Here is a 243,793-nt window from a genome sequence, read left to right as displayed (position 1 = left end):
AGACGAATGGATGGAAAAAGTATGCCATGAGACGGTAAGCATAAGAAGGTAGAAGCGACTATATTGATGTCAGATAAAATAGACTTCAAGGCCAGAAATATCATAAACGATAGAGACTTTACACAAAGAGAAAAGAATTGACTCACGAGGGAGACACGGCGATCTTAAATGTATATTTGCCTAATAACACAGCTCCAAAATACATAAAGCAAAATTTACAGAATTAAAGACAGTTTTCACACCATAGCTGGAAGATTTCAATACCCCTCTCTCAGCAAATGATGGGGAAATCAGTAAAGACACAGAGGATCTGAACAACACCTTCAGTCACCTTTACCTAGATGCTATTTGTAAAAACTATACCCAACATAGACAAACGGAGCTGGGTGGAACTGCAGGCTGCCTCTAACCTAGACAGAGTTGGGCACCAGTGCCACAGAGACACCAAAGCAGATGAAAAATAAAAGAGGGAAGAATTTAGCAGATTCAGAGAAAGCGTTAATATAGCCGTCATGGGAATGATCAATACTGGATTTCCTTACATTTATTTTATGATTCAGGATTACCCTTGTACTGTCTTTATCTCTATTAACATGGGGTAGGCACCAAAATCTTTGCCGTGTTCCCTCTCTCGTTCTCGTTCACGCGTTTGTTCCCCCAGGTCCCTCCAGCCCCGCACACAGGCCCCTGCCCGCTCTCAGAGCCTCCGAGTCCAGACGGACACTTTCCTTTTAGACTCAAGCTCACAGTCAGGAGTAGAAACCGAGATGGCAGGTTCGACCTTCCATGAATGCAGAAGGACTGAGAACTTCGTGACTGAAATGTCCCTCGAGTGGACTGGAGAAAAAGCAATGGCACGTGACACTGAAATAGGCTTAAGACTTTAATTCAAAACAATACTTCAAATTCCTTCGAACCTCGGAGCTGGTCCAGACCAGCTACTGGTTGGAGGAGAAAACAGCAAGCAGGATGAGGAGGCCGTTGCTGAGCTGTGGGAGACCCAGGGGTGATCCAGAGGGGACCAACGCTGGGGGGGCACCTTGATGCCCTTGGAAGAAATCGAGGCAACTTAAAAACCCAGCTATACATGCTGCCTTCAGGGTCTGGCATTTTCCATCCACCTGAAGGATGAGCTGAAAGAAGGTGGGCTCAAACTATAGTTGTTTTTTTTTTTTTAATTAAGGTAAACCCCATCATTTTAAAGTGTCTAGTCCCACGGCATTTAGTACCCTCACAAAATTGTGCAACCATCACCACCATCTAGTTCCAGAACCTTTTAGTCTCCCTGAAAGGAAACCCCATAGCCATTAAGCAGTCACTCCCGACTCCTCCCTCCCTCCTGCTCCCAGCACCACCAATTTGTGCTCTGTCTCTAGGGATTTGCCTATTCTGGACATTTCATGTAAACGGAATCACACGCTATATGGCCTTTTGTGTCTGGCTTCTTTCACTGAACGTAATGTTCTCAAATTCAAAATGAAGTTTGAGAAACCTGAAGCGGCCAAAAAGAAACTGTTGCCAGCCGCGGGCTCTGACCTATTGCTCTCGCCTTGCTGAAGCGTGCAGGTGTTCCATTCTCTGACGTCCTTAAGTTGCTGGTTTCAGCTGTTGTAGGAAGAAGATCTCAACACCAACCACCCTGAACCGGTCCAGACCCCAACCGCAAGAGTGACACCTGCGCAGACGTGCAGAGAAGCGTAAAAATGTAACCTGTGCCTCAATGTAATACTAAAATCACCACCCCAGGACGATCTTAAGCCTTATTAGCACAACGCGCGATGTATGCGAAAGCATGATTTCAGACTACACCTGCACAGGCTTATACCCACCTCCACACGTGACGTATTCTCTTTGGAATATTCATTCCCTGTTCCAAATAAAGTCCCCGATTTTCCTTTGCTGGAGCAGCCACAGCTTTGTGAAGTCATTCCCTGTGGTCTCCTTTATTTGCAAATAAAAATTTTTGTGTGACAACTGCATCTGGCGAAGACTTTATTTCGACTCACCAGGAAGTGGACCTACCATGGACTGGAAACAAAACCTTTTTGGGCAGTAGCCTGGACGTGGCGACCATGCCAACACGACTTCTTAATGTCTTTTGCGAGCCCAAGGCCTGTGTGTTCAAGAATCTGGGACGGTGAGGTTTTACTGAAATCACAGTAAGCTTTTCTCCAGAAGACGTCTCTCCCCTCTCCACCACCAACTCTGTTTTTAAAAAAGAATTACATTTTCAGGTGTTAAGAAATGCTTCTGAATTGTGGATTTTAACCGAGGATGTTAAATTTTCGCATCGGAGGCACTGATGTCAGATTTTGAATAAGGTGAAATACTGATGATTGGAGGAAAAAAACCCCAGGAGAACAGGCTGCTAATGCCTCGGCCACATCTCCCAGGCTTGTAACATCCTGAGATGTAGCGGAAACAGCTTCCACGGCCCCTCCCAGTAGAAAATTAACACGAATGACGTGTCCTGTTTCTATGGAGACATCTGTGATGCCATACACTGCTCCCAGGATCCGAGAGGACATGGAATTTCAGAAGCTGGTCTCCTGCTGGCCTGTGTCAGGGGCAGGTCCACGCTGGGGGCCGTGCTCCCCTTACACCCTGCTCCAGACCGAGATGCCCATAGGAGCAGTCTGTCTAAGTTATCATTCAGGAGGCAACCCTTGGTCCTTTTGTCCCACCCTCCCGATGTTGCCTATCGGAACCAGCACCCCCAAGAAGCGGAGTCTGGCGCCCAACTTGATGGAGAAGGGCCTGATGGTCCTCCGGAGTGTGGCCAGCCGGGACTACCAGGCCCCAGAATGGAAACTTCGCCAGAAACAGCGCTCCCTCAGCAAGTCGGCTCAGGCCATCAGCAGCTACTACAGGAAGATGGTATGGGGTCTCGAGGGAGGGTGGCCGGCCACGTGCAGCTCACTTGGAGATGACCTGCTTCTCCTGCTTGACGAAAGGCCTCACGGGCTGGTCATCCCATACAGCATTCCAAATATGTTTTGGTGATGGATTAGGATAGGTAGATTCCAGGAGTGCAAAGAATGGAGCAGACCCGAAGCCCAGGAGAGGAGACGCACTGTTGCCCTGAGCCTTCCTTAGGGGGTCTTGAAAAGGAGTGAAGTGGGGAGAAGAGAAAATAAGGAAGGAAGAACCCGGTTGGCAGGGTCATGCACCTCACATGCGCTGGGAGTCTAGAGAGCCAGCCCCCAGCTCTCAGGGGCTTCCTGAATGCACGCCGTCCAGGCTGAGCTGACGGCAGCTTCTAGAGCAGGGCCCGCGTGGCTTGCAGTTTTTTGGGAGAAGGGAAGACGGCTGCAGTGGGCAGCCACGGCCAGGCCCTCAGGATCCGCTGCCAGGAGAGTGGCTTCCCGGGTCTCTTCTCTCAGCAACTGTCATTTTTCCCACTCTGCCAGAGCGAATCCAGGCAAGACGCCAGTGCCGAGGACACCAACTTTGTGTCTGGAATGGAGGAACTACGAAAGGCATTTCTCATGCGTCCTGGCTGCCCCCAGTTTAGCACCAGGGCCACGTCCATGTCTCACTTTGGTGAGAGCCACCAACAAGGGGCCCCACGTGCACACCTCCTCCCTCCCTGTCTGTGCTGGGCCACCTTCCAGCACATGGCAGCCTGCGGGGGGTGGCCAGATCGGATGTGCACCTGCAGCTTCTGAAATTCCCTCTGTGCGGAAGCTTGAGCTGGAACAAGCAGCTGAGACCGCAGAGGGAGGGACCCTTCTCCCTGTCACTATTCCTATTATCTGTCTCCCAGCCTTCTTGCTTTCCTATTGTCTCATTCAGTAGGGTTGTGGGGCAGGGAAGAGGGAGAAGTTGAAGATTCTGGAAGCTTCCAGAAGGAGGTCCGTAAGGCCAAAGATAACTCATTAGGAACCAGTCGCTGTAAGAATCCTTAGCAATGGCTTTGTCTAACCCGACATTGTTCTGATACAGAATATGAGGCTCAGAGAGGGCAACCACGGCGATCAGTGGTTACCGAGGGAGCATCAGTCAGGCCAGCCATTGTTCCAGACCTCTAGGCTCCAGGACCCGGGCTGGTCCCATCTCCCTACACATGATATTATCCTTAGGGAAGGTGGAATCAAGGCTTAGTGCTTGCAGCCAGCAACTGGGGCCCTGTTCATGGATGGAGCCAGCAGTCGAGCAAAAGTGGGGACCCCAACCACCCATCTAGGCTCTAAGCTCCCCCTTTCTCAGTGCCAGGGCCTCAGAGAGTGGCCAATGCTCCAGGACCATGAGTTGTGTGGGCAGGTGTGTAGGAAGGGCTGAGGGACCACACAGCATCCTGAGTGCAGGGTCTGTGCCAACATACTGCTCCCAGGGCGCCTGCCATTGGTACAATTCGCGACAGCTTAGAGGAAATGGGGTCTGCCCTTTGGGGAGAAGGGGCTTCTGCAAAACTTTGAGGAGGAGCTGTTCTGACAGAAGGGAACTCGGGGTCCATCCTCCCAGGGGAGGGGATGCATCAATTTGCAGAGATTAAGTTGCTCCTGCTCAATTTCCAGTGGACACACCAAAGTGGGTAGGAGGACGGAACAATGTTCTGATTCAGTTCCAGGGCTCAATCCCGTGCATCCACAGAGAGAAGAAGTCACCTTCAACCCTACCCCATGTTTAAAAAGAAATGAAAGAATAGTGCCTGCCCTGGAGGTCCTGGTGAGGTGCAACCTTAGCGGTCACCAGCCGGCATTTTAACATCCTGCAGGTTCAGCCACGACCGTCGCTCTGCCAGAGGAACTGTGTGTCAGCCCCAGGACCTGGAGGAAGAGAGATGACTCATTCGACAGCCAGCAGGGTTCAGATGTGAAGGCGGACGGTGAGGGCAGGGCCTGCTGGGCGCCAGGGCGGGTGCACCCATGGGGTCCCGTGGGGGCCTCTCCTCGGCACCCAGCGCCGACGGCCTCTGCCTGCACCTATAGGGGCCTCTGCTACCTGCTCCTTTCCCATGGAACTCCCTCCCCAGGACTGCCTGCCTGGCCCTGCGTCCCTGACACACAGGCCCCTGGGATGCATCGCTTCTTGAGTCAGGAGACCCAATATGACTGTTCCTACAGAAAAATGTACTTCTGTTTATCCAAAGATGTACTCCACACCCACATGTCTGCTTTGCCTGAATGCAAGGAAACCCCTTGCAGTGTCCAGGGCCACCTGTGCATGGGGCAGCATTGGGATGACCTTGTTGCCCTGACTCCCAGGCTCTGGGAATCTCCAGGGGTGCTGACGTTTCCCTCCATGTCTTCAACATGCACCCTGGGCTGGGTATGGGCAGATGGACGATGGTGGTACGAACCAGGAGACAGAGAGGAGCCCAGCCGGGCAGCGAAGGGTTTCTGAGGGGAGTCTTGACAGGGGGATGTTATCCTGGAAGACGCTAGGTGACTCAGCACAGGAGGAGTGTGAATGCTCCCTGCTTCTTGGCAGGGCACCTGCTCCCCTTCAGCAAGAGTGCCTGCGAGTTCAATTACTTGCGGAAGAAGAGCGAAGAGTTGAGCCCGGTCACCAGCACCTCGGTCCTAGAGCAGAGCCACCCGACAAAGCGGATACCCTGGTACATCTCGGTCATCCACGAGAAGGTAAGGCCGGGCGCGGAGCCCTGGGCACGGATACTGGCCCTACTGCCCCAGCTCTGCATCCTGCTGGAGAGGAGGCCCCACCCACCCCGGGGGCTCTTGTTCTGGTCGCCCCTGCGAGCAGGTCCCCAGATGTGGCCTACATTGGCCTCCAGATCCCCTCCTTTGGCTTCTGTGAATCAGACATTTGACAAATCTTCTGTCCTCTGTCCATCTTCTTCCCAGCGGGTGGCCCTTAAAGCTGGCACGGATCTCGCCAACTTGTATGCAGCTCGACACACGTTATCCTGACCGTCACCTAGCCACACACCTTTGACTTAGTAATTCCATTTGGGAGAATATCTTCTTAAAAATAGTAATAATCAGCTTGATACGTAAAGATCCACCTGTGAGTCAGTTCCTTGTGGTCTTAGCGTTTTCATCAATGTTTGTGAGAGATTGGCTTGTAATTCCCTCGTCTGCTTTTGGTGTCAGAGTCATTCTGGCCTCAAAACAACAACAAAAAAGGTTGGGAAGCATTTCCTATTTTTCTTTTTCTATTCTCTGGAAGACTTTGCACAGATCAGTTTTATCTCTTTGGTAAATTCTGAAGAATTCATCACCGGGGCCATCTGTGCCTGGAGATTTCTTACAGGGTTGGTTTTTAAACTAAGAAATTTCTTTTAAGATATTCAGATTTCCTTTTTCCTCTTGTTGCAGTTTTGATAAGCTATGTTTTCCTAGGAATATGTCCATTTCAAGTAAATTTTCAGATTTATTAGCCTAACTGTGTACATAATAGTCTCGTATTACCTCTCCAGCATCTGCAGGAGAGTCTGCAGGAGATTAGAGAGCCTCCATCATTCCTCACGCGGCTAACTTGTGCCTTCTCTCTTTTTCTCTCCATCAGTCTTGTTAGAGGTTTATCAATGTTAACAGTCTTAGAATCAGCTCCTTCTTCTTTTTTTTAAGCTGGTAAAGCTTTAATGACAATTATGGAAATGAGTAACACAAAATATCGGGTAGTTGGTGGGTACACGACAGGGACTTACAGGGCCCTGCTGGGGCGGGTCCATGAGTATTCAGTTCACTTTATTCCTGAAACGCTACCCATACATTTATGATAGACTTCACAATTTAAAAAGTGTTGATACCCTTTGACCAAGCAATTCCACTTTTGGGAAATAGCTTGAGGATGTAAGACGATAGAGTCACACAGTGGGACTGGTACTTATTTATGGGGCCAGCCCCATGGCTGAGTGGTTAAGTTCGCAAGCTCTGCTTCGGCGGCCCAGGGTTTTGCTGGTTCAGATCCTGGGTGCGGACACGGCACCACTCATCAGGCCACACCGAGGCAGCGTCCCACATGCTACAACTAGAAGGACCCACAACTACAATATACAACTACATACTGGGGGGATTTGGGGAGGAAAAAAAAGTTGCTAGAGTCACACAGATAGATATAAAAGGATGTTCTTTTCACTGCTGTTATTAATCCAAACAGCAGGGAGGGGATTTACTAGCTCGTGTATGTGAACCAACCAGGGGAAGGGCTGCAGGCTTGGCTGCCTCCAGGAGCTCAAATGGTATCCTTAGGGTTCTCTTTCTTGCATCTCTGCCATCATCTGAGCTGTCACAGGTAGTGCTTCTCCTCTGGAGGCAAGAGAGCTACCAGCAGCAACAAGCTCGAGGTGTGCAAAGTCAGCAGCCCCATCAGAAATGAGGGTCTCCTTCCTAGGAAGCATTTTCTGGTCTGGGACTCATGCATGTGTTTCTGCATGATTACTTTCCCCTTTGACTTTAATAGTACAAATAATTCCCACATACCCTTCAGATTCCCTGAACACTGAAATCTTGCCGCATTTGCTCCGTCCTTCTCCTCTACTCTCCCTCCCTTCCTGTATCATCCATTCTTGCACTGAATTATTCCCTTCCTTCTATGTTCGTTAAGTTTAGTGTGCAGTTCTTTTTCTGAATTCTTAAGATGGATACCTAGGTCATTGATTTTCCATTTTTCCCCCTAATAGGTGCATTTTAAAGCTATACATTTGCCCTTAGTCACAGCTTTAGCTATACCCCATAAGTCTTGATATGTCCAAATGTTCATTATTATTTAGCTTAAAATATTTTCTAATTTCCTTTTGGATTCCTTTTTTGACTTGTGGGCTACCTGGAAGCCTATCTTGTAATTTCCAAACATTTAGAAGACTTTCCAGTTACTTTTCCTTCCAGAATTCTGTCTGGGATCACCTCCCTCCTTCCCTCTAGTATTTCTCGAAGTTCAGGTCTGCTGGTGGTAAATTCTTTCAGCTTCTGTTTGTCTGAAAACATCTTGCATCTCCAACTTGGAAGAATTTAGGGTGTTGAGATTTGGGGAATGGAAGGCTGAGGGGCAGAGGGCCCTGGGGTGGCTCTCGGAGGGAGGGTGTTGCTGATTAGATGTGAGGCCACATAAAGACTGGCATCCTCAGTCACAACTGGAGGGCTGCCCAGGAGCCCCAGGCCTGAAGCAGAGGCTGCCACAAATCTCCCCAGCAAGGATTTCAGACCTGCCCGTAGGCAGGATGTGGCTGCAGTAAAGAAGCTCACATCTCGGGCTCAGGATTTCAGGGTCCCGGGGCAGCAGGTCTGCTCTTCCTGGGCCCGGAGCTGCTGTCCTGTGGGTGGGCTGGAGAGAAAGGAGGAAGAGTCTGTGTGGCTCTATGGCACATGGGGCTGCCCTCGTTTTTCTGCCCAGGACCGCTGCCTGTTCACGCTGGGGGAGGAAGTCCAGCGCCTCTCTGAGCTGCAGGTGCAGGTTCAGAAGAAAGACGAGGAGATCTTGGCCCTCCAGGAGGAGCGGGAGGCCCTGAAGAGGCAGCTGAAATACCTCCTCAAAAGCAAAGGCGAAGAGGCCTCAGGGTACCAGGGCATGCGGGTGAGCTGAGCGCCTGTGCCACAGGCTCTGCTTCCAAAGTGTCCAGACCTCCTGGTGACCCTCAGGCCACCTGGAAAATCCCCGGTCATCCTGGAGGGTTGCCAGGTCCTCAAAGGAGCTCCCACTGGGTCTCAGGGTTTTGAGCTACAGGCCAGAATCCAGAGGACAGTAAATAGGAGGATGATATGAAGAAAGAGCCATGAGCTGGACAGCTAGACCCCTGTGCTTTGCTGCCGGCTTGCTTTCTCCCTGGAGCAGGTTATGGTACTCTCTGGGCTCAGTTTCCCTACCTGTAAGATGAGGGCCCCATTCCTCTGAAATCCTGGAGGATGGAAGGCCCCCTGCAGGTGATGTCCCCAGACCTGGCCTGGCTGTGGGCCCCATGAGTCATGGTGGCTTGGATTAGCCTGACCCTTTCTGGCTGTGGGATGCTCAGTGTTCTTGCTTGTAAAATAGGGATGGGGGTGCTGTCCTCCCCCAGGGCTGGGCAGAGGCCTGGATGGGGCAGGTCCTGGCAGTGTGCAGGAGCAGCTCTGTGTGGCCCCAGGAAGCAGTCACTGGTCTTTCTCACACCTGACTGCTTTCATCCCTGAGGAGGCAGCCCACGTTTATGCTGGGGGCACACATGAAGTGGGGGTTGGGGGCTTCAGACCATTATAGAATCCTCCAGAGAAAGCTGCCCAGACACGATGGTAGGGGGCCAGTAGGCAGGGGGCAGCAGAAGTCTGGAGAGGCCTGGAAGCATCACCTGCATTTCCAGCTCCCCGGCCTCCCAGGAGCTGTGAGATAGGCGTGAGAGGGCAGGGCGACAGCAGTGACGTGCAGCGTGAGCATGTCTGAGGCTGGCCCCCGTCAACTCTTCCAAATGAGCATGTTCATTACTGGAAGGCCACTCACCGGGGCCATTCTGGGGAGCCAGGAGTCGTACGGCCCCCCAGGGCTGCCATCTGCAGGCCACTGCCCCCTCACCACACTGACACAGCACCCTTGGCACAAGCACGGCGGGCAGAGAGGCTGCCGTCCCCCTTCCAGGAGGAAGGGTCTCGGCAGCACATCACCTGGGGGAGCTGAGGGAGCAGTCTGAAACCCTGAGGCTCATGCGGGCCTCTCGCAGGAGCGGTCCTCAGAGTCTGCACCAAAGGCGGTGGGGAGGCTGAGCATCCTGAAATCGTTCTTCAGAGATGAGGAGAAGCAGCACTGCTTGAGGCAGGTGTGGGCGGGCCCGGAGGCTGGACGAGCAGCTTGGGGCCCAGGTGATGCCCAGGCCACATTATCCCACCTGCAGCCCTAACCTGGTGGCCTTCCCCCAGGTGTAGGCCCTCAGCTGCCCTCTGGGGAACAGGAGAGGGGTGGCGGGGCAGATGCCAGGAAAGCAACCCCAGGCCCCGAACCTGGGGAGACTATGCGGCTCGCGTGTCTGCGGCAGGGTGGCGGCACAGTGCCCCTGCCCAGCACCCATCCCTCTCTCAGATGCAAGAGGAGTATGCCGTGAGCGACAGAGGCAAGGACCTGGAGGCAGGCGGTGTTGAGGAGGAAGAGAGCCTGGAAGGGGAGGCCGAGAGGGCAGCGGACAAGGGAGCACAGGACCGTGAGGGCGGGACGGGGTCTGCACAAGAGGAGAGAGGTCAGGAGGAGGAGGAGGAAGTGGAATTGGAAGAGGAGAAGGAGGTGCAGGAGGAGGAGGACGCCGACGCCAACCTCGGCAGGAAGAGGACTTGGTCCCTGGACGAGGTGTTTGAGCAGGAGCTGATGGCGCAGCTGGAGGAGTATGAGCAGGTGATCCAGGAGTTCCAGTTCGAGCTGGAGATCACCAAGACCAGATACTCCCTCGCAATAGGTACGATGCTGGAGGACACCAAGGCAGAACCAGCGGGCCCGGGCTTAGCAGCTGGGATGCCCAGGCACTGCCAGCTTTGTCCGGTGGGCAGAACGGTCAAGGGTCCACCCTGTCCTGCTTAGCTGGGAGGCACCCAAAGGAAGGCACCCTGGGAAACTGAAGGAGGGGGTGCCTGGTGCTGGACGCCTGGGTAGGAGTCAGCAACCCTCAGCCTGGGGTCGCAGGGCCCCTTGGAGCTGACGTGGTGACCCCAGCCCCTCTCTTCCTCGTCTCATCATCACCTCTGGCTCCCGCCTCTCCTCTCTCCCACTGCTCACTCAGGGGTCATCACATCTTTGCAACGACAAGTGGATTTCCAAGAATCCCAGCTGCAAAAGATCAACACGGAAAACGAGATGCTGGAGAAGGAGCTGCGAGAGCGGAAGCGTCAGTTACAGGCCATGTCAGACAAGGTGCGGTGTCCTCAGTCACTCTGCAAGCACCGCATCCCTTCACTGGCCCTCCCAGCAGCTTGGAGAGGGGGCGCCATCCATCCCATCCCACTGATGGAGATGTTGAACTTAGGGAGCTGAGTGATTTGCCCAGGGTCACACCGCTGATAGTGGCAGAGCTGGGCTTCGCATCACGCCCCGCCACAGCCTGGCATTGCCCTCTGGTCCAAAGGGTGGTCCTGTCTCCTGGGCCACTTGGCTCCTGGCCACTTCTCGAGCATCTCCTGGCCCCTGCGTCCCAGGGGTGAGATCCCCACCATGCTTAGAGAGGTGGCCCCTCTGCTGAGCCCACTCCTTGTGAAGCTTTTAGTTTCTACTTTTATCGAAGTTATTCGTTCACATAGCTTAAAGAATCAAATGGTTCCACAGGGCTTGTTATGTGAAACAGGGGTGTCCACCCATCTCCCTCCCCCAAGGCAGCCACTTTCAACTCTTCTAGCTGGTTCTTTAAGAACTGCTCTCCATGTCTCTAGATAGCACGTCTATAATGCCCATTCTAGATTTTTCTCCATCTTAGCCTTATCTGACGCTTCCCTCTTTCCTCCTCTGGCTCCCCCACACAGGAAATCTACCCCCAATCCCATTCTCTCACGGTGTCAGTGGGTTGACGTTGCATTTACAGCATTAGGACACTTACCAGTAGCACACGCATGAACTGAAACCCGTTTTGTGAAACGGTATTAAGATTCGTAAACCACATTTTAAAACTGCTGCACCCCACATCTTTCTCTTTCTTGATCTGCTCCCTTATCTTCTTTGGAGCACATCCTTCGGTGGCTTTTTGAGAAGAGATGAGTGGGCGTAAATTTTGAGGGACACCATAGGTCTGCAGATGTCCTTGTTCCACACAGGAATAGAACTTGGCTGGATCCAGAATTCCAGTTTGGAAAGCACTTTCCCTCAGAACTGTGAAGGCCTTGCTCCATCATCTCCTAGCTCCCGGGGTTGCTGGCGGGAAGCCCACGGTCTCCCTCATGCTTGTGCTTCCTTACAACGTGGTTCTTGGTGTTGGCTGGTTCCTCTCTAGAAAGTTGTAAGATCCTACCTTTGTCCCAAGTGTTCTGAAATCCCACCAAGTTGCGCCTTATTGAGCGTCTCTTTTCATTGTCCTGGCTCGCAGTGGCCAACTGGAGACTTGGGCCCTTCAGTTCTGGAATTTTTCTTTGTTTATATTGTTTTTCATTTCCTCTTCTTTTTAGGAGATTTCCTTGACTTTGCCAACAGCCCTCTGCCTGAGTTTTAATTTTGTTCCAACACTCACAATTCTCGAGACCTCTCTTCTGTTCTCTGAACGGTCCTTTCTCTCCCTTTTTGAGGCGTGCTCTTTTTTTCCCCCTCAGTTGCGATATCTTCTTTTACTTGGATGAAAGCGTTAATGAGAGTAGTTGTTTTAACTTCTTGCACCACTTCTATCTCTTACAAGATCCTTTTGTAAGTGTGTTTTTGGTCCCTGTCACCCATGGGAGAACTCTGTTCCAGCGTCAGAGCTGGCTGGCCCCTCCGAGCGCGGTGACAACGTTGTGCTTCGTGGCAGAGGCGTGTGCTTGGGCGTTTAAACGGAGAGTTCAGTGCTGGTTTTCTTAGGTCTTTCCTCTTGGTTTGGTTAGCTTCCCCTGGAATCTGGGAAAACTGCATGAATTTCTTGCCTGGAATGTAAAGGCCTGGCTGCCTGTATTCTGGGAGCCAAGTGGGGACGAAGGCTGGAGTCTGCGCGTTCAGCACCCACACTCCACCTGGCGTCTGGGATCCCCCCCCCACCCCCCTGCCCCGCCCCCACCCCCCCAACATCCGGTCTCCCGCCAGGTAGGGAGGGGTGGGTACCCGTCTACTGAGGGTTGGAGGCAGTCTGCGGCCGTTAGTTTCTGAAACAATGTCGCACCGATTCTCCCCATTTGAGCCTCCACGTCCAGGAGAGCCGGCACCACCAATTTCTGAGACTCTGGGGACTGAGTGTGAATCCGGCTTGTCTTCAGCTGTCCCTGCTGCCGGCTCAGGATTCAGCTTTCCCGGGTCTGCTCCCCAACTCCCCCAGCATCTCTGGCATTCCTTCTCCTCTTCTCCCCTCCTTGACAGAAAGCTCCCTGCTTTCGTCTTACTGAGGTTCATGGGGTTGAAAGGTAGACATGAGTGTTCAACCTGCTACCTCGCCGCGGAGCCCCTGAGCCCGCCCCTCCTCTCTGCCTTCCAGTTCTCCAACCTCCGAGAAGACAAGAAGCACACAGAGATGATGGGGCTCATTGAGAAGGACAACCATCTTCTCCGACAGGTGACCACTGCAGGGATTAAAAGGTCAGCAGGTCACTGTTCTTGCTGTAAGTCTTGATGCAGTGATGGGGGAAGATGAAGCTGGGCAATCCCTTCACAGCTGAGTTGGCGCCCACTCGTGGGCAGCAGCCCATTCAACACTCCTCAGGAGCGCAAATGCACACAGCGGCTCCTCCCATTGCTGGATCCGGATTTGACCTGAGGAACTCAGTGAGAGTTGGTGGCTTTTGGGGGAAACAGGGATGGGAACAGGTGTAATCATTTTGGGCCAGATCGGCCGACTCCTCTGTCCCCCATGGCTGTCTCCCCCCGGCCCCCGGCCCCTAGAAAGTGTCGGAGCTGGAGAGTGAACTCACCAAGCGAGAGCAGACCATCTTGGAGTGTGACGCCAAGGTCAGCCAGCTGCAGGCCCAGGTGGACCTGAACCAGAAGCACCTGCAGAGATGGAAGCAGCTGCAGGAGGAGATGCAGAACAAGAATGAGATGGTCCAACAGGCAGAGCAGCGGGCCCTCATGGCCCTGGAGATCGCCCACTCCAGGGTAGGCCCGGCTCCCTCCTCCTGAGGGTCCTGGTCCAGCAGCAGGCAGCGCAGAGCATCAGGACCTTGTGGGTGGCTGACAGGGGGCGGACCATGCTCTGAGTGGCCAGGCGCTCTGACTCAGTCCCCTGCATCCCAGCCCCTGGCACGGAGTCAATGCTCCAAAAATGGTGGTGGAGGAGGGGGCAGGGGTGCGATGGGGCACAGACACTTTACTCAGCCGTCGAGGCAGGAGGCAGCCAGGTGGGCGAAGGTGGCCTTGATGACCCCGTTTGTGGAGAGCGTCTTGGGTTGTGCTGTGAAGGGCCACAAGGATGTGGACAGCCAGCCAGGAAGGAGAAGGGCCCCCAGTGGGAGGGACATAGTAATAATCTGTAACTTATCGAGTGCGTGCCATGGGGCAGGCAGTGTCTGAGCATTTTATATGAGTCATGTGACCCTGTTAACAAAGCCAGATGTCCTCAGTATCTCACCCTACAGAGGAGGAGGCTGCAGCAGGAGAGGACAAATATTCCCCCCGAGACCCCAGAGCTGCCTAGAGGTGGGGTTTGAAGAGAAGGACCCCTCAGAGCCCCCAGCCAGACGTGAGCAAAAGCACAGTGGGAGGCCGGGTACACCCTGCTTAGGAGGAACCAGGCCGAAAAGGGAAACCAGTGAGGAGCTGACCTGACTCAAGTCACCAAACCAGCCAAGTGAAAGGTCCCTCCCACACAAGTAGGCTTTTGAAGCATTTTCCCCACCCTCCAGGAACACCAGCTCTGAGCCAGCTGTGTTCTCCTGCCTGTTTGGGGCTGGCCTCCTGCCAACTGGCTCAGGCAGCATCACTGAGGGCCCCCCCACACACCTGTTATCTTTTATGAGACCGTGTTTCCCATCCAGCAGTAGTCCCAGCTGGAGCATCAGATGGCTGATGGTGTCTAGATTTCATTTCCTGTGCCAACTCACGTTGGTTTGGTAGAGCCTAGAATGCTGTGTTGAGAAAGATTCTGAGGCTAAGTCTGGGGTCAGTGGGAAGGAACGCCATGAGTGATGAGTGGTGCCTGAGACAGGCCTGTGCACGGGGCACTGTGGCTGGACACCCAGGTGACCGCCACCCCTTAGGCAGCGGAAGTCACTTCTGGCACAGAGAGAGCACCCCCCATTCCCTCGGTAACCCCCACACCTAGCACGGTGCCTGGCACAGAGCTGGCATCGATACATAGAAGACAGAAGGAAAGGAAGCCCCTCCCCACATTTGCAGTCCGGGGCCTTTAATATCCCCGCTGTTGCTTGAATCCTGTCCCAGAGGCAAAGCAGACATGCTCACAACCCTTTTAGACAATGCCGAGTCTCCTAGCCTGGCTCTCACTCAGCATTTCTGCATCTCCAGGGCTTCTGGACACTCAGGATCCAGGAGATGGTGCTGAGCTGGTTGCCATAAGTTGGGGGACCCTGTCTGAGGGCTTCTTGGGTACAGATTGGAGGGGTTTATTCTGAAGTCACTGGGGGCATGATCAGCTCACCTCTGGGGAGGCGGGCTGGGGCCGTGCACATGCACAAGGATGCTGATGACAGCAAGAGACTAGACAGCCTCAGCGGTCCATCCTGGTTAACACCTGGTTAAACGCACAGCTTGAAGTGTCTCCCGGTCCCGATAGGGAGGGGCCGCCAAGCGTTTCATTGAATCCCAAAGCGAGGGGCTGACTGAGCCTGCAGGACATGCCACTGTGTCCTGGAGAGCCCCCCTCCCCCGGTGTCGGGAGGAGATGGTGCCCGAAGCTCCTGGGGGTCGTTGGGAGCTTTTGTGTTTTTTTTTTTCTAACCATGTGCGGGTTTTACTTTTTCAATTAAGACGAGTTAGTATGGTAGAAAATCTTTGGTTCAGGCCACGCTGGGTGGCTTTGATGGGGCACCGTCTAGCTCTCAGGCTGACCACGCTGACCTCTCCCACCCTCAGTTCGCAGTTCCTAAAGCCCAAAAAGCGAGCATTCGGCTACCTCCTGTAAACCTTACACGGGGCAGTGGGCGTGGCTCACGCCTTCCTTATCCTCCCTTTGCTGGCAGCTTGAAAGACTGAGAAACAAGATCATCCAGGCCACCTTCAGCACCTCAGGCATCAAGTCCTTGGCCACCGAGATCTCTGACAATGACATCCTGGAAGTCCTACAGGTACATCCAGTGCTTGGCCGCCGCCTCATCTCTGGGGCCACATCTCCAGGCCAGAGCTCGCCGATCTGCAATGGGGCCAAAGGGACAGGCCTGGATTGGATGCTGGGGACCCCCATTCTCACCCTGGCTCACCCTCGTTCACTGTGACCCTGGGGTCATCCTTTCTTTCTGCTCAGGCAGAGACCAGATCTCCCGCAGGGGTGGTGATGTCAGGCAGCTGGCGAGGCTGGGGTGCTCTCGGCATTCCGTGACCGGCGGCAGCAGCAAGCCGTCTGGGGTGCAGTGGGGAGAGGGCCAGGCTGCTGGGGTCCTGGAGAGTCTCCTGCCACAGGAGCCCTCCCCAGGCTCTGCCCAGCTCAGCCTTCTTGGCCATGCTTCTTAGCACCTTGGCATGGCCTCCACTGGAATTGTCATCTGCTGAGCCAGGACCCTGGCAAGGAGCTCTCTCCCCAGCCTCAGCCCCTGCCAGCTCCTCGCTGACCCCAAGCAGAGGCCTCAGAGGGACAGGGTGGTGTAGGAGAAATAGTGCAGGCTTTGGGGCCAGCAGGGGTGAGCTGTTGTCTGCCTCCCTTGGCGGAGAAGCTGTGGGCAGGTTCCCTCGACTTGGCTGAGCCCTAGAGCTTCCCCCTGCACATGGGAGAGAGCAGGCATGGTGGGGTCCGGAGCTCTGGGGGAAGAGCCCCCCACTGACAGGTGCTCTGTGGGGGCCACGCAGGCTTCTCACCAGGGGCTGCTCTGTCGTCAAGCCCCAAGTCTCCCTGACAGCACAACCCTTCGACCCCAGCAGGTGTCCATGACCTTCCGTCACCCATGTTTCCCTTGGCCTGGCTCCTTTCCTCTGTGAAGTGGGGCAGGCCCTGGTCAAGAGTGCTCCTGTAGGGCAGTGGTCCTCAGGGGAGAGGACACCTGCATGGGGACCTGCGGAGAGGTCTCTGCCCCTAGCTAACATTGTTTGGCGGAGGAGTGGGCGAGAGAGAATGGCCGGAGAGAGAGGATGGGAGGGAGAGAGAGAGGGAGAGAGGGAGGCAGAAGGTAAGGAGGGAGGGGGGATGGGAGGAAGATGGGGAGGGATGGAGGGAGGGATGCAAGGAGTCCTCAGCACCACCTAGTAGCCAGGAAAGATCCCCTTTCCTTTGCTGACGCCTGACACAAAACAGCAATGGGCCAGAGAGGAGGAGGGAGGGAGGAAATGGGACAGCCTCCCTGTGTGCAGGACAGAAAGGACTTGAGGGACAGACTTGAAGGGCTCTGAGGTCTCCGAGTCTAGGCTCCTTGCAATTCTCAGAGGACTAAAGTGATTTTAGCACCAGCTTCAGGAGTGAGCCCACCCGGAGCCCCCGTGGGCATCTCTCCCCAGCTGGGAGTTCCGCAGCTTCACGTCTGTGGCTGGACCAGCCCGTGGTGGGAGTGTTTTCAGCACAGAAATGGCAAATGCTCCAAACCAGAGCTTTTTCTTTTTACCCCTGGAGAGCGGTTGTAAATGTTCCCCAGTAGCACACCACCGCTGCAGTGGCCCCTCGGGGGAGGACGGGTGGGGTCCCCGGCAGCCAGCATGGACCGCCGCCCTGGCTGCATTTCTCTTCCAGAAGATCATCTCGGAGAGAACCGACTACTACAATCAGTTGAAAATGAAAGGGGTCAAAGTTCCTCCCCTGCAGCAGCTGGAAATCTTATCCTCGGTGGGCAAACCCAAGAAGCCGGCCGCCAAGTAGGCCCCGCCCCACCCCCAGGTCTGGCCGGCCGCGGAGGCAGGACCCGCTGGGGAAGCGTCCCTGCGCCCTGCGGCCCCGCCTCTGCGCGCTGATTCCGGAGTAAACCTTGCTGTTGGCCACGGTCTCACCTTTTCCTTCCTGGGACTCAGAGGGGGCTCGGGCTATATCGACACCCCTGATTCCAATACTCACTCCTTGGGGGTCAGCACAGCAGCCCGCACCCCTGGCTCCTTCCTGAGGAGACCCCACACTAAGCAGGGTCCTTCCGGTGGTCCCAGGTTTAGGAGGCCTGAGCCTGGGCTCCTGTTCACGGCAGTTCAGATCAGACCCCGCATCTGTCCTTTCCTTCTGCCAGCTGCACACACCTCTGAGGGCGCCCTGCCATGGGGGCTCCCCTAGCTGTGGAAGAAGGTGGGTGGAGGTGGGGCACCTCCGCTCCCACCCCCGCTGCTGGAATGAGAGCACCGGGAGGGCAGGTTTGTCTGTGTTGGCCACCGATGTCTGTCTCCAGCGCACAGCAGGCTTCAGGCATATAACCACGTGCGGAAAGAAGGCGTCGGTCACGGCATCTTCTCTCTGCTCTCCACGCCGCCGTCCACGCATCCTCCCATTCACGCAGCACCTGCTTGCTGAGCGCGGACCCTGCGCGTAGCCGCCCCGCCCCGGCCTCTGGCCCCTGCTAGCGAGCGCAAGGACAACCCCAGCCGGGGCTCCGAACAGGGCGCGCCGAGCCCCGCGCAGGCCCCGGGGCGCCCAAGGGGAGCCGCCTCGTCTCTGTTCAAACCCAGACGGCCGGAGGCTCTCGGAGCTCCGCTTCTGCCTTCGAGCCGAGTCAGCTGGGTCTGGGGGGAGGACCGGGCGCCAGCGCAGGGCTGCAGCAGTGGGGAGGGCCGGGGAGATCCTGGCCGCGGCCGGGCCTTGGGAGGCGCCTCTTGTTGCGGCCCCTAGCCCCTGCGGCCCCTAGCCCTCTCGCCCCGGCAGCAAGCACCTCCTCCGCGGCGCGGTCAGCTCCCCAGCTCGCTCCACCCCGGCCCCGCCCAAGGCCCCGCCCCCGCCCCGCCCCCGCCCCTCAGCTCGGCCCCCTCGCGGCCAGGCGTCTCTCCCCGCCAGCCCCATCTCCCCCGGCCTGGCCCCGCCTCTCCCCAGGCCCCACCTCGGGCCCCGCCCACCTCGGCCCGGCCCCCGCGCAGGCACCACCCACCCACTGCCCAGGCCCGCCCACCCTGCCCGGGCCGGGACACTACTGCCGCACGCGGGGCGGCCCGGGCCGCAGGCGCCAGGTGAGACGCGGGGCCGGGTGCAGCTTCCTGGTGCGGCCACGAGGAGGAGGTGGGTCTGGCTGCGCAGCCCCCGGCCTCGGAGGCGGCGGCGCCCCTGGCCTGCGAGCGGCCGGCCTGGGAGAGTGAAACTACCGGGGTGGGGGGCGGGGAGGAGGGGCTGTCCGCGGCCCACCGAGCCCCGGGGCCAACCCTAGGAGGGGCGGCCAGAGGTCCGAACTGGCCCCTAGCTTCTGCTGACCGCCTGAGGACGCCCCAGGGCCCTTTCCCTTCCAGCGGCCCCTATCAGGCTGCTTCTCTTTGGCTTTTCTTTATTTTCTATTTTTTTTAAGGTGGGGGGCACCGGCTGCACCTCAGACCCCGACCCTTGGGCTGGGAGGAGGTGAGATCCACTTACCAGGCTCTGACCGTCTTCCGGGGCTCCAGAGGACGCCAGGACCCCACCTTTGTAAGTTATGGGCTCCTTGGAGGGGTTTTGGGGTCAAAGGGGTCTAAGGTATGGGGAACCAGTTCTCACCCTCCGGAGGCCGCTGTACCCCCTGAGGCTCCCAGGGCTTGGCAGGTGCCCCTGGCTGGCAACACAGCCCCGGGCTTCTGTGACACGGTGTGCCGTTGTGTGGGGGTTGGACACACACTTCCTGAGCGAGTGAGTGAAGTCCTCCAGAGCCTAGCTCCAGCACCTCACCGGCTTTGGTGACTTTGTCCAACCAGGACGACTTTGAGAACCACGGTCTGCATCAGTCAGGAATGCATTCTGCGGGTCGTGGCAGGACCCCGCTGTAGGCTTGAGTAGGTTGGGGTTGACTCTCCTCATAGCAAGAAGCTGGGCAGTTGGTGTGAATTGGGAGACTCTGCATCATCGGGGCTGGTGTTGCAGGATATATGGAATGGAAGGTGGCTGCTGCTGCTCCAGCCATCACATCAAAGCACGAGGAAGGAGGTGGCTGCTGTTTCCTTCGTGAAAGCAAAAGCTCCCCTTGCCGCCTGCGGCACCCCAGCACTGCCCACATCTGGGAAAGCGGAGACCAGGGTGTTAAGCTTGTCTTAGCTATCACTTGGGGCTAGCACATTGCTGCCTGGAACAAGATGGGGATTCTGGCCTCCAGAGGGAGGCGGTAGACGTAGGCAGGCAGCTAGCAGAGCCGGCCCATAGCCCCGCTCCCGAACACACCCTGGGAATGCAGAACCCACACTCAGCAAACGCTTGGTCCCCCTTGGGCCTGAGAATGGCCTGAGTGGCCACCGCCGAGCCAGGGCTCCCACCCGGAGACAGGCTCTGTGGCTCGGAGACAGGCTCCCCTCCTTGCTCCCTGCTGGCCTGGGATTGGGGGCAGGCCGAACTCGGAAGCAGGGCAGGGGGTGGAGAACCACCAGGTTTGTGAGTTTCTGGATTGGCTGCTTGACTTAAGTGGCCCGCTGTGCCTTCGGCCTGGGTCCAAGATTACCTGGGAGAAAGGGCAGAGGTTCCCAGGCTGCTGGGGGCTGAGCAAAGTCTCAGCCCCTGAAAGTAAGGGACCTCCCTGGCCTCTGAACCCCCAGCACACCAGGGTGACCCCCAAGCCCCGGGTCCTCCCACAGTGGCAGGTGGGGGAGGGGCTGCAATTCGGACAGGCCAGAGGCCACAGATGCTGCCACTGCCCAGGCCGCCAGGCCTCCTCCCCCCACCGGACGGGCCGTACCAGCCGCCGCCCCCAGGCCTGCCACCCCGCCTCATCCCTGTCTTCCCAGTCTCCAGGGAGCGGCTCTGGGGCCTTATCTGTCAGGAATGGGGAGGAGAGGAAGGCAGTTATCAGGCTGGCTGGCGGGCCCAGCAAGGACCCGCGAGTGCTGCCTCCAGGGTGGCAGCAGCTGTGCTGGGAGGCCCCCAGGGAGTGGGCCGCGTGGAAATCAGCCGCTCACATTCCTGAGGCAGGGCTTGGCGGACTTCAGCCTCCCTGGGTTGGAATTCCTGCTTTGCCTCCTCCCCTGTGACCCTGGGCAAGGGGCTTGACCACTGTGTCCTGGCTACCTTAGAAGCCAGATGAGGGGCTGCGGTAAAGAGGTCAGCCCCGCCCCCAGGCAGCCCCTCCTCGCCCTCAAAGTAGCCCCGCAGGGAGGCCGCACTGCCCTCACCCGGCCTGCTTTACAGTGAAGTCAGAGCCCTGAAGGAACGCACGCCTGCCTCGGTTTCCCCGCCCTCAAAGGCCTCCCCGGCCCTCTGCCGCCCTCAGCATGCAGCCCCAGGACAGCAGCGTCCAGTACAGCCGGTGGAACAACAGCAGCCGAGATGAAGTCAGCGTGGCCCCTGTGTCCAGCACAGAGGAGGCCTCGGGCTATGCGAGGTGAGGGCCCGGGAGGAGCAGCCCCACGTGGTCCCACAGGCCGGTCCCACCCTCCACCTCCTCTGAGTCCCTCCTCCATGTCCTTCCTCCAGCCTCCCCCCTCCAGCCTCCCCTCCGCTCCACGCTGCTGGGTGCTCACCCGCAGTCGCAGCCCTGGGCCCTACGCCTCCGTCTTTCCCCGCTCACCTCCCTCCTGTCACCCAGGTCCAGCAGAGTGCCCAGGCTGCCCTCCTGGGGCGCCCCCTGCCCCAGGCCCCCTCCTCCCCCAGCCAGCACCCTGCAGTCCACTCGGGCCCGTCTAGGTTCATGTGCCCATGATTCTCACCCTAGGATCTCCCGGAAGCTGTGCTCGGGCAAGCTGGGCATCTCCCTGAAGGTGCTGGGCGGAGTGACCCTCTTCTGGGCTGTCTTCATCCTGGGCTACCTCACCGGCTACTACATGCACAAGTGCAAATAGCGGTGCCCAGCACGCACCCTTGGGGTGGCCACACGCGCACACTCAGGGGCACGAGAGGGACACTGCTATATACGAGAAACCCCTCTGTATACACGTATCCCTATATATACAAACCTTCCTATACAAAGCCTCCCCTGTGTACACGGACCCTCCTCCATATACATGGCCCCACTGGTACACACAGATCCCCATATACACAGCCCTCTTATATACACAGCATCCCTTGTATATACGCACCCCCCCCCAAATACACAGACCCTCCTCCATATACACAGACCAACTCGTACACACGGATCCCCATATACACAGAACCTCCTAAATACAGTGCCCCCATATATACAGACTCCCCCATATACACAGATCCCCCCATACACAGACTCCCTTCCATATACACAGAACCTCCTATACACAGCCCTATTCCTATACATAGCCTGCTCCACGCACAGACCTCAGGGGCAGACACAGCTCACAGGGCACAGGTATTGGCCCCAGGCACATGCGGACACCAGTGTGCTCAGTAGTCACAGGCCCCCACAATGGGCCCAGGCCTGGTGGCCTCAGGGTGGCATCTTCCCTGGATGGGTCCTGTGTGAAGCTGTATGGCCCTGGGCGTGCCCCTGCCTTCTCTGGGCTCTTCTGACTCCAGCTGTGCAAGGATGGCTCTGAGCAGGGCTGTGTCCCTCTGTCCACCCTCCGAGGGCCCGAGACCCCGTCCTGGAAGTCATTTCCTGCGCAGAGTGGGGAGATGGGCCTCGGCCCATCACTGTGTCTCCCCTCCAGTACAGTGGGCGTGGTTCTCCCTGGGCTGTCCACCTCACTGGGGTGGGCCCGGCGGGAAGGCTTGGTTCCTCCACCTGTGCTGTGCACATGGCCTGTGCCGTCATTAAACGTCTGCTGAAAGAAAGATGGATGACGGCCTCTCCCACGGGTCCTCCAAGCCAGGGATGATTCTCGGTATCCACCTGAGGGGAGGCTAGCTGGAGGGTGTCTGGACAGCAGCCGAGAGGCCTGTGGGAATGGTCTGTGCCGCCCCCCCTCAGGCCCTGGGCCTTGGAATGTGCGCTCTTGTGGTTGGGCCCTCTGGTGGGAAGCCAGAACATGGCACAGGCCTCAGGGCCAGGATGTGGCCAGACCTGTTCCTGCCTCACCTGAGCCCGGACAAGGCCGACTCTGGGGTCAGTCCTGCCACTGCCGGGCCTTCACTCCCATCTCCTGGCCCCTTGAGGGTCTTCAGTGCCGTCTCCTGGCCCCCCGTTCTCTGTAGGTGCCCTCCTGGGCCATGCATTCGGCCCTCATCTACTGCAAACTCATGTCTCAGGCCTCACAGACCCTTTCCAGAAACATCTTAGGAAAGTGGTCCTCACCCCAGGACTGAGAGTGGGAGTCCAGGGCCGGTCATGGTCCTTGTGAGCCCTGAGATCGGAGGCCATCTTGCAGACCTGGTATCAGAGGCCAACCTGGCGGAGGGCAGGGCAGGCAGAGACCCCACAGGACTAGCCTTTGGGGACAGCAGCCCCACTTGAGGTCTGCCTAGGCTGGGCGGAAGTCGGGGAGCTGCACAGCCAGTTTCTGCAGCATCTGCAGATGCTCCCTGGCTCTGACCCGAGGAGGGAGGCCAGGCAGGGGTCTGGGAGCGGTGCCTGGTGGGTGTGCCTGGGCTGGGGTCCCCCAGCAGCAGTGCTTCACCAGGGGCTGGTGGGGGGCTGAGGGCTAGGGAAGCAGGTTAAGAGGCAGTGGCGGTGCGTCTGGTTCACTCAGCCCTGGTCTCTAAGCATCAGCTCAGAAAAGCCGCTGAAAAACTCCTCCAAAAAGAGACCCCCACCTCCCATCCCTGTTTGGCCACACTTGGGGAGGGAGGGGTGCCAGCTGACCCACACTTGTGTGGCATCGCCCTGGCACCCCATCTGGAGTCCCCCCCTGCCATCACAGGATGGGCACTGGGGTGGGGGCTGTGGAGAGGTGGCCAGGGGCCACTGGCCTGGCATAGTTGGGCTGCATGGCCTCCGTGGGCTCCAAGAGGTGGGCAGTCTGATCTGGAGGTGCAGGGGCTGTGCCCCCCAAGACCTGGTGCAGCATCAGCCAGGCGCCAGGCAAGGCTGCAGGACAGAAGGGAGGTGGTCCTGGCCGCCCCCGGCCTCTCCTCCCTCTCTCAGGCTGCTCTGGCCTCCCTGGCTTCCAAGATGCCCTGCAGGCTCCAGGGCCACGCTCCCTAAGCAGTTCCAGGCAGGAACAGGTCTGCTGAGGGACAGGTCAGATACAGCTGGCCGGGGCAAGGCAGCAGCACAGTGGGGAGGGGGGGCGGGGGGAGGGCCAGGGAGCAGGTGCAGTCCATGAAAGGGGGGCAGTACTTGGGGCAAGAGGAGAAGTCACCTCAGTCTCTCCAGCTCAGTCCAGCAGCACAGGGCAGTGCCTGTGGGTCCTCACAAACACCTCCTGGGGTCGGGGGAACTGCATGGGCAGTGGATAGCAGAGGCCCATGCTGGGCTCCAGCCTGGATCTGGCCAGTCAAGCCCCGTGCACCCTGAGGCCCAGCAGGTCTCAGGAGCCTGGTGCACCAGCCTGGTTGGTGGATACAGTGTCCCCTGCCTGTGGGCTCCACCAACATCCCTTACCTGGCCCCTGTGGGGGAGGCTGCAGGCAGAGCCCTCAGGGTGCACACCACTTCCATGCCAGCTGCCTCCATGAAATGGGACCCCCGGGCTCCAGCCAGACGGAGTGGTCAGGCTGGAGGCAGCAGCTCACGCCCCATGGTTCCCCAGGCCCTATACCCTGGGCCGAGTCCTTACAGCCCTGGGAGGGTTGGGGAAAGGATGGGACAGGACCCTGCTGAGTCCCCAGCCAGCCTCCTCTCCCATAGAAGTTCAGGAACTGGATGATTGCTAGGGGTGGGTCTCAGTGACTTGACTCCTTTGCGCATGCCCCTGGATGGGATCTACCAGGGGCTCCAGGGCAACAGGGCCCAGGGGGTGGTGCAGGGTGCTGCAGGAAGCTGGTTCCCAGGGTCTCGGGGTCAAGGGCAGTGGCTTCTTGGGCTGGGGCCTGTGCAACAGCAGTTAAGTGCCTCTTGCTCTGTGCTGGCAAGATCTGGGCTGGGGTGGGAGGGTGGCCAGGTCCTCAGTTTCCCCATAGACACTTCCAACACCCACCTCCAGAAATACCAGCAGGACAGGATTCACTGGGAAGGAGTCAAGATGTTCTTATTAAATATTTTTTATTAGAGGGTCGGACTGGCAAAGAAAAAGATGTCAAAAAGGTTTTCTGCTCTAAGTTAAATACATTTTCAAATCTCACATGGAATCAAGCATCAGAAGAAAGCAGCAGATGCTGGTGGCTTCATCAGTGAGGTCACAGATGTGACATGGCCACTGAACCCTTAGTCCTGGGAGCCAAGAGGACAGCTTGGCTGTGACCCACATGCCCACACATGCCTGACACCCACCATAGCATCAGCAGCCTTGACTGCCCAAAGGTCATGATGACAAGCCGGAGCCACCAACACACACAGACGTTGGAAGGTTTTGGGGGGGGAAACAAAACAGAAGGAAAAGCTGTTATTAGGCACACCCACTCCAGCCCAGCCAAGCAACCGCCACCTCCAGGGACCGATGGGAAGGCTTGGCGGTGGCCCAAGAGCCAGGTCAGGGTCTCAAGGCAGCCCCACCTGTGTCCTACAAAGTGGGCTGGCCGAGCTTTGGGAGAACCATGTGGCTTCGTTGGTATGCCCAACATGTGGGGTCTTGGGCCTCACATGTGTCTGGTTCTGACAGCTAAACGTGTGGGTTCAGTGGGGCTCTTGCAAATGCCCCCAAAAAATCGTCTGTCATATCTACAAAACTCAAATGGTGTCATGAACTAGCCAGAAGCCGCTGAGGCAGCTTCTCCCTGTCCAGCCAGACGATAAAGCAGCGAGGCCAGCACAAACCACCTCTTCAGGGAGGCCGTGAGCGTGAGCTCCCGCACACGAACGAGCACACGACAGACACAGACGGTCTGTAGCCTGAGACATTCAGAACTGGAAACAGCTAGAATGTAAAATGCTGAAGCAGCACTCATCTGGCGCACTCTCTGATTCCTGGCTTCAAAAACCTCACAGCTGCAGTCCCTGATGACCGCTGGGGGACAGTTGACAAACAGGACTGTCCTGTCCCATCGTGGAGGCTTCCTTTCTAAGGGGAAACCTGCATGTTGACCTTGAGACGCAGGTTCTGATGATTAAAGTCCACGGACCCCCTCCCTGCTCGGGGGCACGGCCCAGGGCGCTCAGACCGTGGGGCCGCCACGAGGGGACTCTGCGCATCTCCGCTCCCCTAAAGCTTCCAACAGCAATATTACGAAAAACGATCTTGCCAATTCTGAAGTCACATTAAAAAAATTTTTAATAAAAAGATTACGATTTGCTGCCAGCTGGAAAATATGATGTCATTCCACATTTGTAAGCTGTGCTACTGGCACAGTATGATTTTAAAAGATGCTATATCGTAGAAAAATAATTGTGCAATTCAATAAAATGCATGTCGTTCAGCTTCTCAATTTAGAACTGAACATTTAAACCAATTATAGTGTCCTTTTTCCCCATAAATAGTTATTTGCTGTGTCTCCACATGATTTGAGAACACTTTCAACAGTTAATTCCGATATTGATATTCGGATCAAGTAATATTGATGTTTTGGATCAAGTAAAATTGATGTTACTTGATATTCAAGTAATTTCATAAAAAGCATTAGTAAAATCAGTTTGGTGCTGTAAAGGCAAATCAATTTAAGCACATGACAACATGGCACTCCTTTATGACAGAATTGTCCAGAAAACTGAACAAAGAACTCAGGTATCTTAAAAAACATGACAAATAACTTAACATCACCACATACAACCCCCGTAGAAAGACAGCTGACACCACGTGTGACCAGCAGCCTGCTGGCACGGAGCCGCAGCCCGGCTTCTCAGCGGATCACGGTCACGTGGGAAGCTGCTACCGTGCCCAGGTCCGTCTTGGACGGGTAGACCACCTTCAGACGGCCCTCCTCGTCCACCACGCGGACCTGCTCCACCACCAGGGGGGAGTGCGCGTCTTTCTCAGCTTGGGAACTCGTTCTGGGAGCCGCAAGTTGTCCCGAAATTGCATCAGCTTCAGTGTCTGAGAGTGAGCCTTCCTCTTTATTTTCCAAGGTGTATTTGTTGAGTTCCGCCATTTTCTGCAAATGGAAAATAACTCTTTAACCTGGAGATCAGATGGACCCGAGAAGACTGCTGCAAGAGGCAGCCATACACAGGGCGGTGGGGACAGAAGACGCCTCCATCACAGCCGGCAGACGCCAGGACGAGCCCGCAGGACTCACCAGAATGAGGGCGTCCATGATGTCTTTGCATATCTGCAGACTAGTAGCACTTGTCACTTCCAAAAACAAATCAGAAGTTGTTTTCTTAATCTTAGAAAGAAATCAGAAAGATTTCAGAAAAAAATAAAGTTATCAAAAGTAGCCATCAGCAATTGCAATTCTTAATCTGAAAAAACCTCGTAAAATGTCACCCAAACCAAGACTGTCACCTTCCTACAAAGAGACACAAACTGGAATGCTGCCCACGTGGTAAGTCCCGGGGCAGTGCCAAGTGCGAGCAGGGGTGCACGCTCTGAAGGCCAATGCAGCCTGGCTTAGGGTCTGTGCTTCTATTGCGCAGAGGGAGGGGCCTGCACAGGGGACAGACACCTGGTCTACTCTGCATGGGAAACAGCCTCCAAGACACACAGACATTCACAGACGTGGCCCTACCTTCGTCTTCTCACTGTTTGTTATTGGTGGGAAAGAAATCACATCACCATCAGCATCCACAAGGCAAGGGTAATTTTCTTTTCCATCCAGTAAGTGAAGGTATCTGTGTGGAGCAAAATAACCATAGGCAGAGCTACAGAAAACATACCTAAAGCATAAACTGGACAAATCAAAGTTGTTTAGACAAAGTGTGCGTGAGATCAGAGGCACGTTTAACAAGCTTACAAGAAGCCTGTGTTTACTCGGGGCGGCAAGAGGCTTCTGTGTAATGAAGGCAGGTCCAGGGACCTCCACTGGGCACTGACCCCAGCCACCCACAATCTGACACACGCGGTGGGTGTGACTGTGCGATTTCCCATCGTTAATGGGCAATGTTTCCTCCTCTCTTGTGCGTCTCTCTTGTCTGTGCTTGGGCACGCCAGGAGGGCCACCCTCCCGTGAGATGACACAAAACCTGCATTCCTGGATCTCTGAAGCAGGGGCCACCTTCCCACAGGTCCGAGCCCAGGGCCCGTCTAGATAACAGGCTGATCTAACAGCATTTCCTCTGACCCCACGCAAGAACCCGACAGGAGAGTGAAAAAAGTGTGGGGAGATGCCTTTTCTTTCTGTTTTTCACACCTGCAACAAGTTTCAGGTTTGAGGGATGTTAGGAGCTTCCTAAGGGGCCTGAGTTAAGGAAATGGAGGATGGCCTGTCATGATTGCCTGAGCGTGCACCCGCGGGCCCGCAGGGGTCCTGGCCGCGCCCCCCACCCAGGAGGGATGCGCAGACTGACCTGTGCAGGCCCGAGACGTTCTGCCTCTTCTTCTGCTTCCTGTGCTCCTCGGCCTCCTGCTGCAACTGCCGCACCAGGTCCTTGGCCTTGACTTCTCTCCGCCCCAAGGGGATGATCTAGGGGTAGAAACCTCAGTTAGCTCGTAAGAAAACAAACTTGCATTAGGCTCACAGCCACAAAACACGCTGTCCTTCCATTTGCTCTGGCTTCACCACTGATCCCTCTCAACTCTCTCCTCCATTAACCTGCATGACAGGGAGAGGCGTCCGAGAGCTGGCAATTCTCCGAGCGGAGAGCAAGCTGACCAAGGATGGAGCCTGCCCTCCACGTCACACGTGAACACGCTTTGCCTTCGGACGTCCCCTCAGGGTTCCGAATGCCTGAACACCCAAGCACGTTCCAAGCTGAGCTTAACCTTGAGCCTGCCCTGCACACAACTGCGTTTCCAAGGTGAGCCGAGGAGGAGGGCCAGGGAAGCCACTGGCACAGGTCAGGTCAGGAGCACAGCCCAGCAGTGAGGTCCAGGCAGCGGCTGCTGGACACCTGCCACGCCCACGGACCTCGGTGCGCTGTACAGGCCAGGGGCAGGACAGCAAAGGAACAACTCACACTGAAGTCAGCCCCATATTAGGGGTTTTGCAATTGGGATATAAACCACAATTTTTGGCTAAAAGTTACTGAGTAAATGAAGAAAATCACTTTCAAATCCTCTGATGAGTTTGCTTTCAAAAGTAACTGTAAACATGGACTGTTTTATTATTACCATTATTATTTTTTTTGGTGAGGAAGACTGGCCCTGAGCTAACATCTGTTGCCAATCTTCCTTTTTGTTTGAGGAAGATTGTTGCTGAGCTAACATCTGTTGCCAACTGTCTTCTACTTTATGTGGGACACCACCACAGCACGGCTTGACAAGCAGTGCTAGGGCCATGCCTGGGATCTGAACCTGCGAACCGTGGGCCGCTGAGGCGGAGCATGTGAACTTAACCACTACATCACTGGCCGGCCCGTTTTATCATTCTACTTATGTACTTGCTAGGAGCAGTGTCAGATTCTACTCTAAAATGCTCCGAGGCAATCCTTAGCATGTGTATTTTTTTGAAAAACACCAAAGGAACACCTCAAATCCCAAACACAGGCAGGGATGTGCGGGTCACCTTGAGGTCCTGCGGCGGGCGAGTGGTGTACAGCAGAGGCCCTCGGACAGCACTGAGGTCGTGAGTCGCGATGGTGGCCGCCGTTCTCTTCTCACAAAGGTCCTCGTGGAGCTTCGTCTGCAACACAGAGCAAAGGAGAGCGAAGCTGGGGGGCCGGGGTCCAGCGAGGTGCCAGGCACATCGCAGGCGGGAGCACCCCCTGCGTGCCCCCCGCCACCCGCAGCCTCTCCCCTCCGCCTCCAAGCTGAATATTTATCGTGTGGAACCATCATCGGAAAACCATTTTATCTGTCTATCAGCAGGATTTCTTCTTTCTCTCCCTCTAGAACACAACGTTTGACACTTCTAAGGATCTGCCCTGAACTAAAATTTCTGACCGACTAAACAAAAGTGCAACTGAAAAAGAAGACTCCTCCCAAACACCGATCTCTGAGCTCCAAACGCCGGGCGTGAGCTGCGTGCTTCCTGCCGGAGCGCAGGATCCTGAGACACAGCGGAGGAAACTCCAGAAGCCACCTCCACCCCGGGGGCCGCACTTGGGGGTTTTTCCCACGTGCAAAGATGTGCTTTTTATTTTAAAAGCTGGACAGACCTCACAGAAAAACAAATTAGGAAGCACATCTAGCTAAAAACTAAACAAAAACTGAACAGTTCACTTAAGAACATGCTGGCAAGACTTGACAATTTTAACGCTGTCTTCTATGAAACTAAATGTGTAATTTAATACAGAAATAGAAAAACCCCCAAAATCTCAGAAATTGGAGGAACACTGATTTCCCATCGCAACAAATCTGTGTTCAGAAACAAGGCTCCACTGTCAGGGCAACGCGGGGAGCAGCAGGCGGCGGTGAGGCCCCGACGGCGCCGCCCACACACACGTTGTCTGCGGGAGGCGCTCGCAGCTCGTGAGGTGCGTCGGCTGCGTGCTCGCCCCGTGTGTCCAGGGCCAGGGTGATGGGCCTCATGGAGCGCTCCAGATCTAGGTCCGTCAGGCCCACCGCGCAGACTCCTGTCTTCCTCACTAACCCCAGGAGCCCCCTCTTGCAGGTGAGGAAACTGAGGCATGCAGAAGTGATAGGCCAAGGCCACCCGGCCCCCCCTCCCCACCCCTGTCTGCTGGCCACATGGACCCACCTGGGAGGTGAGGAACCGCTTGAGCGCGCTGCCGGCGTGCAGGTCCATGCCCCTCACAACGGCGCCCACGAGGAACGGCCGGACGTCCCTGACCTCGGGGCTCACCCTGACTGTCAGCGGGGCGGGGCTCTCGGAGACGTGCAGGACCCTGAGCAGCAGCCTGCCGGCCCCGTCCGCGTCCTCCTCCCCGGCCTCGCCGCTCTCCTTCTTCTTCCTCTCCCGCCGCCTCCTGCGGCCCTCCTCCTTCTCCGGGCCCTCGGCCTTGCCCTTGCCGCGCCCGCCCCCGCGGCCTCCCACACGCAGGTACTCCAGGATGGACCTGGTCTGGCAGCCGCTGACCATCTTCTCCAGGCGCCTGTCCTTCAGCTTGTTGCCTCGGAAGTTGATCTCCTTGAGCTTGGGGCAGTCGGCCAGCTCGGCCGGGATCTCACTGAGCTGGTTGTTGGAGAGGTCCAGTGTCTGCAAGAGAGACGGAGAACACGTCAGACTCCTGGCACTTTGGCCTGGCCAGGGACAGGCCTGAGTGCCTGTCACTCAGCGAGAGCCCTGCTGCCCGTCAGTCGCAGCATGCCCCTCGGCCACTTCGGCCATGACATGGCAAGACCTGCTTTCCTGTTGCCGCATGCCCTGTGCCCACCTGCGGGTCTGAGCCGCCCCCCACCCCTCCCAGCTCTGTACCAGCACCGCCAATGTCCGCAATCACAGTGGCTCCGCGAAGGGAGAGGAGGCAGCGAGGGTGACTAACGGTCTCTGCGAGGCACTGCTCTTATTCTTCCTGCTCACTGCACGGCCCCAGAGGGACCGGCCACAGTGCCTTTGCAGACGGACAGGCAGGCTTGAGACAAGGACAGGGGACTGTCGGGTTATGAACAACTTAAGTACTTCAGATGAGAGATCGGTTCCCCACAAAATGACGCTAAGCTTTTTAAGTTAAACGAGCTAAAAAGAACACATTACTCTTCCTGTTGAAACGTGAGGTCGTCAGCAACGCCGCACACAATGCTCTCGTACTTTGTGTGCAACAAAATGGTGACCTGGCTTCAGTACTGGGATGGGTTCTCAGCCCTTCACAGGACCCGGGAAAAGGGCACAGGGCACTGCTGTCTGTGCCACAGAGGCTCACAAGGGGCCAGCCCGGTGGTGTAGTAGTCAAGTTCACGCTCTGCTTCGGCGACCTGGGATTCACAGGTTTGGATCCCAGGCACAAACCTAGCACAGCTCGTCAAGCCACCCTGTGGCCAGCATCCTACATAAAAGAGAGGAAGACCGGCACAGATGTTAGCTCAGCAACAATCTTCCTCAGGCAAAAAGAGGGCTGGCAATGGATGTCAGCTCAGGGCCAATCTTCCTCAAAGAAAAAGAGGAGGCTCATGAAATCCTACAGCCCATGTGAAAGAACCTTCTATCAGCATTATCGACTGGACTTTGACAAAACATGCTGCTGGTGTCAGTATCACTGATGTCATGAAGACAAGCAAAGCAGCACCTTACATGGTCACGGTGTCTTTCTCGGAGCCACAGGGGTAGGATGAGGGACACCAAGGTGAGCTGTCTGATTCCGGACACTGATGGGACTATGTCCACAGTGGGTGGGGTCCCTGCTGGGCAGGGTCTTCTGCCTTCCCTCCTCACCTGGTTGGGAGAGGACAGGCCCCTCCCAGGAGGCCGCCCAGCCACTGCCCCCTTCTCTGGTCTTTTCCCAGCATGACTGTCCCAGGGGCAGCATTTCGGACAGTGTGTAAATGGCTTCTTTCTCATTCTCCTCCCAGGCCAGGGGAAGCTCTGGACTGGCTCTGCTCGGTGCTGTGAAGACCTGACACAGGGCTTGGGGGCTAACTGGGTGGCCTTGGAGGACACCTTATTACCTGGTTTGGTTGGAGCGGAGACACACATTTGGAAAGCGAGGCAGCAAGGGGCAGCAGGGGACTCCCGACCGGCCGCAGCTCGGGGAGAGCTCTGGGTGGACGTAGCCCACCTGGACCACACCTGGCGTCCAAGTGACGGCACAGCAGGCAGGCCCTCTGCGCACACTCACAGCAAAGCAGGTGCGCACACTTGGTCTTCGTGGCCTGAGTCCTGGTCCCGACTGGGGATTTGACAGGCCCTGAGACCTACCACACTCGGGCCACAGAGGGTGGTAGATTTTATCATGAACTGAAAAAGGGGGAAAGGGCTCTGACTATTCAAAAGATGCATCTGCTTTGGCTAGTATAGTGGATGATTTTAATGGAATTTCACAGACTCCAAGTGATGAAGGAAATTCAAAAGGCATCTGTTTGTTTGGAATCCTCTGGCTCAATCAGGCTGCTGAGAGGCCGGGAGAGAAGAGTGGAGAAGGGGGCGTCACCACAGACTTGGTCTTCATTCAAACCACCAGCTCCACATGAGCCAAGGGGGCCGTGGGTAACACCATTCCACACAATTGTCACCGTTTATGCTTCTCCAGGCCCTCCTCCAATCTTAAGGCAGGACCAGACAGGGTAGGGTACATGGACCATCTGGTGGCCCTTCCAGGCCTCCCCGTGCCCCACCGCTGGCACTTGGCAGCTCTTCCCACCAAGAGGCAGAGCCTGTTGCCTCCCCTGGGGTCTGGGCTGGCCTCCTGACGTGCTAGGAACTGGCAGCCACAGTGCCAGTGCCATGGCTCAGAGCCCAGGTTTGCAGAGCCCACACACTGCTCTCTCAAAAGCCCACCTCCAGCATTAGAACCCTCCTGGGCAGGCCTGCTAGACCAGATGTCCCCATGTGGACACATGAGCCCGGCTTAGGCCAAAAGAATGGGGTCACCCGACCGCCTGCTCAGAGGCTTGTGAGCAAAGATGTCAAGGTCAGGTTTGGGGAGGTCTGTACACAGCTCCCCCGTACACACCAGCTTTGGGGTCTCCTGTACTGTCCAAAGGGGCTTTGGCCAAACAGCTTGAGAACGCCACTGGGGTAACCCTCATGGCTGCATGGAAACACGGCCAGCCGGGTGATGGACTGTGTCTGCCTCCACGCTGAGAAACCTGGAACAGCGGCAGAGGAAGAGCCGGTGAGGAGGGGAGGGCAGGGAGGGGGCGGGGGGGGGCTGGGAGGGGGCAGGGGAGGGGAGGGGAGGGCAGGGATGGGGCAGAGGAGGGGAGAGGCGGGCTGGGATGGGGCAGAGGAGGGGAGGGGCGGGCTGGGATGGGGCGGGGGGGGGCGGGATGGGATGGGGCAGGGGAGGGGGGGGCCGGGATGGGGCAGGGGCTGTGCCTCACTGGTTCCCAGCCCCAACCAGAGCAGCTTTAGGCCAGCAGCCTGGTGACTGGTGACGTCTCCACAGAGGACAAAGGTGCCAGGGTATCGGGGGGGATCTTCTCTCAGGAGCAACAATCACCAAATAACGGGCTTTTCAGAGCAGCAGTGGCGGGAGCCACGTGCCACATGTGGCCGCTCAGGACCTGTGCTTGGGCCCTGTGGGAATATAAATGTGGGAGGAGGGAGGCAGGCAGCAGGGGCAGGGTTCTAGGGGTGCCAAGCCTCAGATGATGGAGTCCTGTAAAAAGGCAGAGACCTCCAACGGGACTGCAAGCTGGTCCCTACAGCAAAACCAGCTCAACCTGGCACTGAGCAGCCAGAGCAGCAGCTTCAACCGAGTGTGAGTTCACATGTCCACCGGGAACGCTGACGGCAGCCGGGAGTCTCAGGAGAGGCCCTGGGGCGAGAGGTCATGCCAGCACTGAGTTTAAACTACGCCAGAGGGCCAGAGGGTTAAGCACTCACTTCTGCGGGGGAAGCTGTGTTTGGCTTATGCGCTCCCACCCAGAAAGGCGAGGACGCGCATCAGTGCTGAAGGGGGAAGGAAGTGCACGTGGAGGGAGCTGCTGCGTTAACTGCAGTTGCCTGGACCTGACACACAGCAGACGCGTTTCTCTCCTCCCTGCAGGTAACAGACGCGCTCGTGAAGTGGGGTCGGTCCCTGCCCCTAGACTGTGAGCGGCCTGCCTTATGGGAATGTCACCCTCGCATGGGACGAGCTGCTGGGGAAGGGACCCTAAATTCCAGGTTGAGAGAACCTGAGACAAAACGCTCCCCTCTGGAGGTGTGTAAGGAACCTCCTTCGTTCTAGCAGGCGATGCCAGGTGGTGGCTGCTGAGGGGACCTGGACTCTGCCTGGACACCTGAGTGAGCCCCGCTACCTCCAGCAGCAATGAGAAAATAAGATTGAGGGAGGATTTTTTTTACTTCAATGTCTCTTATCAGTGGAAGAAAGGTTTCACCTCCAAAGTTTAACTTCTCTGCGAAGCTTGACTACAGGAGGAGTCCCATATGTGAGCAACACTGGGTGACCTGAGTGGGCACAACTCCTGGCAGGAAGTGGGGAAATCCTGGATGCTATAGTCTCTTAGCTGGCTGCCGTGCTGTGCTGGCCCATTTCAGAAGTTTAGGGGAACATGTATCTTGTCCATCCCTCCGTCAGTCCAATGGGCAGTGCCATGGGTCTGGGCAACAGTCACTTAAAACGCAGGCGGCAGTGACATGAGGGTGTCGCCCATCCTTGGCCCACCACAGCCCTGGCAGTTGGGCCCAACCGGTCACAGAAGCCTGGTGCAAGAAGGTATGCAAGTGGGGAGAAGCCCACTCCAGCCTCTCTTGGGTCTCCCCCAGAGAGCAAGCCATGTGGAATGGGTCAGAGGCCAAGACGCTGATGAAGCCAGGCTCCCCACAGGCAGAGGTAACTGAGTAGTGAAGGAAAGCACAGCATCTCTTCAGCTTCATTGTCCCAGGTGGCTGGTGTGGGGCAGAAGGTCAGGCCTTCACAGCTGCGAGGTCTGGGGCCAGCACCTGGCGGCAGCTCCCTGGGGAGAGGGCCAAGCAGAGGTCTGTGTGCTGTTACTTTGGTGGCCCCTAGAGAACCAGGCCTCCAGGTATTCACATCCTTGTGTGATGTCTCCCACCAATCTGTACTGGGCTCTACTTCATTAATTGACAGGATGCAGTGAAAGTGAGAGAGTGCTCATTCCAGGTCTATGCTATAAGGCCTAACAGCTTCTGCTTTCGTGCTCTGAGGACCCCTGAGCTGCCACCTAAGAAGTCAGACTATGCTGCTGGGGAAGGAGAGGTCCCCAGATGACATGGAGAGAGAGAAGCCCAGCCACCCCAGCATTCCAGCTTAGCCCACGGCCTGCTGAACGCAGCCGCATGAGTGATCGACAGCAGGACAGTGGACCGTGGAGCTGAGCCAGCCCAGGATGGAGAATGCTACCAAACAAAACGACTGCTGTTGTTGGAAGCCACAGAGTTCTGGAGCGGTAATGCAGCCCTGGATGACCCACAGAAGCCATCGCCTCTCCCTCCACCGGCACTATGGCCATCCTCACAGTTCTCTCACAGATGAGGAGACAGGTGCGGAGCCCACGGCACTGCACGAGATGCTGAGCTGAAACCCACACTTCCTGCTTCTGAGCCCAATTTTCTCCCCTCTAAGCTGTCTTCCCACAGCACCAGGAAGGACAAGGAATACCTCTGTACCGCAAACTCCAGCGTGTGTGTGGCAATGTTGCTTCACACAGTTTTAGCAGTCATTCCTCATGGAGGCATCATTTTAGAAAAGGCCCCCAAAAGGACATCCAAGCCCAAAAGGGATTCCAAGTAGCTCTTGCAGGACACGCTCCAAAAAACAGGTCTCTTCACGTGAAAGAGAGCAGATGGGAGTCTACAGACGGTGAACAGAACGGACCAGGAGACGGGGACTGAGCAAGGGAGACATTCTCTTTGACCTGAACGAGGGTTTTTTGGACACAATAAAGGCGACGGATGGCTTTACAGAGTGGGTACGAGAGAGAGTAGTCCAGAGCATCAAGACAAAACAACACAACTTGAATACTGGTAAGACATTACGGATTTGAAGAGAACCGTAATAACTGATGGTACACTCCCATGATGCTACATTAAGAGACACATCTGGCACATCAACCTTCTGAAAAACCAAAAGATCATGGGGGAAGTTGAAGTAGAAAGCGTCATACATCACGTGTCATGCCCCTCGCCTTAGAGGGACACCTACAGCCCTGGACGACCAGGGCATCCCAGGGAGCCATCCCTCATAGCTTCCTCCTGGAAATGCCAGCACAACTCATTCTGCAGTGCTCTCATCTATTTCTCTTAACTACAAACATACACATGCTTGTATACATACATCTTTACACAGACAGAGACATATTTGTAAAAGGAGTTGGTAATACCTTAAGAGTAATTTCCGCTGCAGATAGATCAGTTGCTAAATTGTATACACATTCTATTGCTTAAAGTCTGTATAAAAGAACGAAAAACTGGAGAAAGAAGAAATACAGGCCTTTTTTTTTTGCTGAGGGAGATTCGCCCTGAGCTAACATCTGTGCCAGTCTTCCTTATTTTGTATGCGGGTCGCTGCCACAGCATGGCTGTCAACAAGTGATGTAGGTCAGCGCCTGGGAACCAAGCCCCGGCTGCGAAAACAGAGCGTGCCAAACTTAACCACTAGGCCACGGTGCTGGCCCAAGCCTGCCTTTTGAAGAATGAAAAGGGAAGATGCAGGGGAAAGAGCATTGAACAGGAACCTACTAACTTGATTTAGGCCGTTTCTCTGTGACTTCCATGCTCCACCTCTTACTCAACAGAGTTAAAGAGCGCCTATTATGAGCCAAGCCTTATGCTGGGGCCTGGGGACCTAAGACGAATAAGTAAGAGGTCCACAGACAATGTCATCTAGAGGAAGCCCCAAATTATTTGCTGTTTACTTTCGGCAACCCCATCTTGCCTCCTGTAAAACAGGAATACTAACTCCTACCTTAGAAGACTGTTGTTAGGGTTAAGTAAAATATCACATATGAAATCACATTGTGGGCATTATGCAAATTCTAGTCATTTCACATCTTCATGCCTTGTCCGGGTGGCCCCACACACAGGGCTCACACACTCATTTCAAAAATACTTGGAGATAAACTATCTAGACATGAGTCCCTGCTGTTGACCTGCTTCCAACCTGAGAGAGAAGCCAAGTTGGCTAAGAATTACGAAACAGTGGTTACGTGGGAAAGTCCAGTTGGGAACAGCCTAGCGCGAGTGGAGAGAACCACCCGAGGATGTAGGCCACGTTAGTGGGAGGGGAAAGGGGGTAGGGAGGGCTTCCCAGAGGTGCTGACACTGGCGCTGGCTCTTCCCGGCCAGTAGAGACTTCCCAGGCCCGTCCCCGTGGGACGTCCCCGGGACGGCTCAGCACCGGGAGGAGCTCCCTAGCCGCGACTACGCCAGGCCCCGCCCCGCCCGCGCCGGGCAGCCCCGCTGACCTTGAGCGAGGCCAGGTGGGCAATGTCAGGGCTGAGCTCTCGGAGGCAGTTGTCGGCGGCCGCCAGTTCGCTGAGCAGGGGCAGCGCGCCGGGGCGGAAGAGCGCGGCGGGGAAGGAGTCCAGGCAGTTGCCGGTGAGGTTGAGGGTCTGCAGGCGCGGGGCGCAGCGCGCCAGGTCGGCGGGCAGCTCGCGTAGCCGGTTGCCGCTGAGATTGAGGCTCTGCAGCTGCGGGAGGCCCGGCGGGTCGGCGGGGCCCAGGCCCTGGCCCGGCGGCAGCGCCTCCAGCGCGTTGCCCGACAGGTCGAGCACGCGCAGCGCGGGCAGCGGGCCGAGCTCGGGGCTCAGGCCGGGCCCCAGCGCGTTGCGCCGCAGCACCAGGCTGTGCAGCTGCGGGAGGCCCTGCGCCAGGCCCGGCCCCGGCTCGCGCAGGCTCCCGCAGCCGCTCACCTCCAGGTAGTGCAGCAGCGGCAGGGTGAAGAGCCGCGGCGGCAGCCGCCCGCCCGCCGCCCGCACCCGCTCTTCCAGCCCGGGCCCGGTCAGCAGCAGCTCCCGCCGCCGCTCCCGCTCCGCCAGCTCCAGCTCGGGCCAGGGCTCCGACACCGCCGCCGCCGCCATCGCGCCGCCGCTTCCGCAGCCACTCCCGGCGTGTTTCCGGGGCACCCTCGCGTCACTTCCTGCCAAGGCCGGAAGGGGCCATAGAGAACACGCTCGGACGCTAGAGCGCCACAGCGAGTGCCACAGAGGAGCGGGTCTTCCCCCAAATGGGGCCGTGGGGCGGGGTTGGGAGGTTCGTTCCATTCCAAGTCTCGTCAGCCCCGAGCTCGGGAATCCGCGGGACCGCTCCCTCCTGACCTGGCCTTGACCCCTTGCCTCTGATCCCCTCCCCTAGACGGAGCCCGCCTTCCTGGCCGGTGAAACGCGCGGATCCGTGCTCAGGTGGAGAAGGGGATTAGAGAAAGCCCCGCCCTGCACCTGCTGTTTCCCAGGAGCCTGAGCCCGAAATAACCCGGATGCCAGAGCGGGGCGTTTAGGGGCGTGCTCGGCCGCCTTCAATACCCGATCAAGCTCCCCTAGTAATTTTCCGTGCGCTGCCCTCCTCTCCTGCGCTGGCGTGAACGCCCAGCTGCCCTGCTGTGTTCAGGGTCGGGTTCGCTCTCTCATCACGATGATCTTGGGTTAAATCTTCCTTGCGTTTTTTTCTTTTTTTAAAGATTGGCACCTGGGCTAACAACTGTTGCCAACTTTTTTTTCTTTTTCTGCTTTATCTGTGTGTCTTTTTGCTTGCTCAGTTTCTCCAGAATAGATTTTTGGGGAAGAGTCCAACAGTTCATGCTATTATATGCCATTTTGACAGGCTTTGAGAATATTCATAGTTTGATAGTAGCCAACACTGGAAACGACCCAACTGTCCACCAACAGAAGAGTGATAAGTCAGTTGTGAGACATTTATCAAAATGGACGGCCCCATTGAGAAGTGCTAAGCTACACACAACAGCATGAATGCCTATCAGGATGGTGACATAGAGGGAAAAAGCGGATCACAGAAGAACGCATCTAGTATGATTCCATTTGCGTAGCTTAACACGTCAGACTGAAGATTATATTACTTAGGGTTACCTTCATATGTGGTAAATCTATGAAGACAACCCAGTGTCGATACATTATTCCCGAAAAGCGGAGCTGAACTTACTGTCTCTAAGGCCTCGTGTCGACCGTGCAACTGAGTCGTAAGTGATTCATTTTTCTGGAGCCCAACTAACATCTCTGAGCCGACTTCGTGACCCTGTAGGGGTCAGCTTTTGCGGTGGTGACGTTGGCCAAAAAGCAACTGTGAACTCCCAGGGCTCTCCAACAGTACACGGCGACAGCCATTCCCTCGGCGTGGTGGCTGTGTCGGCTGCGGCGCCACGTCCTCACCGTCGGGGCCCTGGCTGCGGGGACTCCCCTCTGGTGCCACTGTGCTCTCACGGCAGAGGGAAGGGACAAGATGGGCAGGGCGACTCCCTCAAGCACTGGGGACGCTTCTGCGTGTTGATCCGTCATGTCCGCTCGTGTGCAGGGGCCGAGGGACCACACCACGAGCTCGCACATGGGGCGGGGGCCTGTGCTGCCTCCAGGACACAAGGCGAGAACAAGTGCGAACCTATAGCAGGAGCCTCCACAGATACTGAGGGAAAAAGCTTTAGAACCACAGTCTTAGGGCTGGAGGGAACCTCAGACTTGAATCCTCTCGCTGCTTCCCCTGCCAGGAGCATCTCTCCTTCATCCCAGACTCGGCTCTTCCACCCCAGCTGAGCCCTGCCGATGACAGACCCACCCTCTTCCCGAGGCAGCTCTGTTGGAAAGTGCATCCCTCTGATAAGCCCCAATCTCGCTCTCCCTCACCCCAGCTGGTTCTCGTTCTGCCCTCAGCACACCTCATCCCCCCGCCTCATGACAGCCTGGCACAGACGCTGCTGGCTGCCTGACTTGCAGCCGTGGCATCCTTCTCACTCCCAGAAGGCTGTGTTTAGGTGGTATTTGCCCTGCCCCAAGGGAAGAATCAGGGTTGGTCATGGAAATCCTCTTTGCCAACATTTATTCTAAGGAAAGACTGTGACATCGACCTGGTCAATAAGATAAAAGGGGATGTTTGCTAGGGGCTCCTGGGAAATTTTTCCTCCCTGAGAAAAGAGAGGCATGTGAAGTGAAGGCTATCTCTTATCCACGTTTGTTTTGGCTCAGCACACCAGACTGTAGAATGTGATGCTTGGTGCTGCAGCAGCTATCTTGTGACGATGAGGAAAGACATCACCAAATCAGTAAGAGAAAGGAGCAGAAATGTGGAAGGAGCCTGGATCATTTCCAGTGGTTTTACTGTTGTTCAGGTATTTTTAAATTTTTGAAAATTTAAGTTATACACTGAATTAGCATTGCTAATCTAACAAGGTGACATGCGCTATGTTCAGAAAGTGTTCTTGTATATCTACCTAATCCTCAAGAGAAGAAAGAAAGTGCTAATCAACAAAGCACAGCTTCTGTTGCAAGAATAATCCTTATTCTGGTCAAAGACTTTTTGATCAAGTGGAAGACGATAAGGCTGGTTTTGAAAGCAATGCAGTAACCTGGCCATGGAGTCTCTGAGGGCTCATGATTACCCGAAGCCTAGGACACACCGGAAATATTTCCTTTGAAACAAAAAACACATCTCATTATCATTATAAATGATAACAGTCCATGTGCAAATCCCAAAATGTTCACAACATCCTCTCTGAATTATCATCCCCCCCCACCTGCTAGTGTAGAATGAAAAAGAGCATTTTGGGCACCTAGTACAATTTTACAAAAATACACCATGACTCAGAGATGGCCCATTGATATGTTTTGTCTTTTAAGATTGAACTTTAAAAAAGATAAAATATTATTGTATCACTTAAAAATGTTTATTATTAATTGTATTTTCCACTTGTATAGTTTAATTTGTTTTTAATATTTTAATTAGTTTTACCTGCTAATATTTTATTTGCTAATTGAATGATTAATTATATTTAATCTTTACCTTTATGAATTTATGGTTCATTTGATGTTTTGTAATATGTTTATAACATATTTTAAATGCATTGGATATTAAGTTGCCTTAACATTTTATCATATGAATTACAAACTATTTTCAGTAAAAATACTGTATTTATGTGAAAAGATGCTGAAATGCTGGTATTGTTTCTTTCTCTGGTATTGCCATCACTAGTCCCTGTTAAACTTCTTCTGAATATCTTCCAGGCTGGGGGACCTTTTTGAAATGTGATACAAACATCAGGCACGTCATGTTCTGGTGTTTATGGTGGACAGAATAATGGCTCCAGAGACGTCCATGTCCTGACTCCCAGAACCTGTGAAGATATTAGGTTTGAGGGCAAAGGGGAATTAAGGCTGCAGATGGGATTAAGATTGATAGTGACCTTGAGATGGGAGATTCTCCTGTGGGCCCAGTGCAGTCACAAGGGTCCTTAAAAGTAGGAGAGGGAAGGAAGACAGGGAACCGGAGAGAAGGCAGCCTGGAGAGCTGGCCCTCTGTTGCTGGCTTTGAACACGGAGGAAGGGGCTCAGTGCTAAGGAAAGTGGGCAGCCTCTAGAAACTGGGAAAGGCGAGGATTCTCCCTGCAGCCTCCAGAGGGCAGGCAGCCCGCCGACACTGCGGTTGTAGCCCGGTCGCCTCTGTCAGGCTTCTGACGTACAGATGCGAGCTAACATGTCGTGGTTTAGAAGCCACTAAGCTCGTGATAATTTGTCACAGCAGCAACAGAAAACTAATGTAGTAGCATGTTCTGAAATTATTTACATATTTCCCTTCACACTTTAAAAACCAGGCTAGAGAGCTGCTTGTTCCTTTCCTCGTGACATGTAGGAATGCTCTCTGTGTCTTTGGACGCATTCTTCGTGGGGTAAGTGTGGTCAGTGCGTCCTCCCAGTTTCTCATTTCTTTAAGGTGTCTTCGGATGCACAGATGTTCATAATTTTAGGAGGTTTTTGATGACTGTTTCAATCTCTTCACTTGTGGTTGGTCTATGCAGGTTCTCTGTTTCTTCTTGATTCAGTTTTGGGAGGTTGTGAGTCTAAGAATTTATCCATTTCAGATGTTCATAATTTTATATTCATAACTTCAGAAAGTGTTCTTGTATATCTGCCTAATCCCCAGGAGAAGTCAGACGATCGATCTGTCTTTTACAGTCATCTTTTTTGTGTCTTTTAAAATAGATCTTTAATTCAAGAACAGAAAGAAATAGTCACATATTTTTCCAGTTGAAAGTTTTAAAGGTTTGCTTTGTACATTGACGTCTAGAATCTACCTGGAGCTGACGTTTTGTATTTCAGGTGAGATAAGGATCCTATTTGGCTTTTCCACAGGGATAATAATTTTCTTTCCAGACCATAGATCTCTGTCCTAATCAAAAATCCACATAGATGTGGACCCATTTCTCTGGGAGGGGAAATCCCTTCTTGTCCCCTTCTTTCTTTCTCCCTTTCTTTTTCCCTCTCATTTTTCTTCTTCTCTCTTCCTTCTCAGTGCACTGGGCACTCTTTTGTGTAAAACTTAAAATTATTTTATTCAAGTTTCACAAAAACTGCTGTTGGGATTTTGATTTTTGATATTAGTCAAAAATCTAAAAACATGGAATGTTTCTGTCTTAGCTACAGGCCATGCACATTTTTGTTAGATTTATTTATGTGCTTTATAGTCATTGCTGCCATTGAAAATTACTTCTTGCTGGTGCATAAAAATGCAACTGATTTTTTTTTTTCAGATTTTATTTTTTCCTTTTTCTCCCCAAAGCCCCCCGGTACACAGTTGTATATTTTAGTTGTGGATCCTTCTATCTGTGGCATGCGAGACGCCGCCTCAGCATGGTCTGATGAATGGTGCCATGTCCGCGCCCAGGACTTGAACCAGCGAAACCCTGGGCCGCCAAAGCAGAGTGCACGAACTTAACCACTCGGCCATGGGGCCAGCCCAATGCAACTGATTTTTGTATAATGATCTTATGTCACCTATTAGTTTTAACAATTTTTCTAAAGATTCTTTTGAGTTTTCTAGTCATTCAAATCATTCTACAATCAATGAGAGTTTTGTTTCACCTTCCCAATCTTTGTGGCTTTATTTTTCTTGTCTTATTTCCTCTCTCTTCTTGTCTACTTCATTTTCTTGTCTTATTATGTGTTGTCTCATCTTGGCTAGAAAATCCAAAACAATACTAAATAGAAGAGATGGCAGTGAGCATCCTCATCGTATTCTTGATTTTCAAGAACATGCGTCTGACGCTTCCTCACCTGGAATAATACTGCTGTGGACATAGTCTTACCCGTTCACCTTTTCCTCCTACTTCCAGTTCACTAACAGGCTTTTCGTGGTTGAGTTTAGTGCAGATTTCTCCCTTCCTTTGAGTATTTGCACAGCTTTTCTCATTAGTCCATCAATGTGGTGAAGTGCATCTGTAGATCGTCCTGCACTGAGAGGTCATCGGACCTTCTGCTTCTGGTCAAGATTCAGTAACAGGGACCGAATTTACCCTCTAGCAGGAACGATAAAAACAGATGTGAGAAATAGAGGAAACAACAGTTTTCAAGACCCTGGACACCAGGTAACAGAAGAGAATGGTGCCTAGGAGATGGGAAACCAACCGGGTGAGCCCTGCTGAGCTCCCTGCCTCGGGAGCCTCTGGGCTGTGGAGCGGGGAGGGGAGCCGGGCGGAGCCGGCAGCCTCCCTGAGCTGGGGAGACACAGCCCAGAGCGGGGAGACCGAGGCTGCCCGGATCAGAGAACAGAGTAGCTGTAGCGCCATGCTGAGCGCTAGCCGCTCTGCCCTACACGGTCCTCCCTACTCGTGGAATAGGACAAATGTTACACTGTGCTTCCTGTGGGACAACCAAGATCTGTTAAACTGTGAGACCTGAGAAAAGGAATTCCTCTGTGTTCTCAAGATGTTTGAGACCCTCAAGTAACAGAGACAGGGCCTCTGACCTATATTTCTATGAGAAATAGTATAAGGTATGTGGGAGAAGGTACGTTTTCTTGGCATGGTCAGAACAAGTGTACTATGTAATTGTGTCTGGTTTATATTGAAATATCCAAGAGTACCACCTGATGCTGCTGGATGGAGCCATACGGGGCCCAGCGGTTCAATTAACGTTCTAGAAGCTAACAAACGGCCGGTCATACTGATATTGGTGATCAGGTATTTTGAGAGGTGGAATTAATGCCTCTGAGGACACTATCCCGGCAGAGGAGAGTTGGCCTGAAGTCTTACTTAGCCTTGATGAATGATCGTTGATTATGGGTCTCAGTCGCTCGGCCGATGAAAACCAGAAAGGGCAGAGAGCTGCAGACTGGGGGGGCAAACGAGCTGTGAAGTTGGCACAAAATGACAAGGATCAATGGTCATGCCAGTGTCCTTCACGGAGCCCTAATCCTTAATTGCCTTGTTATCCAGTCTGTCGATTTTTTTGTGTCTTGTTTAAAAAGTTCTCCATCCCAAGGTTGCAGAGATGCTCTCTGTTTTCTTCCGTGGCTTCACAGTTTCTAAAGCTTTATGGTTTTAGGTTTTGTCTTTAGCTCTTTGTTTCTTGAGGGGTAATTTCATCCTTGGATATGGTGCAGTTTTGGACAGGGGTTCAACTTAATTTTCTTCCGCATGATGAGCCAGTCTTCCTACTAAACGCTCCATCCTTTCCTGTGGTGTCGCTTTGGTCACATATCAAGTTCCACATGGTGGCAGCCAGCAGTCTCCGAGATGCCCCCAAGGACCCCCCTCCTGTGGTTATGCCCTCTGTAACCCCTCCGCGTTGAGCAGCGCTGACCTGTGTCCCCAACAGGCTACTGCAGAAGTGACAGAGCATGACCTCTAGGACCAGGCCTTAAGAGACATTGTGGCTTCCATCTTGGTCTTGGCCACTCGCCCTGGGGGAATCAGCCACCATGTTGTGACATTGAGGGGACACCCAAGCAGCCCTGTGGAGAGGCTCCCACAGCAGGGGACTGAGGTCCCCAGCCACCAGCCAGTACTGCCTTGCCAGCCACGTGAGGGCCTCTTGGAACTGGATCCTCCCACTCCCTCCGGCTTTCAGAGGATGCAGCTGAGGGGAGAAAATGATCCCCAGGTGTGCCCCTGGGAGACCCTACAAGAAACAGGCAGACACAGCTCATCCAGCATCAACCAGCTCCTGGGGTCCCAGTCCAAGGCCGGCCCATGGCCCTCCGCTCCAAGCCTGGAGCACCACCCGCCCAAGGTGATGATGGCAGGGACCCGGGGTCGGTGGCCTCCCTACCTCTGCAGCCCCAGGCCCACAAGGGTCTCCCTCTGCACAAAGCTCTGCCGACTGAAACAAAGCGTCCAGGTAAATGTCAGTGAAGGAGTTTATTCAATAATCAAGGGGAGGAACTGGAGCCCCGGGAAACAGCTCGACAGAATGCTCTAATGGAAGTGCTCCGAGGTGTGTGGGTTCAAGTGCAGCTTATACATCTTACAAACAGTATATGTGCAGAAAAAAATGTACAACTAAATTTCATATGTGTCAAAAGGCGTAGGGTACATCTGGTTTTTCTCTAGTTTGTATATTAAAGATAACATAAAGAAGGATTTCTTGGTTATGCATCAAAGTTCTGGGATGCTGATGTTATCCACGTGTGGAGGGAGGCAAGGACCAGGGTGGCTAATTACTCCCTCCATCTCTAAGAAATGCAGCTGGCATGCAGGAGCTAGGTCCCCTTTCTCTTTTCTGCTGTTGGTTTCTCCAGCTGGCGGCTTCCGTCACGAGACGGGGGTTGCAAGTTCATTCTGACACAGGCTGAGGAGGGCGTGGACGGCAGCTTTGCAGCACAGCATGGAGTTTACTGTGCTGACTTAGAGCAGACGCCGTTTGCTGGCTAGATTTGTCTCTTAGACCAGGGAGAGGGGTCCCAAAAGTTTGTTCACAGCTCCAAGTTGTGCCAGTCCCACCCACCACCAACAGAGCCGCCCCCCCCCGCCACAGGAATCCTGTGCAGCCTTGGGGGCCTGCGTGGGCTTCTGGAGGAGTCCTGGCACTTTTGGGAAGGCAGGCGCCTGTGAGATGGTCTATTCTGGGGGCCGCAAACTTTCTTTTGCACGGAAACTTTCTGCAAAGGCAATCTTAGGCGGGTCCAATAAGCAAAAGTGAGCAGATCAAAATGAGCTCTTCTTGCGGGTGGGGGACCTGGACGCATTCCAGGGAAGACCTGGAGGCGCTGGGGCCTCCCAGTCAGCAGACTGCACCTGTGCACGCTGGGCATTTAGAAAGGGGTGTGTGTGTGTGTGTTGGGGCGGGGGGCGCTGCTTTCTCCCTCTGATCCCCTCCGGGATGGCAATGCTGGCTCCGACTGCAGCCCGCCCAAGGCCACGGCATTAGGCCCCAGACTGGGCTCAGCGCTCTGGGTTGCCTGCGAGCAGCAGCCCTGGCGCGCCCGCCACTCCCGGGGCTGGTGCCGGCACGTCCGCGTGCGCGCCCGCGCGCTCCAGCCCGGATCCCCGCGTCGGGTGAGTTCTCTGGCAGACGCGCCGGCCAGGGTGTCGAGAGGGACACCATTGCCAGGTCCGAGGACCTGGCCTTCTAGGGGACCCCGGGGATTAGAGTGGCAGGACCGGGGTGGCCTCCGGCCCCACCTGAGGCCTCGGTCACCCGGCAGGAGCAGGGACGCAGGGGCGTCAGGTCCAGGGCCAGGGGTGCGGGTGGGGGAGGCTGGGCACAGCCCGGACCCCAACCCGGTCCCCGACCCTGACCCCGACGCCGCCCAGGCTGAGGCCGGGAGCCAGAGTCCCCAGACACCTGCAGTCCTCACCCTTCTGCTTCTGTTCCAACCACCAGGGTGCCCCCCTCCCCCCCAGATTAGGGACCCGGAATTTGGGAAACAGCATTCTCAAGGCGCTCCTTACCCACGGGGAGGGAAAGATCTCGGTCCAGAACCGTCGCAGTGGTTTCCGCAAGGTCCCCCACCTTCAGGCAGGACGCTGCGCCCCCATTTCCAGGACTGGTCCTTGGACACCGGGAGGCACCAAGGAGGGCCTGGCCAGGTGAGCGGCGTGGAGGCGGCTGTAGGACACGCTCCTGGGGCAGAGGGCCCAGAAAGGGCCTCGTTTGGGGAGGAGCCTGCAGCAGCCCTCCCGAGGGGTCGCCTTCAACCGCCCAGTCCGGCCCCCCTCCCTGCCACTTTCCCTGCGGGAAGATCACTCCCGTCCCTGAGGCTCGAGCGCTCCGAGACCCGGAGGCCCAGGCGGGCGGCGTGGCCCCTCCTCCCGGGGCCGTTCTTCCCAGGAGACACGCCTCCCCCCCCCCCCCCCCCCCCGGGAACCCCGGAGGCTGGAAGGCAGCTCCCTGGAATTTCGGCGCCCTCTGGGCAGGTGGAGGCCGTGCCGCAGTCTCCTCACCCGCACTTCCCAGTCGGCTGAGCCTAACCCGGTGCAGGGCTGGAGGCTGCGCGCCGGAGTGCTGGGCGCTTGCGGCGGGCGCTGGCTTCCCCGCGCCGACGACGCGCAGCGGCCGGGCTGCGCAGAGGTGGGAAGCGCCAAGCGTGTGCCCAAGGAACGTGGCGCCTCCTCCAAGCCCGAGCCGGCCTCATCGGCTCTTTTCCCTCAGCTCCATTCCCCAGAGGGGGAAACTGAGGCAGAGACCGGTTGTTGTCCTCAGTCCTCCTGTATCTGTTCCTTTCAGGAGCCAGGACCTAGACAGCGCTGGGGGGCCCTCCCCACACCCCCAACCCCGGAGTGGCAGAGGCGGCGGAAGCACAGAGCACAGGGTCCACATCTGGGCGCACAGCCTTCCAGCACTGAGCGCGCGCCTGGGCGCCGAGCCAGTGTCCCTGCCTACCCTGGGGGATGACACGCCTGCCTTTCAGGTCCTCGTAGGATTCCAGAACACCCGCGCCCGGGACCCGGGGCGCTCAGCTGAATCGCTTCCAGCAGCTTGCCAGGGTCACCGCTCCAAACGCCGACATTACCCTCCTGTCCAGCAGCGGCCTCCCCAGCGGTCCAGGTGCAGGAGCCTCAGGCCCTGCCCAGGACTTTCCCGGTCCGGGGAGGGCGGCGGCGGCGGGGCGGGGCTGCGTAGAGGCCCGAAGGCCGACAGGACAGCAGGAGCACGGCCGGCGCTGCCGACACAGCCACAACCGGGCCACACGGTTAAGAGCGCACGGTGCGGGAGCAGGCTCCTGTTGCTAGAACCGTCTAATTTTCAAGAGCAAGTGGAGCACACTCCAGATTCCTCTGGGTCAATCGTGATAGGGCCCAGCAGCTGGAATTAGAGCTCACGCCGCACCGCTGTCAGTTTTCTCCGGAAAGCGAACTCTTTTCTCCCAGAAGGGCTCTCGAGTGCACACCTAGCCTCTCAGTGTACACGCCCCACTTAACCAAGGTAAGATACAACGTTTAAAGTACTTTTTGCTGTTTAAACTGTAATGCCACGCTTTTGGGGTTTTTTTTGGTGAGGAAGATTGTCCCTGAGCTAACATCTGTGACCATCTTCCTCTATTTTGTATCTGGGACGCCCCCACTGCATGGCTTGATGAGCCGTGCGTAGGTCTGCGCCCAGAATAGGAGCCCGCAAACCCTGGGCCACTGAAGCGCAGTGCGCAAACTTAACCGCTGTGCTGGGGGACAGGCCCTGTCATGCCATGTTTTAAGTTAATATATATTTGTGTAAAGGAAAAAACCTGTACATTATAACTTCAAAATGGAAACAATTACAAAATTATCATAGCTGATAGTTTAAAAGCACTCTACAAATCTAGAGAAAATACTGCATTTTTACTTAGTTGAAAAGCAAAATAGCCTTGTTGGCTGGTAAAAATATACCTTCTTCGAAGGGGGAAGAATCACAGGGAGACCAGAAAGACGAAGCCTCCCCTGGGCACTGTCAGAGCCTTTATGGAGCATCCTGACTTTACTCCACACGAAAGAATTGGTCAATAATTTCCTCTAATTTGTATGTAGCTTAAAATCTTTTAGCTTCTTCAGCAGTGAACCCACGTTGACAATACCTCCCTCTGGGCAGCTCCCCTTGCTGCCCCTTCTCAGCAGATCTCAGCCTCCCACGGGGCTGAGCCCCCTGCCGGCTTAGGAAAGTAAGTGTAGCTTACAAATGGCTTTTACTTATAATCTTGAAATAAAAGTAACAAAACACTTAGTGATGTTTTTATTATATTAACATTCTCAGGGTGAGTTAACCCCTGAGCCCTAAGCAACAATATATTCCTGAGAGATTTTATAATTCTGGTGCCTGAAATAAAGACAAATAGAAAAGTGTGTTAAAACATGAGAAAGTTGCAAATTTTCATTAAAAGTATTTACATTTGTATTCTAATACCACATTTATAGACACAACTTTTAAATTAATAGAATATTTTGAAATATGAAAATAGAAATATTGTTAAATAGCCACAACATATTCATGAATGAAAATTCAATTTTAATTACTGTTCCAAATTTAGATATTTATTTATGAATGGCCAAGGGATCTTACAGTTCCTTTTTAATTTTTTATCCTCTATTCTTGGTTCCTTCATAGTACATAACTCTGTAAAGCTTTTAATAGCCACTAATCACTGCCAGGAGTCATTTCAACATAAATGCATGATTTCTCTGTGACAAGACTAACCTGTTTTCAATGCACCCAATTTTGTCTGTCAATCACTAAAAATTAAATATTTTTATAAATATTTTGTTACAATATATAGAAAACATGACATATGTATTTCTTAAGTTTTAATTGGAGAGAGAGAATAATTTCCCGGTTGACTTTCCCCGTTTGTTTTATTTGAAGAAGCGTTTTATCTGTGCTTCAAACGTGGCCAGACGACAGGAGCCAGCAGCTTTGCGAAACCAGGAAGGATCATTTTACAGTTAACCCGGCATCTGTACTCTGCTTTTCTAGGAAAGCTTCACCTTATTCCTCCTCCACACTTACTTTTTAATAGAGCATCTTTTTGAAGGTAATTCTCTTGATCAGTCTCACTCTGGCTGTATTTTGAGTTAACCATATGAGAAGGTATTAGTTTACCAAGAATGCAGATTGATTAGTGCATACTCATGGTCACTAGCTGTTAGTTTTCTAAAATAGATTTTGTTGTTTGACAAGGTTCGGCATTAAAAATATTTATACACTAACAGGGTAGTACCAATCTCATCAATCCATGCATTTCCAGCTGGCGTGTGGAAAGCCTGCCCGTGCAGCGCTCAGGAGGAAGGCGCGCCGGGCACGTGGCGGGATGGGGAGGCCAACTTCCTTGGTCTCCAGTTGCCTTGGCCTCAGGGGTTTGTTTCCGAGCAGACTTCAGACAAATGCCGGCTTTCCCCCCCACTGCCAGACATGAAGCAAGGTGGACCACTTCCCCGGGGCACGAGGGCTGGGCAGGAGACTGGGTTTTGAGGTTTGGTTTCATCATTTTAAGCGACGTTTTGGTGTTTTAAGTATCATATGAAGTGTCTGGGAAAGTGGACTCACAGTTGATTACAATGTGGATTTGAGGGGGACAGGGGGACAGCCCGAGCCTGGCGGTCTGAGTCTGCGGTTCTGTGTTGAAGGCCCCCTTGTGAATGTTAAACAAAGTAGAAGTGACCACGTGCTGGAGTCAGGACAATGCACCGCCCCGAGGGTTTCAGAAGGGGCTGTTCTGAGCGACGACACCGGTGGCTGGGTAGCCCAGGATAACCGGTGGGAAGTCATTTCATCATTGTTTTTAGCACTTCGCACGTGTAAAGACTGTGAAGGCCCCTGAGGAAAAGCATGACGTGACCCACACCAGTGTGACCTCAGTTCCCCTGGGACTGACTGTGGGGTGGGGATGGGGGCTGGGGGGGGGTCTGCCACGAGGGCAAGTCTGCCAGAGACAGAGCACTGTGCACGGAGCACCTAGCAGGGTGAGTGCTGACGGGCACCAAGTCTCAGGAACGCGTGTTTTTTACCTTTATTTTTTGCTCTAGTGGAAACACAGTTGTGTGGGTACTGACCGCCCTCCTGCCCTGCGAGGAGGGGCAGTGAGCAGATGGCCGAGCAGACAGTGCCTGCGGGAGGAGAAGGCACAGGGAGATCCTCGAGCATGCCGCGTCTCTCAATCGTGTCACTGCTTAGCAGCGAGCAGAGCCCTGCGGACCTTGCACCCCGTGGGAGACCAAACGCGGAGGTCACAGTGAAGCTCCGGGGGTCGCTCCAGGCGGTTGTGCACACAGGACGCTGGGCTCGCACTGTGCCCTTCACACACGGACCCGCCCGGCCACTGCGCTCAGTGAGCTCCCGGCCAGGAGGCGGACCCTCTCTGAACAGAACGACTCCTCCTCTGTTGACTCTGCGCCTGAGAAGGCAGAGGCCTGGCAGCTTGAAACGACAGCGAGACCAGCTCCTAACTGGGCTGCAGGGCTTTGGTCAGTTCCACACACGGTGCCGACAAGGAAGGACGAGCACGGCCAGGAGCTGAGGGACGGCAGGGGTGGGCACGGGGGCGCCACATCCAAAGGTGGTTTTAGGAGAAATGGTTCACAGTCAGGAAACTCGCTCTGTCTCTCATGGAGACAAAGGAGACGGACGGAGTGCTGTCATCGCTTTGTGTATGTCCTGCCAGAGCCCTTACTCAGGCCTCCCTTTGGGGTTGGGATCTTGCTTCCGGCCTTTGGTCCTGAGGTCCCTGATTTGGTCACAGCTGGGCTTTTACCTGCAGCGTACGCACAGACACACAGAGCACAGGCACGGAGTTAGAAGGGGACTAACACACGAGTCAGAGGGCAAGACCTCGGCAACAGGATGTGTGGCCAGGCGTCATCAGACACGGGGGGAGGAACAGGACACGAGGGCTGTGACACTCGTCACCTGTCTAGGGGTCGGCCTGAGCGTGCGGGGGTCTCAGGCCACAGGTGGCTGGGCTGAGCCGGGGAGTGTGAGAAGTAGCCGTGCCGGCCACTGAGGCGGCGGCACGTGTGATGGCAGGGAGGAAGGCCGGGGAGCTCGGAGGAGCGCCTGACACAGGGTCAGAAGAAAGAGTGGAGCCATTCACCTAACTGTTGGCTTCATGAGATCAGCTCCAGAAACAAGGAAAAGGAGCTCCCTCTGCCATGCCGGGGGGCAGGCCCTCCCGATCCCCGTCTACAGGAGGCAGTGGCGGAGGGCGGCCTGTGCTAGGCCCACCCAGTCCTTAGCACCGGCACAGACGAGTGCAGACACATGGGCTGCTGCCCTCGTGTTTCTTACAAACCCTAAACTCAAGCTCTGTATCCGGAAGGCTTCTGGTCAGGAATAATTTCCTAATGAAACGGTCATATTTCCCTGTAAGGGCTCTAAGGCTGACGTAAACTAGCCAGGGTGACGTTTGCAAGCCAGGTGGGAGCGTCGTGTCTGGGCCGTGATTCAGCTTCAGGTCTGTAGACCCTCTGGAGTTGGGGTGCAGGAAGACACCAGGAACCAGGCTGTGCCCCTCACAACGCCCAGTGAGTCTGGTTGGTTAACTCAAGGAATGCCGCCCACAGAGCCTTGGGGAAGAGCAGAACCAGGATGAAGGGGCCTGCGACAAGAGTTTGGTGCCAGCGAGAAGAATTCTGGTTACACGATTAACCTGCTCGTTAATTAAGGAACCAGAGATAGAACAGAAAGACGCTGGTGGGGCGCTCCTGACTGGGTGAGGATGGCGGGCTGGGAGCCGAGGGCACGGCTCTGACACGGGGCCTGGTCCTCACCCAGTGGCAGAGTCGGAGCCGTGTGCAGCACGTGTGTCTTGCGCAGGTTCATTGTGCAGCCGGCGGGGCCCATGAGGTGAGCTTTCCATGCCTGAAAGGAGAAAGGAGGCACGCAGTGTGTCAGTCAGGCAACCGAGAGGGACTTGGTGGCTCTTGCAGCATCTGAGACAACCTCCCATCAAAGACGAAACCAGAGGCAGCTACAGCTGCAGGAGGAGCGGCTCCTGAGCTCTCCGCACGCGTCCACGACGACCGCCTCCCAGCTGCTGATGAGCGCTGTGTGCAGAGCAAGCTCCGGAAGCCCCCGCGGCTGACTCAGTGACCACACGTGTCCCGTGCCCCCTGTGGACAGGGCACCCCGGCTGAGCCCTGAGCACAACAGCTCAGACTGCCATCACATAGGAGCGTGCAAATGTGCAATCCAGTTTAGGGAGTACATGGGGCAGGGGACTTTGGGTAGCTTCTAGGAGCTGAGAGTGGCCCCAGGTTGACAGCCAGCAAGAAAACAGGGATCTTGGTCCTCTAATGACAAAGAAAAGAATTCTGCCAGCAACAGAATGAGCTTGAAGGCGGATCCCTCCCTAGTGGAGCCCATGGAGGAGAAGGCAGCCCACCGACAGCGTGACTGCAGCCTGTGGCACCCTGAGCAGAGGGCCCAGCTGAGTCGTGCGCAGACTCCCGAGTGGAGGCTGCAGAAACTGAGAGATAATAAACGGGGGTTCAAGCTGCTAAATGTGTGGTGATGTGTTATGCAACACGGGTGACTCAAATATGTAGAAGGCAGAGGAAAGGCAGAACAAGCCTGGTGACTGCCGCATAGCTGTTTACCGTGGGCACGAGGCTGTCACTTCAAATCAGGTGTTGGGGGACACGAAGGCAAGGAGGAAAAGGAGGCCACCAGCTAATGTTTGCATTGCTCAGAGTAGGGAACCAACAGAGAGTAACCACACAGAAAGATGGGCAGCATGTGACAGTGTCAGTGTAAAGGTGGCAATCAGAACAAAACACAAAGGCTCTTCAATTCTAAAAATAAACAAGGAGAGAGAGAATGTGGGTGTGCATGTGAGAGTTGCTTTTATTAAAAAAAGAGGATAAACCATAAAAAAAATTTGTTCTGTAAGAGGACGGAAAGGCGAGCAGAGGCAGAGCCAGCAGCTTCTGTCTGGTCTTCTCTGAATATGCCTCACTGTATAGATTTTGCAACCATGCAAGTATTTTATATACTTATACAACTTAATTTTTAAAAATCCCCAAAGTTGCATATGAATATGAAAATGAAACTATTGAATGTAAACGAATTTCCAGTTGGTGGCATAACCAGGTGGAATGATTCCGAGTGCCGGTGCACAGAGCCGTCGACCCGCCTCACCAGTGAGCACACGTAAAGACAGGCAGAGCGGGGAGAGGACTTCCAGCAGTCGTCTCATGCCCGTAGTGCTGGCGCTGCTGCTCTGAGATGGTCTGTGTGTAAAGAGGGGCAAGGCCAGTGCATAATTTGCGATATTCTAATTCTAACATCTCCAGGGGCTTTGAGAACTGGATTCTTGAGAGGGAAGGAAGGAGATGTGAGACAGAAGAGGTTGAAGAAAACCCTGACCACTCAGGCTCTGAATCGGAAATGTCAACTGAACTGAAGATGTCTCTGTCTTGACACTCCCTGGTTCTGTCCACTGAGAGGCCAGCAACATGACCGGCCCAGGAGCAATGAGCATCTGAGGCAGCCGGTGCTGGTCTTGAAATACCGATTTCCTCTAAAAGGAACCAGGCCTCTCTGAAGAAATGGCTGCTCTCAGGTCTGTGGCACCGTGTTCACCAGATGGCCAGGAAGGTCGACACCCATTAGGGTCCCATCCATAACATGAGGAGCCCATGTGACAAGGCTACCCCGGCTGGAGGAGACGGTGCACGCATCACTGAGGGTGGTGACTGCAATGACTGGAGCACATCCAATAGCTTAACCCCATGAGTTCACAATGATACTAAAGCCAAAACAAAACAAATAAGCTACTGCTAGAACACCGTGGTGACCCAGCTTGTTAGTTAGAAAACCAGTCAACAATGGAAGAGAATTAAACATTTATCTTGCCTTTCCAGGACAAAGTCTAGCCCAGGCAGACTGAAGGGCAGAGGAGGGAAAGTTTCTGCTTAAAGAAACGTGCAAGCTAATGAGTGGAGAAGGAGGCAGAAGTGGGACATGTAGATTTTGTGGAGTCCCTAATGAGCTCGTGGATCTGGCCTGGAGAGTCAACAGCTGCTGACATCACACACGCCATGAGCCTCCGCATGAGAGCCCACCACCAACCATGAAGCAGCCACAGGAAGAGAAAGGCGTAAAGAGTCACACCTGTATCTGATCAGGCTCTAGTCAACCTCCAATTCACAGGAGATACAGAGGACAGAGACTCGTGTTAAACGACACCATGTGGGGTCCAATGAGCCAGTCCACATGATGGAAAACCCTACAGGACAAATGGCCGCCTCATCAAATGGTAAGAAAAGCAAGCATGAGAAGGAAGTTATTTAAAAACATACCAACCCATCTCAACGAGTGGGCGTGTGGGCCTTCTCTGGGTCCTGATGAACAAAGCCTCTGTGGCTACCTGGAGAAGGCCTTATGTCTAGAGCCCTGTGGTGGGACGTTTAGAGAGGAAGCCACCTGCTGTCTTGGTGTGCTTCAACACAACGTGAGAGGGGAGCAGGCAGGTGGGGGTGGGGCTGCAACAAGGAGCTATGAGCGAGTTATTCAGGGGCATGGGGCCGACAGGGCACCTGCGGTTCCTCTGCTTTCTCGTGTCCTTTATTACGGAGCTGACATTTTCTAAGAGAGAGGATGAGCCTTGGACAACTGGATGGATGAAAGGGCTGGGAGCAGCTGGGGGAAGCCTGTACCTGCTGTTTCATAGGTTGGTTTTCTGTGGTCAAGAGGAAGCTGCAGGGCATTGCTGGGTCTGGGCCATCTTGCTGGCACCGCATCCCAGGGGGCTGGCACAAGGAGAGCCCAGCAGCAGGATGCTGCGGCTGGACTGCAGGTGGCAGTGGCTAAAGGGGATGACGCAGAAGTGGCTGAGCCAGAGGCAGGTCTCCAAAACTGGGCCCTGGGCGGGCCCCACAGGGGCTCAGCATGGCTGTCTGGCACAGAGAGGGCATCACCTGCCATCGTGTTAGCCAGAATGACCAATATGGAGTCTCTGACTCCCTGTGGTCCCTCCTCCTTGTCCCCAGCTCCAGAGGAGCAGGGCACATGGGGAAGGAGAGGGTGGGAATGGAAGACCTTGCCTACTTTCACCCAAGCCACTGAGTTGCAAGCTAACTTATACTGGGGAAGGGAGGAGAGCCTGGATCAGATGTAAAGCAGAATTTCCAAACTGGACTGGGCTCAGTTTTATTATTCAAAAGGGACCAGCGTGTTACAGAATCTGGCTAAGATGCCATTTAGGGCCCCAAATATAGATGAAAGCAATGACCAGGAAAAAATAAAACCATTTCCTGCTCATGTTCCAAAGAGCTGAGACTCCTCAAAGAGACATTTACAGATGTTACGGCAAGAGATGGCGTGACTATGTCGGTAAATGGAAGAACTGTCTGCCAGAGCTAAAGCAGGACCAGCCTGCTCCCTGCAGGCTCAGAATGTTTCCATGTCGTGGTCCAGCACTGACAACGACTTCATCAGCATCACCTAGAAGTGGGCTAGTTACCCCCGTGTTAGGTCACATCCCCGCGTCAGGCCCCTCACCTCTTCTCCAGGTGTGAAGTTCTCATGGCACAAAGGACACCGGTTTGCCAGCTTTTCTGATTTGGCAGCTGAAATGATTTCAATAAAACAAGATTTAGTTACTTCTGTGAAACTTGAACTAATGGCAGAAAAACAGGACGTATCACCCGACGGCCCAGCGGACACTTTGTCTGACACCCCTCCAGCTGGGCCTTGCCCAGGGAGCACACTGGTGACACAGGGCGTGAGGGCTCTTGGCGGGGGCCTGAGGAGGCACTCACGGTTACAGTCTTTCATTTTTATGTGTCTAGGCAGCTCTTCTTTTAAAATGGCCTCGCTGCAGCGGTAACACTTTCCAAACCCGTCTTTTTTGTCACATTCTGTCAGCAAGTGCTCCGTCAAGCTGGATATCTCGACCACCTGGATTCCAAAACACAGAAGAGAGCTGAGAACACGGCCGTGTGTCCTGCCCTGGCCACCCTGCGCAATGTGTGCCTGGCTTCCTGTGACGAGCAAGATGAGCACGGTTTCCTGTGTCGCCGCACGAGAAGGTCAGCTCTGCTCGGGAATTTGTTGCCTCTGGCACTTATCCACTGGGCTTCTGTGGTCATTATTCTACTTGCTAAGGACCCCATGTCCATCTTGTCCTGTTACCTTGGTGGCAGGTGAAGGCCACTGCTCAGGGTGGGGATGTGGAAGCTCCAGTTAACCCCAGTGTGACACTTGTCTTGGGCAGAATGGCTTGGAGGTTCAACCTGTGGCTTTTGGGCTCCAATCCCGGCCCCCTGCCCTTTCCCGAATGTGCACAGAGACAGGCCCACAAGGAGCGCCACAGGACTCTCTCGTCACTCGGACATCTTGGGCAGGATGACTTATAGACGTCCTAAAACTTCATGCCATGGACTTTGACACACTGCTGAGGAGGCCTGTCACCCTCTCGGGTCCAGATCTGTAGCCCCAGGCTGAGGGGTAACTGCTCAGAGGGCGCTGTGTCCCTTCCAGCTCTCCTCTGCAAGACAGAGCCTGGGACAGAGTCCCGGGTCGAGGGAGGAAGTCACTCTCCTCTCACTTCTCCCCCTTTTTAAGAGGAAGGCCTCCTGCAGCAGAGGAGATTAAAAATTGGGGGTAGGGGAAGATTTTTTACACAGGACTCAAAAAGTATTAACCATAAAAAAGGTTGATGAGGTGGATAGCATTAAAATTAAAAGCTTCTGTTCGTCAAAAGATACATAAGACAATGAAGAGGCCAGACAGAGTGGGGAGGGTGGACCAGCACACACACTGGAGAGGGCTCGCATCCAGTCATGTACAGAGTATGCACCAATCAGTGAGACAAGATCACTGACCGACTTCAAACACGGGCAGAGCACTAGAAGGTGCTTTACAAGAGGGCGGCCAAACGGCCACCCAGTGGACATCCAGAGAGACGCAGGCCGGGAGTGTGACGAGCGCCACCAGGAAGGCTGACTACGTGCGGCTGGCCAGGGTGTGGAGTGCTGGCCTCGTGGGAGTTGAACCCACGACCACTGCAGAGCATGGCTTTCACTAGCTCTACAGTGAACATGGGCACACCCAGTGATTCCATAACTAGGTGTGCACCTACAACAGTGCATTCACACGCGCGCCAGAAGACGTATACAACCATGTCTCTAGCAACATCCCTCATATAGTCTCAAACTGGACCCACCTAAATTCCTAAAACAGTAGAACGGATGGATAAATCGTGGAATTCAAACAAGGGAAGACCACAAAGCAAGGAAACAAACATGACACACAAAAATTACATAACGTATGATTACGGTTATATAAAACTCAGAAAGCAAGAAACACTAACTTGTGGTGTCAGAAACCAGGACAGCGATGACACTGGGGAGCAGGGGTGTACTTCGAGGGTACTTGGCCTGCGTGGTTGTTACACGGGGCATTTACTTCGTGATAATTCAGGGAGCTGTAACACGTATGATGTGTTCACATTTACATACATGTGTTATACTTCAATGAAAAAGTAAGAAAAACTAATTGTGGTGATATACATTCAATTACTTTTCCCACAACTTTTCCTCTGGAAATACTAAGGGGGCATATTTTGGGACGCGGCCTTTCAAGCACGCGTGCCCAGCGCCTGACCTGTTTGCAGTAGTCACATCTCGTCAGCATGAGGCACTGCTTCCAGTAATGGAGATCCAGGCCTTCTTCTGTGAAGGAGTCACTCCTTTCCCCACAAAAAATACATAAACTGAAACAAAGCAGAAGAGCGCGACCTGAAGGTGCAGGCCTGGTTTAGAAACACCTATGCTGCTCCGGACGCCGCGCTCGGCACCCTGTTCCCCCCCCAACAGTGTGCTCTCGGGGACAGGTCCCACCTCACTGGGGGCTCAGGAGGGGCCGTGAGTGTGAAAAAGAGGAGGTATTCCAGAGAAAAGCTTAAGATCCCTTCCAATTCTAACTTTATTTGGCAGAATCAAGCCGAAAGCATATTTAAGTCACAAGAAAAGATAAGACAAAGACATTCCCTTAAATTCCTTAGAGATTTGTCTTGGCCACCGCACAGGAAGAGGCTTTTGCTGCTGTGGTGTTTTGTGCCTGTAGTGGCACCTGGACAAACAGGCTCTACCTCTATTGGGTAACGACATGGGAAGCGGTCTTGACTCAGAGTTAATGCTGGTCACTTTAGAGGACCATTTTCCTAGCTTTTAAAACTACCAGCAAGAGCCAGTTAGGGTTTCCATCATCACAATGCACCTGGGAGACTATCTTTATCTCACAGCGTTGTTACGCAGTCCGTCCCTCCGGTCATTACCTGGTGGGTTACAGACAGCGTTACTCACTTGTCCAGATAGTGATTATCTGGAATTTCTGCAGCATCAGGCGGGGCTGCTTTTCTTCCTTGAGTGTCTACAGAATTTAAAAGGAAAGCAATTTAAGTAACTTCTTATAGAAATTACTTTCAAACTTTTAGTAACCAGTTTGATGTGACGCATATTTTAAAAACACAAGAGTTAACAAAGGTAGTAGTGTTTTACATCAGCCCTGGATGGGCTGAGATGCGGCAGGTGTTCAACAGACATCCGACGGATGAAGAAAGCGGGTTTGACAGGCAGTCGCCACAATGCACATTTTACCTACCCTGGTTCTTTGCCTTCACAGCATCGCTTTCTTTTTCCTAAGACACAAAAACAGAGTGATCAGGGACAAATGGCAGTGGTATGAGCGAGAGTCTATCCAGGAGACATTTTGACCCTGAAAGAACGTGCCTAGGTTTGTTTCAAAATGTCTGTCAACAAATAACACAAGTCTATGAAAGAGTCAGCGACACTCTAACGTCTGCAGTCTCCCCTCTCCAGGCTCTTGTCCCCTCACTCCCTGGAGACCACTCTTTGTCAAGGCCACCGCCCTCCTCCAAGTTGCTCACCCATCACCATGTCCCCCTCATCTCCCGCTGGTCTCACAGCCCAGGATTCGTCACCCCTTCTCCTTAAATCCCTTCTTAGTCTGGCTCCCAGGGCGCCCCACGTGCCTCGTCTCCTCCAGCTTCACTGGCTTCACCTTCCTGACGCCAGGGCTGCCTTCTCCAGGATGCAGCCGTCGCCCCTTCTATCTGGACTCACCCTATTGCTGCTCTCGCCAGTTCCCAGGCTTGAAACCCATCTCTGTGCCGAGGACCAAACACGTAAGCCTTTAGTGCGGACTTCTCTGCTTACTCAGCATCTCTGTTTGGATCTTTACTAGTCATCTTAACCTTCATTTGCCCAGACCAAACTCCTGCGCACCCCTCAAGCCTGCTCCTCTGTCTTCTCTGTCACAGATCCCAGCATCTTCAGTCTTCCAGTTACTGAGGGCACAAACTCCGGAGAGACAGCTGACTTCTCTCCCTCTCCCTCTAGAACCTCATCAGACCCATCAGCAAATCCTATAGGCTCGACTTCAAAACATACACAGAGTCCAGTCGCTTCTCCCCACCTACACTGCAAGCACCACCGTGTCTCATCAGGACCCTGGTGACTGCTTCCAAAGGCTCCTAGCACAGTGGCCAGAGTGACTCCATTAATGCCTCATAAGGTGATTGACCTTTGCTCAAAACCCTGGACGGCCTTCTAAGTCACTCTCTCAACTCATCTCCAGTGTCCACGCTGTTCACTGTGCACCAACCACATTGCCTTCCCTGCTGCTCCTCAGCATGCAGGCTGGTTTTCACCTGTGGGCCTTTGCACCTGCAGTTCTCGGCTCTTTCTCCAATGATCTGGAGGTTTTCCTCCACTTCCTCCAGCTCTTTCCTCAAGACCACCTCTCCCATGAGGCCTCTCCTGCCACACTATTTCAGCATGCTGCCCTCCTCCCACTGGAATTCCCTTCTTGGCTTTATTTTTCTGCTTAGCATGTACCACCCTCTCCAAAAAGGATGTATTTTCCTTGCCGATCTCGTTTATTGTCTGTCTCCACTATGAGAAGCAGAGGTGCATGACGGCAGGGATTTTGTTTGTTCTGTTCATTGGTGTATCCCCAGTACCTAGAATACCGCCTGGCACACAGTAAGTGCTTAATAAATATTGGTTGACTAAATGAATAATTTAGGCATCACACAGTTCTTTATGCCAAGGTGGACTCCTGGCAGCACAGGCAGTGATCTGTCACACTCTTCTCCGCCAAGCTCTTTTCCTCGTGTTAGGTGTGCTAACGACAGGGGGGGACTGGACGGAAAAGCTTAGTTACTAGCGGCAGAGTTCACCGCTGGTTGTTGGGCTCAGCTGCTGCGGCCCATGGCGGGATATACCGCCCACGGGAGGTTCCGGGGCTGGGCCTTCGCGCCACCACTCCGGAGCTGCCTCCCAGTACTCTTCCTAGTCTGCTCTCTCTGCCCTAAAACTCTGGGACACACTTTATCAAGCTTTTCTCCCTGCCACTCAGCCTGCTAAACACTGCTATTTTCATTGTCAGTGCTGTTGAGTTGATTCCGACTCCTAGCGACCCCGTGGACAGCAGAGCGGAACCCTGCCCAGCCTTTCTGCGCCATCCTCTCACCTCCCGGTGCTACATCAGACAATGCTTTGCTGCTATTCAAAGGGTTTTCGTGACCAATTTTTTCAGAAGTGGGTGGCCAGGTCCTTCTTCCTAGTCTGTCTAGTCTGGAAGCTCCGCTGAAGCCTGTCCACCATGGGTGATCCTGCTGGTATTTGAAATCCCAGTGGCAGAGCTTTCAGCATCATAGCAACACGCAGCTGCCACAGTGTGACAAGCAACAGATGGTGGTGTGGTTCCCTGGCTGGGACATGAACCCGGGCTGTAGTGAGAGTGCCAGATCTTAACCCCTAGACCCCCAGAAACACTGCTATAGTCTCTACAAAAACTGAACACGTAAACGCACACTGTCTGGGTGAGCAACCAGCCCAGCCTGGGGGGTGAGGGGCTTCTTGGAGTTTCAGTTTGACAGGAGAACAGCATTCAGTGATGTGGTACAAACACGGATGCCGTCTACTACATTTGTAGAAAATTAAACTTTGCACGACAATAAGTAACTTCTATCAAATCCAATCAATGAATATGAAAAACACACATAAGAATGCAACCTTAGAACCGCAAGAGGACTTAATAGGTAAATATTAAACTTGCAAGTGGGGTTCACGTGATTCATGCGCCCACAGGGTAAAGAAAGCAAACTTAACATAACTGGATTGTAGGCACCAAAAACATTCTTATTAATGAGAGGTGGGTTTGTACATTTTGCAGGGAGACAATATAAACAATGCCAAAAGTTGAATTTTAGTTTTCAGAATTTTAGTATACCTTACCTATGCTTTGAACAACTTAGAAAACTGATTAGCAAATTTTAAATCCTTTTTTCTAAAACTCAGGAGCAATTTAAATCAGGCAATTTAAAAATATTCTGTCTTTCACCGAAGTTGTGGAGATGGATGGTGGTAATGATTGCTAACAATGTGAATGCACTTAATGGCACAGAACTGTACACTTAAAAATGGTTAGGGGCCGGCCCCGTGGCCGAGTGGTTAAGTTCGAGCGCTCCGCTGCAGGCGGCCCAGTGTTTTGTTGGTTCAATCCTGGGCGCGGACATGGCACTGCTCATCAAACCACGCCGAGGCAGCGTCCCACATGCCACAACTAGAAGAACCCACAACGAAGAATATACAACTATGTACCAGGGGGCTTTGGGGAGAAAAAGGAAAAATAAAATCTTCTAAAAAATGGTTAAAATGATAAATTTTATGTTATGTACATTTTACCACAATAAAAAAATAGAAAGTGAAAGTCTTAAACCACCATTTCTCCACGGGCATCAGGCATTGGCCCCGCCCCAGGCCCCCCTCAGTGGCCTCCTTTTTCCTTCTCTTAGTGCTGTTCTCATATTCTAGCATTTAGTTGAAATGTTACTGTGACTCTTTGCCAGGCACTTCAACACATAGTCAATCATATTTTCTTCTTTTTCATTTTTTTTAAAACAATTCTATTCTTTTTTTTAAAAACTGGTGCGAACACTGGCCCTGAGGCAGCAGACTGTTAAGTGCACAGGGCGATGCTGTCAACCACAGGCCCAGTGCTGTACCACAGAGCTCTGGACCTACCATCACGCGCTGGGACTCCCTGTTTAGCAACTCCCCGCTCCCTCGCCCTTTCTCTGTCTTTTTAAAAGAAATTTTCTTTCAACTTAGGGAACTTAATTACAAAATCAGTGCTATGAAATTGATTTAACCACAGATGCAGGCAGTTTAGAAGGGACATGTCCACATTCCACACCATCCGACCCCTATTCACAAGCCTCCATAGGCTTACGACTGGGGGCTGCCCCAGGTGCAACAGTGATCTGAAATTCCCTTTTTCATGCTGGAAACCAGACCTGCACACTCAGGCTTCTCTCTCTCCTTTGCTTCTGAAGGAGGCTAAGCTGCTGAGAGAGGAGACCGTCCCTCCACCTCCTCCTCTCTCGTTATGGCAGCTCACTCCACCTCTGGAGCATGAGAGCCTGGATGATGAGCCGACATTGAATCCAAGCCAGCTAACGGAGCATTCCTGGTATTTACCCCAAAACTAATTAAAGAAAAAAAGAGAATAAAGACGCCCATTCGCATAATGCTGGAGAAGTAAATCAAGCACGCTGTGCATCTCTGTAAGGAAACAAACAGCCAGGATTGCAGCTCGAATTGCATTGACTGATGAAAGCCATGTTAGCCGTCCCTACCTGGACCTCGGCCTGCATTTCTCTCAGTGCTGCCAGCTGCCCTTGTAAAGCTTTAATTTCTTCTTTCTTTCGTTTTTCTGCTTCTTCTGTAGCTGCTTTTTTCTGTGCCTGGTATAAAAATTATTTTTCCATTAGAATAGCTTATGAGGGTAGTCTTAGAAATTGGGAGACAAATTACAGCATATACAAATTATGTTTCTTATCCATTATAACAGTCACTAAGACTAATACTAAAACCAGGCTTAAAAGTCAATTCACCAGATTACCTTAATAAATGTTCACTGTCAGATAAACTGCAAATGTCCTCACAGCTATCACCCTCCTGTTTAGCTGGGGAACTGGGAGGGAGAGCAGAGGCAGAGTGGAGCCAGGAGCTGACCTCCGGGACCAACATTCTCAGAGGGCTGTGCTTCCTCAACACGCAGCTCCTTGAAGAACTTGTCAGTTTATTCATGTACCAAGTAACTCACTCAAAATAGGATCGAACATAATTTCATAAAAGTTAACTTACCCTAATTTCAGCATCTGTAGGCCTGCCATCTATTTTAGCGAATCCCTCAAAAATTGTTTTGTAGAGAACGTTCTTGCGCGTGGTGCTGTCGTCTGGAGGGAGGTACTCCAGGACAGAAGCCCCGTGCTGTTTATACATGTCCAAGATAATTGTAACTGCAGTTTCTCGAACCTCATACACTCTGTGCTCCAGGGCACTCACTGAAAACTGAAAAGAAAGTTGGGAGGGGCTCTTGTTGTTATCGATTCTTGAAACAATGAAGTTTATTTTCTCCAGCATAAAAGAAATATAGGTACATCATAAAAATTTGAAAAAATATAGAAAAAGAAAACAACATCCACTGCATTCCAGCCATTAGGTACAGAGTTTTCTCACTTCGTTTACTTTCCATTTGAGGTTCAATTTACGTTGTATATGTAATTTGTTTTGCTTTTATCCACTTAACATATTAACAAGCATCTTTTAGGTTACATCTTCCATAAACTTCAATATTAAGTATTATAAGATATCCCAATCATAGAGAAGAGGAAATATAAACTTCATGCCTCCACCATCTAGATTAACCAATGTTGTAATTTTGCTGTATTTGCTCCCGATCTTTTTGTGGTGAAGAAATAAACCACTGTGGCTCTCATGCAAGTCCCCTTTGGAGTCCCCCAGCCCCAATGTCTCCTTGTCCTGAAGCTGACGTGTGTGGTCCCACCCAACTTCATCTACTACAAAGTGTACACACCATGAGTGCATGTATTTGTGTGTATGTACAGGTTTTTTCTTTAACATTATAAATGGTATACCATGCTTATCATTCTGAAACTTCATTTTTTCCAGCTCAACATTTCTTTTTCAAGATCTGTGTACCTTCATTCCTCATGATCTATTTCATTCATTCTAACTGCTTTATGGTATTTTGTCATACGAATCTGTCATAATATAGGTATCCCATCCCAGACTGATGTTATGTGCTAGGAAATCGACATCTCCCCATGGTCCTTTGGGTGCATGGCCTCTCAGTTCTTGGGCTCCCTCATCCCCACAGTCTCAGCGTGCCATGCACTCTTAGGTGTTACCCTAGACCTTGTCATTCCCATCACTGCACCCCTCTGGAAGCCATGAGCGTAAGGACCCGCCCTCTGACGATCACCTCCTACCCTTCCAGTTCATTTTTTGGTACACCCTCCCCTGACAATTCCTCAATCCCCTCGGGACCTGCAGTCCATTCCCACCACCCACTACATCTTTTCCCATCTGCCATCTCCCTCAAGTCTTTACTGCCCTTGTGTGTGCAGCCTGGACAGCATGGTCCATCATTATAAGTCACTTCTGGCATTCACGCACACCCTCAAAATCCAGGACCCCTTCTCCTTTCTTTGCATTCACCAGGCAAAGTGGAATGTGAGTGCAGACTTGAGAATCATGCTGACTGGTTTCATGCTGGATTTACAGCCACAGATATCATGGGGGTCCTTGGCGTTGCATAGTAGACTGACTTGCAACAGTACCCTCTCAGATGTCAAGGGGAGCATTTCATACTTCCCCTCGCCTCTCAAACCTCCATTACGCATTCTTGGCTTTGAGCTGACTTCTTCCTGTTAGGAGGATGACTGGCCCCTGCTCCACACCGAGCCAACCCTTCTGTGTGTACCCTGGGGCCCAGTCCCTTTGGCTATTCAGGGACTTTGCTCCTGCAGTTAACTCCCCTCGCCCCCAATTTCCTACTTTTATTCATTTCTCCTTCCTTTCCCTCTGTCTGGATCAATCCCACCAGCAACTAGATGGGCCAGAACAGGAGAAGGTGCTCAGTAACCTCTCTGCTCTTCCTTGGTGCACAGCGATGCCACACTTGCAGGTCCCTGTAGTTAGGATGGGGCCATCTGGGTCAATGGAAATGTGGGTGGGAGTGGCTTGGTCCATAGAGACATCCCCCTCACAATGTTCCTTTATTCAGTGACCTCAGAGGTCATGTGTAAAAGTTGGTGGCATCATACTTGGAGGAGACTGAGTCCCTGAGTGCCTGCATGGAGCAGAGTACCTCTCTCTTAGCAAACTACCCTGGACCAGGATGAGGGAGGGCCATAAACTTTTAGTGTTATGCTACTGAAATCATAGTGTTTGTCACTGCAGCACAGCTTACTGTGACTAGTGCTCACACTGACTTGAAGTGGGTGCTGCCACAACAGGAACGTAAACATGTGGGCAGACTTTGTGCTTCTGTGGTGGGAACAAGGAAACGGAACTTGGAGGCAGGAAAGATGGTGATCCATGTTATGCACAGCAAAAGAGTAGATGCAAGTGTTGCCTAATATAGCTCAGAAGGCAAACCAGGGGCCTACTGAGCTGGTAGTGCTAGAAGTGGATGGAAAGAATCAGTGTTGGTGTATCTGAGCTAAAATTGGCTGGGCTTACTAAAATTGGCTGCCTTTGGCATTTTTACAAAACAAAGAGATGAGCTCAGGAAAGAATGGCAGTTTGCAATCAGAAATGAAAAGACTGTTTCTCTGAGTACAACGGGGAGCATGGCGGGTCTGAGGAGACGAGCATCCTGATCTGACTTGTGTTAACGGCGGCTCTCTGAGTGCTGGTTGAGAACAGACTGCAGGGGCCAAGGACATAAGTGGGAAGTCCACTGAGGAGTCTGTGACAACAGTCCAGACAGGAGACGGTGGTGGCTGGACCTGGCTGGCAGCAGTGGAGGTGTGAGACCTGGCCAGGTTCTGGATGTATTTTATTTATTTCAGTGTCTACATCATACCTCTGTGAATAAAACAGATGAATAAAAATGGCCTTATAGGTTCCTGCCTCTCCTGCTGGTAAACTTACTTATGTCAGGTCCAAATCCAGGCTCTGAGTCGATGGACATGTGGAATCCACAGACAAGAAAAGAGGCGTTTAAATACCGCCTCCACCTCCTCCATTGATAGGAATGGACACAGAGAACTGACATACGGGCTGGCCCACGAGTGTAACACTGTGAGCAGTTTATGTGCACGGCTGGCCAAGACGCTGGCTACATCCTCAGAGCTATACTTGCAACACGTTTGAAATCAGAAGTAGGGAATTTTTGAGCTGGCAGGAAATATCTCTCCTGTAACTTCCATAGCTTCATTAGCTTGTCCAGAGCACAAAAAATACACATACTTCCATATACTTGATAATCTCCATTACAGCGCAGTTAACTCTTATGGACAAAGGTTCTTTACAACTGTTTACTGCCATGGACATAAACCTGCACATATTGAGTAACGATTGGTGGAAGGAGGAGGAGCAGGATGAGACTGCACGTACCACGTGCTGACCGCGGGAGGAGGAGGAGCAGAAAGGCTTTAGGTGCGTTCATTTGTTAGATGAAACCATGACAATTTTTCTGAAATCGCTCCTTTATTCATTGGGTAAACCCTGCCCAGACTCACCGTGCTGCAGGCAGCATCCTGACGCCGAGGCCGTGGAGGCGCGGGGCATGCTTACCTTCATCACGCTGTCGGCGGTGAGGCCCGAGCACTCCAGGCCCAGGTCTCTCAGCAGTCGCGCGAGGAGGGCCACCTGGCTCAGCGCCACGTGAGGGGAAGACTTTGCTTTGAACGGTTGTACCAGATAAGATGGAATAATTTGGAGAGACTTAACTTCCTTAAACAAGGCCATTTCCTGTAAAAACCAACATAATTTGTTAATTTTTACTGGAAAATGCTAAAGGTAATTTAGTATGATCCTCAAAGTATACACTGAAGGAAAGAATAGGGAATGAAAAATGACAGTGACAAATGGCAGTACAATCATTGATCTATAAGCTTATATTTCTATTTAAGACATTATAACAATTAAAAACAAAACCCTGAAGCATAAGAAAGAACACCATGAGCACCTGGAGATTAATGAAAGCTTTACAGAAAACGTGATTGAGAGCTTAAGGTTTCTCTGAGTCTCAGGATTTCCCAACCTCAAGAAAACGGTTTCCTAACTTCTAAAATTCTAAAAGAAATTAGTTTTGCTGTGAAAATCACCACATTAGTATTTATGAAATGTCAACCAAGAGTGTAACAATGTATAATACTCTAAGATTACTAATGGGTTAAGATGAAAGAATGTAAGTACCACTACATTTTTTTATCCTGAGGAAGACTGGCCCTGAGCTAACATCTGTTGCCAATCTTCTTCTTTTTGCTTGGGCAAGATTGGCCCTGTGCTAACATCTGTGCCAGTCTTCCTCTCTTTTGTATGTGAGTCGCTGCCACAGCATGGCTGCCACCAACTGGTGTAGGTCCATGCCTGGGAACTGAGCCCTGAGAGCTGAAGTGAGAGCACCCAACTTAACCACTAGGTCATGGGGCCTGCCCCAACACTATATATTTTAATGTCTCCACACAAACAAGTCTTTCTATAATTAAGATATTTACCGCTCAATTAGCCAGACACAGAAAAAGAAAGAAATTATAAAATATTGAAGCATACGATTTGCAATATAGAAAAAAATCAATTTTTAATAGGTCTGCAGGTCTTATCACCTAAAATAACTTTTCATTCTGCCAACACAATTAACTTTATATTTGGGCCTGTGAGTGACTCTGTACAAAGATGAAAGAAAAAAGAAGAATGAGCATTCTTCAGCGAAAGAGTAACAGTAAACACCCTATATGACAAACAGATGCTGCCAATAGTGTAACTGCAGATTCAGCTGACAAGCACGCTGTGCAGAGCAGGGGCCCAGCCTGTGCTGCACTGGAGTCGACAGCCTCAAACATGGCCAAACGACCGAAATCAACAGGGCTTAAAAACAGCTGAAGCGATGACATGTCCTCGTTTTTAACATATCCTTTGAAAGATGATCTCTCCCCCAAATTCTAAGCTATGTTAACTAGGAGTATATTGTAGGACTTGAGTATTACTTATTTTTGCCTTCTAATTAGTATCACTTATTTCTCCTTATTCATTTTCCCTGAAAATTTGTCATTAATTAAACGAAATGAGATTAGTGGTTCTTCATATTGGAAAAATGGTCCCTTTGAGAAACTATGAAAACTTTGGACTCCTTCCCGAGAAAGATGTGCACATTTGCAAAATTTTGTATAAAATTTTAAGGACTTCACAGACTTTCTGAAGCCCAAACATAGGCCCAAACTTAAGAACGCCTAGATTAGACGAATTCATTAGCTAATCTAAAGATAGCAAAATATATTTTCACGCTATTTGGTATAAGCGCATGCCAAAACCTCACACCCGTTTACTTCTGCGGCAACACCCACCACAGCCCTAGCCCAGAGCAGCCGTGTTGGCTGAAAGAACGAAAATATTTAGATCAAGACAGTTACACATTTATTATTCCTTTACTCCCAAATTTTCCACACTGATTTGGTTTTCTATATTTTTTTATTGAAAAAATTAATAGCATATGTTGAATAAGAGGGCCCCTAGAAAAACCAAACTGTTTATCTTAATCACAGTTCGTGTCTAACAGAATTTACCTCGTGGAGCGTAAGGCAAGTACGAGAGCGCGTCCCGAGGCTCCTGAGTAGAGACAGAATCTTGTAAAGTATTAACAAAGTCAAACACCTGTAGGAATGTTCATTATCTATGGTTTTGCATTTACAGTAATGTTCATACCTGAACAAAATTTGAAGCTATAACACGGAGCCGAGCAGAAGAATCTCCAGTTCTGGTGAGCAAAATGGGAATGGTTCTTTCCACACAGTGAGTTGTTTCAAGTTTACTCAGTTTATGTTTAGGAATATATTGTGTAATTATCATTTTCAACAATTTCAAAGAAGCCTGAAAGACCTAAGAAAAAAATGATAACAGGTGAGCTACCATAATTGAATTCCACCAAAAGTGAACATGAATTTACTATTAGCAATAAATATGGACATTATATGGAAAATTACATGTTGTCTGAAAGGCTGAAAATGGCAAATTGAACACTGCTTTCTAAACACAGTAGCCTGCAGGTGGAAGACACATGCACGTATTTCAGAGCATCATACGGTACTCCACACTTCCCCCTGAGGCCAAACATCTGACATTCCTGTTAACTGGATGAGCTCCTGTATAATGCAGACGATGCGTGACTGTGGGACATTCGTTCTTAAGGCCCTTTCTGAGCTAGAAAAATTCCACAGTAGTTCCCAAGCTCCTCAGGCTTCATGGAAAATAAAAACATAAGCTGAATGTTCCATGGTCAGTGAATCAGGCCTGTGTGAAGAGAGGCTTTGAGGAGCGTGGAGAGAGTTACTGCTGTTCAGGACCAGACAGAATGCCCGAGCACAGACAGACCTCGCGGCCTCCTCCCTGACCACGATTCTTGCTGCAGCCCTGCTTCCTGGCTGTGCGGGCTGACGACGATGCCAGTGACCAGGCTACCTCTTGGGCTACTGTGGCCTCCTGGGGAATGTCAAGCATCTCATCCGCAGACACTGGGGCTGCTGAGGGGAACATGGGACTCACCGGGGTCACTATGTCTCTGATGGCTCTTCTAATGAGAAATACCGATGCTCTCAGTGTGCTCTTTAAATCTTCTTTTGGGGTTCCAACAGGCATCTCCATCAGCTGTTTATACAAGGCGAGCAGTGCATCTTCCCGGTGTGACCACGTCTTGGAATAGGCCCCGGCAACCTACCACAGACCAAGAGCCCTGCTTCACTCAGGGTGGGCGTTTCAATGACATCGCCACCACCCCCAATACTGTGCAACCAGAGGTTTTGTTTGTCTCAAATGAAGAAAAATCTACTCTAATAACAGGACCTCTACAGAATAAATATGTGCACTTAGAGAAATAATTTTTTCTAATATGGAAAACTTAAGACCATGTTAAACTATGGAAAGTATTAAAAGCTCCACTCAGAAATACTTTGAAGCTGAGAACCGCAGGAAAGATCCACTGCGCTCATTTCAACAGGGAGACACTTTCATCTTTTGTTTTGCTTTGTCATCCTTTTTCCCTCGAATTAGCTGTTCACAGCGGGAGCAGATTCTCACTACCAGCTCTGTCAATGCCAGAAAGAAACACCTGTCTTAAATGAATACTCATTCACAAAATCTTAAATTCCAGCTTATGTTTCTGCTGTTTCATATAATTAGTAACTATCAAAAGACTTTTCAACTGAATAATGCAGACAAAGAGAAGTCAACAATGTCACAAATATGAATGCCTGGGAGCTCTTCCTGCCTGCTTCCTTTCTACATTATAAGTGCACGTTTATATGGTATTTGCTTTTTTACCAAGGCCTCCCCAAGGACATCGATGGCAGAGCTGGCTTCTCTCAAGGCCTTCTCCGTTAAAGGCTCTGGGTCGCCTGCAGCGCCTGCTCTGGGACCCTCGCTGACGTCCCCGTCACTCTTTTCTGGTCCCACAGCTGCAGCCCCAGGCTGCTTGCGGACGGCGGGAAGCGGCCGCTCATCGTAGGGCAGAGACTCGAGCTGCAGGACAGGAAGGGCGGCTGCAGAGTCCCATGCAGGGTTCTCCCCACTCGCCAACACCGTCTACACCCACAGACTCACTGCTCTGGACTCACTTGGATTGAAGGATGGTATTTTGCTAAGTATCAGTCTTCCTAGAATAATTTATACAATAGGACGTAACTACAAAAATTAGGTCAGGGTTTCTATTCCTTTCTAAACTCATTATAGACCTCAAGTAAAAGTTATTACTTTATTTTCTGACAAGACCTCTGATATTTTCTTAGTTTACGACTTAGAAACAAGTATCAAGCTTCATTTTAAACAAGTTCATTAACAGGCAGCCTTATACTTAAAACAGGCAGCCAATGTTAAAGATCTTTAAACAACCTTTTTCTGCAGTGCCTGCTAAAACTCTGCACAGGCAGCTGTCTGTTCCACCCATCTCAGACTTCAGCAGATGTTACTGAGCACCTAATTCAGGCCCCATGTAGACCAGATGGACTTCCCATCCTCATGGTGTACACACTCATCAGGGAGACAGAGATGTATCATTAAACAAGTAAATACGTAGCAGACTTTGGGATAATTAGGTGAGAATAGAAAGAGAGCAATTGCTGAGTCATTTTCTGAGGCAGGTGTCACTGTGACACTGAACAGACAAGAGTAACTATTTTTTCGTATGAAGACCTCCTGAGATGTTAATTGAGTGCATACCATGTGTGAGAATGTTTCTCATATTCTAAAATTTACTCATAATTGTAAGACAAAATACTTTGAGATGCTAAAAAAGGAGAAATTAGAATATTTTTAAATTGAAGTATTAAATCTAACTTATAACAATGAAGTTAGAGACAAGATATTACCAGTGGGGCTGATGGTGACACTCAAAGATGTGCCAGGGAAAGCCGGCGGCATGAGTGCCGTGGAGGTTGCTGTGGCGCAGTGGTCCTTTCTATACTTCCTGGGCCTCTGGCTGCAGCAGACACTTGCCTGTGCCCACCTGGCATCCTTCCTTCCTCCTCAGAGTCCACTGGCCACATGGCCACGCCGTCAGCAGAAGCTCCAGGGAGGCCCTAACAAGCCAATGGACATGTTTCCCTCCTTTGTCCTTGTCATCACTTCAGAGATTGGCGTGTGGCTGATGCTGATCTAATAAGGGTAAACCTGGGACTCTTGCTTAGAATGGGACATGCTCTCTCCATCAGATGGGACAACGTACAGACCTGAAGCTGAGGGCTACATGACAGTTCCAGCGCTAGGGTGATTTGGAACCACGGAAAACAGAGTTGAGAGAGAGGAGGAAACCAGGCTTTGATGACACTGTTAAGCTACTGAATCAATCTGACCCTGAAACCCACATGATCTCTTAAGTTCCTTGTTACAAAAGCCTATAAAGCCCCCAGTTTGGACCAGGTTTTCTGCTACTTACAGCGTAGAAAGTTCTAATAGGTATAGCAACTATACATGACTTGTGCCGAGGTTCTACTGAGGCTAGCTCACGTTAGGCACTTTACAAATACTGTCTCATTTATTCCTAGAAACAATCCTTTAAGTAGATGACCATACATTTTTAGAGAGAATAAAGAAGAGGCTCGGAAGGACGAAGCGTGTCTTAGACCACTGGCTGACGGGGCAGAAGCAGCTGGGAGGCCTGGCACCTCTGCTCCAGAAGGGCCTCCCAGTGAGGAGGGACCACATGCTGGTTGCTTATGTCATCGTGTCCTGGCTTCGATGTTTACCTCCCTCTCCTGGAATGTGGGGCAGGAAGGGGTGTGGTGTTTTGTACCCCGATACATCCCAGCACTGGGAAAGCACCCACACAAGGCAGGTCCTCACTACATGCCTGCTGAATAAGCTGCACATAATCCGAAACTGAGTTACCTACATGGGTCCTGCGAGGAGGGTCTATGGTGGGCGGCGCCCAGTCCCCTGTGGGGTGCTGCGGAGAAATGTCCAGGGAATGTGACGAAGGCTTCTCCTGGGGGAAAGGGTCTGCAAACCGGTTTTCTGTCACCCTTTCTTCTTGTTGTGGTAGCGAGAGCGTTGCTGGCTGGTGGCGAGGACTGCCAGAGTGAACAAGGGGCTGGAGGGGCGAGTCAAAAGGCCTTCGCATCTGGGGAAAAAACAGGAGCTTTAATCCAGTGCCACTGCCACACCAGAGCCACCAGGTGAGCAAAAGAATAGGAGGCAGGGAGCGATAATCTACACTGAAGATGTCCTACGGTCCTGTCACGTCCTGCACCTGCCTCTCCATGTTCCTGTGTGGACTGCAGAAGCGACTGCACACCACAAGCACCAGTGTGATGGTGAGCCCTAGTGCATGGGGCACCACAGTGTGGGAGCACACCCAAGTGGACGTGTCAGCCGAGAAGTGGCAGGAAGCCCCTGGGCTGGACCCAAAATAGACTGTGTTCAGAACCCAGCACTGCCATTTGCTCTGTGTCTGCAAAGCAGGTGATTTTCTGTCAAGTAAGCAGCACAGCTGACGTGGCAGCTCTCGTGCCCTGGGCGTGCTGGCCAGTGCTTTAGAGGCAGCACCTCATTTAATGCTCACCATTTCTACCCCCGTTGTAAATGTGACGGGGAAACTGAGGCATAGAGTGGATGAGGAATTAATCCAAGATCACACAGCTGGAACGGTGGGGCCAGGATTTGAGCCCAGGCAGTCCAGCTTGAGTCTGCACTCTCAGCCACTCCTCTCTGTGGCTCTGGGCCTCAGTTTCCTAATCTGTAATGTGGGATCCTTACAACCTGCCCCTGTGGCTTCTAAAGATCAGAGGCAGAGCACCTCCCACGAAACACATTCTCAACAAGCTGCAGCTGTCAGGATTACGCTCTCACAGCGCCCCTGGGGGTCCACGGGGCAGGGCTGTCATCAATGCGTTTTACGAATGAGGAAACCGAGAGCCAGGGAGATGAAGGGACTCACTGGGATCTCCCCGGCCCGACTCTCCCTTCCTCCTCTCCTGTGGATCTGCCTGCTCCAGCACGTTACCGTGAAAGCCCACCTGCCACAGGGACGCAGGAGCTGAGTGACCTACAAGCTGTCGCCTGAGCACGACGAAGCCTTTCCGCTCTATGAACACACACTCGTGAACTCCACCACTGCACTCTCCGGAGGCTTCTGTCTGTCCACGCTGGACGCAGCCCTGGGCACCTACCAGCTCGGCGTCCGCGAGGCTGTGCAGCTCCAGCTGCTCGTACACCTTGGCGCGGTACTGCTCCATCTGCTGCTTCTTCTCCTTGGCGAGGTCGTAGTCCTCCTTCTCCACCGCGCAGCGCTTCTCCACCTCGTACCTTCCGAGGCGCTCGCCGACCTGAAGCACAGCGCGTTTGCTTTCTGTCTCAGACACGGTCAGTTCACCTCAGGGGCAAAGATAATCTCTAGGGTGACGCCTAAACGACAGTGGCAAGGGCCATCTACAGATGTGGTGGGGAGGAGGGAAGGACACAGGAGAACCAAGGGGCCACACCACATTCGCCTGCAAAGGTTGTGCTGCCTGTCACTGCAGCAGCTCCAAGAAGCCCGAGTTCATGGTGATTTTAAAACATCTCTTACATTTTTCTACCATCTTATGATAGCAACACGGCACCTGAGGATGATGTCTGAGGGGAGTCTGAAGAGGCACAGAATATGCTTTCACTCATGTTTTTAAAATTTATTTTTTTAAATAATTTTTGTTTTTTGGGAAGATTAGCCCTGAGCTAACATCTGCCACCAATCCTCCTCTTTTTGCTGAGGAAGACTGGCCCTGAGCTAAAATCTGTGCCCATCTTCCTCTACTTTATAGGTGGGATGCCTGCCACAGTATGGCTTGACAAGTGGTGTGTAGGTCCACACCTGGGATCTGAATCGGCAAACCCTAGGCCACCGAAGCGGAATGTGCAAACTTAACCGCTGTGCCACTGGGGCCGGCCCCCTCACTTACATTTTTATTGCGCCTTGTCTGCCCATTGCTTCATTTTGCTTGGATCTCTGAACCACATTGACTCCCGCAGCTTCTAGTAAGCTGCTCGTTTGTTTTAACATATGTACTATGGTAATTAACAGAAAACGTATCACAGGCAGGAAAGAAAAACGGTTTTCTCCAGAAGCCATACCTTTTGCAAATCAGCAATAGCTTGTTTCAGTTTCTTGGCGTAGTCATAGCGCTCCTTTTGGACAGCTTCACGTTTTCTTTCATCTAATTTGCGTATTATCTGTGCAACTTCTGGATCTTGGTACATATCGAAAGCTAAGTCATCCAGTGGAGAAATATAGTCAGACTTCCTAAAGGAAAGAAGCGAGTAACTGAGAGCCAGTTTCAATCCACATGATAGCACAGTAGTGGGGAGCCCTCCAGGCTCAGTGCTGAAGATCCACCAACGGTCGTGAAGATGACACCCCCCCACGGCCGCTCCCAGAGGGTTTCCTCCCTGAGAAGATGGAGTCTCAGAGAACTCAGGAACAGGCTTCAGGTCACACAGCTCTGAAGTGCAAGTGAGTCTTTCTGACACCACAGCTTATGCTCCTGACCATTAATCAGACTGCACTTTGAGGCTTCTGAGCCTCTGCTGCATTCATTCATTCACTCATTCAGTAAGTACTCAGAATGCAGACTCTGCACCAGGCTCTGTTCTAGGCACAGAAGACAGGACAGTGCATGTGGACCGTTTGTAGATGGGGAAAACCAAAACCAAAGCCCGTGGATGACCAGGCCCCATTCCCTGAGAGTCTGACTTGGTGGCGCCAAGTGGCGCCCAGGCATCCATGTTTCATACCAGCCCCACAGTGATTGTGATGAACACTAAAGACAGAGAATTGCTACTAGGGGCTTTTACCTCTGAGTGTCAGACTGTGTGCCATCACCATCAAGTCCTGTAGGAGACCAGAAAAATTCTTCCAGGAATAAATGACCTTTTTAGTTACCTGAATAACCCATTTCTGATTAGTATCACCTCTATTCTTTCTTTTAAATTCTATAGTAGGCTAGTGGCTTTCTTTTGGGTCTAACATTTAGAACAATAATGCCAGTCTAACTACTCAACAAAAGTAGAGAACAAGTTTCGAAGGCTCCCAGCCTGCTGTCATGAAATAAGCTAGTCGTTAACTTTGATTTGGATATCTTTATATATAGGTAAACTTCAATTAAAATGTTATTTGTCATAAAAAATTTGGTCGTATAATAATAAATTTAAACAGGGCACAGGACTACATCACCTTTCAAAACGCCCCGGTGTCCCCAACACTTCCCCACTCCTTCAGTTCAGGCAGTTTGCTCACAGCACAGCACCAGGCTGGGGGCCGGGAGGCGCAGGCAGCTGTGAACAGTATCAACTCATCTCAGTGGTGACTACTGCAGTGCGTTTCGATGTCTCTACAAGGTCACTATAGCCATTTTTATCTAAATATATGTTACACTCTTAAGTGTAAGTCGCTTTGCCTTGAAGTCCTAGAGATGAAAACAAAGACTTCATTTTATTATTAATCCCTCAAAGGAAAAAACGATGTCAGGACTCCAGGGCCATGAGCAGCGTCAGGCACCAGGCTCGCCACTTGACACAGAAGGCCCCCTAGCGGTAACCAGTGGACTCCTGCCTAGGACTGCTCAGCTCTCGGTGCACAGCCTTTTCACAGACCTCGCCTCACCTGCAGAAAAACCCAGCGGGATGAGGCAAGACAGGCGCACTGCAGTCTCCTGTCCCCACTGGCTAACCTGACAAAGAACTGATTTAATCAGAATCAAAATAACCCAAAGACCTTCCATGGGAGATACTGAAACCACCCAGTGAGTGTGGCTGTCCCTGTTCTCCTGGCTCGAGCTTCACTGAGCCACGGGTCAGGGGACAGGAGGGGAGAGACAGAGCGGCCCCAGGTTTCCAACCCTGCCCAGAAGGCAGGGAGGGTGCTGCTGCCACTCCCTGAGGCACAGGCAGGGTCTGAGGCGGAGACTGAGGAGCTGGTGTAGGCACGATGTCACTTTTCTCACTAGTTGCTATACCCATTCTAAGAACAGCTTGCACTTTCTAAGCCCTCCACACTCACAACCACGCTGTGACCGCCTGGTCTGCCTCAGCTGAGTCCTCGTGAAGCTCAGGCCGCAGGGGCCGGGGCGGCCTCCGCAGGAAGCAGGGCTCCCTGTCCTCACTGTCCACTGGTGCACATACCTGGCAGAGCCAATGGCCCCCCCAGCAAGCGCTTGGGACATATGGAGAATCTACTCCATATTTTATGCAAACTGAAGAGCCTGGCTTAAGTGTTAATTACTTTGTGTCAGAAGTTTGGACTATATGCAAGTGACCAACCAAAAGCTGTGGACAAACTCCAAATGTCGATTAAAATCTAAGTGTTTTATCTTTTCTTTATCAGGCAGCTGCTGTCAGAAGGGGAGCTGGGTATTGCTTTTTAGGCTGGGAACCTCTGGAATGGGGACCCCTTGCTTTGATAAAGAGTGGGCACGTGGCAAGGGCGCCGAAGGAGCTCTCTGTCCCAAAAGGCGCCCAGGGAACAGAGAGGGTAAGAAGGACCATGTGAACCAGCGCTCCTCAGCTCGCCCTCCGCTCTGGACCTACCAAGAGTGCTTATACTGCTAAACAAGAGGCAGTAAAAGAAATACGTAAATAAAATTGTTAATGTGAAGAATGTAAAGAGGAATTGGTAAAAATGGTACTTATAAAAACTGATATAGGTATTTCTCACTCCCTTAAAGAATAAAGTTTTTTTTTTTTTGGAGGAAGATTAGCCCTCAGCTAACTACTGCCAGTCCTCCTCTTTTTGCTGAGGAAGCCTGGCTCTGAGCTAACATCCGTGCCCATCTTCGTCTAGTTTATACGTGGGATGCCTACCACAGCATGGTTGCCAAGCAATGCCATGTCTGCACCCGGGATCCGAACCAGCGAACCCCGGGCCGCCGAAAAGCGGAACGTGCGAACTTAACCGCTGTGCCACCGGGCCGGCCCCCAAGAATAAAGTTTTAAAGCAGACATAAGATGAAATCTTTAGTAACCGATAATTTGGGTCAATTAATACCTTTAATTATTACCTATAAATTTCCCTTTGCCAATAACATATCAAAAGATGGCTGACGGATCTTTTATCCAAATGCATTTTAGGAACTTTCTCGTAATACCTGAACACACGAGAACTGAAGTCATCTGTGAAGGGCAATAAACGGAGATGTGCTAAATAAAACAGTGACCTTAATCTGTAAGTGTGCTGAAGACAATCCCATCAGTGGCTTACCCAGCCGTAAACCGAACGTAGAGGCCCTCAAGTCCAGAACCCTTTGGACATGACTCACGCTGCCGTGCCTTTAAGGGGTCAGTGAACTTTACTGACCCGGAGGAGAAGTTTCTTACCCAGCACAGCTTCCTTCCAGAGCTGGGTCCTCGGTGTTGTGCCCCAGGTAATGGTCAATCAGCTTCTCTCTAGAGGTCTTTGGGAGCAAAGAGTTCTGCTTAGTATCTCAGAGAAAAAAAGGAACAACACAAAACCTTAACTAAGAGCTGATGTGATATAAGGATGTCAGCAAGCTTCAGTGATCCTAGTCTTTTGGAGGGACAACTAAAATTCTTGAGTAAAACAAAGATTAATATGCTAGCTGCTAAAAATTATCTGATAGTTATTCACCAGAAAATTTTACAAAGATTTTTAAGATGGCACTTTTTGTGACATAAATAAATGATCCCCTCCTGTTAGAAATAAATTTTCTTCTTTAGGAATGAAGCTTCTCAAACTTACAATATTGCTGTCATCACTGAAATCTGCAGGGTCCCCAATGATATTTATTGCAACCAGAGCAACCTAAGAAAGAGTTAAATCAACAGAAATTAAGTATAAAATATTTGTGATGACTTACCTCCTTTATACCAAGCTGCTGACCTACACTGGCAACAAATAGGGTAACGTACATGAAAGCACATTAAATGGAAAATTTGTCATGCTAATGTAGAGAATTATTATTAATAATTTTTATAAATTACATAAGTTAATATTTTAATGCTGAACAAAATGGCTATTTTAATGTTTAAAGGATGTTAAAACGGTAATAGCTAAAAAACCTCCCAAGTTCTAACATAGCCTCGCATTGAACCATTCATTCAAGGTTAAATATGAGGTCACAGCTACATGATCTTGGTAAATTACACAACGAAATGAAAACCTCAATTAACACAGCTTGGTCTGCCGAAGTCAGGGATTCTCACCTGAGGGGCGGAGTCCCCTTCTCAGACCCTCCCTTCCTTGAGAACCACTAAGGAACCTAAGGAACCGGGATGTTGCTGGTGAACACAGCAGATGGGGTGGAGGAAGAAAAAGGTCAAGAATCATTCTCCAGTTTACTGTCACAGACTGCTGCAATGGCCCAAGCAGCGTAACTCGCTCTCAGAGCTCCTTCAGCTCACTGGTTGGTATAAAACTTTGATATGCTGGAATGGCTGCATTCCTCTCTCAGAGGGGAAGGGAGTACTGTAAATATTTGTGCTGATTAAAAGATTGCTTTGGGGCCGGCCCTATGGCTCAGTGGTTGGGGTCATGTGCTCCACTTGGGTGGCCCAGGGTTCGCTGGTTCGGATCCTCGGCGTGGACCTAGCACTGCTCATCAAGCCATGCTGAGGCGGCGTCCCATGTAGCAGAACCAGAAGGACCTACAACTACAATATACAACTATGTACTAGGGGGCTGTGGGGAGAAGAAGACAAAAAAAAGAGAAAAAAAAAGAAGATTGGCAACAGATGTTAGCTCAGGGCCAATCTTTTAAAAAAAAAAAAAAGATTGCTTTGGACACACTTTTTTTCCATTGCACTAATCATGCCCCCAGAAAATGAACGGGAGGGAGGGGGCAGATGTGAAGAGCTGGGAGCCTGGAGCTGGAGAGATTCTGGATTGCATGCAACAGGAAACCACGTTCCCCATTCTACCATGGGATTGATCTTGTAAAGGTTTAGTGGGTTTATCTGGAACAGCACTGTCCAAGAGAAATATTATGCAAGCCACACATGCAATTAAGGTTCCTAGTAGATACAGTAAAAAAATTAAAAATAGATAAAATTTATTTTAATAATATATTTAAACCTAATATATCCAAAATATTATCATTTCTTTGTGTAACTGACTCTTCTTTGCGTACTGAGTCTTTGAAGTCCAGCGTCTAGCTGACGCGTGCAGCCCCCTGCACTTGGACTAGCTGTGCTCCCAGCGTGCCACGCCACAGGTGGCCAGCAGCTCCTGAGTGGACAGCACAGCTCCAGAGGAGCTCCACGTTCTCCATAAAGGAGACTGTCTTCAAGAAACTCTGGAAGTGCCTTTACTAAGAGGTACAGGACGACGCAATCCTGGAAGAGGTGGGGGCAGGCGAAGGCGGAGGCGCGTGAGTCTCACCTGATTATATACATTGTATTTGTTGACGTGGTTCTGGTGAAAAATCAGCTTAAGAAACTGGCCTACTGCATCCACATACACGGATTTTAGCTCCCGGGCCTTGCAGCCCGTCTTTTCGTTGTCACAGAGAGAGACATAGCTAGAAGAGAAGACGTAACCCAAGAACCATGTTGATATGCAAACATGCTGTCAATAAAACAGCCCCTCTTCTCCTACTGAACTCAATGTGTTTCAATAAAAGTTAGGTCTAGAATGAAAACCACCTAGGAAAAAAGCCCAGAAATCAAATTCTAATGAGTATTCTTCTTAAGACAAGTTCCGCAATGGCAAGGGGCAGTTCATTAGTTTTTAGTTGCTTTGAGGCAATTAGTCAGGTTAGGAGTGACCATGACAAATTTTAAATTTCATTCTTACCCAAGTCTTCGAAATCTCTCTGCTTGATACGGTACGAAATATTCAGGCAGGCTTTCACTGATGTAGAACTCAATTTTACTTGAGATCATATACTGGTGAGCAAGTAACTGGAGTTTTCTTATTCGACATCTCTCTACCATTTGAAGAACAATTTCTTGCGGAAACTGGCAAAATCTGAAAGCAAATACATTTTTGTTTTTTCTGCACGGTGACTGCAGAGGGTTTCCAGATGTCTGCATCCCACTCTTCCCCGTAATACGGTAGGTCTGTAGGAACTGAGGATACAAGAGGCCCATGATGCTAGTCCTGCTCTCTCCGGCTCTGCCAGTGGGAGCTGAAGCTCAGAGTTAAAATTTGATTTGATCTCCCTGCCACGCAACGTGAATCACACTTTTGGCAGCTAGTAAATGGTTTGAAATGAAACCTGAAGTTTATTATGGGATAAACATATCAGTCTTTTTTTTTTTCAGGAAGATTAGCCCTGAGCTAACTACCGCCAATCCTCCTCTTTTTGCTGAGGAAGCCTGGCCCTGAGCTAACATCCATGCCCATCTTCCTCTACTTTATATGTGGGATGCCTACTTCAGCATGGTGTGCCAAGCAGTGCCATGTCCGCACCTGGGATCTGAACCGGCGAACCCCGGGCTGCTGAGAAGCGGAACGTGCGAACTTAACCGCTGCGCCACTGGGCCCGGCCCCAAACATATCAGTCTTAATGGGCTGTACTAGTGGGCAAGACAGACCAAAGGACTTTCCGCAGGAACCTAAACTTCAGGAAAGGCACAGGCTTACGGAATCCTGAGTTATGAGTGAAAAGCAACAATGAGAGTTGAAGGAGTGCCGACCATATGCGCTCAGCAGTCTGGAAGAGAAGCCCACAACTGTCCACATGGGACTTCTAATTTTGCTTAGAAGCAATGCAGCATGTTAAAAACCTAAACGAGAACCGGGTAGAGAACCACAGTGTCAGCAAAGACCTCACACTGCAATATACGGTCATGACCGAGGCACTCGAGCACAATACTTAAAGACAGTATATGCTACATATGTTGAGCTGGCAAGCGCTGGGTTAATGCAACAGTGGGGCATCAGTGCACTTGGAGCAGCAGCATCGAGGGCACTGGAGCACTGAGGATGGGTCAGCTGAGAAAGGCCCTTCCACCAATAGCATCACTGCTCTCCGTGAGCTCGGAGCCCCTGCAAGTGTGCATTCCTGCCCACTGGCTCTGCCCGGCCCCTCTCATCACATCTCTTCCACCTCTCTTGCCAGCAGCCCCACCCTCCCCGCTCACCCAGCTGAACTGCACCAGAGGCAGCTGGTCCCAGCGCCGGACTCACCTGGCCTTTCTCTCTACCCGACCACTCCCACCAATAGACAAGCGCACTCTAGAAACCCTCCTGTGACCCTGCGCCCCTCTCCAGCTCTGGCCGCACTTCTTGGCTGCCCGCCTCAGCAAAGATCATGCAGGAGCCGTCTGCAGTCACCAGGGCAGCTTTCTCAAGCCCCCCTTTCCAAACCCTGCAGGCCGCTTCTGTCCCACACCTCCCTGTCACTCTTGTGAAGGCCACCACTGACCTCCATGATGCCAAGTGCAATGTGGGCTTCCTGGTCCTGACCTCACTTAGCCCACGTGACTGAGCCCACAGGACCACCCCCTCTTGGCTCTCCTCCTAGCTCAGGCCTCCCTCCCTTTGTCCAGCCTTCAGTGTGCCCCTGGGCTAGGTTCCAGGCCCCCTTCTCCATCTACACTCACCATGGCGGATCCTATCAGCCCCGTGCTTATCAAAGAACCCCAACTGAACATCGCCCTGAGTCCCATCCTGTAGTCTAGTTGGCGACTTGTCATTTCCATATAGGCATCTGAAAGACACCAGATGTGACACAGACAAAACAAACTCCTGACCCCAGCCGCCCCATCCTGCCCAGACCGACTAGTCTCCTCCTTCTGCAGCTTCTCCCACCTCAGCAGTGGCACTGCCACCCACCTAGTAGCCCACACCTATCCTTAAGCTTCTAAGAGAATGACTAGGCCTATCAGTGGTGAGGCCATCTGGGGCCTCCCCCCAGCTCACTGCTGAGTAATGAGCACCCAGCATCACAGGAGGCACGTGGTGAGCACCCCAACCCTCAGGGGACAGAACAAAAGAAGAGGGAAGAGTGTAGAAAGAAGCAGGCTGAATGGCTGCAACTCTGTGGAAAGCTTTATGTTTACCTCTGAGGGACGTACAAGGATGGACAGGGAGAGGGTGTGATGAGAAAGTGGGGCCGGTGGCCACGGATGGAATGGACTCTAATTCCGGGGGCACACTCGCCGGGTACCTCCTAACACCGAGTTCTCAAAATGCATAAGACAGGTGCCTTTGGGGCAGGAGGGCAGCTGGAAGCAGTGGGAAAGCAGGCAGCTCATGACACAGATGCTGTTCACCTTGATGGCAGTCAAGTGCTGCTTTGGACACTGAAAACATCAGAACTTGTGGTGAGATCTTCTAGACATAAGGACCCCTAGTAATCTATTATGAAAAAAAATCCTTTATTATTAAAAAAACCCTCCAAAGCCGTTCAAAGAAAACTGAGACAACTGACAAAATCTGGAAATTGTATACTTTTAAAAATCCTTCAAAAAAAGATTTAGGGGCTGGCCCCGTGGCCGAGTGGCTGAGTTCACATGCTCTGCTTCAGAGGCCCAGGGTCTCGCTGGTTCGAATCCTGGGCGTGGACATGGCACTGCTCGTCAGGCCATGCTGAGGTGGCATCCCACATGCCACAGCTAGAAGGACCCACAACTAAAAATACATAACTATGTACCAGAGGGCTTTGAGAGAAAAGGGAAAAAATAAAATCTAAAAAAAAAAAAAAGATTTAGCTACAAATGTAGCTTATAGTTTATAGATGAATCAAAAACATCTTTCAAGCTGATTATAAAATGAAACAATACATTTAAAAAGCCTAGTATGTATCTACCTTTTCAAGATAAAGTGATAGCTCTAGATTTCTTTTTGAATAAAAATAACTTGGCAATAAAAAAATTCATGCCCAGAGGTTCTAGTGGTTGGTATAAGCTTCGGCTCTCTTAGAGAAGCGTGTCTCACCCTTCAGAGTCTAGGCTCTTCGAGCTCCTGGTCATGGAAGGGTACAGGAGGAGCTTCCCGCGCGTCCGGCACGCCCGAGGCCGGCCCAGGGGAGCCATCTGTCCGGGCCTGGAGCACGCCCTCTCAGACCTGGGCTAACAGAGTGGCCCGTCCTCTCTCTAGGGGACGCAGTTGGAGGGTATTTTCTTTTGCCTTCCTGCTTTAAGCTTGACCTCGGGGAACACTCTGTGTTGAATTCAGAAGACCCCAAGCGAAACCGAGGTTGAGTCTGTGGTGACCAAGGTACATATATCCCTTTCTTTGGTGTAGTCTGAAAGCTAACTACTAAAATGACTACAGCTCACGCCTTAAAGAGATGCATGTCAATGCACGAAAGCAGCATACTAGTGCTGTCTTGATAAATATTCCTAACGGGGTACCCTCTCTGTGTATGTAAGTACCTTTAATCCACAGGTAAGCACAAATGCAGTCCGCAGGAAGGACTCTGCTGAAGGGAAGTGCTGGGGGGGCAGGGGAGTGCATCTGCGGATGACTGTGGCCCCAGCCGCCGGAGGAGAGGCAGCGCTGGACTGACCGGTGAGTCTGGGGCAGCTGCCCGCACGGGTGTGCTCCCACGCTGCCCCCCCGGCCCGGCTCCCGCAGGTCAGGCTGCCCTGGCTGGGCAAGCACACGGCCATGGCGGGTTTGGTCCTAGGAAGCCCACCTGCCTGCACAGACAGCCCCTGCCCCAGTATCAGCCTCATCAGCGACAGAAGAGCCGTCTGTCCCCAGCTGCTTTCCTCTTTTGTTTCATTCCTCAGCTCATACAGGACTGGGGCAGGGAATGGGAGTCTCTGTTGGGTCCCCTCAAAAACTCCAAAAGGAAAACAGATTTTAATTTTAAATGGAATTTATAGTCAACTTTTCAGCAACATATCTTCTGAATAAAAGCAAGTCCTAAGTATATATACTGAATTTAAAATATCATACATATTTACACATTTACAAGTTAGGAGCAAATAGTACTTCTACTCAGACTTGGAAAACAAGTCATGAGGAGCAGGGACAGTGAGGAGGTGACAGGACTGGGTGTGTGACCATGAGGAACGGGGACACTGAGGAGGAGGTGACAGGGCCAGGTGGGTAACCATGAGGAGCCAGGACACTGAGGGACCAGGTGGGTGACATGAGGAGCAGAGACACTGGGGAGGTGAGGCAGCGGGAGGCGAGCAGGCCTCACAGGACCGACACCACCGACGTGCACGAAGCCCGAGCAGGCACTCGGCTGCTAAACAACTCTGACTCCGCCTTTGGTGAAGAGTGAACATCTCTCAGGAAAAGACTCAAATGTTTCAGAGAAATACTAACTAGTATTACATTACTCAAGTAATGAACATTTTTATAAAGGTGTGCAAATATTCAAGACAAATTCGAAAGAGACCTTTTAGGTTAAAATTCAGCATTATACAAAAGCAGTTAGATACAAAATATTTACCAAGGAGCACAACCATGAAAGCAAGAAATCTGCAAACACAAACTTCCGTCCAGAACACGGATGAGGATGTGATACCCGCACATGGTCAGGGAACACGGCTAAACCACCATGGGGGACCACTTTTCTTCCTTCTACTCGTCCATATTTGTGCCTTTCTTAAGTGAGTATGGGTTAATGTGATAAGGGAAAAAGATCCAACAAATTTTCCTTAAAAACGTAACCACAAGGAAAAAATCCATCACGTAACTAGACAGATGACAGTGCAGTACAATCTGATGATCCCGGGGTTCTCATGTCTGAATTATAATAAAATTAGCAGCTTAGAACGAAAGGAGCCCACGTGCCCTTCAGAACCCGTGCCACCCCCAGCCCATGGCCCCCTGTCCAGCCCACCTCGGTGACCTCCACCCGCTGACGGTTGGTGCATGGATCATTAGCTCCCGGGCACTGAAGCCGTCTTCGTGTCCAGACGAGCTGACAACTACAAATCCAATCTTGTGGGGCATTCTGTGAGCTGGGGCTGTTTATAAGAGCAGGAAAGACTGCTTTAGAATAAAGGAACTGAGCAACATATTCTAACCACATTATAACATGGAAAGTGTTAGTCATGCCTTGCTAACATACAAAGTAATTCACAACATATTCAGAATTTTTCCATCACATTGAAAGAGTCTGTTTTTTTCTTAAGTGCTTTTTATAGGAGCCTCTACTTGTACTTAAAGTATCATTTAAGTTGTCTCAACTTCTCCCGAACATATGTCCAGAGAGCATGACCAGTGCTGTGGGTTGAACTGTGTCTCCCAAAAAGATCCATTCAAGTCCCACCGCTGGTACCTGTGCATGTGACCTCACTTGAAAACAGGGTCTCCGTAGACGTAATCTAGTGAAGATGAGGTCATACTGTGGTAGGGTGGGCCCTACTCCAATGTGACTGGTGTCCTTACAAGAAAAGACACACAGACACACACACACACACACTCAGGGAGAAGGCCATGTGACAATGGCCAAGCGACTGGAGCAATGCTTCTACAAGCCAAGGAATGCCAAGGATTGCTGGAGACCACCAGAAGCTGGAAGAGGCAGGAAGGATCCTCCCCTAGAGCCTTCAGAGGGAGCATGGCCCTGCTGACACCTTGACTTTGGACTTCTAGCCTCCAGAGTAAATTGTTGTTATTTTAAGCCATCCAGGTTGAGGTACTTTGTATGGCAAAAACAAAAGTTTTTTTTGCTAAGACGCAAATACTAAGTTTTTTATATTAGTTAAGAAACTAATACAATCAGCGTGTTAATAAGTTATACAAAAAAGAGCAGTTTAATCAATGGCGTAATAATAACTGCTGAATGAAAATGACCAGAGAAGAGAGAGCAGTACAGACAGACACAGTAAGTACAGAACTGTGCGGCAGAGCCTGGTGAGTGACTGACTTCTAGGAGATATTTACACACTGGCTGAATGATTTTTCAGTGAACCTGACTTTGTTCATAGTTAAACATCATTGCTCTGAAGGTGGACGTTGTGATGTCTGTTTTCGCCTGCTCATTTGAAAGCAGCACCTCAGTCGCAATTTCTCTGGGTGACTATGCCCTCCCCACACCCACATCTGCGGGGCTGCTGACCCCACCCCACGCTCCTCAGCTCCCTGCCTGCAGCGGGCATGTTTCCCGGGCGCAGGCCTTCCAGGAGCTCCACGTGGCTCCTCAGTGAATGGCTCAGGGATGGGAACATGAGAACAGGACCCAGTGGACCAAGGCCACTCAATCCCAGGACTGGGCTGGCACAGGTGGGAGAGAGCAGCTTTCCTCTTGCTGGGCCTGTGGCAGTGGGATAACATTTGTCTGGAGGTGCTGGAGGCCGCCAGGCAGGAGGTGCTGCTGGAGAGTGGGGGGACGGGGGCAGCAGTGCTGAGAGGCATGGACACCTGCGAGACTTTGGTTCACATTTAAAACCCCAACTACTCATGGACTTCCGGTCACTCTCCAGTCACTGAACCAATCAAATTCCTCTTCAATTCAAATTCCAGTTTGAGTTAGGTTTAAGTATCTGCGGCCAAAAGAGTCCTCACTAAAACAGAGGATAAAGAATTTTCCAGAAAATTCTCTGGGGTAGGACATACTATTAACTGAAATTCTCCACAGGAAGTAACATATAAACACCTCACATGAAATTTTGCCTTTTAAACATGCATGAGCTGGATCTTTCTTTTACTTTCATTGAGAACCTGAAGAAGAGTACATCAGTAAATCAATCATTGGCTGGCATCTAATGTTTCTTGGAATGTACGAACAAAAGCATTAAAAATAGAATGATAAACCACTATTAAAGATCTAGTTTTTTATATACAAAGTTCACTGCAGATGTTATAGTATAGCAGAGGAAAATTAAAGTAGACTAACCCAGAAAACCAGGAAAAGCAGGCATAAAAAATGGACAAGTGTGATTTAAGCCACGGTGCGCTGCACAGCCCCACCCTCGCTCCCAGCACCCCGGGCAGGAAGGGGATTCCTCCCGGCACCCGCCCTCTCCACCCGCCATCTACTTCTGCATCTCCACCTCCCCCTCCCAATGCATCGAGTGGGAAGTCTCATTGGTCCTGCCTTTGGAACGGCAATTCTTCTTCCTCTGTCTCTCTTTTTCTCTATCTCACTGTCTTTAGACAACAGTAACCACGGCCAGGTCTCCCCACCTGCAGCGCTGCCCCTGCCCACTCGCCCTGTGCTCCTGCTGACACACCCTCCTTATGCCCAGCCAGCTCACCACCATCTATGCCCTAGCTCAGGAACCCTTGATGGGCTCCCTGTCCAGGGCCAAAGGGCTGACTCCGTGTCCTGACCCAACTTGTGGTTCTGAGCCTCACTTCTTGTTCTGAATTCTAAAGTCTATCCCTCTGCTCTGAATGCACCAAATCCTTTGATCTTTAGGAGCAGGGGCTGTTACTTCCTGTGCCACCATGAAAATAGTAGGTGTCTATTAAATAGTTTCAACTGAATGTGATTATCTATCTTAAAATGCGGAATACTACTCGTATTACCCACATGTGTATAGACTGACTCCTTCACACAGCCCTTCACCGGCAGACGGACACTTCCCGCAGAGCACTCAGCGGGTGAGGGACTGTCCTCAGCACTTGACACAGACTGATACCTTCCTAACAACTCTGATGTAAGTTTCGTCACCCCAACTTTGAGAGGAGGAAACTGAGGCACCCAGAGGCCGGTGTCCAGGGTCATTCAGCTAGTAAGCCCTGCAGGCAGGGTTTGTTCTCAGCCGGTCACGTGCCGTGGTCAGGTTCCAGAGCCTGACCTTGACCAGTACTCTGCTACACGCTAAGATTTAAACATAGGGCCTCTTAAGTTGAAACAGAGGTGTGTCCACTATACTATGTTGTTTCAATAAATCCAAAACAAAGTGCTGGCATTTACGAACCAGGTGGGAGAAATGCCTGGGCACTGTAGTGGCAACGTTGTTACCTCAGTTTCAGGATTGGAAAAGGATTCCTTTCTAGCCATGCCCATCTAAAGCCCTTCCCCCTTGCACCCTGGGGTCCTCTGTGTAAAACCTTCAAGTGTTGCAAGAGATACTTGGGGGTGTCACTAAAGGGTGCTATTCTTAGGCTCTATAAAAATCACCCTTAACATTTTGAGAAGAACCAAAGCTCTGCTGGGTGCTCAGTAGCACGCGGGGCCCCAACTGTCCTGGTGCACAGGAGCGGTCCTCGTCCCCAGATGGCATTTCTTCCCAAGCAGCAGCCGCTCCCTCCCCACGGCTCCCTTACTGCACCTACTGGTCCCGGCACGGAAGAAGCTAACTCCGGAGCTCCTTCTAGAAAGTACCTGTCAATACGTATCAGGGGTACCGACATCTATGCATTAAACTGAAACAATTTAGCAACTTTCAAACATTTTGCTACAAGACTAGGAGACAAAACTTGTTTCCACTTTTCTTTCTAAGAAACGTAAATGTTACACAATTAAATGATTTTTGGTCAAGTAATTTTAAGGATTGAAATCCCAGAATATCTGAAATTTAAGAGTACCAAAAAAAAAAAAAAAAGGGGGGATCAAGACGGAAGCCGCCTAGGGCAGAGCCACCTTCTTCCCGCATTTTGGTCAGTCTTGGAGCCCTGGGTCACCGCAGCTGAGCGTCCAGAGTAGGGGGGATCCGAGAAGCGGCTCCGACGCTAAATCCAGGAACCGAGCGGGGCGCACCAGGGGCGGGCCCGGGGCGGTGACGCAGAGCGCAGGAGCGCCCACCCGGCCCGGCGCTCCGGACCCCGCCCCGCCGGCCCTCCGGACAGCAGGTCCGGCCCACACCCGCGAGGCCTGGGCCTCAAGCCCGCCCGGGCCTGTGCCCCGGCCCGCGCCCGCGCCCGCGCTCCCGGCCAGCTTGGGGTACCTGTCAGGACCGCAGGCCTCGCCCGGACCTCCGCCCGCACGACCCCCTCCGCCGCCCCTCGGTAGCGCCACGCCGTCGGCGGAGCTCAGGTGGCACCTCCTCCGCCGCCCCGGGCCGGCCCGCACCCGCGAGCCGCAGCGGCGCCGGCAGCAGAGGAGAAGCCGCGGCCGCCAGCGTTCATCACCCGGGCTGCGGCCGCCGCTCTCATGACAACCAGGCCGGCCGGGCCAGGACATCGCGCGTGCGCGACCCCACCCCGTTGCGCTGCGCATGCGCACAAGATAGGGGCCCCCCCCACCCCCGCCTTCGCTTCCCCGGGCTTTCTGGGTAATGGAGTTTCAGGAGGACGGCGCCTGCTCACAGGACGAGGTCGAGCCTCCGCTTCCCTGGCCACCTTGGTACCGGCGCTTTCGGTGACTGCACATGCGCACAAGGTGAGATCGCGCCTTCCTCTCTCGTGCCTTCTGGGTAATGTAGTTTCCGGGGACGGCGCGCGGCCTTCGTCACCTCAGCAGAGCCTACCCCGCGCAGACGCCAGGGGCCAGGGTGAGGCCCTGAGTATGTTTGCGGTGTTCCGGAAGCCCAAGACGTTCAAGCTGCGGGCCCTGCACAGCCAGAGCAAGTTTGGGGTGGCGGGCAGGAGCTGCGAGGAGGTGCTGCGGAAGGGGTGCCTCCACCTGCAGGTGCCCGCGGGGCGGGGGCTGGGCCGGGGGCTGGGTGCCTCCACTTGCAGGTGCCGGCGCTGGGCCGGAGGGCTGGGTGCTGCCGGGGGGCAGGGGACTGGTTGCCTCCACTCGCAGGTGCCGCGGGCCCGGACAGGGGCGAGGGCGTTGTGCCAGCTTGCCCAGAGTGTGCTGGGTTGGATGGGACAGTGCTGACCGTTCATCTTTTGCCACCGGGACTGGTGGAGCTCTGGCCGCGCCGAGCGCACAGTGTGTCACCGAGTCCTGACACGTCCTGGAAGGGGGGACTGTCCACGTCGCTCCCGCAGGCGGAGAACCCGAGCACGACCACAGTTGACGCCCTCCCCACCACGTAGCAGAACTCTAGGCGGGTACCCTCTCACTCTTCACGTGGGTTGTCACGGAGTCCATGACAAAATCCAGTGAATCGGTGAAAGGCCCTCATTCCACAGAGGAGGAAACTGAGGCTCGGAGCCACTAAGTAACCTGCCGTAGCTATGGAGTAAGGGGCCAGCGTTGAAACCCAGGACTAGCTAAGCTCAAAGCCCAAAGCTGGTCCCCGGGATCTTAGCAGAACCTCTGAGTGTGCATAGAGCTGCTGCGAGTGGGCGGAATTTGGGTCCTCCTCGGGCTTCCAGTGCTGCCTCGTGCACCCGGAGGTGCCACATCTCGGCAAGCAGCTTTAGTGAAGTCTCGGCCCTAGTGTTCGGGTGCTGATCTGCTTGGGAGAAATTTGGGAGAGTCAGAGGTGCTGCTTTTCCACTTCAAAGCCGGAGGGTGTGGGAGATGTCTGAGCTCCAGGGGATAAATCCCCATTTCGTGTGCTACCAGCAGGCAGTGGGCCTGACCCCTTGAGTCCCTAACTTCTTCCTCCAGCTCCTCAGCCCCATTCAGAGGGAGGGGGACTGTGGAGGGCATCTGGAACACCTCCCTCTTCTGACCCTGCGGGACGTGACAGCTCTGGCCTGACATTCAGGAACCTGGTTCTAGTGCACATCTGATAACTCGCTGTGTGCTGCCGAACACAGCCGCTTGGCCTCTGTGTGCCTCAGTTTCTCCTTGTGTGAAATGAAGGGGTTAGGCTCAGAGGCCTCTAAAGGCCCTTCCAGCACTAATGTCCTAGGGATTTCAGCCATCATTCTTGTTCATATTGTATTAGTTTCCTTGACTGGTCTTAGACCTGTGCTGGGGTTGTGAGTGTGTACATGTGTGGGGTAGTGGGTGGAGGAGGTGCTATAAAAATTCATGAAACTGATCAGTGTCAAGCAACAGAGAACCAAACCTCAGCAAACTAACGGTACTGTGTGCTGGTCACACTTCTGTAGACAGAAGCAATAAGTCATTTGCAGTAAGATGTTCTCCTTGATTGATCAGTGCCCAGGAAAAAACGAGGGCCTTAAGCGGGGGTGTCCTGACGAGGGGCCTCATTGATGGGATGTATTTACAGGCTTAGTGGAAGCAGGCATGCATCATTTTCAGAAACAGGCTTCTGTTTTAAGCGCCCTTGAGGAGCTCATCTTGAAAAGGTCCATGTGGTGAATCCCCAAAAGCAGTCACCAATGTATATGTATTTTTATGTGACTTTTCATATTTAGAATGCCCTACAGTGGGTGCCGTCATTTCGACACACTGATTCTTTAGACACTGAGTGCTTGTCTCAGGTGTTCGTCCTGCTGTAGCATGCAGAGCATGATTCTTTAAAACATAGTTCATTCTTGTTCTTTGTGAGGATTGCAGATGAATAGACCTCATGTTTCTGCTCCGAGGGTGGCCCACCTGAGACCACCCTTGTAAGTGTCCTGCCCTGCTCTCCCCTCTCTCCCCAGCTCCCTATTGCTGGCTCCCGCCTCTGCCTCTATGAAGATGGCACGGAGCTGACTGGAGATTACTTCTGGAGCGTTCCTGACAACTCGGAGCTTGTGCTTCTCACCAAGGGCCAGACTTGGCAGGGCTGTAAGTGGTAGAGACCTTGGAGATTGGAGGGGAAGCAGGTGGGGCTATGGAGATGCTGAGGCAAAGGATCTGATAGATGTTTCTCTAAGGAAGATATAGAAATGGTCAATAAGCACGTGAAAAGGTGCTTGATGTCATTAGTCATCAGGGAATGCAAATCAAAGCCACAGTGAGATACCACTTCATACCCACTAGAATGATAACAGGTGCTGGTGAGGAGGCAGAGGAATTGGAACCCTCACACAAAATGGTGCAGCCACCGTGGAAAACACTCTGGCGGTCCTTTAAACTATTAAACAGAATCACCATGTGACCCAGACATTCTGTTACCGCCTACGAACATAGGTTCCCTACCCGCCACACAAGAGGTGCCAAATGATAACTGACACGCCAAACTGACGGCAAAGAAAGGGTTTTATTTTGGATGATGTCAGCCAGGAGACAGACGAGAGTGAGCCCTCAAACTCGTTTTGTCTCATCTCTTCTCATCTCCCTGAAAGATGGGAAGCAAGGTGTTTTAAAGGTTGCAAGGAATGTTTTTGCATGCGGGGCACGGTCGGGGTGGGGGGTATCTGTGGCCTTGCTGTTCTGAGCTTTCCCCCGAGCCTGTGTTCAGCCTTGTAAGGCTGCTTACGGAGAGGAGGGTGATAAGGGAATCCTGGTGGCTGTTCTTGGTTGTCTGTCTCCATGGATAGTGGATTCTGGAGCCGGGAAGCCAGGGAGTAAGCAAGGAATGAGTGCTTTGGTTTTAACCCCATATATGCTGGGTTTAATGTAGGGGAACTGATGTCAGGGCCAGTATCAATTCCACTCCTAGGTATATACCCAAGAGAAATGAAAACACATGTCCGCATAAAAGCTTTTACCGGAATGTTCATAGCAGCTTTATTCATAATGGCCAAAAGGTGGAAACAATCCACATGTCCATTGATGGACAAATGGATAAACAAAATATAGTGTATTCTACAGCAGAGTATTATTTGACCATGAAAAGGAATGAAGTCCTGACCCACGCTACAACATGATGACCCTACAAAACATCATGCTCAGTGAAAGAAGCCAGTCACAAGAGGCCACTTAGAATATGGTTCCATCCATGTGAAGTGTCCAGAACAGAGAAGTCTGTAGAGACAGAAAGTAGATTAGTGGCTGTTTGGGGGATGGAGGGGGAGGAGGATTGCTGAAGGATACGAGGTACCTTTTTGAGGTGATGGAATGCTCTAAAATTGAATGTGGAGATGGTTGCACAACTCTGTGAATAACTAAAAACTGTTGAGTTGTACATTTTAAATGGGTGAATTGTAAGGAATGGAAATTAAATCTCAATAAAGTTGTTAAAAAGAAAAAGAAAAAGAAAAGAAACTGCCACGCTCTTTTCCAGAGCGGCTGTACCGTTTTACATTTCCGCTGTGGATGTATGCAAGATGCAGCCTCTCCAGCTGTTGGCGTTGTTGCTGTTTCTATTGTAGCTGTTCAGCTGGGTGTGCCGTAATGTCTCATTGTGGTCTTAATTTGCATTTCCCTAACGGCTATTGGTGGCGAGCATCTTTTCCTGTGATCACTTGCATCTGTATATCCTCTTAGGTGAAATGTCTGTTCATGTCTTTTGTTATGTTCATGTCATTTTCTGATTGGATTTTTTTACTGTTGAGTTTTGAGTCTTTTCTAATATTCTGGATATGAGTCTCACCAGAGAGGTGGTTGGCAGACGTGCTCTCCTTCTCTGTAGCTTGTCTTTTCATTCTCCTGACAGGATCTTTCACAGAACAAACGTTTTTAACTTTGGTGAAGCCCAGCTTGTCCGCTTGTTTTGTCTCATGCTTCTGCTTTTGGAGTTAAGTCTGAGAATGCTTCATCGAGCCCAAGGTCCCGAAGGTTTTCTCCTCTGTTTTCTACATCAATTGCAAGGATGATGCAACTTTTCTTCTTTAGCCTGTTAAGGGCGCATTACACGGAGTGATTCCTGAGTACTGAACACCCTTGTGTCCTGGGTGACCGCGGCCATGGTGCACAGTGCATGTGTGCACTGCTGCCCTCTGTGCGAGGGCCATTAGGGCCTGGCCGACCCCGTGTGCACTGCTGCTTCTCTGTGAGGGCCGTTAGGGCCCGGCCGACCCCGTGTGCACTGCTGCTTCTGTGTGAGGCCGTGAGGGCCCGGCCGACTGGCTCCACGTGACACTGAGTGCTTGCTTGGAGGGCCGCTGCCTGGGGCGTGTAGATCGGCTCCAGGAGAGAGCAGTGCAGTGATGGAAGGCCTGGAGAGGAGGCCCAAAAATGCGGTGCTTTTGTTTGTGAGGGAGAAGCCAGGAGGAAGGGCAGCCTTTTGGAGGGTGCTTTCATTTGCTAAAGTGTGTCCCGTACCTCCCCATGGTTCTCACACCGCCCTGTGGGAGGGCGGCCAGGCCCGAGGCCCAGAGGAATGGGCTGGTTGGTGTCACGACAGGGTCTGGGGCCTGGGACTTCCTTGAGGTGTGGTGGTCCCCAGGTGATGAGGTGGGTGACGTGGGGACAGCCCTTCCCTGGCTGGGTGGCATGTGTCTTCCTACGCAGTGCTCCAAGGACTCCTGGCTTTTCCCTTTGTCCCCCTTCTGGTGGCAGATGTGAGTGACATCAGTCACTTCCTCAGCGTGTTCCACAAGCCGCACGAGGGCCTCATCCAGGCCGCCCGGCAACTGCTCTCTGGCGAGCTGGCCCCGCTGCGGCAGAAGCTTCTGGTCGACCTGCTGCACACTGTCAGTGAGAACATCGCGGCTGAGACCCGGGCCGAGGACCCGCCGTGGTTCGAAGGTACCTTGTGGGTTCGAGGTCTGGGAGGGAGCTGGGAGTGGGAGGGCTTCCTCCGGCCGGACTCGCCTGGAGGACCCGGGTTCTGTTCCAGTTCCCGGAGTGAGGGGCTCCCCAGCAAGGGGCTTGCCTGGCTCCTCTGCTCATGGCTGGCCAGAGTCCGGGCAGCCCTGGGACTGGCCATTTACTTCTGTTTATTTTTTAATTGTGGAAAAGTATACATAACACAAAACTTACTATTTTAACCATTTTAAGTGTACTGTTCACTAGTGTTGGGCACATTCACGTTGTTGTGCAGCCGTCACCACTGTCCCAGCATAGAATGTGTTCATCTCCACACTGAAGCTCTGCCCATTGAACACCAACGCCCCCTCCCCCAGCCCCTGGCACCCACCATTCACTTTCTGTCTCTGTGACTTTGACTCCTCTGGGGATGTCGGATGGGTGGAACCATTCAGTATCTGTCCTGCTGTGACGGGCTGATTTCACTCAGCATGATGTTCTCAAGGTCCATTCGTGTTGTACTTTGTGTCAGAATTTCCTTCCTTTTTAAGGCTGAGTAATATTCCAGTGTATGGGGGATGACATCTTCTTTATCCGTTCATCCATCCATGGACACTTGGGTCGCTTCCACCTTTTGGACTGGCTTTTTGAGCCAGTGGAAGCAACCCTGAGAGTCTGCAGCCCTCTTAGAAGAGGGAGGCTTGAGGTGCCACATGCAGAAGCCCCTCAGTGGTGTTTGAGATGCTCCATGCTGGTGAAACAAAGAACCCTCCCCAAACACACGAAACCAGAGACTGTGCACAGCCCTCCAGGGTATTTCTCAGCCGAAGCGGTTCGACCCGCCCGGGAGAGGACAGACATGGGCTCCAGGGCTCTTCTCTTCTTCCTGGCAGGTTTGGAGTCCCGGTTTAGGAGTAAGTCCAGCTATCTGAGATACAGCTGCGAGAGCCGGATCCGGGGCTACCTGAGAGAGGTGGGTCCACGTTTGTGGCAGGTGCGCCGGGCGGTGTAGGAAGCCAGCTCTGCTGTCAGGAAGCTGCGGTCCCCAGGTGGGCGTGGGCACGCCGCTTCATGGGCCCTCTGGCACAGTTAGCACCTGCCTCCCCTCTCCTCCGAGCGTGGTGCTGGGATCTGTCCCCAGCTGCTGCCCTTTGGCTTGGGCTGCCGTGCCTGAGCCAGAGCAGCTTTCGTACGCCCTCCATTTTGCATGTAATTTTCCCTCTGGGTTCCGAATAGAGCTCACTTCGGAGTGTCTTCCTGTATCAGGTGCTTCACTTTTGACGTGAACTTATCCCAAAGAAACATCTCTTTGTCCCCCGTTAGCTCTGACGGATGCCACACAGCAGACAGCTGCTTCTCGCTTTTCTCTCTGTGGCAAAGTACGGTTGTGTGAGCTCTGACAAGAGCTGGAAGGGCCCTGAGCAGTTGTGGGTCGGAGCTCCGACTCTGTGCGCTTTCTCCTCCGGGAGGCGTGAGAAGTAGGCTGATGTACATGTAAAGCTGAGACGCTCCCAGTGGAAACAGCGTTGCACCTCCAAGAAGAAATGAGTCCTTGGGTCCAGGGCCCGATGTGGTCTCTGTTCCACTTCCCTTTCCACAAGGAGCAGACCTAGCTGACAGGTGAAGTGCAGGGGAGAGGATGCCGCGGGGAGCCGGGCCTGCTGGGGACAAGGGAACGCGGTCCTGTCTGGGGGACAGTCTGGCTGCGGGGAGCCTGCACTTTTTCATGAGTCTGGGTTCGGTGCAGCTCCTTTCAGGCCTGTTACAGTAGGACAGATAGAGGAGGGGTGCATTTTGGGGCAGCTTCAAGAAGGGGTTCTGGGCCCTGACCTCTTTAAGATAAATACACGCACACACAGACACACACAGACACACACACACACACACACACACACACACACACACACGTCGGTTCCTCAGAATGTGCTGGCTCCAAGAGCCGAGGCTGCATGTCTACTGCCGCTGTTTCTGCCCTCTGAGCCGGGCCCACTGTGGCCGGCTGGGGGCCAGGCGCCTCCCACCGAGCCGGTGGGGCTTTGTCTGTTTTAACAGCACTGCTGCCCCTAAGCTCAGTGGTCGGAAGTCAGTCCTGAGGCTGTCTTGCCCCCTAACCTTGTAGATGGCTCTCACCCCCATGCCTGACTCTCCACACCCAGGCACGTGTCTTGGACTAAATTTTAATGTTTGTGGTAGAAAACCGCCCAGAGCTAGTGCTCCATTGAGATCCTGTGACGCAGAAGGAAGCCTCAGGAGTGGGTGTCTGCGGCCCTGTGTCCCAGCCCAGCTCCCTGTCGCTGCCCCTGTCACTGTCTGACCGTGGCCGCCCTGGTCCAGCCCCGCTCGCTCCACCTCCTGCTGGTGCCGAGAGCGTGCTTCCCGCACTGGCCAACCCGGCCCGTCTCCAGGCCGGTGCCAACCCTCTGTACTGTGTTAACATGCCTGCTGTCCTGTCGCTCCCAGGAGCTCATCAGGGAGGGGACAGTGGTCTCCTGGCCTCTGCCTGGTGCTCAGCACAGGCTTGGGTGCACCCAGCGTGCGAGTCTCCACCTGCATTTGAGTGGGCAGTGTGGGAGGCGGGGTGGGCGATGGTGACGCAGGGGCTGCTCCTCGAGTTTCTTCCCAGGCAGCACTGACGAGTGCCAGGGAGCCGGGGTGGCCAGGCTGCCCAAAGTTTGAGCGTGTTCTCTGCCCAACTGTGACCCAAGCTCCGTCTCATGGGCCCAGAGAAATTTTGCAGGGTTGGGCAGCCATGGTGTGTGTGAACTCAGAGCCTCTGACTGCAGGGCGGTGCCGGGCCCTCAGGCGCCAGGGTCTCTGAGGGCCGTGGTGTGAATGGATGGGAGCCGACGGTGGGTTTCAGGCATGGTGCACCAGTGTTCAGCGATGTCCCTTGGTTTCTTGAAGGTGGGCGCTTACTCCTCCCTGGTCGGCGCCGAGGCTCAGGAGGAGTATGTGCAGATCGTCGAGGCCATGTCCCGGAGGCTCAGGGCTATGAGTTACAATGGCAGCTACTTCGACAGAGGAGCTAAGGCAAGCCGGCTCTGCACGCCGGAAGGCTGGTTCTCCTGCCAGGTGAGCTGCGTGCTGTTTATCCTGGGGCCACCTGGTGCCTGCTGAGCCAGCCCTCCCGTGGCGAGGTAGGCGAGGACAGTCCTCCTTGGCCTGCCTGGGCAAGGCCTCATGAGGGGCAGCCCTCTGGGGAACAGCTCACGTTCAAGTGACCTTTGTGAGGACAGGCAGCCCACACCTCCTTCTTGCCGCCTCCCCCGGTTTCACTGCTGTGATTGCCAGGTTGGTCTAGCCTTCGGTGCTGATGACATCGGGGCTTTGGCGAGTGCTCGGCCCCCTGGGCTGTGGAGAGCACCTGAAGTGGGGCCTCTTGCCATTTACAAGCTGCAAATTGCATCTCCAGTAAAATCCCCTCCCGCGCTGGTGGTCTTCATAGCGCCACTGAGAGGTTGCGGAGCAGGATCCAGGGCAGGCATGGCCCCCCGCCCACAGACAGGCTCCTCGTGCTTCTGCCCTGGCAGTTCTTCCCATGGGTGATGCGCTCTGACCATCAAAACACTTCTTTCCAGCGGCTTCAGTGTGGACTTCAAATGAGCTCACCTGCTCTCAGTGGGTGTTCCCGGAGCCAGGCACAGCGAGGGGGACAAAGATGACTGACCTCGCCCTGACCTTGGGAGGCTCTAGGTCAAAGGCGTGTGCCAGTGAGGGCAGTGGGCTTCGTGCAGGGAGGCTGTGAAGGCCCCCGGCGGATGGGCCAGTCCTCTTGGGTGGAGTGGAGTTGGGGCTTCAGTGGGGAGGTGACGCTTTAGGGCGGAGTTGACGGATATGTGGGAGTCGGGGTGAGTGGGTAGTCCCTGTGAGGGGACTGGGTGGGCCCTGGCACAGAGGTGGGAGGCAGTGCACTCTGTGGGGTGACTGGCAGGTAGGTGGTGGGTGGGGCCATGGCCCGCAGCCCACATTGGACACGTGTCTGTGAACAAGTGGCTGAGCGTGCTGAATGGCCAGTTCTCAGGGCACCTTCAGCAGGGCACCCAGACTCTGTTTGAGCCTCTCCGCTGGCCAGTCTGTGTTGGGATGATGGGGAAATGTGGGGAAGCCATGTGGAGCAGACAGGAAGGGAACAGCCAGCGTGTGGGTCCTGGCCCCGCCCCCACTGGTGTGGGCCTCCGTTTCCATGAGGATGGCTGGAGACAATGGGTTTGTCTGGGTGTGGAGACACACACAGAGGCACACAGTAAAGGAAGCTGGTGTTCCTAACAATGGAGAACGAACTTGTCCCCTTTGCAAATGCAGAATGTCATGCTAGGATAACGAGGGATGCCCCTCCAAAGGTAGAATTCCTAATCGCCCCAAACAGGAGGCCATTTATCAGGGACTGACCCCCTCCTAGCTGGGCCTCCTTCTTCAGCAAATCCTCCAGCTGGCTGTGAGACTGGCGGCTCAGAAGTCACTCGTGGCCTTCACCTTGTTCCGTTTTGGCCCAGGGTCCTTTTGACGTGGACGACTGTGTGTCTAAGCACTCCATCAACCCCTACAGCAACAGGGAGAGCCGGGTCCTCTTCAGCACCTGGAACCTGGACCACGTGTGAGTGCGCGTTCCGCAGCGTCAGGAGTCTTCATCCTGGAGAACCACGTTCACTAACCCAAAGAGCGCCCACTGGAGGCTGTCCCTGCCGCGGTGCCCCTGGCTCGCCGGCTCCCTTGTGTTCACGTGCTGAGCTCGTGGGTTACGGACCCAAAGGTGTCATGGGTGGGCAGGGTGTTAGGGGCTGCTGGGCGCACACTGTGCATCTGCCCCTAACCCGCATGATGGGGTGTCATCCAGTGGCCGGTGGGCTCTGACAGGAGCTGGCCCAGATCTCCGTCCACATCTGTGTGACCTTGCGAGTGTCCCCTCTCTCACCTCCAGCTCCCACCTGTGGATGGAGTTGGTGGTCTGCATGCCTGCTTCGCAGGGCTGTGGGAGGAGGGGCCTTGCAGGGCCCAGTAAGCGGCTGTCACGGGTACTGCACCGTGAGGGCATCTCCTGTCTCAACCAGGCTGTGCTCAGAGAGCAGAAACTCTCGGCTGCTGGAATGTGTAGGGCAGCTCCTGCTTGAACCAGGATGAGCTAAGGTCTTGGCCAGCAGGATTGTTTTTATAACTATACTAGCTCATTCTATAAAAAGGGCAGAAATGGAAAATTTTATTATTGTAACTGAGACGCTTTCCTTGAATAGACAGTCATGTGCCACACAATGACATCTGGGTCAGCGATGGACTATATGTATGGTGCTGGTCCCACAAGATCAGTGCCATAGAGCCTAGGTGTGTGGCAGGCTCTACATCTCAGTTTGTGTGAGGGCATTCTGTGATGTTTGCACAGTGACAAAATCGCCTAACAGTGCGTTTCTCAGAACGCATCCCCGTCGTTAAGTGACACACGACTGTAATTGTATCCTTGCCCCGCTTTCTGAAGAAAGATCTTCAGATGCCCCTAAAATGGCTGGCTACAGTTGAGGCCCCCTTTCACCTGTCTGTAGTTAGCCCCTCCCCACCCTCAGGGACCGCTGTCCTGAGATGTGTGTGTCCTTCTGATACCTGTTTATGCACCTTTCCCATATGCGTTTGTGTTTAAAATACACTTCACGGAGCCTCGCCCGCTGTGCTTTTCCACACCACGCTGGGCGACACTGGTGCGTTTGTAGCTTTGCAACATTCATTTCACCAGTGCAGAGTGCTTCACTTCTTGACTCCAATTTTAACATCCATTTCCATATGTAGGCACGTAGGTTCTGTCCCCTGAGTGGGGTGCCTAGACGTGGACAGCGTCTGGAGGTGGCATCGTTGTCCTCACTCCCCGTCCTGCACGGTGTCACATGGACTGTTGGCTGCCCGGCTGATTGGTACCCTGAACAAAATGCTTGTGTGTTTCGTGGTCAATGCTCAGGTATATTCAGCAACATGTTGACCCGTGTCTGCCTGCATCTCACGTCTGGTTTCCCTTCTCACGTACAACGTGCTGCCTTCAGCATTTCTCTCATGAGGGTGTGAGGGGTCCACGGCCTCGCTGAGCGACCGTTTACTGAAGTGATTCTGGGTCGACAGGTGTCCTACCTTCAGAGCTTCCCAGACGTGACTCCAGTGTCTTCTGTGCTCGAGAAGCCTGCTGTCAGTCTGATCTCTGCCTTTTTTATGGCAGTTTTAGATTTTCCCTTTCTCTTTGAACATGATGTATCTAGGTGTAGGTCTTTATTTTAAATTCTGACTGGGATGTGTATTCTTTGTTCTGAAGACACGTTCTTCTTTAATTTTGGAAAATTCTTCAGCATTTATTAGTATTGCTTTCCTGATTCCCCCATTCAGTTTCTCTGGAACTCTCGCCGGCCGGGTGCTGGACCTTCTGGTTCTGTCCCCGTGTGCTGTGCCTGCTCTGTCATGTTTCCAGCTCTGCTGCTATGTTGCTGCTGACTTCCTGCCATGCACTGAACTGTGTCCCCAGAATTCACATGTTGACACCCTAATCCCTGATGTGACCATATCTGGGGATGGGACCTTCAAGAGGAGACTAAGGTTACATGAGGTCATAAGGGTGGGGCCCTGATCCCACAGGATGGTAGTCTTCTAAGAAGAGGAAGAGAGCTCTCTCTCTGCCATGTGAGGACACGTGAGAAGGCGGCCGCCCGGGAGCCAGGAGGAGGGCCCTCACGGGAACCCACCCCTGCTGGCTCCCTGGCCTCAGACTGCCAGCCTCCAGAACTGTGGGGAAATTCTTGTTGTTTAAGCCGGCCTGTCGGGGGCGTTTTGTTTCGGCAGCCTGAGCTGACTGTGCACGTCCTGTGTGGCTCAGTGCACTGATTCTCTCTTCACCTCCAATGCATTCACTCTGCCCGTTGAGGACGTATTTCCTGCCTGGAAGTGGGTTCTTTTTAAAACAAGCCTTTTCATACCAGTTGTTCTGCCACAAGCCCAGCTGGGCTAGGATGGCGGGGTATCATGCCGAGAGACCAAAGAAACGACCCGGAGACTGCGAACGAGACATATAGGTTTATTGGGACTGACTTACAGGGAGTGTCCAGTGGCGGCTGGCTGGACGGAAGTGTGCACCCGCATCTGCCCCCTGAGAGAAGCTTGCTTAAGTAGGCACAGGAACAAAGGCTGCATGCTTGCCAGAGGGCTGTCCTTGGTACGACCAGCGGTCCCAGGAACAGAAGCTCACATGGAGGGGCTCTGTGTCCCCGTAAGACATGATGTTCTTGTGGGATAAAGGAGGATCCGGGCTGGCCAGGCCCAGATGGTTACAAAGCCCGGTAGCTGGACTGCCTGCCCAGAGGGGAACCAGAAGGACACACAGTTGCAATGGGCCTGAGGGTTTCTGCTGAGTAAGCAAGGCCCAGGCCCCACACCAGTCTTTTAAGTCACTTTAATCATTCATTTTAAGCATATTTATTTTGTGGTTGTGCGTGAAGAACGTAACTGCCCAAAGAGAGGTCTGGCCTTTGTCCCCGACCCCTGGGAAGTCACACCCCAGCCCTTGGAGTCTCCTGCCTGTTGGTGTCATTGTTCACCTGGGGCCATGGGTCCCTGGACAGGCTAACAGTGTGGTTAGGGTGGGGGCTTTGGGCTGCCTGTTTCAACTTGACCTCTGGGAGGGCTGGAGATGAGGTCAGCCACTTGGGTGGTCAGCCATGCCCATGTGACAGAGTCAGAGAAGACTCTGGACACTGAGGCTTGGGGGAGCATCCCTGGCTGGTGATACTCCACATGTGGTCACCACTGCTGCCGGGAGGAGTTAGCACTGTCCTCGCCTCACTGGAAGCTGCCAGACCTTTCCTAGGCTCTGCTCTGTGCCTCCCTTCCCTTGGATGATTTTAATCTGCATCCTTACCTTGTGATTAAGCCATAACCATGAGTATAACAGCTTTCAGGGGCTTCTGAGTCCTTTTAACAAATTATTGAACCTGAGGGTGGTCTTGGGAGCCAGTTACAGATGGTGTCAGAAGTGGGGGAGGTCTCGGGGATGTTCCCTGACCTCTTGGTGGTCTCCTTCAGATGCTTCTAGCCTGTGGCTCTTGGGGGTACTGCCGTTGGCTGCGCCTCTCCTGCCCATTGCAGTCTGTTCCTTATGCTGTTTGTGTGTCTGGAGTTGGAGTTCATCCTCAGTGGGAACTGTGTTTTCTGTAGACATCCTTCGTGCGCTGGCTTCTCAGAGTATCCCTACAGAGCGGCTTGCATTTGTTTCTGCCAGAAGCCCAGGGCTTTCAGTGGTTCCGAAACAACTGCATGTAATTTCTTGCTTGTGGCTCCCATACCGCGTGGTGACGTACAGTTGCTCTGTGCGCCTGTGTGAGAGGTGGGCCGAGGGTCCTGGTTTTCCGGTGACTGTGGAAGCCGGTTACACTAACAGTTCCCCGTGAGTCACACCTCCTGGTGTCCTTGCCTTGTGTGTTCCCTGCGCCCCACTCCCAACACTGAATCAGTTTCGCCGTGGGACTCCAGCAGACTGGACACACATGGGGGACACAGATGGGGGCCTGATAAGTGCTTGCACAGAGGAGCTTGTCCTCTTTGAATGCTGCCATCACCACATGAGGGAGCCTGACCTGGCCTCCTTGAGGACAAAAGACCCCATGGAGAAGGGCCAGCCCCCAGCCAACCGTCCAGCAGAGTGCAGCCGCATCATTAGGCCAGGAAAACCAGCAGAAGCCCTGCCAGGCCTGCCCACAGAAACCACTAAGTTTTGGGGGGCTGGTTATGAGCAATAGGTAATTGACAGTGGCTTCTCCTCCCTCCTCCCCAAGTCCTGGACTCCCCTGCAGCTTCTCTATTCCCCTGTAATGAGGGGAGCAGGGGTCTCAGTCCCACCCACCCTGGCCTCTCTCAGGACCAGAACCCTGGTGAGCAGCTGAAGGGGGGCTTGCCCCATGGATCAAGCACTGGTTTCTCTGTTGCTGGCAGCTGAGAAGCCGCCTCTTTTCTTTTGATCTATGTATTTTTTATAAAAAGGTGCCTTTGATTGCGTATTTCCCGGTCCTGTAGGGGAGAGGAATCAGTCTGGGCCGCGCTGTTGCCACCAGCCCTTCCAGCTGTGGGATTGCCAGTTCCGTCTTGCCAGGTTACAAGCTTTTACACTGGCTATTGCACAGCTTTTTGAATTGTTTGTTTATATGTGAAACAAGTTTACACAAAACACGTAACTGTTCTGAGTGGTCACACGTATGCATATACAAGCATAAGATTAGGACTAGGAACACTTACCAGTGCTCATGGGAGATTGTCCCTGGGGGGGGCCAGTGAGGTTAAAGGTGGAAGTCAGAGGGGACTTTGGCCTTACTGTAAGGTTCTATTTAAAAGTGTTCAGATAGCATTGTGCAATGTTTTGGTAAATCTACACATAGGTAAAAGTGTGGAAGCAAGCAGGCCAAATTGTTGTTGGGGAGTAATTGTGATGGGAATACGGTTGACTCCCATTTTTTCCTGTGTACTTTTCTGTATTGAAAAATATAAGCACCAATCCAATTTTAAAAAGTGAGACGAAGGAAAGTTGCTTGCATCGGGCTCTGCCAGGCAGACCTGGCCAGCAGGCGTGGCGACACTCAGTGATGACGCTTGGAGAAGCGCGTGAAGGAATGTCCCCAGTGCTCCTCCTGCTGACAGCTCATGAGGCCTCTCTGTGTCCTTGCCGCCCTGCTCCCTCTGGGGTTTCCAAGGTGGTTCCTTTTGAAATCTTAACAATTTTACTCGTCTTTTCCTGTAAGCAGCCAAACATGGTTTTATGTTTTAGCTACAACAACCAAATAGAAACTATATTTAACTGGCTCTGTGGCTTAATAGGAAACATGCCTCGGCAGGTGCTGTGGGATTGTGACAACAGAAAGTGACCGTCTCTAACTTTCTTTTGCAGAATAGAGAAGAAACGCACCATTGTTCCCACGCTGGCTGAAGCGATTAAAGAACAAGATGGAAGAGAAATAGACTGGGAGTATTTTTACAGCCTGCTTTTTACCTCGGAGAATCTAAAGTTAGTTCACATTGCCTGCCATAAGAAAACCAACCACAAACTCAGCTGCGACCCAGACAGAATCTACAAACCCCTGACAAAGCCAAAGAGGAAGCGGCCTGCTAAAAAGTGCCCGTGACCTGGGCACACACCTTGACCTCACGCATGGCCTGACAGTGTGTGGGTAATTTTAATAGGTGCTAATTAATTTTGGTCACTCCAGTAGTCTCTGGAAGAAAACTTAAAAAAAAATCTTTCTACAAATTCTGACTCCAGTATCTTTCTGCCTCTGTCTTCTGCACCTCTGAGAGCCCAGCTGCCAGAGGCCCAGTGTGGTGTGCTCCCTGGCGCCTGTGCGTCCTGGGAGTGCCAGCTGGCAGGGTCGGGAACAGTCCCTGTGCTCAGGAATCCTTTCCTCCTCTGACGTCACCACTGGTGTGTATGCTCCTGTAGCGTCTCCATCCTAAAACGGCCTCACGGCCAAACCTGGCCACTCTTGAGGGACCAGTTGTTTATGCGCCAGCTCTCTGCTGCTGCGTTTCCATCTGCCTTGGAGAGCTCCATCCTCTGGACTCTTCTAAATGCTCAAGAAACAGCTGTGACCCTTTTGGGGTAAAGTGTTGTACTCCATAAAGAACATACAAGGATAGTCATTGTTGTGTTATTTCTAATGCATTCTTTATAATGGCAAAAGCAGAAAACTCTCCAAATGTCTGTCTGTGGGGAAAGGCTGATGGGGGCCTCCTGTTGAACCATGTGAAACTGCTGTTTCTGTAGGTTAAAAAGGGTCAGACATCACTGATTTCATGATTCAACCTAATACGTCTATAAAATGCAAAACTATGTAGCAGTTTTAAGTGTTTATGTACGGAAATGGGGAGCTGTCTGTTAAATGCATGAGGCAAGCGCTTAACCAGGCAGAGTAGGAGCCGTTGGTTTTATAAAAGGTTCTGAGTGTATGTCACATGTATGACAATGCATACAGAGACAGCCTGCAAGGAAACACACCATCTGTGAATGGCAGTAATCCTGGGGGACAAGGTTGGGGTCCGAGTGGATTACAAAGGACTCATTTTATAAATTGTGTATTTTATAATACTTGAAGTTTTTGAAATGAGCATTTCATAATTTAAAAAAATTTAAAGTCAATGTTTTGTACTATTTGAATTTTTACATTTATTGTATAATCAGAAAAAGCAATAAAGATTTTTATTAAATAGGCATGTCAAAAGAGTTTGCAATCATTGATAATGACAAAAATAAGGATAAAAATAAGGGGTCAATGATTTTTAAAAGATTAACCCAATCGTCCCGTTTTCTTCTCTGAAATATAGAAACACCTTAGAATGAGCCAGTTCTAGATGCAGAATTTTAGAAGTTCCGTCTGATTAAGTGGCGTTTATCTGTCTGATCAGGAAGTGCGGAGGGCGAGCTGGCGCCCAGGACGCCTGGATCCTCTCCCCATGTCCCTCGTGCCCAGGCCAAACTCTCCAGAGCTCAGCAGCTGCCATCTGTGCAGTGAGGGGCTGGGCTGGGCCCGGCAGCCTCCAAGCTCCTCCAGCTCGTTCACTGAGTTTGGGGAAGGGCTATCCTGCTCTCCGGGGCCGGAAGTCCCCTTTCTGCGGCGCGTCTTTGTCAGAGCCTTTCCTGACGGCCGTCTTGGTAGAGTTGTTCTAGTGGACGCTCCTTCTCCCACACAGGAGAGTGACAGTGCCCCCGCCTCGCCACGGGACACACAGGGCTGCTGCCCCTCCACCAGCGGGCTCCGGGTGCCACACCCATCGCTGGGCTCTGTGACATTGGCTCTGTTAGGGCTTTTCCCGCCTTCACTGCTGTCGGCTCCTGTACCTGTTTCTCCTGCCCTTCCTAACCTGCAGTTGCATCTCCGCCACGGCAGGAAACCAGAAATGCGCTCTGCCCGAAGCTCTGTGCAGACAGGCGCCTTCGAGCAGGAGCTGCAAGGCTCTCCCGGTGTGACATTGTTTGTTGTTTTCCACTTGCTTCCAGGCCCTGAGCTTGGGTGCTGGGCGACTGTGATTGGCGAGAGGCGTCACCAGTCAGGAGTTATGTTACCCAAACCCTCAGACTCCCAGGTTAGAGGAGGTAGCTGAACCTCTTTGCAAAACATGGGCTTATGGTCTGTCCATTCTCAACAAAAGGAAAGAAGAAAAATCTTGGAGCTGGGAGTGTATAGTCGTGTGATCTGTGGGTGCTGAAGAAACTCCTGTGAGATCCAGGCACCGAGTCCCCCACTGCTGGAAGGCCCTGGCGGCAGTGATGGGCTTCCAAGGAAAAGCCCGGTGGGTGGCCTTCACAAGGCCTCAAGTGGCTGCGTCCCAGGCTCTATTGTGTCGCAAGGCTGTGGTGAGCAGAGCTCCTGCAGCTTACAGGAGGAAGGGAGCCAGGCAGCCAGCCTCTGATGGGGCTGCGAGGGGGCAGAGGGTGCTGAGATGGAGAGCGCGGGCAGAGACTGCGTAAGCAAAGGGAGGCCCAGGAGGGAGCTGGCTCTTCAGGGGCTGAGGGTGAGGAGGTGTGTCAGTCCTGGGAGGGGCGGCAGGCTGAAGGGTGTGAGGAGGGGGAGGGGTGTCCACGAGGTGAGACTCCAGGCCGCACTGCAAACTGAGGCCAGGGCAAAGAGTGGGTTTAATTCCAGATGCCCTAGAAGCACTGGAAGGGCTTTAGGGAGGGAGCCTGACTTACATCTTAAACCCTGCCCCTTCCATAGAAAGGCCTGTTTTCAGGGCTGCCTTGACTCCTCCTGGGGGTGCCCTGAGCCCTTGGACGCTCCTGCAGAGGAGTGTCTTTGTATGCCCGAGGACTGGGCCCCTCTCTCTACTGACCTGGGGGCTGGAGTCTGAGCAGCTAAGTTCCTCAGATGGGCACTCCATGCCTACGTAGCTGACCCCCAATAAAACGCTGGGCCCTGAGGCCCGGGGGAGCCTCCTCAGCTGCAACACTTCGCACGTGTAGTCCCCCATCATGGCCGTCTCCATGTGACTCCACGGGAGAGACACCTGAAGCCTGTGACGGGTCTCTCCTGGACTCTGCCCCATGCGCCTTTTCCCTCTGCTGTCTTTAATCTGTGTCCTTTCCATAGACAAACGGTGACCGTGAGTATAACGGCTCTCCTGAGTCCTGTGTGTTCTGTGAATTGTTGAGCCTGAGGCTGGGCTCGGGGCCCTATGCAGACCTGCATGAGGGAGGAAGACATCCACAGCTTATTGTGGTCCTCAGCTCTGCGGGAGTAGACTTCCAGGGGGCATGCACGTATTCTGTACCGCTCAAGCACTCTAGTCCTTTCGTGAAGACCCATGTTACAGAGTGCTTCTAAAAATGTGCATCTGTCGCGCAGCCCGGCCTCTGGCAGTAGCCTAGGTCAGGCAGTCACTTCACATGCTGGCAGAACGCATCATTGGAATACCCACAGTTAGAGTGATTTTAACATCTACTTTAATATGCTTTTTGGGATGTCATCCTTAGGGCTTATCCTACATTCCTTTTGTATTGCTGGTCCTCAGTCATCCTGAACTGGCCTCAGCGTAACGTTTCTGTTGTGCTGTTGGCACTGTGGGCACAGAGTGGGTCTCCTGATGCTCCACGAGGCTCCGGAACCACCACAGCCTGTGCGGCTCCTCACCTAGTGTTTCCACCTGGGGACATTTCACTCTCAGTCGAGGGTGACCATCACGGATACAGATTTGCCACCTCCGCCACTTTCTCAACACCAGAGATGCCACATGGAGTTTTCTGCACCTCAAAAACTCTTCAACTACCATGTGAAATGACAGAGCTTTGATTCAGCGGAGCCCGCTGCTGCTGCAGCTGCCGCGTTCTCGGTGGGTAGAAGGGAAGCGCCCGCACACGCCGCGGCCTCCTTCCCAGACGCCGCTGAGAAGCCTCGGCAGACGGGAGGCTGTCTCCCCGCTGACGCTCCCGTCAGTGCAGGTTGGAAACTTCGAGTGAGGGAGGGTGGTCGTCCTTGGAGTGAACAGTTTTCATTTCCCACTTTGCTGGAGCATAACCTGGCGTCTCTTCCGCAGGTGTGCTGGGATTCAGGACGATGCTTCTCCCCGGGGACAGTGTGCAGGGAAGACAAAATTGCCACACTGAGGCAGCTCGAGCACGACGGGTCCAGGTGCAGTGATTAACGGTCGTTCCTGCGTGATCTCAAGCTATAAATTATTTCCCCTGGCTGCTATCAAGAGGCTTTTACAAGCAACATTTTCAAATTACTAAATATAGAGTAGTTCACTGATCAATAAATCACCAAATTATTCAGAGTAGGCAAAGGTCACAGCTGCTAATGGGAAAATGATCCCATCGGAAGCAAAGAACGCCGGCTGGGGAGAGTCTTTCTGGCAGGGCAGGTGGGGCCATCAGGGAGCTGAAACATCCCTTACAGGGCACTTCAACTGCATTTTGCCCCCAATTATCTCTTACGTAAAATACTTCTGTGTTTCACAGTTGAATGGGGTACATCTAGCTGCTGTTATAACTAAACCAGAAACATGTAAACAGTCAGACTCTGTTGCTCACTCAGGGAGATGCAACACGGTCCTGCTGCCTTGCAGGCAGCTTTCCTCCTTGTTTCGGGTCATCTGGGAACCTGGCTCCCACCTGGACCCTCTCACCTCCTGGATGCTCCTCCTCCTGCGCGCTCTCCAGTCCTAGGCCCGGTGTGGTCTCTGCACGCAGCTGGTGGCAGTCAGAGGCATGCAGAGCACACCTGTGCTGCTCTCCACAGTGCACAGGCGAGAATGCACCACAGGCGCTCCTGGAAGCAAGGGGGACTGGGCAGTGCAGTCTCTGGCGGGGCGCTGTGCCTGTGACCCTCCACAGCACGGAGGAGAGTGCGGCGCTCGCGCGACGGCTAGCCTCCCCACCCCACGGGGCGAAGAGTGTGCGGAACACCTCTGCTGTCTCAGAAATCCCAGACCTACACCAGAGGTCACATCCCTTCAAGGTCACAGCTCTGCTCTTAACTCTTGGGCCGCACGGGGCCTCCCCCCGCTGGTGTGCAGGCACATGGGCTGGCCCAGACATACAAGCAGACGGCACGACCGCACTTGTTCTCTCCCCTCGCTCTCCAACGTTTTCGAAAGGAATACAGCTTTGGGGACATAACTTCTTTAGAAATATTTTTAAAATATATTTTATTTCTTTCCCATATGTATTTTGCAAAATTTATAAGGTAAACATTAGCTTCATATACAGAAATAAAGAAGAGTTCTTTAAGAACTGGCATTAAATCAATCACAAGAATGATCAAATTTTGATAAAGGAAAATAAACTTGCATATTTTCAAAACTAAAGAGCTTAAGTGAAGAGTTTTCTTTACAAAGATCTCTCTCATTTAACCCCAAGCCCCCTCAGTGTACTCACCATCATCACATATGTACAGACATGAGAAAATAGCTCCGTGTGGAGACAGCAGCTTGACACCCACTCTCAAAGATCACTAGTTCACATGTGTCGCTCTCCCCAAAGGTATCCGGTGTTCCGCACTGCTGACTTTCATGAGTCAGTTTTGAAGTCTGATTCAGAATATGTTCTCTTGGAGATAAATTTTATACAAATCCCATAATCTGCTCAATTGTCAAACTGTTAACTATACTGAATATGCAAAGAAATCGTCGTGTATACTTTATTCTCTACATTTCCGCGTCGTCGTCGTCGTCGTCGTCGTCTTTGGCTCTGAAATGCATCTTCCTGAATTCTCGCCTGCTCATTGAGGGACACGAGGAAGACGCCGGTGGAAGGTCCTTGGGGGAAGGAAACATCCAGTGAGTCAGCCAGCTTCAGTCACCGTGACCCCGTGTTAGCGCCTGGGGGTGGTTCGGCCCTCTCCCAGGGCTGGGTCCTGCAGGATGGCCCTCCCCTGCAGACGGGGAAGTGACCGAGGCAGAGCACCTCTCTCCTGAGGACGGTTCATTCCCTATCAGGTCGACTGAGGGAAAGGCAGCGGGTTAAAGACAAAAGGAGCCCAGCAAGCGTGGGGTAGCTATTCACAAAACCATAGGCACGATTCACAACCCTGCACAGGGTCCAGGGACAGCCTGTCCACACCCACCCCCACCCGAGGGCTGTGGGCAGAGACAGGGCCTGCAGTAGCCGCTCACCATGGCAACGAGTCCCAGCTTGGGAGAGGGAAGGAGTGCCCGAAATGAGCAAATGTTTGGTTTTCTCCTTCGGAGTTAAAATTATGATTGTGCATTTGACTTGGTATTAAAGCAACACTGACATGCAGTAAGTGGGGAGCACATGACGTGGGTGGGGCAGCTGAGGAGCAGCCGCGGGTCTTACCTGCATGAGCTCCACGTTTCCGAAGAAGCGACTCACTGGCATCGGCTGATTGCTGTCGTCGTCGAGAAACACGCTGTTATCCATCTGCAGGGCGGGCGTCTGCGCTGGCTGGGGCTCCGGCGCCGACCCGTCCCGCGCGGCGGGGCTGCTGGCGGACTCCTCTCCTGAAGGGGCGCCGCGCTGCGGCAGGGCCAGCTCCGCAGTCTCTGGCGAGCAGGCGTCGCGCACGCCCCGGCAGCGCTGCGCAGCAACGGCCGCCTCCTCTGCAGACTGCGCGCCGTCCTCCGCAGCCCCCCGAGGCGCGGCTTCACAGGCGCTCGCGGGAGGGGCTCTGGCTTCAGCGGCGCTGGCGCTCTTAGGGGCCAGCTTCTGTAACTCTGATTTCACCAGATGACCTCTGTCATACTTGAACTTCTTGGAGGTTCGCCTGTCGGCGGCTTTGTGTGACAAGGAAGTCTGTCAAGAAGACAAAGATGAGGAGAAACCAGACACATCTCGGAGGACAAAGAGGACAGCACACAGAAAGTCTCAAGCCCAGAGGCTGGAGCGCCCGCTCACGTCTCAACAATGGAGACGCTGCAGCCAGCGCTCCTACCATAGTGCCATTTCACGGTCCCCCACAAAAGGGACAGGACCCACACGGCGGGTGGAGCTAGACACACCCCGCACGGCTCCCACACCTGCCGTTTCCCCAGGGGAGCTGTGTTTCCTGAGGCGAACTCAGAAGCATGTACGACAAGTGATAAAATTATGACAAAAGAAGGGGCTGGCCCCATGGCCGAGTGGTTAGGTTCCCGCGCTCCGCTGCAGGCGGCCCAGTGTTTCGTTGGTTCGAATCCTGGGTGCGGACATGGCACTGCTTATCAAACCACGCTGAGGCAGCGTCCCACATGCCACAACTAGAAGGACCCACAACGAAGAATATACAACTATGTACTGGCGGACTTTGGGGAGAAAAAGGAAAAAAAATAAAAAAATCTTAAAAAAAAAATTTTTAACAAAAGAATCCAGCTCCATTCCTTTCTGCTAGAATGTAAGCTGCGTGAAGGCAGGGATCTCTGCTTTATGGCATGGGGTAGGTGCTCAACAAGTATGTGGAAAACTGACTCCAACACAGTTTTAATGAGCTGCTGGGAGCCGTGGCTACATCATTTGATCGGCTGTTTGACAGGGTCCAGCCGATTAACGCTGAGGGGTGCAGGGTCGCCCCTTGGTGAAGAATAACTGGCCAGCCCCTCACATAGTTCTGAAACCTGTGCTGCTTCTAATTGCCCTTCATTCCTTTTCCTTTCTTAAGCTCCAGTTTTCACTCCTTTGGGTGGCTGCTTGGGAGGCACTACCTCCTGGGAAAATTAGATATAGTAAGAGAATGTGACCACCTGCAGGTAACTTTCAAGATATTTTTCAGTTAATTAATGGAGGAGCACACAGTCCCATTTGAGACAAGCAGAAAGGAATCCTGCCCAGATAAGATGTCGAATCAGGTTTATGGCCTCCGTCTGGTTAATGTTTCCTTCTCCCTCCAGTTCTTTGTCTAAATATACATATGCATCGTCCTTCTAAGTTTGTTGGTTAATTGGATGATCAAGAAGTATCTATATATTATTCTTGACCTTCTGCTTTCTGTTAAAATGTTATAGAGGTTTTCTCCTAAAAGCAATAAATAATAAATAATTGATGAGCAGAAGGGCCGAGGGGTGCAAGAATGCCCCTCGGTGAAGAACGGCCCTGATATTTTCTGAATTATATGCATGCTTCCTAGCAAGGTTATGTTTATACTTATTTCTGTTTTTTATTCCTGAAGATATATAGTTTCGCTTAGCTTTTCAGCCCTTTACTTTACTAACAAAATGATACTTTCTCCGGCAGTGTACTTAAGGGACTGTTAGCTCTACAATCTAAAAGACAAAGGAATGCTTCCACCCCCTAAAGGGCGCGAAAAAGTAAAGATGTTCAACTGCCCGGCTGAGAAGGCAGATAGCCCTGGGGATAAGACACCCTGGAGTCGCCTTTTGTTCCCATTAACCATCTACACTAATGGCGTAAATGATTGAGGGAGGCAGGGATGGCTCCACCAGGATGCAACCAGACGGACTGCTGTCCTGTCCGGAGGCCTGGACCTTCTCTCTTTGATTTAACTTTACCATGAATTACAACAGACGCCTAGGTACCTATCTCCTTTAGCTTAGAGACAACAAACACTAGTTAATTGCGGAGAAGACTACCATTAACCTTATGCTCTATAGAACAGAATGCTAATAAATATTCTTGTGCTCGTTTTTTACTTCCTTATCTCTCTGAGAATATTTGTAGAACTATTTCTGTACTAATCCTGAAAAATATATAAACGACACTTGTGCACAGTAAAGTCGGACTTGCTAACACCAACACAAGTCTCACGTCCCCTTTATTTTCCCCTCATTGCGCCGACGCCGTCTATCCCTCAGGAACCTGGACTCCGCCGGGGCGGGACCCCGGCAATGAGCAGTAGACTGTGAGCGAAACTCTGCTAGTTGATGGTGTAAAACCAAGTCCCAACCACACCCCTGGGCTGGGGCTCCAGGAAGCAAATGGACTTCACGAGCCAATTTGGGCGCTTGGCCTGCCCGGCCACCACAGCTGCACCATGCTGAACGGCAGCCAGGGCTCCTCTCCCAGCCCACTTTCCCTTCTCTGAAAGCCTTCAGGGGTGAAGAGCAGGGCACCGCCAGCATCACTCAGAAGACTGCACCGGAAGGAGAAGGCCGCAAGGTACACCTGGAGACCAGGTCCAAGACACACGCCCACCTGTGGGCCAACACACGGAAAGCAAAGCCCTGGACTGGAGAGCGCAGCTTTCTGAAAGCAGTTACAGCACTGCATGCGTGGACACACGTGCCTCTGGTACTTTAGCAACACTCAACGTTCTTCCAACACAACGCAGCTCGGAGTGAAAATCCTGTACAAAAACGCACAGGCCAATCAAGATTCACAAGGTCTTCGTGGTCACGAGGCTCACCTGACATACTGTCCCGGCAGACGTGGTGATGTCGACGTCCTGAGCAGAGGCCAACCTGGCTGAGCAACTCCGGGCTCTTAGGCGCGCTGAGGACCGCACTCCACCTGTGAGCTAGACCAGATCCAGAGGCCAGTTAGAAGGTGCTCTCGTGAAAGGAACATGGGCAGAGAGATGGAGATTTCCTAACTAAAGAAAAACGTGAAGAGGGTCCCTCCCCCTGCCATGGTTTTATCATCTTTATGGAAAGATACCTGTGGCCTAAATGTGCAAATTCAAACAAAATTCTGTTTGGGTTTAAGATGCAAGATCTACCCTCTCCACGATCTTGGAAGCTTGTGGCAATTTGTCCCCCTTATCCTATACATTTCTAGGAACCTCCATTTATGAGTTAATAGATAGTAGTCAACTTCAATCGCATTTAGAATAAGCAGCACGTATCTTTTCTCAGAAGTTCTTGAACTTTTCTATGGTGTCTAAGTTCTGGCAAAAGGTAACATGAAAAAACAAAAGCCAACTCTTGCGCTCCTAACTCCCTCCTTCAAATTATAGGCGGGAACAGTCCTACTTCTATCAGTTTAAAGCAGTTAACCTCCATGTGACTAATCCTAACATTTGCAAACTGGTCCCCCTCTAAATTTATTCTGAACGCAAAGGAAAGTCTTCTAATAACAAGAAAGGAATTAATAAAAAATAAGAAAACTTAAAATAATTTTACTTGCAATAATTTTAGGTTTTCAGAAATAGTACAGGGAGTTCCCGTGTATGCTTCCCTAATGTGAGACCACCACAGTACATCAGTCAAAACTGAGAAATTAGCATTGCTACAACACTGTTACCCAAACGACTGCTTGGATTTGAATTTCATCAGTTTTTCCACTAATTCCTTTTTCTGTTCCAGAATAGATACCACATACACTTGGAAAATAATAGATTTAAAGCTTAACTTAAAACTTGAAAATTAATGACAGTGAGTGATAAAGAGAGGGAGTAACGTAGGGCATTGCAAGTGAAAGGCTTGACAACAGCTGTCAGGACGGGCCCTGGAACTGGGCCCCAGAGTGGATGGATGAAGGGCACTGCACGCGACATAAGAGAAGAGAAATCAAAAAGGAAAGCAGCTAGTTTAGAAAGCTGGCAATGGCGTCTCATCCACCCCCACGGGCAGCCCACAGCCCGCGATGCCTTCAGAGGCCCCTGGAGGGGGGCAGCTCGTCAAGGTTGCAGGATACCATGCAGTTCCTGGAGAGCATTTAAAAGGGAGGGAAAGATGGGGCTGGCCCCATGGCATAGTGGTTAAGTCAGGTGAGCTCTGTTTCAGGGGACTGGGTTTGTGGGTTTGGATCTGGGGCGCAGACCTACACCACTTGTCAAGCCACACTGTGGCAGCATTCCACATAAAATAGATGAAGATTGGCACAGATGTTAGCTCAGGGCTAAGCTTCCTCACCAAAAAAAAGAGGATGACTGGCAACAGACGTTAGCTCAGAGGGAATCTTCCTCACCAAAAAAAAAAAAAAAAGGAGGGAAAGAAAATGTAGCAACCCGTGGAAGGAGCAGACCCCACCCAGCTGTATGCAGTACCAACAAGATGTGCCAGGCCAGGCAAAGGGCCTGCTGCCGTGGTGTGCCTGGGTCTGGGCTTGCATCATCTCACACCGAAGGATCTGAGCCTAGAGGTTCCTGAGCCTCTCTGGGAGGGACAGGACAATCCCACCCAGTGCCCCCCAACACCGTCCCTTCCATGGTGGGGAATGGACGTGCTTGTGCAGGCTGTGCTCAGCTCTCTTGGGAGGACTGGCATGACGACGGCTGCGCTACCACCGAGTGCTGATGGAGCAGGCACTGTGCTCGGCACCTGAACAGCGTGAAAAGGAGCAGCACCCCCACCTCGGGTGAAGACGGAGTGGTGGGGAACTGCGTGAGTTGACACAAGTGATGTCTGGCCTCAAAGTCCCTCTCTCCCTGCTTCGTCCCCCAAGGCTCTCCCCAGATATGAGCTCCCAGAGCCGGCCGCAGGAGTGCTGCACTGCTTGCAGAGGGACTGAACCCGGAGCCTGCCCTCCCAGCTCTGTGCTTCTAGCCTGGCCAGCTCCTTCTCTAGGGGCAGCGTGCTCCAGATGCTTCCCACCATAATCTCTGAAGTGTGGTTCTGAAGTCCCAGGGTGCAGGCCCCTCTGCAGAGGTAACTCGGTAGGCCTGGGCTGAGGCCTGGGAGCTGTGGTTGTCAAAGAAACCTGAGCAGGCCACCTGTCGTCCACTCTAGATTTGCAAGAGGCTAATCTGGTAGCATTTTGGCTTTAGTTTAATCATGGGTAAAACTATCTCAAGGTGCCAGCTCCAAAATGTCAAGAATCTAGTATATTTCTTCTAACTTGGAGAGTTGTCGCTCTTCACCTGGGCAACCTGGTTGCTTGCACGTAAACATCCCCAAATAAAAAACTTTCCATGATCAAGGTCTTCTTCCGTCCAAGAGACTGCTTAAAAACTCGGACGTCAAAGACAAAAATACGGATTCCCAAAAAGGGCAGGAAAAGAGCAAACTACAGCGTGAGGAGCTCTGCTGATCCCCTCCCAGGGACACTGGTAAAGTGCAGTTGTGGGGGACTGGAATTGGCCACCCACCCCAAAATATGTCTCTTTGGCATGAGGAATATTTTGGCCTGATTACTTTTAAAATCTGCAGACGGGAAAGAAACTGAAAAGTAGAATTTACTTACTCTTTGTTAAGAGACATTTACATTGTAAAGGAAATCTCCATCTGTAAAGGTGTCTCCTCCTCTGTACCAGGAAGAAGGGGGGATGACCTTATTTCTAGGAACTCTTAATCAATGTGGAAGGCAAGGACTTAAATCTGCAATAATAACCTTACTCTTGTTTATTGTGCTTGTCTGGTAACCTCCTGTAACTGACTCCCCCCACCCCCAACATCCTCCTTTGTCTTTAGCTGAAGATGATATTTAAGGTGGTGGCTTCAGCCATTTTGGTGAGTTGCTCCGGTTGCCTGAGCCTCTCCCATGTATGCATGTTATCAGGCTTTGTTTAATTTTCTCCTGTTGTTCTGTTTCATGTGAATTTAATTCATTCTCCGGCCAGAAGAACCCACAGCGGGTAGAGGAAATGTCTTCCTCCCCCCTACACAGTCAACACCACCACTGAAAGACTGGCAATGGTCCTACGGCAAATGAAGAAAGGGTTGCTCAAGAACACCTACACAAATTCAGAACAAAGGCGCGAGCTGTGGTATCTGAGCTCGGGAGGCCACAGACAGGAACACACGGCGCCTCCCCCCCCCCCGACTCTGGGAGGGCTTTCTGCCCCGGAGAGCAGGAGGACGGTGCTTCTCATTGTGCCCTCGTCCTGTCTGTAGTGAGGCAGTCCTGAGTGTGGTCGGGGGTGGCCCTTCTGCCCAGACCCCACGCGTGGAACAGGCTCTACTGGGGCCGTCACCCCGGCCCCTGCTTGTGAGGCGGTGGTTCGAGGCTAGGAGAGGCCAGCTGAACGGACCTCAGGCTGCTGCCCAGCGTCACCCTCCCCTGAGCACACAGCTCCTAGAGCAGGAGTGTCACACGGAAGTATGTCACTGTCCCCAGCTACAGAACTCTGGTTCAGAGATTTTGCCTGGGGGAGAGGCGGCATCAACACAGAGAGCTCTGAATCTCTTCCCAAGGAACTGACTCTATTTGCAGGGAGTGTGGAGAAGTTTGTGCCTGAGGGAGCTCTCAGGAACAGCAGAGGTTGTGGTCAAAGGCAGTGGGGAGGAAAATCAAGATAAACAGTAGGACAGCTAGTCTGCTGGAGAGTGCCAGGGACTAACACAGCGGAGAAGCCCTCCTGGGGTCAGAACACAGATCAAACACTGACCTTAGAAACCACTCCTTTAAAGAAGCCAGACCGTGATTGGATTCGTTTGTAGAGCAATTTATGCCCCAGGTCATTGTTGAAAACAACTGAGTAATCAGCTGGCAATAATGGAGCTTAACAGCTGGGTGCGGTCAGAGAAAGAGAGGAAGAGGGCCTTCCTAAAACCACTGTCCTCCCTGGGTGACTAAGGGCGCACCGAACGCTGCCCCAGGAGCACCATCAGAGCGGCACGCTGTGGGAGAGGAACAGACTGCACTAGAGTAATCCACCCAGTCGTGACACAATTAACCAAGCGTATTAACAACAACAACTGGGGGACGGACGGGACAGGACCCATACCCAGAGTTGCTACAATAGATCACTTAAAATGTCCCTCTTTAACAAAACTTACAAAGCATGCAAGGAAACAGGAAAGCAGACCCATACACCAGAATGAAAGCAGGTAAGAGAACTGCCTGTGAGAGGAACCAGATTTGGATTTACCAAAAAAAGACTTCAAAGAAGCCATTATAAACATGTTCAAGAGCTAAAAGAAACCACAATTAAAGAAGTAAAGATCAGGGGCCAGCCTGGTGGCGCAGCAGTTAAGTTGGCACCTTCTGCTTCGATGGCCCAGGGTTTGCCAGTTCGGGTCCCAGGTGTAGTCCTACATACCGCTTGGCACACCATGCTGTGGCAGGCGTCCCACATACAAAGTAGATGAAGATGGGCACGACGTTAGCTCAGGGCCACTCTTCGTGAGCAAAAAAAGAGAAGGATTGGCGGGGGATGTTATCTCAGGGCTAATCTTCCTCAAAAAAAACCCCAAAAATTAAAAAAAAAAAGTAAAGCTCTGATGACAATGTTGCATCAAATAAAGAATATCAATAAAAATACAGAAATTATTTAAAAAACAGCCAAATGGAGATCTGGAGTTGAAAAGTATAATAACTGAAACAAAACATTCACTGGGGGGCCCAACGGCAGACATGAACTGGCAGCAGAAAGATCAAGGAAACCTGAAGATAGACTGATAGGTTACACAAGCTGAAGAAGAGACAGAGAAGAAGGAAGAAAAATGACGAGTCTTAGAGAAATGTGGGTTACCATTAAGTGTACCAACATGCGTGTAATGGGAGTACCAGAGAGGAAAGCAGAGAAAAAACATGCAAAGAAATAATGGCTGAAAACTCCCCAAATTTACTGAAACACAACTACCTTCACATCCAGGAATCTCACAGAACTGGACTCCAACTACGATGAAGGTAAAGAAATCCACAAATGGACACCACTGTACAAATGCTGAGACGAGGGGAAAATCTTGAAAGCAAGAGGGAGATGACTCCCCGCTCACCAGGGGGCCCAACAGATAAACCAGTGACCTCACAGCAGAAGCGATGGAGGCCAGACCACAGTGGAGATGTTCACACATATTCAAAGTTCTCAAAGAATCAAACTGCCAACAAAGAATCCTATATTCAGCAAAGCTAGCCTTCAAAAATGAAGGCAAGATAGACACTTCCAGATAAACGAAAACAGATAATTTGTTGCCAGCAGACCCACCTTAAAAGGAAGTTCTTTAGGTTGAAAGCAAGTGACACCTGATGGTAATTCAAATCCACAGATAAAAAGAGAGCACGAGTAAAGGTAACCATGCCCTTACAGAAAACAGTTTCCCAAACGTTATCTCCTTCTGTGAACTGTATACAATGACATGGATAGAAGGTATCCACAATGTGCTCGATTTGCCAATAGCACCACAAAGCAGTCCAGCAGAGGGAGCAAAGCTGAACTGGTCTAAGGCAATGACTACACATGGTAAAGTGATCATGACAAGGAATTACTGGGTTTCTAACAATGATAAATGTAATATTTACAACACATCAAAAAGGTAGGTAAAGGGGCCGGCCTGGTGGTGCAGTGGTTAAGTGCGCACGTTCTGCTTTGGTGGCCCAGGGTTCGCCGGTTCGGATCCCAGGTGTGGACATGGCACCACTGGGCAAGCCGTGCTGTGGTAGGCGTCCCACATATAAAGGAGAGGAAGATGGGCACGGATGTGAGCTCAGGGCCAGTCTTCCTCAGCAAAAAGAGGAGGATTGGCAGATGTTAGCTCAGGGCTAACCTTCCTCAAAAAAAAAAAAAAGGTAAAGGGAATAGAGCTATATAGGAGTGACATTTCTGTATCTCTGGAATTAAGCTAGCACAAATCTGAAGCTGATTCCACTAAGTTCCGATGTATAGGTTAAACCTAGAGCAAACACTGGAAAAAACTCTTCTAAAAAAAATAGTGAAAAAAGTCATTAAATTAAAATGCTATACTAGAAAATATTCACTTGAATCCACTGAAACAAGGAACAGGAGAACAGAGACATATATAAAGAAAACGAAATATAAAACGGCATATGTGCATCCAACTATGTCAATAACACTGCATGTGAACAGGCTAAACAAGTCAGTCAAAAGGCAGAGATGTCAGGCTGGGGAAAAAACCCACGACCACCCCAGGGACACCCAAGCACCCGCCGTCCATGGGAGACACACAGCTTCAGAGCTGCAAAGAGTGCGAGCAGAGGAGCGGACATTCACTCCTTCTGAGCAAACCCCGAGAGCGCGGGTGCAGCTCCCATCTCCCCGGAGGCCATGAGCCTGGCCCACAGCCACAGCGACCCTCCCTGGGCAGGGGGTGCTGGTGTCCCAGTCCCCCCGCTGGTTCACACCCCTCGCCGGCTACCCAGGACCAGGAACGGGCGCCCCCCCTCGCTCCTCATCGCCTTCTGCGGGGACCCCCCCCTCATCCCCCCACCTAGCACGAGGGAACTGGCGCCAAGCTCAGGCGGCGTGCTGAGCGACCTCGGGCCTGGGTGGGGGCGGCGGAATGATACTAACGCCCGGCTTGGCAGCACTGGGAAGCCGGGAGTCCAGACCAGGTCTGGAAAGAGACCCCCAGCCCGGGACGTAACCTGGGGTCGGCCCCCCATCCCGGGGCGTAACCTGGGGGCGGCCCCAGCCCCGGACGTAACCTGGGAGCCCTCCAGTCCCGGAAGTAATGGGCCCCCCTTCCCAGGGGCGTGACCCGGGACCTCCTCCCCGGGGGCGTGGTCCAGGGGACCCCCCCCCCCAACCCCCAGCCAACACGGGGTGAGGCCCAGGCAGAGGCCGCCCCTCGGCCCGAGGAGTCCGTGGCTCCTCCTCAGCTCCCCAGAAAGCCGGCGCCCCTCTGGCGCACCTCCCCCCCGGCCTCGGCCCCTCACCTTCCGGCTCCTCATGAGTGTGAGCGGCGCGCTGCCGCCCCCCGCGCCGCCGCCGAGCCCCTGCACCCGGCCCAACACTTTCCAGCAGAGCTGCAACCGGCACTCCTCGGCCCACGCCGCGGCGTCTGACGTCCCCAGAGGGTTGGCCAATCACAGTCCGGCGTCGCCGGCACGTGACCCAACAAAGCGGGCGCTTTACGTAGAGGGCGGGACATACGGCCATGTTTGTGAGGGGCACTTCCCTCGCGGCCTCTGTGGCGGCCACGTTTAAGAGGGGCGGCGGCCATGTTTGTGAGGGGCACTTTCCTTGCGGTCCCAGGCCACGCGTCTGGAGGTGGGCGGGAAGGGACTGTCCGCGGTGGTCTCTTTCGCGCTTGCAGGAGAGGCTACTTCCCCAGGCCCAGCCTTCACTCTGCCAAAAGCAAAACCCCATGTGCAGTCTAATTGCAGGGCTCCACCAGATTACCCAGGGGTGCATTTCTAAAGAGAAGGCAGGGGCCGGCCCAGTGGAACTAAGTTCATGCGCTCTGCTTCGGCACCCCAGGGTTCGCTGGTTCGGAGCCTGGGCACGGACCAATGCAGTGCTCATTAAGCCATGCTGTGGCAGCGTTCCTCATACAAAATAGAGGAAGATTGGCAAGGATGTTAGCTCAGTGCCAATCTTCCTGAAGTTGGTTTCCGAGCACTGGGAGCTGGGCTGAAGCCCTCTGTTCTTGGAGATGGGGCCACGAGGCTTGGGGGCCCTCCGTGCCTGCTGCTGGGGACCTTTGCCCTCGTCACCCTCTGTAAGGGGCTGAGCTGCCCGCCCCTGCGGTGGTTCCATTGTACTCCCCATATGCAAGTGAGGGCTGGGCCTCCGGGCGGGGGGAGGGGGGAAGACGGGGCTGGGGTGGGGGGGGCAGGGGTCCATGAGCCCGGCCGGGGCGGCGTGTTGGGTGGGGCCTGGCTTAGGACTAGTTTGGCTGCACCATTGAACCCTAGCCCTTGACCCTGTCCCCCTTCTCCCTGCCTTGGGAAGCCCCCTTGCCCTCGGTAGGAATGGACAACAGCTGGCCACTCTTCCTTCTACTGGCAGCTCTCCCAGGAACAGCCACATTCTTCGTGGCATTTAGCCTCTCGACCCACATGCCTGTGTGCACCCCTCCTCTGCCGCAGTGAGGCCGGGCTACAGGGGAGCTGCCTGGTCCTCTTTCCAAAGCCCCTGGCAACGTCCTGGCCCTTGTCACCTAAGGGAGGTGTGTTAAAGCCACATGATCACTTAGTTTTTGAGAGTCTTAGAAATAAAGATGAAAATCCAGGGGCCGGCCCAGTGGCGCAGCGGTTCAGTTCGCACATTCTGCTTCTCAGTTGCCCGCGGTTTGCCGGTTCGGATCCCAGATGCAGACATGGCACCGCTTGGCATGCCATGCTGTGGTAGGCGTCCCACATATAAAGTAGAGGAAGATGGGCACAATGCTAGCTCAGGGCCAGGCTTCCTCAGCAAAAAAGAGGAGGACTGGCAGTAGTTAGCTCAGGGCTAATCTTCCTCAAAAAAAAAAAAAAAAAAGATGAAAATCCAGCCTTGCCCTTAAACACTGCAGGCCCCCAATTTTCTAGGCTCTAGGATGTGTGCCTCAGAAAAGGACATGGTGGGCTACAGAACCCTCCTGGTGCTGAGGGATGCCCAGCCCTCCCCTCTAGCCTCGGATGGCTGGCCGCCTCTCCTCTCCAGGAAGTGGCCTCCACACTGCACCATGCAGAGCCTTCTCATAAGCGCACACAGCAACCACACGTGGGCCTTGCAAAGAAATGAGAGTGGTGTTTCCTTTTTTTATTATTATTTTTCTTTTTATACATGAGAACGTTTAAATTAAGCAGTTTTGTCAGAAGCCAAACTGCAAAGGTTGAAAGTAAACTACGTTGTGCTGCGGCCTCACGTACTGCTTGAGGGCCCCTCCGTGCAGTGTTCCATAGCAGAGCGTGATTCACATTCTCTTCCAAAAGCATTAACATTCTCTGCTCTTGTGGAATGACTCCCTCAAAGCCTGGAAATACAGTTGATGCCTCTTTTTAGTGCAGAAAAAGTGAGAGTGCTTAAGGATCCTGCCAGCTCTTCCCTGCTGTGCAGACTGCCGTCTCTCCCTTTTTTATTTTTTGTGAGCAAGATTGACCCTCAGCTAACATCTGTTGCCAATCTTCCTCTTTTTGCTTGAGGAAGATTGTCACTGAGCTAATCCTTGCCAATGTTCCTCTATTTTGTATGAGGAACGCTGCCACAGCATGGCTTAATGAGCACTGCATTGGTCCGTGCCCAGGCTCCGAACCAGCGAACCCTGGGGTGCCGAAGCAGAGCGCATGAACTTAGCTCCACTGGGCCAGCCCCTGCCTTCTCTTTAGAAATGCACCCCTGGGTAATCTGGTGGAGACCTGCAATTAGACTGCACATGGGGTTTTGCTTTTGGCAGAGTGAAGACATATGCAGTGTTGGTGTACACACACACACACCCACACGCACGCACGCACGCACGTACGCACGCACACACACACACGCACGCATGCACGCACGCATGCACGCACACACACACGCACACACACACGCACGCATACACGCACACACACACACGCATGCACGCACACACACACGCACACACACATGCACGCATGCACGCACGTGCACACACGCACGCATGCACGCACACGCACACACACACACACACGCATGCACGCACGTGCACACACATGCACACGTTCACCTACCCGGCAGTTGGATCCTTCTTCCTTCCCGGCCTGTGCTTCTCACTGTGTTATTTCCCATGGCACACACGGAAGGGAAAAGACAAACATGGACTGGCAGGAAATCCATTTGAAAAGGAAACAAATGGAATCACCGCCAGCTGTTAAGAAAAAAATCAAAGCGCTACCATATGAAACACCTAACCTGCCTCCTTTTCGCCGAAATTGGTTTCCTAATAAGCTGGGTTCATTGGTTTTGTTTTGGATCCTTCAGAGCTCAAAGTTCTCGTAAACCAGGGGTTGACTGCCTCAAGCCAGTTTTCGGCTCTCCAGGTGCTTATGGTTAGTGTCAGTCGACATACATACGGCACTGCTGGAGTGCGCCTGGTGTGGTCTCTCAGTGCCATCCAGAGTTTAGCATCCCAAAGGGAACCCCTGACTTCCCTTCCCAAATACGCTCTGCTACCCACAACCCCCTCACGCCAGCCTCCCAGCTGCTCAGGCCTGACACCTAGGCTGTCCTTGACAGCTCTCTCTCTCTCTCTCATTGCCCACGTCCAATCAGTGGCCATTCCTGCTAATTCTAGACTGCCAAGCCTCCCAGCCAGTCCACGCTTCTCCTCTGGCCCATAATGCCCATGGCAGCTGGGCGATCACTTATCAGTGGTGGCCTGTGCCCCTGCTAAAGCTCTTCGGTGCTTCCCCACTGCTTCCGGGATCAAGACCAACGGTCTTAATATGGCCTGTGGGGCCCAGCACGGTGCCTGAGACACAGCAGATTCTCAGTGCAGGTTTGTTGGATGAGTGTATAGGAGGTCCTGTGAGGTCGCCCACCACTGCCCTTCTCCAGACTCATCTGGCCCCGCTGCCCTCTCCCCTCACCCTCTGCTCCCCTAGCTCCTTCCTGCCTGCACGCTCGCTTCCTCTGCTCGGAAAACCGTCTCTCCCCAGACCCCACCCATTTTGCCTGGTGAATCCACTCTTCAAACCTAACCTGAGCTCACTTTCAGATGTCCCCTCCCTCCCAAGTTCAATGTGCTCGTTCTGGCTCTGGAGCCTTCTGTGCTTCCCTTCGGGACACGCTGCCACGGTGGGCTCTTTTCTCTCCCTCTCCCTGAGCATGGTTCCTTCCTTCCTTCCTTCCTTCCTTTACTCGTTCAACACGTTTGCTGAGTTCCCCTTGTGTGCTTGGGGCTGAGCTAGGCCTGGGGTCACAGTGGGCGGGCTCAAGCGAGACTGGCCTGCCTTTTTAGTGTTTTAGTCCAGTGGGGGACAGGCATTGGTGGAATAGTCACAGGAGGAATTGTAACCCTGCAAAAGTGAGAAGAGCCGCAGGGGAGAAGCCACATCGTGGGACAGCATGGGTGGGGGTGGGGGATGCCAGGTCTGCTCAGGGAGGTCAGATAAGGCTCCTTGGAGGAAGTGACAGTTGAAGTTGTCAGGACTCACTTCTTCCCTCCAGGACCAGGCCCCCCCCACAGGCCCAGAAGGAGGAAGCAGGCGGGAACTCAATAAGTTATTGGTGTCCAGTGGAGCCCCCTCAGTGAAGCTGGGGGCCCTGACCCAGCAAAGGAGCCATGCTTGATTCTCCCATTTTCCCCCCACCTCCCAGGCCACACGGTGGGATGCCGTCCATCCTGGAGAGCACACAGCTGACCCAGAAGCAAAGCTCATGGCTCTGCATGTCCTTTTGGCTTCCTCATGCACACTTCATTTCACTTTTTCTTCCTGACCAACTGTACCCCCTTACTGCCAGGGTTAGAGGCGCGATGTGGGGAGTCCTCATAATGGCAGGATGTTCGTGCAGTCCTTGTTTGTGATCAGTCCTCCACGAGGCTTGTAAGCTCCCTGAAGGCGGGACTGTGTTTTGCTCACAACCATGGTCGCAGAACCCAGCACAGTGGCTGGGACAGGCTAGGAGGTGCTCAGAAAATATTTCTTGAATGGATAGGTGGTGGCCATAATACATACAAAGAAAGTGAGGATTGAAGATTCTGAGGAAACTTTGTATCCTTGCCCATAATGCAAATTCACTGTTTAAACACCCGTAGGTCTGCAGCGCCGTGTTTGCCTTTCACGAACACTGCAGGGCTGGCGAGAAAGCTGAAGAGAGTTTCCAACTGATTAACAGTCAGTAGATTCATCAACTGGGTCCACCCTGGTCCGGAGCATGTCTCGTTCCTGCCAACAGATGGTGGCCTACACGATGAGGGATTGTCTCTTATACACTCATCCTTTATATTTAAAAGATGTAATAGTTTTTTAAAAAGTGAGAGAGAACCGCAAGCAAAAACAGCTCCCAGTAGGACGTGGAGCAGCGGGCGCTCTCGAGCGTCGCTCGTGGGAACGCGGAACGGAACAGCCGCCTTGGAAGACAGTTGGGCAGATTCTTACGAAGCTAAACAGACTCTTACCATGTGATCCAGCAGTCGTGCTCCTTGGTATTTACTCAAAGGGGATGAAAACTTTTGTCCACACAAAACTCTGCACACGGATGTTTATAGCAGCTTTATTCAGAATTGCCAAAACTTGAAAGCAACCGTGATGTCCTTCAGTAGAAGAATGGATAAATAAACTGTGGTCCATCCACATGACGGAATATTATTCAGTGCTAAAAAGAAATGAGCTAGCAAGCCGTGAAAAGACACGGAGGGACCCTAAATGCATATGACTGAGTGAAAGAAGCCAATCTGAAAGGCTACGTACCGCATGATTCAAACACTGTGACATTCTGGAAAAGGCAAAACTTGGGAGACAGTCAAAAGGCCAGTGGTTGTCAGGGGTTAGGGGGAAGGAAGAGATGAATAGGTGGGGCACAGAAGATTTTTAGGGCAGTGGAAATACTCTGCACGATACCATAATCATGGCTAAATGACATTATAAACTTGTCCAAACTCGTAGAGTGAACAACCCCAAGAGTGACCCTGATGTAAACTGTGGACTTTGGGTGATGATGATGTGTTAGTGTAGGTTCATGGATTGTAACCAATGTCCCACTCTGGTGGGGATGTTGATAGCGGGGGAGGCTGTGTGTGTGGGGGGAGCAGGGGTTGTATGGGAAATCTCTGTATCTTCTCATTTTTGCAGTGAACCTAAGACAGCTCTAAAAAATAAAGTCTATTTGAAAAAGTATGTGATAAATTTCAGCACTGATTTTAGAAGAAGAAAAAGCTCGCAGCCTGATTTTGTAATGTTCTCTTTTGATGGACCTGAATGAAACTTCCTTAGTAGCTCACCCTGACTGGCCCGGGAGATTGTAACCCTCCCGTAGGACAGCCTGCTGCCGTTGAGAAGATCTCACTCGTCACGTCTGTCAGACCCACACAAACTTGCCGGGGTCCTGCCAGGTGTGAGTGGTGCTCAGGACACAGAGGTTGAAAAGGATGTGCGGGCTCAGAGCCTGGTAGGGCCCGGAGAGACCCGCAGAGCTCCTGCTGCGGAGGCAGAAAGAAGTTGCAGAGGGCCACCGGCGTTGAGCAGAAAGTGCTCTCTGTAGAGTTAAGTTGGTCAGGAAAAGCCTTCTGGAGGAGGTGGCGCCAGCAGTGGGCTTCAAACAGAGAAACGTCAACACAGAGACAGAGAAGAACCGGGTAGGGGGCACGCGTGTGGGCATATTTGTGGGTGGGAACTCAACGCTGCCCTTCGCAGACTCTCACTAGCGGCTAAGCATGAATGGAATTTTTGTAGCCTCCTTTGCAGACTCATCAAATAGTCTGTGATATTAAAATGTTTGAGAACATAGGCCATTTCCGGCTTCAAATCTCCTCCAACCTCCTGGGGAGAGGGTACGACTGTGGGTCGATTACGTGTGTTCATGTTTCAGTAAATTCGTGGTCAACGGAAGGTTGTTATCACAGACTTAACTGGCTCAGGGCTCTCTGGAGACCAGAGACCTGCGTGCTGGCGCTCTCCCCAAGCTCCCAGCTGTCCCCACCTCCTCTTTGCCCCTTTGGCGGGAGACTCAGAGGTTCCTTGTTCAGAAGGTCTTGATGCTGTTTTTCTTCGTTCGCTTGGCTTTCAATTCTTGGCTTCTGTCTTCAATCTGCAGTTAGTCCGTGTGTGTTCTAAAGATCTAATTGTGCTTCTGTTCTTGTTTTTATTGATAGCAACTCAAAATCATTTTCTTTAGTAGTCAGGATGTAAACGTACATGAAGGAAATTTCTTATAATGCCTCCACGTTCGACCAACATTGGACCAGTAGAAATACACCAGAACAAGCCAGGAGTTGTCTCCTGACGCCTTCTCAACGCGTCATAACTGCTCTTGGTATCCATTCGTTTCATCTATCGAACATTCATTCCGCTCTTTGTGTGTGCTTCAGCATCATGAGAAATGTTGTGGGCGGTATCAGGGGGCTCGGGCCCTGACATCCGGAACGCGTGCTTCCTGCGAAGGAGGGGCTTGCAATCTTAGAGAGTCGGAAACGTACACTCGGAGCGAGCAGAGGAGTACTGCAAGGCGGTTGCACTTTGGGAGCTGCTGTGGTCTCAGTCTGCCCTGACGACACAAATGACACACTCCATTCGGGTATTAATGAAACCACAGTCAGAACGGAAGGTTCACACCACGATCTCCGACATCATGCTGGCACGGACGCCCCGAGCGACTGGTCGCGTGGCATGGAAGCTGCTCCCGGCACATTTAGTCAGGGGATTGCAGTTGCAATGTCCTTCGAATAGAAAGCCTGGGATTTTCAGAGGCTGGAAAAGGCTGGATTTCCAGCTAGATGAAGAAAATGCCATTTTATGAGAACCTTTGGGCAGGCAGAAAAAAACCCACAAGGAGGAAAAGCCCTATTTAGAGCTTCCTTGCCCTCAAGCAAGGGGGGGCGGTGGTGGTGGAAATCAGCTTATGATCATATTAAACAAGAAGTGAGGTTCAGAAACGGAATGTGAAAATTAGTCTCACAGTAGACTTATTTCTGCCTCCCACTCACAGATGCTTCTGTGTTCCATCACCCTTTTGGCTCATTTGGCTAAACATCAGTGACACGTTAGGGACAGCTGCTAAAGAAATGAATTTTGCCCATAAATGTGATGATCATTAACTGGTGGCGGTTTTCCCTCCATAGCCGTGTAATGGTAGGCATGCTGTGCTCAGGACTAATAAATTCTTTAGGAACTGTCTGTGTTCAAGGTGTCGCCTTCATGGAAACCCAAGCATTGATTGCTAGGACCTTGCCGCCAACAACACAGGGGAAGGCTGTCCAAGACAGACACAGCAGTGGCTCTGCCGGTCCTCTTATGTGACATTCCAGCAGGAGTAGACCCTATCAGGATCAGGAACCACTGACCTCACTCAAGAGCCCTTCCTGCCTGTGGGCCCACAGAGCTGAATTTCATCAGATTCTGAATCCCAGGAGTTTCATTCATCTGGGCTGCAGAGATGGCATATGGTGCCTGCATCCTCCCCCAGCTGTCAGCAAAGGCGGTGATGGCCCTCTGAGGGGAAAGCACAGGCAGTGGGCAGGGGGGACATTGGAGAACAAGGGCAGGAAGGCAGATGTGCCGCCCCCAGGACCCAGCATTGCACGAAGAAGCCCTTCCTCCTGGCAGCCTTTCAGCCACTGGAAAGACGAGCCATTAATACACGTAGCTCTGGTTTTAGAGGACCGGAGAGGTTTTGCACCAGCAGCATTTGCTTTGGAAACAAGGCAAGGTGGGAGGACCCCCTGTCTGTTTCCCCACCGGGTGGCTGGCCTCAGGACAGGGAGAAGTTATTCGATGGGAGAGGTGGTTCTGCAGGCCTGCCAGGGAAGGCTGTTCTGAGTAAACCGGGTCTAAGGGATGCCCCAGACGGGCTCCCACTCCCCGTGTCGGTCAGTGGGGGTCTGCCCTGTTCTGTGGGCACTGAGAGCAGAATGGCGAATGGTTGGCCTCTGCTCGCTCAGGCTGGCTCCTCTGCATAGAGGAATCCCCCGTATCTTTGAAGGGCATTTGCCTTCTCATGTCCCCGCGGCTGGCATCCCTGTCATGCTGCTTCCTAAGAATCCAGAACAGATTCAGGTCAGTGTGTTCCGAGGCAGCTAAATGCTGGATAAATGGCACCGTACGTAAGTTTAAGTGGCATAGCCAGGATTACCTGCAGCCCCTTCACAGCAGCTAACAGGTGTGAGCTAATGTCGTGGACATAACCTTGCTCCTCAGGTGGTGCCTTTGCCAAGGCTGGCTGGCTCCCCGGGTCTCTCGCGGCTGCTTAATGAAACGGTTTCACCTTGTCTTGCTCCGGCATAAGCTCCCCTCCTGCCTTGCTCCCAGCTCGTTTTCCAAGTCTGGGCACAAAATGGAAGGCAGGACCTGCTTCTTTATCTGGTTCCACACAGGGCTCTTGGTTCGTGGGGTGTTGGCTCAGGGACAAGGAGCAGCTAACAAGGTTTGTGCCCTGTCGAGGTTTTATGACTGAGCCATCTGGAATTCTTGGACATTTTCAAGCTAATGCAGTTGGTGTGAATTCAGAGGTAAAAAGAGGAGCATGATCTTTTCCCTTGCATTTGCCAGTCCCAGGACATGTAGCTTCAGAATTCCAGACGACAGGTTCATGCCAGATCAGGAGCTGGGGGAAAGATATTCATTCTCCATTCATTCTCATTCTCTCTCTCTCTCTCTCTCTCTCTCTCTCTGAGAGAGTTCAGACCAACTACAAACTTCAAGGACACAGTCCACACAAGACCTCACTTCATTTGCAGGTTTGAGAGTCCCCAAGACTGCTCTCAGATTTGCTGGTTCTCTAGAAGCACTCACAGAACTCACTGAGAGCTGTTCTTCTCATGATTCTGGTTTCTATGGGGAAAGGATGCAGATTAAGATCAAAGGTGAGATGCGTGGCATGGAGTCTTGGATCAGCACCCAAATGGAGTTGTCTTCCCCTCCCCGTGGAACCAGGACACGTCACCCTCCTGCATACGTGTGTGACAGCATCGTGGAGTATCACCTATCAGGGAAGCTCTCCTGAGCCTCGGTGTCCCACATTCTCATTAGGTAGGGCTCCCTTTCAGAGCGTGATAGATGATGGATAGATCTATGATTGATTGACTGTTGGTTGGTGGCTGATTGCCCACATCATTGATCTCAGTTTCCAGGTTGACTGATACTCAGAACCCAAAGCCCCCCCCAGATCACATGGTTGGTCTTTTTGGCATGGCCAGTCGCATGCTGAGACTTCCTGGCCTGGCTGTCTCCCACCCTATGTCACATTATTGGACAACCCAGTGTGGCCCAAGGCCTTGGGAAGACAAATACACTCAGGACATCGTAGAGGTTCCTGCCTGGAAGTGGGATCGAAGGCCAGTTTAAATTCCCTACCACACACACAAAAGGAGAAAATGAAATAAAGTCTTGCCTGGTGGGTCTGTAACTCCCCTTTTCATAGGCTGGGTGGAACTTTCTTATCTCTTTTTTCCTGATTTCTGTTGAATTCCCTGGAACTAATGCCTATTGTATGTACCTGATTACACAGGAAAAGGTTTTGTAGAACACTTTTCCTCTCAGGAAAAAAAGAGGCACCCTGCCTTTTTCTCAGTGAGAGAGAAATGTTCTTTTGAATAATTTTTTAATTTACTAAAATTTTTTGATTCTATTGCTGTGAGGATGCAATCTTCCAGCGGAGAGGCACAGATAACGATGTTTTAATATTTGCGCTGCTCCAAAGTGAGGCCAGAGAAAGCCCGGGGGCCGCCAAACTGCCGTGGTTTGTAACACAACTCCCACCATCTCTCAGTGATGATGGAAACGGGTCCCCAGGCTGCAGAGCGCAGGCTTGTTCCTCCTCAAGACCACGGGGACCCACGCCAGGCTCCGCTCTCCGGCCTGAGCCAGAATGACCACGGCCGCTTGTCCACACCAAATGCCAGCCTTCCCTGTTTAGTGAGAAATTAATGATCTGTATCCCCAAAGAGATGTTGTTGTCCTCCCTGTTCATTTACTACCCAGAGTTCTGGTCAGTGAAGTTTTGATGGTTCCATGCGAGGCGGCCCCTGAATCGGTGGTTACTTAATGTCACCCAAGGACCAGAGCACTGCGTCCGAATGGTGGTATTTTCCACTTGAGATGCTCAGTGGGGCTTCCTCTAGCAATTCCTTTTAAACTTTGCTGCCAGGACGCTCAGCATCGGGTACCTCCGACTCTTGGAAAAAGCAGGGCTGCCCCTGGGGTCCTGTGGTCCAGGTCCGGAATGTCCCTCTGCCTCCCGAGCCTTCCCGCCTGGGCAGCTTTTGTGCTGAGGACACTTGGAACCATGGGGGCAGTGGTGCAGCACCACGGGCTGGGGCTGAGGTGCTGAGCGGGGCAGGTGGGCCCGGCAGAGGCCGGGCTGCTGGACCGGGGGATGTCTCCTGAGGACAGCAGGGGAAGCAGGATGCACAGTTGTCAGAAGAGGCGTGGCGCCCCAGCTTTGCAGACTCGGCCACTGCGACTTCTGGCTAGCATGAAGGTCTCACCTTTGCAGAGAATGAGAAGTCTACCTGCAAAGGTGGCTGACACACGGGTGGAATGTGCTGGGACAGGAGTAGGGCCCTTAGCAGGTCCTCCATAACCTATGACGGAATAACCAGGCCTTAGGTGACATTGGAGATATTCTGGTGTCTGAGCCCTCATTTTAATGGGTCGGGCATGGTGAGGCTCACATGTTTTGAGGGCACCTCCCTTTGTGCCTGGCACTGATCTAAGTCTCTTCTGGGGTTATCTCATTTGGTTCTCAACCACCCTAGGAGATAGGTTCTCTCATTGTCCCATTTACACCTGGGGAAACAGAGGCACGGAGAGAGGACGTAACTTGCCCCAGACTACATAGCAAGGAGGCGGTAGCATCAGGATCTGGACCTGGAGGCCCCCTCCCCCCCCCCCCCTACTTCAGCACCACATGCATCTCTGCAGGGGAGAGGCCCCCGTCCTTGGGGAGGAGCCTGGAGGTGGAGCAAACCCTGAGTGGAGGGTGGCTGGGTGGAAAGCTGGTCCCTTGGCCTCCTCACCCCATGGAGTCTGGTGTCTCGGTCCCTGACACCAGGGGGCAGGATGAGACAGGAAACAGGCAGCCAGTGGCCGGCGGCAGCAGTCTGTGAGGCCAGCTCAGGCGGTCCCGCTCTCAGGGAGGGCATGTGGCCGGCAGCGAGGGGCAGAGCAAGGGGCTCCTTTTCTGTGACCTTGAGAATCCTCCAGGAGGCCAGGATCAGAGCGAGCAGCAGCCACTTCTTTAGAAACTGTGAATTTTCGGCTTCTCGGGTTCCCAACACCTTGGCAAACACCGGGGACTGAGCTCAGCGAAGAAGGAATGAATTAGTAGTGAGAAGCGGCCGCTGCTCTCAGGGCGGGGCTCACCCAAGAGGGGCTCACCTGCTGGGCGGCGCCTGTGAGGACGCCCTGAACCTCCCCCCTCCCGACCCACCCCAGGGACACCCCGGGCCCCGAGCTGGCCTGCCCTCTGGTCTGGAAGTGGCGTTAGTCCATGGGGCTTCTCGCAGGCTCTGTGCTGGGTGGGCTTTCCTGGGGCCAAGGGTGCTGGTTTTCTGCTGCCTGGAATGTCGCCTCTAGCCTCGGGCTGGCTCAGCCCCTCTCACCCTTTGCTGGTCTTTTCCTTCAAGCTCCCTCGGGGGCCACCTTCCTGTGCCCTTGGCCGGAGCCCAGGCCCTCCGCTGAGTTCTTCGGGCAACGCTTGCTGGTGCATACTGTCCACGGGGCAGCCGGGCTGGGCTCCACGTCCACGATGCCTCTGCCCCACAGGACCCAGGAGGCCCAAGGAGGACTTAGGACTCAGGTGGAGGGTCGTCGACTTCCCTCCCTCCCCCGACCCCACACTCCTATCAACTCCTTCTAGAAAGCACCTGTTCCTTTGTGGGGTCTCCGGTGACTCACGCTGGAGGGAGCTCAGGGACCTGCTGGTCCAAGTCCTCCATTCACAGTGGGGGAAACAGCCCAGAGTGATTCAGGCCTGACCAAAGCTTGGACCACTGGCTGGGCTGGCTCCCGGGGGGTGACTGTCTGTCCTCTGTGTCTGTCTGTCTGTCTGTCTTCCCATGGGGAGGGCTGTGTTCTGCCTGTGGCGTCAGCTCTGTGTCCCTGTTTGCCATTCCAGCTCCTGTTTATTTCCGTCTTCTCCCGCAGCTTTTGCTTCTCTTTTTGTCTCAAGCCTGTTCCTTCCTCTGCTCCTCTCAGGGCACCCCTCCAAGCCCCAGCGCAGCAGGAGGAGGGGTTTCACCAGCCCCATTCACACTGCCGTGGCGATAGGTTTGAGGGACCCGGGATGGACTAGTGGGCTCCCAGACAGTCTGGGGCTGTGTGCCTCAGAGCTCCCCAGTCTCGCTCTAACACGGACAGTCCCCACAAACGCTCTGCCTCAGGTAGTTCCAGGCATCCTCCAGGTATGCACTTCGGTGCCTTTGTCTCGAGTCTTCAGCTAACCAGGCAAAGGCACAGAGCTGGAGCTGAACACGCAGATCGGCTGTGAGACCATCCAGCACGCACAGGTGTGACCACATGCTGCTGGCATCTGTTTGCAGGAGCAGAGAGGAGCAGGTTCCTCTAAGACCTGATCCTGGCAGGGTGCGGTTCTGAGCCGCTGCCACGTCACGGGGACCCGAGTGGGAGCTGGTGGCCCCAATGGTTGCAGGACAGCCTGTGTGTCTGGCGGGAGGCGGAACCAAAACAAAGCAAAGACTTGCAGAGCTATCTCTGGCCCGTTCTCCTGGGACCAGCTGCGGGCCATGGGGTTGCGGTGGCTTGGCTGCCAACGCAAACACAGATGTGGCTCAGTTGTCCCGTGCCCAGATAGCAGCTGCTGCCTCGAGCTGCCAGGAGACATCACCGGACAGGCACAGCCGAGCCTGGAGGAGTGGAGTCGCAACTCCGAGGGGTGCCCTATCCCAGCCTGGGTCCCGGCTGGCGTTCGCAGTCGCCTGTCTGCAACCTCATCTCCTCATCATCTCACCAGGCCGATGCAGAGCTCTCATGCGTCCTGACCGGAAGGCACCGTGACCGGCCTGTGCTGCCCGGGGATAAGCTTTCAGTTTGTTTAGCTCCCACAAGCGAGCGCCCCAGGAGGAAGGTAGTGCTCACAAGCACAGCCACACTCACTCGGCAATCATGATGTGCTGGGCACCGGGCTGACGCTTGTCTTCAGTCATCCCTCATGACTCTTCCACCTACTCTGTGTGCCTGGTGCCCCACGGGCTTGAAGAGGGCCCCCAGGCAGAGGGGTGCAGCTCTCTGGCTTTGGAGGCAGACATGGGGTTTCGGTGCAGACCTCCCCAATTTCTAACCCCCCGTCTTAACCGCTGCTCTTCCCAGCTCCTTGAGGGCGGATTTCCGTTCCTACTTCGGACCTCCTCTCTGAAGCTGTCCCGAGCCCAGTAAACGGATCTCTCCGGTGACCGGACCCGGCGGCTCAGTGCTCATGCCTCTGCCGTCAGACTGTGTGTAGGCCTCCCTCCAGTGACCCCAGCTGGGACCTTCTCCTGGGGGAAGTGGCCAGGGGGCTGCCGGCTCTGCGGGGGGCTGCAGGGGCCTGTGGGGGAGGGGCTGTGGGGGGACAGTGGGGGCTGTGGTGGGTAGGTCTGTGGGGGGCTGCCAGGGGCTGTGGGGGCTGCGAGGGCTGCATGGGGAGGGGGCGGGGGGGTGCACTGCGGGGGCTGCGGAGCCGCGAGCTTGTGGAGGCTCGCCCGTCTCTCTGAAGTTTGGCACAGTCTCCTCTCTCACCTGAGACTGACCCCTCCCCTCCAGCTCCAAGGCCCAGGTGAGCAGCCTCTTTAAGAAACAAGGCCGTTTGGCCCTTGGGTGCAGACCACTCAGTTGGTATGGGTGGAGGCCCACCAACTGCACTTCTTGCTGGAATCCTCTGCATTCCAAACGTGACTCAGAAATTCACTCCCTGACTGGGGACCCTGCCTTGACACCTTCCCCCAAGGATGCCCTCAATCTGAGTGCACCTGCTGATGTTTAGGCTCCTAAAGGCATTTGGAGGACACTGACAAATGAAGCGAGGGAAGAACTGACAATTAAATTGTGTCGGTGTCGAGGTTGGCGGACAGAAGCCAGGAGCGTTGTTGGGGCCTCAGCTGGACAGGCTCAGGTTAGAAGACGAGTTTGAAATATTGGTCATTCTTTCATTCCACAAGTATTTGTTGAGTATCTATTGCGTGCCTGGCATTGACGTAGACAGTGTTGGGGACACACTGGTGAGCAAAAGTGGCCCCGAATGCCTGTGCTTGTGAAGGATGGGGTGTAGGGAGATGGAAAATAAAGAATAAAAACTCAGCTAAGCAAGTCACATGGCATATGAGAGCAGTGGAGGGTGACAGGAGACGAGGTGGGACAGGAGGGGGGACCAGGGGTGCTGGGAGATGTTGCACTTTCCCTGCCATGTCAGTACAAAATAGTGATGTAACGAGAGCCAGTGGTCCACAACTGAGTGTGAGGCTGGGGACGGCCACGGCGACCACTGCAGGCATGTGAGAACTGGCAGAGTGTCTCCCAAGGGGTTCTTGACTTTTCTGGCCTCTGAAAGTGGTTCTGATGCCTGGCTGGCAGCCACCCTACTGGGGAAAAATGGGGAAACAAGGGCAGTGGACTCCCACCCTTGCCTGTTGTGACGCTGGGATGTACAGCCTGACTCTGGAGCATGGCAAAGGGCTGGCAAAGACAGAAACACATGGGCACCATCTCAAGACCGACCATGATGGCTCATTTCGTGTGTCCACTTGGCTGGCCACGGTGCCCAGAAACAGAGCCAAACATTATTCTGGATGTTCCTGTAAGAGTGATTCTGGATGAGATTAGCATTTAAATCAGTGCATTTGGAGTGAAGCAGATTGCCCTCCATAATGTGGTGGGCCTCATCCAATCAGTTGAAGGCCTGAATAGAACAAAAGGCTGTCCTCCCTGGAGCAAGAAGGAACTCTGCAGCAGATGCCTTCAGACTTGAACTCCTCCTGGGTCTGCAGCCTACCGGCCCACCCTGCAGACTTGGGGCTTGCAGCCTCCATAACTGCGTGAGCCAATTCCTTGAGCTAAATCTCTCTTGATGTATGTACACGTCATTTTGGTTCTGTTTCTCTGGAGAACCCTGACTCAGACACTGGGGATGGGCATGACTACAGATTTCTAAGACCCAGGAAGAAGAAATGGTGACTGGCTGAGAAGTAGCAGCCAGCGAGGCCTGAAGAGCATCCCCCATGGACTTCCCCAGCTCTGCCTCGTAACATCTGAGAATACAACAGCGTGTGTGTGAGGGTGTGACATCGCAGTGTGCCAGAGTGAAATACTTCAGTTGTTAGACACGTTGCTGATGGCTGTGTCAACGGACCCTCACCAACCCCAGGAAAACCTTTCCATCTGACCCCCGAGGGAGGCTTACGGTCCCCCCAAAGTGGTTCTGGCCGTTGCCCTCTGCCCTGGCTTCTCAGCCCTGTGCTCACGCTTCTTCCCCTTGGCTGACTGATGCTGCACTCACTCTACAGGGGTCCCCGGCCTCCCTTGACTCCTGATTACCTCCAGAAAGGGAAGCGACGAGGGAATCTTACTCATGAAAGTCATAATTCCCATCAGAAACTCCTTTTCCCACGATTTGTGGAGTTTGTCCGTTTTCTTGACTGGACTGAGGTCTCGTACAGGAAGCCCCTGGCAGGGTGCGCCTGCCCATGAGGAGACGGCACCCCACACCGGGCAGTTTCCCTCCATCTCAGCCTCCTGCAGGTTGCATCCCCTCCTGATGCTCCCTCTGAGCATCACTGAGGCTTGTTGGCAGGATTTCCCCACCAAACAGAGAGTGGGGCTTCGAGGATGAAGCCGCGGACACCCCCAGAGCCCAGAGGACAGAAGCAGGTGTCAGGGTGGGTGTTGACTGCCCCCTCCGACGTTTCCTTCTGGGTAGAGGTGTCTGTTCATGTCAGGGTCCCGGATTCTTGCCCCGTGCCCTCTCTCCTCCCCCCACAACGGAGTGAACGTCCTGGTGGTGCGGGGGCAGCCCCTGGTCCGCCTGTGCCAATAGGATGCGGACAAAATAGGAAACGTTGTGAGCTGAAGGCCTGGGTCTCTCCTCCAGCCTCTCTGCCTGGAGCAGGTGCGGCAGCTGGCAGGTAAGTGTGTCTGCCCGCCCACTCAGGCCTTCCTCTCTGGGGCTCCACCAGGTCTGCTCGGGGGCAGCCCGGCTCTGCCACACAGCTGCACCCCCAACCGTTCATGACAGCAGCGAGATTTCGGTACTCCACTCGTTGACTCATTTGTGTTGTTTCTTATTTGGCTCAGAACTTGGGTGGGAAGGGAGCGACATTTATTTGGGTCTCCTCAAAGACCTGGACAACAGGCAGCTTTTAAAATAGTATTTTAAAGGCCCCACTCTCTCTTCTCCACCTCAGTATTTCCCTCGTGTTAAACCGACCATCGGCTCTGGAGCCAGAGAGCTTGTGTTGGAATCTGGGCTCTGCCACTTACTAGCTGTGTGGCCTGGGGACACTTCCAAATCCCTGGGTCCTCACAGTAAAATGCAGATAAAAATACTTCTCATTGATGCTTTCAGAATCAAACGAGATGGTTAGTGAATGAGCGGTGCTCTGCAGATTGCAAAATGCCACATACGAATGGATCCACTCCGTTGAATCTAATGCACATGCTTTTTGGTTCCAGTGTCTCTGAACTCAGGATGCGCCGACAGCGGGTGGGGAGTTGGGCTGCCGTCGTTCCTGCGGGCTGACCATGACCCAGTGCTTGTTCCCAGTGCCCCACGGACAGCTGCAGCCTCCAGACCCCCGGCCACAGACCACGCAGGACCCTTCCAGGGAGGAATCGGGCTTCTGGTTGTGGCCCAAATCCTCCTTTGACTCCTTCCAGCAATTCCATTTTCCTTTTTTTGCATGCATACGAGGGAAATAGGATACAAAAGAAATCTCTAAATAAGTCTAAAAGAGGTTTTTCAAGAATCCTAAAACCAAATGATAAGAGATAAGAAAGCATTGTGTTGGGGCGAAGTTGGCAGCAGTTTTCGTTCTTTCTTAGGGTCCGTAAAATGACGGTACGCCTTAGGTTTCACAGAATATGTGGCTTATTTCAGGCAGATTCAGACAGGTCTGAATCACAAGCTTAGCTCTGCAAGTAAGCAGCTGTGTGAACTTGACCCCACCACCTGTCCCCTTTGCACCCAGGTTCCTTTTCTGAGAGTGGGGATAATATGAGTTACGACTCTTTGGGTAGCAGGTGCAAAGGAGAAGCTACTCAAATTGTCAAGCCCAGGAAACGACTGCAGATCATGTAGCTGCAAATCCAGGCGTGGCCCGATCTCTGTTTCTCTCCACCTCCGCGGGGGCTTCAGTCTCGTGTTCCGCTGGGGCGGGACGTGGGCAGGAGCTCACCACCTGGGAATGTGTCTTCTCGCTTCTCGTCCATCACCGACCATGCGTTCTGACTGGGTCTCTGCTCTACCACGAGCCAAGGGATGGCTGAGCTGATGTGTCAGGCCTGAGTCACATGCCCCTCCCGATGCCCCAGATGCGAGTGGGAGATGGGGGCTCCCCAGGGGAGAGGACTGTGTGCTGGGCACCCAAACATCAAAGTCCTCCGTGCCTGCTTCCATGCAGACGAGGCCTGGCGCACGGCGGGGGTTTGATGGACTAAATTCTCCTCTCCCTCCTTTTCTCCCATTTAGGGTCATCTGCTCTTTGGGGCTAACCAGGCCAGGTCAGTGGTGCGAAGGTGAATGAGGTGGCCTCATTCTGCAGGAGGCCCCCTCTCAAGGCCGACAGAGCTCAGGTAGGTTTCCTCCAATGGGGGCTTTCTCCGCGCAGAGCTGCCGCGTGAAGGGCGCACAGGAAGACGTCCGGATTACAAGGCAATCTCTGCCCCGGAGTGGGAGTCAGTACTTAACCTCCTTTTTCGGGATGACCCCTGTGTTTCTGCCCACGGCGGAAAGCAAAACAGCCCCTGGGGTCACTTCACTGACACTCGTGGAGCAGACTTCCTGTGAAACTCTTGAACTAATTCCAGGTAGAAGTCTCATCCCAAATCACCCATTGCAAACAGCCCAGGACGCTGGAGCGATGTCAGACGTGATCGGACAGCTGAGATGGAGAGCCCTCCTGAAGGGCTGCTCATAGGATCGGGGACTTATTTCTGGGATCACCCCCTCTGGGACTTGCCAAATAGGGGGCAGAGGGCTGATCGGAGTGGCCAGCACAGAAGCCTGGGGCCTACAGGCTCCTCATCCTCCCAGCAAGATGCCCGATTGCCTCCCTCCCGCCTCTGGACCCCTATCGGGCGATTCACCGGCTACAAAGGGCTCGCCCTCTCCTGGGCTATTTGTGGCTTCGCTGCTCACGTGGGTCTCCTACTCGGTTTGGAGGAAGGCCAGCAGTGGGGGCCAGCTCCCCCTGCAGTTTAATCGCAGCCCACGGACATCAACTGCTTTTGCAGGGATAACCTTTTTCCTTTTCCAAATAGGGCATAAAAGTCTCCTGCATCGCGACACCTCTCTTAAGAACTGTGGCAGTGCGTGGTGACGGTCGCGTCTGATCGAGGAAATGATCCTCTGTGAGTGGGCGTGGATGGGGAGCAGGGGCCCTGGGCTTATCGTGAGACCCCCACTTCAGCCACTTTACCTTGTGATCAAGGCAAGTGTTGGCAAGGTGGCCGGCTGGGACACAGGAAGCAGGGATGAGTGACCCCGGGGACTGTGTGTCTGCCTGAATTCCAGGGAAGCTTTGACGGACAGACAGAGCTATTGGAGAAAGATCATGCAAGCCGGCTTCCGTGCACTGGGAAGGGCTGTGGCCACTCCTCCTCCCTCGGGGGCCAGGGAGAAAGAGAGAAACACTCCCTGTCATCCGGTCCCAGTGTCGTCCTCTCTTTCCGGGAATTGCTCCAGGAATCTTCCCCGCCTGCTGCTGGGGGCTGTCTTGGTCTTGGGTCCTCACCTGCATGAATGCAGCCGGGCTGGGTGAACTCTGCAGGTCCATGGGGAGAGGTACCCGTGTGCCATGGCCCCCTGCCCCCTCCCCAGGTGTTCACCGCCTGGCACTCTCTCCTGCCCATTTCTGCAGGTTCGGGGTGACTGTGAGCAGTGGTGATCCGAGGGCCTTGCAGATGGCGACCAGCCCTGGCTCTCCTTTAGGGGGACTGACCGGATCATGACACAAAGGCTTCCTAGATGTGCCTCCATCAGGCTTTTACAATAGAACAGTCGAGGCCTCTGGAGGAGAGGGGATGGACTGGAATGGGGCCGAGGGAACCTTCCAGGGTGGTGGAAAAGTCCTATGGTGGCTCTTTGGGGTGACGACATAAAACTGCCAAAACTCTCCAAAATGAACAGGTCAGAACTGTGCATTATTTTTGGTATGTAAATCACACATCAGTTAAAAAAAGTTTGACAACACCAGCTAGAGGCTCTTTCTGTTTTTTCACGTGTAAATGGGGACTGTCGTGAGAACTAAATGCGATGTCCATGTCAGGCTCTTGGTAGAGGGTCCGGGACACAGTAATCGATCAGCAAAGGCGGCTGTCAGTCTTATTACTACTTTCCGTCGCTTGCACTCTGTCCTTGTCATCGGCCTCTATCCTTCCCACTGGAGCAAAATGCCTTCTCTCCCCGATGTAAGCACAGAATGTCGGTTCGATACCCGTCTTGCCTGAAGGCTCGTGTGCCACTGCAGACTCAGGGTCCTCTTTTCACTCCTGCGAAGCTTGCGCTGGAATAGTGCCGTTGTTGCATGATTATTGTGGGGACAGGTTTTTGCCGGCCGCCACCTACCTGCCCCAGGTGGTCAGTTTCACGAGTGAGGGAGCGAGTCTGTTTTTCTCGTCGTCAGATGCTCAGCACACAGCACAGCGCTGGACACGGGGAACTCTTTAGAAAGGTTTGTGGAATGAGACAAGGATAATGATGATGAAGGCGATGATAATTTTAGTAACAGTTATAGTAATTAACTTTTAAAACCTTTTTTTGGAGAATAAAACACATATACAGAAAACCACGAAGAGATGTTTAACGAAACAAGTTATAGTAAGGCAAACACCCCTGCTGCCACCACCCACATCAAGACATGGAGCTTGGGTTTCTCTTACCTGTTATTTTAAACCTGATGCTCTCTTCAGTCTCTTTTAATTGACCGGTTCCACCTCTGTCCGTCTCCTTCCTTTCTGCTGTATCTGCTGAAGCGCCTGGCCTGTGGGGCGCCCTCACTCGGGGTTTGCTGACTGCATCCTCATGGTCTGCTTATCACGTCTCACCCTCAGTGAGTGGCAGCTGAACACAGGCTCAGTCAGACTCTGGTTTGGTCTCTTTGGCCAGGCTGCAGGCAGTGCTGGTGCTGGGTTCTGTCGTCAGGAGGCAATGTCTGGTTTCCCTCTTTTCTGACGTTAGCAGCTGTTGTGGGTTGAGTTGCGTCTTCTCAAAACTTACGTTCCAGTCCACATCCTGGTCCCAGGGAATGCAAACTTATTTGGGAATAGAGCCTTCGCAGATGGAATCAGGTTCAGACGAGATCGTATGGGAATAGGGTGGGCTCTCGCCCAGTGACTGGCATCCTTATAAGGAGAGGGGATCTGCACACAGACACACAGCAAGGAGCGGGCCTCGTGAAGACACACGGGGGAGAGGCCACTTGACGACGGAGGCAGAGATCAGGGCGCTGCATCCGTAAGCCGGGAACGCCGAGGATTACCACAACCGCCAGGAGCTGGGGGAGGCCTGGAGCAGACTCTGCCTCGGAGCCTCGAGCGGGGAACCAGCCTAGCCCGCACCTGGGCTTGGACTTGGGGCCCCCACAGCCGTGGAGCTGCTGCTGGTCTGAGGGGCAGCAAGGAATAAAAGTTGGCAGGCAGCCATTTCTACTCTAGTCCCATTTCTGCCGCTGACCAGCTGGGGACCTGGGACAAGCCGCGCAGCCTCGCCATGCCTCAGTTTCCTTATCAGTAAAATCAGGGCAGTGTTCATACCTGCCTGCTAAGGTTGTCTGAGGAGAAAATGAGTTAATGTGCATGAGCCTCTAAACTGGTGCCAGTGCACAGGAAGTACTCAGAAAGGGTTAGCTATTGTCGTTCCGGCTTATCGCTAAAGAAGGTGAGGCACCAGGGGGTAAGCAACTCGCCCGAGGCCACAAGGCCCTCAAGACGCCTGGATTCAGGCTGCAGCCTCGGGCACTGGCACCCACTCCCTCGGCCACTGTCCCGTGCTGCATCTTCTCAGGATCACACTCCTGGAGACAGTCAGAACCTCAGAGTCAGGCCAGCTGGGCCCACCTCGGTCCTCACTCTCCCCAGTGACACGTCAGGGTTTGGGCCAAATTCCTCCCCGTCAGACAGTGTCGGTTAGTGGGTGGGTTTGATGGGAGGAGAGAGAAACATACCCAGGCCTGGAGCCAGTCAGCGAGAGGGGTCTGCAGGCCTGTCTGTGCCCCAGGCGAGGACAGCGCCGCCCCTGACACCCAGCTTTTTATAGGGCATGTGAAAGAAATCGGCCTTGTCAGTTGTTTGGCACCAGGCGGGGTCTGGAAATGCCAGCTGCCCAGCACTCGGGGCCCCTGGGCCTGTGGGGTTACAGCCCTGTGGCCTGGGCCGAGTTGGGGGAAGCTGGGTTTGGGAGCAGCCTATTGGCTGCAAGAAGGGGGACCCCCGTCCAGCTGGCCCGTGGTCCTGACAAGCTGGGTCATCTGGGGACAGTCTTGCTCATTGCACTGCGCGTTCCCCTGCTGATGGACGGATGAATTATATAAGGTACTTGCAGAGTTGGAAGGATTAAGAAAAAGTTTGAGGTCATTGCAGACACTGACAGCTGCCGGCTGAGCCCCAGACGGGCTTTCCGACGAGCCCCTTTGTGATGTTTGCCCTCCTGAGGGTTTTGCTGGAGAGACTGACCTCAGGGCAGCTGCCAGGAGGAGCTGGATGGGCCCAGGAATGCCAGGTGCATGCGAAACTAACTGGATGTCCTCCCATCTCCTTCCACAGGGCCCCGCCCTCCGCTCATTGCCTGGCAAAGGCCCTCAACTTGTCTGCACCCTCCCCCGCCAGGGCAGCGGCCCCCACATAGTCTCTGGACAATTTCTTGAGATTTCTTAAGCAGCACCTCTGTGCCTGGTGTTGTCCCATCAATGTGGGTGAGAATGACAGGAACTTCCCCCAGCTGTCAGCTCCCAGGAAGAGCACAAGGGACAGGGTGGGAGGAGCGAGGTCTGCTCTTCAGAGGGCTCTCGTCCCAGCGGCAGCCTCGGTCTGTCTTGTTCTGACTGTTCCTTGTGTCCTGTGCAAGCCCCCAGTGGCAGCTGCCTACGCCTCCATGGTTGTGCCGGACCTCAGAATCTGCAGTCCGGAGCCAAGCTCACGCTCTGCATTCCCCATCCCCAGCCTGGCGGCGTCCTTCATCTTTGTCCTGGCAGCCGCCCAGGCCAGAACCAGCCCCATCACCTGCAACTCCCTTTCCCTCCTGAGGCCCCAGAGGACCAGCCTCCCATGGTGTCTGTCTGCCTCCTAAACAGCCCCTGGATCCGCTTCTTCCCTGCAGCTTCCATGCCCCCGGTGGTCCTTTGCACCTCTCATGGATCCCTGAATTACAGGGAGCTGTGGACACGGCTGTCTCCAATTAGATGACAGATGCCTTTTTCCTAGCTGGGACCATCTGGACTAGTTTGTAACCAGGTGCTGTGTACCCAGAAGGTGCTTAATTCACGCCGAGCCCAGCTCACTGTCCTGTAGGAAGCCCTCCCCACCCCGGAGATGCCATCTCCCTGTATCCCCGCCTCCAGGAGCGCTGGCTCCAGGTGATCTTGGTTCCTTGCTCAGCTCTTTTCCTCCATCCAGAACTTGGGCTTCCGCTGGGAGGGCGGGGGCTGCGCCTGCTCCTCAGGTACCCACTGGGCTCAGAATCTGGGACGCATGAATGGAACGTTCAGGGAGCTCCGTTCTCTCTCTCACAGCTGGGTGCTGGGGTTGGGAGGGAGGTGGGAGCATTTCCACTGACTTTCTGGTGCTCCAAGGTCATCATCCCAGACACTGAGTCACAGAATCCTGGCTGTGACTTTGCCACCCCAGACCTTCCCTCCATGCAGCGCCTTAATTATTCCTAACTGGGCCGTGGGAGCCACTCACTTCATCTTTCCTGGGGGCACAGGCTCAGACACACGGCGATACTAACGTGGAACATTCCTGTTCATGTGGGGCTTCTGACACACAGGCACCACCACCGTCAGCGATTTCCGAACGTAGCGTATGTGACTCGCGCCATTCTCAGGCAGCACTGAGAGGGCCAGGGCTGGGGATGCACAGCCACTCATGGCCAGTCCTGTGTGCCCTGCAATACACCATTGCCCTAACTTTCGAGAGGAGAACTCAGCCCCACCCAAGGTCACAGGGCTGAGAAGCAGTGGAGGCAGGCTAGAAGCCCCAGGGCCCGGAGATCCCGGCAGCTATTGACCAATTGGTTTTTGGAAAGTTGGAAAAGAGGTCATTGTATTAGTTTCCTATCACTGCTGTAACAAATTACCACACACATAGTGGCTTAAAGCCACTCGGTTTTGTTCTTTTACCTTCTCGAGGCCGGAAGTCTAAAATGGGTCTCAGGGCCGTGCTCCTCTGGAAGCTACAGGGCAGAATCCAGTTCTTTGCTCATTTCAGTTTCTAGAGGCCGCCCACACTCCTTGGCTCACGGCCCCTCCCTCCATCTGCAGAGCCAGCACTGTGACATCTTCTCTCTGACTGTGACACCCCGCCTCCCTCTTACAAGGACCTTGTGATGACATTGGGCCACCAGGTAATCCAGGACAATCCCCATCTCAAGATCCTTGACTTAATCTCATCTGCCAAGTCCCTTTTGCCAGGTAAGGTCACGTGTTCACAGGTTCTGGGGAAATCTTAGGGGACCATCATTCAGACGACTACGGCCCTTGTGGGCTCTGCTTAAGCAGTGACTAGGGTCTTCGGCATCCAGAGAGTAGAATTGCGGGGGCGAGACAGCTGGCTCTGAGCTGCCCTAGCAAATGTGCGACTTGCTTAGACTAAAAGGCCGCCCTCCCCTCGCCTCGGGCACGGCTTCCGCAAATTCGGTGCATTATTCAGCACTGTTTGTGGAGGGAGATTAAAATTGCATTGCCTGTGGAAGCTCCTGCCCCCAACACCTGACAGTGACAGAAGGGGCTGCTTTACAGAAGGCTCATTAAAAATGAAAACACGATGCTGATTTCCAGCAAACAGAAATTACTTAAGCGAGTGTAAGTGGATGAATATTTCATGCTGCAGTTTATGAAGTTCCCACCAGCAGCACCTTCCTGGATGGCTTCGAGGGGTCCCAGCTCGGACACTTAGGGGGAACCCCACTCCCGGCTGCAGCAGCGTGCTGAGAGCAGATGGTCCACTGGGGTCGTCCTTGGGCCCAGCCGTGAGTCCCAGGGCTCCTAGGGCTGCCCTCTGATGTAGCAACCAGCACAGTGGCTGATTCCAGGAGCCAGAGAAACATACTGTAAGCAGGAAGCGATTCTGGCTGATGCTGCTTTTCCTGGACTGGGAAATTAGGACCCGGACAGCCTGGGAACTCAGCTTCTGCCCTGCTCCTGCTCGCAGGTGTGCGGAAACTGGCGGTGCCCTGTGGCTGCCGGTGGTGTGCTGGCGATGGGGGGCACCTGAGTGCCAGTTGTAGTGTGTCTGGATCTGTGGCTGCAGGGGTGGCTGGACATGGGACGCCCGTCACTGGCTCTCCACGCCCCCTCTCTGCCTGACTCTCCCCCGAAAGCTGCAAGCGTGAAGAGCAGTGTCTGCCCTCAGGAACTGTGTGAAGGATTGGTCTCACCCCCAACCGAGCAAGAAACAGACACACAAGGCAGTCCGAGGGGGCACAAGATACCAGCAGCCCAATTACAGCCCGGCCCAGGCCGGCACGGGCCTCGTGCTCCACTGTTAGTGCCACTTTGTGACACGAAGACCCCCCTCACAAGCTCGAGGGCAGGAAAAGGCATTAGGAGAAAGCGCTAACCCGAGAGGGCGGGTTCCAAGGTGGATCACGTTCCCCTAAAATTCATGCGCCAAAGTCCTAACCCCCAGCATCTCAGGAGGAGAGAGGGTCTTTAGAGAGGTGATCAAGGTCAGGTGAGGCCATTAGTGCAGGTCCTAGTTCACCGGGACTGGCGTCCTTGTGGGGGAATGCAGACCCGGAGGCGTCCATTCAGGGAATGTGTCTGCATCTGCGGCTGCAGAGGCCCCGTGACACGGGACGCCCAACGCCGGCTCTCCACGCCCCCCGTCTCTGCCTGACTTTCTCCCCGCAAAGCTGCAAGCATAAAGAGCCATGTCTGCCTCGAACATGAACATGAAGATGGCTGCCTACGGTCCCCGGGAGGAGGCGGGGAGCAGCCTCCCTTAGAGCCTCAGATGGAACCCGCCCTACACCTTGATCTGACTTCCGCCTCCAGAACTGTGAGACTGGACTTCTGTTGTTTAAGCTGCCCCGTCTGTGGTGCTTTGTTAGGGCCGCCCCAGGACACTGAAACAGCCATATTTTGTTCTTTCCAGGAGGGATGGAGGCGGGAGGGGAAGTTGTTCTTGGTGACAGTGATTGGGGTGCAGGGACAGCTGGACTGTATTTGTGTAGCACTTTGGGGGTGAGAAGCCAAGTCTTGGTCAGGGTTTTTTTTTTTTTTAACAGCACTGGGGATGGTCTATGTACCTGGCACCGTCCAACCTGCTTTGTTAGCTCACTCAGCACTCAGACAACCTGGTGACGTGGGCGCTGCCATTCTCCCCATCTGATTGACACAGAGAGGTTGAGAACTTGCCTAAGGTCACACAGCTTGCAAATGGCAGAGCTAGGATTTGTATGCAGGCTGTTCGTCTCTAGGGGCTGTGTGTTTGCAGGGAAGAGTGAATAATGCCCCCGAGAACATTTCTTGCCCCAGGAGGCAGAGGCGACTTGTTAGCCAAGTGGTCCAGATGGAGGCCAGGCTCTGCGGCCCTAGCTCACCTGGAGATGGTCCAGCGCAGTGTGGCACTGTGGGCAACACCAGGAGCAGAACCGCTCGTTCCTGCCCCGAGGGTGAGGGCACCCAGACAGGCCCTGGTTCCTTCTCCGCAAGCAAGGTGACCAGTGACAGCCTTGGTCTGAGTCCTGTTTCTCTCCAGGCTGGGTCATTCGGTTCCGTCTGAGGTTTCTCTAGCAGATTCCATCCGTCCACATGGATGGCTCCCCAAGCTCAGCTTCCGGAGGAGCCCACCCAGGAACCAGTGGCCTCCCTCTGCCTCCACTTCATCTGCCATCAGGAAACAAACCCCTCCGCATCAGTGCGTCAGTCTCCACGACTGTCTCACGGTCTGCGCGGTCCGTGCCCCCGGAGCAGAGGGCACTGCCCAGCTGATGGACCGCAGAACTGCCTCTCCTCCAGAGATGCCAGCTTATTCCAGGGTAATGAACCTCGAGCCTCTGCTCCTACCCTCGGAGAGCATTCATTTACATTCCAGAGTGGACGCGAGGGCTTCTGGGAGGGACGGACCAGCAGACGTGCTGGCCACATTACGGGCTCCAAGTCTCACACTTTTAGGATTCCTCCCCGTGTTGCAACCCGCTGCACATGCAGGTAACAGCTCGTTCTGTCTAGCTGCATCGCTGTGGGCACTGGGGCTTGGGGAACTCGTGTCAAGATGCTGCTCTGGAAGCTACCTTTGCTGTGGGTCATAAGTGACCTGTGTCTCTAGCCAGGGGTCTTGCATTTTTCTGCCAGAATCTGTGGCAAACTGTGGCAGAATCTTCCAGACTGTGGCAGACTGATTTGTTAGTTTGCAGGTTGGGCAACACCTTAGACCCATGATAGTTCCTGACTTAGCAGTGCTGGTGATGAGGATGGGATCTGTCCGTGATGTGGCCGCTGAAGGAGAAAGAGGAGGGCCCCGGGGTGAGTTAATGTGCTCAAGGAAATTCCACGGGAGTTGGCAGCAGAGCAAACTGTACGGTCACTGGGGCAACACGTGGTCGTCTCCGTTGTTGCCTGTAAGTGAGGGAGGGTTGGGGAGGTGAATGAAAGCTGAATACTGGGAGGCGGGGTACAAACAAGAAGCCTGAACTGTGCTCTTGCTGTTTGCTCTCTCCTCCAGATGGGAGGAGAAAAGGTCCTGGAGTCCCTACAGTGGGCTCAGGACTGGGGAGGGCTGGAAACATCGGCAATTTGCTTGTTGCTGTCCCCTCCAGGCAGGAGGAGAAGGGGCTCAGTGGGTCCCAAAGCTGGTGCAGGGCGGTCGGTGGCCAAAGACCTGGGTGCTTGAGCCACGAGCTGCTGCCGTGCTGCTCGAACCCGAAAGTGAGTGTGTCCTGCCTACTGGCATGGAGACACTTCCTCTGCCTCTCCCGGATCCCTTCATCCCCTCCACCCTGATGGCAGCTGCTGAGGGGCCAGCCCTGCCGCTGGGAGGCGGTGCCGTTCTTAGTGTTCGGTACACGGTCTGGGATCAGATTCATGCTGTGTGCAGCTTGGGAGGTGAGACTGGGAATTCATAAATGACTTTATGGGGTGGCTTTCCAAAGCTTCCCCTCTCTGCAGTCTTCCTCATATCCTCTGGCCCTTTTTGGTGCTTTGGTCAGGGCTCCAGGGACCCAGTTGTGACATGCTCCTCTGTGCCTGCACCATGATCTGGTGCCAAATGGTGGATAAAGAGAGAGGGAAAGAGCAGTGGGGTTTTCCCTGCCCTCTTGGGACCACAGATGCACTAACTGGAGAGGGAAGTCCCTTCCTCAGAGTTCTGGCTCTGGTGGGCTCCTGTGGTGATCTTGCCAACACCGCCACAGGATTACTTAGGGGCTGGAGTGTGAGAAGATAGAGAAGAGAAAAGGCGTGGGATTTCCATATTTTCTCTGAGCTTTGGGTGGTCTGCTCCTGCTTCTCGAGCTGGAACAAGAAGGCTTCTCCTAGAGCTTTCTCTGTGAGTGCCTATGTCCACTTTTGGGTTTGAGCTGTGTTATGTTCAGGCCGGGTGATACTAAAGGACTAAAATGGTGACCTCACTGCTGACTCAGTGGCACTTAAAAAAATCTGGTTTTCTTTCTCAGTCTGCCTTCTACTATTTACTTTTCAAACTCCTCAAATAACTGGTCCACGCACGTGTCCAGGCGTTACAGTCGTGTGTAATGGGAGAGACCAGGTGGAGCAAGCTTCCTCCTTCTTATCTGAAGGTGGAACCCTCACCTTTATTTTAAAGGTAGCTTCGCTGCGCAGAGGTCTAGGTTGACAGGTTTTCTTCTTCAGTACTTTAAATATGTCGACCCACTGTCTTGCCTACCTTGTTTCCAGTAAGAAATCTGCTGTCATTTTAATCTTTGTTTCTCTTTACGTAACATGTCTTTTTCACGCGGCTAAATTTAAGATTTTCTTTTTATGGTTGAGGCTAAGCAATTTGATTATGATGTGTCCTTATGTTTCTTGTGCTTGAGGTTCATTGAGCTTCTTGAATCTGTGGGTTGTAGTTTTTATCAAATTTGGAATATTTTCAGCCATTATTTCTTCAAATAGGTTTTCTGTTCCCCTCTTTTCCTTTGGGGATTCACATATATTAGCCTGCTTGAAGTTATCCCCCAGCTGACTAATTCTTTGTTAATTAAAAGAAAATATTTTTTCTCTTTGTGTTTTGTTATGGGTACTTTCTATTGCTATGTCTTAAATCATCAGTCTTTTCTCCTGCAATGTCTAATCTGCTACGAATTCCATCTGGTGTATTTTTCATCTCGGATATTGTGGTTTCATGCCTAGAAGTTTGATTTGGGTCTTTATATATTTTCCGTGTCTCTAACTTTTTGAACATATGGGATACAGTTGTAATAGTTTTTTTCTTTTTTAAAAGACTCTGTTTCTTAGAGCAGTTTTAAGTTCACAACAAAACTGAGAGGAAGGAACAGAGATTTCCCATATACCCCCTGCCCCCACATATGCATAGCTTCCTCCATTATCAACACCCCCATCAGAATGGTACATTTTTTTTACTGTGGAAGAACCAACATCGGCACATCATCATCACCCAAAGTGCCCAGTTCACTTAGAGTTCACTCCTGGTGGTGTACATCCTATGGGTTTGGACAAACGTGTAGTGACATATGTCTGTCATTGTAATCTCATACAGAGTATTTTCACTGCCCTAAAAATCCCCATGCTCTGCCTAGTCGTCTCTTCCTCCTCCACCCCTGGCAACCACTGATGTTCTTATTGTCCCCGTAGTTTTGTCTTTTCCAAAATGTCGTGGAGTTGGGATCATACGTACACAGTCTTTTCAGATTGTCTTCTTTCACTTAGTAATATGCATTTAAGTTCCTCCATATTTTTTCAGGGCTTGATAGCTCATTTATTTTTAGCACTGAATAATATTCCATTGTCTGGATGGACCACAGTTTATTTATTCATTCTACTGAAGGATGTCTTGGTTGCTTCCAAGTTTTGGCAGTTATGAATAAAGCTGCTATAAACATCCACGGGCATGTTTTTGGGTGGACATAAGTTTTCAGCTCATTTGGGTAAATAACGTGGTTAGTTCTGTAGGAAACCACCAAACTGTCATCCAAAGTGGCTGTCCCCTTCTGCATTCCCACCAGCGATGAATGAGTGTTCTTGTTGCTCCATGTCCTCGCCAGCATCTGGTTGTCAGTGTTGCAGATTTTGCCCATCCTAATAAGCATGTAGTGGTATCTCATTGCTGTTTTAGTTTGCATTTTCCTGATGACATATCATGTGGAGCATCTTTTCATATGATTACTTGCCATCTGTCCGTCTTTGGAGAGATGTCTGTTCAGGTCTTTTGCCCATTTTTTAATTGGGTTGTTTGTTTTCTTATTGTTGAGTTTCCAGTGTTCTTTGTATATTTTGGGTCCCAGTCTTTTATCAGATATGTCTTTTGCGAGTATGGTCTCCCAGTCTGAATACGTCTTCTAATTCTCTGGATATTGTCTTTTGTGGAGCAGAAGTTTTCAATTTTAGGGAAGTCTAGCTTATCAGCTATTTCTTTCGTGGATCACACTTTGGCATCATATCTAAAAAGTCGACGCCACACTGAAGGTGAGCTAGGTTTGCTCCTACGTTATCTTCTAAGGGTTCTATAGCTTTGTGTCTTACAGTTAGGTCTATGATCCGTTTGGAGTTAATTTTTGTGCAGGGTGTAAGGTCTGCGTCTAGATTCACTTTGTTGCATGTGGAGGTCCGGTTGTCCCAGCACCGCTTGTTAAAGAGGCCATCTTTGTTCCACTGTATTGCCTTGGCCCTTTTGTCAAAGATCAGTTGAGTCTATGTATACGGGCCTATTTACGGCCTCTCTGTTCTGTCCCGTTGACCTATGTGTCCATTCTTTCATCAATACCACCCGGTCCTGATTATTACAGCCCTGCGGCGAGTCTTTGAAGTCAGGAAGTGTCAGTCCTCTCACTTTGTACTTCTCCTTCAACATTGTGTTGGCTGTAATAACATTTTAAGTGTCCTTGTCTGATCATTTTAACATCTATGTCACTTCTGATTTGATGGATTTTTCTTCTTATTGTGGGTCATGTTTCCATGTTTCTTTGCCCAGAAAGTTTGGGTTGGATGCCAGAAACTGAAATTTTACATCGCTGGTTGCTGGATATTCTTTATAGATCTAACATATTCCCGGGCTTTATTCTGAGATGTAGCTAAGTTATTTGGGGACGTTTTGATGCTGTCAGATCTTTCTGTTAAGATTTGTTAGGTGGGACCAGATCAGCATTTGGTCTAGGGGTAATCCATCCCCGTGACGGATATAACCCTTCTGGGTACCCTACCCAATGCCCCATGAATTATGGGACCTCCCAGTCTGGTGGTGGGAACAGCAAAAGTTTGCAGCCCTGTGTGGGCACTGGGCACTGTTCCTGCGTATCCTTTTGCGGGCTTCTTTCCCCAGCCGTAGTCGGTTTCCTCACCTCATTGCACTGATCGTTCCCTTGCTGAATACTTGAAGGGGGTCTTCTGCAGACTTCCAGAGTTCTCTCTCCGCTCTCCTCTCTCTGGTATGGTCTCCTGTGAACTCTGAATGCCTCAGTCTCCCCAATTCTCAACTCTGTCTCTTCCTCTTGGGGTCCCCTGGGCTCTACCTCAGTTCTCCATGCCTAAGCTTCAGTCTGGAACCCCCCGCAATGCAGCCAGCGGGATGACCTTTGGGCTCACCTTGTTTATTTCCCGTATCTCGGGAATTACTATCCTTTGCTGCCTGATGTCTGTGGCATCCAAACCATTGTTTCATACATTTTTCCTGTTTTGGTTGTTTTAATTGAGAGGGTAACTCCAAATCCTGTTATTCCGCTTGGCCAGGAGCATAAGTCTCTGCCTGCAGACCATTTAATTAGAATGAAAATGTCTAGAAAATAATACTAATACTGATGAGCACTTATTGCATGCCAGAAGCAGTGCTGAGAACTTTATATCTATCTGCAGAGTTTTCACATTAGATCGCGAAAGTGGGCACCATTGTTATCCCATTTTTCACAGGAGGTGATTGTGCCTTGCAGAGGTCACTCAGCTAGCGGGTGGTGAGGTGGGTCCCGGGCAGTGGGGCTCGGCTTAGAGCACAGGCATTATGCTCCGACACGGGGCTCCAAGAGCCTCTTCTCCAGGGCCTGTTCAGGACGGGCAGGGCTGCGTTTGAATTAAACCTGACGGTACTTCGTGTGGGTCTCCAAAAACTGAGGTGACCTCTCTCGAGAAGCTTAGAGTATGATTTGGTGATAACCTTAGTTTGGCCATTACCTTTTTTCTCCTTTATCCCACCGTGTGCGTCTCTGCTGACTCAGTTTTGCCCAGGCTTGAACATTCGAGGGGCCACGGAGGTCTTGCCACACTTGAGCCCCTTTACCTTTATAGATGGGGGGCATTTCTCAGTAGTCAGAGGATCCATCCAAGGGACATGAGGAAAACAGCCCAACCATGGCACCAGGTCCCGTGGGATGCCTGGTGAAGCAGAAGCTAGATCTGCTTCCTCTGGGAGCTTCCCTGATGCTGTTCCACTCAGCTCCACCCCTCCGGCCAGGTTTGGTCAGGAGGCTCCCAGACCCTCGGTCGTTGTCCTATGCTCACCCAGCTGGTGCCTGTCTGTTTGTTTGCCTGTCTCCTCTCCTGACTGTGAGCACGGGAAGCAGACGATTTCTTCTTGTTTGATTTTTATTCCTTGCACTAAGGAGAGTGTGCCCAGCCATATTGGGTTCTCGGTGAAGACAGTATGAATGAATGAATGACACTCAGACTTGTGCCGGAAAGGACACCTCAGGCTGTAAGCAAAGGAAGAGCCAACTTGAGATGGCTTAATGATAAGGAGATGTATCATCTCCTAAGTACAGGTTCTGAGGTGAGGTGGACTGCAGGCACGGTGCCATCAGGGCTCCCGCTCCACTGTTCTTCAATTCCCTTGACTCTGTCTCTTCTTGTTCTCAGGCAGCCTCCCTCATGGCTTTAAGGTGGGTGCTGCCAGCTGCCGATAGGACAACAGGCTGCTCATTCACACCAGAGGGAGAAAGATGGATGATGTGAAAGTCTTTCTCACCCCTCTGAGTGGCCAGCCTGCATCACACGTCTGCTCCTGGACTTGTGGTCACCAGGGAACCCCATGTGTTGATTGGTTGAGATGATCCCTGGTGAGGAGGATGGCCTACTGTGATTGGCTGACAGGGATTCATCCAGAATGAGAGGAATTGGCCTCGCAAGTCTACAGGAGTGCAGAGAAGGGATGGGCACCAGACCAACAATGGGGTCTTGTAGGGAAGGAGGGAGTGGCAAAGGGCACAAGCGACTTGTGTGCCAGCGACACACTGAGGGACGATGGGAGTTCCCCCTTGCCCTGTGTCTCCCTCTCTTCTCCCCTAAACGAGCAGGTTGTATGAGACAACTCGTATTTCTTGGATGCGTGCTTGGCACTACGTCGACTGTGCCTTGGGCTGCACGGGCGCAATCCCATCGGGACTGTCCCCATTTTCCTTCGGGAAGGGGTTGTAATCTCCATTTTAGAGATGGGAGAACGGAGGTGTAGAGAAGTCAAGACACTTGCCTGAAGTTGCCCAGCTGGTCAGCGATGGAGCTGGGGGCTGACACCTGCATGCACAGCACAGGCCCATAGGCTTAAGGGTGACCACCAAGGTCTTTTCAAGATGAAGTGTTCTCTGTGGTGCCCAGGGCACTGGGTCCCACCCCTCTGCCTCCATCTTTGCCACCTCCCTTCCACCCACAGCTGGGCATCCTCAGGGGGCAGGAAGCACGGGCTGCTCAGCATCCTCCGCCACGTCTCAGTGTTCTCAAAATGCGGTGGCCCTCACGGCCCGGAAACCAGGACTGCCCTCCCGCCTGGCTGCAGTGGGAGGGGCAGAGCCAGAGTCTGGGGTCTCCCTCACCCGCATTCCCTCCCCCAGCCCCCAGTTCGACCCTTCTAGACTCGCATGGGGCTGGGCGACCTGGAGGTCCTCAGAACGACATCGTGCGCAGCTCCTGCTGAGCATACACAGACCATCTAACAGCAAAAGGAAAGGAAGCCACAAGTGAGGGACACGAGGTATTAAGAAGGCGTTAAAGCTGAGGCTATGCGAACCCTGGGGGCAGCCAGTGTGGTGAGGGGGCTGCATCCCTGGACGCTGCAGCTGACTCAGGACCTCCCCTCCCTGCCGCCCTGGAAACAGTAACGTCAGAAACAGCAGTTCTCATTGGTGGCCCGCTGCTTCCAGGCGCTGGGCCACGCACATCCGTGCAGTTGTCTATCTGACAAGCATTTGTTGGACGTGAATGACGACGTGCTGGTCGGGCTGCCGGCACCATCTCTTTAAACCCTCTGACAGTCCAGAAGGGTGGGTTCTTTCTCTGCTGTGTTATAAATGAGGATGGTGAAGCCTCAGAGAGGCCAAGCAACCATGTGAGGAGGAGGATTTGAACCAGCCTTCCTGTCCCCTCTTCCTAAGCTGAATAACGGGGACTTCTCAAGCCTCTTGCGACCTCGTCCCACCTCGCTCAGGGGCAGCGCGGGACACGCGGCTGCACAGCGCCTCAGAAACCAGGCGGCTGTTTCCCTCCTCGTCTCTCTCCTCACTGCTGTTTGTGGGAGAGAAAAGGTGCAGACAGCCGAGCCCCGTGTACTCACTTCCTGCTCCGGAATCCGGGGACTCCTTCCCTCCTTCCCTGCTGGATCCAGCAGGAGCATCTGCATTTGCCGCCACACCTCTTGAATTCATCACCCCTCAAATGCCTGGAAAAAGGCAATTAAAAGTAAGATTATGATATTTTCGTAAATATGCAATGTAGCAACTCAACTCTGGTTTGGGCTGTCAAGTGAATCCACCAGAGAGAAATCGATGTGGAAATATTTGCGTATGTTCTCATGGAACATTTATTGTGGAATGCTGCACTCCAATAAAGCCTTTATGTAAATTATTCATTATGGAATTCAGATGAAATGCCAAAACCCTTCCATCGAGGGACTGCCTCTTTTTATTTTTTTTCTGCTGCCTCTGAAGAGCTGGTCTTGGTTAGCATCTAATGCCACTGGCCAGGCAGGTGGCATAATTAGTGGGACAAATGGATTGGCCTGGCACCACGGTTCCAGCCTCATGCTCACGTCTCTTTGAAGAAACTTGGCTTCTCTTTAAGGATTTTCTCTGCTGGCAGAGGTGTATTAACGTCCTCTCCCGCCCTCATGAGAGCTGTGGTTTCCTGAGGGTGCTGGGGACGTGTGCCCTGTTCCGCTAGCTAGCACAGCCTCTTAAAGCTCGCAGGCATCTTCTCAGGCCCCGGCCTGGGAGGTGCTCACATCCGCTCTGGGAGGGAGCAGGGCAGGCGCACGGAGATGGAGGCTCAGACCCGGTTACGGGTTGAATTGTGTGCTCCCTAAATGCAGCTGTTGAAGGGCTCACCCCAGGACCTGTGAACATGATCTTATTTGGAGATAGGTCTTTATAGAGGTAAGTACCTCAAATGAGTCCTTAGGGTGGACCGTGATCCAGTCAGATGGGTGTCCTTATAAAAGGAGGAAATTTGGACACAGACATGTGGGGAAAAGCCTGTGTGAACCGGAAGACGGCCACCTACACGGAGAGAGGAGGCCACCCAGGAGAGAGGCCTGGGACAGGCTGTCCCTCCCCAGCTCAGAAGGAACCAATCCTGCTGACACCTTGTTTCCCAGCTCCCAGGCTCCAGGACTGTGAGAAAATCAATCTCTACCGTGTAAGCTGCCCAGCTGCGGCGTTCTGTTACGGCAGCCCCAGGGAACGAACACAGGGGTGAAGACTTCTCAAGGTTCAAAAATACTGGAGTGGGATTGGAACCAACGGCCCCCGTGTCCAGCCTGCCGGTGTCTTCAGGTTGGAGGAACTGGGAGAACACTTTGCCAAGTGGCCCTAAGACCTCCCGCGAAGCCCCAGAGTCAGTGAGGCAGAGGCTTAACCAGGGGCCTCGGCCAGTGCCTTCACTCATCCCCTTCAAAGAGCTCGGTAAAGCTTCCGGTCAGTATTTGTGGAGTTAATTTCGCAATTCACAAATGAATAAACGGGACTCGCTTGCTCAGGATGACATCCCAAACACAATGCTATTCCCAACGCTGGCCCTGAATATTGGGGACCGGGACAGGCCATGTCCCCAAAGCCTACTGACCTCCACGAGAGCCCTGGCGTGGCCACAGGGCTGGGGCTCCAGGGTGAGGCCGTGTGTGTCCTGAGCCTTCGGGAACAGGTGGGGTCTGCTCTCCTGGAGCGTCCCGGGGTCCAAGGGCAGTTTCTGCGGGGAGACCAAGGCCAGAGACACACTGCCTGGAGCTCCGCTGGGACACACTGTCCCTCCAAGGCCTCTCCGTGAGGCAAATGAGGTCCACTGCTCGATTCAAACCCGTGTGGCCTGGCATGGCCCCAAATGGTCTTTCAGGGATTTCCCATTTCCATTGTTAACATTATTAATCGCTCCTTTCCTCTCAGGGAGAAAGAGGCAGCGCATTAAGAAAACTCTTTGTGAAATTTATTGGATTTATGCTAAAAACATTTAATGTCTCACAGAGGAGCAGTTGGTCCTGAGAACCTTCAGGATCCTTGGAGCTTCTGTTCTCCCCGGTTTCGGGCTGGGACACGAACGCTCCAACAATGACTTGGAGCTCCAATGACTTGGAGCGAAGCCCTTGCCAGAAAAGGCGGGCCCTGGCGCAGGGGCCGAGGGTCCTGTCCCCTCTCTCCGTTCTTCACTCTGGGCCGGCTCGCTCCCCTAGCCCAGTGAGTCCATAGGTCTGTGTGTGTTTTGATTTTTACCGCTCAGACCCACTTTTTGTTAGCATCTCGTTGAAAGTCTCCAGTTTACATTGAGGACTCAGCCATGGAAATTTCTGGGGTCCCTTTGGTCTGACGGAACCTCAAGCTGTCCCCTGGCCGTGTCCGCTGCTGTCCCTCTGCTGTCTTCCAGTCAGGCAGTCCCACCCACAGGGAGTGCCCTTTCCCTCCACACTCCCATTTCCCCATGACTGGCCCTACCTGGCCTTTGGGGTCCCACCTGGGCTTTGGGGTTCTGTCTGGCTTTTGGGGTCCCACCTGGCCTTTGGGGTCCTACCTGGGCTTTGGGGTCTCACCTGGCTGTCTCACTGTCCTTTACTCATCCAGCCTTCCCCAGCGCCCCCCACTCAGACCCAGAGCTCTGGATCGGGCTGTTGTCAGGCCTGACTGTGCCCCCAACTCCTTCCGAGGGTCTGACCTGGCTTTGCACTGCCCTCGCCCTTGGTCTTTGAGGGTGACAGGCCCTCAAATCACGGGGTCAGTGAATGAGCTCTGGGAGGAAGGAATGAGAGCGCAGTTACTAAGAGAACCCATTCATGGAGTGATGCCTTTTTTCTCCCCTAAAAAGAGCAGTGTTTGGAAGCATGGAGGCCTTGCTTGTGGCGTTGGCAAAATCAAGGACCTGTCTGTGCTGGCGGGGCGCTGGGCTGCGCGCACACCTGTCCTCATTTGCACAAAGCAGAGAGGCCCCTGGGCTCCTGTCTCCTCCCTCTTGGTGCGTTTCTCTCTCCCTCTCCCACCCCCCACAGGTCCCCCACCCCAGCTGGGGCTCTTTGCTAATGGCAGAGACTAGGGTGTGTTTTGGCTGCCTCCTGGACACACCGTCCTCCTCGTCCTGAATTTAGAATGCGGAGTGGAGGGAGGGTCTGGCCCTGCCTCGCCTCCCATGAACAACTGCTCTGCGTGTGACTTAGTTTCTGTGACTGGAGGGTCCTTGTGACCTGAGGCTGTGGTTGCCGCTCACCTGCGCAGTGGTGAGCGTTGAGGGCAGAGGGATGGTCAGAAGAAAGCACGAGATGGACGGGGCCAGCTCCTGCTGCCTGTTCCAGCCCATGTCACCAGCATCACTCCAGGAGCCCTCAAGGTGGAATGACAGGCAGCCGGTCCTTTCTGGAGCCCGTCTGCTCTCGGCTGCTCAGTGATGTGTTATAACACGTTCCTGGAACGCTCTCTTGCCATCTGTCTCGTGAGCCTGATTACTGTGTGGGTTCCGAGAGAGGAGTTCTAATTTGCCGTTGTAAATCGTGGGTTTTTTTCCTCCTCGTACCACACGCAGCCTCACTGATGGCTTCGAGGGGCTGTGTGGTTTGCAGTGAGCATGGCTTGTTTTCCATATGGCGTCAAACACGCTTCTGCATGAGTCCTCTCGGGGCCAGCGTGGGGGCTGCAGTGGGCAGTGGAAGCAAGGAGGGTGGGAGGTGGGGAGGAAGAGTTGCCTGACACAGGGCCTTTCTCAAGGTGACCTCAGGCTGTTTCTGGGCCCTGACCCTGGACCCCACCAAGGGGACTCAAATCCCAGAGTCCAGCCTTAAAAACTCTAGCGTGCGGCGTGGTGAGAGGCCACCCTACCAGTAACGCCTGGCCTCCCGGCCTCCCTTCCCGCCCCACCGGAGCCTCCCCAGTGCGGGCCGGAGGCCAGGGGGCTCCTTCAAGCACGAGGCAGACCTCGTCAGCTCCCTGCAGAAAGCCCAGGCTCCTCGTGCAGCCTGCTGCCCTCTGCCCGTCTCTGCCCCTTGGTGACACCAACCTGCTCACTATTGTGCCTTCAACGTGCCAGACTCACTCTATGAGGGCCTTTGCCCAGGCAGTTTCACCGCTGAATTCTGCCAAACATTTAAAGAAGAATTAATACCAAATCTTCATCAATGCTTCCAGAAAAATAGAAAGTGAGAAACTTTCTGATTCATTCTATGCGTCCAGCGTGACTCTGATACCAAAGCCAGACAAAGACACCCAGTCTTACTCAGCTCGGGCTCCATAACAAACGCCCCGGACTGGGCGGCTTAAACACACACATTTATCTTCACAGTTCTGGAGCTGGAAGTCTGAGATCGGGGTGCCGGCAGGACGGGGTGCTGGTGAGGCCTCTTCCTGGCCTGCAGACGGTCACCTCCTCCCTGTGTTCTCACACGGGGGAGAGAGAGCCCTGGGTTTCTTCCTCTTCTTGTGAGGGCACCAGCCCTATCCTGGGGTCCCACCCTCGCGACCTCATCTGACCTCACACATCGCAGAGGCCCCGGCTCCAAATAGCGTCACCCTGGGGGTTACGGCTTCAACAAGGCATTTGGGGGCCACGTTCAGACCCTAGCACCCCAAGACGAAACTGCAGGCCTTGTGCCCCTCACTCCCTCTGCCCGCCCCCAGGCTCGCTCTGCTCCTCGTTCTGGCCTCCATTCAAATGTGACTCTCCTCTGAGTTTTCATATAATTTGCTTATTTATATCCTGCCTCTGTCTTGTCCAGAACGAGTCGGTCTAACTTACAAACGTAACCCCCTGTTTCTGTTGTATCGCACTGCACATCTCAGGGACAAGGGCGATGACCACAGAGGGACAGACGGACACACGAACAGTTTGGACAAGCCTATCCCGTGCCAGTCCCAGAGGAGGGTGGCGTTTGTGGTGTGTAAGAAGCCGGGGCGGGAAGGCCACGCGTGGGTACTGCGGCTGCACTCGGCTCCCCACAGCCCTCAGGGCCCGTCCAGTCAAGCCCAGGGGCTTGAACTCAGGGCAGCTGGAGTGGGGGCCAGATCTGGAACGTGGGGCCACAGGCCCACTGGTGAGAGGGGTCCCTTTCAGGCCATGTGGAGGCCACTCTCCAGAGGCCACCAGGAAACCTCTGACTCACGGTCGGGCCTGCGGCAGAAGCAAAGTCAAGGGTGAGACAGGAATGCCTGTGGTGGGGGTCAGGCTTCATCCTGAGCCTGGGGAGCAGCCTGGGTGGCAGTGGGGTTAGGAACAGGCCGTGGGGGGAGGATGGGATCCAGGAACCTGAGCCTTGAGCAGCAGTGGTTTAGAACCAGAGGCATGGTCCCATTTCAAGGGGAAAGGCAGGAGATTGGGGCCCGAGGAGCCCAGACCGCTTTGCCCAACTTTGCCATCAGAGGGGCATTTCACCAGCTCGGCTCCCAGGGGGACCCTGTTCCCTGTGGGATTTTTTAAAGGTTGTAGGGTATCGGTCTCCATGACTTGGGATCTAAGGCAAAGGGGACTTGTGCCCACGTTTTAATCCTCGCTCTGCAGTAGCTCGCTCACATGGCCCCACATAATCCGCTGTGTTCTGATGTTGCCTGGGTTAGGATGATGTTTCCCCCAGAGTCGCAGCTCTGCCTACTTCTGTCCTCTGCTCCAAGCCTGAGTCCCAATGTCACCTCCTCCCTGACTTCCACTCGCCAGCTCCACCTGCTCCCCGCTCCCTCCTCCCACCTGCACTTTAATTTCAGCAAACACGGGCAATTCCTCTGCTCCACAGGGATGAGAATGCCAGAAATATCATGGCAAAGGCAGCCTCCCCGACTCCTACCAGCCGAGGAAAAGCAAAAATCGATAGGCCACGCCCAGGGGGACATTTAACTCCCCAAATCACGCACCCTCTCAGTTGTACATGTCACGGTGTTAATCTCAGCCCCAAGCATCAGGTCCCTCCTGCTGGCCTGCTTGTCTACCCACCTGCTGTCTCTTGTAAAGGGAGAAATGATTCCTGCACTGCCCCGGGGAGGCAGAGGATCCAAACTCAGGTCCTGGGGGCCACGTGAGGTCCAGGGAAAGCCACACAGATAGAGAGGCCACTTCACACCCTGGGTCAGAGCTTTTGTTCTCTAGGAGCCGAGTCAGCGCTGGGAACTGGTGTCCGGATTAACTGCAGTGAATTAGCTGTAAAGGCGGCTCTTTGAAGGGGTCCGGTCCGTATGCAGAGGCTTGGGGTCTGTCACACAGGCTCCTCTTTCTGGGGTTGTTTCTTTCTCATCTTAGACGAGTGATTGAAAACCTGAGTTTCGGCAGGAGGTGGACCTGGGTTTGGATCCTGGCTGGGCTGTTTGCCAGCTGGCTGAACTCAGACACGCTGCCAGCGCGGCTTCTCTTTTTCTGTAAAGTGATGACAAACGGGGGATTGAATTGTGTTCTGTGCGTTCAGCCCATGGTGGCACTTGGTCCATAGTAAGTGCTCAGTGAACGGCAGTAATAAAAAATAAATAAATAAATTTATTATATATAATTTAATTTAATTTAGTTTATATAAATTATATAAATAAATAAATAAAAAAGCCACGATTTGTGCTTTTTCAGAGCACTTGTTTTGCTTTACGTTGTCCCTCGTCCACGCATTTGGCGCTAATTCCCAGGACCCTCCCAGCAAGTGCCTAGGGGTTTACTACACAGGTTTTGGGTACTAATTCATTTCTGGTTCCATCTTAGAGCTTCTCCTGTTTCCACTCTGCCAGTCTTCCTCACGTGCTCATGGCATCCGCTGTCGGTGGATTGCATATATTTCAGGTGATGGGACGAGACTCGTTAATGTATGAGGGTCCCAGCCTTCTCTTCATCCTGCCCACTAGAGGGGATCTTCTTGGGCCTCCTCAGATCGGTGGCCTCCCAGGTGTATTCTTGGGGTCCTGTCTTTGTCATGTCAACTCCTGGATTTGGCACAAAGCTGAATGAGAAGAAAGGTTAGAGCAGAGAGAAGGCCGATACATTTGAAAGGCTAAGTCAGTCTCTATAATAAAGACACGACAAAGAGGAGAAGGGAGACAGAGGCAAAAGCTGAATGGGCTTGGTGTCAGGAAGAGTTTCTGGAATATTCCATATGAGACACTCTGGGACAGATGTAGAAGCAAGAGAACCAGAGAAGGGAAGAAAGAAGTTTCTGAGAGGTATGGCTGTGGACTCTAAATCAGATCCATGATCGTTTTCTCTAGAGATTCAAGCAAGGCTGAGAGCTGCTTCTGGTGTGGCTCTGTTCTTCTTTGAACATGATTTCGCAAAGATTGGGCTGCCGGGGGTCCCAGCTTATATCTGGGTTACGTTTGTAAGTTAGACTTCTGGAAAAGTCAGAGGCAGGATATACGTAAAGAAATTATATGCACTGGAAAAACCTCTTCTAGCCTGAAAATACCATCCTGTGGTGGTCCCAGCCTGGTTTCTCCCTCCTCCCAGGAAACTTTTGGGGCACTTGGTGAAGAAAATGCACTCCCTTCCTCCCCCCAGGGGAGCAACCACAGATTTGCAATGGTGAGCCGGCTGCAAAAGAAACAGGTTCTTCTCTCTCGGCCAAACGGACTGTATCTGGATTACTTCTCAGTCTCTGTGTTTGTCTCCTTAGTGCAGAAAATGGAGAGCTGGTGGTTGTTCATGTCCACATGGGTAAATATACCCTTGTTTTTATGTATTTTTGTTATAAATTGCTGGAACCGCTGTAGGATTCTGGGTAGTCACAGCAGAGACAGCTGGCTGTCCATCAAAGATCTATACTCTCCTTTCAAATCGTAGAGCTGTTGCTGGGAATTGGTTTTTCAGGCAGCCATCGCATTTCCCAGCCGCCGGTATATCCAGGTAGGATCAAGTGACTGAATTATGGACAAAGGGAGGTGACGAAGTGATGGATGCCACTTCCAGGCGTCACCTTCACACTACTTCATTCTCTCTCCCCATCTAGTGATTGGATGTGAGGACCCAGCAGAGGACTCCACTGCCCAGGGATGGAAAGAGCCTGGGTCCCTGAGTCCCAGCTTGGAGGAGAGCCGCCTGCTGATCAGGAATGCCCATTTAGACTTTATTTGCACAAAAAATAGAGTGCTATTGTGTTGAGTCTCCATATGTTTGGGTTTGTTGACTGGAACAGTTAGCATCACCATAAACAATACAGTAGAGGTTTTCCTTAGGTCTGGATGGTTTGCACCGTTTTTCCTCCTGAAATAGAAATTTGCAACATCACTGCCGGAGGACACTCAGTTTAAAAAGAAATTCAGACCTAGAACAGCTGGAGAGCTGTTAGCACCGAGCCCTCCTGAGAGCATGAAACGTCTCTTCAGAGTCTGCGTGAGTTAAAATACAGGCTCCAGCTGCTGGAACAAGGGGGGACTATCACCGTGGCCGAAACAACAGAGAAGTCAGTTTCTCTTGTATAAGAGTCCAAGCACAAGCAGCCCAGGGTTTATATGGCAGCTCCACAATGTCCAGGAGCCATTCATCGAGGTGTTGTGCCATGCTCAACGGGTGGCTTCCATCACAGTATGGCTGCCCCAGCTCCTGCCATCCTTTCTACACCTCCAGCCAGTGGCCAAGGGGAAAGAGAAAGGGAGAGCTTGTGACTTTCCTGTTAAGAACATGATCTAGATGTTGCACACATCACTTCTGCTTACATCCTATTGGCCAGAATCTAGTCACATGGCCAAAATAGCTGCAAGGGATACTGGGAAATGTAGTCTTTAGCTACTTGGCCTCACTACCAGCTGAAATTGCTGTTACTGCAGAAGGTGAGAGCTGATATAGGGGGACACCTAGCAGCGTGCTTTGGCCTCTTTCTGTTCTTCCTGTATCTTCCTCCCACACCTTGGCGGTGTGTTCTCTGTAGGTATAGGATGCTCAGCATTCCTCTCCCCAGCCAGCACCTGCTCTCCCCATGCTTCCCCCTGCATACAGCTGGTATCAATCAAGACTTGGGCAGGAAAACAGAAGCTGCTTAGGTATTTTGAGAAGAAAGGAGAGGGGGCGGGTATTTAATTCAGGGAATTCAGGCTCACACAGGCCTCAGAAGGGAGCTGTGAAGTCAGGGAGGTGCTTTTAGGAAACCCAGAAGCGCAGAGATGACAGTGAAGCCCATGCATGGCCGTGGCTGCCCCCAGCACCGAGGCGAGCAATTCCCGGGAGAAGCCCTGGATGCCCCGACCCCCTCAGCCGCCTGTGGAGAATGATGCCTCCTTCCTCCTCCACCCCCACATGAGGCCACCCCGTCCGGTGCCTCCGTTGGGCAGAATCTAGCCTGGAACCCCATGAGGGCAGGGAACCTGGGAGACCAGGGAGAGAGCAGAGGTGATGGAGACGAGGCTGAATTGAAAATAGACAACCCAATCTGCCTGTTCTGCGCTCTCGTCCCAGCAGAGGGACTGGTTAACTTGGCGAAGTTATTACAAACAGAGTGTTGAAAATGACTTGTTTCTCCCCAGATCACATCTGCCTCTTAACAGGGGCATTCAACGTCTTGACCCAGGAGCCATTCTGCTGGCCGTGACTTCTGCATGGGGCTGTGTTTGAAGTGGGAGTGGGGTGGGAACGTGGGCTGGACATTTTGAGCCAAGCCACCTGCCTTGTTCCCAACTCTGTGTCAGCCATGCTGGCTTTGCCTCTGGTCTCCCGCCTACTCAAGGACTTTTCTTTTGCAATTATCTCCCATTGCCTGCCTCATCAGTCATGTCCCCTCCAGGTCACTCCTATCAGCATCGTCTGTGCCCTAATGTCCAGTCTCTGGAAGCCTCTCTTGACCCTGCCTCTGCGGCTGTGCCCTGTTCTCTGCTCCCCTTTGCAGACACTGTCCTCGGACGGCTGACTGTGCTGGGCCTGTGTTCTGACCCTCACAGCCCACACTCACTCTGGCCGCTAGGTCTCAGATTCTCCTCCCGCCTCTTGTGCTGCACCTGCCTGGTGTCCATTCCTGTCTTCTCCTCGTCTCCATGTTCAGCTTTCAGTCTCCTCGTGCCACAGGACCTTCCAAAACACTAAAGCACCAGGAATATGTATTGCACACCCGTCAATGTGGGGCGTGGCTGTGGGACTTGCCTTGGCTGAGGAAACGTTACCAGACACGCACAAGTAGAGGCCTCCAGTGTGCTCCTGGGATTGGCTGTGAGGAGGGCATGCCCCCTGGGCTGTGAGTCCAGGCAGAGCATGGAGACCCACGGGGAGGCTGCCCGGGCTGGAGAGCTGCCCTAGCAGATATGCAGACCATGGCTGAGAAACAGCGATGCTTGCAGTTGTGAGCCCTGAGGCTTGGCGTGGTTCGTTACACGGCGTTATTGCAGCAATAGCTGACCAATGCACTAAGCAGCGGGCTTTCTTTCCTTTTTTTTTTTTTTTTTTTTGTTACAGCAGCACAACTTTGCATGGCCAGGCTGTGGCGGATGTCAAATAACTTCTCCTCTGCCAGTCTTTCCATTTCTGTTCACCATTTCAAAACTGGAGTCATCGTTTCCTCCTCTTCCTCTCACCCCCTCCCATCTCTGCTTCAAAGTAACTCCTGAGTTTGTCTCCATTGCCACTGCCGCTCCACGCCTCCACCTGCTCCTGCCCCGGAATGTCTGTCAAAACAGCCTCCCGCTGGTCCTTGCTTGCTGCAGATTCTCCACGCTCCCCCAAGCCCGCAGTGCCTCCCACTTCCTCTCCCCCGTCCCCCGTCCCCCCTCCCCCCTCTGCTCCACTCCCACCCGCTTCCTCCTGGGTCTTGTTCCACCCAGGGGCCCACTTCACTCTGTCTGCGTGTCCTCCTCTCAGATCTCTGCACAGCTGGCTTCTCCTCGTCCTTCTGCTCTTGCCCACGGGCCATTCCCCAGAGAGAGTTCTGTGATTACTGCCAAATAAAAAAACAATCCAAGGGATTGAGAGGGATTTATAGGGAGGAGAGCCTTTATATTCTAAAGGGTTACTTTAAGGGGATAAAGGGACTATTGCAATGAGGGAGGGGACTGTTGTGATGGGGAGGGCCTATTGTGATGGTGGAGGGACTATTGTAATAATAGAGAGGGGTCTATTGTCATGGGGAGGGACTATTGTAACAGCAGAATGCTGTGACATAAGGTCTGCAAGCATCTCAAGAATTAGGCTAAAGGTTCTCTTACAGAGAGCAGTAAGCCCGGCTAGCTCTTTGTTGTGTCCAGGTCCCAGCCTGCTGGCTGACCCCGAGTAGACACTCGAGTGTTTGCTGGACGCACAGGTGGACGGATGGCCAGGTGCACTGCTGGGAGAACAGCTGTGGCGGGTGGATGCAGTGTGAGTGCAGGACAGGCCAGGCCTGTCAGGATCGCTCTGCTGCCAGCATGGGCTGCCCCTGAGTGCCAGGGTCCCCAGGGAGCTTTGCAGATCAGCTCCCAGCGAAGGCACAGATGGAGGGCCATCGTGGGTGGAGGAAGAGCCTCCTGGTAAGAAGGTGGGACAGGGGGTGGCCAGCTGGGGAATTCCTTCTCCACCGACAGCTTCCAGAACTCAAAGGGGACTGGAAGAGGGGGCCTGGGGTCATGACCTGGGCTCCTCTCTTCTCTTGGCCTCAGTTTGCCCATCTGGGACTTGCTGGTACTGTGTTAAAGTGAGGTCCACTCTGCCCTGACTCTTGTGCCCTGACTCTTGCCGTGCTCTGGGGAAGAGTTCCGAGCCCACTGTGTCTGGGGTTGGCGGTCTCGGCCACGTGTACCCTGTCCCAGTGTCTGCAGGGGCCCTGATGCCATCACTCACCTCATTTCCTCCCAAGATAACAAAACAGGAGGCCCAGGGACTCTGACCTGGCATCTCCCCAAATTATTTGGTCTGAAATCCTTGCCCCCAGTCTCAGAATTTCTTTGCTTTATCTCTGATGCTCTAGGAACCCACGCTCTGCCTTGTAACATTGCCTGTATTCAACTTTCCCTGCCCTTGTCGTGAACCAGGCTTCTCCTCGTTGCCCAGGACAGGGCCTTGCATTCAGTAGGCGCTCAGTGCATGCGTGTTGGTCCTGTTTGATCAAGAATGTGTGTTCACTCTGAAAGCCACAACTGCGAGAGGATGCTAGGCCCGGGTAGGACAAGTTTATAATGCAGCGTGGCTGTCTGGGACCCGTGGGAGCTCATCACTCCGCGGGAAGGCTCAGGGACATAAAGGTGCATCGGAATGACCTAATTCTTCACGAGTGCGCCGGGAGGATGCGGCCGCCTTTCATCCTCTCTCCCTCCACGTCGAGTGTCTCGCAGAGCACCTCAGACGCAGCTTCTCTTTTCATTTCCTCCCTACATAACGCTTACCTGGGGAACCCTGGAGATGGGGTCGCCTTTGCAGCGCCAGGAAGGTGCCTGCTGCTGGCCGCGGTGAGCGCCCTCTGGGGAGATGTTTGCATCGTGCAGGCCGGCCGTGCAGGCCGGCCGTGTGCTTTATTGCATCTGGGCTCCTATCTCCTCGGTCCTTTAGGGAGATGAGCCAATACTCAGACACTTGACAGATACCTCCCCTCTTTCTGGGGGGTAGATGGGGGTGGGGGGAGTGGTGTGTCATCCCTACCATGGTGGCTGGGGAGAGAGGACAGAGTCTCCTGGGTCAGGATCCTCTCTGTCAGCTGTGCTTTCTCAAAACGAATAAGCCCCTGGCATCCATATTCCACCCCCCGGCCCTGAGGGGCGGATATGTCACCCACATTTGGCATATGAGGAATTGGAGGCTCAGCAAAGGTTTCAAACTTGCCCAAAGTCACGTCAGCACTGGGATTTGAACCCTCCCTTCAAAGTCCGTGTGCACATATATGCATGCATGTGTGTGTGAGCGCGCAGTCATGCGCCCACATGTGCACTTATGTGCAAGTGTGCACAAACCTGTGCACGTGCAGGTGTGAGCATGAGTGCACGTGTGTATGCACTTGTAGATCACACTACCTTCCCCAGTACAGCGTCCCTCAGGGAGCGGGTGAACCCGCAGTGTGGACACGAACGGGGATTAGGAAATTCATGGGAGCCCCTGAGTCCTGAGGGCCTTGAGAGGATGCTCAGGGAAGGCTTCCAGGAGCAGGAGGGGCTTGGCAGAAGGCGTGTCCTCCTGAGTGTCAGGCTCCTGCCCCCTCCTTGCCCCAGGTCTTGGCATCTGTGAAATCTCCACTCTTCCCTAGCCCGTCAATGGGCTGGTGTGGGTGCTCACCACCTCCCAGGGGGCCAGCAGGGTTCCTGAGCCTGGCTCCCCTGCCTGCACCAATCCGGGCACGGCACAGCCCGGGGTCTGCAGAGGACCCTTCTCCTTCCCCGGGCACCACCGCCAGCCAGCGCTCCCCTAACCACCACCTTGTCCAACCCTGCCTAGTTTGTTACTTTGTGTCCTTCAGTAAGGGACTAGTCTGGCCACACCAAAGGCTGGCGTTTCCCATGGGCCCCACGGGGACAGAGGTTTTGGGTCACCAACTCCAAGCTCTGAGAACCCGCTCAGCTGGAAGCGAGTGGATGCTGGCCCGGGGCTGCGTCTCCCAACACCTCCCTCCCGTCCCCTGCTGCTGACCTGATTTCCCCGCTGCATTATTGATGCCAGAACATCCGTTCCCGCCTCTCCTGCTTGAATCCCAGCCCGGAGCATCAGCCCAGGCCTGCAGGGGGTGCCGCGGCCATGGGCTGGCTTTCCGTCTGTCTGTCTGTCTGTGGATGTGGTTTCCCCAAATTTGGGGGAGAAGACCCGGTCTGCTCCTCGCTGGTGCATAGCTCCATTACCCGCTCCCGTAAGCCAGACGTTGGAAATCGCCCTCGGCTAGTAGGGCTGACCTAGGAGGAATGGCAGTCATGTTGCTGAGTGTCTTTGAGAGATGTGCTAATATTCTGATTCCAGGAGGGATCTATGTGAACTCCTCAGTTACAAAGAATAGAATTTTATTTCTAAATTCTTCCTCTAAATTAGTACAGATGGTTAAAAATACTCTTGCCTTTTAATTAATCTTCTGCACAATTGTCTTATGAATACAAATGGGTCTTTATCCCCCTCCACAGATGGGGCTGGGGGAAAGAGGGGGAGTCATGGGCTCTGGCTGTGGTCACATCCCCAGCAGGTGTGGATCTCAGGGCGTGACAGGCGCTGGGCCTCAGTGAGGTTCTGGGGTTTGGGCCCTGGGGGAGAAACAGGGGTCCTGGCCCCGTCCGCTCACTCCCTGCCTATTATGCCCTGCCTGGCCTTCGAGTGTGACTTTTGTCCTTCAGGCGGGGCTGAGAGAGCCACCTCCACCCGGGCTGGGCCGTCCTGGATTCCTCTTGGTTGTGCAAAGCAGCTTTGGAGCTCAGATGTCTCCTCTGCTGTCGGCAGCCCTGACCTCTCAGGCAGCTTTCGGCACAGTTTCCTCTCTTTGTGTGCACACACGTGTGTGTGTGTGTGTGTGTGAGAGAGAGAGAGGGTACCTGTGCATGCAGGTTTTCCAGAGAGCTTTGTGTTGGGTGCCGTGACCGAGATGTGTCTGTCGGTTGTTGTCTATTTGTGAGCCTGTCCACCCTGCAGACTGCAGGCAGCTCTGAGTCTTTCTTCGTGCCCCCAGAACCTAACTCGGGGCTGGCCTGGGTGTGTGCGAGTGCTTGCTGAAATGACTGTGCTTTGAAATTCGGAGTGAAAGTCCCGGGACTATAACAAAACAAAAAACTTCTGTGCGTCAAAGATCAACTACCTGACAATCGTCAATACTATCAACAGAGTGAAAGACAGTCCACAGAGTGGGAGAAAATCTTGGCAGATCATATCTCTGATAAGGGGTTAGTATTTGGAATATATAAAGAACTCCCATAGCTCACAATAAAAACCCAAACAACCCAATTCAAAAAAAGGGCAAAGGACTTGAATAGACATTTCTCCAAAGAAGATATACCATGGCCAAAGAGCCCATGAAAACACGCTCAGCATCACTAATCATCAGGGAAATGCAAATCAAAACCACAGTGAGACCCCACCTCACACCCATGAGGATGACTACGGTCAAAACCACAGAAACAGCAAGTGTTGGCGACGAGGTGGAGAGACGGGAAGCCTGCGCACTGTTGGTGGGAATGTAAACTGGTGCAGCCGCCATGGAAAACAGTGTGGAGGTTCCTCAAAAACTGTTACTCTCCCCCAGTGGACTTACCTTTTGAACAGCCCCTCGGAGTCCCCCTCCTTTCTTCTCTGGATTTCCTAGGGTTTGCCATAGGGTGCACATTCTGCATTGCAATTCTTTTGACTGTTGCTGCATAAACTCACTTTGAGATAAAATAACGGGCAAATTTGCTTTTTAAGTTGACAGTGGTCAAGGCCAGTGATGGTGGTGTTTTCCAGGACCAGAGCTGAGCTGTGGCCACCTGGCGTGAAGGCGTGGGGAAGGCTAGGGGGGTTCAGAAGGTCAGTGTCGGCCGTGCTCAGAGTCAGGGGTGTGCTGGTGATGTCTAACAACCGGCTCGCTAATGCAATGTATGCACACACGTGCACATAAGTCCATACACGTTTGACTGACATAAAGAATACAGAGCTCACGGTTTACAACACTCTTTACCGTAAATTCCGTATGGTCACTTGATTCTCACAGATTGCTTTTGTTGATTTTTGCCGAACTCTTGCCTTTGTCATAGTCAACCAAGGCCTGCAATTGATGAAGGCATGTGGTTCTGCATGCACGTTAGCTCGCGCTTCTGCTAATGTCGGTGAGCAAGGTAGCAGCAAGACAACAAAGACATACGTCTGAACCTCACCAGTTTGTCAATGACGTGAGCAACTTCCGTGCTGAACTGGATGATGGTTTTCAAATACCAGAAGATTTCCTCAGTTGTTTGTGTTCTTTGTGGTGTAACTAATGGCTACAAACACAACACACTTTTAAGCTGAATCTGCATTATTAGCATTTTCTCTATCATTTTCTAAGTCCAGACAATCTGCGAGACAAGAAATCAAGCCCTGACTTACAGGCGTGGTCTGGACACCCCTCGCCCAGCTGATCTCATGCTCCCCATGGTGACATCACTGAAATTGGGGCTGAGAAGCGAGGGCCACTGACGCACGTCGTAGAGCGTCCTCCATACAGACACGACAGATGTGAACAACCTCAAGGGCACAGAAAATAGTAAAATGTGGTAAACTAATTAGGGAGTGAGGGATTTTGAGCACTTATTACTGTCATTTTTATTATAATTTATTTAATTGTGAGTTTATATAGTTCAATTTGTAATAATGGCTATGTTTAACATCTGCCTCCTAAAATCCTGAAAATTTAACGTTGGCTCCTCCGAGGTGGAGTGAGCAGGCTCCAGCACCCACTGAAGGCCCCCTCACACCGTGCCCTGGAGTAGTCTGTGCTGGGGGATCCTTGTGGGGAAGCTGGTGGCTTTTGTGACAACCAGAAGATGCAGGTGCCTGGACCCCGAGCTCCCCAGGCTTCTAAGATACACAGACACGGCCCTTCCCAGGGCAGCTTCCACACTCTTCACGTCTTGCAGCCAGGCCTGGGGGCTCGGTGGCTCATGAGCTTCAGTTCACAGGCCTGACTGCTCCGGCTCGGAGAGCAGACGCCTGTCACTCAAAGCCACACAGTAAGTGCTCGGGATTCAGAGCGCTCACGGGGGCTGATTTTGCCCTAAACTGCTGCCTCCTTTAACAAGGAATGGGAAAAGAAGAATTCTTTGGAACATTCAAAATATTTGGAAATTCAACACCGTTAATCTTGCTGGTTGGTCTCAGTTAATACCTGCAACAGCCAGCCTCAGGGTTCCAGTATCCCCTTGCTGTCATGAGCTGAATGTGCATGTCCCCCCCAAATTCATATGCTGGAATCCTGACCCATGTGATGGTGTTAGGAGGTGGGGCCTTCGGGAGGTGATCAGGTCAGGAGGATGGAACCTCATGAACAGGATTCGTGCCCTTTTAAGAAGAGACCTTGCCACCTCTCTCCATGTGAGGACACAACAAGAAGACAACCATGTACAAACCAGGAAGCGGGCTCTCACCACACACCGGATCTGCCGGCACCCTGACCTCGGGCTTCCAGCCTCCAGAACTGTGAGCAAGGAATGTTTGTGGTTTAAGCCCTCAGCCCGAGGCGTTCTTGTTGTAGCAGTGTGAGCTGACTGAGACGGGGAGCCGCCGAAACTTTCCGAGCCTCAGTTATTCATCAGTAATGTGGGGATGATAACATGTGATAAAGATTAGACGGGAGCTCGCTGAGTTCCCAGCGCCCGGCACAGTGCCCAGCAGGTAGCTGGTGCTCAGAAGCTGCGGTGACTGAGCACGTGAATGAGGTCGGGGATCTGCAGGCACTTTGAGCTGATGAAGAGCCCCAGGTAGTCAGCACGAGTATGGGTGTTAGAATTATTATGGCTCCCGCAGATGCTGGATGATGTTGATGTATTGGTTCCGAGGACCTGGGGGCAAGTATCACCTCCTGGGACCACCGTAACAAAGCACCATAAACTGAGTGGCTTAAAATGGTAGGAGCTTATTTTCTCTCAGTTCTAGAGGCTAGAAGTCCAAGGCCAGGGTGTCAGCAGGGCTGTGCTCCCCCTGAAACCTATAGGAGGATCTTCCTTCCTCTTCCTAGCTTCTCGTGGTTTGCTGGCAATCTTTGGTGTTCTCAGCTTGTAGATGCATTACTCCAATCTCTGCCACTGTTGTCACGTGGCCTCTTCCCTGTGTCTCTGTGTCTTCAAAAGGCATTTTCCTCTTCTTATGAGGACACCAGTCGGAGTAGATATGGGCCACCCTACTCTAGCATGACTTCGTCTTAACTAATTACATCTGCAATGACTATTTCCAAATGAGGTCACATTCTGAGATACTGGGGATTAGGACTTCAACACATGAATCTTTGGGGGACACAATTCACCCCTTAACAGGGTTAGAGAGGAGAACTGTCATTTGTTCATCTATCCATCCATCCGTCCATCCATACTTCCACCCATCATCCATCCATCCATCATCCATCCATTCTCCATCCATCCATCCATCATCCATCCATCCCTCCATCCATCATCCATTCTCCATCCATCCATCCATCATCCATCCATCCATCATCCATTCATCATCCATTCTCCATCCATTCATCCATCATCCATCCATCATCCATTCTCCATCCATCCATTCATCATCCATCCATCCATCATCCATCATCCATCCATCCATCCATTCATCATCCATCCATCCATCCATCCATCCATCCATCATCCATCCATCCATTCATCATCCATTCATCATCCATCCATCCATCCATCCATCCATCCATCATCCATCCATCCATTCATCATCCATTCATCATCCATCCATCATCCATCCATCCATCATCCATCCATCTCTCCATTCATCTATCTGTTCTGACATATTTATCGAGTACCTTCCATGCTCCAGGTACTGTCCTCAGTGTGGGATGCAGTGATGCATAGGGCAGATATGGCTCCTGCCTTCCTGGAGCTCTGGGTCCTACAGGTAGGGTGAGGTTGAACAGCTCATTGTGTGATTAGATAGTTGCTCACCGCTGTGAGAAATGTGACGAAGGAAAGCACAGGCTGAGGCCGGGAGTGGCTGCCTCCCTCCTGTGGGCCTGGCTTCGGTGGTCACCAGGCTCCTAGATGCCCACACTCACCTCTGTGTGCTCCACCACCCTTTTCTCCACCATGACTGCCTTCTCGGCTGGCAAGGAAGGCGGGCTCTGGACAGCCCAGGACCTCTCCAGGGCAAAACTAGGCCCAGGCAGGCCCAGATTGCCCCTCGAACTCATAGAGAGAGACGATGTCCCAGGCAAATGCAGAAGGAGACAGCCAGGGGGCAGATGTTGTCCGGGGCCTGGACAGTCCAGGCCCTCTGCTGACCAGTCTCAGATGTCGTGCCACTTTCTTGAGGGATGGGCAGCCACACAAGGCATTCTCCTGCCTCTCCTTTCACTAGCAAGGTGACCCAGGGTCTGTTTCTAACTTCCTGGCTTCAGTTTCCTCATCTGAAAAATGGGGTGACGATAGATCCTGTCTTGCACGTTTGTGGTGAGGGTTGAATGAACAAATTACATCTCTGCCAGGGTGCACAAGAAACCGGGGTGAGGGAGGCTGCGCATGTTAGTCTGGGACACACATGTCCTCCTGGAGGGGTGGGCCATATGCATGAGCCAGTGGCTACCCCGTGCCCCATCAGGATGGGTGCTCCCCGCCTGTTCAGCATGAATTTGCACTGTCGTTGTCAAAAACACAAAATGCTCTTAGTGCTTTTCCTTATCAACACTTCATCTTTTATTCTGGGCTCCTTCACTTAAATAATGCGGCAGGTTCAAACCTAAATGCGGGTGGGGTCAGGGCACACCCTTGTGCAAAGCTCCTCTCGTTAGTGAGATATTGATTGATGAAGGATGCTGGGTACTCCTGGGGTCTGCCCCAGAGCCAGCCTTCCGACCTCAGTCATTTCTCTGCCACTGTCATGATTTTGCCACATCCATGCCCCTCCCCCCACTGGTTACTTACTGATTTCCTTTAAGTCAATTTCTATCAACTCCTACCCACCCCTCCTTTTTTCGTCAGTCCTTGCAGGTAGGAGGGGATAGTCTTTGTCCCAAGTAACATCCATGAAACCACAGGACTGATGGCTAGTTATGAACTTTTTCTGATACACGTGAAAATAAACCTTCAGCCTTTAAAAATAAAAACGTTCGGTGACGACCAGCTAAAATCTCCTTGGGTACCAGTGGTGGCCTGTGTCCCAGCCTTTGGGAAACCCTGTTGGGGGCGGCTCTGAGGCAACAGCACATAGTCAGGGGCAGGAGGAGGGAGGGTGGACTCTGGAGGCACCAAGCACGGCCCCTTGTCGGATGCCCCCAGCTGCTTCCACTCCACTCCCGGAGCTGGGGTGGGGGAGCTTGGGAGAAGATGTTATCCTTGTTTCTCCCCCAGGGACTTACACTTGAGTTTTGGAGACAGGCTTTGGGGAAACTACAGTGTTTAGCACAAGGCAGCTCATAGGTAAGGGCTAGACTGTTGCTGCAGCTCCGAGGAGCGAGGGTCCCTGATCAAACCGGAGTGGCTCAGACCATGGACTTCTGGAGCGAGAGTTTGAAATCAGCCTCTGTCACGTACTTGCTGTTGAGCCCTGGGCACAGCATTTGCCCTTTCCAAGCCTTGCTTCCCCATCTGCAAAGCAGGTGTAGGGGAAGAAAAAAATCCCTTTTCCTCTACCCTCTAAGGTTCAGTAACTGGAACCTGCAAATTAAACTGATGAAAGACAATTAACAGAAGAAGCTTATTATGCCTGCACATGGGAGCTTCACAGAAAAGAAGTGAAAACCTGGACACAGTTGGATCTGGGATTAACCATCTTAATTCAACAGAGGGTGATAAAATGTGGAGAAGAGACTGACAAAGGAAAAGGGTATTTGGGCTTCTAGGATTGGCTAGGTCGTGAGAAGGTACTAGGATACGTAAGGTAAATAAGGGTTGTTTAGTGAGGTTTGTTTTGCAGACTCTGGTTGCCTCAAGTGTAACAGTTGTCTCTGGAGTCCTCTTCCTCTTCCTGGTGTGAGAGGGGAGGACTCCTTTACAAATAGAAATTTCCTTTATGAACGTAAGTTTCCTTTACAAAGGGGAAATTTACGTCCTGCTTTTCTGCAGGAAGGGGGAGGGCAGAGAGCTCCTCCTGTGTTTGCTGTTGCATAGTTGCTTTTAGCTCAAAATAATCCTGCCACCAAAGTGGCCTGTTTTGGGTGGCACGTTCTGATCCTTTTCACAGGGATGACCCCTTCCCCGTGGGGAGATGTGGAGACCAAAGGAGACGATGAGCCGCTCTGAGCCGGGAGCGCTAAGAGGACGCAGGGGGACTCCTGTAGGAGAGCGGCCGCAAAGCAGCCGGGGCCCCCGGCGACACCCGCTCTGGGGGCTGCATGGCCTTCTCGCCCGGGCCTGGCTCAGGATCAGGACTCAGTCACGGCCTCCCCAGAGGCTCTTCAGACAGCATCGGTCTGCTGGTCTCGTCCCAGGCCCAAGGGAAGTGTTGGCCTCAGTTATCTGGACCTGCTCAGAAAGCCCTCGGGAGACTAGGGCTGGTGCGGTCCCCGGGGTGGCCCTGGGCCTGGGTCCTGGGACTCTGAGCAGAGGGGAGCCGTGCACTGAGCATCAGAGCCTCCCCCACGAGGAGACACGTGGTGGCTCTTGCCGTGGGTGGGAACTGTGTTCAGTCCTTGTGTCCGGCTGAGTATCAGTCAGGTTAGGAAGGGTCAGCGCTGTGACAAACAAACCCTGACGTCATTGGTGGCTTTACACGAGTTTGCTTTTTCTTCCCACACGTAGCCAGCCAGCGCTGTTGAGGCTGCTCTCCTCCATATGGCCGTTCAGGACCACGGCTCCTCCCGCCTCCTGGCCTCCTGCTCCCTAGGGTAGGGGTTCTTTGCCTTTTTTGTGCCATGGATGCGTCAGGAAGCCTGGTGAAGTCCATGGACTCCTTGTCAAAATAAGTTTTTTAAAATGAAGAAAGTAAAATATGTAATGTTACAAAGGAAATAAGTTATCAAAATATTAGAAAACAAATTTGCGGTATAGTCACGCCTGTGCTTCTTTATTTGTGTGTCCAAGAGCAGCAGGTCCGGCCGCTCCACGGCCTTTGGGAGGAGAGGAGGGGAGCAGTTCGTGTGTCTCCAGTCGCCGTGTTTTGAGGTGAAGGTCGATGTGGTTTCAGTTTGCGATGGAGCCATGGGTACCGCCACTGTGCTTTGGGGGTAGCGGCCTGTGTTCCTAACTGAGGGAGGTGCTAGAGGCTAATGAAAATAAACACATAACTTATTTCCCACCCAAATTCATGGCCCGTAGGTTAAGAATGCTGCCCCAGGCCCTTGTCACGTCTGCACTTTTTGGCAGAAGGAGGAAGAGTGTGGAAAGGTGTGCCTGCTCTTAACAGTATTTGCCTGGAAGGGGTATGCGTCACCTCCATGTGCATTCTGTCAACAAGACATGATGACACGACCATCCTAGATGCGAGTTCTAGCTGCTGTGGGTGACATCCCTGAGGCTGGAGCAGAAGACACATGGCCCCGTTTATCCGGGTCTCCCTCTCCTGCCTGGGTGGGGAGTCTGCAGTATTTACTGAACTCTTGGTAATTTGTCTCTCTTCTGGCCACGTTGCCGTGAGGACAGCATTAATACTATCTCAATCCATGTGCATGTCTTTCTCCCATTATTCAGTAATGTCTCCAAATTGACTGTTTTTTGACTTAATATCATTGTTATGGGTTGAATTGTGTCCTCTAAAAAGGCATGTTCAAGTCCTAACTCCAAGTACCTGAGAATATGACCTTATTTGGAAAGAGGGTCCTTGCAGGTATAAATCAAGTTGAGTTGGGACCGGGAGGCTGGGCCGTAATCTAACGTGACTGGTGTCTTGGTTTGGTGGGGCCACCATAACAAAATGCCACAGGCCGTTTGGCTTAAGCAACAGAAAGTTATTTTCTCACACTTCTGGAGGCTAGAAGTCCAAGATCAAGTTTCTGGCAGGGTTTGGCCTCTCATGAAGCCTCTCTTCCTGGCTTGCAGACGGGCACCTGTTTTCTGAGTCCTCATATGGCCTTTTTTTTTTTTGAGGAAGATTAGCCCTGAGCTAACATCTGCTGCCAATCCCCCTGTTTTTGATGAGGAAGACTGGCCCTGAGCTAACATCTGTGCCCATCTTCCTCTACTTTCTATGTGGGACATCTGTCACAACATGGCTTGCTAAGTGGTGTGTAGGTCCGCACCTGGGATCTGAATCAGTGAACCCCAGGCTGCCGAAGTGGAACGTGTGAACTTAACCTCTATGCCACCAGGCCGGCCTCTCACATGGCCTTTTTTTCTGAGCACATGTGGAGAGAGAGAGAGATGCCGCTCTTCTTTTTCTTAGGGCCCCACCCTTCTGACCTCATTTAACACTTCCTAAGGATCCTATCTCCGAATACAGTCACATTAGGGGTTAGGGCTCAACATAGGAATTCTGGGAGACATAGTTCAGTCCATAGCAATGGTGTCCTTATAAGAAGAGGAGAACACCATGTGAAGACAGAGACACAGGGAGAAGTCCAGGTGATGACAGAGGCAGAGACGGAGTGAGGCAGCTGCAAGCCAAAAAGTGCCAAGATTGATGGCTGCTGCCCAGACTAGGAAGAGACAAGGAAGGATGCTGTCCAGGCTCAGAGGGAGCGTGGCCCTACCAACACCTTGATTTTGGACTTCTATCTGCCAGAATTGTGAGGGAAGAAATTTCTTTTAAGTTACCCAGTTTGTGGTACTTTGTTATAGCACCCTAGGAAACTAACGCATCCATGAATTGACTCTAATGACACCTTGTAGATATGACCGTGTTTCACGCCAACCCCATTTTCTTAACAGACATTCACTAAGTTCCTGCTATGCACCCTGAAATGTGCTCAGTTATGGGGTTATCAGAATGGGTGAGACTTAGTCTTTGTTCTCATAAAGCTCATAGTCCTAGGGTTGATATGGTAAAGTCAATAGATAACGTTAAATATTGCCATAATTATAACAGGTGAGTTAAGCATGACCAGCTCTAGGAACCCCTAGGAGGGATACCCAGCACATCCCAGCAGAAGGAGTGTCAGGGCACCTGAAGGATAATTGGGCAAGAATAGGCTCAGGAGGGGCACAAGGTGGGGAGAGATAGTGTTCTTCCAGGTAGTTAGGACCAGGGGCTTAGGCCAAAAGGTGAGAGGGAGCATGAAATGTGACAAGAACTGAGTCACTCCACATGACTGGACATGGAGTGCCAGGATGGGACCAGGAAGGAGACATGAGTCCATAGAGGTCAGGAGGAGCCACTGCAGGGGGGACATGGTAAGCTGAGGTAAACCAAGAATTTAGTCCACAGAAAATGGGGAATTCAATAACTATCATGATTTCATGTTTTAGATCACTGACAATTAAAGCCAGTTAATGAACACTGGCTGTCTCCTGAACCATTCCCATATTCACGTCTGGCCTAAACAAGGAGAGCATAAACCATTCAAGGGCTCCCAACTCTCCTCTACCCTGGACAGAACCTTGCATACTGTGAGTCCAGTGGACAGAATGGAAATGTTACCTGATGTCTCCGTTTGGTTCTCCATTTGCAGAGCCTGAGGCAAGGGCTTCAGTGCAGGGGATTGAGAGTAGATTCTCAGGAAGCAGCAGAGTGGATCAACAGGAGTGGAATAGAAGAGGAGGGAAAACTCAATAAAGGATTGATTGTTGAGCTAGCTGTCCCTGTGGATCTCAATTCTGCTGGAGAATATCTGAGGAATTTTGTAGAATGTGCTTTAGAATTGCTCTCTAAAGAAGGCGAGGTAGGTATATTTGTCCACCAACTCCTAATGTCCATCATTTGAGGGTTGCCCCTGTGTGTGGATCCTTCTGCAACTTTGGAGAAAGCCCTGGGGCAGAAAAATGGGGAGTCAAGGCGACAGGCTTGAGCCGAGCTCCTGTCAATATGCGTGGAGCTGTCCACGGGCACAGTGCTGAAATTAGGAGGGCCAAGGGGACGTCTGCTATAGTCCGCCCCTTGACTGTTCAGCTCTTCGTGTGCCTCACATTATGTCTACTTGATCACTGAATGTTCAAAGCGATGGTTTTTTGGGCTCTATAATAAAAGGCTTAAGCCTGAAGCATTTGTGAAACACAGATAGTTTTACTGCTGCAGCTGTTCCTAAAATTCATCATCACTTTTCTCCATCACTCATTCTGGATTTCTCACAGCCTACATGGGCTATGCTGATAACTGACACTAGTAATGAGGAGAAATTGAGGATAGGAAGAGTAGATCCTGAGGAGAAAAAGCATCATCTCACAGGGCAACATCAGGTGAAGCCTTGTCTTTTCATAGTCACCAATTTAGAGGAGGTTTCTTTCATCTAGAAAAGAAGAAGATTCTTCTTCCAGCCTGGAGAATTCAGAGAGTAAGGTTCAAGATTCTTAGTTGCATTCACCCAAACGTCTCCATCTCTGGACTCAGGGTGCCACTCCTTCTCTATCAGTCCTTGACATTAGCCTTGGAGACTTGTCAAGGCTATGCCCTCAGTCTCTTTTCTAGTCTTTTCCACCCTTAAATTTAATTATAGGCATGATTTTGGGACACTATCTTCCCTCTGGCTGCAGGAGATGAGGGCTGCTTTAAGTGCTGCCATGTAGGCATTCTGGCTTTGACAGTGTGCCCTGAGCTGATAATTGGCTGACCTGAGCTTGTCACTCCTTTTCATTGGGTCTAAGGAAGTTAACAAAGGCCATCAAATTCTCCCAACCTATACCTACCATTACTTCCATACACTTTAAGGTGTAGTTACTGCATAAGCCAATGCTTTCCTTCTACCTGCACCTCATCCCAACACTACAGGTGAGAGTTCTGATAGTTGTGGTGCTACTGCACACCAGAAATTATCATTGCTCTATTTACCACCCAGCAGTGGGGTCTTTGTTGCTGTCTTATGAGGGAGGAATACAGTTCCAAGATTCCATCCTGAGGGCTGGCTTTCTAAATTTGGTTTGGATTCCCTAGAAGCAGAGCCTGAGGAAAGAGTTTGGGTGCAATGGAACTTTAGTGGGGGTGTAATCCCAGGAGCAGGGGTAGTGGGAGTAGAATAGGGCAGGAGGAGATTCAGTGAACGAATTTGCTGTGGAGATGACTACAGCTGTGCTCAACTGAGTTTCAGTCCCGCCAGGGACCCTGTAAGCACTGTGTAGAATACCTCTCATTATTTTAGCTCTGAAAGGAGTGAGGCTGGGCCATTTGTCCACCAACTCCCATATCCTAATTTTTGGGGTTGCCTCTGGTGTTTTTGTCTTCCCCGCACCTCTGGATTGTGCCTATGCAAGGGCAGAGTGGCCTCTATCATTTCAGAGAAAGCTCTGGTGCAAAGAAAGCAGCATGATGCCATGGACTTGAGCTGGGGCACTGTCCACCTCCACAGTGCTGAAGTGAGGTGGGCTGAGAGGCTACGGTGTGGAATACCACCAGCGTCTGCTGTACCCAACAGGCGGGTTTGGATTCAGAATGCTTACAAAGTGCTTGAACACCTCATCAGCCTGAAACCTTACCTGTTGTATGCCATGCATTTTCTTCAAAAATCTAATTTCCTTTACCTCTGGTCCTGGCACTTTAGCCCAACCTCCTAAATCCCTACGGCTTTACATTAATGGGGGTACACAGCATCTGTACAGGGAGAGCAGAGGGCAGTACCCCAGCTGGGTACCTGTTTGTAATTTGTTTGTCAACTCTTGTTTCCGCAGGAAAAAAACCAGACAACCAGCTGTTGCATCAGTGCGTGAAGAAAACATCACGTCGGTTCCTGGTTTTGTATTTTGGTTGAGTAGCCTGTTAGATCCTCAGGGGGTGCCGGGTCAGGACTGGGTAACCTCTGGCTGGGATAAATAGCGCCTGCCCCATTTTTCTCACTTTGGGCTCCTGGAGACAAACGTCAGCTGTTTCATCAAAAACAAAGTGCTCCCCTGTGGGACAGTTTAAACAGCTCATCTATGAAGGGTATTACTTTTTCTTCCACTTCTGAAGTCTGTCCTAGTTTTTTCTTCTGCCTACAGCACCCTTGAGTTATAGGTCTCCCCAGCCATAAAAGAGACGTAATGTTCACCTCTCATGAGTGAAGGGCCCAGGAGTATTGCTAGGGGTTGCACGTGGCTCTCTGAAAAACGTGCCATGGCTTTGACCTTGCAGCCTGCAGAAGCCCCACCACAGAGAGGACTGAGCATTCTGGATGCAGAAGGATGTGAAGACGATGCCAGCAGAGGGAAAGCCAGTGAGCAGGTGGCCCTGGGGGTGGCTTTCCCGAGCACCTCACCGAATGCAGGGGAGATTGGTCGTGACTTCTCCGCTCTAGTGTCCCCAGGACGCCAGTGAGGAAAAATGAGGGGACACATGGTTTAAGGATGTAAATAATTCCCAAATTGTCTTTGACTTTTCTGAGAGCTCAGGACCTAAGGCTATTTCTCTGTATGCAGAGGGAAGAGAGCGTGTGCTGGGGGCACACCTGGATTTGAATCTTGGCTGCCCATTTGTCAAGTAGTGTGACCTTGAGCAAGTCATTAAGTCTCTCTGAGCTCTCACTTCTTCATTTGAATCAAGGGCATAATCGTCTTCATCTCATAGGGTTGTCACAGAGATTAATGAAGTGACACAGGCGACGTGCTGGCCCCATATGGGGCACACAATCGAGAGCTCAGTGAAAGTTTCTCCTTTCCCTTTTCCCGGTTGTAGGCAGAAATCAGGCTTTGTGGTTCTGTTGCCTGGCAAACACACAGGTTTGGGAATGAAGAAGCGCACCATTGTCCACTGACCTCCAGGCGCTCTGAGGAGTGATTAAAAGGACGGCTTCAGACGGTGGAAGCACCACAGGCTACGTCTTTGATCTGTCGGCTTTAAAAATTCTCTCCTTACAGTAGCCTCACTTTAGGCTTTTCGATTCTGCAGGATTTCCTAATCCCCCTTTAAATAAAGATCAAAAAGGAGCCGGCTCTGGGCAGCTCTTCCCTGCTGGAGGGTCCCCTGTCCAGGTTTGGTGGAAAGCCCTAGTGACTGCCTCCTGAGGACTGAGACTACTATATCTGGGCTCCAAATCAGCTGGAAAACTTCATCACCTGGTACCTTATCCAAACCCTGTTCCGTCTCTTCCTGATTTTCTGAAATAATAGCTACAAATGCTTCTACGTGCCAAGCACAGCTTTAAATGCAGTGTGTGCATTAACCCATTTACTTCTCACAATAGCCTGTAAGGTGAGTGATGGTTATTATCCCCCCATTTTACAGATTGGGAAGCTGAGGCACAGAGAGGTGAAGTTGCTCTCCTAAGATCATCCAGAGGGTGAGTGGCGGAGTTGGGGTTCCAGAGTTCATGTCCATAGCACAGGGCTGTAATGCCAAGGCCTTAACCAAGGGTGAGTTCTCAGCTCCACTGGAAGTCCAGAACAATCCCCTTTACAAGAATGTGTCCTCCACCCTCGTTCAGAGGCTCCCCCACAGGGCTGTCTGGTTATTTGGGATTCCTGGCATGTTTCTGGGAACCGTTTTCCCCAAGGCATCCAGGTGACACTGGAGGAGTGAATATGGAGCAATCCACACCCTCCGATGTCCTGGGGGCTCAGTAGCCATGGGGGCCTGATCGTCCATCGCCATCAAATCACAGATGATGCTCGTTTAGTCCTGGGGTTAGCTATAGGTTAGACACTGAACTGGGAAACATTTTTTCTCTGATTTTAAAACAAGGGCAAAAAGGCAGAGTGAGCCAAGCTTTGCTGCCGGGAAGCTGTCAGCCCAGTTGTTGTTTCCATCCAAGAAGCGGAGCCGAGGGGCTCTGGCCCTAGCATGTGGTGAGTGGATTGGGCAAGGGGGGGACTCAGATGGGGACGGGGCACCGTCACTTGTGAGGTCAGCACACATTTGTTTCCAGAAAGAGACAGTCTCAAGTTAGGAGGACTGCTCACTGGATAAGAACTGTGCCGAGCAAGCGGCAGGCCCCACACCAGGGAGTGGGCACCACACCCAGGACCCAGTGCGGCCAGGGCGGGCAGTGGGCACTGCCCCTTGTCCTCATTTCTCCAGAGGGAAAGGCATTTTCCAGATCTGTCCCAGCATGGGGACATCCAGGACCCCCCTTCTCCCCTCAGGATTGTGAGATGACCGAGGACAGCATGAAGCTGGGAGTGAGTGGGGAGCAGGCTGCCTCTCAACACCCTAACCACGAGCACTCTCAGGCATCCACACACACCTATGCACACCCACACACCTATGCACACCCCCACACACATATGCACACACATTTGCACAATCACACGCATACACACACACACACACCCGCACTGCCCTTGAGCCCAGTCTCCCAGGGCAGGAGTAGCTCTAGGCCTCTCCCTTAAGATTTGATGTCCTTGCCTGGATGCTGACAAACATTCCAGGACCCAGTGGGGGAGCCGAGAGCGGCTGAGCGCCTGGTGCCTTTGGTAGCAGGGGTCGTCCGGCTGCTCCAGGGTTACAGGCAGAGACTCACCAGACGGGGGTAGCCAGCGAACTGTGGCAACCGGAGAGGGTGCTGCCTTAAAGGATGGGAGGCCCTCCAGCTATGCTCCCAGCACGACTGTTCACTTAATCATTCATTTAAAAGGATGCGTCGAGCGCCTCCCGTGTGCCCGGCCTGCTGTCCAGAATGCAGTGATTAACAAGATAGACAGATCGCTGCCCTTGGGGAGCTGATGTTCCGGTTTGGGGGAGCAACGGTATTTGAAAAAGTGAAATATATGTTCATGCTTGAGGGTAAGTGCTATGGAGAAGCAAGAGCAGGGAAGGCAGAGAGAGAGGAGGGCTGCAATTTAAACAAGGTGGTCCAAGACCTCCTGAGAAGGTGATGATGAAGCGAAGACATGGAGGAGGCGAGGGAGGAGCCAGGCTGACATCTGGGGGAAGCGTGCTCCAGACAGATGGCCCAGCAAGAGCAAAGGCCCTGAGGCAGGAACGTGCTGGCCTGGCTCAAGGAGCAGCAAGGAGACCAGGGGGCTGAAGCAGTGTGTGAGAAGCAGAGAGCATCGGGGCTGTTCTGATGACTTGGGTTCTTGCTCTGAGGAAGCCGGGAAGACACTTGAGGGTTTTGAGCAGGGAAGTAACATGATCTGGTCTCAATGTTTCGGGCTGGAGGAATTGGGGAGATGGAGTTGCCAATAACTGAGATGGGAAACCATCAAAGGAACAGCTTTGGGGATGAAGATGAGGAATCTGGTTTTGGACATGTGAAATAGGAGATGCTTTTTAGAGATCCCAGTGGAGGTACTGGGTAATTGGTAAGAAAGCAGATCCAACCTTTGGGGGCAAGCTCAGGGCTGGAGACTGTGTGCTGGGGAGCCTCGAGTGCAGGCATGAGACTGGGGGAGATCCCCCAGGGGTGAGGGTGGGCAGAGAGGAGGAGAGAGCCAAGAGTGAAAACCTGCAGTGTTGGGAGACAGGAGGTGAGGGAAAGGCAGGCCACCCACATTTATAACCACAGGGGTACCATTTGCATCAGAGGCCAAGTGGGTCGTGTTGCTAGAATTGTGCAGTGCACAACCTGTGTGGCCACAAGCAGCAGCCCTGAGCAAAGGAGACAGTGACGGAGCGAGCAGAGACGCAGGTGGAGACCAGGAGGGTGTGGTGTTCAGGGAGCAGGTGAGGAGAGGACACTGAGCAGGGGGGGCCATCCACTGGGTCAGGGCCTGCTGACAAGTCACAGAGCACGAGAACTGGGAGTAGGCTAATGTGGAGGTCACTGGTGACCTTGACCAAAGAAGGTGTAGAGGAGGCATGGAGGCTGCGGCTCAGGGGAGGAAGGGGAGTCCCTGTGTGCACACAGCTCCGTGAGGAGGAGGGAGACACGGGGTGGGGGGGGAGAGAAGCTTCAGCTTGGCATGAAGGTGAGAAATAAAATGGCAGAATTTCGCATGTTGTTGGGAATAACACTGCAGAGGGGGTGTAACTGATGAGGGGAAGGCCACGGAAAGTTCACCTGCGGTGGCATGAGAGGAGGCAGAGAGGGCAGGCTCCGAGGCAGGTGGATGGTGGAAGCTTCTGGAGGGTCCCTTTGGATCACCCCGATTCTCCTAGTGACTGAGTCCTTAGAGGAGAGTTGGGCGGAGGTGTGACATGGCCACTCAGGGGACCCTGTGCGAGGGGCTGGAGGGTGGACGTGCTCTGGGAGGGTGGGGCCCTCTTGAGATCTAGGGGCGTGAATTCTAAGTGGGGCCAGTCAGCATGGTCTGCGTTTCTCCATCCTCCTTGAGCCGAACGAGGCAGGTGCCAGGAAGGGGTCTGGCTTTAACCAGGTCGGGGTCCTGCCAGTACAAGGGGGTCCCAGAGGAAACGTGGGGGGCTGCAGGGAAGTGATCATGACGAGGAACCAAGGGTGGGGAAGGGAATGTGGATGTGAGGGGAGGGAAGGTGGAAAGGTGGCAGCATCAGAGGATTGCAGGTCCCAGTGGGTCAAGGGTCGCGGGAGTCAGGGTGGTAGAAGACAATAGGTCAGAGGTCAGAGGTCGGGATGTCTGGAGCTGTGATTAGGGAGGAGCTGTGGGTGTCGGGTGTTGGTACACAAAGTCTGGTCAGCAGCTCAGGGTGAGTGGTTGAGGGAGGAGAAGATGAGGCTGTGAGGAGAGGGGGGCAATGGACTGAGAGGCTGTGTGCTGGGACGACTCGACCCCCGAGACAGGGCAAGAGTGGGGTGGAGGGTGGTAAAAATGAGCCAGGGGCTGAAGTCCTCAAGGAGCTCGGGGCGAGCTCGGGGCTGGAGGGTGACTGAGAGGAGGGGAGGAGTCAGACAGTCTACTGACGTGGCATTCGAAGAGGAGGGTCTTGACAGCAGAAAAAGGCAGCATGGTCTGTAGTCTAGACTGTTTGCAAAGGTGACCCCGGAATTCCTCTCCCTGCATCCATGCTCTTGGGGGGCTCCCACACAGGTTGTTTGGGGATAGGGACGCTCCTTCAAGAGTCCCCATCCCTCTGCGTGGATGAGGGTACCATGTGGGGCTCATTAGTGGCTGCCTTGGACACCCCAAAACAGACAGCTGCTTTCTTCTACTATATTCCCCAAGTATTCTGCATTATGATGATATAAAAAGTCTTTTCATTGCCAGTTCGGGGCTGAATTGTGCCCCCAAAATTCATCTGTTGAAGCCCTGACCCCAAGACCTCAGGATGTGAGTCTATTTGGAGACGAATTCTTCACAGAGGTGAGGAAGGCGAAACCAGGGCATGAGGGGGGCCCCCATCAGATACGCGTGGCGTCCTTATAAGAAGAGGAGAGGAGGACACAGACACAGAGGGACCATGTGAGGACACAGGGAGAAGACGGCCGTCTGCACGCCAAGGAGAGAGGCCTCAGGAGAAACCAGCCCTGCTGACACCTTGATCCCGGACTTCCAGCCCCCAGGACTGCGAGAGGGTCAGGTTCTCCCCACTGTCCCCGTCTGTGGTGCTTTGTGCTGGTGGCCTGAGCTGACTCACATGCTGCCTGATGCTGGTGTTACTGAGCACGCTGCCCACTGCACATGGCAGGCAATACTGTGGCACTGGCTTTTGAGAAAAGAAAGAGCTTTATTATGAGGTCGACCGGCAAGGAGATAGGAGGCAAGGGTCTCAAATCTGTCTCCCAGATCCAGGGTTTGGGGCAAAATTTAAGGATTTGGGGCAGAAACTGATTGGGTAGTCTCAAATCAGTCCATATATGGTAATAAAGCTGCTGAAAACCAGATTTTCCTTATTGAAGGACTTCTCATTTCGTAAGAGCCTTGTGGCGACATTTCTGAAGATCATGGTTCCCGGGTCTTCCGAGGGCTGTGGGTTTCCGCCTGGCACATGTGCGGTGCCGTCTCTGTTCCTGAGCAGGGTTTGACGAACCAACACCCTGTTTTACGGAAGCAAAACTAGTTTAAGCCGGTCCATGATTTAGTGCCGCTTCACTGGGCTGTGTCTAGCAAGCGTCGGTGAGAATGTCCGGAGATGAAGGTGGGACAGCTGCCTTTGGACTTTGGAAAGAAAGTGACCCGTGGATGTTCCTTCCCCTTTGCTTGGTTTCTCCCTGTTTCCTTATTTTTTTATTCCTATTTTGAGATTTCTCTTTGACGCTGAAGGTCAGGGTGCGGCTGAGGGGAGGGGATGAGTTTCTCGGGTTCCATACTCTCTCCTCTCTCCGCCTCTGGGCCCCTGCGGATCCTGACCTGGGGTCTGAGGGAAGGGGAGCTGGCTCCGCAGGGCGAGGCGTTTCCTGTGGCCCGAGGCTCTGGACGCAGACTCACGGCGTCCTGTCCCGCGGCGATGGCGGGCTGCGGGGCGCGCTCTGTACCGCGCTCCATGCGCTGCTCGCGGCAGGGCAGCGGCTTCCCAGAGGCCGGCGGCCCGGGCCACTCAGGGGAGAAGGTGACCCCGGTCCCCAAAACGGAGGGAGACACGCTCCACACGAGGCTCTGCCGGGTAGAACCAGCTCCATGTGGAGAAACAGGAAGACCAGGATCAAGAGGCACAGTCAGGATCCAGTCCTATTTTTGTAAAAAAAATGTGGAAAATATCGAGAGAATGTACTCAAACAGACCACTTGACTGTTACCAGGGATGGCTGAGGCTGGACCGCGGAAAGGAGGGAGTCTAAGGTTTTTAATCTCTTCTCTGTTTTTAAAATTTTCTTAAATAAACAAGCTATTTTAGTAATAAAGATAAAATTTTTAAAAACCCGATCATGACTTGTTTCTGTCAGGTAGAGAACGTGACCTGGGCTCCTTGTCACTTTAACCTGTGGGAACTCGGACGCGGCACACAGTCTGAAGCTCGCTTCCCTCGTCCGTGAAATGAGGAAAAAAATGGCACCCTCTTGGGAGACTCCGGCAAGGTTCCGCGTGGTTCCGGGCAGCCGTGTGCCCCCAGGAACGTGAGCTGTTGTTATTTTTACTATTTTCTGGCCAGAAGCATCGCTGGAGAGGGGAAAACTGTGTAGTAATCTTGCCGGTGAACTTTTCAGTGAAACAAGGGGCAAATCCCAGTCGTCCTTCACGGGAACGTGGGTGCTGTCTCCCCTGTGGGAGTGGGTGTCGGGGGGCGGCCCGCAGGACAGACGAGGCTGGTCCTCTGGGGTCATCTGACGCTGTCTCACCGTGGCTCAGGCTCTGGCCCTTGGAGTGGCTGTGGGTCCAGCACAGTCCAGAAAGGGTGCTAGTTCTCCGCGTCTGAGCCTCCAGGTAGGGGGGTTCCCAGCAAGGCAACGTCCTGCATCTGAGACAGGGGAGCCCCTGAGGGGTGTGCCACGCAGGTCCGGGGTCCCAGGCCAGGATGTAGTCCAAGAACGCAGGTTCTAGACCCTTCCCGGAAGTGCTGAGCTTTAACTTAAGTGATGATAACCTTTTCCCACATCTGAAATGGATGCTTTTTAGTGCATTTTCACGGTCGAGTGGTTTCCACCTTCCTGCACACAGGCCGCCCAGATCAAGGCCTCGGCTCGCTCCCCAGTTCCCGAACATTCGGCCCGGGAGCAGTAAAGCATCTCAGCTGCCCAAGACCTTGTAAGAACAGTGAGAAACTGCTCCATGAACTTTTTTTTAATCAAAAACCAAAAAGAGGGCCGAGTGGTTGAGTTTGAGAGCTCTACTTTGGCGGCCTGGGGTTTCGCCAGTTTGGATCCTGGGTGCGGACGCTGCACCGCTCGTCAGGCCGTGGTGAGGCGGTGTCCCGCATAGCACAACCAGAGGCACTCACAACTAGAATATATACAACTATTTACTGGGAGGCTTTGGGGAGAAGAATCGAAAAAAAAGAAGATTGGCAACAGATGTTAGCTTAGCTGCCAATCTTAAAAAAAAACCACCACCAAAAAGACCCAAACAAAACCAAACGTTTGCAATTCTTTCCTTCTTCCTGTAGACTGCATGCACATCTCTAAGAACATCCGTGCTGCAGGAGGGCCACAGGTAGGGCCCGTTCCCCGCCCGATCTCCACCCCACGCAGCCCCAGAGGTGTCCCCTCCACCGCCAGTGTCTCCCCCGGGCTCAGGAAACACTCTAAGACCCAAACAGACAAAGCTCCCGGGATATGTCGACTCTCACACAGCGAAAACAGCCTCTGTCTCACAAGGAGCCTCACGGGGACCATCCATCACCGAGCCACTTCAACTTTAGGGCCTCAAATTACTGCAGCTCTGAGTTTGAAAGCAGCTTGTGCCCAAAGGGGTTCTATAAATTCCACCCGCGCCAGTGTTGGGCAGGGGGCAATGCAGCTTTTCTGATGTGTCTTTGGATTGAATGTGGGTTGGAATCACCCCCAGGAACGCGGGGCGCTGGTCCGGATGCTCGGGGCGCAGTCAACACTGATGGGGAAAAGCAGCATGACCTGGGGCCTGAGGAGTCCCCAGCCTCATCCCCACGACGGGCAGGGGCATCCGTCTGCCCCTAGGTTTTGTTTCCATTCAGACTCTAAAGTTTATCTCTTGTTTGAGGCTCAGAAGCACAAACACGTTTTATAAAGTGTTTCTGCCTTGAATCCTTTTTTCAAACCAGGAAGAAGCACACATCCTGAATTGAAAGCACTGATTAAATTTTCAAAAGACGGCTTTGTAGTATCGCCTCCTATCCTGAAGAATCCGCTTTCTTTGGCTCGTGGGATAGGGTGAGGGAGCTCACGCAGCCCTGTCTTGGCATCTGTGCTGCCTGACAAGTCAACGACCACTTATTATCTCACCGTGTCCGTGGGTCAGGGTCTGGGCTGGATCCCCTGCTGAGGGTCCCACAAGGCGGCCATCAGGGTTTCAGCCGGGGCCGTCCCCTGCTGGGACTCAGGCTCCCTCTAGTCTCATTCGCTGTTGGCAGAATCCAGGTCCTTGTGGCTGTAGGACTGAGGCCCTGCTTCTCTTGCTGGCTGTCAGCCAGGGGCTGCTCTCTCCTCCTCGAGGTCACTGCCATTCTTGACACTCAGCTCCACAGGCCACTGCTAACACTGACATCTGTTTTCCTCCGGGCTAACAGGGTGCATCTCTCTGACCTCTTTTCTTTTTTTTTTTTGAGGAAGATTAGCCATGAGCTAACTGCTGCCAATCCTCCTCTTTTTGCTGAGGAAGACTGGCCCTGAGCTAACATCTGTGCCCATCTTCCTCTACTTTATATGTGGGATGCCTACTACAGCATGGCTTGCCAAGCAGTGCCATTTCCACACCTGGCATCTGAACAGGTGAACCCCGGGCCGCCGAAGCAGAATGCGTGCACTTAACTGCTGTGCCACGGGGCTGGCCCTGACTTCTTTTGTCTTAGGCTTTAGTTCCCTTGTAAGAGCTCACCTGGGTAGGTCAGGCCCAAGCAGGAAACCTCCTCTTGATGAACACGTGGATTAGGGACCTTAATCACATCTGCAAACACCCCTTTTGTAATGTGATCTAACCCCAGGAGCGATGCTCCCTCATATGCGCAGGTCTCTTCAGACTCAAAGGAGAGCACTGTGTAAGGCTGTGGGGCACTGGGGGGTTGTCTTTGAATTCTGCTACCCAAATCCCTTCCGGGGGCCTGTGGTGAGCTGGCAATGAGGGGTTCACTTGCACGTCGAGGCGGTGCCTAGTGTGGGGTACATGTTCAGGTCCCCCCAGAGCTGCAACCTGGACTGTGGACCTCCCACGGGCCGCTGGTCCTCTGGCTTCCTCGTCCATCTTCATCAGCGCACACATACAGATGCCTGCTCTGAGCTCTGCCTCCCGGGTCTCTATGGGGGACCCCATCGCAGGAGTGAGGTTGGGGTACGGACTCCAAGGGGGGGGCTGGAGGTTACAGGGGAGGGTCGAGGAAGGCCTCCTATGGGGCCTGACTTGAACCAGTTTGGAGGGGTGGGTGGTATGAGCCAGGGAGAGAGGAGGGAGACAGGTGCCCTGGCTGAGCAAAGGTGCAGAGAGAGGAGTGGGCAGGGGCAGACAGGGAGGAGCTCCGAGTCGCTGCCTGTGTTGTAGAACCTGGATGAGACCCGGCGCTCTCTCTTCTGGACGACACTCCGCGTGGTGCTCCAGACACCGGCCTCTGGCCTTGAGGCCCCTCTGCCAGGCTCGGAAACTCTCTCTTGCTTTTAATAACTCAGTATTCTTAACTCAGTGGCCATCCTGGTCAAACAGTCAGGATGCTGCTTTATTCATAGACTGAGTTAAGAAAGCCTTGAGTCCTGGGACCTTGCTGCCAACGGCAGCAAGTGTACAAGGAAGGGACCACTGCTTGGTTTCCTGGAGGGTCTACTGGGGGCATTCATGAATGAGCTGGAAAGATCATCTTCTTTTAAATTAAATTTGGCAGTGGCATGCCAGCTATCCGGCCTTCAGTGCCACGCCGGCAGCCCTCAAGTCCTGCCTGGGGTGGCCCTCAGTGCAAAGCTCAGGAGGACGGCCTGGGCCCGGGCGGATGAGCGCGTCGTCTTCCCACATCCCCTCTGAGCTACAGTTTCCTCATCCACAAAACGGGGAGGGATGCTCAGAGGGGTGATGGATGACAAGCGGGAAATGGCACAGCGTCAGACGGCCGGTGGATTCTGAATACAGCTTCCTCCCTTTCTCCTCCAGGGAGGCTGGTGTCAGGGGTGAGCAGTGGAGGGCAGCAATGCCATGGGGTGGGGGTGGGGGTCCTGGTCCTGAGCTCCAGGACCCCTTCCTGTGCTGAGGTGCAGCCCAGGGAGGCATTTGCTGTATCTGACGGGATGCTGGGCTGGCAATCGGGGGGCTGGGCTTTGCGCAGAGGCCTGGGTCTCACCGGCTTTGCAACCCCGGCTGAATAACTTGCCCTGCTGGCCTCCTGTGGTTATGAGAACCGAGGAGGCCATGACCTGAGCCTCCTGTGTCCCGGCCTGAGCTGGTGTCATTGTCAGTGCGCAGAAGGTGGCTGCCTGCTCCACTGGGGAGAATGGAGCCTGTGATCCCACTCTTTTTGGTTCTCATTCTGCTTCATTCCACAAAGATGTGAGGCAGGGACTACAGGAAGCCACACATTGTCACGAGGATTCGACTCATTTTAAGTTAGAAGAAGGAGAAATCCCCATAAGAGCAGATGGTTGAGACCAGGTGAAAAGGAAAGGCCCTTGTGTTGGTTATAGGTTGTCATGCATTTGACTGAGCTTCCTGGCAGCCAGAGCAAGAACAGCCACACAACCCACCAGACCAGCTGCATTGCTCCAGACTACCCCTGGCTCTGCCATCGCCAGTGGAATGCTGCTTTGTTTCTTTTACTCATAGTAGGAAATCTCGATTTTTTTAATTGAGTTCATAATAGTTACACCATTGTGAAATTTCAGTTGTATATTATTTCTCATCTGTCACCACATAAGTGCTCCCCTTCACCCATTGTGCCCACCCTGGACCCCTCTTCCCCTGGTAACCACTGAACTGTTTTCTTTGTCCATTTGATTGTTTATATTCCACATATGAGTGAAATCATATGGTGTTTGTGTTTCTCAGTCTGGCTTATTTCGGCAAGCATAGTTCCCTCCAAGTCCATCCATGTTGCTGCAAATGGGATGAATTTGTCTTTTTTATGGCTGAGTGGTATTCCATTGTATATATGTACCACATCTTCTATATCCAGTCATTGGTCAATGGGCTCTCGGGTTGCTTCCACGTCTTGGCTATTATGAATAGTGCTGCAGTGAACACAGGGGTGCATATGCTACTTTAGGTTGTTGATTTCAAGTTGTTTGGATAAATACCCAGTAGTGGGATGGCTGGATTGTATGGTAGTTCTATTTTTAGTTTTTTGAGGAATCTCCACACTGTTTTCCATAGTGGCTGCACCAGTTTGCATTCCCGCCAGCAGTATATGAGGGTCCCCTCTCTCCACACCCTCTCCAACATTTGTTATTTTTAGTCTTAGTGATTATAGCCATTTTAGCAGGTGTAAGGTGGTATCTTAGTGTAGTTTTGATTTGCATTTCCCTGACGATTAGTGATGTTGCACATCTTTTCCTGTGTTTATCGCCATCTGTATATCTTCTTTGGAAATGTCTGTTCATCTCCTCTGCCCAGTTTTTGATCGGGCTGTTTGTTTTTTTTGTTGTTCAGCTGTGTGAGTTCCTTACATATTATGGACATTAACCCCTTGTCAGATATGTGATTTGCAGGTATTTTCTCCCAGTTGGTGGATTGTCTCTTTGTTTTGATTATAGTTTCTTTTGCCTTGTAGAAGCTCTTTAGTCTGATGAAGTCCCACTTATTTTTTCTTTTGTTTCCCTTGTCTGAGAAGACATGGTTTTGAAAATATCCTTTTAAGTTCAATGTCAGAGAGTGTACTACCTATTTTACCTTCCAGGAGTTTTGTGGTTTCAGGACTTATCTTCAAGTCTTTGATCCATTTTGAGTTTATTTTTGTGTATGGCGTGAGATAATGGTCTACCTTCATTCTTTTGCGTGTGGCTGTCCAGTTTTCCCAACACCGTTTATTGAAGAGACTATCTTTTCTCCGTTGTGTGTTCTTGGCACCTTTGTCGAAGATTAGCTGTCTGTAGATGTGCAGTTTTATTTCTGGACTTTCAGTTCTGCTCCATTGATCTGTGTGCCTGTTTTTGTACCAGTACCGTGCCGTTTGATCACTATGGCTTTGTAGTACATTTTGAAGTCAGGGATTATGATGCCTCCAGCTTTGTTCTTTTTTCTCAGGATTGCTTTAGTAATCTGGGGTCTTTGGTTGCCCCATATGAATTTTAGGATTCTTTGTTCTATTTCTGTGAAGAATTCATTGGGATTCTGATTGGGATTGCATTGAATCTGTAGATTGCTTTGGGTAGTATGCACATTTTAACTATGTTTATTCTTCCAATCCATATGCATGGAATCTCTTTCCATCTCTTTACGTCATCATCTATTTCTTTCAATAATGTCTTATAATTTTCATTGTATAAGCCCTTCATCTCCCTGGTTAAATTTATTCCTAGGTACTTTATTCTTTTTGTTGTGATTGTAAATGGAATTGTATTCTTGAGTTCTCTCTCTGTAAGTTTGTTATTAGAGTATAGAAATGCAACTGATTTTTGTAAGTTGGTATTGTACCCTGCAACTTTACTGTAGTTGTTAATTATTTCTAATAGCTTTCTGATGGATTCTTTAGGATTTTCTATATATAAGATCATGTGTCTGCAAACAGTGAGAGTTTCACTTCCTCACTCCCTGTTTGGATTCCTTTTATTCCTTTCTCATGTCTAATTGCTCTGGCCCAAACCTCCAGTACTATGTTGAATAAGAGTGGTGATGGTGGGCATCCTTGTCTTGTTCCTATTCTCAGAGGGATGGCACTCAATTTTTCTGCATTGAGTATGATGTTGACTATAGGTTTGTCATATATGGCTTTTATTATGTTGAGGTAGTTCCCTTCTATCCCCATTTTGTTAAGAGTTTTTATGATAAATGGCTATTGGATCTTGTCAAATGCTTTCCCTGCATCTATTGAGATGATCATGTGGTTTTTATTCTTCATTTTGTTGATGTGGTGTATCACATTGATTGATTTGTGGATGTTGAACCATCCCTGTGTCCCTGGTATAAATCCCACTTGATCATGATGTATGATCTTTTTGATGTATTGCTTTACTCGGGTTGCCAATATTTTGTTGAGGATTTTTCATCTATGTTCGTCAGCAATATTGGCCTGTACTTCTCCTTTTTTGTGTTGTCCTTGTCAGGCTTTGGTATCAGACTGGTGTTGGCCTTGTAGAATGTGTTAGGAAGCATTCCATCTTCCCTAATCTTTTGGAATAGCTTGAGAAGGATAGGTAGTACAGCCCCTCTGAAAGTTTGGTAGAATTCTCCAGAGAAGCCGTCTGATCCTGGGCTTTTATTTTTTGGGATGCTTTTGATTACTGTTTCAATCTATTTACTTGTGATTGGTCTGTTCAGATCCCTTATTTCTTCTTGATTCAGCTTTGGGAGGTAGTCAGAGTCTAAGAATTTATCCATTTCCTCTAGATTGTCCATTTTGTTGGCATATAGCTTTTCATAGTATTCTCATATAACCTGTTGTATTTCTGTGGTATCCATTGTTATTTCATTTCTAATTTTATTTATCTGAGCTTTCTCTCTTTTTTTCTTTTTGGGTCTGGCTGGGGGTTTGTCAATTTTGTTTATTTTCTCAAAGAACCAGCTGTTTGTTTCATTGATCCTTTCTACTGTCTTTTTTGTTTCAATAGTATTTATTTCTGCTCTGATTTTTATTATTTCTCTCCTTCTGCTAACTTTGGGCTTTGTTTGTTCTTCTTTTTCTAATTCAATTAGGGGTAGTTTGAGATTGCTTATTTGGGGTTTTTCTTGTTTGTTAAGGTGAACCTGTATTGCGATGAATTTCCCTCTTAATATGGCTTTTGCTGCATCCCATATGAGTAGTATGGTATGTTTTCATCTTCATTGTCTCCAGATATTTTTTGATTTGTCCTTTAATTTCTTCAATGATCCATTGATTGTTCAATATCCTGTTGTTTAGTCTCCACATCTTTGTTCCTTTCTCAGCATTTTTCTTGTAATCAATTTCTGGCTTCATAGCATTGTGATAGGAAAAGATGCTAGATATGATTTTAATCTTCTTAAATTTATTAAGGCTTGCCTTGTTTCCCAATATATGGCTTATCCTTGAGAATGTTCCATGTGCACTTGCGTGGAATGCGTACTCTGCTATTTTTGGATGGAGTGTTCTATATATGTCTGTTAAGTCCAACTGGTCTAACTTTTCATTTAATTCCACTGTTTCCTTGTTGATTTTCTGTCTGGATGATCTACCCATTGATGTGAGTGGAGTGTTGAGGTCCCCTACTATTATTGTTATATTGTTAATATCTTCTTTTAGGTTTGTTAATAGTTGCTTTATGAACTTTGGTGCTCCTGTGTTGAGTGCATAGATATTTATAAGTGTTATGTCTTCTTGGTGGACTGTCCCTTTGATCATAATATATTGCCCCTCTTTGTCTCTCTTTACCTGTCTTATCTTGAAGTCTATTTTGTCTGATATAAGTATTGCAACACCTGCTTTCGTTTGTTTGCCATTAGCTTGGAGTATCATCTTCCATCCCTTCACTCTGGGGCTGTGTTTGTCGTTGGAGCTGAGATGTGTTTCCTGGAGGCAGCATATTTTTGGGTCTTGTTCTTTAATCCATCTCGGCTCTCTGTGTCTTTTTATGGGAGAATGCAACCCATTTACATTCAGGGTGATTGTTGATATATGAGGGCTTAATGCTGCCATTTTATCACTCGTTTTCCAGTTCTCCTGCATTTCCTTTGTTTCTCATCCCATGTGTTTCGGTCTACCAATTGCGTTATGTAGTTCTTTATGTTGTGTTTCTTTGTTTTCTCCTTATTTATTATTTGTGTCTCTGTTCTGCTTTTTTGTTTAGTGGTTACCATGAGTTTTGTATCCAAAATCTTGTAGATAAGGTAGTCCCTTTTCTGGGGCTGGCCAGGTGGTGCAGTGGTTAAGTTCAAACGTTCCGCTTCTCAGTGGCCCTAGGTTTGCTGGTTCAGATCCCAGGTGCGGACATGGCACCGCTTGGCACACCATGCTGTGGTAGGCATCCCATGTGTAAAAGGCGGAGAAAGATGGGCACGGATGTTAGCTCAGGGCCGGGCTTGCTCGGCAAAGGGAGGAGGACTGGCAGTAGTTAGCTCAGGGCTAATCTTCCTCAAAAAAAAAAAAAAAAAAAGAGTCCCTTTTCTGATGGCCTCTTACTTCCTTAGACTAAACTGACTCAGTCCCTTTCCTCTTCCCCTCCTAAGTTGTTTTTCTCATGTCTTATTCCATCTTGTGTTGTGAGTTTGTGATTAATATGACAAGGTTATCTTTGTTTTTGGTGTTTTCCTCCCCTTTATCTTTAATGCTATTCTTGAGTATTTGCTAACCTGTTCTGATATATAGCTACAACCTTCTGATTTTGTCTACCTGTTTATCTCCCTACTCCATGCTTTATAACTGCTTTCTCCCTTTTTCCTTTCAGGTATGAGGGCCTTCTTGAGGATTTATTGTGTGTATGTGTATGTGTGGGTCTTGTAGCTATGAACTTTCTTAGCTTTTGTTTCTCTGGGAAAGTTTTTATTTCTCCATCTGAAGGATATTTTCACTGGATAGAGTATTCTTGGCTGAAAGTTTTTGTCCTTCAAAGATTTGAATGTATCATTCCAGTCTCTCCTAGCCTCTAAGGTTTCTGCAGAGAATTTCACTGAAAGCCTAATAGGGGTTCCTTTGTAGGTTATTTTCTTCTGCCTTGCTGCCCTTAGTACTTTTTCTTTGTCAGTCACTTTTTCCAGTTTCACTACTACATGCCTTGCAGTAGGTCTTATTACATTGACATATTCAGGAGATCTGGCAGCCTCTTCCACATGGATTTCCATCTCCTTACCCAGGTTTAGGAAGTTCTCTTCTATTATTTCTTTGAACAAGTTTTCTGCTCCATTCTCCATCTCTTCTCCCTCTATAATACCTATAATTCTTATGTTGTATTTCCCAGTTGAGTTGGATATTTCTTGGAGACTTTCTTCATTTATTTTTAGTCTTAGTTCTCTCTCCTCCTCTATCTGGAGCATTTTAACATGTCTATCCTTGATTATGTTGATTTGCTCCTCTATGATGTCGGCTCGAGCATTCAGGGAATCCATATTTTGTTTTATCTCTTCCATTGTGTCTTTCATCTCCAATATTTCTCATTGACTTTTCTTTATAGTTTCAATCTCTCTTGTGAAGTAACTCCTGAACTCGTTGAATTGTTTCTCTACATTCTCTTTTACCTCGTTGAGTTTTTTGATGATAGCTGTTTTGAATTCTCTGTCACTTAGATTACATTTTTCTGTGTCTTCAGAGCTGACTTCTGGGTACTTGTCATTTTCTTTTTGGTGCTGGGTGAGGGGTCTGTTGGCCAGGCCCTGTGGTAGGCAGTGTCTGTGGGTGGCCACCCAGGGCCAGGCCCTTTATTAGAGAGATGGAGAGCTAGTGAGTTTCAGAGTCCAGACTTGGGCCCAGGACCGTCTGTCCTTAGAGCTTGTCAGCTTGGCTGCAGCCCTGGGGGACGGAGGTGCAGACAGAAGTCTTTAGGCTGGAGGAGATGTCTGGCTGACAATTGGTAGGTGTGCAGAGGGCAGGATGTGAGAGAGGACCGGACCCATCAAGGCCTTGAGTGCTGGAAAAAGGAGTTTCTGGACAAGTTCTCTCTCTGGGTCTTAAAATAAAGAAAAACTCCTTTGCCCTTCATAAAGGAAAGGAGTTCATTTTTGGTTGGCCTCTAACCACATTTGTTGGTATCATTCTAACTAAAGTTACGAGACTCCTGGTGCCGTGGTCTAGCCGGCATTGATGTTATGCCTGTATCGACTTTTCATAAACGTCAAACGCTACAGCAGTCAGCATTGCTCTATTTCAGTCTGCTCCCTTTTTCCTGTTTTCGACTTAGAAAGGAGCCCTTTGGAAAAATGGGAGTTCTGCTGCCCACCATGTAGGTGGGGAAACTGAGGCCGAGAGGCTTGGGAGAGAGGGCTGCTGTCTGCCGGCAAGCAGGGGCCAACCGGTGAGCGGCTCCCCCCTCTGTTGCCGCCAGGTGGGCCACTGCTTAATATATTTTTCTCCAAAGCTGAATAAATGGGCCTTTACAGAAATTTAGTGGGGAATAAACTGCAGATGAAAAATCAAACACTTAGAAAAATCATTTAATGTTTTCATTTACACCACACATGAAAACACCGGCTTGGTTTGGGATCGGAGCTGTTCCATAATTTATAGCCACAGAACCAATTCCTAACGTGGCGAGTTTTTCAGGTCCCCGAGGCGCCCGATTTATATTCTGTTCCACCGCGGAGAGAATGAACGGCAGGACGGTGGCAGAGAGGGAGGGTGCCTTCCTGGGACAGCAAAGTGGTTTATAATGGAAGGATTGTAATTTATTTTGACACTGATCATGTATTATTCAGCTTGAGTAAAAATAAACCTTATTAACCGGGAAAATAGATCCCCTTCTTCAGCCTGCGCTGCGCCGACTGCAACTTCATAGCGATGATCAGGATGTAGTGGAGTTGCGCAAACATCTTATCAGCTCTGGAAGAATCAAATCCCTCAGGGGAAGAGATTTACAAACTCGCAAATGCGTCTACATAATACACTTAATCTCTTCCCGTGCGGCCGCGTGCTGCACTCGGGTCGGATCCTCACCAGGTGCTGGTGCCCGCCTCTGCAGGGCTGTTGGAGCGGGTGGAGCCATTCATCTCCTCATCCACTCGTTCATTCCCTGATTCCTCTATTCCACACCAACCCCTGTGCTGGGCACCTTTATACATAAGCTTGCTTAGGATCCTCACAACTCCATATAACAGGTGTTACTGGTCTTAATTTTGCAGATGGCAGAGATGATGCTCCAAGGCTGGTGAGCTGTGGGCACAAGAACGGCGACCCCCGTCCCCAAGCCTGACTCCAGCCTTCCATCCTGCTGACCCCGTAGTGGGTTGAGCAGAGTCCTCCCAAAGTTCACAGCCACAAGGAACCACAGAACATGGTCTTATTGGAAATAGAGTCTTTGAAGATGGAATCAAGTTAAGATGAGGCCGTCCTGGATTAGGGTAGGGCTCAAATCCAATGAGTGGCATCCTTATAGGAAGAGAAAACAAAGACCCATGCGGAGAAGGCTACGTGACACGAGGCAGGAGTGAGCGATACGTCTATGAGCCAAGGAATGCCAAGGATTGTTGGTCTTCACCAGAAGTTGGAGAGAAACCTGAGGCAGATTCTGTCTCAGAGCTTCCAGAAGGAACCACCCTGCCGACACCTTGATCTCGGACTTCCAGTCTCCAGAACTGTGAGAGAGTAAATGTCTGTTGTTTCAAGCACCTAGTTTGTGGTCATTTGTTAGAGCAGCTCCAGGAACCAAAAGAAGACACAGCTGGCCTCGTTCATTTCTGCAAAGATGAGGAGGATGCAGTGGGAACCAGGGGCGTGGTGCCGCCCCCAGCCAGCGGTTCCTAAGGGGGTTTTCTGAGCAGGACCACACTGCCCTGCAGTGTCGAGTCCCAGCATCCAGCCCCAGCATGGTCTCCAGTTGGCTGTGGGCTCGTGGGAAACTCACATGCTGTGAGTCTGGAGAGGGTGGACTGGATGGGCAGGACTTCAGGTGAGGGACAATGACCAGAAGTCCGAAACCAAGGTCTGACCCTAAGGCTCCAGGAGGATCCTTCCTGACTCTTCCGGCTTCTGGTGGCACCTGGAGATCCTTGGCTTGTGGCCACATCCCTCCCATCTCTGCCTCTGTCTTCACATGGCCTCTCCTCTGGGTCCATGTCTCCTCTTCTGTCTCTTACAAGGTCATCGTCATCTGTCATTGAATTTAAGGCCCATCCTGATACAATGACCTCATCTCAAGATCCTCCACTTAGGTCTACAGGGATCCTGTTTCTAAATAAGGCTGCATTCACATGTTCCAGGGGGTGGGGTAGGATGTGGACAGATCCTTTTTTTCCTTTTTATCTCCAATATTCATTTTTTTTATTGTGGTAAAATATGCATAAGATGAAATTGATCATTTTAACCATTTTTGAGTGTAAAGTTCAGTTGCATTAAGCACGTTCACATTGTTGTGATGATATCGAACCTGAAGTGAGTTCCCTCACCCTTTGTGCAGCAAGCCAATCTCTGATACCAGGTGTGGTGGAAGAAAGTAGGAATTTTATTATTGCACAGCACTGAGCAAGGAGACAGGGCAGCTAACGCTGAAATCTCAACTCCCCGAAAAGCTAAAAGGAAGGGTTTTTATTTGGGGTTTTAGGTAGGGGAGGGGGAGCATATGGCACTGCTGGTTGGAGCTTTTCCACCAGCCCGTCTTTGGCCTTGAGACACTTGCAGAGAGGAGGGACCCCGTGACCCTGCTGGTCAGCAGCTTTCCCACCAGCCTGTATCTCTTTGCTGGGAGGAGATAATGAATCCAGGTGTTTGTCCTTGGCGGTGTCTGTCTCCACAGAGGATAGTGGATTCTGGAGCTAGGAAGCCAGAGAGTAAGCAGGAAATGAGTGCTTTGGTTTTAACCCCCTATATGCTGGGTTTAATGTAGGGAAACTGAGATCAGGGCCGGCATCAGTGCAACCATCACCACCGTCCATCTCCAGAACTCTTTCATCTCCCTGATAAATAAATAACAAGCAATAGGATATGTTGGAGGATGTGAGGAATCCATTTGGTGTAAAACTAATTTGGCCTGACCTCATTTTCCCAAAAGGACCTGACGGTGACTCGAGCATGCATTGTACATCTGCTGTAAGTATTTACTATGTCCCAAAGACAAGGACAGTGCCTCTAAGAAAGATGTAGCCTCCTCCCCCACATCGGCGTTTCCTTCAGGATAAGCATCTCTCCTTAGGCTGGGGACTGACTGCTGGCCTGCTGTGACCACCCAGCTCCAGACCACAGGCCTGCTGCCTGCTCTGTCCATCAGCTGCTGTGACGCATCGGCAGATGACGAAGGCTCCTCCACTCAGGCAGGCCCGGCTGCCAGAGATTCTGAATCTGCCAGTCTGCTAGGCCCAGAGCTCGAGGGGCCTCTGAGGGCTGCTGCTTCTGGCCTGAGAGGCCTCTCGCTGTAGGTACAGCAGGAGCGGAGCCCCGAGGATGGGTGGGCTGAGCCAAGGGCCTCACGTTCCTGTCACAATTGGGAGCCAGGTCTGCTGTCCTCACACCCCATTTCACAGATGAAGCCCTGGAGGTTACAGGGCGTGCCGTGGCCACAGGGTAGCGGCCAAGCGGGGCTGGATTGGGGCTGGATCGGGGCTGGAGTCAGCACCGTGCTCCGGCCGCCCGGCTGGTTGTGTCCCCAGGACTGGCTTCATAGGGCGAGGCGGCCTGAGTCGGTCAGCTGGATGCTGGGCTGGGTTCCAGGCTCGGCGGACCTGAGGGTGGGTGAGGCAGGCAAGGGGTCCCCGACTTTACAGAGCTTCCCCTGAGGGGACGGCTTTGGGAGGGGAGAGAACAGACAAGTGGCACTGCTCAAGGATTCTCAGGTGCACATCTCTTCCCGCCCGCCCGTCTCTGAAGCCAGGATGCATCTCAGAACTCCAGGTGCTGGCTCACTGTCACCCCGGGGCCATGTGGCTGACGTCCTCGCCCTGCTGTGCCTGAACTGAACAGCCTCACAGCTAGCAGGCAGAGTGGGCCTGGGAGGCAGTTCTAGAGACATCGAGGAGCTTGTTTGCCCCAAGAGACAGAGGGCTATGGGGGGGTGGGGGCGGCAGGGAGGAGGCGGGTCAGGTGCAGTGGGCCAGCTCCACCTCCGGCCCCACCTCCTGGCGGCTCTGGGCTCAGCTCTTCCTCCTTCCCGGCTTCTCTGAGGACGAGCTGCACCTGCGCTCCGCTCCGGGCGGTTCAGAGGACGCCAACGTGGGGAGAGCGTGGGCCTCGATGGCTCGGAGTGGAAAATCCAGCAGCAAGATTTGGACTTGAGCCTGTGCAAGTTTTAGGAATATCTTAACTGATTTATTTTGCTCGCATCTTTCTTTTTATGTGTGTGCCGAAGTGGTAGCCAATAAAAATCTCTGTCTAATTAAGTTCAGAAGAGCTCCTTCAATAAGTATTAAATAAAAGTTATAAGTGATAAGAAAGCCTGGTGTCAGTTTAATTAGCGGCGTTTTTTCTTTCTTAGTGGTACATAAAGTAGAGGAGCGTTTTGCCATCGACGGCATCTTAAATTCAATGAAATATTCTAAGTAAAACATTACACTTAACGGTTGCCACGTGCCAGGCACGATTGTACACATGGCACGTGTTTTAACTCATTCAAGTCTTGCGACAGCCTTTAGGGGCGAGGGAGGGATGTTAATCTGGGAAATTCCAAGGTGTGGGAGTGAGGGTGCCGTTGAGAATCTGGTGGTCCCCGAGACCCCAGTGAGAGGTTTGGGCAAAGACCCGAGGATTTGAGGGAGCTGCGCCTGTGCCTGGGGAGGAGGGTCCCCATGGTTCTCGGAGCCTCCTGGGCACGGGGCCCAGGTCACTGTAGACACCACGCCTCCAAGGTCAGGCTGTGACCGGCATGAATCAGCCAAGGGTCCTGGAATCTGCTTTGCCAGGCGGTCCTGTGGGAAGGCCGCTGTGTGTAGGACACGTCACAGAGAGAGGAGCGGGCCACACTGCCCACTGGGCGGACGGGAAGCTGCACAGCAGGCAGAGCGTGAGTGTTCCGTTCTGAAGATGCTTGTGGTTTTGAGATGACAGAGAAGGAAGGAGATGGACCCACGTCTCCTCCGTGGTCTCTGACTCAACCCTTAGCCCTCTGGTCTCCTCCAGGCGGCTGTGTTCACACCCCTGCCCCGCCTGGCTCCCAGGGAGGGACAGGCCCACAATGTCCTCCCCAGGGTGGGACAGTGCCTTTCGAGGTGCAGATCTCCCTTCTTTGGGCCCATTACCCTCTGGGGGTGGACTGAGGGCTGGATTCAGGGCTGGAGGCCGAGCCCGCAAACAGCCAGAGCCCCAGAGGCTGCTCCAGGGTTATAGGATGCGTGGCATCTCCAGGAACACGTGTGCCTGGGCGGGGCGCTCTCTGGGCCCCTGACTCCCATCCCCTTCCGTCCATCAACATCTGCTTCCCCAGAGTAGCAAGTGGCCAGGGGGCAGGGGCCTCACGCCCTTGAACACAGGTTCTCTGACTGATGTCAGACTTGGGGGACCTACAGGGATTTGGGGCCAGACAGGCTAGGGTTGGGGTTTCTGCTGGGCCCCTGAAACCTCAGTGTTTGATTTTAGTTTTCATGTTTGGCCACCAAGAGGATGGTAACAGCACCCACCCCGCAGGGTTTCGGGGAGGCTCAGTGTGCGCTGAGCCTGGCACCCGGTAGACGCTCCGAGGAGGCTGTGGAAGGACCATCCCAGAGCCGTCTCTTCATTAGTGCAGTCGGTGGATACGGGGTCCCTGAGGTGCGTGGGGGACTTGAGCTGAATTGATGCAAACCCCAGTGGCCTGAGAGGGCCTCCGGAGTCCTGATGCCAGGAGACGGTGAAAGCCGGCACCAACAACGGCCACACGACCAACACGGAGAGGTCCAGGGAGGCGGATCTGTGGGGCCAGCTGGGCGGCTCCTCCAGGCTGGCAGGTGGGCACGCGGCGGGCTGCCATTTCAGTGCTCAGGACCTTGCCGAGACAGACTTAAGAGCAGAGAAGCTTGAATATCTGTGAGCAGCAAGAGAGAGGGGACGCAGGACGAGGGAGGCATCTCAAGGTCCCAGGGATGTCGTCGCAGAAGCCGTCCCCAGGCCTCCGTTTGGAGCTGGGCCCGGTCTCCCTGGCCCGGATAACAAAATGTTCCCACATGGAGCATCAAATGAGGGGAAATCCATTCATTCACGGGTACTGTCCTTCCCCCTGGGCTCTAGAAATCGTCCCGTGTGATCGCAAAGCCCAACCTTCAAGCTTGGATTCTGGCAGGTTCAGCGCAGAGCGTGGCTCCCCAGGGGGTCTGGAACGCACCGTTTCAGGTACCTGTGCAGCTTTTATATAATCTTTGGTTGTTGTGGCCCTTTGTGCTTAAAATTTTCTGAACGAGGATAACCTGGAGGGGCTGGCACATGGGTGGGTCTCACGGCCTTATATTCGACAAGCGAAAGAGGCCTCAGCAGGAGGATGCGGCATCTGTCCTCCGTCTGGGGCCCCGAGAGGGAGACCCTTTTTTGGATGGGTGATGAGTTTGTGCTGCCTACCCTGAGGAGGGTGGGGCTGGCCAGGTCGGGGAGGAGAGGCCGTTGGTGACAGGAAGTGATGGACTGGGGGTCAGGACACCTGGTACAAGTTGCTGAACGTCAGTGCACCCCGTCAGGATTTCTGAATAGTGGGAAAGGGTAAGGCCTGCCTGGAGCATCCTCAAAGCGTGGCATGTGACTGAAGCAGGCGGCCGTGTGAGAAGGCGCTGGGCCGCTGCGGGGCATTACCCGACCCCACGTCAGCCGCAGACCTGCCTCGTGCTCTAGTCTCCATCTCTGCCTTCTCCCTCCGGCTGTGCTGATGGCAGGGGCCTGTGGCTTTCCCGACGTGCCTGGAGGCAGGTCCCAGGCCGCCGGAGCAGATCCCCCAGCCCAGGGGCCTGGCGGGCAGTGGTGGAGCTCCCTGCTACCCCCACAGTTCAGGGCAGGTTCAGACGCTACCCTCCCACCCCCGGGGGACTCTTGGGAAGAAAATCTCACTGATGCGTCCCAGCTATGGACCCGGCAGCAGAGTTCCGGGGTGGTGAATGCAGCCCCCCCCGGCTCGTCCAAAACCCAAAACCCCACGGACGCCAGCTGCTTTCAGATGGGCCGTTCCTCATGTGGCTGCCACGAGACCCACGCCTGTCTGGGCCCACCTGTGCCCGCGGTTGGCCCTGAACTGCTCATTCTTTGCCTGCAGAGCTGCGGGGCCCCTGAGAACCCTAGAGCTGGTGGAGACTTTGACACCATTTTACAGACGGGGACAGCGTCTCGACAGGGTCGCACAGCATATTGATGGCAGAAGAGCCCATTCTCCTGGTACTCCGGGTCTCCTTCTGGAGGTGTGGCCCTGGACAAACTATTGTTCCTCTGCCCCAGCCCAGCTGTAAGATGGGGATGGTCACTGTCCATGTCAGCCGGCCTGAATTGGGTTCGATTTTCTAGTCTTTGAGTATTTCTAAGCCAAAGTCACTTGCACAGGTTTTGGCACCCAGGGAACACTCAGGTGCTGACCAGGAAGCCGTTGGGATTTGTGGAGGATAAGACAGGTTAGATGTAAGGTGTACCCAGGCCAAGAATGCAGAGAGCGATCTTTATTATTTCTTTCTGAATCCCATGTGGAGAATGTCCTCTGCCTTTCTTCTCCTCGCTCTGGTCTTCAGGGCTGCCATGGATAGTTGCACAGGAGGACCACTGCACAACTCTAGGGGGCACCATCCATGTGGATGATACTGTAAGTGGCATCCCCTGGAGTTGCTGGTCATCAGCTATGTCACATAAGTAGCCCTTAGACCTTGCACTTAGAGGATGCTGGGCCCTCGTCACTCAGGACATGGTTCAAGCTTGTGCCGTGTGAGGAAGGTGTAACATCTCTGAACGGGGGCCCGAGCGGGCAGCCCGAGGGAAGGCGAGGCCGGAGGGGCTCTTGTGCTGCAGCCGCTTGCTCACTGTGGATGTGGGGAGTCAGCCCGGTGACCAGTGCCTCTGGTGACCGCCTGTGTCCTGCTCTGCCGAGACTGTCCAGGCCAGGCCAAGGGAGCTGGGACACGGCCTCCTTTTCCACAACAGGGAGCGGTCCCCCGGAGTGCCGTCAGTGCTGGCCTCTGCTGGCTCTGTGATCACTCCCACACAGACACATGGGGGAAACAGCTGAACCCCACAACTCCTCCCAGCCAGAGGTGCTTGGCCACTGCGGGGGGCGGAGTCACGGCCCTGAAGACGCCCAGGTGCCAATCCTGCAACCTGTGACTATGTGACCCCACCTGGGAAAGGGGACTTAGGGGGGCAGATGGAATTCAGGTTGCTGATCAGCTCATCTTGAGACGGGGCGACTATCCTGGATTTTCCGGGTGGACAAGGGTCCCTAAGAGCAGAAGAGGGAGGCAGGAGAGGAGGTCAGAGTCAGAGAGAGAGTCAGAGGGATGCTACGTCCTGGCCTTGAGGATGGAGGGAGGGGCCACAAGCCGAGGAATGCGGGCACCTCTAGAAGCTGGAAAGGGCAGGAAACAATTTTCCCCTCCAGCCTCCAGGGGAACCGGCCCTACCCTCCTGGCCACACCGGGCTGTGGGATGGCTCTGTCGCTGGGCTAAGCCCGGATGTGGGTCCTGAGGCAAGTGCCCCTTGCTGGGCCTGGGTTCCCTCATCTGTGCAAGGATGGGGGATGAGGCAGCAGGGCTGTGACTTCCTCTCCCCCTGCGGGATTCTCATTGTGCTGCCCCGACACTGTGCCCAGCACACAGCAGCCCTGGGACGGTTTCCTGGAGACACACAGCAGCAGCCGCTGAATCTCCCGGGGGGACTGGGGCCCCTGAGGCTTCTGGGGGCGCAGCGCGGGCTCCAAGCCCAGCCCTTGGCTGGGTAGTCAAGCGTCTTGCGATGAACCCCAAACTGACTTTCCTGTTTAGCCTCGTACTCCTAACAGAATGAAATCCTCCATCAAGCCAGTCCTGCCTGCTCCGTGTGTCCGGAACATTCCACGCCTCCCTGCCTCCTCTCCTTTGCCTCTTATCCACCTGCCTGCATCCTCGGTGCCCGGCCCATGGTCCTCGTATCCAGTGTCAGCCCAGGTCCGACTTTCCTGAGCTCTGCACTCTTGCCGGCCCCTCATCTAGCTCCCAATCACAATACTTCCAGAACTTTCACTTATCACCTCCAAAGAGAAAAGGGCGGTGAGGGATTTCCTCAGTAGAAGTGAGGGGATTTTCCATGGAGCCTGAAGAGCAAGGATGCTTGTGGAAGCCAAAACTGGGGTGTGAGTGCAGGAGCTGGACCATGCCCCAAATGTCACCGGGGCCGGGGCCGAGGGGCAGTGTCTGGACCTGCAGCCTGGCAGCCCCCTTTCCCCAGAATTTGAGAGGTGAAACAGAGGAACAGGGACAGGGAGACAGACAGACGGAGAGACTAAGAAGGAAGCCAGGGTCTTTCATCACCTAATCTGGGAAGTGACCTGATTACTTTGTCACATTCTGTTTGTCACACAGACCCACCCTGGGGGAGGACAGGGAGTGGCACAGAGGTGTAGATACCAGGAGGTGGGGTCATGGGGTTGTCTCAGAGGCTGGCCCCCTCATGCCCACCTGACCCATCACTGAGTCCAGTCCCAGTGACCACCCTGTGCCTGAAGCGTGGGGTCACACGAGCAACGCCTGCCCCCACCACGTGAAGAGAGGACGGGCGGTTCCTGACCTTAAGGCTGCGTGGCAGGTGTGTCACGAGGTGAGGGATGCAAGTACGTTCGTGGACGGGCGTCGGCGGCTCCCCTGGCCCTTGGCACCACTGCCCCCTGACTCCCATCGTGGCTATGGGAGGGACGCCTTCTAGACACATCGGGGTCCCTCCCGTACGTCCACAGGGGGTTTTAGTGCTCAAACCTGGCGTGGTTTCCACAGGAAACTGATTGAACTGTTGTCAGAAAGAGTGACTTGCGGGTGTAGCTGTGAAACGCCCCACGCTCCTGTCTCTACTTGACAAATTTCTCTTTCTGCCGGTTCGTAGTGGGTGTCTCAGGCTTGGCTTGAGAATCGCAGGCCCTCCTGCCTTCTGGTGAAGGATGCCCCAGGAAGACGAGAGTTAGCAGACGCGTCTGCCTCCCCCGCAGCTACAGCAAAGACGGCTCTGCTTGCGGCCGTCACCGCTGGCAAAGGTGCCCCGGAAGGCCCCGGGCTCCCAAGGGTCCCTGTCCCTGAGGAAGTAACCTTTGTCTTCAAAGCATCCGAACGAGTCATTTGTGGCCCTGGTGATAATATTTAAATCAACATCTTTGTTTTCTTGAAAGTATACATGTTTGTTAATTTTTATTAAACTGTACGAAGATCATCAGCACATTTCACTTCTCCCACAAGAATGGAAGAAAAAGGTCCCCCCAGGATCCTGTTGGATTTTTAAAAATTTAAGCAAAGTGTCTGAAAATCTAATTACATTTAAATGAACAACGGCTCTATAAAGAAGGTTGATTTATTCAGCTGTCGGAGGCTCACTTCATAGCTGCTCCGTCTGGAGAATGCTGTCTCCCTGTCGCTCAAATCAGACAGTCCGGGCGGCATCGTGTGGTTTTCCGCAGCTGCGGCCGGCTGACGGCTCTCCCCAGCCCGTCCCCTTGGCCTTGCTGCACGGCCCAGAATTTGGGACATGTGATCACACAATGTTTATCTTTTGAACTGAAGCCACAGCTACCCCTGGAAATAAATAGTTGGCTTCCTGCTGCCTCTCTCTGGGGACATGGGGACAGGAGTTCTGCTGAGCTCTTCATCTGGACATCTGGTCAACCTAAACAGCACTGCCCATCCATCGTCAGCCACAACAGCGTCTTTGCTCTCTGCTTTCTGCCAGGAGCCCAGTGATTACTTTTTAAAATAGACGACCATTTGCAGGGTAAGCAACGGGCCCACGCCTGTGGGTGCTGCACGTTCTGTCTCAGGAGCACGAAGCCTGCCTGTGTGGGCCACACCCCCTATCTTGGCAGGGCTGGGTCTTCACCGGGTCTCAGTTCTCCGTTATGGCCCTGACTTTGGCTGACCTCTTTATGAGAAACAGCTTCGTGAAGTGCAGACACCGTCCGTTTCCACAAATGAGCTACTGAGGACGTTTTCTCTTTATCCCATAGGGTTCCCGGCGTCGATTACCACCGAGTTCTCTTCTCAGGAATGTGCGTGCTCCCTCCTCTCCGATGAGAAGACTCTCCTGCTCGTCTCCCTCCATTTGGTCTGCAGGGAGCTTGGAGCCACCGCAAGCTCAGCCGTAGAAGCCAGTTTGTCTGTGTCTTGTCCCCGGTTCTCATCATCTCATGGTTCTTGTTCTCCGGGGAGCGATCCTCCATTTCAACCGGTGCTTGTCATCACTGGGAAGTACAAAGGCGTGGGCCAGGAGCTGGGTTTTAGATTCCACCAGGCTGGGTTCAAACCCCTGCTGTGTGGTCTGGGATGGGTGACTGGCCTCTCTGAGCCTGACCATCGTCAATTTCCCTATGTTATATCAGAGGAGTCCTGTGTAGCAGGTCAGGGAGCCAGAGCCTCGCTAGATCCAAAGAATATTCCAATTTCTCATAAACTTTCAGGTCAACAAGCACATATTAATTAATATTTGCCATGGGGCACATGAAAAAGGTAGATTATGGACTGTCTTACTATTTTCAATCTTCAGCGAGAGATGGACAGGGTTTCAGTACTGCAGGGTTGGGAATTTCCCTCTGTGCATTTTTAGAGAGGAGCCTCCTGAAGTAATGGGGTCTACTCTGCCCGGGAGCTGAGGAGTCAACCAGCATTCATTCTCAGACTTATCAGCCGTGGAAACTTCCGTACTTCTGGCTCCATTCCAATGTGTGGGGCTTTCCCCGTGCCACCAAGCAGTTCTCAGACACCAGCGGGGTGTCCTACAATTCAACTCAATTCTGACACTACCTGCTAGAGACAGCGCTGGATCCCACAGGCTAAGGTCTTGGTTCTGCAAGACGGCCCCACCCTCCCCGTCCCACTTTAGGCACCAGTGACAAGACCAGGTTGTCACCTGTGCTTCTGGCTGACCGGCTATAGATAGGGGTTCCAATGACTTCTTCCCTGGGTTTGATTAATTTGCTAGAGCAGCTCACAGAACTCAGAGAAGCACTTTACTTACTAGATTACTGGTTTATTAGAAAAGAATATAACTGAGGAATGACCAGGTGCAAGAGATGCATGAGGCGGGGTTCGGGGAAAGAGCGTGCAGCCGCTTCCACGCCTGCTCCAGAGCGGCTCTCCCATCTCCGTGTGTTTGTCTCCCGGAAGCTCTCCGAACCCTGTTCTTCTGGGTTTTTAGGGGGGGCTTCACCGCAGGCACGGCTGATCGAATCACCGGCCTTTGGTGATCGAGCTCAGTCTAAAGCCAGCCCTCCTCCCCAGAGGTCAGGGGGAGGACTGAGAGTTCAAAACCTCTCATCACTTGATTGGCCCCGCTGGCAGCCAGCCTCATCCTTAGGGAGGGCAAAAGTCTCCTCATTAACATAACAAACACCCTTCTGGCTCTCATCCCTTAGGAAGTCCAAGGGTTTTAGGAGCCATATGCCAGGAACTGGGATGGAGACCAAGTACAGAGCTTCCGTGACTTACAATGGGGTTGCGTCCCAAGAAACCCACTGAAAATTGAACATCATAAGTCGAAAATGCATTTAATCCTCCTAACCTACTAAACATCCTAGCTTAGCCTCCCCTGCCTGAAACCCGCTCAGAACACTGACATGAGCCTGCGGTTGGGCAAAGCCATCTCACACAAGCCTATTTTATAATAAAGTGTCGAATATCTCATGTAATCGATTGAATACGGTACAGAGAGTGAGAAACAGAACGGTCGCCTGGGTACAGAAGGGTTGTAAGTGATGGCGTGGCTCACCAGGAGCTGCAGCTCGCGGCCACCGCCGAGCATCACAAGAGCGCCGGGCCACACGTGGCTAGGCGGGAAAAGAGTGAAATTCAAAACTCCAAGTACGGTTTCTACTGAATGCGTATCACTTTCGTACCATCATGAAGTCGAAAGATCGCAACTTGGGCCATCAGGAGTCAGGGACGGCCTGTGTATATTTCCTACTAGAAATCACAGCATCGCAGCCTCTCTGGTGAAAAGCACCTTGGGAACCCACTTGGGCAATACTTTTGCAGGTGAGGGGCCAAACATTAACCAAGGGACAAGGGAGTAGCGTCTCCTGTGGCTGCTGCACGAGGACGGCCTGAAGGAGGTGGTGGCAGGGGCAGGCAGGACACAGCGCGCTGGGTGAAGCATCAGGACGACGAGTCAGGCTCTAGAACGCAGACTCCCAGGCCTCTCCCCGGACGTTCTGGTTCAGCAGGGCTAGCGGGGCCCAGGGAGCTGCGTGTCCTACAGGCACCCAGGTGATTCCGACAGTCAGCAGGTGGCTGGGTTTGGGAATCTGAGGTCAGCGCCCGGCGACCCCGGTTCCTTCCCAGCCCCACGCAGGGTGAGGCCCAGAACCCACCCAGGAGGGCCTGCCGGGTGCTCTTAGTCTTCTTTCATGTAAAGACCAGGAACAAAGCACGCTTAAAAAAATTATTACTTATTATCCCCTTTGGCTTAATTTTTTTTCTTTTGGAAGTGACTTGACACTGGAGATGATAAAGCTGGGAAGGGACGCATCCTGGAAGGCGCTCTGTTCTTAAAACTCTCGGTTTAATTCAGATTGATAACAGTCTTTAAGAGGCCAGCTTTCCCGGCAGTAATGGAGTTACAGTCTCAGCATCAGAGTTCTGCCTTCTCCATCCCTGCCCGGGGGAGTGATTTGTGCCGTGGTCTAAGGCCCACCCTGCGCATCTCTGGCATGCAGTTAGCCACGGCTGCTCTGGACCACTTGGTTTGCCTGTGCGTGCCTGGAGACCTCAGAGCCTGGGGGAGGCCCTGGGTGGGCACCCTGCCTCCTCTCCCTCTCTCTGCTGTCTAACTGACAAGACGGGGCAATGCTTCTGGAAACCTCTCTTCGTGGGGCCCTGGGCTGCTCCTCCATCACTCGTATCCCAGGGCTCTTGGCTGCAACCATTTGTCACACTGACCAGCTTCTCTGGTGCATTCTGTCACTCACTGGGTATCTGTTTAGATAAAAATCTCTCCTTTATCCAGATTATCTCCTCTGAGTTGTCATCTAATTTCCACCAGGAGGGGAATTCTGTCATGCAGACCAGCACGGCCTCTTGCCTCCCTGAGTCCTGCATGCACCTCTGCCCGGCAGGCTGGGGAGCTTGGCGATGAGCACAGAGGCAGGAGGTCCAGACAGGGCCTCTCCGAGGTTGGCAGAGGTGCCCTGCCACCAAGAACTGTTGACGCTCGTGGTAAGCCAAGAACTGGAAAAAAAGTGAAAGCTAGCACTTAACAGGGCTTCAATATTCCGGAGCCAGTTCTAACTGCGTTATGCAGATTAACATATCCAATCCCCAGGTTAATTCTATGATGTAGGGGGTTTTAGTAACACCATTTGAAGTTAAGAAAAGAAAGACACACACTAGAACTTAAGAATAAATAAAAATCACAAAGGACAAAAACAACATTGCGTAGTCATAAATAATTAAAGAAGAGCTATTCATCATGCATATCCGTGCACCTAACTACCTAGCTTCAAAAAACGTCAAGCGATACTAACGGAAATCCGGGAGAAATTTGATGGAGCTTTTAATGGTACATCAAGCAGATAAAAGGAAGCCGAGACACTGAAGTCCTGACCAATACAGTGAAGAAGCTGGAGCTGTGAGGTGCACGGAGAACGCTACACCAGCAAACAGAGGATGTACCCCTTCCCCACGCACACAAAGAACACTCTCAGAAAAGGGCTGTGTATTGGGAAGTCATGTAAGGGGGGTCCCAATCAGTTTCTAAGAATTAATAGAAAATAAACTATATTCTCTAACAACAAATAAATAGCATTCAAATTAACAAAAAGATAGTGTTTTAGAAACCCCATTTTTGGGGTTAACATATCTCTGAATAATCCATGGAAATGATCAAGGAAATTAAGAAAGATATGATAACAGAATTTGACATGTTGAAATCGGTGGGACAAAGCTGAAGCAATTCTTGCAGAGAAACTGACAGTTTTAAATGTGTTTATCAGGAAACAACAGATGTTGCAAATGAACTATTTAACATGAACATTGCGAAGAAAGCAAGAGAGTGACCCTACCCCACCCATGCCCCCCCCAAAATAAGGAAGGAAATGAAAAAGATAAAAGCAGAAAAAATGGAATAGATAAAAGCTATAGAGAGGGTGACCAAAACCAAAATCTGGTTAAAAAAAATTAACACGCTAGACTTCTGGAAAGATCAATTAAGCAAAAGATCAAGAAGTTGGAAATAAATAATATATGAAATTAGTATCACAAATAGGCATATTTTACTAAATTTGGTACTTAAACGGAATGGATAAATTCTCATAAAAAGCATAAAATGTCAAAACCAATGTAACATAAAACAGACGACTTGAATAGACAAATGAATGTTAAAGAGGTTGAGTTGTAGCCAGGAGCCCCCCTTCACCAAAAAACCAGAAAAACAAAAAATAAACAAATAAACAAACAAAAGGCCCAAGTCAAGACGATTTTTGGGGAGCTTTCTACAGTATTTTCCATGAACAGTTAATTTCTGTTTTATACAAGATATCTGGGAAAGTAGGACGTGAGTGAAATTTGCCTGGCTCATTTTGTGAGGCTAGTGTAATCTGGATTTCATACTTGAGTAAGGACGACAAGAGTAAAGAAAAATTATAGGCCCATTTTATTTGTAACAAAGTTGCAGAAATCCTAAGTAAAATATTAGTTAACTGCATCAAGTAGTAATTAAGAAAAATGACCCATGATGAAGTAGGGTTTATCCGGGGACATCTGAGAATCTCTTTTTGTAATTCACTGCAGTAATAGGTTAAAGGAAAACTGTCATATCTGCATCTAAGTCAATGCACAGAGGGGGCATTTGATAAGACTCAGCACCTATTTGTAGTAAGATATAAAAAACCCAAAACTCGACACTGAATCCTTGCCTGACGCCATGTTCATAGCTAGATTCTAGGTAGATTAAAGACCTAAAAGGAGAAGCAAAACTTAAAAAAATGTGGGAGAAAAGTTTTGTCGTGTAGGCACAGAGATACCTTAAATAAAAATTCAAAACCACAAACCATAAGGCAGCAAATCGATACATTTCATTACATCAGGGTTAAAGATTTTTGTTCAATGAAAGACAACAGGGACAAAGTTGATACACAGCTGAACAAAGGAGAAGAGATATTTGCAATGTTAAAAGCTAGCAAGGGATTAAGACCTAGAATTTACAAGGAAATTCTGCAAATTTCCTGTGAATCAAAAAGTGGAGGACGGCAACCCCAATGGAAAAATGGGCGAGGCATATGGACAACTGATGGAGAGGAAACCCAATGAGTTAATAAGCCCGAAAAGAGACACTCAAAGTCATTAGCAGTCATATAAACGAAAATTAGATTCTGCTTTACATCTCTCAGACTGGGAAGCATTTACAAAGCCGGTTGAGTCAAACGTTGGGGTGCACGTTGGCTGCAGGAACGTCCGTGATGGTTGATGGGGTGTCGACGCTGCAGCCATTCTGGAGGCAACAGGGCACTGCAGCTGCAGACTCCTGCTGTGCCACCTTGGGGCCGGGCAGTGTGGCTCCTATGTAAATGGCCCAGAGACATTCTCACGGGGCAGGACGATCGGCATGACTGTTCGTTGAGCTGCGCGCATGGCGGGAGGGTGCGCAGGGAACAATCGGCAGGTGCACACTGTAGCGGGCTGTGTAGGAAATGGAAAGCGCAGGCTAGATGTTCACACAGCACCAAAAATGGGACTTAAAAACCCAGTGGTTAGAGAAAAAAATCGTATGGAGCAGGATGAGCTGTACAACACAATACCATTTGTGCAAACAAAATGTACATGCGAGCCAGGCCACAATGCTGATTTGGTAAGAACACCAACATACCGAAGAAACTATGCAGCGACCAAAACAAAACTGTTGCCTCCAGGGAGGGGAGGAAATGGGAGCAGGTCTGGGAATTAAAGGGAATAAATGCCGAAATAATACAAAGTGGGAACCGTGCACTGACCAGGGATGAAAACACGATACCAGGTGAGAAAAGTGTGAACTCTACCCTCTGCGTCTGGGGTCCTTTATTTTCTTGTCCAGGGATGTAGAGCCAGGATTTGGACCCAGCAAAATGCTGGCAGCAGCCACATTCTTAACCCCAGTGCTGTATCTCCTCTCGGAGGGGAGAGAGACCGGCCAGCTTTCAGTTCCAAACTGGCAGGTGGATGCGAGAGCAGTCAGTGAGCGCCTCTGAGACCTGCGCATTGACACAGCTCCTGGCTAAAAACCATGCATTCCTGTGCGCACATCCGCACGCAGACACACACACAGGCAAATGTGGATGTACATCCCTCAGCTCGGGGATGGGTGGGTGGAGTTTTGGGATCTTGCTCCTTTTTTGTACTGAGATGAGAAAACCTTGACAAACTCCGTATTAAATTTAGTGTCTTTGATCAAGCGTGACAAAACACAAGAAGGTGAACTGCGGAAATGGGGGCTTGCCTTCTGTTGTTTGGGGCTATCGTCACACAGTCAAAGGGCATCTGTCTCGGGGCTTTGCCACAGATGAAACACGTAGGTGCCACCCGTTATTGCTTTTCTTTCAGAGGGTGCCAGCTCTTCACATGCCTGCAGCGGTGTCTGTCATCTCTGCTTCCTGCCAGGGTCTCTCTTCTCAGGGAGCCGCGGGCTCCTTGATACGCACTAATTATCAAAAAGCTGGCTTTGTAAAGGATGGATCCTGGAACAGGCCTCATGCATTTGCCTTGGGCTGAGTGTCTGTGTGGCGACTTGAAAGATGTTGGCAGGTGAACAGAGGGCCGAGCGTTAGGTGTGTGGAAAGATACCGCTTCCATGCTCCTCTCCTCTTGAAATGGACCATGTCTGGTGAAGGGGAGCTCTGTTCTTCGGGTTTTTGCCTTGGGTCAGCCAGCAGGAGCCAGAGCACGACACCCACATGTCTCAAGGATGGCCAAAGGCATCTGTTCCAGTTGGTTCATGATGCCTCTTTGAGCCGAGAAGAAAGACAGAGGCAGCAGGAACCTGGAGCTTCCCTCTGTGGGTGTCAGGCCAAGGGCGGAAGTGGGCACAGTCCCTGTTCTTACTGCTCTCCTGCGGAAACCTGGAGCGTGGTCCTGTCCCCCATCCCCCACCTCCCACAACTAGACCTCTGAAGCTCCCCGCAGTCCACCTGTACACCCCTCAGGGTGGCCTTTCAGAAGCACCCTTCTCACCATCCCTCCCCCATCACAGTGGTGCCCCCCCGAAAATTGGCCTGTTCCTGCACGTCCCACTGGCTGCACCCTCTCCCCATCACCCACGCTGCACCCAGACAGGACCATCTCCCCGTGGCTCCTGGGGCCCGTCTCAAGCATTCCAGCTGGCTCAGCCCTGCCCTCCCTTCTCCCCAGCCCTTTGCAACATCCTGCGAACTCCTCTCCTTGATCCCTCAGCCTGAACTCCTCAACCTCATGCATACCCGTCCACCACGGAGTCTAAGTATTCTACTCTATTTGCTGTTTTTATTGTGAAAGTCTTGGTTTTCCAAACCTGACCCCTCCATCCCCTTCACATGCGTCTCTATGCTGACAACTCCTAAATGGACAGCTTGCCCCAGATGGCTGCTCCTTGCAGAGCCAGTCTCCTGCACGGGGGACCAGCCTGGCTTCTCCACCAGGGGTTAGTAAGAACCCCAAACTCGACAAGATCCAACCCCACACTGGTTCCATTAGTCTGTTCCTCCCTGAACCTTCCATCTTGGCAGGCGCATCTCCATCTCGTCAGCAGCTCAGGGCAAAGCTGGAGGAGACCCTGGGCTCCTCCCCACCGTCATATCCTCTCTACTAATCTTCAGAATAAGTCCTGGGTCTGGAACACAGACTCATCAGGAAGGAGGGAGTCGTCTGCCTGCTCCCTGCCCTGACCCATGATACCACCTTGTTGTAGTGGACGTGTGGTCCCTCTCTCTGGATGGGTGGGTGGCTCTGACGCCTTCTCTCCAGCACCACCTACCACCTAGCGCCCCCTCTCCCTGCAGTAACCTCTGGAGAGGTCTCCTTCTGCCCCTTCGCGCTTCCCTCAACCCTGCTTTGCACACAGAGCCACAGCGGCCGTTGGCAAATGACACAGATGGGGCCACTTCTCTGTGCAGAGCCCTTCCGTGGCTTCCCTCTGCTGCTGGGTCAAACCCCAGCCGCTCACCCCGGCCCAGGCGCTCCTGTGAGGCCAGGCCCCTCCTCCCTGCTCACCCTCCTGCACACCAGCCATTGTCCTGTGCATACCCAGTGCACACGACCTCGGGGCGTTCCTGGGGCTGTTTCCTCTGAGTGCGGCTCTGTGCATGGCTCTGCCTGTGGCTCAGCGCATGGCTCAGTGCATGGTTCTGCGAGCGTTTGGCTCCCCCACCCCAGGCGCAGCTCGCCGTCACCTTCTCACACAGGCTCCACTGGAGTTCTCTATCGCAGCCCTCTGTGGGTTTCCTCTGTCAGCGTTTTAAGCCGCTTGTTCAGTTGGTAACTGCCCTTTCCCTCACCAGACGGTTAGCCACAGAGGCAGGGCGTCTGCTGGGTCAGCTCGCACGCTCAGTGCACGGTGACCAGCTGCGCAGGAGCCTGGCCACATCAGCTGAGTGGACAGGGTGGGACCGCTGCTGTTCTCCAGAAGCACGTGGTGGATGCACAGGGACTGGGTGGATGGATGACTAACGACCCCAGGACCAAGACAGAGCTGCTGCCCCTTGGCCCTGTGGCCACAGCAGGCACAGAGTGTGACTGGTGGGGTCAGGCACGCAGCTTGCCGCTTGCCTCCTTGTCATGGAGGGTCTTACCTCTGGGACTGAGCCCCCTGAAGGCAGTGACTCTGGTCCTGGTGTGGCCTCTCTGGTTGCAGGAAGGACATTCGGCTGACCTCTACCGGGGCATGAGGGAGTCGGGAGATGGGGCTCAGGTGTTCCTCTGGGGCCTGCGAGCAGGGCCCCCGGGATGGCAGATCACCCTCTTTCCTGGCCTTGACCACATTCCTGCTTTGGAGGCTGGTGGCCACTCTTGACGTGGCAGGAAGCTCCCCAAAGCCTGATTTTGTTCCGTCTGGCAGTGGCTCCTGTGCAGCCGGGGAGCCGTAGTGCCCAGCTGGTAGATAGAGGAGAGTGGCAGAGGAGTTTTGCTCCGTCCCAGAGGCAGGAAGAGGAACTTCCTGGACCGGTGTCAGGCCAGCCCCAGGGCAGCTCAGAAGCCAGCCAGAAAGCTCGAGTGTAGGCTGAGCGGCTGCAGGCAGCGTGGGGCAGGTGGGTGCACAGGAGGGGACGTGGGGGCTGCATGTTGGTGCCTGTCTGCTCTCTCACATCCCGATTCAGCCCGGGGCCTCTCATGTGATGCACACAGGCTTTGATCCACGGAGAAGGCAGATGCCACCTGTCTGAGATACAGACCATTATCATGTAACAGATCCTTTTGGGCTTGATTCCCAGCAGGTGTTGGGGTGTAACGTAAGGATGCTCCACTTTGGGCTAGGAGGCCTTGCTTGCCCATTCGCTGCAACAAAGTGAAACTTTGTGTTTTGGAAAGTGGGACAGTCCTGCTCTCACGCGCTCCATCTGCCTGAGCGGCTCCCTTTACGGCTGTCTGGGGCAGTTGGTAAGGCAATGGGAGCCAGGGGTGCTGAGGTGGGGCCCTGGGGTATCTACCAGAAAGAGGCAGAGGAAAATTTGGCCCTTAGGATGCTGAGAGACCTAGGAGGAAATGAGAGGAAATGGAAAAGCTCCCACGGGACTCATCGGGAAGCAGAGGAGAGGGGAAGTCACTTTGGCGAGGGCACACGAGGGCATCTGAACACCCTCCAACGGGAGGAGAGGCGGCTCGGCCCTCACTGGGCTGGGCACCCGCCCTGGGGCTCCGAGAGCCTCGCGCTCTCCCAGGCCCTTGCCTACAGGGTCCCGTGTGGGCTCTGGTGCCCACCTATCGCTGTGCCCTGCAGCCCCCACGACCCGGGGGAGGGACGCCCCTCCTGGCACCTGCCACACGCCAGCTCTGGCGGCTTGAAATATTAATGCCCTATTGACCTGAGCTTCTTTGGCATCTCAAATTAATTTCATTGTATTTGGACCGCAATGGATTTTAACGTAAGATAACAGCAGACCTTTGCCAACCTCAGGCAGTTTAATAACTGAAAACTTTGATTAAAAAATTTAATAGTCTAGACTGATAGAATGGTGTAGGGCTGGGACAAATTAAGCCTCTGCTATTCACAGTGATGTACGTTTTTCTGCCTGGGATGGGGAAATCTATTTTCTTACTTTTCCCCAAAGGAACCAAAAAAGAAAACTCAAACTCTCTAAAACAAGGTTTCCGTAGAAAATTAACCTCAATTCTTACTGTGTGGCTCCTCTTTATTTCCTCTCATCACGGCACACGCTTCCGTGCCCCCAAGGAGAGGTCACAAGGAATGTGAGCTCAGCTCTGCAGGACCTCGTGCTGGGTGCCCAGCGGCCCGGGGCGCATCCTTGAGGTGTTTTCCTAGGGCTGCCTCAGTGAATGACCACGAACTGAGTGGCTTATAGCAACAGAAATTATTCTCTCACTGTTTTGGAGGGCAGAGGTCTGAAATCAAGGTGTCCATGGGGCCGTGCTCCCTCCGAAGGCTCTAGGGGAGGACACATCCTCACTGCTTCTCGCTCCTGGTGCCTCCAGGTGCTCCCTGGCTTGTGGCTGCAGCACTCCAACCTCTGCCTCTGTGTTCACCTGGTCTTCTCCCTGTGTGTCTCTTCCAAGGACACTTGTCATTGAATTTAGGGCCAACCTGGATAATCCAGGATGATCTCACCTCAAGGTCTTTAGCTCATCACACCTGCAAAATAAGGTCTCCTTTTCCAAATCAGGTCGCATTCTCAGGTACCAGGGTTGGAACTTGGACATATCCTTTTGGGGCCACTGTTCGATCCACTACAACCTTCACGCCCTCCTGGGAGGAGGGTTATAGAGGAAGATGCAGGGCATCTGTGGCCCAGAGAGAAGGAAGATCACGGGACCTGGAGATCCCCGTGCTGCTGATGCTGGGAGGGAGGCTCCTCCTACTCCAGCTGGGGGGCTGAATGCCCATCCCCTCAAATTCGTGTGTTGAAGCCCTGACTCCAGTGTGATGGTATCTGGAAATGAGGCCTTTGGGAGGTGAGTAATGTTAGATGAGGTCATGAGGACGGGCCCCCCGTGACCGGAATAGTGCCCTTATGAGAAGGGACTCCAGAGAGCGCTCTCTCCTTCTCTTCCTCTCTCTTCCCCCACCACAGGAGGACACACTGAGAAGGTGTGCGCTGTGAACCAGGAAGTGGGCTCACCAGGAACCGAATCTGCCGGCACCTTGATCTCAGACTTGCAGCCTCCAAACTATGAGAAATAAAAGTCTGTTGCTTAAGCCACGCAACCCATGGTACTTTGTTATGGCAGCCGCAGCTGACGAATACAGCAGAGGCAGCTCTCTGGAGGGAATTCCGTTGTCTTGGTTACCCTCCAATTCTTCTCTATGTATCTCTATTTGTAACCCAGTGTCTAGCTGTCTATCTCTGGATACATCTATCTATCTATCTATCCATCTACCTATCCATCTATCCATCTATCTATCCATCTATCATAAGGCCCTGAAAATGTGTGTATCTTTGACCCAGAAACTCCCTTCTGAGAATTTATTTATCCTGAGGAACAGTCAGAGACAGGCACCCATGCCTGCATCCTGGATGCTGGTTGCAGCACGGTCTCTGATACTGAAAAAGGGTAAGTGATCTAAATGTCCAAATAGGAAACTGGTGACACGAGTGCTTCTGGGGTAGCAATGAAATCGTAGGGTATTTAATGATGTGGTAAGAGGTTTGCTCTGCACCGCTCCTTGGAAGAAAGGTCACAAAGGAGAACAGAGAGTAGGACCCTGATTTAACAGAGAAGGACACACACAGAAGAGTGGGAAGCAGAGACAGCAGGTGTGGACAGCCGCTGGCTCTGAGAGGTGAAATCACAGGTGATTTTTAAAAATTGAGTTTTCTTTGTTTTCTGTTTTTCTACATCTTTCAGGAGGCGCTGATGAAGACCCGGGATACAGAGGGGTGGTTTTGGCCCCTAAAGAGCTCCCAGTTCAGTTGGAAAAAGATAGATATTCAAGCAAATATTTATAGTGCCTGATAAACAGGTCACCAGCAAAGTCATACGTGGCAGGGAGGTTTGGGGAGGAGGTGAGAGATGAGGCGTTCCCAGTGGAGGGAACAGCCTGTGCAGAGGCTTGGTAGAGGGAACAGCCCTTGTGTCGGGGAGTGGGGGTGTTTGGCAGGCCTGGGGCATGGGGCCTGTGCGGAGGAGAGCATGGAGGGGAGGCTGCACGTGGTTGGAGACGGCTTGTCTGCGATTTCCTGCGGGGTTTGGGCTTCTCCTTGGGGCCATGGAGAACCGTTGAGCTGAGTTTCTAAGCAGGGGCATGACCAGATTCCATTCGTGCTTTGGCGAGCTCATCAGGGGTGATGTGGAGGACGGACCTGAGGGAGATGATTCTGGAAGCAGGGGCACCAGATCAGAGGCTGGGCAGTGGTCTAGAACCTTCCTCCTCTCCCACCTGGACCACATATTGCTTCTTTACTGCGCCACACTCCCACCTCGCTGGCACGGGGGCATTTTCATTTGAGATGAATTAAAAACCTCTGGGCTATTCCTTCTGACGGAGCCTGCCGTGTCCCCGGTGCCCAGGCCCCGGCTGTCCTCCAGGTATGAGCTGGGGTTCTTCTGTGCTGGGTCTCTGTTGCCGCTGCTGCATTTATTCAGGTCTGCGGGGCTCTGGGGAGAAATGGCACATGCCTTTTATTCCCCATGGAGACAGAAAACTGTCACGCTCGTGTCTGTTATTATAACACGTATTTGAAATTCCATGAATCTCAGATTCGGGGAGAGAAGGAAATGCTTTAGCTGAGTCTCCAGAAAACCCTGCCAAGTCCAGCAAATAGGTTCAGGGACCTGGTGAACTGAGATGGCCCTCAGCCCTTGCTGGGAAAATCATTTCCTTGAAAGTGCACGACGCTGCTTACTGTACTTTATCATGTTGCCTCAGCAAGACCAGTTGGGGCAGAGAAGAAAGTAAAAGAAACAAGTTTAATCAAACTCTAGGTTGGCCCTGGGAATACCTGAGAAGTCGGTGTTAAGAACCAGCTGCAGGTGACCCAACGTCTGTCAGTCCGAGGCCACAGCCCTGCCCCCTCCAGAGAGCGCAGATGGGAGGAGGAGGGAAGGAGAGCGGAAAAGGGGCAGGACGAGGCCGGCCAGGTTTCGGTTCCTGTTTTCGACCTCCCCTCCCTGTTTATGCCCTTAGGGACCCCACAAAAAGGCAAGGGCATGTGGAAGCTCTGCTCGGAGACGCCCCCTGCGTATCCACATCTCCAGGAGTGCCCAAGGTGTGGCGAGCTCAGCTTGAGAAAGACACTATAGAGGGTATTTATGGAGCTGGAGCAGTGTCCTGGGCACACGGTCCCTCCCCAGGGTCCCTCACAGCAGGTTGGCTTGACCATGATGCCCATGTGGCTGAAGGAAAGGTCAGCTGTTGCCCGGCTCCCTCCTGCCCCAGCAGACTGTCCTGGCGCAGCCCGTCCCCCTAGCCTGGCCTGAAATCTCTCCCCTTCAACCTGGCCAAGGCCACGAGCCTTGTCACCCTCCCACGTCAGGGGCAAGAGCTGATTCTAACTCTCTTATTTCTCCAGGAGCCATAGCCATCCCAGGAAGACAGATCTGGAAAGTTCCAACTGAGCCAGCTCCTCCTGCCACCCAGGGCACTGGGTGTCCTCTGCACAGGCCAACGGCTCCCTTTCAGATGCCCAAAGGAGAAGCTAATGAGGAGGAAGAAAGAAGTGTCCCAAACGCTGGAGGTGGGATTTTTCTTAGGGGAGAGAAAATGTTTTGTTAAGTTCAATTCATCCCCCTTTTTATAATAAATTATTTAAAAATTAACATAGAGTAATAGGTAATAAGAAACTGCCAAACTGTTTTCCTGAGTGACTATTACTTTGCATTCCCGTGAGCAATGCAGGAGCGCCCCAGTTGCCCCACATCCTTGCTACCATTTATTATTGTCAGTATTTTTATTCTAGCCATTCTAATAGGTGTGTAGCGATATCTTGTTGTGGTTTTAATTTGCATTTTCCCCACTGCTGACGATGTTGAATACCTTTTCATGTGCTTATTTGCCACCCATATAGCCTCTTTGGTGAAATATCTGTTTAAACACATTACCCATTTTTTAATTGAGTTGTTGAGTTTTCAGAGTTCTTTATATATTCCAGATACAAGTCTTTTGTTGGATTTATGATTTATAAATATTTCCTCCCTGTCTGTGGCTTCTCTCTTCATTTTGAAGAATGAAAAGCAAAGGTTTTAGTTTTGGTGAAGTCCAATTTATCAATTTTTTCTTTTATGGATCATGGTTTTGGTGTCATGGTCTAACAACTCTTAGCCTAACCCTAAGTCATGAGGATTCTCTCCTATGTTCTCTTCTAAAAGTTTATAGTTTCACATTTATATTTATGATCCATTTGAGTCAATTTTTGTATAAAAGTGAGGTTCAGGTCAAGGTTCTCTCTCTCTTATTTTTAGCCTGTGGATGACGAATTGTTCCAATAGTGTTTGTTGAGAAGACTCTCCTTTCTCCGTGGAATTTCTTGTGTATCTTCATCAAAGTTGCCCTTGTGTGGGTCTATGTCTGGCTTCTCTTTTCTGTGCCGTTGATCTGTGTGTCTGTCCTTCTGCAAATGCCTCACAGTCTTGATTACTGTAACTTAAGCCTTAAGATCAGAATAGTGATTGTTTCCATTTTATTTTTCTTTTCAAAATTGTTTTAGCCCTTCTAGTTCCTTTGCTTTTCCATGTTTATCTTATATGTCTACCAAGAATCCTACTGGGATTTTTTTTTTTGGAGGAAGATTAGCCCTGAGCTAACATCTGCTGCCAATTCTCCTCTTTTTGCTGAGGAAGACTGGCCCTGAGCTAACATCTGTGCCCATCTTCCTCTCCTTTATATATGGGACACCTACCACAGCACGGCTTGCCAAGCGATGCCATGTCCACACCCAGCATCTGGCAAACCCTGGGCCGCCAAAGCAGAACATGCAAACTTAACTGCTGTGTCACCAGGCTGGCCCCTCCTACTGGGATTTTGATGGAAATTGAATTAAGCTTAAAGATTTGGGGAGAATTGACAACTCCACTATGTGACCCGTCCAATCCCTGAGATGGCACGTCTCTCTGTTTGTGTTAGCTTTCTTTGGTCAGCATCTGTCATTTTCAGCATGTTGATATTGTACATGTTTTGTTAAATTATACTTAATTTTCTTATTTTTTGGAGCTATCATAAATGGTATGGACTTTTAAATTTTGGTTTCCAAATGTTCATTACTGTTATAGAAATATTATAAATTTTCGTGTGTGTGTGTGTTGACTTTACATTCTCCAACCTTGCTAAATTCATTTATTAGTTCCAGGAGTTGTTTTGTTTTTTAGTTTTGTAGATTCCTGGCACATTCTATGTAGATCAATCATGTCATCTGCTAATAAGAACAGTTTTATTTCTCCCTTTCCAGTTGCTGCGTCTTTTATTTCTTTTTCTTGCCTTATTGCCCTGGCTAGTGTTTCCCGTACAATGTTGAACAGGGGTGGTGAGAGTGGACATCCTTGCCTTGTTCTTGATCTTAGAAAGCAGTCTGTCTTTCACCATTACCTATGAATTTAGCTGTAAGTGTTTTGTGGATGCTCTTTATCAGGTTGAGGAAATTCCCTTCTATTCGTACTCTGCTGAGAGTTTTCATCAAGAATAGATGCTGAATTTTGTTGAATGCTTTTCAGCATCATCTGATATGATTATATGGGTTTTTAAATTAGAGTGTTAACATGGTGGATTACATTGATGGATTTTTGAATATTGAGCCAACTTTGCATTCCCAGAATATTCTTTTTACACGTTACTAGATGCAGTTTGCTAATAATCTGTTGAAGTTTTTTTTTTTTTTTTTTTTTTTGGAGAAGAAGATTGGCCCTGAGCTAACATCTGTTGCCAATCTTCCTCTATTTTATGTGGGATGCTCCCATGTGTGGCTTAATGAGCGGTGCTAGGTCTGTGCCTGGGATCCAAACCTGTGGGCCCCGGGCCGCCGAAGTGGAGCGTGTGAACTTAACTACTACATCACCTGGCCCCTGTTGAAGACTTTTGTATCTCTGTTCATGAGGGATATTGGTCTGCAGTTTTCTTATAATGCTGGGAAACAGGCTTTTATTTAGTGAAATGCCTTGATGGCCTCTTGGGTGTGAAGGTTGAGTCCCTGCACCCTACTCCCCAGGGCTGGATTGTGTGCCTCCCAATAACGGGAGCAGGACTGGGGTGCAGGTTGGTGCAGGCGATGGCAGTGGTGAAGGTGCAGGTTGAAGTTGGGCCTGGGAGAGAGAAGGGAGTTGATGAATGAGCGGGGACAGAGGGTGTGAGGCGGGAGGAGCCCAACTGTGGGCTGCGGCTGGAGCTTCCCAGGAAGAGGGGCAGGGGGCGTGTGTGGGGTCCTGCCAAGGTGCTCTTCTCAACAGCGACGTCCCATTAGGTGTGAGCCTGGATGGGCTGGCACATTGCTGGGCACCCTCAGCAAGGCCACAGCTCCAGGAGCCCTGGGGGGTAGAGCTTTGGCTGTGCTAGGGTTCAGAATGGGGCGACCTGGGGTGCAGCTGGGACAGTGTGAACCAGCGAGGGACGGCAAACAGGGCTGGAGAATGGAGTAGGAGCAGGGGAAATGGATCCGGAGAAACACGCCAGGCCCCGCCATGGAAAACCACTTCTGGAACAGGTTAGGAGGGAGCTGGATTTCTCCCATGTTAGAGGGGGATTTGGGCCTATTTTTATTTAACGATTGAAGGACAGGGTGACTCCAGGAAACAGAAACCTGGAGGACTTTGGGGGCATTTGGGCAGCTCACCTTGGTTTGCGGTGGGAGGTGGCGGGGGAGGTCTCTTCTCAAAGGAAACCTCCAGGAGAGGCTTTTCCCTTCACTCCTCCCGGTGCAGCGACCCCATGCTTCTCCGTCCCTGCACCCACTTCCCTGTTTTGCTGCTTCTAAAGGACTGGCCCTTCTTTTTTTTAACCGCAGACACAGTGCTGTGGGTGGAACTGTGTCCGCCAGAAGGATCCGTCCTGGTGCTAACCCCGGTACCTGTGAACGGTGCCTTCTTTGGAAATAGGGTCTTTGTAGATGTAATCAGGTTAAGATGAGGCCATAGTGGGTTAGGGCAGGCCCTAAATCCAATGCCAGTGTCCCTAAAAGAAGAGGGGGATTTGGAGACACGGATGCTCAGGGGGAAGGCCAGGTGACGACGGAGGCAGGGATGCAGGGATATGGCTGCAGGCTGAGGACACAGAGGGCTCCCCAGAAGCTGGCGAGGCTGCAATGGTTTCTCCCTCAAGGCCCTCAGAAGGAGTCAACCGTGCTGGCCCTTGATTTTGGACTTCTGGCCTCTCTCTGGGAGAGAGAAAACTCCTGGCGCCTGGTCTGTGGTGCTTTGTTCCAGCCTCCCCAGGACACTCAGCAGGCAGGGCTCAGCGACCCTCTGGGGCTGTTTGCAGACAGATAAGAAAGGGCAGAGCTGGTGGGCCTGCAGGCTTGGTGTCCTCTGTCCCAGAGCAAGGAGGAGGGTAGAGAGGGGCCACGAAAGCCCACGCCAACCACAGGGTGTCTGAGTCATCGCAGCCCTGGTGCAGAGCAGCCAGCCGGGAGGGAACTGACCATTGTCCCTCCAGTTTCCGGTCTCTACGACAGTGGGTTGTGCTGGCCATGGGGACAGCCTTCCTCTGAGTCAGACCAGCTGCTGCTCAGCAGGGACCATGGCAGTTCCCGTGGCTCAGCCTGGGCCGGGGGGCCTTCACGAGGCCGGGGCCTTCTCGGGGAACATGCCTGAGCGGGCGTGGGTGGACTCTGGGGGTTTTTGTGTTTATACCACCGACTGACTATCGCTCTGTTTCCTAAGTGACCCAGGTCAGCCAGGGGCCCTCCTAAAAGTGGGCTGAGATCCTGTCTGCTGGCAACTTCATCTTTCCCACGGAATTCCCAGGCTGGGGATCCTGGTTTAGTGGAATAGCCCAGGGTCAGAAATCAGGACACCAGATTCAGTGCACAGCTGGGGCCGAGAATCTTCCTGGGCCTCTGTTTCCACACAGTAAGACCACATCCACCCTCAGGGGTGCTGGGGGGCGGACAGTGAGTGAAATGAGAACGTGAGTGGGGGGTGGTTTGGAGGCTAAGACAGTGTCAGGAGCTGCCTTACTGCCCGCCTCCTAGGAAGCTGATTCACCTGGGCCCCTGCCCACCCCAGCCATGCCCGCCCCAGCCCTGCCCACAGCACAGTGCCTCTGTCGCCGAGCAGGCTGCGGCCAGGGGTCATCTGTGTTTCGTCCTCAGTGGGCCCAGCCAGGCTGCCACACGCCCTCTGGCCTCCGTCGAGCCCCGGCCTGGGCCAGCTGGTTCAGTCCACTCGAGAGCCCTGACACTGCAGCAGAGGGCAGCAGCTTTATCAGTGCTGGAGGTCACTGCCGGTGGGGACGTTGGGGGCACCACCTGGAGCTGGGGTTTTAGGGTCAGGGAGCAGGGCGTGGTTCCCTCAACCTGCTCCCGGCCTCCAGAGGCCTCCCTCAGCTGATTCATTCTCGATTCAGGCCCCAGGGCCCTGGCTTCTCCCTCACATCCCAGAAATGGATGTGGGAGCCAGACAGGGCTCTGAGGACTGTGTCTGGAGGACAGAGGCAGTGCAGATGCGGGCAGCGATTGCAAACACCGAAGGGCACTTCTTTCCTTAGGCGTTACAGGAGGACTTGGTTTCCAGGTCTATTTGGGAACGGCAGGCGAGGGCAGATTGGTGGGGCTGGTTGAGTGACCTGTGTATGTGCATGAGTGTGCATGAGTATGCCTTATGTGGTATAAAATCTATTTTCTAAAATAAACACAAAAAACTCTGGTCCTCTGAGAAGGCTGCCTGGCCAGGGGGAGGCTGTGGAGGGGGCGCACACCGTGGAAGGGAGACGGACACAGAGCAGATCCTGTTAGTCTTGGTCAGGGTGTATCCATGACAAGGAGCAGACAGCACTCAGGCCAGTGGAGCCAGAGGCTTCTGTGGTCAGGATAAGGTAGGCTCAAGGAGGCAAGGGTGGGAAAGCCAGGGACCCAGGCTGCACCACATTTCTCTCCCCAGCAGCATCGTCTCTTCTCTCAGCTTCTCCGAGCCCCTAGTCTATGTGGCCTCACTCAGGAATGATGCCTCCCTGCGTCAAAAGTCCTCATTATTGGGGGAGACCCTGACTGGCCCAGTTGGGTCAGGTGTCCACTTCTGGAACGATCGGTGGAAGCAGTGGTGGGTCTTGTGGCAGGGTCACACACATGGTGGATAGGGTGACCTCTGCTGGGAAGGGCAGATTCCTAAGGTGTGTATGCATGTGCATGTGCAAATACATGTGTGTGTGCGTGCATTGCACATGTACGTGTGTGGTGTGTGCTCCCAAACACCTGTTGTCTCTTGTACTCTACCTTGTGTGGAGTACCTGTGACATGCTTACATGGTTACCTGGTTTCATCTTTGTCACCCCTCGCCAAAAAGAAAAGGAAACCAGCTTCCTGAAGTTAGCTTCCTCGCTGTGGGTCCCACAGCTCGAAAGCGGGTGGAGAATCTCCGTCTGTGCCAGGGCCAGTGGGACGGGGAGATCTTCCCTCGCTGCGGGTGGAGGTGCCTTGTTGGGGCAGGCCACTCATGCGTCAGCTGCAGGCTCTGGAAGCTGCATTTGATGGCAAAGCCTGGCTCCTGGCGTGGGGACCTCAGTGAAGCAGGCTGAGCGGGTTTTATTGATGTAAAAATTAGCAGGCTCAGGGCCCTGAAGACCCCCCCAAGCTGAGGTGCCTGTCTGCCCCTGTCCTCGGCCTGCAGGGTGGGGGCGCCTTTGTCTGGCTGGCCATGGGACAATCGCCCCTTCTCTCGGGCCACCCCACGCTCTTTAGGGCTTTTCCTCTGCTCACTGCTGCCCTGCCTGGGATGCGGTGGGAGCCGAATTCTGTCTCGGGCTGGAAGGACTGGGAAACCAGCTCTGCCCTGGGGATGTGACCCCCATGTTTTAGTCTGTATAAACTAGCCATGCTGCAGGAACAAATAACCCCCAAATCCTAGGGGTTTAACACAGTATAGCTTATATCTCACTCACGTTAATTTGCCGTGGACCCAGACAGCTCCCCAGGGCAGCTCTCCTCCACAGAGTGACTCAGGGGTCCAGGCCTTTTCCATTCCTGGTTTATCTGAGCTCGGGGACGCTGTGGCTGCCTGCACCAGGGGACGACTGAGCAGCGTTAAAAGCACGTGCCGCCTGCGGACAACTCTAGTGGAAGCAGCGATCTCCGAGGAGCTGAGGGCCCCTGTCCTGCCTCCCTCCCTCCCCTGCTCCAGGTCCCAGGCTTTTAGGACCACATGGGGCAGCTGCTTCTCCCCGCCCGGGGGCTGGGGGGGTTCTGATTCTCACACTGGCCACCGGCACAGCTGCTGACCGCTCACCCTGGGTGGCTCTCTGCACACAGCATGGTGTTCTCCGCCAGCCCTGAACTTCCCTCCTCCCTCAGCCGGGCCTTCCCGGGCGCGACACACAATTCGCCCGGCTCCTAAGTCTCCAAGAGACCAAGATTCGACAATATTTCACGGCAAACCGGTTCACGGTGGGTGTGCACTAGCTCTTGCCAGCTGGTTTTGGCCCCGACTAGTTTGCTTTTGGGGGTTGGGAGCTGTCAGGAGGGCAGAGACTCAGAGTCCTGCCATGTCCTGGCTCAGAGCCTGCTTTTCTCTCTTTACATGAAGCCTGGGTCAAGGGGGGGCCAGAGCATGAAGACTTCAAGATGGATGTGTTTCCTGAACCAGGATCCTGACCAGGAAGGCACTGGGAGAAGGTGGCTGGGGGAGGAGGAGGGGGAGAAGGAGGGGGAGGAGAGGGAAGAGGAGAAGGGGGAGGAAGTGGGGAAGAAGGAGGTGGAGGGAGAGGAAGGGGAATGGGAGGAGGGGGAGGGGGAGGGGGAGGGGAGGGGGAGGGGAGGGGGAGGGGGAGGGGAGGGGAGGGGAGGGGGAGGGGTGGGGAAGGGGAGGGGAGGGGAGGGGGAGGGGAGGGGAGGGGGAGGGGGAGGGGAGGGGAGGGGGAGGGGAGAGGAAGGAGGAGGGGGAGGAGGAGGGGGAGGAGGAGGAGGAGGGGGAGGAGGAGGGGGAGGAGAGGGGAGGGGAGGGGAGGGGAGGGGAGGGGAGGGGAGGGGAAGGAGGAGGGGGAGGAGGAGGGGGAGGAGGAGGAGGAGGGGGAGGAGGAGGGGGAGGAGAGGGGAGGGGAGGGGAGGGGAGGGGAGGGGAGGGGAGGGGAAGGAGGAGGGGGAGGAGGAGGGGGAGGAGGAGGGGGAGGAGAGGGGAGGGGAGGGGAGGGGAGGGGGAGGAGGAGGGGGAGGAGGAGGGGGAGGAGGAGGGGGAGGGGAGGTGGATGAGGGCAGAGAGAGATGAGAGCAGCTGGTGAGAAGCAGGAGCCTGGCCCCGGCAGCAGGAAGGCGAGCACACCGGGGGTGTAAGGTCTGAACAATCTACACAGAAGGAGGAAGGCGATAGCTTGGATAGTCCCAAACAGTGGGTAATCCACAGGTCAATTGTATCTGGATTTGAAATGAATCGCATGATTACATTTGCAGCAGGCCGGCCTTCCTAATTACGATTAATTCAGCCAATGCCTGGCTTAGTTTACCTTCCCGGAGCTCCACCAAGTGATCCGGACAGAGGGATAGGGCGGTGGAGCCAGCCTGGAGGCACTCCCCACAGACGGGAGAAAGCAGAGTGGCCGGCGGGCTTTCTGAGCATCCTGGAGCCCCAGCTCCTGCCCTTAGCCGGCCCTCTGCAAGCAGACTCCCTCTGCTCCTGGCAGGAAGGAGGCCCAGTCCGGCTCTCCCTCTCCCTTCACCGTGAAACAGCTGCTCCGGCTCCCTCGGGCAGCTCAGCCTAGCCATTTGCAGCCTTGCAGGGCGCACATGACGAATGTTCAGTTCTGGAACTTGAGCCTCCGAACCAGGAAATTGCATTTTGCCAGCTGCAAATGGCCTGTGGTCCCTCGGGGCCCTTCCCGAGCCGGCAGGGGTGCAGACCGCACTGTCACGTGTTCGCAAGCTCTCTTCGGAGGCCAGGACTCTGTGTCCCTCTGCGCGTGTGCACCCATGTGCGGCCTCCGCTCATTAAATCACATCTAGGCTTCCTGAGTCACTTGCACACCAGGCGTCTCAAGAGAGACGGAGAGAAGGCCACTTGAGACAGACAGGAAGCTTCAGCGGCATCCTCTCCCCTCTTCTGTGGGCAGCGAGGAAGAGCTCGTCAGTCCATCAACATCATGGGCAGGAGCTGACGTCCTCGGCGGTCGGGAGATGCTCTGGGTTTCCCAGGCAGCATCTGGGCAGTTGGGGGGAGGTGACACGGGCATTGCCTCCTGTCCAGCCAGGGCATCGGCTTCGGGCCAGGTGGGGCTCCAGTTTATGCCTTTCCTTCTCGTGCCGGGCGGGCAAGTTCCAGAGCAGCCGTTGGCGGGGACTCAAGGCAGAGCCGCAGGGTGAGTCTGCGGGGCGTCAGGACCTCCCATCAGAGGTGACTTTCCGCTTTGCCAGGGAAAGAGGAGAAAACCATCCTGGACTCCCTTGTGGCTGTGGGAGGGGCTAAGCAGCCGCCAGGCCTGCAGTCAGGGCTGGGAAGACAGTGTCCCTGATGATCGCCAGAAGCAGGCGCCCGAGGGTGCTCATTCAGAGAGGGAATAAAGCGACACGTGTGCTCCAGTTCCCGGCTGGGTTCTGGTGGTCTGGGCCGTGTCTCCGTGGACAGCAGTGCGCCCCCCGCACCTTCCTGTCCATCTGGACCCACTTGTCCTCGGGTGCTGGCCAGGGATCAGAACGGGCTGTTCTGGTCAGTGGTTTTTGCTGTGAGCACGCAGAGATGTGTGCAGATGGTCCCTGGCGCCTCTGTCGTAGGTTCCAGCAGCCTCGGCCCAGGTGTGGCGCGAGTCCTATGGGGCCGCTGCTGTGCTGGGGGCTGGGGCCCTTCTCCCCTCCCCCGGATTGCTGACCTCACATTGAGGAGTTTCCACCTCCTTTGCTTTAAAGACTGGGGCAGGCCCTGTGGCTGAGTGGTTAAGTTCTCGCGCTCTGCTTAAGTGGCCTAGGGTTTCACCGGTTTGGATCCCGGGCGTGGACATGGCACCGCTCATCAAGCCACGCTGAGGCGGCATCCCACATGCCACAACTAGAAGGACCCACAACTAAATTATGCAACTATGTACCAGGGGGCTTTGGGGAGAAAAAGGAAAAATAAAATCTTTAAAAAAAAATGTCAACGACTAAAGCTAATTGCTCACGACGCACCGTTTCATAATCGCGCCACGCTGGGCTGCAGTTATCCTGCGGAGCTGGGCCCTGTCGCTAATTACATGGGTTTCTTGGAGGAGCTTGGCTTCCAGCCAGCGCCTGGCCGGGCAGACCCTTCCAGAAAGGATGCAGGGGAGCGGGCCCCGGGGAACTGGCCAGGGCAGCGGCCCGACTGCGCCGTCCAGTGAGTGGGGCTGCCCCGGCCAGGCTGCTGCGGCCTCGGCTGACCATGGGGCGCCTGGACCCCTGCGCACAGTGGGCTCTGGGCACAGGCTTGAGACGGGGGTTGTGTCCTAGAGGAGGAGGAAGAGCAAGGCAGGGGGAGAAAGGGGAGAACCAGATAAAAGGAAGGAGGAGGCAGAGAGAGAGAGAGAGAGAGAGAGAGGGAGACACAGAGAGAGAGGGAGGGAAAGGGAGAGAGGGGGAGAGACGACCACGAAGGGGGAGCTGCCATGGGTGGGTGGGTGTCTGACAGGCTGGCCACCAGCCTCTGCAGAGAGTTGCTGAAAAATTACTCCAAAGAGACAACGGCCTTTTTCTTAGAGAGCAGGGTCAATACGGAGAGGTCTTTAAATCAGAAGGAAGAAAGACAAATAGCCATTTCACTCATTCGCTGGCTCAACGCTTTCCTCCCAAATCTTCCCCGAGCACCCCCGGGGGCGGGAGGTGGCAGGGCTGTAAGCACTGCTGTGGGCCTCCCGGGGCTCGTGGTCTGGGCGGGGCTGGCCGGTGATTGAGAATCCACCTGGGCCAGGAATGGAGAAGAGCAGCGGGTTTGGGGGGAAAGCCCCACAGTTAGAATGGTTGGGGATGGTCTCTCCAAAACTTGACGAGAGAGAAGGAGCCAGCCCTGTGATGGGGCAGGGAAAAGTGTCCCAGCGGGGAACAGCATGTGCGAGGGGCCCTGAGACCTGAGATGTGAAGGGAGGACGGATGACTCCAGACCTTGGAATTTGGGTGGCCAAGCGGCCCTGAAGGGCGGGCTCCCTGCCAGAGCAGTGCCCGTGGGGACGGGATGTCGGTTTGCACTTCCCAAATTGGCAGCAAGCAAACAACAGTGACGCTCGGATCTCGCGAGGGTGCGGGGCACGGGCAGCTCTGTAGATGGAGGGCGGGCGGGCGGCACGACCAGGACAGCCTTCCTGAGGAGCTCCGCAGCCGGTCGGGTGCTGCCCCACATCTTCACTCTGCGGCAGTTCGGGAGATTGGATTCTGAGAAATCGTCAGAGATGTGCACCCAGGACCGGAGCGCTGGCCACGACGTTCAAAACGGCGGAGCATTGCCGAGGTTAAGAGCACGCGGGGTTTCCTGAGGGGCCCTTACCAGACATCTGTCGCCTTTTCAGAAAATATCGAGCGAATGGTAGGTTGCGGTCCATTCGGGCTCAATGTGATCCTGGTTTTGTAAAAATGTGCGTTTACTCCTCGTAGGACCACGGCTGGAAGGGTGAGCACTGAGCCCCAACAGCGGTCACTGCTCCTTGCTGGGATCATGGGAATTCTGATTTTCTTCTGCATTTCTTTCTGTGCTACTTCAGTGATTAAGGGAAAAGAATCGATAAACATAAAGACACACATTTAAGAATGTTTGTTCTCAGGCCCTTGTCATCTCTTCCAGACTATTATTGTTTAACCCCACTGTCCAAGGCTGAGTTCATTTTCCATATGGCCATGAGTTCTATTTTTTCTTTTTTTTGGTGAGGAAGACTGTGGCTGAGCTAACATCTGTGCCAATCTTCCTCTATTTTATGTGGGATGCCACCACAGTGTGGCTTGACTAGTGGTGCTAGGTATGCGCCTGTGATCAGAGCCTGCAAACTCCAAGCTGCCAAAGCAGAGTATGAAAACTTAACCACTATGCCACAGGGCCAGCCTGAGCTTTATCTTTTTTTTTTGCTGAGGAAGACTGGTCCTGAGCTAACATCTGTGCCCATCTTCCTCTACTCTATATGTGGGACGCCTACCACAGCAAGGCTTGCCAAGTGGTGCCATGTCTGCACCCGAGATCCGAACTGGTGAACCCCAGGCAGCTGAAAAGCGGAATGTGGGAATTTAACTGCTGCGCCACCAGGCCAGCCCCTGAGCTTCATCTTTTTTTTTTTTTTTTAAAGATTTTATTTTTTTCCTTTCCAGTACATAGTTGCACACTCTTCGTTGTGGGTCCTTCTAGTTGTGGCATGTGGGACGCTGCCTCAGCGTGGTCTGACGAGCAGTGCCATGTCCGCGCCCAGGATTCGAACCAACGAAACACTGGGCCGCCTGCAGCGGAGCGCGCGAACTTAACCACTCCACCACGGGGCCAGCCCCCAACTGAGCTTCATCTTTTTAACCACAAATAGGAGGTTGTACCCTGGCTGAGAAAGCTCCACACCACAATCACCTCTGCTCACTTCCCGCTGCCTTGAGAAGGAAACTCGAGCTCCAGATTTGGGTATTCAGTGCCCCTTACCACTCTGCCTCCTTTTAGCCATTTTTCTGGCAGATTCTCTATGATCCAGGCCCTCATCCTCTCCCTCTGAAGCTCTCATGCTCTTTAATGAACCCCCTTCTTTGTGTACTCTGCCTCTTCTTCCTGGAATGCTAAGCCTCATATTTCCCTCTTGGGAACTCCTACTCATCCTTCAAAACCTTTTCCAAATAGTTCCCACTGTAATAATATCAATTCTGGTTTTAAATTCCACTGCTCTCAAGAAGTAGTACAAATTTCTCAGCGTGGCTCCTGTTTGTCACCCCATCCTCACCTTCCACCTTCCTGTGCCTTCACCCCCTAACTCCCCACCCACCTCTGTGTTCTACACACTGAACTTCTGGCAGTTGCCTGTGGCACCTCTCCCCCCAGCCCCTGGACTCTCCGAGCGCCCCCTGCCTGGCTGACTCCTACACTTCTTCAAAGTTTTAGCCCGTCTCCCTGCCCTGAGGAGCCTGCTCTGAATCTCCCTGCAGGGGTTAGGGGCCTCGCGCCTGGTTCCTGCAGCCCCCTGGCCTGGGCCCCATTGTGCCGTTCACCACATGGGGCCACAGTGTCCTCCTACCTGTCTGTACCTTGTTGGAGTCCAGGTGAGCACTGAGGATGGGGGCTGTCATTGGATGGGGACAATGGGGACAATGACGACTTGCCCCCGTGTTCAGGTTCCGAGTGCACAGGAGGCATTTGAATCCGCTTTCCCGCCTCTCTGCACGAGCCCCACTGTGGCGCTGACCGTCCTGTGTCCCCCTGGACCCGAGCGCCCATGGGCAGGGCCTGGACGTGGGGGGCTGGGTGATGCTCCTGGGAGCCGTGAGAGTGTACCCCGGGAGACCCCAGGTGACCCCACTTCGAGCCTTTGTGGGTGCGCAGTCTGATGGCAGAGAGGACTGGCTCTGCGGCTGTGGGCAAAAGGACGTCGTTTCCTACCTGTGTCCTGTCTGTAATAGGGCGGATGAGTAACCCACCCTGGGTTACTGGGGTGTCGCCGTGGACCGTGTGTGAGTGAAGCGACTGCCTGCACTGCTCTCCGCTCCTGGTCAGTGCCGGGGTGGGGAAGGGGGGGCGTTCAAGCCTCCAGGAGGGCCAGGGTCTGACCTGCGCCTCGGGCTGAGGGCCCAGCAGGGAGCCCTCACTCCTTTCCCGGCTGAATGGACTTAGAGATAGATCCAGCTGGAAGCAATTGTTTAGATTAAACCCATTATCCTTTAATAAATAATTAACCTGTCGGATGTCAGACTCATGCGAAAAAGCTAATTCCTGTGCTCAGACCAACAGGCGCTCGGAACAAAGGTTCACCCCCGAGGTTCTGGGAGCCTCCCAAACGCCAGTCGAGTTCAGCGGGGTCTGGGCGGAGGCGGGCTTTGTGCTGGCAGGTGGCGCTGACATCATCTGGCTGCTGTTTCCTGGTGGAGGTCCGAGGGGCAGAGGGGAGGCCCCCCACCCCAGGTCGGGCCAGCAGGCCTTCCCCAGCAGCAGGAAGCCCCTTCCCATCGCTCCTCAAGCACACAGGCTGCAGGAGTCGAGCCCGTGGCCCACCTCCCAGTTCTCTGTGGCCCAGAGGGCAGAGGGCAGAGGGCAGAGGGCTCAGCCTCCCCTCAGTGCACCCTCCCACACAAAGGACTGCTCCGTGTTCTTGTAACTGGACATCTGGGCTCTCCCAGTGTCCCCTAGATGACAGACCAACCCCGCGGGCTTTGCTTGGCACAGGTGGCCCATGCTGGCGCTGTCCTGAGAGGCGGGATGTCCAGAGTCGCGGTGCGGACCGTGGCCTTGGAGGCAGGTGGGGCTGGCATCAAAGCCTGGGTCCGCCACTTGCCTGCTCCCTGGCCTTGCCGTGTGTGCGGTCACTGGCGACACGGCTGGGTGGATGGGGAAGGTTGAGGAGGAATGTCTGCCCCTCTCCACGGAGTGCAGAGCAGGCGCCAGGTGAACACGTGAGAGCCTGGCCGGGCGTCTCAAGTGCGCGCTCAGGTAGCTGCCGGGGTTTTCAGAAAGGCTGCTGGCAGGGGCCTCCCTTGGAGGCCAGGGGGGGAAACGTCGCAGGTCCTATGGCCGTCTCTCCCTCTTCCCTGCCCCACCACCATGTTATGAGAACAGTGCCCCGGGTTGCGGGGGGGGGGGGTGGCCCCAAGGTCAGGACAGGTGTGTGGAGGGGCCTGAGATTGGGAGCCCCGGTGCCCTGGGGGCACAGAGATTTCTTCAAGAGGGGGCGACGCCCTGTGCCCAGGAGAGCAGAGCAGCCCCGGGTCCTGCTGGTCAACCCGAGTCTCTGGGATTTGCTGTCAGAATGCTTTCTCTTGCTCCCTGGTGAAGTCTTTAGGGGTGCTGGCAATTTGCGTATGCAAATTCGATGATGCCACCCCAAGTAGAGTAATTTCACATACAGTAGTTCATCTGAATTTCACGACTCCCTGGCATAGGGACAACTATTCATTAACTAATAATTATTCAGGATTTACAATAACAACGATTTAATAACGGTGGTAATGAGATGATGATGATGACAATGTGTGGCTTTGTTAGTCCACATAGATACCCTCTGCCCTTGGTGTTGTAGTCACTCACCTTGGAGGTGGGGAAACTGAGGCTGCAAGAGAGGGGCCATTGCCCTGGGTCCTCACCGCCTGGCGGGCACCCCCTTGTCCATCCTGGCCGTGACGAGCATGCCGGGACCCTGAGCGCCCCTAGCCCTGCCGGGGCCGCCCTCACCTGCCTCACCTGCGGCCAGGGCAGGTGCACTGGGGGGGGGGGGGGCAAGCTCTCTTGCCCAACTGCCGCCACTTTCTGGCAGCCGCAAACAGCCGGGCGGGCGAGTTCCTTGCTGCTGCGCTGCATAAATCAGAGGCGGAATGTAGCTGCCAGGGCGCTCATGCTCGGCGTTCGAAAGGCAATTAACTTGAAAATGGAATTGACGTGCATTGATTTTTTTAATAAAGTTATTGTAATATATTCACTCGTTAGAATCCAGAGCTGAAAATAGACATTTTGTTTCTGATTATGGGGCCTGTCCCTATAAATCACCCAGGACGGTAGATACACAACTCCTCATTCCACATCATCATTTCCTATTAGAACCGAAATGCGCATCACGGGGCCATTTTTCTCCCGTACGGGAAGCTTGACACACTCTGGACCTCTTGAGGCCTTTCTCCAGAAAAACTGAGCTTAGGGTGACGGGACCTGGGAGGCAGGGCCCAGTGGTGGCGACGTGTCAGCTGTCGTGGCGGGTCCCCCGGCCCTTGGGCTCAGCTGTTTGGGTTTGGCTCCGGGGCTGGAGTGGTGCTGGGCTGGCCGCTGCCCTGTTGGCCCTGAGGTTGCAGCCGCTGTGCATGACGAGGAGGAGCAGCCTATGTTGTGCAGTCCACAGGGCCCTGGGGACACCCAGACACATGTCCCTAATCCCAGAACCACAAATGCTTGGAAGACCAGGGAGCTCCTGCCCTGGGGTGAGAGGCTGGAGCCTGAGGGGCTCTCGGGCCCCGGTGCAGCCCCCAGAGAGCAGAATCTCCCTGCCGGTTTTCACGGCAACGGCCTCAGGATCACCATCTCCAGGGACTGGGGGTCAGTCTGTCTTCGGGCCACTCTGCTGGCTAGAAATGTCTTCTACACGTTGAGCTACAGTCCGGGTGCCCCTTTCTGCTTCAAGCTACAGGAACGGGGCCCCGGAGGCTGCAGCCTCTTCCAGAATCACCCGGCTTGGTACTGTGCCCACTCCAGTGTCCTCCTGCTCAGCCCTGTCTTGAGAGCCCCGGGGGACCACTGGGAATGTGCGCTTCTCCTGACTGTCCTCCCAGAGAGAAGCTGAAGGACAGTCCAGGGCCGTGGCCCTGGGGCAGGGGCTGACCCAGCCAAGTCCAGGGGTCTTCCGGCAGGGGGAGGGGTCAGTGTCTAGGGCGGGACTCTGACTTTCTGGACTCGGGAGGATGCGTGCAGGAGAGGGGGCTCTGGACTCGGAGCGCGAGGCAGGTGCTGAGCAAGGTCCTGTGTGCTGTTCAGCGACAGTCAGGCCCGGCTGGTGTCTGGGGGAGGGGCGTGGTCTCTGACGGGCCGTAGCGGGTGAGGGAGGAAGGCTCTGGTCTCAATCAAGAAACCACATGCCCATCTCAGGTTCTTATCCCGGACTGTGGAGGTCTGTGCTGCAGGTGTACACACACAGTGCCTTGTGGGCCTCGTCTCGGGGGGGACACTCGAGTTTCACCATTTCCTGAGGGGGCCGGATGCCCCCACATGAAGAGCTCTTTTGACAAATGGCCTGGCTCTGCGTTCCCAGGTGCTGGGTGCTGTGCTAACAGCTATGGAACGCTTGCCTTAGGATTTAGGGTGTGTTGGGGGCCAGGAAAGAGAGAGCAGATCTCCAGGTCCAGCGTGTGTCCCCTGGTCGGGCTGCTCCAGTGCCGACACCACTCCCACTGCGGCTGATCTGCCAGCCCCTCCGCCCGCACACCACCGCTCATGCTGCATCCCCCTTTGTTGCAGCCAGCCCCACTGGATGCAGCCTCCAGCCCGGCCCCTAGCTCCGCCCTCCGTGGTTCTGGTGCTGGATGTCTAGGACCCAATGACCTCCCCGGATCTCCAGGGCCTCCCAGCCCCCTCCTGAGCCTGTCGTGAGCTCTTATTTAGGCTGAGGGTGGTGTTGCCCTGCACCAGTCCGGAGCTCTCCTGGCGGATTTTGCTTTCCTATAGGAGGCTACCACCTTGCTCTGTGGAAAGTCGGGCAGCAAGGGCTGTGGGGTGAGGTGAGGCCCGATCTTACCCTTCTGTTGTGGGGCTGGGGGCATCTCCCAGGCGTGTATCAGGGGCTGTGCAGAGAGCTGTCTTCATGTTGGGATTCTGGACCCAGGGGGACCTTGGGGAGGGTCCGGAGCTGGGTGATGGAGCTAAACCAGGACTGAGATCAGGGACGGCCCAGGAGAGAAGCAGCAGGTGGGATGGGAGCCTGGGTGGTCTGCGTTCCAGGTCAGTGACTACATGCCTAACTGAGTGGCGTCAGCTTTTCAAGGCCATCTGCCTTTCTAGACGGTGAGGTCCCCAAAGCATCGTCTGGCCCGTGGGAATTGCTCACAGATGCTGGGCAGCTGTGCTCACACCACATCTCACTCTTTGCTCTTAGAGATGCTAGAACAGGCCCGGGGGGGAGAAGCACCTGCCACAGCGCCGGGGTCGGCCATGTCCAGGGGCAGCCTGTGGGACTCCCCTGCTGGGAGCTCCTAGGCAGGGTCTGCCCTGGGCGCCAGAGCCCTCACCGGGAAGGCTGTCGTCACCGGCTCCGCCTGGTGTTGCACATGTTCTCTTCCACGTTCACTAGCGGTGAGTTAACAGGCCGTGCATCCACCCTGGTGGGGGCCGAAGCACAAACCCCGAGAGAGTCAGGCTTCTAACACTCCAGGCCAAAGGTCAGCTCCAAACAACACCCGAACCCCAGCTTTGCGCCAAGGGCAGAGAGGAGCAGCCGGTCTCAAAGGGGCGCCTTCTAGCCCTGGGATGCACACAGCCTGTCAACTCATTGCCCTGTGTGTGTGCCTCTCCCACAGAGGTGGGCAGAATGATGGCCCTCAAAGACGTCCCTGGAACCTGAGAATGTGTGACCTGTCACAGCAAAAGGAACAGTGCAGCTGGGACTAAGGATCTAGAGATGGATTCAGGTCATCGGGGATTATCAGGTGGCCTGATCTAATCGCACGAATCCTAAAAGCAGAAAAGCTTTCTGAGTGTGGTCAGAGAGGAGAGAGGTGGTGACGAAAGCCAAGGCTGGAGGGTGCACTCTGCAGAGGGAGGAAGGGACCACGAGCCAAGGCACGTGGGCATCTCCAGAAACCGGGAGAGGTGAGGAACACATTCTCGCCTGGAGTCTCCAGGAGGAACGAGCCCGGCCCATTCCTGTCTTGAGCTGCTAGGACTTTTGGACTTCTGACCTCAGAGCTGGATGAGAACAGTCTGTCTTGTTCGAAGCCACTAAACCTGCAGTAATTTGTTATGGCAGCCGCAGGAAACTAATACAGCTGCCACAAGCGTGTTCGTTTGCTCGCTCGCTCCCTTGTGCATCTATTCACTCCTGCACCCGGCACTTGCGGACAGTGGCCTTGCCCCGAGCTGTGAGCACCTGATTCATCAGGACCTGATGTAACACCAGCCATGGAGGCCTAAGGACATGGAGGAATGAGCTGCGTGGCTCCTAGGCTGGCCCTTCCTGATGTCAATCCTCCCAACCCCCAGTTGCCTCTGCTTGTCAGCTGTGGGGCCCGGCCTCCTGCCACCTGCTGCCCCGTCTCAGAGACGAGGCTGGGGGCTCCACTGGCACCAATCACTGCTCAGGGCGCTGGGAAGTTCCTGGCGCTGGCAGGCACACTGGGCGTGTACATACACAGGTGCCAGAGGGACCCTTCATTAGTGGTGACAGCCATTGAAACAGGGTGGTGGGGCTGCCACACAGCCACCCTCCA

The 243,793-nt window shown here is 52.8% G+C and overlaps 6 protein-coding genes and 4 long non-coding RNA genes across 20 annotated transcripts; 4 read left to right on the top strand and 6 right to left on the bottom strand.

Moving 5' to 3' along the window:
* Positions 1 to 870: 870 nt before the first annotated feature.
* LOC139081039 (uncharacterized) lies at positions 871 to 2,426 on the bottom strand. The gene is made up of 4 exons (XR_011535982.1): positions 2,023 to 2,426; positions 1,830 to 1,941; positions 1,537 to 1,675; positions 871 to 1,133 (listed from the first exon to the last, which is right to left on the bottom strand). It is a non-coding gene; the product is annotated as an uncharacterized lncRNA (long non-coding RNA).
* CCDC27 (coiled-coil domain containing 27) lies at positions 1,122 to 17,592 on the top strand. 5 transcript variants are annotated; one of them, XR_011535961.1, is made up of 12 exons: positions 1,122 to 2,877; positions 3,411 to 3,543; positions 4,718 to 4,828; positions 5,434 to 5,585; positions 8,299 to 8,478; positions 9,593 to 9,688; positions 9,949 to 10,315; positions 10,637 to 10,767; positions 12,995 to 13,095; positions 13,399 to 13,611; positions 15,654 to 15,758; positions 17,345 to 17,592. XR_011535961.1 is itself a non-coding variant. In XM_008516683.2 (12 exons), exons 1-12 carry the CDS (start codon positions 2,461 to 2,463, stop codon positions 17,468 to 17,470), a joined length of 2,109 nt encoding a protein of 702 aa, XP_008514905.2. In that variant the 5' UTR covers positions 1,122 to 2,460; the 3' UTR covers positions 17,471 to 17,592. The 5 variants fall into 5 exon arrangements, 3 of the variants coding, with proteins under 3 accessions (XP_008514905.2, XP_070460678.1, XP_070460689.1); XM_008516683.2 differs by having other exon boundaries at positions 12,995 to 13,072; XR_011535962.1 differs by lacking the exon at positions 13,399 to 13,611.
* LOC139081040 (uncharacterized) lies at positions 15,453 to 18,494 on the bottom strand. The gene is made up of 2 exons (XR_011535987.1): positions 17,663 to 18,494; positions 15,453 to 15,823 (listed from the first exon to the last, which is right to left on the bottom strand). It is a non-coding gene; the product is annotated as an uncharacterized lncRNA (long non-coding RNA).
* Positions 18,495 to 18,625: 131 nt separating this feature from the next.
* SMIM1 (small integral membrane protein 1 (Vel blood group)) lies at positions 18,626 to 22,429 on the top strand. Of its 4 annotated transcripts, none has more exons than XM_070604749.1 (4): positions 18,626 to 18,750; positions 19,080 to 19,195; positions 20,958 to 21,068; positions 21,399 to 22,429. In XM_070604749.1, the coding sequence occupies exons 3-4, from the start codon at positions 20,959 to 20,961 to the stop codon at positions 21,523 to 21,525; spliced, it is 237 nt and encodes a 78-aa protein (XP_070460850.1). In that variant the 5' UTR covers positions 18,626 to 18,750; positions 19,080 to 19,195; position 20,958; the 3' UTR covers positions 21,526 to 22,429. The 4 variants fall into 4 exon arrangements, with proteins under 4 accessions (XP_070460850.1, XP_070460829.1, XP_070460838.1 ...); XM_070604728.1 differs by having other exon boundaries at positions 20,876 to 21,068; XM_070604737.1 differs by having other exon boundaries at positions 18,677 to 18,799; positions 20,876 to 21,068.
* Positions 22,430 to 24,719: 2,290 nt separating this feature from the next.
* Positions 24,720 to 45,757, bottom strand: LRRC47 (leucine rich repeat containing 47). Its single transcript, XM_070604662.1, has 7 exons — positions 37,653 to 45,757; positions 30,364 to 30,822; positions 29,230 to 29,346; positions 28,073 to 28,188; positions 27,295 to 27,397; positions 26,863 to 26,952; positions 24,720 to 26,718 (listed from the first exon to the last, which is right to left on the bottom strand). The coding sequence occupies exons 1-7, from the start codon at positions 38,448 to 38,450 to the stop codon at positions 26,467 to 26,469; spliced, it is 1,935 nt and encodes a 644-aa protein (XP_070460763.1). The 5' UTR covers positions 38,451 to 45,757; the 3' UTR covers positions 24,720 to 26,466.
* LOC139081037 (uncharacterized) lies at positions 33,263 to 37,203 on the top strand. Its single transcript, XR_011535980.1, has 2 exons — positions 33,263 to 33,394; positions 34,271 to 37,203. It is a non-coding gene; the product is annotated as an uncharacterized lncRNA (long non-coding RNA).
* Positions 45,758 to 51,084: 5,327 nt separating the features above from the next.
* On the bottom strand, positions 51,085 to 90,626 carry CEP104 (centrosomal protein 104). Of its 3 annotated transcripts, XM_070604493.1 has the most exons (22): positions 90,380 to 90,626; positions 86,380 to 86,506; positions 81,423 to 81,596; positions 81,009 to 81,147; positions 79,371 to 79,433; positions 78,989 to 79,065; positions 75,752 to 75,920; positions 74,812 to 74,967; positions 73,536 to 73,763; positions 71,471 to 71,668; positions 70,697 to 70,864; positions 69,860 to 70,033; positions 67,730 to 67,906; positions 64,268 to 64,474; positions 63,757 to 63,864; positions 59,694 to 59,730; positions 59,396 to 59,462; positions 58,695 to 58,803; positions 56,849 to 56,987; positions 56,589 to 56,656; positions 52,856 to 52,946; positions 51,085 to 51,840 (listed from the first exon to the last, which is right to left on the bottom strand). In XM_070604493.1, exons 2-22 carry the CDS (start codon positions 86,490 to 86,492, stop codon positions 51,725 to 51,727), a joined length of 2,778 nt encoding a protein of 925 aa, XP_070460594.1. In that variant the 5' UTR covers positions 86,493 to 86,506; positions 90,380 to 90,626; the 3' UTR covers positions 51,085 to 51,724. The 3 variants fall into 3 exon arrangements, with proteins under 3 accessions (XP_070460594.1, XP_070460616.1, XP_070460605.1); XM_070604515.1 differs by lacking the exon at positions 71,471 to 71,668 and having other exon boundaries at positions 90,380 to 90,519; XM_070604504.1 differs by lacking the exons at positions 51,085 to 51,840; positions 52,856 to 52,946 and adding an exon at positions 53,905 to 54,316.
* Positions 90,586 to 107,011, top strand: DFFB (DNA fragmentation factor subunit beta). 2 transcript variants are annotated; one of them, XM_008516677.2, is made up of 7 exons: positions 90,843 to 91,062; positions 92,889 to 93,015; positions 95,614 to 95,802; positions 96,696 to 96,775; positions 98,707 to 98,874; positions 100,296 to 100,396; positions 105,695 to 107,011. In XM_008516677.2, exons 1-7 carry the CDS (start codon positions 90,940 to 90,942, stop codon positions 105,927 to 105,929), a joined length of 1,023 nt encoding a protein of 340 aa, XP_008514899.1. In that variant the 5' UTR covers positions 90,843 to 90,939; the 3' UTR covers positions 105,930 to 107,011. The 2 variants fall into 2 exon arrangements, with proteins under 2 accessions (XP_070460797.1, XP_008514899.1); XM_070604696.1 differs by lacking the exons at positions 90,843 to 91,062; positions 100,296 to 100,396 and adding an exon at positions 90,586 to 90,813.
* A 3,907-nt stretch (positions 107,012 to 110,918) lies between these two features.
* On the bottom strand, positions 110,919 to 122,328 carry C2H1orf174 (chromosome 2 C1orf174 homolog). The gene is made up of 4 exons (XM_008516680.2): positions 122,183 to 122,328; positions 115,092 to 115,202; positions 112,094 to 112,549; positions 110,919 to 111,552 (listed from the first exon to the last, which is right to left on the bottom strand). The coding sequence occupies exons 1-4, from the start codon at positions 122,195 to 122,197 to the stop codon at positions 111,442 to 111,444; spliced, it is 693 nt and encodes a 230-aa protein (XP_008514902.1). The 5' UTR covers positions 122,198 to 122,328; the 3' UTR covers positions 110,919 to 111,441.
* A 19,843-nt stretch (positions 122,329 to 142,171) lies between these two features.
* Positions 142,172 to 146,480, bottom strand: LOC139078771 (uncharacterized). The gene is made up of 2 exons (XR_011531823.1): positions 142,931 to 146,480; positions 142,172 to 142,712 (listed from the first exon to the last, which is right to left on the bottom strand). It is a non-coding gene; the product is annotated as an uncharacterized lncRNA (long non-coding RNA).
* Between the last annotated feature and the right edge of the window lie 97,313 nt (positions 146,481 to 243,793).

This window comes from Equus przewalskii, chromosome 2, assembly GCF_037783145.1.
Source record: "Equus przewalskii isolate Varuska chromosome 2, EquPr2, whole genome shotgun sequence".
NCBI lineage: Eukaryota > Metazoa > Chordata > Mammalia > Perissodactyla > Equidae > Equus > Equus przewalskii.
The sequence above is the reverse complement of the archived record's forward strand: the minus strand, read 5'-3'. Positions and strand labels throughout refer to the sequence as shown.

Excerpts from the sequence above, each read along its gene's own strand:
- CCDC27 (XM_008516683.2), top strand. The coding sequence starts at position 2,461 with ATGACGTGTCCTGTTTCTATGGAGACATCTGTGATGCCATACACTGCT. Across the intron at positions 4,829-5,433 it reads TTCAGATGTGAAGGCGGACG|GGCACCTGCTCCCCTTCAGC; the intron begins GTGAGGGCAGGG and ends GCTTCTTGGCAG. Across the intron at positions 13,073-13,398 it reads ACAACCATCTTCTCCGACAG|AAAGTGTCGGAGCTGGAGAG; the intron begins GTGACCACTGCA and ends CCCGGCCCCTAG.
- SMIM1 (XM_070604749.1), top strand. The coding sequence starts at position 20,959 with ATGCAGCCCCAGGACAGCAGCGTCCAGTACAGCCGGTGGAACAACAGC. Across the intron at positions 21,069-21,398 it reads GAGGCCTCGGGCTATGCGAG|GATCTCCCGGAAGCTGTGCT; the intron begins GTGAGGGCCCGG and ends TTCTCACCCTAG.
- LRRC47 (XM_070604662.1), bottom strand. The coding sequence starts at position 38,450 with ATGGAACGAACCTCCCAACCCCGCCCCACGGCCCCATTTGGGGGAAGA. Across the intron at positions 29,347-30,363 it reads AGCGGTTCCTCACCTCCCAG|ACGAAGCTCCACGAGGACCT; the intron begins GTGGGTCCATGT and ends TCTGTGTTGCAG. Across the intron at positions 27,398-28,072 it reads AACGTCTCGGGCCTGCACAG|ATACCTTCACTTACTGGATG; the intron begins GTCAGTCTGCGC and ends TGCTCCACACAG.
- CEP104 (XM_070604493.1), bottom strand. The coding sequence starts at position 86,492 with ATGCCCCACAAGATTGGATTTGTAGTTGTCAGCTCGTCTGGACACGAA. Across the intron at positions 81,597-86,379 it reads AGCGGGTGGAGGTCACCGAG|ATTTTGCCAGTTTCCGCAAG; the intron begins GTGGGCTGGACA and ends ATTTGCTTTCAG. Across the intron at positions 59,463-59,693 it reads TGTGAAGGCAAAGAACCAGG|ACACTCAAGGAAGAAAAGCA; the intron begins GTAGGTAAAATG and ends TAAATTCTGTAG.
- DFFB (XM_008516677.2), top strand. The coding sequence starts at position 90,940 with ATGTTTGCGGTGTTCCGGAAGCCCAAGACGTTCAAGCTGCGGGCCCTG. Across the intron at positions 95,803-96,695 it reads GGACCCGCCGTGGTTCGAAG|GTTTGGAGTCCCGGTTTAGG; the intron begins GTACCTTGTGGG and ends TCTTCCTGGCAG. Across the intron at positions 100,397-105,694 it reads ACCTGGAACCTGGACCACGT|AATAGAGAAGAAACGCACCA; the intron begins GTGAGTGCGCGT and ends TTTCTTTTGCAG.
- C2H1orf174 (XM_008516680.2), bottom strand. Across the intron at positions 112,550-115,091 it reads CTGCCGGGACAGTATGTCAG|ACTTCCTTGTCACACAAAGC; the intron begins GTGAGCCTCGTG and ends TCTTCTTGACAG. Across the intron at positions 111,553-112,093 it reads GAAACGTGGAGCTCATGCAG|GACCTTCCACCGGCGTCTTC; the intron begins GTAAGACCCGCG and ends CCTTCCCCCAAG.